This window comes from Pituophis catenifer, unplaced genomic scaffold (genome assembly GCF_029215685.1).
Source record: "Pituophis catenifer annectens isolate HBS135680 unplaced genomic scaffold, rPitCat1.0.hap2 SCAF_1, whole genome shotgun sequence".
NCBI lineage: Eukaryota > Metazoa > Chordata > Lepidosauria > Squamata > Colubridae > Pituophis > Pituophis catenifer.
The window spans coordinates 203593699-203882056 of NW_027256881.1; the positions used below are offsets into that span (position 1 = coordinate 203593699).

General features: G+C 38.9%; 4 protein-coding genes across 9 annotated transcripts; 3 read left to right on the forward strand and 1 right to left on the reverse strand.

The window, feature by feature from the left end:
• Positions 1–18201: 18201 nt before the first annotated feature.
• PLA2R1 (phospholipase A2 receptor 1) lies at positions 18202–88047 on the forward strand. The gene is made up of 30 exons (XM_070956985.1): positions 18202–18340; positions 22751–23131; positions 24496–24669; positions 25709–25882; positions 27044–27157; positions 29198–29341; positions 31794–31982; positions 35373–35530; positions 36566–36673; positions 45149–45258; positions 46803–46972; positions 50771–50985; positions 52839–52984; positions 55199–55283; positions 57237–57369; positions 58667–58702; positions 60741–60898; positions 62681–62745; positions 64050–64153; positions 67198–67337; positions 68547–68664; positions 70358–70479; positions 71626–71764; positions 74542–74780; positions 77152–77320; positions 77648–77788; positions 79969–80085; positions 86148–86324; positions 87705–87737; positions 87830–88047. Exons 1-30 carry the CDS (start codon positions 18232–18234, stop codon positions 88045–88047), a joined length of 4386 nt encoding a protein of 1461 aa, XP_070813086.1. The 5' UTR covers positions 18202–18231.
• Positions 88048–107418: 19371 nt separating this feature from the next.
• LY75 (lymphocyte antigen 75) lies at positions 107419–193825 on the forward strand. The gene is made up of 35 exons (XM_070939542.1): positions 107419–107515; positions 122778–123149; positions 127988–128161; positions 129129–129293; positions 133027–133137; positions 135022–135165; positions 136152–136340; positions 137289–137446; positions 138219–138329; positions 140494–140582; positions 140732–140901; positions 141010–141206; positions 142268–142410; positions 144177–144258; positions 144951–145022; positions 146602–146725; positions 162322–162357; positions 163406–163581; positions 165230–165294; positions 167135–167205; positions 168674–168810; positions 169302–169407; positions 173470–173630; positions 174788–174914; positions 175750–175976; positions 178162–178330; positions 181843–182010; positions 183126–183248; positions 183705–183902; positions 184000–184220; positions 186597–186771; positions 188677–188841; positions 188968–189084; positions 192326–192493; positions 193176–193825. The coding sequence occupies exons 1-35, from the start codon at positions 107419–107421 to the stop codon at positions 193358–193360; spliced, it is 5193 nt and encodes a 1730-aa protein (XP_070795643.1). The 3' UTR covers positions 193361–193825.
• Positions 193826–206580: 12755 nt separating this feature from the next.
• Positions 206581–224300, forward strand: CD302 (CD302 molecule). Of its 3 annotated transcripts, XM_070939738.1 has the most exons (7): positions 206634–206722; positions 207957–208017; positions 211162–211272; positions 214313–214435; positions 219741–219914; positions 221816–221842; positions 223477–224300. In XM_070939738.1, the coding sequence occupies exons 2-7, from the start codon at positions 207975–207977 to the stop codon at positions 223662–223664; spliced, it is 666 nt and encodes a 221-aa protein (XP_070795839.1). In that variant the 5' UTR covers positions 206634–206722; positions 207957–207974; the 3' UTR covers positions 223665–224300. The 3 variants fall into 3 exon arrangements, with proteins under 3 accessions (XP_070795758.1, XP_070795839.1, XP_070795918.1); XM_070939657.1 differs by lacking the exon at positions 207957–208017 and having other exon boundaries at positions 206581–206722; XM_070939817.1 differs by lacking the exon at positions 207957–208017 and having other exon boundaries at positions 206636–206722; positions 211037–211272.
• A 2502-nt stretch (positions 224301–226802) lies between these two features.
• MARCHF7 (membrane associated ring-CH-type finger 7) lies at positions 226803–261977 on the reverse strand. Of its 4 annotated transcripts, none has more exons than XM_070940012.1 (11): positions 261879–261977; positions 257824–257986; positions 252822–252980; positions 242843–243023; positions 242241–242402; positions 238726–239833; positions 238387–238556; positions 235038–235147; positions 231580–231693; positions 229390–229438; positions 226803–227689 (listed from the first exon to the last, which is right to left on the reverse strand). In XM_070940012.1, the coding sequence occupies exons 2-11, from the start codon at positions 257974–257976 to the stop codon at positions 227628–227630; spliced, it is 2268 nt and encodes a 755-aa protein (XP_070796113.1). In that variant the 5' UTR covers positions 257977–257986; positions 261879–261977; the 3' UTR covers positions 226803–227627. The 4 variants fall into 4 exon arrangements, with proteins under 4 accessions (XP_070796113.1, XP_070796034.1, XP_070796273.1 ...); XM_070939933.1 differs by having other exon boundaries at positions 226803–227692; XM_070940172.1 differs by lacking the exon at positions 242241–242402.
• Positions 261978–288358: the final 26381 nt, after the last annotated feature.

Genomic DNA, 288358 nt, shown 5'->3' on the forward strand with positions numbered 1-288358 from the left:
AATGATTTATTAATAAAGTACCCAGCACTTACAGCTGTATTCTTAACCATGGTGCAATCTTAGGTATTCTGTTTAGAAGTCCCATGAAGTTAAATGAGACTGTTTCCTATGAAATGTTTAGCCTCTAGAGTAGAGGTTGATGGATTGAGGAGAGCCATGTTGACTACAGATAAATGAAGGTGGTGGTGAGGGATATGTTGCTGGCTAAGAACACAATATGTATCGCCATTTCTTTGGTACCTTTCAGAGTCTTCACCCATTTGATTTTTGTATTGTATCCAATGGCATCTCTGGTAAACAGCCATTTTGCCCTCTAGGGCAGGGGTCAGCAACCCGCGACTCTGGAGCCACATGTGGCTCTTTCATCTGTTGTGGCTCCCTGTCACTGGTCAAAGGGGGAAGCATGGCGCACCAGGAGGAGACTCTATGGCAAGGGGCGGGTTTTCCAGTCGGCTCCACAATTGATAGGGCTTTCAGTTAAGACAGGTAGAGGAAAAAGGATGCCACACTATGAGGAGAATCTATGGTGGGGAAACCAAACTTCCGGTCAGCTCCAGAATTGAACGGGGAGCTTCCAGTTAGGACCTTTGTGGTTAGGACCTGGTGTTTTCTTTTCTGTGGAAAACGGGTCCAAATGGCTCTTTGAGTGCTTAAAGTTGCCGACCCCTGCTTTAGGGCAACCAGAATACATACCATGTGCTTTCCAAATTACAATATATCTAATGACCCCAAACATTGAGGACCTATGATTTAAGGGAGTTGTTTTTTTTCCAAATATGTAAATAAGATTTAATACAGTGGGTCTCAAAGATTTGCTATGCTGCAAATATGGTTTTTGATAATGCAAATTTTAAAAGATTGTTTTTTTAAAAAACAGAGAGTATGTGTGTTTTATCCTGAAGCATATGTTTGATAATGGTGATGGGAGTTTTTACTATGAATGTACTGTGCATTTAAGACACTGGAAACGTCTGTTGTTTTTACTGAAATGGTTTTGACCTAAGGCTGGACCTAAAATAAGGCAAAAACATTATCAGTACTGTAATATTATTATTACTCTTTGGAGTCCTTTGGCATTATTTTCTAATATGCAAATGGAACAGTTTTTTTTTAAAGGAATGTTATGTTACATTTTTAATATGTTGATATGTAAACTGATTTTTTAAATTGTTTTCACATAGATTCTGTGATATAAAATGGATTAGTAAAAGAAAGTCAAATATTTTGACTGAGATTGATTTTTACAAACCCTGATATCTATAAACTGGTCTACATTTTACCTGTGCATGTTATATGAACCAGCTGGTGTGATTAACTTACAGGTAGTCCTTGACTTGTGATCATTCATTTAGTGACCATTTGAAGCTACAATGGCACTGAAAAAAGTGACTTTTGAGTGGCCCTTGCACTTATGTCCAGTGCAGTGGCCTTACGGTACTTGAGTGCTATTCAGGCACTTGGCAACTGGCATGTATTTATGAGTGTTACAGTGTCCCGGGATCATGTGATCACTATTTGTGACCTTCCTAGCTGGTTTCCGACAAGCAGTCAATAGGGAAGCCAGCAAAGAATGTCACAAATCATGATCATGTGAGGTCTTGCTTAAAAATTGCAGCGTGTTGCTTAACCACTGTGGCTAAAAAGGTAGAATCAGGTGCAATCATGTGATCCTTCACATAATGACGATAGCACTTAATGAAAATTTTCTGGTCACAATTGTGGTTATAAGTCAAGAACCACCTGCAAACTATGGTTTAATTCACTAAGGTTAAACATCAGGTTTAATTCACTAAGGTTAAACATCAGGTACAACCATTCAACCTCCTTGAAATTTATTTTTAAACCCTCCTCCTCTGGTCAATTTACTATTCCTGCATAGATGACCTCATTGGTAGGGGACTGGAGGCTAAAACATATGAAGAATGGTTGCAGGAATTGGGTATGTCTGGTTTAATGAAAAAAAGGACTAGGGGTGACATGGTAGCAGTGTTCCAATATCTAAGGGGCTGCCACAAAGAAGAAAGGATCAACCTATTCTCCAAAGCACCTGAAGGCAGAATAAGAAGCAATGGATGGAAACTAATCAAAAAGGGAACCAACGTAGAACTAAGGAGACATTTCCTGACAGTTAGAAGAATTAATCAGTGGAACAACTTGCCTCTAGAATCTGTGGGTGCTCCATCACTGGAGCTTTTCAAGAAGAGACTGGACAATCATTTGTCTGAAATGGTACGGGGTCTCCTGGTTGAGCAGAGGTTTGGACTAGAAGACTTCCAAGGTTCCTTCCAACTCTGTTGTTTTGTTCTTCTATTCTGGTAACCTGTGATCTAAATTGTCTATTTATTGCTTCTGATTTAGTGGGTCACTGTAAATTTCCCAGAGTTGGCTCCTTTCTTTCTTTTCTCAGCAGCCCAGACCTATCTTTCAGATGACTGAGAGACATTTTGTGAAATAAAGCTGATGAGTCAGAAAGCTGAGGAGGAAGAAAGCAGGGCTGTACATCAAACAGACTGCCTTTCCTCATGCTATGAAAGAGATACATTACCCAAGTGGTTTTCTGTAACATGACTATTAAGTTTGTATATGATAAAAATAAATGCATATGTTTAAAAACATGTGACTAAATGAGCTAATTATTATCCACTTTTGCGAAACATGTAATAGACAGCAGTTGTATATACATATTTCTGTGTATGTGTATAGTAAAGAAACCCACACAATTTTACTGAAAAAATTATACCAAGGCCCTGTCTTATATTTTTCTGAATCCTGAAATAAGCGCTTGGCCTTATTGCCATGCGCTCAAAAGCCCGATTAGGCTTATTATCAGGGGATGTCTTATTTTGGGGAAAACAGGGTAGTAATAAACTAATAATAAACTAATACAAGATAATCTCAGACACAGAAAGGGAGAGACTAAAAAGTGCAAAGAAAAAGTAAGAAAGGAAAAGGAAAGAGTGAAATAAGGAAAAAGAAAACAAATATATAAAGAAGTGACTTTCAATCTCCACCATGTATAATAAACTTTCATTGCTCTTTACCCCCTATAAGTTTTCCAACAGATATTTCTTCTTCCCTTAACTCATCCCTTATCTGTAAGCAAATCCATAAGGTATCAACTTTTTAATCCGGATATCAGCATAAAGCCTGTAAAGAGTTGCTAGAATTTGATAAAAACATCTTATTTTAAGCTTGATCAACTAAACCAACTTTATACTTCTTCCTTTTACTTCTCAAAAACTTAATCTTAATTCATTCAAATTATTATTATTATTTTGTCCAATAAGACAAACCAGGATCCATTGAGTCAGTGTTTCAGAGATACTCCTTCCTTCCTTCCTTCCTTCCTTCCTTCCTTCCTTCCTTCCATCCCGTCCCTTCCCTTCCCTTCCCTTCCTAGCAGGCAGGTACTGTATGTGATTGCTTCTGGATAGGGGTTGTGGAATTGTGTAAATGGCTAGTTAGTTGTCTGGAAACATTGCAAATGAGAATCACATGACCATATGGTGTGGGTCCTGAACTAGCAGCAGCCTGGCAGTGCTGAAGCAGCCACAACTTCCCCAAATTTGATTTCCTTCATAGAAATGGGTCCCAGAATTCCATAAGTTAGTCCATTTGAGATGCCTTGATTGAAAATATTTTGCCCTATTAATATGCACCATTTAATTTAATTTGATTAATTAAATGTATATGCCGCCCCTCTCCGAAGACTCAGGGTGGCTCACAATACATTTAAAAAATCATTATTAAAAGACATTGAAAAATAAAAAAAACATTAAAAACATTAAAAACTCATTCACACCATTCATTTCACCCACTTAAAGGTTACAGACATGAGAATTTTAGCAGTATACAGATTCTTCTTTGTCCCATTGCATAGCTGCCTTTGAGGCTTTAACAAAGCAAATCTAATTTAAAAAAACATTATCCAAGTCATTCTTTTCATTTATCATTTGTATTTCCCTTTTAATTTTTAAAATTTAAGCCAGGTTCCTATGTACATCCAGTATAGAGTCCTTATCGGGGTCATTCTCTTGGCCTGTCATTTTTACTTCCATTTTAAAAGTCTTCTCTGTAATCTACATTTTTTAAATCCAATATTTCTGATTCTACTATTTCTGCATCAAGCAACATTTGTTTTACATCTGTCATTCCTTCATTAACTTCCTTTAAAAATGGTATATCCATAGAAGCAGATATTGTTACTGATATTGTTGATATCATGGCTACTAATTTCTGAACTCATTCTTCAAAGATCTCCTTTTCTATTTCCAATGTTATAGTGTTTAATATCATTTTGTAAATCTTAATCCTAATCGAAACCAAAAGCAGAGTTTTTTTTTCTTTTTGCCTGGAATCTTTAGTCCCCGTTAGTGTCTAATTTATATCAAAAAGTTTCTAATCTCTGTTATGACTTACAATAACAAAATAATTTTGGTTCTCACAAAAAGCTGTTTATATAATTATTTCCAAAACCTTTAACTAAAAGTTTCAATATTACAAATTTGTCTGAATCCTTAATTCATTTATATCTTTCTTGGTTCAAAATCTTATTTAGCTATTTGCCATTTATTTGAAATTCTTTGGATTCTTAAATCTATAGTAATTTTTCTTTGTTCAGAATTAGAAAATAGACTCATGAGGTGGCTTTTCAAATTTACCATTCCAAAGATCTCTAATAACTTTTAAATGGTTAGATGACCAATTTCTGAAAGTGATTAGATGTGAGGTTAGTGAATGTCACATCCTTTTTAAGGTTCTGCCACATTCCAGCTTGTGAACAAGATAATCCCTTCCTCTCCCGGCATTCAGACAGTTATCCTGTGGTCTCCTCAGGAGGAACAGGGATCTGGAGTACATGTTGATGATCTCCTGTCCTTTCCTTGCCCAAAGAGGTTCCAAAGAACTGCTTTACTCACCTGTTCTTCAGTCTTTTCTGTGGTCTTCATTTCCACTCTCTAGGAAACATGTTTAATTCACCATGCCCCCACTGGAACTGCATATTTCGATAGTTCTAACATGACTCTGAACAGGTGTATGAGAAGAGTTGGTGCCACCAACATCCAAACATAGAATTAAAGAAATGGCAAGTGTGAAAAGTCATCATATCTCTCAAAAATGTATTCTCAGGTTAGAAGTTCACATCTCAGCATTCAAGTATCTGTTTGGATGATTCAACAGGATGATTAGACAACTCAGAGTGAATTATCTATGGATGTTATTCATAATTTTATACACAATATCAAATTATAAAAACAGTATGTCAGTAGATCCAATAACACCATTGTGACATACAGTAAATGTTATATTACTCTTTAAAGGCAATTGATGTTCTACTTGGCCATTTCGCATGTGTTTACTAAGCCACAACGTGGCTTAATTTTGGCTTTGCAAACCCATTGTGGTTTACCAGTTGATATGGTGGGTGAGCCAGCTAATGTGAAACAGAAAGCTATGTTATATTCATAGATCCAGCAGAGATATTTTTATGTTTTATAAGTATGAAACCATTTTTTAAGAAATAGCTCCTCTTTCAAATACCAAGTTACATGCCAAAGGTCATATTCTAAACAGATTATAGGTGTTTCATTATAACCATTCAATTAAATACAATGAAATATTATCCCTTTATAATTTCTCTTTCTGTGGTATTAAAAATCACAATTTAACTGCAATTTTTTGAACCACCCTTTGAACCATATGCAACACTGGTAAACTGTATATGGCCCAGTGACTCCAGATTATGGACCTGTTTTATACTTCTGGAAAGTTGGAAAAGGGTCTTCAACACTTTTAAAAATCTAATATTTGTTTTTTGTCATTCACTAGTGGATGAAAGAGATTCTTTTTTTTATTACATTTATATGCCCCCCAATTCCAATGGATTTTGAGAGGCTGTAGACCTTTAAATATTCTCACATCATAGCTGCTTTCTCTTCTGTTTGTGTATTCTGTGTGATTACAAGGAAGGATTAGCGTTTGAGGAAATTAAAATTAGAAGTTTCTTTGCTGTCAGAAATTTGATTTGAAGTCCATCTGGAAGCTGAAATATGGCTCCATGCCACAAGGGCTTTAAAGAACAACTCCAGGACCTTGAATTGGACCCGGAAGCAGACTGGTAACTAATGCAACTTGTGCAGAGATGTAACATGCATTCTACCAGAAACATACATAACTGCTCACACCATTGCATTTTGCACATGCTGAAGTTTCCAGATATTCTTCAAAAACTGCCTCACACAGAACATATTGCAATAGTCCACCTGGGAAATGACCAGGGCAGGAGTGACTATGAATAGGGCACCGTGATAAGTCAAGTTTGGATTTAGTTGAATGCCAGCAGATATTCTAGATCTCTCTTCTGTTTCATCTCCCACAATTTCTCTGTAAGCAATCGGGATTGACAGGATCCATGATGGGGGAGAGGCCACATAGGTGTGATCCAATCCAATGCTCCTTTATTTCAAGTGGCAACTAAGGCCTTTGAAGAACCATGCAGCAGACCAACAATAATAACCCCCAGCTTCCTCTGATACCTTTCTGCGTCCATCAGACACCAGTGGTGGATCAGTCTAAAGCAGGGGTGTCAAACTCAAGGCCCGTGGGCCAGTTCCAGTCCCCGATGTGGTCAGATCCGGCCTGTGGGGATGGCCCCTACATTTTCTAGGACGGCCCACATTGAGGAAACATCAGGCCCGCATGGCTTTTTACCCAGTCTACCCAGTGCAAAGAGGAAACATTGGGCCAGTGTGACTTTGGCCCGGTCTACCCTGTGCAAAGAGGAAACATGCCAGCAGTTTGGGAAGTGGCGTCAAGCTGGCCACACCCAACCAGTTGGCCACACCAACTCAGTTGGCCATGCCCACCTCCCCCTCTGAAGTTAACCACAGCCCTGATGCGGCCCTCAATGAAGTTGAGTTTGACACCCCTGGTCTAAAGAGTTCAGCTGCTCTGCAATGGTTTGCAGTACCAGAGAATCTCATAGTAATCAGGGTGTGATACGACCATGACAAGGGGGCTCTCCCAAATGCAAATCACATATCCACTGCTCTGACATGACCACCAGATCTAATGTGTGACACTGTTCTATTGTCAGGTTCTGGATGACCTGGGCTAGGCACATGGTCTTAGACCGCATTCCCAGGGAAGACAGATTGAAGTCCCCCAAGACCGTACATCTGTGGAACTCCACTGCCAATCCAGAGATAGAGTCAAAGAGCTGAGACAAGGAGATTGTTATGAAGCGGGGAGACTAGTACAACAGTGACAATCCCAACTGATCCCTAGAGTACAACTTAATGAACAGGGTCTCATATCCAGTGACTTGTGGGGCAACACCTCTGAAAGTTGTAAGTAACCACTAACCCTGCCTCAGGTTCTCAACCAGGGTCACACTTGAAACCTAGCTGGGCATAACTCCAAAAGCTCTTTCGGGCTCAACAGGTCCTGGTAATATATGTGACTTTACACAGTCATTTCATGTGACTGGACCCAATGGTACAGGTCTAGAAAGCTCTGTAGAAATAAAAATGTATAAGTAAAGTTAGAAAGAAATGTTTCTTTCAACTGCATAAGGACTTAAGAAACACCTTCATGGTCGAATTTGGGTGATCTATTTATGTACCTATTCAGTTCCTTTCTGTTTGATCAGGCGCAGGAACAGAAGACGTGACCAGCTCGATACATGTAACAACTTTATTTACAATGTAACAAGTAAAAGAAGACTGCTGGCGCGCTGCCGGAGCTCTCCTTATATTCGCTCCCGGCAGACGCACCGCCCCTAGACAGGGATTCAAATCTCCCGCCCGATGGCTGGCAGCCAATCAGGGCGGATGCCCTTATATGGACATAACACTCCTCCCCCCTTAGTCTGAACTGTCAATCTCGTTTACAAAAGTCACGTAGTCGCGCAGGTACGTAGGACGCCTCGGCACCCTAGCTGACCTGCGCAGTCTCACTTGTTCTCCGTCTCCGACCTGGATGGACGGGGCTCTGTCGTCTCCGGGCTCCCTCTCCGGAACCGGGCTTGGTTCGGCTGTCGAGTGAGCGGGGTCACCCCCAGCGCCTCCGGCCGGACCGCAGACCTTGGATGGCTGGTTCTGATGGTCTTCTTCCTGGCCTGTGGATCTGTTGCCTCGTCTCGGTGGCTCGGTTCCGACCCGGGAAGAGCGTCTGAGTCTCGGTAAGTCCACCGTTTGCTCCTCCCTGGTCTCCCGGGTGCTGCGGTTCGGTTGCGGTTCGGCCTGGTGCCGGGTGGGTGGTGGTTCTGTTTGGTGCCCTCTGGACCGGCCCGCCGGCTGCGGGTGGTGCTGGCCCGTGTTGCGTTGTCCGACCTCGCCGGGGTGGCGTTGGTCTGCTAGGTCGGGCTGGCGTTGGTCTACCCCGTCTGGTCGGTGGTGGTCGACCTGGTCGGGCTGTTGTTGCGGTACTACCTCTGCGGGGCGGCGGAGGTCTCCCCTGCCGGGGTGGTGCAGGTCTACCTGGCCGGGTTGTTGTCGGCTCTCCCTTCCCCCTAGTCCCTGGTCTACCGTCGGGTGGTGCCTGGGGTCATCCGGGTCGGGGTGTCGTTTGTTGGCTGTCTTCTGTGATGGGCGGGGGTCCCCCACGTCGGTGATTCGTGTGCCACCCTCGCCCGTGGGTCGTGGGGTGCCCCTCTTGGCTGAGTCCCGGTCTACTCGCCTGGAACTGCAGTCTCCCTGGCTGGGCTGGCATAGGCTGCTGTAACTGGTGGGGTGCGCTGCTCCTCCTCTGGGCAGGTCCCGGTCTACCTGCGGGCTGGGTTGGTGGTCCCTGGCCTTGCCGTGCCCGGTGCCCACCTGGCTGGGTTGGTGTTGCCATCCCCCGTGCGGTTGGCCCCGGTCTACCTCGCTGGGCTGCCGGTGTGACAGCATTTGGTAGTGGGCAGGGCCAACCTTGTCGGGGTGGTGCTGCTCTGCCTCGCAGGGGTGTGGTAGGCCTACCTCGTCAGGGTGTTGTAGGCCTACCTCGTCGGGGTGTTGTAGGCCTACCTGGTCTGGGTGTGGTAGGCCAGCCTCGCCGGGGTGTTGGAGGCCTACCTCGTCGGGGTGTTGTAGGCCTCCCTCGTCAGGCTGGTTTTCATGTGCCCCCCCCACCTTTTTCGGAGTTGGTCGATGTGGCGTCTCGTGAACTGTCCATCTTCCAACTCAACGATGTAGGATTTGGGCCCGGTTGTGCTGGCAATTTTCCCCTTCAGCCACTTAGGGGAGCCGCTGAAATTCAGCACGAAGATTGAATCTCCTTTGCTGAAGGCGCGGAGCGGGCGGCTGGCGGTTGCGGTCACTTCCGGGCTGTATTGGGGGTGCAGCCGGTCCAAGGGTGACCTCAACCTTCTGCCCATCAACAGTTCGGCCGGGCTCTTGTGGGTGGTGGCGTGTGGCGTGATGTGCTGGGTGAGGAGGAAGTTGTCTATGCGCTCTTGCCAGTCCCCCGGGCCCATCTTGGTGAGGGCCTCTTTGGTCAGTCGGACCATGCGTTCGGCTTGTCCGTTTCCGGCCGGCCTGTAAGGGGCGGACAGGGCGTGGCGGATGCCCAGTCCTGCCAGGAAGGACTCCATGGCCAGGGATGTGAGCTGGGGGCCGTTGTCTGAGACCAGCACATCCGGTAGGCCATGTGTGGCAAAAAGGCGGCGCAGGGCTCGGATGGTTGCTTCAGTTGTGGTAGATGCCATGGGCACCACCTCGAGCCATTTGGAGAAGGCATCTACCACGATGAGGAGGTGTCGCCCTTGCATCGGACCCGCGAAGTCAATGTGGATCCTCGACCAGGGGTTGCTGGGGGTCTCCCACTTCGCGACTTCGGATTGCGGCGGCGCTGGGCGAACTTCTTGGCACGGGTCACATCTGGAGACCCATTGTTCAATGTCTCTGTCCATGGAGGGCCACCAGACGTAACTCCGTGCCAGGGCCTTCATGCGGACGATGCCCGGATGCCCCTTGTGCAGGGTTTCCAACGTCCGCCGTTGCAGAGTGCTTGGAATCAGCACCCTGTCTCCCCATAGCAGGCAGCCCTTTATGGTGGACAGCTCCTCCTGCTTCCTGGCGAACGGGCTGAATCTTTCCTCTGGCTTTTCTGCTGGCCACCCTCTGAGGATCCAGGACTTCACTTGGCGGAGTGTGGGGTCCTTTTGGGTGTGGACGGCCACATCTGCGGACGACACCGGGCAGCTGGCGTCGTCATCAATGTGGAGTAGGTGGAGCGTGGGGGCTGGGTCTTCGACTGGCTTCTTCGATGGGCATCTGCTGAGAGCATCAGCGTTCCCTATGGCTGTGCCTGGCTGGTGCACGAGCCGATAGGAGTAGCCAGCTAGGAAAATGGCCCATCTCGTCATTCTTGGGGACATGAAGGTCGGGGTTGGTTGGTCGCCTGCGAGGAGTCCCAGAAGAGGCTTGTGGTCTGTGACTATGGTGAAACGTCTTCCGTAAAGGTATTCGTGGAAGCGCTTCACTCCAGCCACGATTGCCAAGGCTTCTTTGTCCAGCTGGCTATAGTTCCGTTCTGCGCCGGACATTGTCTTTGAGAAGTACGCGATTGGGGCTTCCGAGCCGTTGGGCAGTTCGTGGCTGAGGACTGCCCCCACCCCGTAGGGCGACGCGTCGCAGGTCAGTCTGATGGGGAGCGTCTCGCTGTATTGGATGAGGACGCTTTTGGACGTCAATAGTCCCTTGATGGCCCGGAATGCTGCTTCCTCTTCCTGGCCCCACTTCCAGGAAGCCGATTTCCCCAGCAGGCGGTGGAGTGGCTCAGCAACTGTGGCTTTCTGTTTTAAGAAAATGGCGTAGAAGTTGAGCAACCCAAGGAAAGCCTGAAGCTCCGTTTTGTTTTTTGGGCTTGGAGCTTCATGGATTGCTTCCACTTTTGATTTGGTGGGGTGTATGCCTGTGCTATCAATGAGGAAGCCCAGGAACTCGACTTCCTGTACTCCTATGATGCACTTGTCCCGCCTGACCCTCAAACCCTTGTCCTTGAACCGCTGCAGGACAAGCCTGAGCCTTTCAAGGAGTTGGGGTCTCGAGTCACCGGAGATGAGCACATCATCGAAGTAAGGCACCACCCCTGGAACGCCTTGGAGAAGGCGTTCCATCATGGATTGGAAAATGCCAGGGGCAGCGCTGACTCCAAATTGGAGGCGGTTACATTTAAATGCCCCTCTGTGCGTGACAATCGTTTGTGCCTCCGCCGTTTTGTCATCCACTGGCAGTTGCTGGTAAGCCTGGGCCAGGTCCAGTTTCACGAAAATTGATCCAGATCCCAGGGAATGCAGCAGGTGTTGCACCACTGGGACTGGGTATGCGCTCTGTGCCAACGCCTTGTTGATGGTACAACGGTAGTCAGCACAGATGCGCACAGACCCATCATGCTTCAGTGGGGTCACAATGGGGGTCTCCCATGAGGCATGATCGATCGGTTCCAGTACGCCCTGGGCGATCAGCTTATCCAGCTGTTCATCTACTTTAGGCCGCAGGGCAAATGGAACTCGGCGGGGCTTGAGCCTGATTGGGGTGATTCCCTTGTCCAGATTAAAGGAGATTGGCCTCCCCACAAATTTCCCCAGCTTACCATCGAAGACTTCTTTGAACTCTTCGATGATGGAGTCGAGTTCGTCCCTGCGGATCTCGTGGATGCCCTGAAGTGAAAGTCCTAGAGGCTTGAACCACTCCACGCCCAACAGGTTCGGTTGGCTGTGCTGCACAATGGTGATGGGTAGCTTTCCATCGAAGTCGTTGTATTTCACATGGATGGTTGCTCTGCCTAGGATTTCAATGGGGTTTCCGTTAAAGTCCACAAGTTTGTCTTTCGGGGCTTTCAGCTGGGTTCTTTTGTATGCCGGTTTCAGCTGTTGTAGGTGCTGCCAGTCCATGATGGAGAACGCGGATCCGGAGTCTACCTCCATCTTGCACGGAGACCCCTCTGCTAGCAGCGTCACGTGGAACTTGGTGGTTCCCTCGTCGCTTGTGTGAGCGATGGTGGTGGTCTGGTGCACCGTTCTGTTTCGGGGATATTCCTCCTCCCCGCGCTGGGACTGGTTTGAGGACCGTTTGGATGTCCTCTGGTTATCTTTGCGATTTTCCCGGAATCGCGGTCTGGGCGGCTCCGGGGCTGGGTCTGTGGCTCTGCAGGCCTCGGCGATGTGGCCCCTCTTCAGGCATCGGCGGCAGGTCGCGTCCCTCCATCTGCAGGTTGCTCTGGGGTGGTCGCCTCTGCAGCTGCCGCATCGCTCTCCCCGGTCGCCATGCTGTGGTGTTTCCCGCCTGGGAGGGCGGGACACCTTGTGGACGGCCATTTCCTCATCAGACTCGGATTGAGTGGTTGCCTCGTCTGATGAGGTTGGGCCCGACTTGTGGATCTTATGGATCCCTCTTGCTTTTACCATTGCAGCGGCTGCTTGTTCGGACGTCTCCGCCGCTGTTGCCTCGTCGAGGACGTCTTTAAGCGGGATCCTCTTCCTGCTGAGGAATTTCTTTTGCAGCCCCACATCTCGCATTCCAAAAACAATGCGGTCCCGGATGGCGTTGTCCACATTGTCGAACTCACAGTTGGCAGCGAGTTGGCGGAGCGCTGCCACGAATTCTTTGATGGATTCACCTTCCCGCTGGTTTCTTTGCTGGAAGGTGAACCTGTTTGCGATGGGGGTGCCTGTAGGTGCATAGTGCTCCTGTAAGACGTCCTGCAGGTCGTTCCAGGACATCTCCTCGATGTCCCTAGGTGCCACGAGGTCCATCGCCATCTCTAGGACGTCCGATCCGCAATGAGCCAGGAAGAGGGCTCTTTTCCTCTCATCATCGAGGTTCTGGTATCCATTTCCTCGCAGGAACTGCCGGAATCGGACCATGTATGACCTCCACTTCTCCCGGGATGGGTCGAACGGGTTCAGCGCGGTCATCGGGGCTTGCGGGGTAGCCATTCTGGAAGTCGCTGTGGTGAAGTGACTTCAGCTCTTTGGGCGATCGTGCCGTGAGTCTTTCTCAGGTTCTCTTCTCTAGTCCTTCGTCGCCAGTGTTTGATCAGGCGCAGGAACAGAAGACGTGACCAGCTCGATACATGTAACAACTTTATTTACAATGTAACAAGTAAAAGAAGACTGCTGGCGCGCTGCCGGAGCTCTCCTTATATTCGCTCCCGGCAGACGCACCGCCCCTAGACAGGGATTCAAATCTCCCGCCCGATGGCTGGCAGCCAATCAGGGCGGATGCCCTTATATGGACATAACACTTTCTTTCCTACCTTGATTGTTCAGGTTGTTTACAGATCATCAAATAGCCGCAGTTTTGCAAACTGGTCATAAGTACACCTAGTTCAACACCATAATAATTTTGAATGGTTGCTGAATGATTGCTCCTAATTAGAGGACTATCCTCTATATACTAATATATATTATACCAATGCTTCTAATGTAAGACTTCTAGTAAAAGATTTAACCTGATTTTATTTTATAGGTCAATATAATTAAATACAAACTTTCTACAAATCATATTTACAAATACATTCTCTAGATTCTCTATTATATAGTTATACGATTTCCTGAAATGTTTTGATTTGGGGTGGGGGGCTGCCTGTCAAAAGAGATAATATATTTTTGTTTTTCTTTCCCCTATCTACATTTCTCCATAAAACCCATTACGTTATATCTACTTAGAGCATTAGAGAGTAACTAGTTGAATTAATTATTTAGACAGAAACATATTTCTTCATATTTTCAACTGATATCTAATCAATATCTAGTATTTTCTTTCCTTATTTGCCATGAAGCATTGAAGACAAGACACTGCCGTTTTATTTCATTGTAATAGTGAAGCCCAAGCAACTGCTAGACAAATCTTCATAATTTCCCTTACTAATAACTATACATTTTAATAGTATGGATCACATATTCTTTTTCATGTTTATAAAATTTAAATCTTCATCTTAAAGAGTATTTCTGTCATTTGGATTAAGTTTCAGCTTTTTCTCCCTCATTTCTCATAAACTATATATAGAAACAAGTTCTGCAGTCGTTATTGAGTAGATAGAAATGAGAAATGGTGGAGCAGAATATTGTCTGAATATTGATGACACTTCATCAATATTCAGCCTGGTATTTAAACAAGCAGCCTGGTAATTTTTCTCTATTATTTTACTAGGATCTTAGAAAAACAAACTGATATGATATGGAATCAAAATCTGGTCAGCACTACTATCTTCTCAGACCATTCCTGAGGACTGTAAAAATGGGAGGACCTAAACCTACTCCATATATAACCCAGGAGAATTGTATTCCTGTTGATACTAAAAGATGCTGAAAGCCAAAGAACTGAATTGCTGTTCCTACTTCATCCATTTCCGAGTGAAAGTCTTCTATCAGAGTACCAAAGGCTGCTTCAGTCCTATAATAATCAGTTCTGCAGCCTACTGAATCTAACTGGGCATGGCTAGTCTAGTGAAGAGAAGGACCAGGGGAGACATGATAGCAGTTTTCCAATATTTGAGGGGCTGCCACAAAAAGGAGTGGGTCAAGTTGCTTTCCAAAGCACCTGAAGGCCAGACAAGGAATAATGGATGGAACCTGACCAAGGAGAGATTCAACCTAGAAATGAGGAGGAACTTTCTGACTGTGAGAACAATCAACCAATGGAACAGCTTGCCTTCAGAAGTTGTGGGAGCTTCATCACTTGAGACTTTCAAGAAAAGATTGGACTGCCATTTGTCAGAAATGGTATAGGGTCTCCTTCTTGAGCAGGGGATTGGACTAGATGACCTATAAGGTCTCTTCCAGCACTGTTAATCTGTTAACTAAATTATATCATCAAGAAACGCCTTCTGCTGAGAGATTTTACATACTCCAGCAACTTGCCTCCAAATGGCAATATTAAATAGTTACCTGAAACCACAGCATCTCAACATTTTCTTCAGCCGAGGTTTCACTTTTCCCCCCTAAACTGCAGGAGCCTCATCGTCTCTCCAGAAGTACAGGTAGTCCTCCAGTCATAATCATTTGTTTAGTGACTGATCAAAGTTACAAATGGCACTGAAAAAAGTGACTTACAACCGATCTTCTACAACTATTACAGTATCTCCATGTGATGGTCATGTGATAAAAATTTGGACACTCGGCAACTGCCATACATGACGGTTGCAATGTTCCAGGGTCATGTGATCACCTTCCCAGCCAGCTTCTAGCAAAGTCAATTCACTTAATAACCGTGTGATTCACTTAACAGTGGAAACATGTTCATAAAATTGGGCAGGACTCATTTAACCTCCTTGCTAAACAATAGAAATTCTGGCCCCAATTACAGCTGTAAATAGAAAATTATCTGCATTTATGTTCCTCCACAGCTGAGATACTTTCCATTTTAAAAGAATTTGTATGCATTTATTTCTCAAGCGCACTTTGATCCCTAAGGTCTTCTACTATAAATATTTAGTCTTGTTGAAATTGCGATTAGTATAAAAGCAAGAGAATATACAGTACAAAGTTTATTATATGAGGAGTAAATATGAGTTATATTTTATATAATCAGATGAAGATTTGTATATTAAGGAATACTTCAGAATGTAGACATTCAAATTTTTGTGAAACATTTTGGCAATGTACTTCATAGTTCACATAAATAGTCATCGTTATTCTGTAGCTATCTACCCGTCTTTGCCAAATGTTAACAAAATATAGAAAGCAAATTTTCTGAAATGTGGACTTTCTTCTGGAAAAGGAGCAAATGAAGATTTACAGACAGGTGGATTTTAGGCAAGATCAGCTAACAATTACACACCATAGATACCTTCTATGGAACCTAATCAATTTCAGCTTGCAGTCACATCTCACTGTGAAATATAAGCATACATCCTCATAGTATGTTTTAGAAGTATGATGGAGTGGGAATATAGTCCCTGTCAAAGACAGAGAAGGAACAAGCTCTCCATCACAAGAAGACATTAGCAAGAAAGGAGATATACTGCACACACATACACACACATTTGCAAAAGAAAAATGAAAACATAGCAAAATTATAATTTCAACATTTTATACTAGTATAGAAAAGATAATCATAGTCCATTCTCTCCAAGAATTAAATATAATTGTTTAATAACCTAGAGAAGCAAGTTGAATAAAACCCTACATTTTAAATTATTTCATGAAGTAGAATTTTAAAAATGCAACATTAGAGTAGCTCAGCAGAAAAAGAGGCTGTCCATAATAATCCTTCTGCTTCATGGCCAGTTTAAATAATGAATAAGGAATGACCCCAATCTCATAATTTTATCCTACTTAATGCTGTTCATCATTTTCTCCTGGATTAGAAATTGGTCTTCCAGCACTTTGAAGGTTTGGGGAAATCACGTCAGATCCAAGATTACTTTTCCCAAGGGCTATTTTATATATAAGTTGGGATCAACTCTCATATTCAAAACCTCTTACTCTTCTCATATCTTTTGCTAACTGTCTCAACCTTTCATCACTATCAAATTCAAAATCCTTTTTTGATTTATTCCTCTTAAAGGTATGTATGAATATATAGGAATCCCTGCGGATTTTACTCCGCTAGTTGTTGCAGACTATAGGAGGCGGTGCTCATCTCCGTTTCAAGGCCATTGAGCTAGTACTGTCCAAAGACATTTCCATGGACATGTGGCCAGCATGATGTCAAGGAGTGCCACCAAAGTGGCAGCTATTTATTTACTCACATTTGCATGCTTTCGAACTGCTAGGTTAGCAGGAGCTAACCCTGTCGCATGGTGCTCAGGTCTAGAAAGCTGACAAGCCCAGGATCTAAACCACTGAGCCATAATTTGTATTGATCCAAATCTTGCACCATTTCCCCCAAAAGTAACCTCTGGTACAGTGGTGGGTTTTAATTTTTTTTACTACCGGTTCTGTGGGCGTGGCATGGGGGCATGGCATGGCTTGGTGGGTGTGGCAGGGGAAGGATACTGTAAAATCTCCATTCCCATCCCACTCCAGGGGAAGGTTACCGCAAAATCTCCACTTCCTCCCGATTAGCTGGGACTTGGGAGGCAGAGAATAGATGGGGGCAGGGCCAGTCAGAATTTTTACTACTGGTTCTCCGAACTACTCAAAATTTCCACTACCGGTTCTCCAGAACTGGTCAGAACCTGCTGAAACCCCTCTACTCTGGTACTTCCATTAATACTTTCTCTTAGCCTCACAAGCACACATTTTTTTCCCAACCTATTTCTTAATTTATGCTCTTTACCATTTATTCCTCAAATATTGCATATGTGATCTTCCATAGCCCGAGACTGAACCCAGATGGGCTTGTATATACTGATTTCTCTGCCACTGATTGTGGATTGAGCCAATCAAGATTTTCATGTATCGCTTCTTAGTAGAAACCAGGTATTTAGGCCTAAATCACACTTGCAGCATTCCATTCTATTGGTAAAGATCTGTAATGCTGCAGGCATGTACTGTATTTACAGGACCTTTTCAAACATGAACGTGGCCAGGGTTTACTTCTCGAATGGCAATCTTAAGTGTGGGAGGGCAATATTAAGTGGGGGGGGCTTGGAGCAACACAAGAACACCCCTCCTAAAGTGAAATGAAAAACAACATGCCATATTCAACCCCGAGATCACAGAGCTAGAACTGCCTACCTCTGTGATAGTGACAACCACGGTGGCTGCTGTGTGTCTTATATGACTACAGCCCCGCGAGGGCTTCTTGGGTTGCAGGGCTCTAAGCTAAAATGCTCCATCTCTTGCGGCTCCTCCGAGGAGCTTCACGTCTTGCGCTCTACCGCCCCGATCCTGAAAACTAAGAGTAATCCATGAAAGCAAAACGGAGCATGAGTCCGGTGGGTTTTTTTTTTTTTTCCTCCTTTGTTCAGAGTTAACCTAGCTAGATTGGAGCGTCGGCGGGAAGCCTCCTTGCGAACTGGGTACAAGCTCGACGGCCCTCTTCTTCCTCCCCCTTAGGAGAGAGCAAAGATGTCCTGTGTTTTCTCCTCTACCCTTCACCGGGACGGGGGAGGGGGATTGGGAAACGCCTCTCTCCTTCCTCAGGCAGCGATGGGGGAAGGGTCTGTCAGCCTATCTCCTTCCCGGCTCGGCCCCAGAGCAAAGAGGAGCTACCGCGGCGGTTCCCTCCGCCGCCGCCCCCTTTGTTTTTTTTTTTTCTCTGGGTCTCTCCTTGCCCCAAGGTTGCCGCTGTTAATTTTCCCGCCAACTCGCCGCGAAGGCTGGCCGGTCGAGAGCCTTTTAAGTCCCGGTGGAAAATGCTCGGGGTGATGTTCCTCCTCGCTTGCTCCCTGCTGGTAGTTTGCTCCTGCTTGGCCGAAAGGGAACTTGGAGTATTGACGCAGGAACAACTGCCCTACTTCTTGAGTAAGTTGGACGGGCGGCTGAGCCATTGGTCGGACGGCTGCCTTAAGGGAGACTTCGCTGCTCTCGCTCTCTCTATCTCTCTCTCACTCACTCGTTCTCTCATTCAGTCCCTTCCTGCTATAAACTGATTATATACAGCGCGTTAGAATTTCCCTGCAGGGAGTAATGCTTTATCTTGGTACAACTCTCACTCCAGGGAAGGTGGTGGTGGGGGGGGGGGGGAAAGTTGGAGCCAAATCCTAAAGATCATTGGTTAGGAAATAAAATCCATTTAAATCCAGAGGAATTTATTTCCTGCTGCTGCGGGTTGAAACGTCGGTCAGAGACCTTATTAGTCAGTTCTAGCTCTATGTTTAGGCTTGACCATGTAAAATCCATTTAACCATCAGAGTGCCCGACCGAGGGGCCAAATTTGGCTAATTTGGCTTTAGTTTACAGTAACAGTTCGCTTAGTGACCATTCAAAGTTACATCGGCACTGAAAAAAGTGACTTAATGACCATTTTTCACACTTATGACCATTGCAGCATTCCACATGGTCATGTGATTTGCATTCGGATGCTTGACAACTGACTCATATTTATGACAGTTGCAGTGTCCTGGTGTCATGTGACTCCCCTTTTACGACCTTCTGACAAGCAAGTCAACGGGGAAACCAGATTCACTTAACAACCGTGTTACTAATTTGACAGCTGTAGTGATTCACTTAAGAAATGTGGCAAGTCTTAAAATGGGGGGAAACTCATTTAAGACATTTCTCACTTAGCAACATAAATTTTGGTCTCAATTGTGGTCGTAAGTTGAGAGTTGCCTCTACTTTTTTCAGCACTTGGTGTGCTGCGCATGATCAGCTCTTCACGTTTGTGCTTCAGACCCATAAAATGAGTTTCCAATTCCCAATTTTAACTCTGCTTTATGCATGTAGCCGGCATGTGCAGTTATCTGCTTATATGTAGCTGTGCCTCCTAACATTTTCCAGGCAATTTCTCGTGTGAGGGAATATTGTTTTGTTTGCATTAAACTACAGTGTATCTAAAACTCTCTTTTGTGTTTACTGTGCACTTAACTGTATTACTACTGATAACGTATCATTGTTCCAGAAGACATTACTAGTATAAACACTTAAAATATTTTGCATCTGTCTCTGGATCTGTTCTAAGCATGAGGCATACTACTTCCAGTGTTGAGGTAGAAACCCCCAACTGCCTTAATTTCAAATTTCTGGCTGCCTACATAAGATTTGCTTCCCTCCTCCAGGGAATGACCCTTGCACCCGTTCATTTATGTCTGCTAAAATAGAAAAAGCAAACCATGTAATGCTGCAGGCATGTATAGAATTGTTCAATTTCTATAGTATCAAAAGATGAAGTTGGGGAGTTTTTCCTCAGAGAAAGTTTTTTTTTTTTTAGTTGAAACAATATCTGGGGATTATTAAACTAGATGAAGTCCAGCCAGCTGATTCCGAATTCTTTTCTAGGTAATACAAAATTCCAATATGGAGGGGAGACAAGCATACTTTTTCTTCTTCTAGAGAAGGGGAACTGCAAGCTGCCAGTCTTCAGACAGGGAGAAAGATTATCTATGTTGGGTTTCTGATTAGGTGTAATTCCAGGGGTGAAATGCTCCCGTTTCGGACCGGATCGCCCGATCTGGTAGGGATGGAGGCGGGTGGTTCAGAGAACCGGTAGCAAAAATCCCTGCCCCCCCCCCATGCCCAGCTGAGCCTCACGATCATCAGAGGCTTTTTTTCTTTTAAATGCCTCTGACGATCCAAGCTGAGTTGGCTGATCGTCAAGCTGAGTTTGACGATCCAAGCTGACGATCCAAGACGATGCCTGATGATCCAAGCTGAGTTGCCTGATCGGCAGAGGCATTTAAAAGAAAAAAAGCCTCTGACAATCAGCTGGGATCGTCAGAGCCTTTTGAAAGCATTTTTTTACAACCTCTTTGCCCAAGAGGTTGTAGAAAAAATGGTTTTAAAAGTTTTTTAAAAAATTGGCCACGCCGACCCAATCACATTACACCCCCCCACCAAGCCACGCCCACAGAACCGGTAGTAACAAATTTTAGATTTCACCACTGTGTAATGCATACATTTTGTTGAGATGATTTTGAGAATATTTTCAGTATTTCCCTGAATAATGTGAGTACTTTGGAGAAAGACAGGTTGAAGGTGGAGCATGTATCCCTGTCTCCCTTCATACCTGAAATATTTTGATACCTGAAGAAACTTAATCTAAAGCAAGACTGAGTATAACTTGTTCATTTGTCTGGCTGAAAGCTAATGGATAGCTGTGAAAAAACCATGGTGCGCAAAACACATTTTGATTGTGGTTTTGAATGAGAGCGGGGGTTTTAGAACATATATGTGATAAATGTTGCTTATTTAGGGATAAACAGTATGCCTGTGGACATGTTCCTTGTCACCAACCTGATCTTAATTGTCTTTAAGATAATGTTGTTATTTTTAATTGGAAACTGCAGACTCCAAAGCAAGGTATTAGATTCTCTATTTACAAGAGTGCCTGTAAGATTTGCATAGACTTAGAAAATAAAATAGTGAGAGACTAAAACCCAGTACAGGTACTCCTCGATTTACGAGCACAATTGAGCCCAAAATTTCCATTGACAAGCGAGATAGTTGTTAAGTGAATTTTGCCCCATTTTATGACCTTTCTTGCCACAGTTGTTAAGTGAATCACTGTAGTTGTTAAGTCAGTAACTCAGTTGTTCAGTGAATCTGGTTTCCCCATTGACTTTGCTTGTAAGAAGGTTGCAAAAGGTGATCACATGACCCTAGGATACCAAGCTTCCAAATTTTGATAATCTGACTGTAGAGTGAAAATAGTCATGAGTCACTTTTTTCAGTGCCGTTATAACTTCAAAGAGTCACTAAATGAACTGTTGTAAGTCGAAGACTACCTGTATCTTGTTAAAATTTCCAGGAAAAAATATGGTTTAATTGGGTGGTAGCACGTTCTAACTGGGTTAGAAGAAGAATAAGTAACAATCTCATCAATTTTTCTACAAATAAATTAGTGCTTCATGAATAGCTATAGCAGTCTTTTTGTAATATTCTCAAAATTCAAAAGCTGTCCCTAGCCTATCAATTTGACTATCCTTGTTTCAGGGATGTGAAAAACAGTCATAAGTCAATTTTTTCAGTGCTGTTGTAACTTTGAATGGTCGCTAAAAGAATGGCTATAATTTGAGGACTATCTGTACATCTAGTTTTATTAATAAAGCTATAATTGCACTCAACAATGAATTAAAGGGCCACCATCAGTGAGCTGTTGGACAGCATTACTTGGTCTGTTGTGTGGATATTTGGGTGGTTTAGGGGTGGGGAATTTGTGGTGGGTGGGTGGGTGTTTGGGGATTGTTATGTGTGTTGGACCTGGTCTGGGTGTTAAGTGAATTTCGTTGTATGAGTATACTGTGTGTACACGTACAATGACAATAAAGTAGTAGTAGTAGTAATTATTATTATTATTATTATTATTATTATTATTATTATTATTATTAGTTAATCTTTAGTGAGATTCACAGCCTTTGAGGCTGGTTAATAGCTCAGCAGCTCGAGTCCTAACCAAGGACCTAGGAACTTTTAAGGTATCGTCGGAGGATGTAAGCTGTTCCGAGTAAGGTGGTTTTTTGTAGATGATGATGATGATGATGATGATGATTAAAGATAGAACTAATAGAAGTCCATTGTATGCTTGAGTTCCAAAGTTTTCAATAAAATGAGAACTAAGATCAGGCTTAATATTTTTCCAGTTATCCCTGTAGCAGCTGGTTCTTTGGAGAGCCCAGAGTGCAGTCCTGTCAAGATTCTAGCTTTGCTTTGCCATGCACCCCAATCCCTTATCAGATGCCCTCTGGGCTTTCCTTCCTGTTGTGGTTAGATCAGGGGTCCCAACCCCTGGGCCGTGGACCACTATCAGGCTGTGGCCTGTTCAGAACTGGGCCGTATTATTATTATTATTATTATTATTATTATTATTATTATTATTATTATTATTATTATTATTATTATTATTATTATTATTATTTATTGTATTTGTATGCCGCCCTTCTCCCGAAGGATTCAGGGTGGCATACAAATGTATGACTGGTTGGCCAGTGTACGCACACATCTCAACTTGCGCAAGCAGCTGGCTGGTACACACATGGACTTGCGCGATCCCGTTCTCCTCTCTCCCCCACTGGGCCACCAAGCCTCAAAGGTTGGGGACCACTGGGTTCGATAACTCACCTTACTGAGACAGCAGGAAAAAAAAAGTAAGATTTTGGTCAGCTACAATGCTAGCAAAAATTTAAGAGCTATTCCTCACAAAACGGTCCATATCAGCTAGATAACACCTCTGCCCTACTGTATGCACAACATGACACAAACCTTTCTTTCTTCTAGGAAAAGGAATATTTATTATTCAAAGTGAGAATTTCAACACATGTATTACAGCTGAAACTTCCGAGCTCATCCTTGAAAACTGCAATCAAGTTTCTAAGTACATGTTGTGGAAATGGGGTTCTAAACAGCAGCTTTTCAACATACACACAAGCACATGCCTTGGACTCAACTTCAGTAACCCAGAGCCATCATTAGTAATGACACAATGTGACTCCCCTCAGTATTTGCTGTGGTGGCAATGTCATGGAAAGGCACTTATTGGGGCATCACAGTACAAATTAGCAGTTGAAAATAGCAAATTTATTGTAATTAAAAAAAATGCCAACTATGGATGGAAACAGTTCATGTCACACGATGACCTTTGTGAACATGCATTTGAAGGTACTTTTTTTTTCTAGTCATGCTTCACTTAATAATACAGGTTCTTAAATATGAGGGTTATAAAAATAGCATCTTGCAACATGATTAAGATAATTACTTCTGTTTGCTATCAGCTGGGTGTATCAGCAATTATACTGCATAGAATTTGAATGTGTAAAAATCTCAAATGTTATGCACTGTGCTGGCATAATTCTTCCCTTTTACATAATGATTGTCCATATTTCCAGGGCCTGGCAGACTTTTCAATATTTTGTGAAATTTCTTCCATGTGAATCAACATTCAGTGGTATAAAGTAAAGCCTATTTAGTTGCTCAACAGGTCAGAAACAAGCCACGGGATAAAGCAGACATGAATTCTGGCTTACTCTTCTTGGTTGCATGAGAGAAGCAAAGCAGAAGGCAAGCTGTGAAGCTTGAGTAGGCTCAATTCACATGGGGGGTTGTAGAATTAATATGTGAATTGGTTACATTTAGAACTTCCATGATTAATAATATGGAAGGGCCAGTAGTTAGTCCACAGCAACATTACCTAGCTGCTTGGATTTTCTGCAATTATACAGTGTTGATGTATATGGCAGAAAGAAAGAGTCATATCAGTGCAATGTGGAGCTTTTTAGGTCAATCCTACAGATCTTTATGGATCAGCTTTATCTTTCACCTTAGTTAAGTTATCAAGAAACCCGATGAATTACAAAGTACATAGCCATCCTAGGGTTCAGCGTAATGATACAAGAAGACAGATTTACAGATGTCTTGCAGGTCCTTCTCAAGACTTACGTGTAAGAAAATTCCATAGTATGAAAATGATAACATGGGAAGGACTTTTAAACTTTATATCTGGCTTGAAAATATAGTAATGAACCACTCTTGCTCAGTTTTTTACTTGAGAAATATTCTAATTGAAGTGCTTGACTCTGAGAATTTAGTAAAGGCAATTTGTATTGTACTGACAAATCCATGAATATCACATGTCCTGAACTTGCAAAAATATAAATAGTAAATATTTTAATTACGTAGCAATAGGCTTATATTGTAACGAATGTGTTAGACTTTAAGATGTTGCTACTGCAGCAGGCTTTTATGGCTGCTCCTTTGGACAGTTTTATTAACTAACTGGTGGCAAATGCTATTATAAAAATTATCAAGTGCAAATCAAGTTGTTGCTATCATGATGTAAGCCTTATTAAAAATTGATAGCGCAGAGTCCTTCCTTTCAGTGAAAGTACTTTTACGGTAGCAAATCGCAAAACTATTATGATACCAGATTTTTGGGGGAGGGGACGGGGGAGAATATCCATTAAAGTTTTTATACCCTTTCAATTTTCTTTCCAAATGATGTATCAGCAGTATTTTATTCCATTCAGAAATGTATACCCTGTTGGGAAATTCTCTTGGTTTGCCTTGTGTTTTTCCATTTAAATACAACAATAAATGGCACTATGAATGTATCAGAGATTTCAGAGAAGATGGATATCCTTGGTGTGCCACAACAAGCCACTATGAACAAGATGAAAAATGGGGATTGTGCCCAAATTCTGGTATGTAGTAATTAATACACTCCTTTATTTGTTTATAGCAATGATACATGCATTGGCCTGAAGACATTAGGCTAATAACTGGAATGGTAGTTGTGGGGTGGAGATGTGTATTTCCTAATTACCAGTTCAAAATACTGTTTGCTGAATTGTTAAATTGTATTATTCACTCATATTATTAAAAGTTATTTGAGGAATGAGGATAATTTTGAATTTCAGAGTACATCCTATTTCCCAACTTAGTTTTGACATCAGAATATGGAAAATATGCTCAGATGCTAACTTCCGATGAAAAAATGGCCCACTGACTACACTCCCAGGGAAGGATGTATGCTAAGAGCAAGTTATAAAAAGATATATTAGAATGTTTTAATTCTAGAAAAGCTTAGTGCCTTAAAATGGATGAAAAAATATTTTCCCTTTAAGGTTAAAAAATCTAAAAAAAATACAGTGAATTTTGTTAATATCAATGGTGATAGTTTGTAAACATTAAGTGCAAATAGAAATACATATTATTTCAACAGCAAAAGGAAGATAAAGTAGTAATGGTTAAATTGATTGTTCTATTCAAAAATGAAAATATGTTTTTCATTTGGATATCACTTTTGGATTTTGTGATTGTGATGAAAAAAAATGAAACTGACTTTGGTTTTGCCGATTACATAAATTTGTTGTTATAGAAATGGCTACTTATATACTAATGTATAAAAGAAAAAAGTTGAGGTTGTAATGTTGTTATCTTGTACTGTGCTAAAAAGAGTCGGAAGTCAATGCCATTTTCTTTCTTCCCTTGTTCCTCATATTTTCTTTCTCCCATTCTTTTTCCTTCACTTGATTTCCTATTTATACATTTCTTTGTATTTTATACATTGGTAAAACAAGAAAAGTTATATTTTAAAAAAAGAGTATGGAAAGTATGTTCATAGTAACATCATCTTAGCATTTCCACTTTTTCACTAGGTGTTAATTAATCTAGATTGTTACATTAGGAGTGTTATGTTTCTTAATGACTTTGTAATATCATGCTGTTTTTTCTACACAGGGTCTGGCTGTGATATTTTTTGGAAGATAAATGCAGATACTCAAATTTGTTACCAGATCAATCTTCTTTCTGTTCTCTCCTGGAATGAGGCACGTGTCGCATGTCAGGGACAAGGAGCAGATCTGTTAAGTATCATAGATATGAGAGAACAGAAGTATATTGGTGGTCTAATTGGTAAGTTTAAATTCTAATTCCTGTTTAGGTAATCTCATTGGTTGAGTTCACGAATAACACTAAATTGGTGTTTACCAACCAGTCAGCTTGGAAAGTAGTTAGGAACTTAGAAATGCATCATTTCAAGAAAGTTGATTGGCATCAAATTGAAAACAACCCAAAATTTAACACTACATGATTGAACAACAGAGACTTTTAGATTTGCAAATTATTTTTTCCTGCAATCCATTGGTGTGGTTATGGAAATTTTTTGATTGAAGGGGACACATGTTTTTTTCTAGCTAGCTTCTGTGGTCCACTGGGGCTGCAGTCTTAATTGCTAGTTGATCCAAAAGGACACATTGCATTTTCTTAATTTTCTCAACTGATTTCCCATCCTTTTTCCATTTTCCAGACGTTTTCCTCAACAGCAGCTTAATTTGGAGCCGAAGACAGTGGATTTTTAATAGGAAGTTGCCCATTTTGTTTTACTTTGTCACCTCTAATTTTTTGGCCTTCTATGATTCTTTTTTCCAGATTACATTCTGGATTATGGATACATGGATTACATTCTGGGAACAGTTTAGAAGAGTGTTTTTCATCCTTGTATACCTGAACATGTGTGGACTTCAGTTCTCCAAATTCCCCAAACAGCATGGTGTCTGGAGAATTCTGAGAATTTAATTTTGGAATTGTGTGGAATTGAAGTCCGCACATCTTAAAGTTGCCAAGTTTGAAAAAGTGATAAACACTGATTTAGAAGGAAAGATTGGGTACAGCTGTCTGGGATAGGTTAGTTGTGCAGGCTAAGCTGGAGAAAAGGGCTTATCCTTTTTTGGCTGGAGCAGCTCTGTTTAAATGACTGCTTGTCAACTCTTGAAGTCCATGAAATAAACAATTCTTTTGAAATCATCTGCAGTTCCCTGCTTTGCCTCATTTCTTTTTCTTTATTGCACAGTTGACACGGTAAAGAGAGTAAGAGAAAGGAAGAAGCAATCCAGATGTTTTCTGAAAACAGTAATTATAGATTACTGACGTCTACATCTGCTGCAGAAATCTTACTTGGCGAGGGAGATCCTTGCATTCCATTGGTTTAAACATTCACAACTTGCATTATTGAGAGTAAACTGTTGGCAGTATCTGAATGGCAACCTGCTTATGAGTGTTTAATATATTTTACAGAGCAGCTGAACACAAAAGAAGCTATGGTATGGACAGGCTTAAATCAACTGGATGAAACTGCTGGCTGGCAGTGGTCAGATGGTGCACCTCTGGCTTTGGTGAACTGGCAAATGGGTACCAATTAGATTTATTACAGTACTGTTATGTATGCCTATTGCAACTGAGATCAGTAATCAGCTGGCAATGTACTAGCCAGAAGGATTAGGAAAATACATAAGCTCAGTCCTATAGATCAGCGGACCCCAACATTGTAGATGCCAGGGACCACTTCCGTATAGGGCAGTTTTTCTGTGGACTGGAGGGGAATATGGCTTTGCAAGTGCCTGGATCCTATGCATGCATAGATGGGACTTCACTTACTTGTGCTGCCTGCTTCCTGGCAGGCCACAGATTGGGGGTTGCATATCCCTGTTATAGTTTGAGTGAATCGGCCAATTAGTTCTGCCTGTTATAGGGGGAAATGGCTGCTTTCTGAAGAGAGGCAAATGTCTCACAAATTCCACCTGACAGGTTGATGTTGTTTAGTTTAGACAAGGTGTCTAATAATTTTTTTTCTTTCTCTTTTAAAAGACATATCTCAGAATATCTTGCCACTTGCCTCCCTGCCACAGTTTTGAGTGCAAAATGTCAATGAAAGGATTGCTACTGACATGATTAGAGCACTGCATAGTCTTAAATATGAAAACCTCTTTCTTAGAACATATAAAATAGCATGTTAGAATATTTGCATATCTTAACATGCTAAAGAGTGACTTTTTTGCTGTTCTTGAAAAAATGGATATGCTATATGTGTTCAACAAAATGGTGTATTATGAATTATTCAGTATTATTGAATAATTAAGGCCACATACAGTCTTTGAATTACAGTCCACAAAATAAACAGGAGCTATGAGAGGGCAGGATGGTAGATTTTATTACATTCATACTATGACTTCTAATTTGAAACTTTTGTCATTTTCTCTCTATGTGTGGCAAACTTGTAAGATTATTCCTTGTATGTGATTTTAAAATGAATGCTAATATGCAAGAGAGATAGGCAGTTTCCTATAGTGGTTAAGGCATCAGGCTAGAAACCAGGAGACTCAGTTCTAGTCCCTCCATAGGCTCAAAACCAGCTGGGTAACTTTGGGCCAATCACTCTCTCTCAGCCCTAGAAATGAGGCAACGGCAAATCACTTCTGAAAAACTTTATCAAGAAAAATGCAAAGACTAGTCCAGGCAGTCTCCAAGAATCAGACATGACTGAATGGGAAAAAAATGCAGAAGTTGGGTTCACAGATTTTCTAGACAAACATGCCCAAACTATAGGCATTGTGTATTTAAAATTAAGGTTTACAAAAACTCGCCACGGCCAACTTGTCGCAGCCAATTCACCAGAGCCAACTCACCAGAGCCAACTTGCTGTGGCCAACTCACCACACCAACTCACTGAGGGACAGCTTGCCGCAGAACAAGAGTTACACTTATATCGAAGAAATAGTGGAATAGAATCATTAAAGAAAAGATGCCAAAGGAGAGACAAAATTAAATGTAAATGACAAAAATTAAAATATTTTTTAAAATTATTTTAAATAATTAAATTGAATTGTTGAATTGTCCTGTGGCAAGTTGGCCATGGTGAATTGACCCATAGTGAGTTGGCCATGGCGAGTTAGCCACAGCAAATTGACTGTGGCAAGTTGACCATGGTGAATTGGCCATGGCAAGTTGGCTGTGGCAAGTTGTTCCATTCCGTTCAACATTTCATAGAATAAGCTAAGAATTGACTACTTTAGTAGTAGTCAATAATTATGTTTCAATATCAATCTATTATCAAAAGTTGAACCCATAATTGATTTGGAAGTTGCTTCAGCTACTTCAGGCATATATTTTTTTTGTTATAGGCAACATGGTTTGGCAATGATAGTAATGCCAGAACTCTTGAATCACCCTTCCATGTGTCATCACATAAGAAATCTGAGTGTACATTGTAAGAACACCTGAGGGATGGTATGATGACTGTGTGTTTTATGCACAGAAAAACATGTTACTACTTGAGAGTCCCCTGTCAATGAGGGCTAAAAGTTATAGACTTTTTCCTGTCACTACAGTATTTTCTCTCAGTATTTACTTCTTTTTGTAAAGATATAAATTATTATAAAACTCTGTTTGCAGATCCCATTGACAGTTCTCTAGGATCACCTCGTTGTAAAGCTTTTAACTTAAAAATACAAAATGATTGGCCAAGTTACCCATGTGAATCTGGACTACCATACGTATGCAAAAAATACTTAAATGCTACTGACCATGAAGCAATTGGTAGGTTACCACTCTCCATGTACTGTAATTTTACTCTCTAATTCTATTTGCAATAAATAAAATTTCTATTATACATTAGTGCATGATGGGATTTAGACAGTTTGATATCTGGTATTTATGCTCTGGGTGCAAAGAAATAATAGAAGTACAGAGTGTAGCCCCCTTATTTTTAAATTAATGAAATAAACATTGATGCTGGTGGAATATCTAAGGATTCTCTTATGCCATTTTTGGAGGCATAAAACATACTTTTTACAATCAGAAATTACTGTTGCCAAAGTAGTTTCTTCCCATCTAGTCTGGTAGATTTCAGAAGTAAATAACTCATGTTTATATTACTTAAACTCCAGTGAAATATACAGAGGTACTTATGGATTCCACGTAAAGGAAATATACCAGCAGTCTGAGCTTCTTAATGGAAATCCATAAAGCGTAGTCAGCTTTGCTAAGCATTTTTGTATGTTTGGCTCAACAAAGAGGTACTTATTCTGCCTGCCAAGGTTTCAGAGTGAATGTTGCAGTTGATTTATATATATATATGTTTGTATATCTGAGAAATAAAATAATACTCTCATGGAAACATATTGAAATTTCCAAGTAAATGAATGCCCTCATTTTTAAAATTATGTGATTGTAATTTAGGAATTAAGTATAACCAGTGGTGGGATTCAGCCAGTTCGCACCAGTTCGGGAGAACCGGTTGTTAACTTTCTGAACAGTTTGGCAAACTGGTTGTTGGAAGAAATCATTAGGGCAGAGGACCGGTTGTTAAATTACTTGAATACCACCACTAAGTATAACCCATGGGAAAAAATACAATGTTCGCTTGTCCATCTTTTATTTTAAAAAAAATTTGGGTACCAGTGTACAATTTCCTAAACTAGTATCCAGAGGGGGGGAGGGAGCCAAATAAGAGATTATATTTAATTTTGTCTCTAGTTTGAAATTGCTTCTGGATTTTGTGTTTGCAAGGAGAAAAAAAATGAAACTGTGATTCTGTTTTTGTAAACTATATAGGCCTATTGTTATAGAAATGGCTTGTACATATTGTTATGTAAAAGCAAAAAACTGTAGTTGTAATGTTGTTACCTTTGACTGTGCCAAAGAGAGTCAGAAGTTGGTGCCTTTTTCTTTTTTTTCTTCCATTACACAATATCCCCTCTTTTTCCCTTCCTCTCTTCTTACTTTTACATGTTTTTTTCTTTGTATTTTATACTTCGATAAACTAATAAAAAATTGAAGGTAACAAAAAAAAAATTGGGAGTACCAATGTACAATTTCCTAAACTAGTATCGGGGGGGGGGGGGGGGGGACTGAAAACTGTGATAAGATCTTATGTAAAATTATCAAACCTTGTTAAGTTTAATCTCAGCAAATTTATTATCTTATTTTTGGGAAACTACTGATATTACATCACCAAACAGCTGCAAAAATAATAATTAGATAAATGTTATTGTTGTTGTTATTTACCTCAAAAAATCCTTCTTGACTGGCTAGTCTGTAGTCTGTATTCCTGGGTCTACAGACGTTAATGGCAACCATTAACCAAAAATAAAATTTAAACCAAGAAATATCATCACTTCATGATCATACACAATTTTATTGTTTTCTCAGAGGGAGTCTTGGCTTTTACATATATACATAAATATGTAGATAATTTCCCTAATATAAATTTAGAACAATATTTGGTCCTGTTTTGGAGCATACTGTATATTTACTCACAATCCACCCTCATTTCATATGAAGTGAATTAAAAATGTCCATTTAAATATATGATTACTATAATGACCACTTAACTTTAACAAAAGTATTGCTCAAACATGCGATTTGGACTTATTTTTCAGTCACAGAATCTAGTATGACTTATAGTTAAGCCTATGGGTCTTTAAAAAAAGAAGTCACAACAAAAATAGGCTAAATGAATTTACTGTCATGTAAATGTTTGTGAACTATATACTGTATTTTCAGGCAGGTTAATAGTATAATAAATTATTGTTCGAATATTACAACCTTGTTGCTTATTCTGGCTTTTAATTTGAAGTTAAATGTGCATTTTTTTCATTGTTACTCATAATGCACACATCTAAACAAATTTTCACTAAAAATATGTTTTTTAAATGTATTTGTGGTTGAATGATAATGACACAAGATTTGAAAGGTCTGAGAGTCAGTCAAGTTTCAATTTGTTCATTACCTACAGAGCGTGGATCAAGTCAGTGTAATGAAACTTCATAAAGATCAAATTGCCGAAGGATTATTTTGCAGTTTTTATTTGTGTAATTGCACATTCTTATTCTGATTTTATAACACTTTTTATTATTGTAAAGAAACATAGAAAATAATGTGAAAAAGCTAATGTTCTCACATACTATATGTGAAATAAAATTATATAAAAGTAGGAGATTATTCAGTTTGTTAATATAGCTGCTTTTTTATATATTTTAATTAAAAGATTCCTGGAAATTTTATCCTACTGACTGTGACAGTAATTGGTATCCATATAATAATTACTGCTATAAACTTCATAAAGAAGAAAGGAACTGGAATGAAGCATTTTTCTCCTGCCAGGATGATAATAGCACACTCATTAGCATAACCTCTTTGGCTGATACAGAGATGCTTATTAACCTCCTTGAATACGGTAAATTTTTATAATTAGTTGATATTGAACATTGTCTTACAATATAGGCAGCTTGCATTTTTAAAGCGGCTATTAAGAGGGGGTTTTGTTTTAACTTGAACTACAGTACTAGAATCTTGCTGAAGTTCTTTTGGAACTTTTCCTCAAGGTTCAAAAGTTAGTACTGTGTTTCCCTGAAAATCAGACCTGTCTTATATTTTTTTGAACCCCGAAATAAGTGCTTGTCCTTATTTTCAGGGAGGTCTTATTATTTTGGGGCATGTGAAGCAAGATGGGGCTCCTCTTGCCGTCTTACCTGATTTCCAGCTCTGCATTTAAATATTTTCAGGGACGGCTTATTTTCGGGGGAAGGCTTATTTTAGCGCATGTGCTCAAAAGGCTTATTATCAAGGGATGTCTTATTTTAGGGGAAACGGTATCATTAGACAGCTTTGTAAAGTTCAGGAATAGCAGTCTTGTAAGTTGATAGGATCATACTGGAAAATTCCCAATTGCTCTGCATCATCACTGGCTCTCCAACTCTTAAAGGTAACAGTAGGAAAAGACTTAATGTTGAGGAAGATGGCTTGAATTGCGGATGATAATCCCTTGAGAACATGATGCTAGATCATGATCCGTTAAATTTGGACTAACAGGGTTGTGTAAAGTATTATCCATTATAAGATTAGTACCAAAATATAGAGCTGTCATTGAAAAGCTCCAGGACAACTGATGTACAATCATTTTGAACATTCCATTTATTTCTAATGGACATATTAATATAACCAGCACCCTGAATATTTGTTTTTTATGTATCACATTTTTTTTTGTCAAGCATGTATAAAATAACAGATATAAGTATAAACATGATTATGAATACAGAAAATGGGTACAAATAAATGGGGACAGTAGGACAGGGACAGTAGGCACGTAGGTGCGCTTATGCACACCCCTTACAGACCTCTTAGGAATGGGGTGAGGTCAACAATAGACAGTCTAAGGTTAAAGTTATGGTGGTTTGGGGATGAAACCACAGAGTCAGGTAGTGCATTCCAGGCATTGACCACTCTGTTGCTGAAGTCATATTTTCTGCAATCGAGTTTGGAGCGGTTTATCTTAAGTTTGTATCTATTGTGTGCTTGTGTATTATTGTGGTTGAAACTGAAGCAGTCATTGATAGGTAGGATGTTGTAGCAGATAATTTTGTGTACTACGCTTAGGTCAGACCGAAGGCGACATAGTTCTAAATTGTCTAAGCCCAAAATTTCAAGCCTGGTGGTATAAGGTGGTATAAGGTATTCACAACAGAATACCTTATACCTGGTGGTATAAGGTATTCTGTTGTGAGCAGAGGAGTGGAGGCAAAGGTGAAATGCTACCAGTTCGGCCGAACTGGTAGCGGCGGTAGGTGGTTCGGAAAACCGGTAGCGGCGGCAGCGCAAGGCTCCGCCTACCCACCCAGTTGTTACTTCCTGGTTTTAACCAGGAAGTAATCTTTTTTTTACCCTCTGCACAAGGCTTTGCGCATGCACAGAGGATCCAAAATTGCACGTGACGCACGGAGCGCGCGCTTCTGAACCAGTAGGGAAGGTAAGTAGATTTTACCCCTGAGTGGAGGACTCTTCTCGTGAAATATCTCTGGACTCGCTCAATTTTGCTAATGTCCGATATGCAATGCTAGTTCCAGACAGATGAGCTGTATTCGAGAATTGGTCTAGCAAAGGTTTTGTATGCCCTAGTTTGCAATACAATATTACCGGTTATATTACTCAGCTTGAGTCACTTGCAAGGGTAAGGAGATTGTGGACCTCCAGATGTTGCAGAATCACAGCTTTCATAAGGACAAGTTAACATGACCAATAATGAGGGATACTGGGAACTGTCGATCAACTGTATTCACATCTGGTGAATCACAGTTTCTCAATCCTTAAGTTTTATTGCACAGTCACTTTTTGAAACAAGTTAAGAGCAAGAGAAAATAATTTGATTGAAATTACCTCTAGTGGGTATAATAATGTCTCAATGGTTTTGATAGACTCAAAGCAAGTTCATAAAAAATTACAAGCCACGGGGTCTTTATGTTATTCAGAATAATGATATAGAGTTTCCTGCCTGAGCAGGGTGTTGGGCTAGAAGACCTCCAAGGTCCCTTCCAACTGTTATTCTGGTTTTTTTTTTTTTTAATAAGGTAAAGGTTCCCCTCGCACATATGTGCTAATCATTCCTGGCTCTAGCGGTCGGTACTCATCTCCATTTCAAAACTGAAGAGCCAGCGCTGTCCGAAGACGTCTCCGTGGTCATGTGGCCAGCATGACTAAATGCCAAAGGCGCACGGAACACTTTTAACTTCCCACCAAAGGTGGTCCCTATTTTTCTACTTGCATTTTTTACGTGCTTTCGAACTGCTAGGTTGGTGGAAGCTGGGACAAGTAACGGAGCTCACCCCATTATGTGGCACTAGGGATTTGAACCGCTAAACTGCCGACCTTTCGATCAACAAGTTCAGCATCTTAGCCACTGAGCCACTGTGTCCCTGTCTTTTTTTAAATAGCTGCTATTAAAAAACAACACTGAGAATATGCTATTTCATTTCATTTCATTTTCATTTTATTAAATTTGTATACCGCCCTACTCCTGAAGGACTCAGGGCGGTGAACAGCCATAAAATAAAACATATAGATACAAAATTTAAAATAGAGATAAAACTAATTAAATAAATTTGGCTGAACCATTTTAAAACCCCAATAAATTAAAACCAAATTTAAAATTCCATTTAAAAAGAGGAAAAGTTTAGGTTAGGCCAGCTTGATGGAATAAGAACGTCTTAAGCGCGCGACGGAAGGTACGCAGATCCGGAATCCTCCGTATCTCCGGGGGGAGCTCGTTCCAGATCGTAGGTGCCCCCACAGAGAAGGCTCTCCCCCTGGGGGCCGCCAGTCGACATTGTTTGGCCGACGGCACCCGGAGGAGCCCCTCTCTATGGTAGCGTACTGGTCGGTGGGAGGCTATTGGTGGCAGCAGGCAGTCCCGTAAATAGCCAGGTCCTAAGCTATAAAGCACATGTTTTCAATGGGCATTTTTGGGGCATATGTTTGATGACTTTGGCCAATAGAATACTATTGAACTTTGACAAGATACAGGAGAACCCGTGTAAGCAGGGTTGAGCATTCAAGAAAAATATTTACAATATCATGAATCTATAGGACCGGAGGGATGAGCAACAAGTGGTCTCATAGTCATTTTCAAATTCTTTTTGCAGTCTCATTTTTTTTCAAATTCAGCCACAGTGCTATCACCTACCATTCTTAAGCCTAGTTAAAAGTGTGCACAGCTTTTTTAAAATATGCTATTAGTCATCTACTTTTTCAAAAAGTAGATTTGTATTAAGATGCACTTGTTTATCTTCTGTAGAAAATGTGACAGACACTTGGATTGGACTAAACTGTAATAAGACTCCTGTTGAGTTTGAATGGTCTGATGGATCTGCCATGATCTTCACCTACTGGAATAAACAAGAACCAAATATTCTTCAGAAGAAAGGACAAATTTGTGTTTCGGCTCAGCAACATGTATGATTTTTTTTCTTTTTAAAATAATTCAGTGAATGAGTTTGGATGTTATGCATCTATGTGTTACATGTGTGTCTGTGTGCTACCTATATTACAGCATATCATGAGCCTTCTGTATTTGATGATATTCAATATAGCAATAGCAATAGCAGACTTATATACCACTTCACAGTGCTTTACAGCCCTCTCTAAATGGTTTATAGAGTCAGTATATTGCCCTCAATAATTTGGGTCTTCATTTTACTCACCTTGGAAGGATGGAAGGCTGAGTCAGTCTTGGACTGGTGAGAATCATACCCCTGGCAGTGAGTTGAATTAGCCTGCAATACTGTATTCTAACCACTGCTCTACTGCACCAGCACAACTCATATAAAACAATTACTCTTGTGCATACAACAATTAGTAACAAAACAGAATCTCTGCACAGCTACTGTATCTTACCTGTCTGATCTAAAACTATTAATATAGTCATCTTTTTCCATGCAGGGCAATCAATATCTCATTTCACTGCTTTGGGCAAGTTTGTTTCACAGCCTTTCATTTGCTCACATACTTGAATTTTTCCAAAGTAATTTGCAAAAAAATGCCAATGTTCATGGTTTTTTTTTCTGATTTGGAAGATATCTTGATAAATATTCTATGATATCACACAATAGCTCTATGAATTATTGAGAGCAATATATAGCAGAGGTGCAAAGCAGTCAACAATTTTTTTTATTAGATAAGCTACAGAAAGATAATACATTTATATTTTAGTTTTTGGAGTTTTTATTATACAAACTTTTATTTTAATACAATTACAATATACTCTGTGAAACAGAGCCCACTTATACACTAAATAATAGGAGACTGTAGAAGATCTAAAGGTATTAGTAATACCCTCAACCTAATGCGTACAAGTAAAGCATCTGAAATTTATTTGTTTTAAATGTATTGGCCATACAAATAAGTAAGCCTTTCTGAAAAAAAAAAGATATTTAAGCTATTTCAGTTGTTTTTCTGTTGTAATTCTATGCTCTTATTGTTTTTAACCAGGAAGGACGCTGGAAAGTGAAAAATTGTAAAAGCAGAAATTTTTATATTTGTAAAAGAAAAGGAAATATAGGCAATCATGTTTCTGAAGTGGAATCAGGCTGTCCAGAGGTAATATTTAAATATGGGAAGTGTTCGACTATAGTTTGATAAGAGTTAAAGCACCTTTTGAAAATATCACACTTCTTTTGCGTTTATAATATATGCATATTAAATACAAAAGTAAATTGTACTGGGATCAGTAGAATGTATTCCCAAGATAAAAATTGTTTCTTCGTTGACATTAACCAATCTGCTTAATATAATCAGCAATCTTTGTGCAAGGCATATTTCTTGGAGGTTTTGGGCTCCGCTATAGAATAAAAACATCTTACTGGAGGCACAGGCTGGACTAAAAGTTAACCAATATCTAATGGCACGACATCCACTGAGAAAAGAATTAACTGATTTTATATTAGTCTTTGTCTCAATTCCAAGGAATATATTATGGAGGAAGTTTGAAAATTCCACAATAGATTGCAGGCTTCTTATGCTCATTATGAATCTGTATGAAGGATCATATGAAGGATCCCTATACCCTCAGGGACTTCTAAAATGTGGGTTTTTTCCCCAAATCCAGGATGAAGCAGGGTTATATATTAAGCCTCTCTCTCTTTAATTCCCATATTATTTTTTTGATTGAAGCAGTTTCTGACCCCAGTTTCTGTCCTCCAGTTATGTCCTATATAGAAAGGTTATCTCTTTATTGTATGCTGATGGTAGGGTCTCTATGTTTAGTTACTGTAGAGCTGAAGATTAGATAAAAGTCCTTCAGGCCTCTTACTACTTTGAAGAAAAATGTATCAACAACATTTATTCTAAGATCAAAAGCTGTATTCCCCCCCCCCCCCAAATGCTTAACAAAACATAGCTGGCAGATTGATAGATGTAAAACAGAGCAAGTTAAATATTCAGCTGTGTTGGTGTTGCTTTCCGGTAGCCTTGATTAAGTATATTAGAGACTGCTCAGAAATAAATGTATGGCTGCAATTTTCAGGTGTCCCCCCCCCCCCGCCCCCCATGGGGATTTACATATTGCCTCTACAATTTGAGCCTTCCAGGGCAAGGCAGTCATAAAGCTGCTTTATGAAAGACAGACTTGCGTGGATAAGGCTTTTTCCATGCTGGAAGCAAAATTATATTTGTGGTCCCTTATTGTGTACGTAGCGCTGTCTGACATGTGGAGGCAGAATCTATTGCAATAGAAGCACAAATAGGGATCAACAAAATCAGTTGCTGGCTTCAAATATCTGCCCCCAGGGCCTGACCTCCTTGATTCTATTGGATGATTTTTACTCAAGTTGGAAAAAGACTTTCGAGACAAAACTACACAGCAGTTGTCTGTCTGCCTTAGTCTTGCAAGCCTTGGCTTTCCCCCAAAATAAAGAGGCCATAAGAGAGCAACTGGCAAATACTGATGTATAAGCAATCTCTCCATTTGCTTTGAGAAAGAAAATTTAACCAAAGCTTTTTTCCCAGCTAAGTATCTTTCTTTTCACCTTAGCTCATTTCAGTGCTCTATCTTTAGCTTCATTGGAAATAAGATTTTGCCAAATTTCCTTTGAGGAAAGGTTTTGCCCTTGTAATTTTTGGTAACAAATGGAACTGTGGTTCATATCCAATTATAGTGTCATTTTAAAATAATATTCATCACTTTTAAATAGCCCCAATTTTAAGTATGTTTCCTTGTATATTAAGGGTACACTATTTATATCTCAATTCTCACTAATTATAATAATGATGTTCCTTTTATAATTGAGAAATTTTCTTATGCTACTAGAAAGCAAATGATAAAACTGGCAAGTATTTTTATTTTATTCTGCTATTTACCCACAAGAGCTGTTCATAATTATCATAAGATTATGCAAGTATTTTAGTTTATTCTGTTATTTATTGGTTACTTTTAATTTTCTGGTCATGGATAGTAGTAAGATTGGTCTTTTTCCCACTCTCCTCCCATTGATTGAATGCTCTTTGGTTTCACAAAGGATTCCACCAAGGAATTTTCTTTGATGCATACATACTCCCAGTTCTTCCCATATCCTCTAATCAGAATAGAGACAAGAAGGATGCAAAGTGAAGACAGAATCACTGAAAAAAATATCTGTTTTATCATTCAGTGAAAAAAGAAATTTAAATGTGCACATGAGTGTTTAATATGTTTACAATTCTAATTTCTTAAGTAAATTGCTTAGCATAATATATAGCCACCAGAACCAGTATTTGTTCCACAATTAACCTTCCAGTTCCAAAATTTGTTGAACTATTAGGACTGTCAACTTGAGGAACCGTCTCACTCCATTGGGATTGGCCCATACCACTCGTGCTGGCAGAGGAGGCATGCTAGGGTCCCTTCAGTCCAATTATTCAAGCTGGCAGGGTCTAGGAGGAAGGTCTAGGAGGATGGCCTTTGCTCCTGCACTCTGGAACTTCTTGCCCCCCAATGTGAGGTTGGCCCAACCTTCCTATCTTTTTGTAAGTGCCTAAAGACCTAGCTCTGCCGGTTGGCCTGGAGACCCAGTGGGGGAACAGCACAGTGGAGGTGATTGGTCGAGTAATAATCCCACCTCCCACCCCCCATTCCACCCCCACTTTCGCCACATATCCTTGATTTTAATCTTTGTTTTAATTTATTTAGGTTTTAATGTGCATATATTTTTTATGTCTGTAAGCCTCCCAAAGTTACCTCATGGTAAGATGGATGGCCAATAAATTTTATAAACAAACAAACAAACAAACAAATGTATTCCTACATATACAGAAATGCCCATTTGCTTTAATGGGGGGAAAACTCAATTCTTTATTGAAGTAGACAAGTAAAGGCCTTTAATTGAAACTGCTCAACATATTGGATCATTTAAGAAGCTATGAATTGAGGTCTTAAAGTTTCTTCCTAAAATTCATTTTGTGGATCGCTTGCATTGTCAGCGGTTGTGACTGAAGTTGCTATATCTTTATGCTTCAAAAGAAGGACTTCTGTTGACCATCTGCAGAAATAATAACTTTTAGATAATGCTTCATAGTTGTCTTATTCTAGAGAATGTCAGTATACAAAGTGTTTATTTCTTTGGTATGGTAAATTAATTTTTTCACTGTTGCATTGACATTCTATTCATGATTGAGGATGCTGCTGATTTTTCTATTTGAAAGAAAAATTATATGATTGCTATCATCTAAACCACTGAGCTTGACATATTAAGCTAAGTAGTAGTAATATACAGTCTGCTAAAATTATGTCTTTCAGTGGGCCCGGTGCAATACTTAACAGCCCAAGTAGTCTCTATAGAATAAAATTAAATAATATCTGTGACAATTGACAATAATTATATCACCACAGATGTTTCTCACCACATTTTCATTCAATATCACTTGACTAACATTGAGCGGTGTGGTGGCCTAGATGTGGATCTCTCGCCTCACAATCAGAAGGCTATGAGTTTGATCCTAGGTAGTGGCAGTTATTTCTCTCTCTGGATACAATGAGTATTTGTCTGCTGCGAACTCTGCATAGGCATCAGGAAGAGCATCCAGCCAGTAAATGCTCAAGCTCCATTCAGTCACCCCAACTCCACTCTGATGCAAGAAATTATAGGATCGTTTTTTTAAAAAATCATTTCTCTAATATTGATTTATTAGGTCAAACCTCTTATTAAATTTTGAATTACTGCTACAGAAAAGTCTCTAACCAATGTAAAAAAGTGGGTTCAATTGAACACTCCAAAACCCAGAATTCCTTGGGAAGTGTGGTGGGAAGCATATAAATTTAACAAACAAACAAGTAAAACCAATTCTATTCTATTCCCAGCTGAACATTTTGTGCTGTTTTGTGACACAACCATGTGTTTTGAGATCCATGCCCATGAATGGAGGAATTCTTTTCAAATCAATTGCTTCTTATTCTTTTTATGTCTATGGAGATTCTCAGTCATCCAGGTCATGGTTGTCCCAAAGGTGTTTTTCCAAGAGGCAACTGGACTTTCTGGGTTTTTTTTTTTCTTCGAAGACGTTTTGCTTCTCATCCAAGAAGCTTCTTCAGCTCTGACTGGATGGTGGGGAATAGAAATATTTATACTCCTTGCAGACAGCTGGTCATTTGCATTCTTTTAGTGAGTCATTAAAATCACCTGGAAGTTTATCTGTGTCATCAGGGTCACCTGAGTGGTGCAAAGGGGTATGTTTTGGGACTGTTAAAAGGACTGTATTGTAGATTGGAGATAGATGATGTTGTATCCTTCCCCCTCTGTTGAGAGAGGGCTGTTCATTTTTGACATAGATGGTCTCTTTGACCCCTCTTTCAAACCAATGGTCCTCTCTGTCCAAAATGTGGACTTTTCTGTCTTCAAAAGAGTGACCTGTGTCTTTTAAATGCAGATGGACTCCTGAATCTATCCTGATGGGTTTGTTCTCCTATGTTGTGCCATGAGTTTATGAAGTGGTTGTTTTATTTCCCCAGTGAACAGATCTTCACATGGCTTATTCTTTATAGTTTTTCCTTAGAGTCATTTTGGGAAAGGTCTGGATGGTAGAAAAAGGGTGAACTGCATTTCACTAATAAAAGAGGCAGAATGGGTCTTCCCAAGGAGTCTGTAGGCTATGTCATTTCTATTTCATAAAATGAGATGGATATTGTTGCATATCAAACTTCAAGAGTTCCTTCTACTTTAATGTTAACAATCAATTGGGTGACAGTTAATTTAATTTTGATTGCAAACACCAGTCATCGGGTTTAGATACCCCTTAAATTAATTGCCAATGATGAAAGTCAATCCTTCATAATATGTGGTTGTTTTCATTTGCTCTTGACTTCAGAGAATTGCCAGGCTTTATTTGTCTTTACAACAACTTCTGATGAATTGATGATCCTGTATCTTTCTTAGATATTGCAAGCAAAGGGCTTATTGCTCAGCTGGCCATATGCCATGTGATTTTATTACTAATTCAACAACTCCTCTTTTTTTGATCCTTCTAATCTATAAACTGCTAACAGAGAGCAAATGTTTTGTTACTGAGGTCAAATTCCTTAAGCTAGCTGTCTAAACACTACAGCAGTGATGATCAACCCATTCCCTCAAGCCTTATTTTGGAATTCTATCATGAAGCTGTCATTTTCCTGACGAAGAAGAAAAGAAGAAATGTTGCTTACAAACCTAACAAAATTAGGTTAAATGGAAGGTCACAGTATTTATATAGCATCATTTGAAATGCCAGTATTTCATACAAGTAGCGCAGCCTCTAGGCAGCTAAATCCATCAACATCCACATATCTTAGTTAATTAAACAGAGCCAATAATGAAATAACTTGGTTATGATTTACATACTTTGTAAATCCTGAAGGATATACAGGCTGTTGCTCTGGATCTGAAACACAAAGAATCTTAAACTGGAAGAAAAATCTCTACACAAGCATTATGACCAAATGCTAGATTACATTTATAACAATGAGGAAATGTTCATGTGAATTGTTCATTGGTTTTACCCTGATTTACTTTTGTTTTATATTAAATAGAACTGTAGCTTTTAACTCAACCTCTAAAAATCATCCTTCAGTATGCCATGCTTCATTTAAATCATTACAAATCTTATTTTATTGTGTTGCTGACCCCCAAAATTGCATAATCGTTGCATCTGAAATTAAATGCTCATTTAAACTTTGTTAGTCCAGTTGTCCAGTTAGCCTTCTGTCCTAGGGGTGTCTTTCTGTTTTTTTATTGATGCTGTTTTATCTCTTCACTATAGCTTTTCTTCCGCTGACCATATTTGGGCAAGAGAAGATTCATTCTTAATCATCAATATCAAATAAGAAATTGGTCAATTGGTTTATAGAAATAGCCTAATAAAAACAGCACTTAAAACACAGAAAAGTCAACAGTGAACATATGTAAACACACAAAACCAACACTACAGATTCTAGTATAGTATAACCCAGAAATACTGTATCCTCAAAGCTACAAAATAAAAAAAAAGTATTTCTTCTCTGTTTTAATTTTCTTTTTCCTTTTTATTATATTATTATAAATCTTGATATATACTATTGTTTCAATACAGAAATGTCTATATGATATGATTAGAGATAACATCCTAATTATTTAGATAGCTTAAAGTATTGAAAATGGAGAAAAGAAAGAAAAAATTCTAATATTAATTACAATTTAATATTTTAGGCATATTACAGGCATAAGATTATTTTGCTTTTTCTTCCATAGTTAAATATAACATTAAATAATGTTCTAATCAAAATACAAAATCCAGTCTTCAAATGGGATATTGGATCAATATAAAATTCAGGTTTAGATAATAGATTCTACATGGGTAATAAATGGATAATAAAAAACCATATTCAATTTCCAGACAAGGGAATGATTCTTCTTCATTTTCTTTAAAAATTTGTATAAAGTAAAACTTTTAAGTAAGTAAATATCTTTCTATTTAATTGATTATTTTTGCACACATATTTTGATTCAAAACACTAAAACATCAGTTGAATAAAAGTATCCAAGAAAGGCTTGATTACCTATATAGTTCATCTTGTACCTATAGTATAAGGAACATAAATGTTAACTCATGATGAATGAGCATATGTGAATTCAGGTTTCCATGTTTATAAAATGCTTCTCGACAGAACTTTACAATAGAATGTTGCATCATGTATGTTTAACATTTATATTTAGAATTAACTTTTATGCAACTGTCAGTGCAAACAAACATACACATGTTTTCTCATCTCAAAGTGTGTGGAGAATCTTTCTACTAGCTCAATTGAATGATTCTTTCTAAATCTTAATCTGTAAGTAAGTGTCCCCAATTCTCATTCTCCAGATACCTAGAAACTTTTATGCCATATAGAGTATAGTAGTACATAAGGCATTAAAGATCCTGAAAAAATTTGAAGTACAGATAGACTAAGGCAGGGCTGTCAAACTCCTGGCCCGTGGGCCAGATGTATCATGTGCTGGCCACGCCCACTCCCAGTTTAGTGAATGGGGAAAAAGTCCCGATATGTCATGTGACGCTGCTGTGACAACATGAGTTTGACACCCCTGGACTGAGGCATCAATTTACCAGAATGGGTAGATTCACTTCAGAAGCAGGTTACTATTGCCTGATTTACAACATCCAGATATTATAACTTTTAACATAACAAAAATATGCTTATTTTTTCTTGTCCAAATATGTGTTGAAAATACAAAACCCATGGGTATTAATTATATATTGCCTAATGAAGAATTCTGGAGAACTTAATAATTTTCATTCTTTGTTAGCCCCAAATATTATGCAACTATGCATTTTCCCCCCAAAGATCAATGTGGTTATAATTACTTTTTAGTAACACATTCTCATTTGTGCTATATAATTATGTAATAATATTTTGACTGGCATATGTAAAGCTTGATAACCTTCCCAGAGTGTTAAACTATCATATATCTCCATAATTAATTAAATTAAATAAAATTTTAAAAAACCATTGTGGTGGGTTGATTCAGAAAAATTACAGATTAAGTTTTAAGGTTCATTCAAACATTTAAACTAGCTGAGAAATATTTTACCACTTACCAAAGCATAAAATAAGAAGATACCAACTTTCCTTGGTTAATGAATTAGCATGAATTTTATTTTTCACGTGATCCTCCAACTATGATCAGATCAGCTACTTCTATGTTTGTAGCAGTTCTGAATTAATAAATTGACTGCATTAATCAATTTATTATTATTTTGTATTTTTTTTCTGCATTATTCTAGGGGGGGTGATTGTTTCCTTTTAAAATTATAATTTATCATTCAATTTTTCAAAGGATTTGGTAGCATACAAATTAAATCAGTCAGATTGTCAATGGAATAAAATATGCATGGTTCAGTGGTTCTCAACACTCTGATCCTGTGTATTGATTTATTACTTTCTTGACTGAACAGAGCATCAAAAATGTGCCTCAATGATGAATGTGCATGGAAGCCATCTCTTTAAAATTGCCTATTTTATCTTCTGAACATATAGAGGTAGAAATTATAGAGACCTCGCATTCCTATCTACTAAGCTGTCCATAAAATAGGCCTAAACAAGAAAGTGTAAGAAATAAGCTTAACATTGCCTGCCTTGAGCCTCTAGTACAGAGGTGTCAAACTTGCGGCGTCACGACAGCATCATGGGACGTATCACGACTTTTTTCCCCTTCACTAAACTGGGCATGGGCGTGGCCAGTGTGCGGCGCATCTGGCCCGCGGGCTGCGAATTTGACACCCCTACTCTAGTATAAGAGGCCAGATGGGTAAATGATGTCAAGCTTTCAATATATAAATGTAGTATAGTTCTAGCATTTCTTATGGTGTCTGTTTCCTTATAAGTCTTACCTCAAAGGTTTGAAAACTAGGCATACAGCGCATAGGAACTAGAACTGAGCTATGTTCCTTCCCTGAACATTTTGTCTGACAGAAGCTTCCTGACTTAATCTCTGTATGACATTTAAATTTTATTTACAGATAGAGAGATGGAGAAATAATACACTACAGTATACATAACAGTAATTAATATTTACTTCAAATTTATTTTTGAAGGGATGGGAAAGACATGGTGGATATTGCTACAAGATTGATACAATCCCTCGAAGCTTTGAACATGCATCCAGTGGCTATTACTGTCCTTCTCTTGCAAAAATAACAAGCAGGTAGCTCAATTTATTCAACAATAGAAGCTCTCCTGTGGCGTTGAAACAGAGGTGGAATAATTATCTTACAGGCTAAGAGTAACTGAAGACAAATACTCAATTTGCCATTATTTGATTCAAGATGGAATTGGATAGAATTGGATGGAATTGGATAGAAATCACCAGGTCTGGATTGTTCAGTGGCAAACAATTATTCATCCATGAAAGAATTCTGTCATTTTACTTCTTAGAGTGCTGATTTTCAAAATCTTCATTATGTGAAATAGCTCAATGTTTGCTGACAATCCTAACAAATACATCCTTATTCTCTCCAATTGCAGCTATTTTATGCAAATAGTTTACATTGTTAAATTATGTATGAACAACTAGTTTTAAGCAATAAGAAAGAATATTAATTTTTCTTTTAACAGGAGAAAATTTCTTACGTTAGATGTAATTCAGTTATATGACTTCTCTTGAGGCAGGGGAAACAATTGTTTATTCACTTATATATCAAAGAAAGAATCCATTTGATTAGTCATCTAAACTAAAAAGGGGTCTTTTGAATGAATTAATTTTGTATTGTATTGAAAATTGAGCTTGCTTTTATATGTGGTTAGCAATTTTGGGATTATATAGAGTTAACAATAGCACATCTACCAATAGATGTTTAAGTTAATTTTTTTGTAACTTCAGTCATTCGTTTTTTTGCTGTTGTGATCGACAGGCATAAAAGACTCAATCTGGATCAGAATTGTAGGGCTGGACAAAGCGCTAAACACCCCTGTGCACCCAGGGCTACACTCCAGTCAGACCCTTTGCATTTATCTAGAGTAGAACTGGGTGCAAACAATAATAATGGCTAGCTATATATTTTAAAGTGGAAGAATAACATACTAACCATGTTATTTAGAACTTTGGGGGATTACTATTAGATATATAGAAATAAATAGTCTCTTAATGAGTAATAAGTCATTTAGGCTTTATAATTCAAAGCATCATATTACAAGTAAAGTATCATAATAATCAAGGGAAGCCATACTGTAGTAGGCTACTTGCCATTTGAGGTTATATTCCAAAATACATTTAGAAAGCCTGTGCCATGTAGTAGTTAGTTGACTTTCCTTACAGCAGCAGACTGAATAAGTCTTTTCCAGTCTAGTATCTTGCTTGGAGTAACTAGAAACATGTTTTATTTCAGTAGCATGGCTCTTGAGTACTTAAGATTTAACAGATTAACAGAGCTGGAAGGGACCTTTCAGGTCATCTAGTCCAACCCCCTGCCCAAGCAGGAGACCCTACATCTGCCTCTACCTAGGATCGAACTCACAACCTCCCGATTGTGAGGCAAGAGCTCTACCTCTAGGTTAATGGTTTAAAATCATATTTTTGCATCTGGAATATCTTGTGCCTATGGAATTTAGTTTCTTTCAATACATTGCTGTTAGGAAAGATTGCTCCATTAAGCGTTATTCTTTTCTATTGCTGAAAAAGATGACAAAAGCTACTTCTTAAATTATAATACAGGGTATTTAATTACTTTTAATAATATTGAATCCTATAAGGTTTGAACAAGGTTTCCTGAACAGTATGATTCATCATCAAGGGAACACTGACAGTCCTTATTTTTGGATAGCACTTCAAGATCTAAACAATACAGGAGAATATACTTGGCTCACTGAAGATGGAAAACATCATCTTGAGATCTACCCAAACTGGAGAAAGTATCAACCCAGTGAGTTGAACCTTTGGTCCATTGGTAATTACTGTTAGTAATTTTTTGTAAGGATATACTTACCAATTTTCTGCACTTTCTAGCTTTCCAATCTTTAATTGGTTTGTCTTCATTTAAACAAGAGTTGAACCGTTTTTTTTTAAGTAACAATCAAATGTGCATTCAAATACTAAAAAAATACTTTGTTTCAACAGTTTTTAAAAATGGCATTCTTTTTATACAACAGATTTAAAACAAACTTAGGTTTGGTTTTTTTACTTCAAAGGTGAGAAGTAAAGTGCCTGTCACTCCTGATTATTACCCTTATTTGTGAAGGGAGTTTTACTCTAGCAGTAGCTGGACACTGAGATGTTTCCAACCCAGCTGTGACTTAAGAAAAACATTAGCTAAGAGAGGAGCAACTGTTTTTTAAGCAAGTTAATCAGAAGGGTGGTAGTTACCTCTACTTAATTGTATATATGAAGAACTCTTAAAAAACATGGACCTGGAACCTGAGCACTCTTTTCTGTCTATTGAAAAAAATAGTGTAAAAATCAGGAAGTAGCAGTTAGAGAAGAATATATAACAACTAAATTGCTCAAAATTGAAAAAAAGAGTGTAGGAATGTTATATCCTGTCCCTTCTTTTATTAGACTAACTTACATGCAGAATCTGTCATGAGAAATGTTGAACTAGAAGAAACTGAAATTAAACTCAAGAACTTCAGTAATTTACTGACATCATTTTGATAGCTGGAGGCAAGGAACACTTAGGTAAATTGTTGCTGAAAGTAGAAGAAAGAAGTCTAAAAACCTATCTGCTGCTTAGTGTTAAAAATAATTCTTAAGGTTATATCAAGACATAGTATCAACAAATCCAAATAGGTAGAAAAGAAATTGAAAATACCGTAGTAGCAGACTGTCTTCCTACTAGGCTCAAAAATTCAGAGACATGATGACTGTAGTCATTAGAGAAAGAGATATTTGCTGCCTGGAAGAAAGGCCAACATATCTAGACAAAATATGAAAGTGCAGAAACATCACACTGATGAAAATATATGTATTATGAAGGCCAATTTTGCCAGTTGTAACATATGACTGAAAACCGGATCATCAAAAATACTGAAGAAAAAAATATCTCTGAATTATGATGCTGGAGAAAATGCTGGGAATAACAAATTACTAAATAGATGAAGTAAACGAGACTGCTTAGTGGAACTATACACAATAAAGTCTAAAATATTAAAAACTCATAATGTGAAAGTAGGAAACATTGGAGAGGACCATGATGCTTGAAAAAAATGAAGTCATTTGAAAAGAAGGTTGAGACAAGATACAGTCAGTGGTGACATAAGATACAATCAGTGGTGATACAAGTATGAACATTTAAGAACTCAGAGATACACAAACCTAGTTTCAAGATGTCCATTGGATTCCAAAGCATTGGAATCAACTGAACATTTGAGTAACAACATGAGCTAATTTTGAGTAGAAATGTTTGTAAGTAATCAATGCAGTTACACAGCACTGTATTTTTCACAGTTCAGTTGTCTGAATGTTTACTCAGAGTATTCAGTGATGTTTTATTCGATGATTAGAGCTTACCTCTATAACATGAAACCTGTTCGTTTTATTTTTACTAAAGGAAGTGTCATGCACATGTATGAGGGTTTAACACTTCTCTGTGTGCTTCAGCTTTCACTGTTCCCTTTCCCCCATATTCATTAAAAAAACTTCTATTAGTGACAGTGGAGATTATTTAAAAAAAAAACAAATTCAGTTGGATCTTGAAATAAGACAAATGGGAGAAAGATAAGAACAGCAATGAAGATTAGCTGTATATTGCATGGTTAACATAACATAATGCAACCCAACATAACACATAACATATTTTGACTTGAATGCTAACACATTAGAATAGTGTGTGTGTGTGTGTGTGTGTGTGTCTCCATGTATATATAATTTTAAAGTTACATTGGTAACATAAGTCACTTATTAATTCCATGTATATTTGAAACAGAGCATTTTTAGTTTTTGAAGAGAATTATTCTTATTTTTCAAGAGTGACCTCTACTGGTTAAATAAAGTGAAAATATAAATTGCTTTCAGAGCATTATTTGGCAATGTGGCATTACATTTTTATCCTAGATAATTAAGGATTTAGAGGGAGCTATCCAACCTTGATTGATTTAGAAACCTATCAGAATAAAACCTGATTAGTACTATGATTAAGAGACTACCAGAAAATAATATAAACTAGGGAGTTAAAAAAGCAAAAAACAAAACAAAGTGAGTAGCAAACCATTTACATATTGTTGCCAAGAAAACCATCTATATTTCACCAGGTAGTCTCTTGGAGTTAAGATCAATTTAGAGATGACTTTATTTTTTCTTAATCTGTATTTTTTTTCAAAAAATATTTCCGTAAATTTTATGACAAAAATTCTATATGAAAATTCCATGTTTCTTGGCAGTTCCTATACTTCTATAGTATAGATTCTGACACCCAACTGAGGTAATAACAACTATGATCAAGTTGTAGCAAAGGAAATGACAGCGAAAATGGCAACATAGTTTCAAGTGTATGTCAGCTTCATAATGGCCAAGTAATGTAGACTTAGATTTAGATTTAGACTAACTTTATTGTCACTTTGAATGTACACTAATCGGCATACATTAAAATGAAATTTCATCGCATACAGCTCTCAAAGGGTCTCCACCTCCAATATACATTACATAAACATGACTAAATAAATACATAAATAATACAAAATTATGCATATACCCACATATATTATATGACACGGAGAAACAACACAGTCTAGTTCGGATTCATACATGTACATGGTGAGAGAAACAAATCTTGCGAGTTTATCAGACCGATGGCATAAGGAAAAAGCTGTTACAGAACCTGGTTGTCCTGCTAGAAATACTTCGAAGGGAGTGACAGAAACAGACCGTGAAGTGGGTGTGTGGGGTCTCTAACAATGCTTTGCACATAGCACTTATAAGCAATATCCTGAATGACAGGAAGTGGGCTTCCTATAATCTTCTCGGTTGTCCTTACCACTCTCTGAATGGACTTTCTCTTTGAAGTACCACAGCCACCAAACCAAAGAGTGATGCAATTTGTTAGTATAGTTAGTTTGATTTCCAAGTCTTTATATTTTTGTAGCACAGTAAATATTTAAAAGGTTCATTTCTGGTCTTGATTAGAACAGTTCCTAGATAATTTTCAGCATAGGTACTTTTGGTGGATCTAGGACAACTTGCCATGGCCAACTCACCATAGCCAATATTTGGATAATATCCAAATTATCCTGTCAACAATTTTAATTTATATTGCAAAAATACTACTGAACCAGCTAATGTCTGTATTCCATCATATATTATTTACAACTTAAACAATGAACTGCAAAAAGAAATGAGGCAACTTTACTTGCTGAGTATTTGACAGAATGGATTATACTTGAAAACATAACAATACTATCATAAATTAGCTTCATCCACACAGCCTTGAAACTCTTTGGCTAAAATTATTTTCTAAGCCAAATAAGGAAAAAAATCCCCAATGCCAAAAAAGAACTACATCTCATCGGTAACATATCATGATGTTTAAAATAGCTAAAATAGCTAAAATCTTTTTCCTTTCCAGGATAAATTTTAGTAACTAGACCACAAGACATAATTCTAGTCTATAATATTCTTAACAATTATTCTTAACACTAAAGATTTGGGACATTTTATATACATTTTGTATTAGGAAAAGTAATAATTGTACTTATTGATAAATATTTTTGCTCCTTCTACCTCATTTTAGGATATCCTGGAGGATGTGTTGTTATGCGACAGGAAGAACCCATTGGCATATGGGAGGTGAAAAATTGTACAACCTTCCTGGCTAAATCACTGTGTAAACAAGATGCTAATTTCCGTGAAAAAAGTGATACCAACAAGCAACCAAATTATGATGAAGGTTTTAATTCTTGCATGCATGGATGGGAATCAGACCTGAATCTGCTGAACTGCTATAAGGTGAAAAATATTGAACAATTTCATGGAAAACCCAAATTAAATGACTTTAGAGATCCATTGCCATTTTAATAAAACATGGGATAATAATAAAAATATGTGCCACTGATTTTATTAATTAAAAATCAATTAATATTAATATTCATATTAATATACTGTATATATGAATAAATAAGACACCATGTAGTGCAGGGGTCCCCAACCTGTGGATCGTGAGGGGTTTGCAACCAGGCCACGAAAATGACCATGGAAATGACCACAGAAATTACCGGCAAGCACACATGCGCTCACATGCGCATCCGCACTTGTGTGAGCTATGGGTGAGTGCTTGTGCAGGCTCCATTTGCTTGAGCGGCAGGCACACGTGCATTCCGCTTGCACAAATGGAGCTGCGCATCCATGTGCGCAAGCTTGCCAGCAGCTTGTGTGAAACCATCCCCTCTCCCCCTCACCAGTCCGCAAACCCTGAAATATTGGGAAACTGATGTAGTGCATCATCTGCCATTTTATCTGCTTTTGGTAACCTAATTGACTGCCAAAGGATGTATCTTTGCTATCGTGTTTTATATTTTCAATATTAAGTCTTAGATTGCAATAGATACAGAAAACAACAATAGAAAATAACATTTCAAAACAACAGCAAAAAATTCTTACATTATAGTGTGTTTTTCAATTCTGGCCTTGACTGCATTCGTTTGAATAGGAGCCAAAATGAAGCCTTCAGTTTCTTCTTGTTAAAGTTCTGGCAACCCATTGCTGGTTTTTTTTCTCTATCCTCTTTCCTCTCTATCTTTTGTAGAAATTGACCATCTAATGCATGTCCTTGCCAGCATTCTATTCTTTTTATGACATTATTTTGATATTCATGTTTTGTTTCTTGCATGTTCAGTAAGTCTCAGTTTTAATATTTTATATTAATTATATCAGTGCTTGTTCTTAAATTATGCCGATTACATAAAAATGAAAATGCATGTTTTTCTTCTTCAATAATTCGTTTGACTTGAAGTAAATCTCTGCCTCCATTTCTGCAGAGCAAGTATCTATCTGTTATCCGTAACATTTTGGGAATATAATGCATAGAGAATATTTGTTAGCTTTCTTGTTTTTCGGTCCAACTGTCCAGTTCAGCTTTATCCAGTTAATAATTCCATCAATATATTATATCATAGGTACGACCCAGGTATTGATGGCTTTGATGGTGTTTCCACACTTTAGTTTTGTCTTTAGCACTTTTCTCACTCTTTGGATGCATTCTTACTAATCACATTTTTAACTTGTCCATGCTTGATGTTATCTATCTATAAAATGCCCAGACACTAATGGGCTACATCCTGGTGGCTTCTGATACTTTGGCCATTAGGCATTTCAATTCCGTTCCTATTTGTGATTTTATCCTGCTTTATTGCTACTGTAGGACATTTCTCTAGATCAAATTCCATTGCTGTATCTGTGCTAAAAATTGTTACAAGGTTTGTCAATGACTGGATTTCAATTTCTGATTCTTCATAAAACTTCAGATCATCCATATTAAAAACAGGTGAGATTTTCTTAGCATTTTTCCTGTTGGATAGCCAAGATTTGTTTTCTTCAAAATCACTGGAAGTTGCACCATAGCAATGACAAATAATAAGGGTGATAATAAGTCACCCTGGAAGATGTCTTTACTAATGTTGACAAGCCCATGTTTTCATTTCCTATTATTATTATTATTATTATTATTATTATTATTATTATTATTATTATCATCATCATCATCATCATCATCATCATCATCAACAACAACAACAATAACAACATCATCATCACTATTTTGCCTTGACAATGTGTTTTCAGGCAGTGTTCAACTTATTTTACAGGTATTCCATAGTGAAAAAGTGTTAATGAAAAGAACTTGGGAGGAAGCAGAAACTCTGTGTCAAGATTTTGGAGCACATCTTGCCAGTTTTAAACAAGTCCTTGAAGAGAATTTTTTAAACAAACTTTTAAACACAATGTTTCATACGTAAGTGTTTGTGTTTAAAATTACTGGATCTGGGATTTTTTTCCCCAACGGGAAAAAAGGATTATGTGATCTAGTTGTTTTATATACGTTAACATTTAATATAACACAAATAGGATTTTTTCACTGTAATGATAATAGGTAATTAGGGAAGACAGCAGTGTTCGCTTCAAATTGTCAATGCTTTCTATATGTCTTAACTTTATACCCTGTTTTTAGGATTTTTTTTCTTTACTGTGGAGTCCTTGGTGCTCTAGTCTAGCATGGCTATTTGCTTGCAGACGTTTCATTATCTGACTAAATAACTTCACCATTGCTAATGAGTGTAGGATTTGCTTCGTGTTTATATACAGTAGCTTGCCTTGCCATGTTGACATGGGTGTGCTGCTTGGTGGAACCTTAATTAGGATATTGTTTTTTGCCCGATTATTTCTCTGGTGTTCAACCATGCATTTCAAGATGTTGTTTGCTGGAGAGGATCTACTCTGGATTTTTTTGTTTTCGTTTTAGGAATGTAGTACAACAGAGTACAAACACACTATAGCAATCCAGAACACTAGAAGAAGGAAACAGATTGCCTATACAACATCTTCCAACAAAAAGGATGCCCATACAATTTTATCTAAAAGTACTCAATCCACTACACCACAACCAACACAAGCTATGAAAAAGTATCTTTTCCACACTACCATACATCAAAAACATCTCAGAAACAATCAACAGGCTATTATAGTCATACAGCATCACTACAGCATACAGACCAACCAAACCCCTCTAAAATGTGTTAATTAAACCAGGGGTGAAATGCTCCTGGATCAGACCGGATTGCCCAGTCCGGTAGCAATCTTAGCCGTTGGTTCGGTGATCCGGTAGCGATGGCGGAGCGAAACTCCACCCGCCCATCCGGATGTCATTACTTCCTGGTTTTAACCAGGAAGTAATGTGTTTTTTACCTTCTGCACATGCGCAGAAGGCCTGCGCATGCATGTAACGCACGTGCATGCACGAGCGAAGCAAGTCCTTGCCCAGTGCGTGCGCTTCCGAACTGGTAAGGATGGTAAATAGATTTCACCCCTGAATTAAACCAAAAGACGCAGTAGAAACAATAAAAAAGCTAAGGAGGAAATGAAAAGACCAGAAACCATCCTCTACAGCAAACAACAGCAGATAAGCAGTGATTGACACCAGATAAACAAACAAAAAACAATACTCTAATCAAGGAACTGCTAAGGAGAAAATCACACTCCCATCATCACTGGTCACATAGGGAAAGCTACTGAATAAATGGAATAAACCCATACTCTCTAGCACTGATGATGTTACCTAGTCTAGTAATGAAATGTCTGCAAGCAAACAACGAAGCTTAAGGACTCCACTATTCAACCTTCAGCTACAAATATTCTCTTCTCCTTTTCTTTTATTTATGTGGGAAAATTGACAAAATGATCCCACAATTTATCCCTTAGACCTTTGTAATCCTTAGTACTTTTGCTGTGCTAGTAATCTTTTGGAATTCATTTTATTCACATATGAAACTTTTAGAAGCTGCATACATTCTTTTTTTTTTCTAAAGACAAGTCTGGAAAAGTAGCTTGAATATGCAAGAGGTATTTGGAGTATAAAAATATCTGAAGGGTAAAAATATTAAAAATGTCTGTGTTAACTGCAGTCTTCTGTAGCTGCTTTTCCTAACACTACTAGAATGTTTTTTCCCCCATGCATTTATGCATATTCTGGTTTGCTGCTTACAGCAGGTGTCCCCAACCCCTGGGCCTTATCCCAGTACCAGGCTGTGGCCCATTTGTAATTGGGTTGAACAAGTGGTGGGCAAGTGTATGCGTACGCCCAGCTCCCATTTCCACAAGCAGCAGGTGAGCACATGCAAGCATGAAGCTCCATTTGTGCGCCCATCACTTGCGTAAATAGAGCTGCGCACACATGCACTCGCACCACCACTAGTGCAGAATCATTGCCTCTCCCCCTGCCACTGCCGGTCCACAAACCCACAAAGGTTGGAGCCCATTGGCTTACAGTATTTGCCATATTTTTTCAAAAACCTCAGAAAGAAGTGACTCAAAGATTTCATCACAGCACCTAGCATACAACCTGTTCTGGTTTAAGAAAATATTAAAATGTATGCATAAGTACTGGAAAAATTGAAGATAAAGATACATAGTTTGCATTTGTGTCATGGGGTTTATTTCTTTTTAACCACAGAGATGATGAAAGACAATTCTGGATTGGATTTAACAAAAGGAATCCGTTATCTGGAAGAGCCTGGGAATGGTCTGATGGAACTCCTGTAAATATTATTTTATTTACTCATTGTCTTACAAAGTTAGACGAGAAACAGGGTTGTGTCCAAGTTCTTTAGCAGCTTCCTGTCTAGTGTTAATGATTGCTCTTTGTGTGTTTTATTTCAGTTAACTTGTTAGTTTAAGAAGTACAGAAGAATGTAGTGGTTTTGAAGTACAAATAGTCCTTGACTTCCGACCTCAATTGAGCCCAAAATTTCTCTTGCTAAGTGAGACATTTGTTAAGTGAGTTTTGCCCCATTTTACGACCTTTTTGGCCACTGTTGTTAAATGAATCTCTGCAGTTGTTAAGTTAGTAACATATTTGTTAAGTGAATCCAACTTCCCCATTGACTTTGCTTGTCAGAAGGTCACGACAGGTGATCATATGACCCCAGAACATTGCTACCGTCATAAGAAGTCAGTTGTCAAGCATCTGAATTCTAATCACATAACCATGGGAATGCTGCAATGGTTGTAAATGTGAAAAATGGTCATAAGTCATTCTTTTCAATGACATTGTAACTTTGAAAGGTCGCTAAATGAACTGTAAGTCAAGGACTACCTGTATATCGTCAAACGTCCTTATAGACATAATGTGTTCTTGAGAATCTTAAATGCACAGTATTTGATCTTATAATACTTCTCTAAGGCAAAATAGAATAGAATAACAGAGTTGGAAGGGACCTTGGAGATCTTCTATCCAACCCCCTGCTTAGACAGGAAACCCTATACCACTTCAGACAAGTGGTTATCCAACATCTTCTTAAAAACTTTCAGTGTTGGAGCATTCACAACTTCTGCAGGCAAGTTGTTCCCCTGATTAATTGTTCTGTCAGTAAATTTCTCCTTAGTTCTGTCCCTTTGAAAAAACATACATAATCTATTACAATTTTAACAGGAAATAATAGTACAAAAGATATCAAAGTTTTAGCATGGCACAGCATTCACACAGTCAGATCCCTAATGTATTAACACATTTTTGCTTCAAGGCTTATGATGTGATTGCTTAATGGGTTTACCTGAATGGCAAACAAATAAAAAGGAACTGAATTTTAGATAGATTAAATGACTTCAATATCTGCCCCATTTTATTCCTTACTTAATCTAATATTTGTTTAATAGCTCTTTTTCAGGTTTGACAGATATTTATTATCAAATAATCTCTCTCAACTTGTAAAATATAATGGGGTCAGACAGGTTATTTTACCTATGTAAATTCACCTCAGGATGATACGTTCCTGAAGCAAATTTATATAGGGAGACACTCCCAGTATCTGTAACTCTTTAACAGTTTTTCAGTCATTTTCCAGAAGACTTTCTGTCTAAGAATCAAATAAAAAAATTGGGACTGTAAGAATTCTCATTTTATAATCATTTTTTCTGAGTTCCAATAAGGATATATAAATTAGGTTAGTAAGTAAGTAAGTAAGTAAGTAAGCAAGTAAGTAAGTAAATGAATAAGATAGCATCAGATAATAGTGTCAGAATTGGATTAAGGAATATAAATTGCAATTAAATTAGCACATGTCCTGCTCAGAGTCACCTCTAAGCGAGATGGGCAGCAAGCAAATCAAACAAACAAATAAATAAATAACGATCTTGTCATTCATCAAAGTTCTATAATCTTCTGCAAGAAGATGTGATGTCATACAGAAAGTTGTGATAGAAAGGAGTTATTCAAATTAGGAGCATTAGCTGCAAGTTTTTTTGACAGAAAAAAACCACTATTACAGTCTTCTCATGGTTCATACATACATACTTCTTTTTACTAATAAAAATCTTCAATTCCATGTTCATTCTATGACTAGGTGTGTACATTTCAATAAGTTTTGTTTAACCATGTAGAGTTATTGAATAAGACATAATTGATTATGTTCTCACAATATGTTATTCTATTTTAATATATTAAAGTTAGTCTCTATATCATGCTTCAGATTTAATGCATACTTTTGTGGCAGGTTTCGTCTGCCTTTTTAGAGAAAGCTTCTATTGAAGATAATGTGAAAAACTGTGCAGCATATAAAGCTAATGGGACTATTTTGCCACTGCGCTGCAATTCAGAACATGAATGGATATGTAAAATACCAAAAGGTAAGGAAGCATTTGAACAACGTCTTGCAATATGTGCTTCCTAAAATGATACATAGTCACTGTTTCATTAAGATGAGAAGCAGTTACTCAATAGCAGATATCAGTTCTTGCATGAAGAAAGCCTCAGATTCAGTTATCAATTCAAATAGTCCCAATTTACCAATCACACTTGGGACCAAAAAATCCATCACTAAGCAGTGCAGTCGTTAAGCACGATTTCATATGATTGTACCCAGTGGTGGGATGCTGCCAGTTTAACAACCGATTCGGTGATCATGCACAGTTTTACAAATACTAACCTTTTGTGTTACCACTTGGGAGTAACACAGCTGAGGTGCGGTAATCCGCTCTGCCGCGCCAATCAGCTGAGAAGATAAAGGTAAGTAAAGTGTAGGGGCAGATGGGCAGGCCGACCTGATCGTCGGAGCGAACTGGTTTGCTCCCAGATGATCGTCGGAGCTACTGGTTCGGGCGAAGCAGTCTGAACTGGTAGAATCCCACCCCTGATTGTACCAACTTATGTTATGGTTCCATCTGCAGTTGTTAAGTGAATCACATGGTTGATAAGCATGACATCACATGACCCTAACTTGTGACTTCCTACCAGCTTCCCCATCGACCTTGCTTGTCAGAAGCCAGCTGTGAAGGTCACAAATAACAAACATGTGACCATGCTGCAATAGTGGTAAATACAGCACCAGTTGTAAAGTGTCCAAATCACAGTAATGCGACTATGGGGACACTGTGATTGCCACAGCTTCCAGGACTTGTTTTAAGCCTCTCTTTTCAGTGCCTTCAAAACTTTGAATGGTTGCTGAACAACTAGTGAAAAAGCAAGGACTACCTGTATCTCAAGTTTTAAATAAAGGGTTTAGAAATTTGAGAAAGAGAAGCTGCTCTTGAATTCCTTTGAATGTTGTGGTCAGAATAGACCAGTCTTACCAGTGCTTTGGGTTGGGCAAAATGTGTATTTTAGTTCAACATATCTAAAAGGAATCTGCTGCATGGTCTATAGCTTGATCCAGCATAGGACAGCTCCATCCAGTCTGCAGGAAAGTATCAACTGGATATTTCTTAATAACAATAGACTATTAGCTTTTATGAAATTGGTGCTTTTATATATTTTAAGTATTACTTTAAAATAAGTCCTAATGAAAATTTAGCAATGAATATCTAAGGAAAAAATGACACTAAGCCAGAATATAGTTAAATTATATTTTAATAATGGCAAAAAAGAGGAAAGAAGAAGAAAATTCTGCATTATATTCTTCAAACCAAAACATTATTTCTGTTTCAGGTGTGAAACCCAAGACTCCACAATGGTATATTAATGGTATGGGTAAAAACATGTTTTTTACCTATTGAAACAGTGTGTTTGTGTGTGTGTGTGTGTGTGTGTTTGTGTGTGTGTGCATACAGTAAGCATTTTGGGGGGCTTTTTTCAGCAAACAGGCAGATTTTCTATAGATTTCATTTCAAAACAACAGCAAGCAATACTTATGTTATAGAAATAATTTAGTAATCTTAGTAGTCACAAAAAGCAGAACAGCATTTTACTAGAAGTGTACCCTTATCTGCACGTGGTACTTAATTCAATTCAAAATACCAGTTTGGTGGCACTTATAGATAGATCTGGGCAAGTATGAATGCTATGAAAGATGCATTGAGCAGAGAAAAAATATTAAGGGCTTCTTTTAACAACTGCTTTTTCTTTTGTGGTGATTTATTTTTGTTCTTAGCTTTTCTACCTGTATCTTGCTTTCAAATGATGGGATTGATTCAGATTTCCAATGAGAATAGTTTTACTTATAGAGGAACGGAAGAAGTAACTTTTGCTTCCAAAGAGTTGCTCAAGAAGATTGGTAGATCTAGTAAAAGTTTGTTGAAAAAACACTGCCTGAATAGATCTGTATCATGTTTGCAATAAATTGCAACTTTTTCAATCAAATGATATAAAAATGAAAAGGGAGGGTTATGTAAGTTTATGTACGTTAAACTATAAATTATTATTTCAAATTTTTAACAGCCATTTCATCCTAAGCAGTGGGCAATGGGCAGCTATAGCATGATTGGAAGCTTCCTAATAAATCAGTTCTGTAGGAGCATGGTAGCTCATGTGATTAGGATGCTGGGTTGGAGTTTAGCAAGCTCACGTTCAAGATCCGAGTGCTGCTGCATAGTGGAGTGAGTTCCCATCACTCACTCCAGCTCCTTGACAAGGACATAAAAGGAGCCTCCATGGACAATGGTGAGGTCACCAGCAAATCCTTTCAACCTGGGAGCACCTTAAATGATGCCTCTGACATGGGATTTCCCCTACTTTTCTGTTGTTTTAGGTGCTTTTGCTCAATTCTAAGAATGAGAATTCTTACATGCCAGAACTTTCTACTCTTATGAAAATCCAAATTAACTTCACACCAAAACCCCCCAAAATGACATTGTTAAATATTGGCCATTTCACTGATAAATTTCTACAATGTGATCTTGTTGTGCTTAAGTCACAGGTTTTGCTTCTCTGCATCAAGCACAAAAGTGCATTGTTGGTCTGTGTGCTGTTTGATTGGCAATGTCAAAGGAGGAATAATAAATGATTGAACATTATAAGCCTTGATGTATTTCAGCAGCACAGTGGGCATGTGGAACTTGTTTATGTTCTTGGTGGTTTACAGAGCAACATATACAAGTGAAATTTGCAGTCAGTCATGGAAGAAGGAAATGGGGGCAAAGAATTGGAGACAGGTCTTCACAAGATTAATACAATAAATTGTAGCTCAAAATATTTCATTATTAAGAGCAAGAAGAATCACAATGACATGTGAGATGTGCTTCTATTCCATTGATATTAATGGAGTAGTTGTTCAGATGCTTAATTTTTTATCATTGAAATCTTTCCCTAAGATAAAGATAATATTTAATTGCATATATTTTTAGAATGCATTCATCTAAAAGTAAATAGCTAAGTAGTCTGTTACTGTCTGGACAAATACCAGAGAATCTGCTATTGTTTCTACATGTTAGGCTCCATTCAAAGAAATAATTGCTCTGCTTTCAATGTAAAATATAGTTCGGGCTATAACAACCATATTTAAATCCATTGATTTCACTGGGAGAAAATTAAGCATATGAATAACTTCTGCATTTTAATGGAATGATAATGATCTATTGAACATGCCTAGTTCATTAAAATTTAAATCTTTAAATCTCAAGGATAAGTCAAATGTAGTTTAGCATCCACTCATCTTCTGCAGGTTTGATAGTGTTGACTCTTGTAGAGCACAGGGTGTGTGATGTTTGGTTCATTAACAATAAAAATACGTAATTCAAAGACATTTTCTCATATTCAAATAGATTGTGTCTAACTTGATTTTTAGAGTTACCATGGTTTTATTATCAAGGAGCAGAATACCTTTTCTATGACAGCCCCTCAAACTGGGACAGTTTTCAGTTTGTGTGTGGTTGGCTCCGTGGGGATATAGCAACCATACAGTCCTCTCAAGAACAAGAATTTATCCAAAACAGAATAAAAAAGGTAATGTATATATATATATATATATAATTATTTCTTAGGTTTTCATAGCACATCAGTTTTTTCCAGATAGATAGATAGATAGATAGATAGATAGATAGATAGATAGACAGACAGACAGACAGACAGACAGACAGACAGACAGACAGACAGACACAATTATGCAAGAAATTAAAAGACACAATTTGAAATAGATTTTCTACTTAATACAGCAGCAACTAGTGAAATACAGTTTTGTGGCTTCTTCAGACTGAGCCAAGTTAAAGGCCTAAGTACAGTCTAGATCAGGCATGTCCAGCCCGCAGTAATACAGTAATACAAGTAATACAGCCCTACAAGATCACAAACTTTTAACATTATTATGTAATTTATGTAAATTAACTGTATTATCCTTTTCACTCAGTGAGGCTCAGGCAAGACAAAAGGTTAGACACCCTTGATCTAGATAAAACAAAAAAGCACAGCTGATGAGCATGGAGAAATTAAGTCAGTTTTTGCACGTACAAAATGCCAATACATTCTTCTTTTTCTACAAATACATATATCATCTCTGGTATTTCTGGATTGCAACCTTTTTTCTTTAAATTGCTCCTGTGACTAAAAATACTTTAATCGCACCCATGAATGTTGCAACATTTTCACTCTTATCTAGATATTTAGCTTTTGAACCATCAACTTAGGAGACTTTGGTACTTCTTTCTGGCTTTATTGTTTTCAGTAACCTTATAAAACATTGATTTCTGTCCTTATCAGAGATGAGATAGCGATCAGTAAGAATCAACCTTTTCTGCTACTGCAATGTTGTGACCATAAAAGTGGCCCTAATTTTAGCTGGGGTTGCTGATGTAAAAGAAGGCAGAACCGCCTACATCTTGAATGAATTTGCAGAAAATGGAATTCCAGCTGTTGTAGCTTTTTTGTTTGTGGTTAATTAAATATACCTGCTCCAATTTTCTCTCTGCAAAAGTGTTAAATGTGTAGGTGACCTCATCCCTTCTATACTTAATATTTCACGTTCATTTATTTTTATAGTCTAACCTCCTTGAAAGTTAGTGGAATTTTTTTGTTTCAGCAGAGCTTTAGAAAAGGGGATGATCCCCTAATTGTTAAGTCAGATTGTTACGAAATTTCATTTTAACGTATGCCAATTAGTGTACATTCAAAGTGACAATGAAGTTATTCTAAGTTACTCTGTGTGATTTTATTATTGTATTATATTTTTTGCTTTTTGTTGGTTTAATTCAGATCAGCAAATCATTATGGCAATAATGCTTTTCAAATATATTTGGCAGGATATACATTTCAAAATGAGTAAAGCATTAAATAGTGTTTCTTGCAATAAACCATGTTTATCTGAAGGTAACTGCCCCATTGTTTTTAGGTAATTTAACTGAGTTTCAATTCTCTGTGTTTTTGCTCAACATGTAGTAATTTTTGCAATTCTGGTACTATTGTGTACTTATAAATTGCTTCCATGTAATCATTATGCAGTAAGAACTATTGATTATGTTATTTCTTCTATTTAGTTACTTAATGTTATTTATAATCTGTCCCATTTCTCAAGGACTTTTGGCAGCTAGCAAACACTGAACTCAGTGGAACTCCACATTTCTGAGTGGATATACATATTTTGATGTCAGTCATTTATAATTTTTTGTTGTTTTTCAATTATTTTTATCATTCTTGTCTAAACATTAATCAGCATACATTGCACACGAACCAGTTAAAGGATACATGCCAAATAATAAATTTACACAATATTTCTTCAATGTAAATATTCTACAGATTTCAAAAAAAAGTAGCAATTGGTGGATTGCATTGCGTTCAGAATTACCCAGTGAAGAATTTCGGTAAGATTGCCATAAACGTTTTATTTTCTCTATCTAATCTTAGAAATTATTTCTTATTTTAATATAAAAGCAGCAAACCTGGGCCCAATTGCAACTATATCCTATACAGCTGTATTCATAATATAGAAAATGGCGTGTTTTTCTTACTCTTTCTTTCTGGCAAAAGTAAGATTTCTTTTCGGTGAGTTGGGTGGATTCCTCAGCGTTCCTCCATTTATATATCTTAAAATGTATAGAAATAGATGAAGAAAAGTGAACAATACTATAGATAGAATATACTGCAATGGAATTTGTAAATAGTAATCATGATTGCTCTGATTTCCCTTATTCATTCATTTACTTATCCTTTTCGAGTGTACAAAGATTTAAATTCCATAATACGTAGTGGTGCTTACTCCCAAGAACTGCGTATATTATTACAATCCTGATAAAATAGCCAGTCATTAATGGTAAATGTACTATTAATGAAAAACCCCAAATAAAGAAATACTTGCTGTTGCTAAATATTTATTGTATTTATGCATTTCCTGTGCTAAATGCAATGTAAGTGGTATAAGATTCTTTCAGAAAATCTCCTAATCCAGTTATTACAAATAAGTGGATCTCAGTTTCTAAAATGTTTTAAATTTGTTTTAACTTGCTTTATATAATTACAGTAGTTTTTTTAAAAAAAAAACATGAAAATTTTCAATGCATTTGTACTAATTTTTCTCTAGTTTTACAATCACTTTTTTCACTGCAGTGCATTTTTAAAGTACTTTTCCCAACTGATTAATTTTTTCACTACTTCACCTAAAGTGTACATGTTTATGTATAGTTTTAAATTGCAAACTACTTAGCAACAGTCAGGAAAATTAGCTTTTAATTCTGTTTCAGGTATATTTAGGAATGAAAAACACAAATTAGGCCTATTATCTTAGAGAATTTCAACCTGCTTTCCTTTGGGAGCAATGTATGATGTAGTTTAGGATAGAATAGAATAGAATAGAATAGAATAGAATAGAATAGAATAGAATAGAATAGAATAGAATAGAATAGAATAGAATAGAATAGAATAGAATATTGGAAGGGACCTTGGAGGTCTTCTAGTCCAACCCCCGGCTTAGGCAGTTTATCACCTGCATGACAGCCATGTGCCAGGTCATCCAGAGCCCAACATGGGACAGTGGTCACATATCTGATCTGGTTTTCCTGTCAGAAAAGCAGCAAAGGGATCTAAAATTTAGCTCTAATAGAGTGCTTGCATCATGTGATCTTCAAAAGCCATTTCTAATAACTAAATACAATCTAAATTTTGTTTACAGATGGACAGATGGATCCCCATTATTGTATCAGAACTGGGCAGGAGATAAAGAGAGACCAAAGTCAGCTCAAGGGCAAAAATGTGCTTTTATTTCTTCCCAGACAGGTACCTGTAGTATGTGGTTCTTATTATTTCAAATTATTATATGAAACATTTGGTGAGGTTCCATAATTATGTTATTTTATTCTGAATCATCTTTGCCTATTGCCATAGATAAGAATTTTTCTAACTACTGCAATGTTTGAAAGACACTGAAAACCTGGTTCTTGGAACAGACATTATTGGGTTGTATTGTCACTCCAAATTTGGTAAACTATTTGTAAAATTTTAGATTGTGTTTATAATTGCAGAATTTCATGTTAAGAGGGTGGCCATATAAATTTAAATAAATATTTAATTGAAGTTGTCATGAAAGGTATTCCCAGATTATGCAATTTTTTGAATTGAGAATATTGATTTGTGGATTTTTTCCTAATAAACAGAGATAGCTTTATAATGTATGCATTTCAATCTGTGACCTGTTTTTCTTCAATGGAGAAGTGTCTTCTTTCTTTGTTTGTAACACAAGAATGTCATATATCATCCAGATCTCTACCTGTTAACAAAAGTTATTAGCTTGTGGCAGGGGTTAAATGTAAAAATGTTTGCTACCGGTTCTGTGGGTGTGGCTTGATGGGCATGGCTTGGTGGACATGGGACCGGGTGGGTGTGGCCAACTTGACATCACTCACTGTTAGAGCCAGGAGCTGCACATTTTGAAGAACATTCTGCCCTTCTGAAGCCCCCAATACTTTGAGTTTCCCTCCGCCACCCAAGCGAACATCAGAGCCTTCTCTTGCAGAAGCAGAATCCAGGCACAGAAATGGAAAAATGGGGGGGGGGGATGGGGAGGAGAAGGTGTAAGAAGACGTTTCCTTAGATTGCTGACACTCCCAACAATGAGTTTGGCAGCGATCTAAGGAAACGTCTTCCAGCTCTTCAAGATCGACTTTAAGCCGACAGCAAAAGTAGTGGTGGGGGGGAGGGGCAACAGGGGCGTATGTGTGTGTGTGTATCCCTCCCTCCGCAAGGACTTGGAGGCAGACACTGCCCCTCTGAGGAAAAGAGGAGGCAGCGAAGCCCTGGCTGTCACCTGGGAGAGGAGGACTATGAAGGGACACACACACACACACACACACACACACACACACACACACAGACACACCGTTGCCCCCACTGCCACTACTTTTGCTGTCAGCTTCTCGGCACCCTTCAAGTCGATCTTGAAGAGTTGGAAGACGTTTCCTTAGATTGCTGACACTCCGAACAATGAGTTTGACAGCATAGAAGGAAGGCAAGCATGGCAGGGCTGCTGGGAAGGGAGTAAGCTGCTAGCTCCCTTCCCTGCAGCCCTGCCATGCTTGCCTGCCTTCCACGTGGCCTTCCGCTTGCGTGCCTTTGCAAGCTGGCCACGGGAAGGCCCCATGGAAGGCAAGGAAGCATGGCTGGGCTGAGGGCCGTGGTCCCGTTCCGGGGCGTGGCCAGCCAGCAGTTGCTACCGGTACAGCGAACTAGTCCCAGTCTCCGCTACCAGTCCTCCCGAACTGGTCCAAACTGGTAGCATTTCACCCCTGGCTTGTGGTTTATCATGTGTGTATGTGTGTTTGTACCTAAAAACATATTTACATAGTGGCTGCTTGGAGTCTTTGAATATTATGCAGATTTTGTGCTCTTAATTCCAACAAGAATATCTTATTGCCTTTTATAGTACTGAGCATGGCATGAGAAATGATTTCCTAAGAATAATATTGCCTGCACTCGGAATGGTACATCCGTTTTCTTTCTTGTGTTTTTCTTGGGCATCATCCAAACCTGCCTTGGAGGATCTCTGCAAAGTAAATTTAAGGCCGTTCCAATCAAATTAGCCTGGGGTTAGAGTTGCTCATCATTCATTTCCCACAAATCATATTGGAAATGATTTGATTTTAAAAATTGATTGTTTTTATTTTGTACAGCAGGAGGAACCCAAGAAGTCATACAAGTAGCACTCTCTATATGAAACAGACCGTTGGTTTTTCCTGGAAGCATATTTCCAATGCCAGTCAAAGCCAACTAGTCCTTCAGATGTGCTTCTCTCTCCCTCCCTCCTTCTCTCTCTCTCTCTCTCTCTCTCTCTCTCTCTCTCTCTCTCTCTCCCTCCCTCCCTCCCTCCCTCCCTCCCTCCCTCTCTCTCTCTCTCTCTCTCTCTCTCTCTCTCACACACACACACACACACACACACACACACACACACACACACACACAAGCTTTGGGTGGCCCAAAAATCTTACCTGAAATAGATGTGATGCTGAGGGTCTCTGCTTTGGTTTGCAGTGCTCTGGCTTCCTGTTCAGCTCTTTTTGTTCTATATAATCTTTTGTGAAAGTTAGGACTTCTTATCTAGTAAGTCCTTTCCCAGCCTCCCTGCACTTACACTGACACATGGCCTCCTTTTCCTGGCCTCCCTGCTCTCACACTGCCACTGCAGCACCATCCCCTCTCCCAACTTTGCATAGTGCAAACTGTGCCAAGACCACCCAGGATTTCTGTTGCTAAGTGACATGGTCATGTGATGTCCTGCTTTGCGATTGCATTGCTTAGCGACAACAATCTCGGTCCTAATTGCCCTCTTAACTCAAAGACATCCTGTATATTAATATAAATAAATAATGAAAGAGTTGTCTTACATTTTCACTGTTATGGGAGTATGGATGATTACACTTGAGGCAGTCCTGCTAGGAATATACTTCTCAAAAAGTGTTGCACATAAATTATAACATATTTAATTATATTGGAAATATACTTAATTGGTCAGTATCTGTTAGCCCTCCCAGGTAAAACAGATAGCAAACCCAACTAGATGAGCTACATCTACTTTATTGTAAAACTGTATTAACATAACCTTGCTAATCTGAAAGTGCAAAGCCTCTTTTAACTTCTTGCTCCATTAGAGCGGTTCCTTCCTTAGTTTCCTTCTCTGATTTTACTTTAAGCTACTTGGGCTCCTTCCTCTCTTGTCTGAGTGTTTCCTAGGCAGCATCTCTTTCCCTTTTTCCCCCACACATTCCATTACAGTATCATGCCATATTGACAGGGTAATTTTAATTTTATTATGTTATTGTATCGTTTAGGACAGTGGGACTTTGCAAATTGTACCATTTCTCTTCCTTGTGTCTGCAAGCGTAAAAATGTACAAATTACTGAGAGAGAAATTTTGAAAGAAGAATATCAAGGAACATGTCCTAAAGGATGGCTGTATTTTGGATTCAAGGTATTTGCTGGTTTAAAGAAAAACCTTCTAGAGTTTCGAACCTTAACCCTAACCTTAACCCTAAGTGCAGTATGTTGGCCAAAAATGGATTGCTAATTTAAAAAAAAACCATTTAAAAGCACATGTCTTTATGCGTTTGAATTATGAAATACATATAATAATTTAATAAATTATTTGCTTCATTCAAAAGTGATAATTTAATATTACAGGTAGTCCTTGACCTACGACCATAATTGAGCCCAATTTTTTGTTACTAAGTGAGACACTTGTTAGGTGAGTTTTGCCCCATTTTGCAACCTTTCTTGCCACAATTGTTAAGTGAAACACTGCAGTTGTTAAATTAGTGACACAGTTGTTAAATGAATCTGGTTTCCCCATTGACCTTGCTTGTCAGAAGGCCACAAAAGGGGATCACATGACCCAGGACACTGCAATGGTCATAAATGTGAGTCAGTTGCCAAGCATCTGAATTTTGATCATGTGATCACGGGAATGCAACGGTTGTAAGTGCGTAAAATGGTCATAAGTCACTTTTTTCAGTGCTGTTGTAACTGTTGTAACAAGAGCCTTGGTAGTACAGTGGTCTAAAGCACCCTGTTATTAACACAGCTGCCTGCAATTACTGTAGGTTCGAATCTTACCAGGCTCAAGGTTGACTCAGCCTTCCATCCTTTCTAAGGTAGGTTAAATGAGGACCCAGTTTGTGGGGGCAATAAGATGACTTTGTATAAATATACAAAAGTATGAAGGCTATTGCTTAACACATTGTAAGCCGCTCTGAGTCTCCGGAGAAGGGCAGCATATAAATCAAATAAAAAAAAAAAAACCTTTGAATGGTCACTAAATGAACTGTTGTAAGTCGAGGACTACCTGTACTACAGTCTCCCAGGAGCCCAGCTTGATTCCCTGATCCCTATCAATCAGTGTCCATCTGAAGTTTCAGTAGAAAACTGCCTTTTTTTTAAAAAAAAAAATCTGATTCTCTTCCTGAGTGTTCTCAATTGCCATTCTATTTATACATTGTGGTTTATGTTTCCTTTTCTCTTTTCCAATTAATGGGCTAAAGAAGAAGCTTGATCTATCACTTCTTTTAACTCAGCTTCTTCATTCTTTCCAAACCTACTCCTATCCAACCTTGCAAATAAAATTTTGTGTGAGTGACTCATGGCTATCCTAAATACCCAATTCAATCTTTCTTTCTATAAACAGTGTTTCCTGCTGCAGATTCCAAAGGATCCAGCCCATTTAAAAAGTTGGTATTCTGCTCAAAAAACTTGCAGCTATTATGATGCATCACTGGTATCAGTTGAAAATGAAGTTGAACAAGGTACCACACGGTGTGTTACACCTTAATCAAAACGTTATAAATATATGTTTCTTTCAGATATTGCATATTTTATTAGTAGGACCATCTCTGTTATCTACCGTATTTATATTTAAGGCTCTGGGTCTTAAACATAATAAGATTTTGTAAGACTTAATAGCTGTACTGGATATTATATGAGTAAACGTAAGAGGATTCAAAACAAGACTACTTAAATACTTGACTAAGTTTTCTATTGTGAATTTATGTCTTGCAACTGAATATTTATTATCCTTGATAGAAGACCAGATATAAATTTCTATCAGAAAAAATAACTTTACTACTTTCAATTGGCTGTAAAATACCATTGTTTAATATTTAGTTTTGAACTATGGCAGAAGTAAGTAATGCTATAAAACACATGTATATTTGCATTTTATAGGGTTATTTAACTTTGGATAAATTCCTATCTCTTGTATTTAAACTCATTTCCTGGGATTTAAGACCTCCCCTTGATAACCATCACAGCTAATTTCCTGGGACCTCAAACTTGATACCTATTTTTTTCTTAATTCGGAAAGCATAGTGGCATTTCCATAGAATCCTTTAAAAACTTTGCAGTCAGTGACAAAATAAAACACTAAGAAAGAAGCAGTGTGAAAGTGATATGGAAATAGTACATGAAATAAAGTGGAAATCCTCATTTGAGATGGTTTGGTCATGTAAAGAGAATGAATTAGGATCAAATTACATAAGCTATATAGTGTATTCTGCTTTGTACAATACTGCTTTCCATGAAAGAGAATATGTACCGTATTTTTCGGAGTATAAGACGCTCCGGAGTATAAGCACATTCGTTTTTGGGGAGGAAAACAAGAAAAAAAAATTCTGCCTCTGCCTACCAGCATCCATCAGTATTCATCTGGCTAGCAGCAAACAGCCTGGTTAGCTTCAGCACATTATCACAGCCTGATTTAGCATGAACAGCTGATTGGCAGTTAGATCGGCCTCCCGGAATACCGCCAATCAGCTGTTCCAGGCTGCAGGGATCGCCAGAACCCATTGCCATTTCCGCGCATCGCATTTTCAGCCTCCATACGCTCCATTTTTGCTCTGCTCTGCATGTCGCATTTTCGGCCGGTTCCAGGCGACGGAGATTGCTGCTGGCGTCGATCCCCACCGATTCCCGCCGCCTGGAACTGGCCGAAAATGCGACGTACAAATGCCAAAAATGGGGTATGCGGAGGCCGAAAACACAATGTGCAAAGGCTGAAAATGCGACGCATGGAGGCAGCGATCGGCAGCAATGTGCTGTGGCAATCCTCACAACCTGGAACGGGTCTAAAACAGGGTGTGCAGAGGCCGAAAATAGCCAGCGGGTGGGGGCCAATGGATAGGCGGGGCTTCAGCAGCATTCGGTGCATAATACGTACCGCAATTTTCACCCACTTTTGAGGGGGGAAGTGCGTTTTATATTCCGAAAAGTATGGTATATATACAGGCATGTATGTTTAAGGTTCTTTCTTAGCAATTAGGAATGGCAGTTCTAACTGAAGGAGGCTTTGATAATTGACTTTTCAGATTGATAAAAAGTCATTATACTTTTGTATCAGCCTGCATTTCTTACTTTTCATCTCCATGTAATTTCAGTCACTATTAATTTGAAAATAATAATTTAGCAGAGCTTAAGTTTCTGAATTCTAGTTTTCTTTTCTAGCTTTCATTGCAATGAACCTATTTGGACATAAATCTAATGTCTGGATTGGTCTGCAGAGTGATAATTATGAAAAATGGCTTAATGGACAAGAAGTAGAATATGCCAACTGGTCTCCAGCACAAGTAAGGCAATGTAGTCTTACTTTTTTTGTACCTTTTTTGTACCCTACATTGTATTTATAATGAATGTATTTCCTACTTAGATAGAAGGAGGAAGGGGAGGAAGGCTAGAGAAAACATGAAAACAGAAAGCTCTTTCCTGAAGATGATATTAATCAGGAATAACCAAGAGTCCATTAAAATGGTAAAGACAAAAATACTCTTGAATCAAGCTCATTTGCTGTAAGTGTTATGGAAGTAGTCTGCCATCTTCTGGGATTTTTTTCCTAATTCCCAGTCTAACCAATGGTCTAAAAGGTGTTTGATTTATCCAGTATGAATCATAACCAGTATCCACCTGTGGTGCTTTGCAAATAAGTGCAAATAAAGCATCTCCAAAGTATTAAAGCAGTTACGTCATTTGCAAAGTTCACAGGGCTATTTCAAAGGATGTCCCAAATTGTCTGTGCATGCGCAGCACATCAAACAGATGAAATTACTGGGCTTGCAAAGAAAGATGGGAGCATCTTTCAAAGCAGCTGTATGAGTCTCAGAGATGATGTAGCTCCTTTAAAGCTTCTATGAGACATACTTTGTCCAGTGTAAGGAGTTTTGTGAAGTACATATTTTAAATGCTTTGCACAACCATAGAATTCTGAACTATCAATAAGATATGAAAATAAGAAAATATGAAGATTTTTGTCCCTTTCATAGTGCTACCCAAATTCAAATGAAGATTTCCTATCTTCTAACAAATCTATCAGTTCTAATAACAAAGAATACATTAATTGTTTGCACAAAGTCAACAATAAGAATATGTCATGAGATTTATTATCTGTGTTGTTTATTTCTGTATCACTTTCCTATGCTAAAACATTGCACTGTGTTTTACTGAGATTTTAAAAAAAATTCCTAAAAATACTGCAGAACAAAGAAAATTCTAATGAGACAGGGCAGTGCAGCTAATAATACTGCATGTTGATCATTTTAAAAGCAGTGAATTGTGAGGACCAAAAAGCTAGGAGGAGGGGGAACGAAAAAAACTGTAGTACAGTGTTTTGTGGCATTTCCCACTTTTATTTTATGTATACTCTGATTATCAGTTTAATTTTTTTTAAAGTCTGTCTATGGCTTTTCCCACTGATTTCTATCATAATATATTAATTTCAGAATCATTACATTGCTGATACTGAAAAAAAAGTTGTCCTATGTACTTCAATACTAAATAATCCAAGTTTCAGTTTAATGGGAAAGTGGTACCTTGAAAACTGTGAAAACAAAAATGGGTTTGTCTGCCAGAAAGCTCAAGGTAAATTGTTATAACATTTATATAAAAATATGCTAATCTTTATAATCTAATTTACTAATCTCTTTCTACTAGGTATACTACCTAAATGATCCATCCAGCAGTTATCCTTGAGCTAAAATAATGTTTCTCAGGCTTGACAACTTTATGACGGGTGGACTTCAACTCCCAGAATAACACAACCATCCAGGCTGACTGAGGAATTCTGGGAGTTGAAGTCCACCCATCTTAAAGTTCCCAAGGTTGACCAGATAATATTCAGAAGTGAAAAAAAAAGAGAAGAATAAAGAAAGGAAAATTAAATAAAAGAAAAGATATCAATAGAGTAAAATAAATTTTTACATCAAATGAAATTTAAGAAAGATATCAATAAAATAATATCATTATATAAGGTGAGAGAAATAATGTATACTGAAGAATATAGGATATTGATATTGTAACAATTCAGATATTATAGGTAGATGTCATTAAGATGATGCTTGTTGTAAATTGTTTTACTTGCATTTATAAATGTATTATGTGGTTTCTTAAATTAATAAAAGTTTAAAAATTTTTTTTAAAAAAGTTCCCAAAGTTGAGAGACACTATTCTAAAGCTGCACAGAGTTCCAATTCACAAACGACCTACTTTAAGAAAGTGAATGCTTCTATTTCAGTTTTGGATGCTTTGTATAGGTGTATGTGCAGAGAGATTCCCCTTATAGATAGGATGAAAGATATCTACTTCTGGGATGGGGCTTTTACGTGTGGTTGTTGCTGCTACTTCAATATCTATTCATGATGAGAAATTGGCAACTGTTCAATGTTAGTCTTTGGTGAATGGTGATAATTAATCAAGCAATTTTAGGAAAAATTATACAAAATTCTGAATGACTGTGGTGTTGGGGAAGAAATTATTCTGCCTGATGACAAAAATGAATAGATGAAAATGAGACAAGAGGGTACAGAAAAACGAAAAGAGTCATGATATCTTTCTGCAAATTAGAATGCTTACCAAAACTGTTTATACTGTAGGCAGTTGTTTACAAATTAAAGATAAGGAAATAGTGAATATGGCAGTTGCATAAATTTGAGTACTCTTCTAGGTGATTTGGTGCTATTCCTGCTGTATTTAGGCAGAGACAACTTTCAAAGTTCAGGTAGTCATTAGGTTATAATAGCAATTAAGATTAGGATTTCCATTGCTAAACGATATGGTCATATAGCATGATGCCACATTGATGGCAATCTCAACTGTCTCAGTTGACATTGTAACCCAGAAACTTCACAGGTCATTAAGAGAGGATCTCATGTGACCAAACTCCTAGGCAAGCAGGCCAACAGGTGAGAACTGCAGGTGGGTGGGTGACAGCTGCACACAGGCACTACTGAGCCAGGTAGGCCGACAGGAGTCACAGCCAGGTGCAATTGACCATGGACAGATTTGCAGGGGCCAGGAGGTGGGCAGTACAGAGCACAGGTAAGCAAGGGCATTCTTCCACAAGCTCCTTTAGTTGCAAGGGTTATTCAGCACGTCTGGAGAATATTACTCTGGGGAAGGTTGACAAGCAATAGTATTAATCTGCCTTTTGGCTTATTTTTTTTTATACTCTCTTGTCACAGGGTTCTTTTTTCAATAGCCAGTTCAATGGGCTCCACAAACTCTAGATGTCCCACTCGTTAGCCTTGTTTTAGCAGTAGCAATAGCACTTAGACTTATATACCACTTCACAGTACTTTTCAGCCCTCTCTAAGCCGTTTACAGAGCATATTGTAAAGAGCCTTGGTGGCGCAGCAGACTAAAGTGCTGTTAACTAGCACCAGCTGCCTGCAATTACTGCAAGTTCAAATCTCACCAGGCTCAAGGTTGACTCAGCCTTCCATTCTTTCGAGGTAGGTAAAATGAGGACCCAGATTGTGAGGGCAATAAGCTGACTTTGTATAAAAAAAAAAAGAACACCGCTTAGAGGGGGCCAAAAGCCCTACTAAGCAGGTATATACAAAAGTATGAAGGCTATTGCTTAACCCATTGTAAGCCGCCCTGAGTCTCCGGAGAAGGGCGGCATATAAATCAAACCAATAAATAAATAAACAATAAATAAATAAATAAATATTGCCTCCAATATTGCCTTCATTTTACCAACCTCGGAAGGATGGAAGGCTGAGTCAACCTGGAGCTGATGAGACTTGAACTGCCAAACTGCTGGCAGTCGGCAGAATTAGCCTGCAATACTGCATTCTAACCACTGTGCCACCATTGCTCTTAGACACCCAGGTACCAGAAACTGGCAGATACTTGGGTAGTAGTCCCAGTTTGATTCCATACCCTTCCTAGATCTACTGGGAAGATCTACTTCTCATCCAAGAAGCGGTTTTACTATCAGGAGTGAGCTTCTCCAATTCTCGTTTTCTCCTAGGTTGCTTCCAGTTTCCTATTTGGATTAGAAAATCCACAACCCTTCTTACTTCTGGAGCCCTTCTGCACCGACTGCTTCTCCAAAACTAGCACACCAATGACCACAACCAACACACACACCCAGCTGCTTTGCTGCAGGGCTTTTATAGTTGCTCTTTGCCAAGCAGCTTGTCTGGCCTGGGAGAGGTCTTAAAGGGGCAGGCACCATCAGCCCAGGTGCTAGCTAATCTCAGGTCACCTGTCCTCTCATAACTCTAATAGCTTGCAGTATTTGTCACTTATATTTCTTTCAGAGATGGCTATAGCTTGTTTGAAAATGTTCAATGTCTTAATGTTGAGCTTTTTAATTTTTTTTTTCAAATGACTCTTGATCTTCTCTATCACAGATACTTCAAGACATAACATTGATCCTTCAGTGATGTACCCAATCCCTGATACTTTAGAATATGCAAATAGGACATATACATTGATCAATGGCAGTATGACTTGGCACATGGCTTCACAAATGTGCAAAAAGATTGGGGCTGAATTGGTCAGCATTACAGACTACTACCACCAAGCTTTCCTTACTGTAATGATAAATCGAGTGGGTTACGCTCACTGGATTGGATTGTTTACTTCAGATGTAGGTATTTCAAATTTTTTTCCAATTGAAGTAATTTATTAAGTGCATTCAAATTTCATTTATCAGGAAATTAACTAAAGATATCCGATGAGTATATGCAAAAATACTTTGGAGTTTACCTCTTTGTGAATTTAACTCAATGAAGATAATATTTAAGGCAAAGATTAGTGTAAGGTAAAGGTACTTCCTAACAACAACAGTGATACAGTTTAAAGGAATATAAAATTGTAAACCTAGAATTTTCATGTTTTACTCCAGGATAGAATTCTGCTATGAAAGCAGTAATGATGAAGTCAGGATGGATGTTTTATCTGCCTTCCCTTGTGGAGGACAAGGGTGGGTTAAGACTAGGGGTTCTTTTCCCCTGTTCCAATTACATTGATTACCAGGAGGTACCACTTGACTGGTTTTACCTTCTTTGGAATTTTATCAGACATAGATAGTGGTGTATATCATGGGTCCCCAACCCCTGGTCCATGGACCAGCACCAGGCATGCCAGAAACCGGGCCGCACAAGCAAGCAAAGCTCCATCTGCGGGATGCAGGCAGCACATAAAACAATGCCCCCTCCAGTCCACGGAAAAATCTCTTTCCATGGAACCTGTCCCTAGTGCTCAAAAGGTTGGGGGCCAGTGATGTACATGACATGCAATTCTGAGAGCTTCTATATATCCCTTCTCTTGAACCCCATACAATTAACAGCTGACTACACACATTGGGTGCATCCTAAAGAGGATGAAACTTCCAGGTGATTAATGAAAATGAAAACCCCTTGTGGCTATGTAAAAATGTGGTGTTCCACCCCAGGGGGGAATATAAGACATATGAAACCTCCTACAGAGGGACATGGCATAGGTAACATCTCTGCTGGTGGATTGTATATACCATGTTGAGACTGCTGGTGGATTGTATATAGCATTTTGAGACACTCTGAATGTCATCATTTTAGGATGACAAAAGGGTCCGCATGCAGAAGAGAGAATTTCCATTTAGCCAGTGGAAATATTGTACTGGGTTAAAAGAGTTGTAGAGAGATTACTTTTGCCCCAGAGGGAGCTAATTTCTCGATTCATTAATATGCTTTAACATCCATGTGTTCTGTCTCCGTCTCACACACGCACACAAACAGATAGCCAGGGGTTAAATAAAACTGGCAGACAACAAATTTTTTGATAAGAGGATTGGCAGCAACCCAGTAGCTGCTTGCTAAGAACTTTACTCATAGAGGGAGGGGGTGTTCCTCCGTCAGATAAACCCAAACAAGATACACACAGTTCAAGAATTGTCAAGCCCAGTCCATATTAAATCCAAGGCAGAAAACGTTGTTTCAAAGATACAATGTGACTCGCTAGTGGTTAGTTTTGTCCGTCACAGAGTCTGAATGGCCACCTCACCCCCTTTTATCCCCTGTGGGGTGTGGTCCAGTGACTCAGCTTAATCTCTGGCATGCCTCCTTTTCTGCTGCGTGCGCTTGTCTCTCCGACGCTGGTGTGGATCCAGCCAAGACTTATCACCGTCACTGTCCGACTGCGAGGAGATACCTGGCTCCTGGCCAATCTCTTCTCCTTCGGGAGACACCTGAGGCATTGCCAGAGAGGAGGGTCCTGGAGGGGGAGGCCTGGCCAACTCCTCTCCTTCATGTTCGGAGCCTTCTCCCTCCGATAAGTCGGCCTCGGGGGTCGGAGTCACAACACCATGAAAACTGAACCTTAAAAATAACTTGATGACAGCTTTTTGTTTGTCAATGTATATACATTTCATTTTTAAACTGTATAAAATAATACTGTATTTTGTAGGCAAGAAATGGAACATTCCTGTTTGAAATCTCAGTATTGGCAAGAGAAAGAAGGTTCAATGAACTGACATAGGAGAAAGCAGCTTCCTTTTTTAAAAAAGAATGTTCAATGGTTTTCTGTGAATATTAAACAGGGAAAATAACTTTTCTAATCATTTACATCCCTTTCTTGGAAAAGAGAATGAATAAAGTATATTAATCCCAAGTAAATAGTAAAAAGACAAGGTTAGTAGAGATGGCTTGGCTTCAAAAAAAAGGTACATGTGAAACCTCCCTTAGAAGCTGCTTCAAAAAAGTAAAGTAGGTATGGTGCTTCATCTCATGTTGCTCTTAAGCTTCTTATCTGGCACCTCTATTAACTGGGAGAGGCTTTAGAAATATGTTCTGAAGCCTCCTCCGGATAACTGGAACTACTGGACAAGACCAGATCGCTTCACTCAAGAATCTTAAATTGCTCCTCACTTTTTGAATTGCTTCATTTCTGTAGCATGAAGTGCCTCCTCAAATTGTAGTTGCTGCATAAAAGCCTCTTGAGTTAATGACATGCAGAGACCAATCAAATACTTCTTTTGGCAGAATGGCCTTCACTTTGAGTGGTCAGATGGCACCAGGCTTTTTTTTACATTTTGGGGAGAAGAGGAAACACGAAGTCCAGGGCACTGTGTTTACATTGATATTAATGGACATTGGAAAAATACTGACTGTGAAGAGCTTTTGAATGGCGCAGTTTGCCATATTCCATCAAGTAAGTCAGCTCTTATATTAAACATTGAAAAGCTTTTGGTAAATATAACCCATTTTGACTTATTTGAAAGTAGCAACTGAATCAGGGATATTAAAACTTACGTAATGCTTGAAGGTTTGGAGGGAGTGGGATTCATTAGAACACAAGATAATAGCAGAGTTGCCCAATTTTCTGCCAATGCCAAGCCACAAAATATACAAAATCACAACTGACATTAAAACCATGTGGTTGGACAAATTAATTTTAAAAAAATGCAAACTTAATGAACAAACGCAATGTTTGTGATAATGCTGAAAAAAATACTTCCACTTGTCCTTCTTGTCACAGAGAAGAAATCAATGGAAAATAAGGAATTGTGTGCTGAAAAGACTGTGCCTTGGATAAGGTTTAACAGCAGTTGCTACAGCTTTTCCACTGTTTTTGAGAATCTGAACTTTTATGAAGCATTGGAGTTTTGCAAAAGGCAAGGTAAGAAGCTTTTAAATTTGGGGCCTAATGCTGTCGGACTGCCTATTCAGCAGTTTGTTTCTTCTGTTATTTTTAAATCTACTACTTTTGTATGTCATTAAGCCATTTAGAATGGAGTAGCATAGAAATATCAGTAAAAAATAAATATATATTGATAATTAAATTCCCCAAAGCTACTAAGTTATAGCATAAGAAAGTCAGCTGGAACAAAGTGCTTTTAAAAAGCTCAAGAAAAATTTGGGTAGATGTCCAAAGGGCAGTAAGAGATAAAAGCACATCTTTCTGGTTACAACACTCCATCTGTGTGTACAGCATATAGGATGGCGTATCTACAGAATGCTGTTTGTACATACTTTCTATACCAGTGGTGCGATTAATGAGAAGACCATTTTCCTTTTAATCATTTACCCCATGTCACTGTTGGAAGTTCCCCACTGAAAATCTTAATATACAGATAGAGGTAGTTGGTTTTTCATGTAAAATGTGCTCCTAAACCATGAGCAAATTTAATGTGTTAAATTGCCCCTGGAAAAAATTGGGGGGACATTGAATTTGGAGTGACATAGTTATGATTATTATTTTCCTATCTAGCAAAAACCTGTTAATAACGAACTACTTAAAAAGAGCATATAATAATGCAACAGAAGTTTCAATCTGATACTAAAACTAAAATTTTAAATCCTTCTCTGGGCTGGAATTCTTGCTTTCAGCTGTGCTGGATGATGAAATCTGGAAAATTCCCTATGTAGAAAGGCTTTCTTTCTCTGAAAAGAGAAGTGTTGTTTCATGAGCTCATCTTTTATTTTTATTTAATTTTTACTGAGCAATTGCAATGAACTCTTTTTAGTCCAGACAGAGGAATTTTATGTAGTTTCTTTTGGCATATCAAGATCCTAAAATAACTCTTACCATTGCTAAGTTTGTAATGGTAGGCAGTGGGAGTCATGCATTACTAATAGCCATGTTGACTAAGCATAATTAGGAGCCTTTTTATTACATATGTAACATGTTCTGTTGTTGTTGTTGTTGTTGTTGTTGTTGTTGCCTAGTCTGTGACCCATAATAAAGACTTGGGCTCTAAGGATATCAAAGTAGGCTCCAGACACTTCTCTGCAATGAGAAATTTTTCCCATGAATCTCCACTACTGTTGGGAAACATGCAGGAAGGCCTCAGTGAAAAGCTTGTGAAAGCAAGTACTTATTAGATCCAGGCTGGGAAGATAGTTTAAAATCAGTAAGGGTTTTGAACTCAGGCCTGAACCTGGGGTATAGCTACAATCATTGAAGCAGAAAAAAGGCAGGGATTGGGCTTTCTGTTCATTCCAGTTTCTGTACTTTGAGGACTTCCTGGGGAATGCCTGGCAGAGAAAGCATGGTGGGGATACCACCTAGTAGGGCTTTACAATTAATGGGTCCCAGGAAATGGGCCTCTTCTGCTGTGGTGTCTTCCTTATGGAGTATCCCCTACACACACAGAGAGAGAGAGACATGAAGTCAGGTTAGGTCCATTCCCTGCTATCATTTCAGAAGTTCTTTAAAATCTGATTATGACACCAGGCCTGGGGGAATCCCAGGGAATCCGGATGCATTCTTAGATGGCTTCACTGTGGTTGATTTTTTGCTCTCTCTGCGTGTTTTGTATATTTTAAATGTTTTATAGTATCTTCTTTTTAATTCTTGTTTATTAAAGTTTTATTCCACCTTTATTATTTTATAAGAAACTAAAAGCAGCAAACATACTTAATATTCCTGCTTCCTCGTTTCCCCACAACAACAACCTTGTGAAGTTGTTTGGGCTGAAAAAGAGGAGGACTGGCCCAAAGTTACCCAAAGTACTATTAATCTTCTCATCGTTCCCACCACCCATCTCCTTTCACTTATGACTGTATGACTGTAATTTTGTTGCTTGTACTACTGTTCTTCTGTGCCTCTGGATTTGCTTTGGTTTTCTTCTGTGGCTGTTTTAATTTGTTATAGACTTTACATTGTGCTTGTTTCATTTGGCCATTTTATAATCTTAATCCAGAAATCTTACAACAAATTGATTAAATACATAATGTGGGAATTTGGCTGTTTAAAGCAAATTCTAAGTAAACCTAAAGGTAAAATCTTGCTTGAGCATATTTTTATATTCTAAGTATATTTGCTTAATGATAAATCTGGCATTTGTTCATTTTCAGATTCTAATCTTCTAACAATCCAAGGCAGAGATGAAAATATTTTTCTTTTAGAAGAACTGCATTATTTTGGCTCTTTGGTTGAAATGATTTGGTTGAATATTCACTTCCTTATGGATAGTAAGTGAACAGAAGCCAGTGAAGAATTATTTATTTTACTTTATTTATTTTATTATTCATATTTCTATGCCGCCCACTCTCCGAGGACTCTGGGCGGTTTACACCAAAAACAGTATACTAAATCGCATATTGCCCCCAACAATCTGGGTCCTCATTTTACCCACCTCGGAAGGATGGAAGGCTGAGTCAACCTTGAGCCGGTGAGATTTGATCCGCTGATCTGCTGAACTAGCAGTCAGCTGAAGTAGCTGCAGTACTGCACCCTAACCACTGCACCACCTTAAGTCACATCCAACTATGTGAGATTTTGGCACAGAGCATATACATGTAATTTCTTTAGTAGTTAAAATTAGCTGAGCCACCAATTAACACAACGTGCAAATGATAACTGTTTTACTTTATATTCTGATTATAGGACCCCTTAGTTCCTACTCAGGGGTGGGTTCTAAATTTTTTTACTACCAGTTCTGTGGGCATGGCTTATTTTGTGGGCATGGCTTGGGGGTTAATGTGATGGTGGGCGTGACCATTTTTTTTTTTTTTTTACTTTTAAAAGCATTATTTCTACAACCTTAAGAGGCTGCAGAAAAAAATGCTTTTAGAAGCCTCTGACGATCAGGCAAGTCATCTGGGATCGCCAGAGGCTTTTAAAGGGATTTTTTTTTCCTACAACCTCCTCGGCTGGAGAAGTTGCAGGAAAACATGCTTTTAGAAGCTTCTGATGATCAGGCAAATCTGCTGGGATCGCCAGAAGCTTTTAAAAGGATTTTTTTTCCTACAACCTCCTCGGCTGAAGAGGTTGCAGAAAAAATGTTTTCAGAAGCCTCTGAAGATCCCAGTTGAGCAGCACGAACAGCAGAGGCATTTTTTTTAACTTTTAAAAGCATTTTTTCAGCCTAAGAGGTTGTAGAAAAAATGCTTTTAAAAGTTAAAAAAAAGAAGCCTTTGATGAGGTGGGCGGGGTAAGCAAGCAGCGACCAGGCTGGGGACCAGTTCAGGGGCGTGGCCAGCCAATGTTATTACCGGTTCTCCGAACTACTAAAATTTTTTACTACTGGTTCTTGAGAACCGGGAGGAACCCACCACTGTTCCTACTGCATTTTCATTTTTGTAATGAGCTAAGTATTTTGTTTGCTCATTAACCTTCCATGCTTCCGAGATCGGTAAAATAAGGAGCTAGATTGTTGGGGGTAATATGCTGACTCGGTAAACCATTTATTTATTTATTTATTTTATTTTACTTTATTTTATTTCTATACCGCCCTTCTCCTGCGGGATTCAGGGCGGTGTACAGCCAAGATAAAACATAGCATATAAAATTTAAAAAACAATTAAATAATTTTGGCCCAAGTTTAAAACAACCCAATTAAAACCGAATTCAATTAAAAACTGAGATGATGGGATCAAACCAGCCCGGCTAGATGGAATAAGTGTGTTTTCAGGACCTGACGAAAAGTCTGGAGGTCTGATATTGTGTGTATATCAGGGGGCAGGTCATTCCAGAGGGCAAGTGCTGCCACAGAGAAGGCTCTCCCCCTGAGGGTCGCCAGCCGGCACTGTCTGGCCAACGGCACCCTGAGGAGGCCCTCTCTGTGCAAGCGAACCGGTCGGTGGGAGGCTATTGGTGGCAGAAGGCGGTCTCACAAATACCCCGACCCTAAGCCATGGAGCGCTTTAAAGGTGGTCACCAACACCTTGAAGCGCACCTGGAAGACCACAGGAAGCCAGTGCAGCTCGCGCAGGAGAGGTGTTATATGTGAGCACCCTGTCGCTCCCATAATCCCCCGCGCGGCCGCATTCTGGACCAACTGCAGCCTCTGGGTGCCCCCCAAGGGGAGCCCCATGTAGACAGCATTGCAGTAGTCCAGGCGGGAAGTGACGAGTGCTTGAGTGACCGTGCGTAGAGAGTCCCGATCCAGAAAGGGACGCAACTGGCGTATCAGGCGAACCTGATAAAAAGCCCCCGTGGCCACGGCCGTCATATGCTCTTCTAAAGACAGCCGTGCATCCAGGAGGACGCCTAAGTTGCGAGCCCTCTCCGTGGGGGCCAGTGATTCGCCCCCAATAGCCAGCGATGGCGCCAGCTGGCTATATCGGGACACCGGAAGCCACAGCCACTCGGTCTTGGAAGGGTTGAGTCGGAGCCTGTTTCTCCCCATTCAGGCCCGCACGGCCTCCAGGCACTGGGACATCGCTTCAAGGGCATCATTGGGGTGGCCTGGGATGGAGATGTACAGCTGAGTGTCGTCAGCGTACTGATGGAACTCCACCCCAAACCCACAGATGATCTCACCCAGCGGCTTTACATAAATGTTGAACAGAATGGGCGAGAGGACCGACTCTTGTGGCACCCCACAAACAAGGCGCCTTGGGGTCGACCGCTGCCCCCCTGTCAACACAGATTGCGACCGGTCAGAGAGGTAGGACGAGAACCACCGCAGAACGGTGCCCCCCACCCCTAGCCCCTTCAACTGGTGCAACATGATACCATGGTCGATGGTATCAAAAGCCGCTGAGAGATCTAACAGGACCAGGATAGAGGAACAACCCCTATCCCGAGCCCTCCAGAGATCATCCACCAACACGATCAATGCCGTTTCCGTGCTGTGCCCAGGCCGGAAGCCGGACTGGAGCAGGTCTAGATAGACAGCTTCATCCAGGTACTGGGGAAGCCGCCATGCCACCACACTCTCAACAACCTTCGCAACGAAGCGAAGGTTGGAGACTGGACGATAGTTAGCCAAAATAGCCGGATCCAGAGAGGGCTTCTTGAGGAGGGGCCTCACCACCGCTTCTTTCAAAGGGGCCAGCAGGACCCTCTCACTCAGAGAAGCATTAACAATCCTCTGGAGCCAGCCTCGTGTAACTTCCTGGGAAGCCAGTACCAACCAGGAGGGGCACGGGTCCAATAAACATGTGGTCGCGTTCAGCCATCCCAGGATCCTGTCCACATCCTTGGGAGCCACAGGATCAAACTCCTCCCAGATAACACTCTCAAGACCTGCCTCAGTCATCCCGTCCGGACTTACCCAGTCAGAGGCCAGGCCTTCCCGAATCTGAGCGATCTTGTCATACAGATACTGCACAAAATCCTCAGCTCGACCCTGCAAGGGATCATCCCGCACTTCCAGATGGAGGAGGGAGCGGGTCACCCTAAACAGGGCGGCTGGGCGATTATCTGATGATGCGATAAGAGCGGCAAAATAGCTAGATTTCGCTGCTTTTATCGCCACTAGGTAAGTCTTAATATGAGACCTAACCAGTGTTTGGTCGGATTTGGAGCGGCTGGTCCTCCAACTACTCTCCAGGCGTCTTTTCTGGCGCTTCATCTCCCTCAGCTCCTCGGAGAACCAAGGAGCTAGGTGAGTTCGGTGCCGGGTCAGAGGCCGCAAAGGCACAACGCAGTCCAAAGCCCCGGCGGCCACACTATCCCAGGCGGCCACCAGGTCTTCAGCCGAGTCATGAGCCAGAGTCTCAGGAAATGGCCCAAGCTCCATCTGGAACCTATCAGGATCCATCAGGCGCCTGGGGCGGAACCACCTGGTCGGTCCCGCCTCCCTGCAGCGAGGTGCAGCGGTTAGAAAGTCCAGTCAAAGGAGCGAGTGGTCAGACCATGACAAGGGTTCGATGACTATATCCCCTGTATCAAGGCCACTCGACCACTGACCAGAGACAAAAACTAAGTCCAGAGTGTGTCCACCCATGTGAGTAGGGTCATAAATTAACTGAGTAAGGTCCATGGCCGTCATGGAAGCCATGAACTCTCGAGCCACCTCAGACATTTCACCGATAGATGGCAGGTTGAAATCCCCCATGACTAAAAGTCTGAGGGTATCAACCGCTACCTCGGCTATGACGTTGAGCAGCTCGGGCAGGGCTGTTGCCAGGTACGTGATCAACAAGCCCATCTGTACTCCACGGCCCCACTTCACAAAAAGGGACTCACATCCGGCTATCTGTGGAACAGTGGTCTCCCTTGGATCAAGACCTTCCTTTATAATAACTGCCACGCCCCCGCCCCTGCCCTGAGCTCTCGGCTGATGGAATGCATGGAAGCCTGATGGGCACATATCTACAAGGGGAACTCCCCCCTCCTGGCCCAACCAGATCTCCGTGATACCTGCCAGGTCCGCTTCCCCCTCCTGAATAAGATCACAAATGAGGTGGGCTTTATTTACCACGGACCTGGCATTGCACAACAGCAGCCGAAGGCTCGGGCCCTGAGAGTCTGAACAGTCTGGGGTGCGAGAAGGGCTATGGGGACCGGGGCGCGCCACCGCTCGAAGATAGCGAGTGCGTGCCCCCACCACATGATCTGCCCCTCCCACTCAATGCATTGATGGAAAAGCCCTCAACAGAATGGACTCTAATGTCCCCCTTACCCCTGGAATCCGCACCCTCTGTGGCCCCACTGACAGCTGGGCCGGACCCCTCCCCCCACGGGTTAACCCCCAAACCCACACAACCCTCCCGCCCCTTAAAATCCCTTAAAAATCTATCAAAAAGTTTCCTTTAAAAACCCCTCAATCCCCTTTTTGCGACATGCCACCTCTCAGGGTGCCAACGTCTGTCATAAAGGTAGGCCCTTGATAAAGTAGAAGGCCACACCTGCGAGAGGGGGGAGTCTCGCAGAACAAGAAGTTCTGTTAGCGAATACATCTAATCAATCAATCAATTAATTAATTAATCAGGGGGAAATCCACGGCCTGGGGGTAATCAAGATAGTCCAAAATCTGGAAAGAGATATTCAATCAATTCCAAGTCAATAAACTCCACTGCTCTCTCACAGCAGTGGATGGAGTCTTAAGCCGCTTCGAGGCCAGATGTTGACACCAGCTGCCCTCTCACGAAAGCTGGGAAGGGCCAGAAACCGCAGTCATCGACCGCGATGACTTAGAGAGGGCATCTTAGAGAGATGACTTTAGAGAGGGCTATGAAGCGGTATATAAGTCTTAAGTGCTATTGCTATCACCACTTTCATATTATTCTGTGGAAAAGAAGCTAGTTTTATTTAGCCATCTCTACTTGTTTTATTCTCTCCTCTTGAACTTTGACATGCCTTCACTTCTAATGAAGTTTGGAAGCATGTGTGCAATAAACTAGTCTCCATACTTTATTAAATTTATATTGCATCTTTTATACAGGAACTCAAGGGGATGTGCAGAATGTTCCATCCTCTTAATTCCCCCACATTACATCTTTACAACTCTGCTAAGTATCTTGGGCTGAGAGAGAGAGAGTGAACTATCATTCTCTTAGCTTACTAGCACTTGGTTCTTTCTACTTTTAGCCCTGTGCTTTAACCATTATCCCACACTGGCTCTCTTAGCACCTTTGTTAGGACCAACATTCTTTGTCTGTATATCCCATGTTTAAACATGCAGTGAAAATATTTGTCAAACTCATCTGGTTCACAAAGGAGCTCTGAGTTTTTTTTTTAAGTTATTTAATAAAAAGACAGGAAGATGCATACTTAGAAATCCATTTAGATATTTACAGGCTGTTTCATTCTGCATAAAGGTTTAAGAGATGACACACAGAAGTATTTTGAAGGAATAGCATATACCTCTGAAGTAAAAATTAATTTGAACCTAAAATGAGTGCATTCGTTTTTCATTGTTTACTTTGCAATCTACTTCCTCCAAAACACTCTTGAGTAGCTTGCAAAATATCTATAATTTCATGTCGTAAAAAGAGAACATAGATGGGCAGCCCAAGTATGGTAAATTGCATTTTCATAAACATTTAATGGCTACTTCTAGATAATACTATGACGAGAAGTAGCTTGCAATTATGATGCACGATCTTCCTTGAAGATAACTAAAACTAGAAGGACACTCCTCTAATTTCCAAAGCCGCAGGACTGTTTAATTCTTGAATAAATTATGATGCAAATGTAGTAGTTTGTTCAGAGATATCTCCCCTCAAATCCATACAGGGGTGTAAATTTGATATAAGAAAATACCAGGGGTGGGAAGATATAATAAATGGAATTGTGAGGTCTTGTGCATGGATTCTGGAGTCTCCCAACTTTTTAATGATGTCACTAATGTTGCCCTTAGATGCTACGCTAATATGGTTTGATGGCTCTCCAGTTCAGTATTCAAACTGGGGCACTGAGGAGACTGAGGTGGGTCAATGGACAGGAAACAACTGCATTGTCTTGACAACTGCAGATGGCATCTGGAAGTTAGTACCCTGTCATGAGAAAAAAGGATTTGTATGTAAAACCAACACAGGTATGAACTTATGTTTAAAGGATATGTAACTACAATTTTTCTTTTTACATTCTAGTTAAAGGGTAGAAAACCCATAAGCCCCACTTTGTGCAAACATGAATCTAGCTGGGCCAAAAGCAAACTATTTGCAGCCACCAATCCCAGAGTGGTTAAAACTTTTGGGACCTCTTAAGGAATTTGTATTTCTAAAAAAAGATATGAGTGGCGTAAGCTTTGCAAAGATCTGAACTACAACTAATGAAAATTCAGTGAGGCTGATGTTTATCATTTGGACATATACAGTATACCTTACGGGGGGAAATGCTGTAGATGGGATATGCCTCATTCTACAATTGAGAGCATGAATTGGACAGGGATTTTCCTGTGCCATTTCACTAAATTAAAAAAATAAACTGCATGAGTCAGCTAATAATTGAACAAAAAACTGCTATCTTACTCCTAGGAGATTCCCTCTCAAACCCATTACTTTTGCAAATTTGGCCAAAATTAGTGTTAACTATTTTTATTCTAAATAATACACTCACAAGAGGAAAAGCTATAATTAATGTTTACACTCATATAACTCTATATACTGAATAAAATCAGCAGAAAAAAATCCTTAAACTTGATGATTTGTTCAAGTAAACTGTTGTGGGTATTACCTAACCAAAGCTGTTTAACGTTCATATTTTCTGAGGAGATAAATTTAGCGCAAGGGGAACATTTTAATATAATTATTAAATCTAAGGCAGTCAATCTTTTGAGGCTGATAGGCACATTTTGAAGTTTTGGAGAAATATACAATAACTGCTAATGGGAGTTGGGGATGGGATTTGCTCGTTGTGGTGGTGTGCAGAAAAGAAATGGTTATTTATCAGTGGATAAACTCTGGATGCTTCTTGACTTGTCTCATATAATTCAACATGATGTTTTGTATGATTCCCTCTTTTGACATTTTTTTCTGGGCTGGAAGATGCAGTTCTAAGCAAAACTACCATTTGTGATGTCTCAAAATTTATTTTTATTTATTTGTTTTAATTTGTATACCGCCCTTCTCCAGCAGGACTCAGGGCGGTGAACAGCCAAAATAAAACAGAACATACAAAATTTAAAAACAGTTTAAAAATAATTAAATATTTTGGCCGCAATTTAAAACAACCCAATTAAAATCAATTAAATTTAACCAATAGTTAAATGCCTGTCAAGGATCTAGATACAATCTAGAAATGCACTTACACTTTTATTTCATGTACCAGCTTTTTTTAAATAAAATACCTTTTAAAAATAATTAAATCAGCTGCCCGACAGGTTCTATGGACCTGTGCAACCACAGTGCTTACTCCTAGCTACATTGCCCTTATCTCTAACCTATGAAGTAGTTAATTACGCATTGTTTTTCAGATTATCATGAGACTGCAGTACCACCAGTGAAAGGTATGTGATATCACTTTCCCATATTTTAATTTCTAAACATGAAACTAAAATTGTTACTATCAAGTTTTTTCTTTCTCGCTCTCTTTTTCAAGTATCATATCATAGGATATTCATCCTGGTGATATTATCTGCATTGCTGATAGCTGTTAGTGCTATAGTGACGTGTTTGTGGTGTTCACCAAGGCTCAGTCGGGTACCTGGAGCCATCATGTGCTTCAGAAATGCCTGCCTTACAGAAGCTCACTCTGAAGTTCCTGTTGCCGAAGAAAGCATTCTCATTTCCTGCCTGGAGAGGAATGATGTTCTTTAATGCAACCTCATTCATTTAATATAACTAATGCTGCTGCAAATGGGTGCCCATCTTTGTAAACAAAAATAATTTCATGAACTGATTACATCATATGGTTACACTTAAGCATTTCACTCCCTCCAAATTTAAGATAGTCCCCCCCCTTTTTTTTAATGGAACAAGATCTGCAATAATACTCAGTAAAACCCACCTGAAGATAGGACAAGAAGCAATGGATAGAAACTAATCAAAGAGAGATTCAACCTAGAACTAAGGAAGAATTTCCTGATGGAACAAATCAGGGGTGAAATGCTCCCGGTTCGGACTGGATCGCCCGATCCGGTAGCGATGGTGGCGGGTGGTTCGGAGAACCGGTAGCAAAAATCCCTGCGCCCCCCCCCCTCCCCATGCCCAGCTGAGCCACACGATCATCAGAGGCTTCTTTTTTTACTTTTAAAAGCATTTTTTCTACAACCTCTTCGATGAAAAAATGCTTTTAAAAGTTAAAAAAAAAAGCCTCTGATGATCGCACGGCTCAGCTGGGATCTTCAGAGGCTTTTAAAAACATTTTTTCTGCAACCTCTTAAGGTTGTAGAAAAACTGGTTTTAAAAGTAAAAAAAAAAAAGTTGGCCACGCCCACCCAGTCACATTAAACCCCACCACCACCACCAAGCTACGCCCACAGAACCAGTAGTAACAAATTTTACATTTCACCACTGGAACAAATAATCACTGGAATAGCTTGCTTCCAGACATTGTGGGTGCTCCAACACCGGAGGTTTTTAAGAAGAAATTTGTGTGGAATGGTTTAGGGATTACTGCCTGAACAGGGGGCTGGATTAAAAGCCCTCCAAAGTCCTCCAATTCTGTTATTCATTTGTGTTTGTTCTTATTTACCATTGAAGCTGGTACCCAGGAACATGTCCATTTATTATGCCTATTTCAGTTTTATAAATCAAATCCTATTATTGTCCATTAAAAGTGTTTTCCAGATTCTGGACCAAGGAGAAGCCAACCTGTCCTCCTTTTTCCTTTTTCTCCTTCCACAACTTTTTGAAGAGATAAAATAAAACATTCACTAGGCCAGTTCAGCTCTTAGTTTGTAGCTTTGCAATGATGCATTAGAAATTAAAAAAAAAAAAACCTAACTAACTCTGAAATTTATAAAGCTATTGTTATAAACAAACAAAAACAGTACTAAAGATTCCTATCTCCCTCACCCTGTTTTTTCAAAATATTTGTTTAATTTTTTCCCCCGATTCTCATTTGCTTCCCCCAAAGCCCTTTAGTTGTATGGAGAAAAATACTGTATGTGGCAGACATACATTTGCAACTCACAGAGCATAATTGAACTTGCCAGATGGCAAAAGAAAACACTGGAGTAGATTGTCACATGAAATTAAATTTCCGTGCTTTTAGTGTGCTAAGAGTTAGGTCTGCAGGTCTGCATCAGGGGAGAAGGGGAAGAAAGCTTTCGCAGAGCACATTTTTAAGGGAACTTTCATGGTAGTAACTGACATTGTTTTTTAAAAAAATAGAATAAGTTCTTTAGGATGCAGTGACTGGAAGGAAATCCTAGTGAACTCGGACATATTTTCTTTTGAATGGATATTTATAGGCTTACACTATGATAGGGGCTACATTATGTCTTCCATTCTTGTGACTTTGAAATGTGTTTGGTTGGGAAAATATAACATTAGAATTACAAGGATGAACTATGAAATCAACTCAGACAATGCTAAAATGCCAAAGAGTAATGATAATACAGTAATGATGGGCATCAAATATAATCTACTGAAATACATAATTTAATATTTTCATGGAGAAGCAATTTTACTGTATATATGTATGTGTAATGAAGGCTGAATTTATGTTCTTAGCTGAGCTAGTCTAGCTTTTAAGGAAATGGTTAAAACAGAAGAGCATTTTGTGCACATATAGATCTTTAATCTCCTTAGCATGTACTATAGTGTTTATTTTCTTTATGCACAATTTTGGGGTTTTTAGAATTCAGTGAAAACTGGTACTTTTATATTTTATAATTAACTTTGTTTTTACCTTGTCCTTATTTGCATTACAAAATGACATCTTTTCCTCTATTTTTTTCTTATGTTACCAACTGAAAATACTTTTAAATCAGATCTGTACCATTAATGATACTGTATGCAAGCTGATTTACCCCTACATACCTAAAGTACTCTTTTAAAAAAAGGACTGTTGCTGTGTTCAATAAAAATGCTTTGCAACATTTCATTGTCTTATATTGTTTGTTTTACATTTGAATGTTTCAATTTTATTTTCACCCTATCTTTCTATGCAAGCAAATAGTCACGGCAACTTTTTTTTTTTTTAATTTTCATCTTTATAAATTTTCATATTGCTTAGGAAGGGGTACATACAACTCCTGGGTATTTTAATTCCATAGCAATACAGATGGCATACTCCAGTATTCTAGAAATATGCGTCTCTGACAGTAGGGATTATCTTCAAAAAGACCTTTTTTGGAAATCTTAACAGCTGGACAGGCTAATCTCTTAGGCTATAAGCCATGTAGTCTTTAAAAGTTAATATTTACGTCTTACATTATGTTCAGTATGCCACTGACAGCCAGTTCAGATACTTTAATACAGGCATCTTGTAATTCCATGATATGTTAACAGATTTTATTTTCATTTTGTATTTACTACACATTCTGGATAGTTTTAATATGCGCTTAGAAAATATTGCAACATTCAAGATGCTCTGTAGATAAGGATAACTACTATGGCCCAGTTTGACCAATTGATGGTCACACTTCACTAACTTTAATTGTACAACTAATTCATCAATCGAATATGTATGATTTGCTATCCCGGAATCACTAGGAGTTGGGTAGCATATAAATTTTAAAATTATGGTTGGTTGCACATTCAGCTAGACTGATTTGGCATTTTTATCCACCTATCAAGGTGGCCCTTTATCCTAAGGACCTGGGATATGCAGATGTAGTGTGATAGTGTTAGAAGTATTGTCACGATGTCAACAGTTCCAAGTAAAGCTGCCTTTTGCAATTGACTGGTGTTGTCAATGCCAATGGCATTTAAATGGTGCATCAGATTTTTGGGATTGCACCCAAGGCTTCTGTTACTATTGATATTATCCTTGCTTTCTTTTGCCAAGATTGTTGTACTTTTATATGCAGGTCTTTGTGATTTTCTCCAGTTCTTTCTGTCTAATTTGCCAGTTAATTCTGGGGTATTAGGTGACAGGTACTTATCTGTTTGAATTATAAAATCCCAGAGTACTTTAGCTTATTCATTTTCTATTATTTTGTCTACTCTGTAGTCCCATAAGTTCTTGTTTGCAGGCAAATAGTATCTCTTGGAAGTATTCCAGTGAAAGAATAGAATAGAATAGAATAGAATAGAATAGAATAGAATAGAATAGAATAGAATAGAATAGAATAGAATAGAATAGAATAGAATAGAATAGAACAGAACAGAACAGAACAGAACAGAACAGAACAGAACTCTTTATTGGTCAAGTGTGATTGAACACAGAAGGAATTTATCTCCAGTTCATAAACTCACAATGTACATATAAAGAGCAAATAATAGGCCATAGGTCATTATCAATGATACTTGAGTTTTGCTGATAGATAATCTCACCCAATAGTTTCACGTAGATGTTAAATAGGATTGGGGAGAATCAAGCCCTTGGCATCCCACAAAGCAGGGGTACTTTGTACATATATTTGATTCCACAATATATCCTTGCCAGAACACCCAGTTCTTATAGTGATTATCAAGGTACATTTTTCAGAAACCAGATATCTTTCAAGAAGAGTACACTCTCATCAAATCAGGCTAAATTCTTTTCCACTTACCACAGAACCTGGATTTAATTTCACCTCATCCTGTACACTATCAAATTTCAGCAGCATTCAGGCATGGACAGGAAAGACTAATAGGCTGGGTGCCATCAGCATACTGATCGCACTTCATACCAAAGTTTCAAAACTGCTCCCTCCCCCCAGCAGTTTCATAGGTATTGAGTAATGTGAATGACCGCACAGAATAATTTGGTGCACAATAAATTAATAGCAAACAAGCATTCTCCTACCAGCATCTTCTGGACAAAAACAAGCAGGAAAGACAGGAACTTCCATGAAACTATGGTCCACAAAGCTCAATCCTATCAGGTGGTCTAATTGATGCAATTGGGTAGATCCAGAAGAGCTAGCTGGCCTGCACTTTTCTATCTGGTTTCTGGTAAGACGGCACTTAAAATATATTGGGTGATGCCAGCAGACTATCTACATAAGATATTCCAGGTTCATTTAACCCAAAATCTATAAATAATATGCTATAGTATTTGCAGTTCTAAGACCTTCAAATGCTGACATAGATTTATAAACAGAAGTGAAAGAGAATCAATTATCTAATCTACTTAGGAAGGTAGTAATTATTTGATTGCAGGAAGTATTTAATATTGAAGGCCAGAAAAAAAAATACTTTGCATTTGGTTTTCAAAAATAACCACTTGGCTAACCTGTAACAAATGTGTGTGTGTAACAAATGCTAGAATTTGATATGAAAATATTTTGTGAAAATGTTATAAACATGCACCTAAAATGCCTGATTTTTCTTTTGAATATGCTTCCAGAAACTTCCACATTATAGGTCCTATTCACTTACCATGAAATGAAAAAAAAAAATCAATTATCCAGTATATGAAACTGATGCCTATTGGTTTTCAAGAAAATCTTTGGTATAGCCATTTGATAACGCAATTTGGAATGTCCAGTACAAAATCTCAAACAGATGCTGGGTTGTTTCCAGAACTAAACCATCTGTGTGATATTTCTTGAAATTCAATAAATATGTCACGCCTTTCAATTAAATGTCTGAAATATCAGTAGTTCTTGAAATCCCTTGGCATGTAACTCTGCAGCCAAGATCTTGTTATACTAAGACTGAGTTCATCAGAAACAATAAAAATTAATAATAATGGTGATGGGTTTTCTGTTGCATATTACTCTGTGTTGCAAGAGCTGTGAAGAATAAAAAAAAGTGGATCATTTTGTGATTTATTATTTTGAAGCGGTATCAGAACTGCTTTTTTCTTCCTTTCTCCCTCATTTCTTAAAGTGTTTCACCATCATCATATGAACAAATCTGTTGCCAAAATTTTAAAAAGATGTTGAGACTCTAGAAAAAGTACAGAGAAGAGCAACAAAGATGATTAGGGGACAGGAGGCTAAAACACATGAAGAATGGTTGCAGGAATTAGGTATGTCTAGTTTAATGAAAAGAAGGACTAGGGGTGACATGATAGCAGTGTTGCAATATCCAAGGGGCTGCCATAAAAAAAGGGGGTCAGCCTATTCTCCAAAGCACCTGAAGGCAGGATAAGAAACAATGGATGGAAACTAAACAAGGAGAGAACCAAGCTAGTTGTGGGTGCTCCAAACTGGAAGTTTTTAAGAAGAGACTGGACATCCATTTATTTGAAATGGTATAGTTTCCTGCTTGAGCAGGGGGTTGGACTAGAGGACCTCCAAGATCCCTTCCAATTCTGTTATTCTATTATGTATTTTATTTACAGAACAAACAATACCAATATTCAACAATAGGAGAAAAAGACATTATTCTATATGATTGTATCATGAGAGAAAAGAAAGGAACAATAACAAATAATGTTAAGAGAATCTTCCAGAACCTCACAACTAATAAGGGACCACTTAATTTATATTAGTACTAACTGCTGCAATTAACCCCCTCCCTAGACATTTAGGATTGTTTAATCCAGGAGTTTCTTGCTTTTAACATGGGTTAGAGTATACTGCCCTTTAATCAGGAAAACACTGGAATAACAAAGCTACAGGGTTTTGGGTTTTTTATCACTATTGCTAATTGAAAAATGGCTGGGCGAATGAATGACATTTGAAGCAAATTGTTCTTTTCAGTTCACAGAAAGAACACACAGAATAAAAGATCATCTCTATAAAATACAGTGGTTATTTATTCTTTCCTCCATGACTATTTGTCATATAATATTAAAAAAAAGTAGTCCTAGATCAGATTAAAGGCCTATCCAATTCAGCATTCTGGTTCTTACTAACCTAATGCCCAAGAAATGAAAAGGCCCAAAAGAGTCATTTTATCTTCTGCTTACATTTCCAGAATTGAAAAATGAATTATGATTAATAGCCTGTAGAAAGCGCTTAGAAATTTTTTTTTTAAAAAAAACAAAACCACCATCATCACCAAAGAGGCCAACGTTTTAACGTGATAAAGCACAGTACTAACTATGATCCTACTACTGCAGAGATAAATTAGGGCATATCTGTTTTTTTTTTTTTTTAAAGCTACAATAGTATATGTTAAACTCCTAAAATACTTTGGGACAATATACAGAAAATATATACAATTTCCCCCCAAACAAATCATCCCCTGATAATAAGCCTAAATGGGCTTTTGAGCGCATAGCAATAAGGCCAAGCGCTTATTTCAGGGTTCAAAAAAAATATAAGACAGGGTCTTATTTTCGGGAAAACATGGTAGTACTTTTTTCACAGCAGCAGCATTTTCTCCCTTATTTCTTCTAGGTTTCTCTGCAGTTTTACAAGATACTAGTATACTAATATACAATTAGTCCCATATCACAGGCCCTTATAGACAAGCCATTGTACTTTTATCAGATTCTGTACATTTGCCTGGCAGATAGTTTTTAGCTGCTAGGATTTGTAAAGTTTAGGAAACATGAGTACTTTAAAAGATGGAACAAGCTTAATAATAATAATAATAAAAAGGCAAGAGGAATCTCACTCATTTTGCTAGTGCAGTATCTGGAAGTTCTCTGTCAAGCTTCAAAGACACTTTGCTGTTGCCATTATTATCGTTCCTCAGCTTACCAACGAACTATGGGGGGAGGGAGCTGGAGATAGGATATGGCCCAGGCATCAAGATGTCTGCATGAGAACCAAGGACACTTCAGCAGGTGTTTACAAAAGCCAGAGGGACTTTCCCACAACAATATCTGGAGAATGTATTAAACAATGTGATCTGAGTTAATTGGTGTGTGTGTGTGTGTGTAAGAAGGTAAACTTTAACTATGGGGCTTGGTGCAGGAAAGATCTAGATCTTGTTTTGCCTTCAATCGTGCTGAAGTGAAGTACTCAATAAAGTTTTGCATGAAGAGATTGGATCGTCTCGATGGTGCTTGCTTTGGTTGGGTTCGTCAGTCAGAACCTTGACATTCCCATCTGGAACGAAGTTGACCAATTCCGATAAAACATTGAACAGGTAATGGAGCTTTGTTGAATTTCTACTCAAATGAGAATCAATTACAAAGATATTAAAGAATGGTATCTGGTTTTGTGAAGCATAAAGAAAAAGAAAAGGGAAGTGGTGTCTGTAGGCAGCGTCCCTTATATTCAGGTTTCTCTGATGTTTGCTTCATTGTTAGTTTCAAACAGCGTGATGCTGATATGCTTCATTGAGCATTCCGTATCACCATGCTGAAAATTTCACAATGCTGACATGTGGACAGAACAGGAATGAGAAAACATTACACAATGTTAAGAATGGCAACGCTTCCTTGTTTCAAGAGGCCGAGGTTTTACTCAATTTTATAATAAATAACACAAATACATTCCATCACTTATAAACCTTCATGAACATGTTGAGGCTCTTGAAGTAATGAGTTTAAAATTTAAGTAATGAAGAAAAAAGACAATCATAATAAGAAAAACTGATGCATAAAAAGAGAAACTGTGAGAAAAGGATATGTCTCTTAAGTGTCTTAAATATAATGTGGGAGACCTTAAGTACTTGGTTATTAAATAAGAGCGATAAACAATAAATTTATTAGGACCTGGTGGAACCATAAGAATCTCTTGCATTACTATTCCTGGATGTAAAATCTAGAGAAGCATGATGGCAAAGTTGAGTGAAAGGTGTATATTAGGTTCTCACCCAAATATTTATCTTGCATTCAGTTCAGTTCACCTGCTACCAACATGTATTTTTACCTGTCCCTATCCTTTCTATTTCCTACCTATTATGTCAATGATGCATCTCCCATCTCTCTTGGTGTTAATCTTAATTTGGTTATGGTAATACATTAATTTGTTTCCTGCCTATGGAAAAAAATGCAACTAATTTCTTTTGTTAATTATTTTCCACCTTCTTGAAAGTGTATGGAATGTACTAACCCTTTTGTACAACTCCAGACTCTGATTACTTCAAAAATATGAATACAGATGCTTTGTGCAGTAGCAGCAGGTGTCTATCAACATCATGAGAGCTGTCTTCTTTTGTATAATACTGATTTTTAATTGGCATCTTGTTGGATGGGAGGGAGGGAGGGAGGGAGGAAAAGGAAGGAAGGAGAAAGCTAGTGTAACTATTTTTTTCTGGCAAATCATTGGTAAATCATAATTCTGTAAGCAAAACATTGATTTGTAAAACAATAATTTTGATTGCTCGTCTTTGGGCAGGGTTCAGTCTCTTCTGATCTCTTTTGGAGTAGAGGCAGCTCTTGCCTTGTCTTCCTTTCTCCCCCAGGGGTCCTTAACATAGGAACTAAAAGAAGAGAACAGAGAAGAAGTACTGTACAATGCAAGAAAACTGTTTTGCAGCCTGTTTTTTTTAAAAAAAACAGGCCAATCTGTGGAACATTAGAGATCTATTAGAATGTATACACAGCTCCTTGGAATTAAATTCTATACTGAGTTCAATTGAAATTTTTCTTAGAATTTATTGTTGTTGGCTTGCATGTTTAATTCATCTATATTTATGATATGACTCTGAAAGTGGGAAGAAATAAATGTTTAATACTCAGTTTAATTTCAATGATGTCTTATATCTAACTTTTTCTTAGCAAACAGGTTAAACTTTCTGTGTTTGCATTTTCAGCAAGCTCTTATTGTTACTTCAGTGTACCTGGAAACAAGCGAGAGGATACCTAGATAATTATTGTACTGGGCAGCATCTGTTAATTCTGATTTTTAAATTAGAGTGAATTCATTTGATATTCATTTTTGTATGTCAGTGCAAAGATGCTAATGATTTCCAATCAAAATTCTTCATGGCATCAACGTGATAATACATTTTCATGTAAAATAAGAAAGCTTGGCTTTGTGTTAAATTCACAAGGGTGTCTCAGAAAACTTCTGCCAAATTAAATGATTTGTTTAAAGCTTTTGTTCCTAATGAGTCTTAATGAAATTACAAAGGATGATGGCACTTCATCTCTTTAAATCAAAAGACTGGATTGTTTAACTCTGGATGACACATTGATTCCATATTATAAGCAGCAACTAAAACACCATTAAGTTGTGGTTCAGAAATTTTTTAGAAACGCCTATGATGGTTACAATAAATGGAGGAAGAATACAGTCACAGACAGCTGAAGAATTTATTTCTGGAAGTGTTTCTACAAAAAAAAAATACAATTTTAATTACCTACTGTCATGTATTGCTCAACTTTAAAATTATGAGCAAATATCCTTTAATTTGTCCAATATTTATTTATTTATTTATGTAATTTATATGCCGCCCTTCTCCGGTAGGACTCAGGGCGGCTTACAAAACAAAACAAAAAATTACATAAACAGATTAAAATCAATTTAAAATTAAATTAAAATCAATTAAAAATTATTTAAAATTGTTTGAAGTCACCCCTACAGATTCAGCCCATTTGATGGAAAAGCCACGTCTTCAATTTGTGGCAGAAGGAGAGGAGGTCCGGGACTATCCTGAGGCCGGTGGGCCGCCCATTCCAGAGGGTTGGCGCTCCCACAGAGAACGCTCTCCCTAATAGATATTAGGTGTCTGGTTGTATTGGCTTAAATTGTAAAAAATACAGTTCTATCAGATTCATTTGCTGCTCTTGTTAGAAAAAAACATTATCAATTATAATTTAAATAAACTCAGTGTTTCAAACAAATGGGTTCATTCAGAATTGATTCGGTGCTTTATAATTTTTAATAGAGTAAAGGAAATTACTGTGTATCCTTTATTTTTTGCACAATATCTCACTTTGCTTGGAATAAATAATTATTTATCCAGTTTGTTTTTATGAGTTTAGGAGACACAAGCCTAAATGCCATTTTTGAAGTTTATGACCAATGGCTGAAACATACATACTGAATTAAACTAAATGCAATAATAAATGTCATAATACAGAAGAAACCCATAAAGCAGTTTATCTATTACCTCTTTCCATTTTCTCAATCCACCCTGCACATAGCCAGATGAGGCAAGAATTTTGATAAATATCAAACAGGAGAGAAGACCTGCCCAGGCCTGGTAGTTTGGAAATAGCATCATTTTCATATCTCTTTCAGATCCAGATTGCCCTTGTTAGCTCTGTCTGTTTTATTCCTCAGTAATGTCTAGCGTCAGCTAGTAGGAATGACAGAATGGAGCAATTGCACGTCAGTCATTCCAGGAATAATAAGGAAATGCTTTTTGCCTCCCACTCTGTACTAATGAGGCCTATCATAATCGTATCAATCCAGTAAATCTAACAACATGGTTTGTGCTGCAGATGGAGGTTAAATGAAGTTCTGCAGAACAAAAATTAAACAAAGCTTAATGCAAAATAGAACTGGGTTCTCATTTTAGTGTCATACACAGGAGTTGAACAAGATCCAATCTGGGTCAGTCACCAGGACCAGAGGTTTACTCTTCCAAACTTTTGAATTTGTCCTGAAGCCTATCCTCAGAAAACTTCTCTCTACTGGAATACATGATTTGGGCTGTTCTATATAAATAAGGACCTGAACAATTTAAATAAGTGCTGCTACTCATGTAAAAGATACTCACTTTCTTCATCCATGAAATAATCACAAAAAGGGACTATTAAGCATACTGTAGTGAGAGTGTTCAGTTTTCTTCCTCAGAAGAATAACCATAATTTCAATTTCAATTTCAAATCTTTGTCAGCGCACAACATATGTACAATGAGATTGGTTGAACTCCCTCAGTGCAAACACCCCCAACACAACACAGGGTTGTTGTTTTTTTAAATTTGATTTATATGCCGCCCTTCTCCGGAGACTCAGGGCGGCTTACAATGCGTTAAGCAATAGCCTTCATACTTTTGTATATTTATACAAAGTCAGCTTATTGCCCCCACAGTCTGGGTCCTCAATTTACCTACCTTAGAAAGGATGGAAGGCTGAGTCAACCTTGAGCCTGGTGAGATTCAAACTTACAGTAATTGCAGACAGCTGGTGTTAATCACAATGCTATCAGTCTGCTGAGCCACCAGGCCCACAGTTCACAGTGAAGACAATCCCTAACCCAATAAATCATATTAACAAAACACACAGTCCTATTGCACCAGTGTGACATGTAACACATTGTGCCGGCCCTGCAAGTCCACCGTACTATGTAATTATGATGTTATTTCGCATTCAGGAGTCTGACAGCCCATGGATAAAAACTGTTCTTCAGCCTGTTTGTGCTTTGCTTCTATATCTCCTTCCCGATGGTAGGAAGGTAAAGGAGTGGTGACCAGGGTGAGAGTCGTCCCTGATAATTTTCCTCACTCTTCTAGGGCAGTGAGCCCTAGTGATCTCATCTAGTGGTATCAGGGGGCAGCATACAATATTTTGTGCTGTGCTCACCACCCTCTGTAATGTTTTTCTATACGCGGCTGTCAAACCGGCATGCCATACCGTGATGCAATAAGTGAAGATGTTTTCTATTGTGAACTGGTAAAAGGAGGTCATCAGCTGTTGTTCCACCCTGTTTTTATACAAGACCCTAAGGATATTGAGTCTCTGTTGGGCCTTCCGGGCCACCTGGATTGTGTGGTTTTTCCAGGTGAATTCCATAATAAGCCTTTCCATTTCTTGGCTGTGTAAGCAAAAATTCCATATAAAAGAAAGCTTTCCAACTGAGGTCTAATAATGGGCTTTAGCAGTGGTTCATATTTCTGAAGGAAGTAACAAATATATGAAGTAGAATAAGTTCCTGATAGAAGACCAGCTCTTGTGTCTTTAAGAGGTCCCCCTGACACAGAGGCTAGGCTTTGTTGAAATTATTTATTTGCTCCAGAGCTTGCAGGGAAGGAAAGAAAACTCACTGGATGATTACATGGCTGTCTTGATGTACTAGAGTCCTCATAGCAAAGAGTTTGCCATTACAAGTAGTCCTTGATTTACAATAATTCATTTAGAGAACGACACTGAAAAAAGTAACTTACAGCCAGTCCTTGTGTTTACAACTGTTATAGCATCTCCATAGTCACATGACCAAAATTCAGGTGCTTGATGTGTACTTTCTTCTGGAATACATACCTACACACATACTAACAGTACATTTATTTTTATATTTCTATTTTGTATTGCTTTAATTAATTTTATATTATATATAAATTATATGTGGGTAGTCCTTGATCAGAATTTCTGTCGCTAAGCAGGGTGGTTAAGTGAGCCAGGCCCAAATTTTGCAATCTTTTTTTGCCATGGTTGCTAAGTGAATCACTACAGTTATTAAGTGAATCATGTGGTCGTTCAGCAGGTCCAGCTTCCTTCCCTGACTTTGCTTGTCAGAAGCCAGCTGGGAAAGTCGCAGATGGTTATCCCATGATCCTGAGATGCTGCCACACTCATAAACGCATTTCGGGTTGCCAAGTGCCTGAATTTTGATCATGTGCAGACTGTGCAGATATTGCAATGGTCATAAATGGGAGGACTGGTCATAGGCAGTGGTGGGTTCCTCCCGGTTCGGCCAAGCTGGTAGCGGTGACGCTATTACATCACCAAACTGGTTCTCTTTCTTCGGGAGCTGGGCCCTCCCACCCGCCCCCGCGCTATTCCTACCTTTTATTTTGTCTTTTTTTTGCCCAGCTGAGAAGTGCGGCAGAGTGGATTGCCGCACCTCAGCTGGGCAGATTTGTAATGCGATCGCGCGCAAAGCGCATGCACAAAGAGAACCGGTAGTAAAGCCAGTTAGAACCCACCACTGGTCATAGGTCAGTTCTTTCAGTGCCATTGTAACTTTGAATGATTGCTAAACAAACTGTTATATAAGTTTAGGATTACCTACATTTCTCAGTCTGTCATACAGGTGTGGTATAATAGACTGATAGACTCTATGGACCTTGCTTATTTCTTTCAGATCAACCACTTTAGCTGACAGTTTTTGAATATGGTGCCTTAACTGCTTCTGCGGACAAATAAACCTGACTTCTGAAAAAAAGTGTCTCACATTCAGAACACAAAATGGGGACTACTCTATTTAGCATACTATTCTGTCAACTCAAGGATAACAGGTTCGATAGCATGTTAGCATGGCTGTGATAAAGAGAGCTTCATGAAAAAACTAAGAACTGAATAAAATCTTGTCTGGAAGTGATGACACCACCAGGGGATGCTAGAAGTTCTTAGAAGGAAAAAAAAAGTTACATAAGTTGCCCCCATGAGGGATTTAGGAAAGAAATAATAATAAAAAAAGAGCCCACCAAAAGATAAGGTGTGTAGTAAGATAAATTTATTGAGCCAAAGAGAATTGTTAGTGTGATGTATGATCTGTCTAGTTACCTGTTGTGAGATATGGCGTGCTTGCTTTGAGACATTAATCCTGCACGTAAATATAGGTAGTCCTCAACTTACAACCTTTCATTTAGTGACTGTTCAAAGTTACAACTGAAAAAAAGTGATCATGTGATCAGAATTTTGGAAGCTTAGCAACTGGCTCATATTTATGAAAAATTGCAGTGCTGCGTGATCATGTGATCACCTTTTGGGAAAGCCAGATTCTCTTAACAACCATGTTACTGACTTAGCAACTGTAGTGATTCACTTAAGAATTGCGCCAAAAGAAGTTGTAAAAAGGGGCAAACCTCACTTCACTGTCTTGCTTAATAACCAAAATGTTGGGCTCAATTGTGGTCTTAAGTCGAGGACTACCTGTAATTTTGCAAAAATAAAAGTTTTTAAGATGTTCCCATACATCTTTGTGTGTTTATTTGAGCTACCTCGCACCAAGTGAAATGAACACACAGCTTTGGGCTGATCTGGCAGAAGCACTCTGAATCTATGGAATGACAAAAAAATGCAAAATAAATAAATTTGACAAATTACATGTGGAATGAAATTTTACCACTATTAAAGGAGGTAAAAATGAATATGAAGAGCCATGGTGGCTCAGTGGTTAGAATGCAGTACTGCAGGCTACTTCTGCTGACTGCCAGCTGCCTGCAATTTGGCAGTTCGATTCTCACCGGTTCAGGGTTGACTCAGCCTTCCATCCTTCCGAGGTTGGTAAAAATGAGGACCCAGATTGTTAAGGACAATATGCTGACTCTGTAAACTGCTTAGACAGTGAAGCGTATATAAGTCCAAGTGGTATTTCTGTAGTGCTGTTGCTACTATACAAGCCTTGTTTAATGTTCAGCTCAGCTCTTGATGACTTGTACTTCACAATAGGAAAACAGTTTGTACAGACTTCTCCAGGAATTTTTGTTAGACTACCTAGTATAATTTACTGCCATGGATCTCCTAGTGGTCTCTCATTCAAGTACTAATGCCAGGTCCAACTTTGCTAGGCTTCTTTTTTTCCTGAAGTCAGCTAAGATCCATTGGGCGTTGCCAGCTGATGCAACTAACAAAAGTGCCTTTATCCTGTCCTTCCTACAAAAGCCTCAAGGAACATCCACCTTTCTCCATTTTCATCTCCATAACAATCTTGAAACGTGGCTTAGATGAAGAGATAATGCCTAACATCAGGGCTATAGAAGTATAGAGAATTCAAATTTATTGCATTAAATCCCCTCCAGGTTTCTCAGCAAGGGTTTCTGGAATACAGATAATCCAAGGACATCCTTACTTTCAATTTTTTCTCTTGCAATAACCTACTGATTTATAGAGGAATTGCAATGGAAAATGGTTGTTGCATTGAAAAATGTCATATTGGCTTTTCTTGCATTCTGTAAACAAGCCTTTTGATTCACAGCATCTCCTAATGTAATTGTGTATCACAGCAAATAACTGTTTTTGAGTTTCTCTCATATTAAGAGCTCCATAAAGAGTAAAATGTTTGTCCTCTTGTGCATATAGAGCTTATGATTAGATTTTTATTTTCCGTTATATTCCAAATATTATATTACAAGACTGCTTAAGGGGCATTAAATGTTCGAACGTTTGGACATGCTAGGTTAGAGCCATCCTGTTAAATTTTAATCCAACATATTGTATATTAAGGTAATTATTGTAATTTGTTCATCAAATGTGATAATTTATTTTAATCCATTTATACAGCTGCCCATCTCGCAGTACAGAAGCAACTCTGGTTTTTCATTTGCTAGTGAATGACTGAATAAAAATTTATTGATAGCAATAGCAAAACTTTATAGTTTTATTTTTTTAATCAAGTTTTTATTTTTTTAAAAAAATTATACATATCATTGTGTGAATGGTGCGATATTTGAGTATCATACATTTCAATACATATAAACATATTCCTAATTATTACATTCCATTTTCCTTATTTCATATTATTTACTCCTATCTTTTACACAAAATTTTATTTTTTCATATAAATATTAACTATGCAATAACATCTAACCCGTTGTGCTTTAGCATCCGGATTATCTTCCGTTATAGTTTCAATAGTATAACCCTCAAAAAAGAAAGAACTACAAAATTGTCTGTTTTCTTTTCTCCTGTACACCATATTTCACCCATTTTTAAACATCTCTCTCCTTTCCTCTTCTTTCTCCTCCCTCTCTTCTCTACTCCTCACCTTCTCTCTACTTCCCTCCTTCCTTCTCCTCTCCTTCCCTTTCTCCTTCTCTCCTTCTCCTGTTCCCTATTTCCCCTCTCTTCTTCTCTGCTTCTATCTCCTTCCTTTTCTACTCTTCTCTTTCCCCCCCCCGTCTTCTTTCCCCTCTCTACCCTTACTCTTTCTACCCTCCTACTCCCTTCCACTCCACTCCATTTTCCTCTCTCTTTTCGTTGTTGCATATAATATTCCCAATACCTATAGGATATGGTGTATTTTCCAAGTAATATCTCTTTCAACTGTAACCATACAGCTTATTTAAATTACATTCCAAAAATCAAGGAAAACAGACTTAATCACTTACACATATATTGTTAATCATCATCATCACACTTATACTATCATATCAATCTTCATGTTAATAATTTTATACACATCATCATTCTAATTACATATATATATGCAGCTGCAATATTATTCTTTTAATACTAACATCACTTCATTAATCAGACAGCATACAGTCTAAAGATCAGTTTCTTACATCCTCACATTTAAAGCTTACCACTATTTTCATTCTTTGTGTCTATTTTTCATATTTCTTTTCCTAACTTATTTGACTTTATGATACATTGAGATACTTTGAACTTCTGGCGATTTCGGTGTGAGATCCGCGACCTCTGCGGGTCCGTTCTGAGCTCTCCCTGTCGAGGGCTTCAATAGCCACCTTGGAGGGGTGGTGAAGCAAAGGGGGACTGCCCTGCAGGTTGAGGAGAGCCACATCTCCCCTCCCTGACTCGGAAAACCCCCTCATCCGAAGACTAGGAGCAGCGGCACTCAAGATGGTTGCCATGAAGCAGAGGAACAGCCAGAAACAATAAGTTTGAGCAGGAGGAGAGAAATGCTGAATGGTATGCCGTCTGGGTAAGAAAAGATTTACAGTTGAAGTTGGACCCCACAAAAAATTCAAGGGGAATACCTTTTAGAGCAATTTGCTACAGCGGCATGTAATTATTGTGGGAAAAAAGCATATTGGAAAATATTTATAGTTTTAATTAATTACTATAGCATCAATAAAGGAGAATATTTGTAGCTCAGAGTGTCAGGGTTCCAAGTAACACCCACAACAAAAGAAGACTCTGAGGCTAGAAATTCTTCAAAGTTCCATTTTATTAGAGATCATATTGGCACATCTGGAAAAACCTGAATCTGAAAGCTTCCAGGTTTTCCCCACCCAAAAGAAAGTCCAAGTCCCTTCCCCTGCACCCACATGTCCATCACATGGTCCAATCAAAGCACTGTCCCAACTGGAGATGCCTCCCAGTCGTGCCACTCCAGGTGCAGGCCCAAATGTCCTTGACTCTCAGAGAAAGGAATGTTATTATGGCTAAATAGCTCCACCACTCTATCCTATACCCCCTCCCAGTTTCCCACAGCACTAAGTGTGGCAGACCTGCAGATTCAAAGAAAAAGATGGCCTCCAGGGCTGACACAGGGTTGAAATGAAGGGTTTTTGGTGCTTTTTGAGCTTGGTTTTTTTCTTGCAGACATTTCGTTACCCAAATTAGGTAACATCATCAGTGCTAGTAGGGAGTGGGGATTACTCTGTTTATATTCTAGTGGCTTGTTCTGTCAGTGTTGAGGGGGTGGTCTTAAGAGGTGCTTTGGCTTATTTGACTTGCTTGGAAGTTTCTTGATTGGGGTATTGTAATATTGTGATATTATAGTTTTGATTTCATTACAGGTAGTCCTCAGCTTACGACCACAACTGAGCCCAAAAATTCTGTTGCTAAATGAAATATTTATGAGTTTTGTCCCATTTTATTATCTTTATTGCCACAGTTAAGTGAATCACTGCAGCTGTTAATAACATGGTTAAGTGAATCTGTTGTAAAAGATGATCACATGACCACAGGACACTGAACCCATCATAAATATGAGTTAGTTGCTAAGCATCTGAATTTTGATCACCTGACCATGGGGATGCTGCAACTTTCGTAAGTGTGAAAAATAGGTATGTCACTTTAATGCCATTTTAATTTTGGTCACTAAATGAACTGTTGTAAATTGAGGACTACCAGTATATTTCACCTGTAATTTGTATCACTCAAGGCAGAATACATAAGTTTACTAAACATGATAAACTATCCTACACACAATATTTTTTATTGTGGCCTTTCATCAGTATAATGTTTCAATCACATTAAACTTCGCTGATGACAATAATCTTTGAAGGCTTGTCTCCTGTGAATGCCTCCTCCCTTTCCTCTGAGAAGTTGGTTGCTACTAAACAGATTATTTTCCATCACAGATTATTTTCAATCCTGGTATCCCAGTGAGATTCAAGTTATCTTTACTGGGAAATAGATTATTCGAAAAATTGTTTTTATGAGCTTTTTAGATATAATGTCAATGCTTGATTCTTCATGTTGTCTCTATTGATGGATCGCTTTTCAATTGATATTTCAATGGTTTCATTATTTTAACAAACCATCCCGGGTTTTGCACTGATTTAAAGGCAAATTTATTTAAATAATAAATCTGGGGGAAAAAGCATCCTTTCACTTTTCATAAGAGCTGCTTCTAAATGGCGCTTGCCAATCGGAACTTATCCAACCAAAGTGGTTTCTGGAGCCCGCACTATCAAAATCGGACTGTAGGGCTTTGCGGTTGTTGTTAGTTGCAAAGTCAACCCATCCCGACCCCATGGACAAAGTTCATCCAGGTTTTCCTGTCCTCTACCATCCTCTAGAGTCCATTTAAGCTCACACCTACTGCTTCAGTGACTCCATCCAGTCACCTCATTCTCTGATGGGGCTATTATTACTGTATTATTTTTCCTCAGGTTTTTTTCTCCCTCTCGCTCAAAACTGAAGTGGTGCAAGTCCAGTTTACGGATCCCAATCACTTAATACCATTTTCTTTCTTTGCTTTCATTATCACTATATTAAAATCCCTGCAAAGCTCCTCCTGGGTGTTTAAAGGTTTGATTCCCACCCGCCCCCATCCCCCATGGTTAATGCATAACTCTCCTGACTCAATGTTGAGCAACTTTTATGATGTGTGTGGACTACACCTGATCGAGGAATTGTGGGAGTGGAAAGTCCACACACACACCTCAAAAGTGGCTGAGGTCGAGAAACGCCGTGCTAACTAATTCGACGTTTCCTTCCTGTGTTCGGTTGCACTGTTTTAGGCTGTTTTACCACACCTTAAAAAGGAACACAAAGTGTAACCTAAACTTCCATGGAGTGCAATTCCCTCTTTCTTTAAATCAGAAATACAACATGTGATTTATTTGGAAAATACGGGGAGGAAGGAATCCTACTTCGGAAAAAGTCCCCCCCTCCCTTCCCCCCGCTGCAAAAGGTCGGCGAGCATCTTTCTCTTTCGATTTCTCTCGTCCTTCGCACCGCTTTCCCCGGGATTTCCCAGCCCGCGCCTGCTTTCTCCCAACCAGAACGGACCGTTCCAGAGACGAGAGAGGCGGAAAAAGACGGGATTGGCCTTTCGCCTCCGCCAATCATCGCCCTACGACCTAGAAGCTCACCCAGCGGGGAATGTTAACTCAGAGCTCGGGAAGCGCCCGCGGGGGACACTTTCCCGGGTGAAGCGAAAGTAGCTGCTGCCTTTCGTCGCCTCTGCGATTTGCCCACCTGCTCTTCTTTTAGGATGAGGGGGCTGCTCCAGGGCTCCGTTTCCACCTGCAGGGTGATTCTGACGGTCGCCATCCTGTGCTCCTGCTGCGCTAACAGAGCAGCTTCTTCAGGTAATCAACCTGGCAGGTCGCTGCCTGCACCCCGACTAGGCTCTCAGTCTAGGGAGCGGATTCCCCGCGCGAGAAAGCGGCTGGCTGGAGGCCGAAGAAGAAACAAACCGCGCTGCGCAAGCCGGAGCGCGGGGGGGGGGGGGAGGGGTCCCTCTGGCGTGGATGCACCCAGACCCAGAGGGAGAGAAGGTTAGGGAAATGGGAAATCCCCGTTTAAACGCATTGGGGCTGGTTGGGCAGAAGGTTGAGTGGGTGCCTTTGGAAACGAGTGGAGGATGCTCCCACACCCCCTCGCTTGCTTCTCCGGGTGGGTGGGTGGGATACTCTCCCTGTGGCAGGTGGTCTCTAGCGAGCGCCGGGAACTGCGCTGCCAGCTCCTCTCCGCGCAGTCGAGCTTGCCCCTTTCCTTCCAGCATTGCGCGCGCGCAAAAGAAGTCTCCGGTTTGCGCCAAGGCCGCGAGTTTACAGCCGTCACTTGACAGTTTGTTGTTGTTGTTGTTGTTGTTTTGAGCCTCCGGCACTGTGGAGGTTTTAAACCTGAAAACAATACTAGGATATAGTTTCCCACCCCGACGATCAGGTCGACGGGGGCCGTCCCTTAGAAATCCGAGCCCGATTTTCCACCTTCGACGACGACGACGACTACTTACCTACGCCGTTTGCAGCCGCGGTCTGGGAATGGGCGTCGGAGGCAGAACGGCGGCGTTGGCCCTTCGCCACGCTACATCCAGGCTCCTTTCGCTTTCTTTCCCAGAGTTATTTATAGGCATTGTCATAGATTCCTTGCGTGGTTTGATTTTTTTTTTTTTTTTTTTTTGGAGTTGAAAACTTGGCTTACTCTTCGGTGGCCACTCAGTGTAAAGCAGAAAAAAAACCGCGGGGCTTTTGGAGTTAGGTGGGGGAACCGAATTGGAGGAAGGAGACTTTTGGTTTTCGCTTCAAGACTCTTTCCCCTGCTCCAACTGTGGTGGCAAATCTTCATATTTCTTTCCAATGCTACATTTGACTGGTGGACTTTCTAAATTGTGTTTAGAAAGAAATTGTGTTTGGGGGGTGCGCAGTAATGAAAAGTGTTGAAGTTCTGGCAGGAAAAAAAGGATAGCAACCAAATCATCCTGATGAATTGAAGTTTCAGTTTGATTTCACAGATTTTTTTTCATCAGAAATCTTTAAGACCATTAAGGTGTTTTGCAGGTCTGTGCAAGATTATACTGGGTTCCGCTGATAAGGATTTGCTGGTGTTTTTTTTTAACTTTTTTTTTTTTAATTTTAAAGAGATTGAAATTTGAACCTACATTAATTCTACGTTACTGTATAAATATCACAAAGTCTTTGAGCTTAAACATTTGAAGGGAAAATTAAATCGTAATTTCATATGGATTAAATTGTTATATGCAAATGTTTTAAAACTTTCCTGTATTATCATTTTCACTGGAACTACATGTAAATGCTTTCAAGCATGACAGTTCAATAGTACACAAGTCCTTTTATGTGTCTTTCACATACATTATGCTATAATTGTTTGAGAGATTGTCTGTGTATATAGTGCAGTTTTACATTATTTAGAAAGGGCTTCTCTCTAAACAGATTATTATTTCCGTTGCTAATGCAATTATTCTAAAACTTTCCTGTATACCATTTTACTGGAATATATGTAAATACTTTCAAGCATGACAGTTCAACAGTACACACCCTCTTATGTGTAAACAGTGTAACTAGGATTCATCTAACATTCATTCACATACATTATAATTGCTACTTGTGTGTGAGAGATTGTGTGTGTGTGTGTATAATATGTAGGTTTATATTATGTAGAAAGGACTTATTTCTAACTACAGATAATCCTCGAGTTATGACAGTTTGCTTAGCGACCATTCAAAGTTGCAACATAGCCCCCCTTTTTCTTGCCGGTAAGGGCTTTTTGCAAAAACCTACAGGGACGCAATCTTTCTGTAGGCTTTGGCAAGTCTTTGCAAAAAGCCTTTGCCTGTAAGAATGGAGCCTGAGAGGGACTGGTGCATATCTCCCCCCCCCTCCCCCGGGCTCTGTTCTTGCCGGCAAAGGCTTGCCAAAGTGTTTGCAAGCTGTTGGGACGCTTTGAAGCAGCACAATTCCACTGCCCCAGATCCACCCATCAGCTTGCAAACAGTTTGGGTGCCGAGACTGGAAGATTCTGGGGGCTGTGATCTTGTGCAACTTCAGGCACTTGCCCGCTTTTGCAGAGAAGGAGTGCCTGAAGTCACATGAGATCATGAACCCCAGAAGCTTCTAGTCTCGGTGCCCAAACTGTTTGCAAGCCGATAGGATGCTTCGCGCAGACATTTGTGCACTGATACTGGAACTTCTGTGATCTTGCGCAGTAGAGAGGCTGGAGAGGAGACAGTTCACTAGAGCTTCTCAAGGTAAGTGACACAACGCAGCATGAAGGGTGTGTGTGAAGCAATTGTGGGGAGCATGAGGCTTCTTAGTAAATCGGGGGAGGCCTTGGGTGGTCTTAAGCAGGTGGCCAGTTCCATCACTAGGCCCCTCCATGACCTTCCCCATCCTGAGATACCTCATGTGCACTTAAATGACCCGTGCATTCGATTATCGAATGCATGGGCGAAAGCAGGGAGTTCTCACACTCGTTTTATGTGATTCACTACAATGAATCCTCGAATTACAAATGTAATTGGCAGGCTCCATTACATTCGTAACTTGAGGACCCCCTGTAGTTTATTATTTCTCTTGCTAATTGTTGATGGAGATTTTCTATTAAGTTCTATTTCTATTCAGTTCAATTCTAAACTGAACTGAAGAAGTTTCTTGGATGAGATGTGAAACGTTCAACTATAAAAAAAGTGTCATGACTATTTTTCATACATAGGACAGTTGAAAAATCCCTATAGTCACATGATGAAAATGTGGGTGCTTGGCAACTGGCATGGATTTATGATATTGCACTGTCCCAAGGTCATGTGTGATCACCATATGTAACCCTCCCAACCGCCTTCCCATAAGCAAAATCAATGGTGGAAACCAGATTCTTTAACGACCACACGACTCACATAACAACTGCAGGGATTTACTTACCAACTGTATCCAAAAGGTCGTAAAATGGGGCAAAACTCATTGCTTAGCAATGGAAATTTTGGACTCAGTTATGGTCTTAAGTCAAGGACTACATAGGCTCCAACAGTTTATTTTGAAGCAGAATGCCGAGTGTCTTTATGGTTAAGGGATGCAGGCCAGTGGTGGGTTGCCCCCGGTTTGGACCAGTTCACAAGAACCGGTAGTAAAACTGGTGAGAGGCTTCGCCCACCGACCTGGACATCGTCAGGAAGCTTCTGCACAGTCCTGTTGCAAACCGGTAGTAAAGGTAAGTAGAACCCACCCCTGATGCAGACTCATGAGAAGTAATCTGAAAGCAGGAAAAATTACCCAAATGGTTGTAACTCATTTGCATGGGGGTCATTTTTTTGGCTTTCCTGAATTATTCTGTACAATCACCCTGTGATCTGGTCCTGAAAGGTAAGGTGCTGGTAGATAATTACAGACCACTTGAACTAAAGCGCTTCCTCCAATTTTTTAATTGTACCCCACCCAGAGTTGCTCTGCAAGTGAGATGGGCAGTCTCTAAATTAGATATACATACACAAACAGACACCCACATCCACACACCTAAAATGTAACTTTATCTTGTCCATAAATTGGTACCTGCAGTGGCTTTCTCTTGGTAGAGATACAGAGACATGCTGTTTAACTGGATACTATGAAAGTGTCACACTTTTTGGCCGACATTGGACCCATCATGATGAGAGTTATAGGATGAGTTCATTGGGTTTTTAATGAAAGAGAAGTCATGGACTAGCAAAGTCAGTGCTCAGAAATTGAAGGAACAAAGAGTGCAACCAGGCACATTAAGTATAAACTAGAGTAAGATGCTCCGGAAGAAAAATCAGTAATGTCTCCCTTTTTTTTCCTGGTAGAAAAACGATTCTGTTTTAGGGGATTGCTTTGATATGGCTGGAGACCAAATGGCAATGTTACGAAGCTGATATCTTGGCTCTCAGAGCCATGCCTAATGACAGTCAAATGGATGAAGCCGAAGAGTGTGGTCATAGCACTCCAGAATGGTAGGAACATTTGCCAAATTGCAAGATGAGTGGGCTGGTTCTGTCTCACCTCAGTTGAAGATACAATCCAGAAAATCAGACATGCAGCTACAGGTACTCCTTGACTTATAACCACAATTGATCCCAGAATTTCTGTTGTTAAGTGAGGCATTTGTTAAGTATGTTTTGCCCCATTCTATGACTTCCCATGCCACAGTTGTTAAGTGAATCACTGCAGTGGATAGGTTAGTAATCTGATTATTAAATAAATATGGTTTTCCCCATTGACTTTGCTTGTCGGAAGGTTACACAAGCAGATCACATGACCCTAAGGCACTGCAAACATCATAAATATGACTAGGTTGCCAAGTGTCTGAATTTTGATCATGTGACCATAGGGATGCTGCAATGGTTGTATGTGAATAAATGGTCATAAATCATTTTTTCAGTGCGGTTGTAACTCTGAACAGTCACTAAATGAGCTGTTGTAAGTCATGGACTATCTGTAGTAGGGAACTGAAAAGGAAACCTGACCTGATGTTGGATGGATAGAATCCTGCCAGAATGTTATAATAATTAACATTACAGGAACAACAGAAAAAATGGCACTGACTACAAAAGGGAAGAAATTTTTGAATAGGCTGAAATTCCAGCTATAACTTTCTTGCAGAGTGATATCTCTGCTTTAAGACCCATTGAAATGATGGGATAAAATTAATATATATGTATCACACATCATTGTAATTCTGACAACAGCTAAATGTGTCTTATGAAGTTTGCAAGAGCACTGTAAGCCAAACTTGTATTCATATCCTTATTAGTAAATTATTTTGGAGTTGAGAATTTAAAGCTTTGATCTTTATTATACTTACTTGGAAATAATTTGAATTGGTTGGCAGAGGCCTAATTTACAGACAGGCAGACAGAGGGAATATGCACAGGATTTTATTACCTGAAGAGCAGGCCTCTTAATGCTAGAAAATTTGGTTTTCACTTTGTCATTATGGGGTACTGAGTGTAGATTAATGAGAAAAAAAGATGAATTTCAACAACTGTAGAATCACGTTGCAGCATTAAAAAACTGACAAAGGTAAAGGGGGTCTGAATACTTTCTGAATGCACGGTACATCCATTGCATCTATCACCCATCTAGAACATGCAGATTGGACATTATTTATTATATTTTTTAAAAAAATCAGGCATTTTTCTTTCACATACTATAATTGAAGGAAATCTGAATACTTGCTGAATGCACTGCAGGCTAGAATACTAAAAAAAAATTATATTAAAGAATAATAACAATGAGCCAATGTGCTACAATGGTTAAGTAGTTCCATCTTCCATTTGTACTTTTAGTCTCCAGATCTTCTACAGGTTAGAACCAGAGTCCTCAACCACAGATTTGTAAGAAACAAGCTGAGTGACTTTGCATTTCTTTTACCAGGATATGATGGGTACAGTGTGGTTAAACAGGTGCAACTTGTAAGGAACGGATAATCCGCTGTATCGCAGTAAATATTTTTTTTCCTGAGATGAGAAGAATAATAGTAATACAGCCTTACTAAATAGTTTAACTGTTGTGGGAATTAGTTGTTTAGCAGAGTGATGGCATGGGGGAAAAACTGTCCTTGTGTCTAGTTGTTCTGGTGTGCAATGTCCTATACCATCATGTTGAGGGTAGAAGTTGAAACAATTTATGTCCAGGATGTGAGGGGTCTAGATATTTTCATAGCCCTCTTTTTGACTCGTGCAGTATACTGGTCCTCAATAGAAGGCAGGTTGGTAGCAATTATTTTTTCTGCAGTTCTAATTATCCGTTGAAGTCTGTGACTGTCTTGTTGGGTTGCAGAGCCAAACCAGATAAAACTTATCTTAAGACACATCTCACATCCGTGTTGAAAGATTGAGGCATGTGATGAATGTTGCTGTTGAACTGAAGTTAATGCAATATATAAAAAGAGGTCTCCCTAATTAGACTTCAGTTTTCTTCTGCTCTTTGCAATAGTGTCTACTGTCTGTGGAATGCCTTCATTCATTCTGTTGCCCCCGGTGTCTTTCCTGAAGCTACTGCCAACTTTATTTGGTAGTTTTCTAAATGACTTTTGCATTCAATATATCTTCTAAGCTGAAAAGTAACTGTCTCATAAAAGAACAGAAATACTGTATGGTACAGGCATATAATAATATTTATTGCATTTCCTCAAAGGGCAGAAAATGGCAATGAACATTAACTAAGATTAAGACAGCTCTACCACAATGTTTAGGACTTTTTAGGTCCCTTTCTGTTCCTTTTTAAACAAAATACTTTTACAGTGCTAGAAGAAAATACAAACTGAAATCAGGGGAAAAAAAATAGAAAAAATAAATGCTAAGTGCAAAAAAGGTGAAATGTAATAGAAAGAACATTTAAAGAAGTAAATCCCAATATTGTTACAAATACAGATAGTCCTCAACTTACAACAGTTACTTTAGTGACCGTTCGAAGTTACAACATCATTGAAAAAAATGATATATGACTGTTTTTCACATTTACAACCAACACAGCATCCCCACGGTCATATGATTAAAATTCAGCCTGTTGGCAATTGACTCATATTTATGACGTTTGCAGTATCCTAGGGTCATGTGATCACCTTTTGCAACCTTCTGACAAGCAAAGTCAGTGGGGAAGCCAGATTCACTTAACAACCATGTTACTAATTTAACAAGTGCAGTAATTCACTTAACAACCGTGGCAAGAAAGGTCGTAAAATGGGGCAAAACCTAACAAATGTCTCACTTAGCAACATAAATTTTGAGCTCAATTGTGATCATAAATCAAGGATTACTGGTATAAGCAATAGTTTTCCACCCCTTATCTGATTACATACAAAGTTTACTTCTTATCATAAGCCCTTCCCCTTATCCATTCACAAATCCAAAACTTCTTGTCATTTGTATCTACATATTGGCAAAAAGTCCATAAATGGTTTCCAGAAGTTTTTAAAAATATTCCGTATTTAACCCTAATTAATCAAGCCAACTTTACATTCCTTTCTTTTGCTTCTATCAATTTTAATCTTTAGTTCATGAAGTTGCTGTTGTAGGAACACTTTGATCAGTCGGGTTTCAGGTCTGGGCACAGCACGGAAACGGCATTGGTCGCGTTGGTTGATGATTTCTGGAGGGCGCGGGACAGGGGTTGCTCCTCTGTTCTGGTCCTGTTAGACCTCTCAGCGGCTCTTGATACCATCGACCATGGTATCATGCTGCACCGGCTGGAAGAGCTGGGGGTGGGAGGCACCGTATTGCAGTGGTTCTCCTCCTTTCTCTCCAACCGGTCGCAGTTTGTGTTGGCAGGGGGGCAGAGGTCGACCTCGAGGCCTCTCATCTGTGGAGTGCCGCAGGGATCGGTCCTCTCGCCCCTTCTGTTCAACATTTATGTGAAGCCGCTGGGCAAGATCATCCGTGGCTTCGGAGTGAGATACCATCAGTACGCTGATGACACCCAGCTGTACATCTCCACCCCAGGCCACCCCAACGATGCCCTTGAAGTGATGTCTCAGTGCCTGGAGGCTGTGCGGATCTGGATGGGGAGGAACAGGCTCAAGCTCAACCCTTCCAAGACTGAGTGGCTGTGGATCCCGGCATCCCGATATAGTCAGTTGACTCCATCACTGACTATTGGGGGCGAGTCTTTGGCCCCCACAGAAAGGGCTCGCAATCTGGGAGTCCTCCTGGATATGCAGCTGTCCTTGGAGGAACATCTGACGGCTGTAACCAGGGGGACCTTTTAACAGGTTCGCCTGATTCGCCAGTTGCGTCCCTTTCTTGATCGGGATTCCCTGTGCACAGTCACTCACGCCCTCGTCACCTCTCGCCTTGACTACTGCAATGCTCTCTACATGGGGCTCCCCTTGAGGGGCACCTGGAGGCTCAACTGGTCCAGAACGCAGCAGCGCGGGTAGTGATGGGAGCAGCATGGCGCTCCCATGTAACACCGCTCCTGCGCGAGCTGCACTGGCTCCCGGTGGTCTTCCGGGTGCGCTTCAAGGTGTTGGTTATCACCTTTAAAGCGCTCCATGGCATAGGGCCTAACTATCTTCGAGACCGCCTGCTGCTACCGACGACCTCCCAGCGACCCGTGTGCTCCCACAGAGAGGGCCTCCTCAGGGTGCCATCAGCCAAACAATGTAGGCTGGTGACCCCCAGGGGGAGAGCCTTCTCTGTGGGGGCACCTACCCTCTGGAATCAGCTGCCCCCAGAGATAAGGAGAATCCAAGACCTCAGTGCCTTCCGCCGTGCCCTTAAAACTCACTTTTTCCAGCAAGCCGGGTTGGCTTAGGAAGAAATTTTTTAAAATTTTTAAATGTTTAATTGGTTTGTGGTTTTTTAAATTTTGGGCCAAATTTATATAGATTTTAATTGTTTTTAATATTTGTGTTTCATGTTTTTAACTCTGGCTGTGCACCGCCCTGAGTCCTCAGGGAGAAAGGCGGTATATAAATTGAAAATAAATAAATAAATAAAAAATAAAAGTGGGCATTGTTATCATGGCTTAGGCTGCAGGAGAGATTGTACATTGGGCTTTGGTAAAGGCAGAATTCGTTCAGCACCATCGTATCTTAAAATGGCCACTGACTGAATGGTCATAGGTTGAGAACTACCTATTTAGTAAACACTTTTTTGAGATGGCAAAACTTTAACATAAATGAGCAAAAGTACATAGTGCTTATTTTCACTCAATGTTTTCCAGTAAGAGGGTATCTGTACTTCCAGACAATTATGAAATGTAAGACGAAAACACAAAATTAAAGTTAAGATTGATAGGTATTTCCTGTTCATGTTTCTATTTTCTCTGAAAAAGTTTTCATCTCCAGGGCCAGATTAATGGCCTCCTAGGATAGTGATGGATTGGGCATGAAGGATTCTGATGAATGAATGAAATGCTAAACTGGAGGCTCACTATTATTGTTTCTTTTTGCAAAAAGGGGAGAAAGGATGATCTAGGAACCAGATACTGAAACTTAAGATTTTACAGCAGATATTCAAGTTACTGATCTATAAATAGTTTGAAAACAATATGTCAATTACCAGAAGTCAGTATGGATTTCTCAAGAACAAATCACTCCAGATTAATTTAATTTCATTTCTTTTATTCATAATTTTCTTAATAAGTTTGCAGGAAAGCTACAAACATATGCAGTAATTTTAGAAAGCATTTGACATGTGATATTCTGATTAGAAAGCTGGATCACAAAAGTACTAAATGGGTAGAAAGCTATCCTGAAAGCCATCTGTGGAAAGGAATGAGATTTTTGGTGATTTTTTTTTACAAGGTTTATTTCTGGACCCTTTACTTTCCATAATTTTATTTATGATTTGTAAAAAGTCATGGAATGAATCATATCAAAGTGTGCATAATGGGTGTATGGAATTTGGTGGGATTCCCTTGTAGAGAGAAAGAAAATTCAACCCTATCTTAAGAAATTAAAGCAATTTAACTGTTATTAAAACAAAATATAATTTAACAGAGATGCAAATTTCTTCACTTAGCAAATAAAAATCAAATGTACAGACACAGCACGGGGCATACTTAGATTAACCATTGTGCTTGTGAAAAAGATTTTAGAATTATTGATTACAAACTGAGTCAGAAATATGAGTCATTGCTGACTCATAGTCAGGCAAACACTATTTTAAGCTGTATCAATAGTGTGGTTTTCAATTTATGAGAAGTAATGGTTTCTCTTCGATTTGGATCAGTCAAACCCTACTTTAAGTATTGTGATCAATTTGAAAACATTTAAGAAAAAAATAGTTTTGTTTCCTGATCTGATCTTCCACAAAAGTGTGATACAGTGTGTGCATCTCTAGAATCTTTAAAAGTGTACTTGTTAGTGAAATTCACTAACGGTATTTCTGTCTCTTTTATCAAGATCAGTTATGAATAACTTGCACCACAAAATTTATAATTCATATTTGTGTGATGTTCTATTCATTTATTGGGAAAATTATTGGTTTAGTTCATATTTTACTTCTAGCAACCAGTTATCAAATACATAAAAGGAGCTGTCTATCTGTTGCCTCATCATGCTACAACTTTTCAGTGGTGAGGTGCTTCTCAGAACCTTTTTCTAAATACATGGAGATTTAGAATTTATTGTGATTATTATATTTTTAACATTTTCAACATTTGACTTGGAATAGGGCATCTATATGGGGGTTGGTGGTAAGGGGAGCAAATGACAAATGTTGGATTGTCACAACATGGGTCCCACTCATTCTTTACATGTGTTATCTTTCATGAATGTACTCCTCCCACACATACACACATGGTACCAAGACTGGCTGTGTTAGCAGAGTAGCCATTGTTAGTTGGTGGTTTTTAGAATGTTGCAGATGGTTGAAGGAGAGGAACATCTTGCTCAGATGGTGGAGGAGCCCTTTAGAGTCCTCCATCTTCTAGTACTGGACTGGACTTGCCATTGGGCTCGTGTGCTTTATATCCCAGGCCTGGCTTCACTGTGGCTTGCATGATGCCCAGTGCTTACCTCTTGTTCTATGCCACCAGCTAGAAGACTGCCATTAGTAGCAGTAGGACTTCCGGAAGTGCTAATCAGCTTTGGAACAATAAGCAATGCATACCACATCAACAGAATTATCCCAGAGAGTTTTGGATTTTACTGACTGTTGCTCTAGAATGGGTGTCAAACTGGCGGCCTGTGAGCCAGATGGGTCATGAGCAGGCCACGCCCACCCCAGCTCAGCGAAGGGGGAGAAACGTTGTGAAACGTCATGTGAATTCACTTAACAAATTTCTCACTTAGCAACATAAATTTTGGGCTCAATTGTGGTTGTAAGTTGAGAACTACCTGTAAATCTTGCTGTGTCATTGTTTTTCTTTTTTTTAAAATAATTTTTATTAAACAGTTTGTCTTTAAAAAACAACACAAAAAAAACAACCACACATACATAAAACACACATCAAAACATATTAAACATTGCATCTGTCAGTGGTAATTTTACAACATTCCGTATCATTTTATTGCTTTTTTTTTAATTTGATTTATATGCCGCCCTTCTCTGGAGACTCAGGGTGGCTTACAATGCTTTAAGCAATAGCCTTCATACTTTTGTATATTTATACAAAGTCAGTTTATTGCCCCCACAAACGGGGTCCTCAATTTACCCACCTTAGAAAGGATGGAAGGCTGAGTCGACCTTGAGCCTGGTGAGAATTGAACTCGCAGTAATTGCAGGCAGCTGGATGTTAAATGCTGCCTTAGTAGGAGGCATTAGCCTCCTACACCACTCAGGCTCCTTTTTTTCAATAACACTTTTTCAAGATGTGTTTCAGTGGTGAAATCCAAATTTTTTTACTACTGGTTCTGTGGGTGTGGCTTGGTGGGTGTGGTGTGGCTTGGTGGGCATGGCTTGGTAGGCATGGCAGGGAAAGGATACTGCAAAATCTCCATTCCCAGCCCACTCCAGGGGAAGGCTATTGCAAAATCTCCATTCCCACCCCACTCTGGGGCCAGCCAGACGTGGTATTTGCCGGTTCTCCGAACTACTCAAAATTTCTGCTACCGGTTCTCCAGAACCTGCTGGATTTCACCCCTCGTGTTTGCTAAACTCAAAAATTGTAATTACTATGAGGGCTATTTTATCTTGTTTGTTTAGCATTTTTCTTTACTGTTAATAAAGCAAGCAATTATGTTGTATGTAATGTCATGGATAAGATTTAATCAGCTTTTGCCTATTTTAGAAATGCATATATTAAGAGGAATTTATCCCAGAAGGTTTTTGTTGCATTAAAGCATTGTGGCTCGGTTCAGCTATAATAAAAAATTGATAAAGCATGAAATAATAAATCAAACATATTACCAAGATACTGGATTGCTGATTAAAAACCTGAACATAAATATGTCCATTAGATGAATCACTATTAACCCCCCTCCCCAGGATTATTGTTGAGGGAATACCTTTATTTATTCATCGGAGTGTTCAACAATTTTCCCCATGCATGGGCCACATTTTCAAAATCAAGCAGAATTTGCAAAGTGCATTTCAGTTAAATACATAGCACAATTGTTTTTTTCCCACAGATCATTCGAGGCATGCCTCCTGGGAAATGCCCCATGCAGGCTGAGAGTGCATAAACATACTTTAGATAGAAGCTTTGCATACCAGTATTCAGGCTAGTAAATTGCAAATAAATATTTCAAATCCCAGATTAGCATAATATTTTAGGTGGTTTCAAATAAAGGTCAGCGGGGTATTCTGTTTGCGGGGTGCTTAATTCACTGCTGTGACTTTTAGAAATCTATTATTAATTTAATCATTAGAGAATATAAAGCAGAAACATTTTGTACTCTGCAAAATAAATTTTAACTGAGTAATAACTATTACAGTGGAAAACCTACAGTACAACTGTACAATTTCTGCACAATTCAGTGGTCTTAGTGTGCCATGTCAGGTTATTTTCTCCAACAAAAAACATAATTTTAGCCTAAGCTAAATGCATATAGCAACTAAAATTGTTCTCATCAGAGCTTTATGGTGTGAGGTTTAGTAATCAGACTAGACTGCAGTGGTCTTTCTATACCAGCAAATAGGTTTTAATTGGTTTAAGCTCTAGAAAACCGATTTAGAGAATTCGACAACTTACTGGTTTTCATTAACTAAGAAGTATTTAATTTAGTTTTAAATGTTTTCTAATTTTAAAATGAATAAAACATTAGCACATAAATATATAAACATAGATCATAATTTCAAACCAGAAATTTAATTCATTTTACGGATAATTTTATTCCAGTATTTCTTTAGTAAATTTGATTAATTAATCTTGCATCAGATGTATAGTAAATCTTATATTTCTATTGAGGATATATTTACATAGCAATAATACCTGTTGGTTCAATGGAACATGCTTCTAATTAATGGGTTAGACTGCAAATATTTAGGATTACATCCACAAAGATTAGCTAAAGACTAATAAATTGTTGTTTAATCTAAACAGTACTGGGAATGCAATAAAAAGTTAATAATAAAATAAAAACAATAAAACTAGAAAATTGGGCATTAAACTAGAAAAGTTCACCAGTTCTTTATTGCACTACTATGAAGAAAATCGAATGGACACGTCCATTGTTATGGAGGTTAATAAATCAATAAACTGTGAACCTCTATCTCTATGAAACTCTACTTAAACAAATGAGCCTCTGAAGCAGCCTACAGCAAATGTTTTTATTTACATAATAAAAACATAATATATATACAATTAATAAACATCACTAAATTACTATTATAAATTATACTGTCAGCTATCTATCTATATACATATCTATTCCCTCTAAGCTATGCTATCTATGAATATTCTTCCTCAGAAGAAATACCACAATATACTACAGAAATGCTCTTCTAATGGACTTCCAGATTGCTCACAGTTATCTAAAGGAAGATCCTAAAATACAATGCCATACTAGACAGAAGATCAAACTGAACAGCAAGGTGAAGAGCAAACTGAATACCAAACTGAAGAGCAAAGGTTTCTGTTAAGAATCACCTTTTTTACTGTTAACTGTGACAGTTAGGGGAGGGCCCGAGAGATTCAAACATATTAGCTGCCCTCTGATTGGCCCACGCATCTGTACATTCCAAAAGCATTAATAGGCACAGCTATATAGAAATAAATTTTCTCTAACATCCATGAATTCACCTAAACTTTAAAGGACTAGATTTATCCACTAGGGAATCTTATTAATCTAGCAGCTTTATTGGAGCATAAGGCCTCTGATTCTGAATCCTTTTATTTTACTTGATACACATAGTTATCTGAGCTCTCTTTGGATTAGACAATATATTATACATGGAGTTTCTTCTGAGAATGTCTTCCAAAGAACTCCAGAACATAGCTGAACATATTACAGATAGTCTTCATTTAATGACAGCAGTTTGGACCAGCATTTCCAGTTGCTATTGTTAAGGGAATCACTGAGGGTATCACATGGTTGTCATTTTTGATCTCCTGCTGGCTTCTCCTTCACTTGTTGGAAGCCAGCAAAGAAAGTCACAAATGAAGATCACACGACTACAGGATACTGCAAAGCAGGGGTGAAATCCAAGTTTTTTTCTTACCAGTTCTGTGGGCGTGACTTGGTGGGGGTGGGGATATTGCAAAATCTCCATTTCCATCCCACTCCAGGGGAAGGATACTGCAAAATCTACACTCCCTCCCCTCCTGGGGGAAGGATATTGCAAAATCTCCATTCCCACCCCACTCTGGGGCCAGCCAGAGGTGGTATTTGCCGGTTCTCTGAACTACTTAAAATTCCCGCTACCGGTTCTCCAGAACCTGTTAGAACCTGCTGGATTTCACCCCTGCTGCAAAGTCACAATTGCAAGCTGATTGTCCGTATTGTGATCATGTGACTACTCGTTCAGCAAAATTACAAATTTGAAAAGTCAATTGAATGAGGGGTTGTTAAATGAGGACTACTTGTTTGCTTTTATTTTATCATCTTTATTATCTTCCATTCCATTTTTTGGTTTTCATAACAATTTTCCACTAAGCTATGAGAAGAATGTTGTCATATTTACAGGCCTTCTCTGAATGCTCCTTTCAACTGATGTTTGAGTAGATAGTACTCAAGATTATACCAGTTTTAGCCTTCAAATATCCAGGTTACCTCTAGTGAGCAAAAAGTTAAAATGTTTGATACCTCTTTACTGCCATCTATTGATCACCTGAATTTTTGCAAGGGAAAAGAGCAAAGGTGTTATCCCATTTATGAAACTTCTTTCACAGAGATGCTAACACTTTCCTTATAATCTCTTTGTTGTTGTTGTTGATGATGATGATGATGATGATGATGATGATGATGATGATGATGCTGTTGTTATTCCAGGCCTCCTAAACATTGAGCACATAGTGATATTAAAATTGATGCTGCCTATCTTTAAATATTGCTTTATTTGCTTCTGAGATCATGTTGCTTTTTTAATCTTTCAAAAACTATACATAATGTTGTTGTTGCTTAGAGAATGTTGTTTGTAAGTATATAAATAGACACAGGTATTTTCAGTCATTATTTCCAGTGTTACTACATAATATTTCAGTATTATCTTTGTTCCTACTAAAAGTTAGAACAGAAAAATCACTAAAATATGTTCTTTTCTTCATGCAGATAACAATCTTTTCACCATCCGGCATGAAAAGTCTAATAAGTGCATCCAAGTTAAAAGCCAGCGCTTAATATTAGGAGATTGTAAGGAGACAGACGAGAGCTTATGGACCTGGGTCTCTCAACATCGCCTTTTTAATTTGGGATCCCAAAAGTGCCTTGGACTAGAGACTGTGAAGTCTACAAATACCTTAAAAATGTTTGCTTGTGACTCGGATCTCAATCTGTGGTGGCGCTGTGTTGGTGATTCCATCCTTTCCACATCTCAGAACAAACTAGCATTCAAGAATGAACTCCTCACTGTAAGCCTAAACTCTTCTGATGTTTGGAGAAGAAGCAATTCCAGGGATACGATTTGTAAATTTCCATATAGTGGTATGTATTTTCTTTTATTTATAGAAAGGGAAAGAAGGGTTTCAACCAGAATATGATTAAATAAGGCGTTCAAAAGAAAGGGGGCATTCCCAGTTGAATGTGGCATCAAATGATGATTAACCAACAGTAATCTTAATTAACACTCACGTGATGAACTGGAATTCAGACATTCCTGTCCATGTTCTAACTTACATTGTTTCCAGATATAGGGACTGCAAGTACTAGCATTCTCAGCTATGCTGGGACTATGCGGTTTAGATTTTGGGAAGTTGAAATCCATACTTGGGGATATCTAATAGAATGTTAATTTGGAAGATGCCGGAATGTGTTTTCGAATGCATCTGAAGGAGCACTAAGACCATTAATGTAGTGATTAAGGTGCTGATCTAGAAACCAGGAGGCTGTGAGTTTTAGTCCCACTTTAGGCATGAAGGCTAATTGGGTGACTTTGAGACAGTCACCCTCTCTCAGCCCAACCCACTTCAAGGTTGTTGTGGGAAGAATAGGAGGAGGAAGGAATATTTGGCATGTTCACTGCCTTTGAGTTATTAATAAAGGCAGGATAAAAAAAAATCTGATAAATAAATTAAGGAAAAAAGCATTGCAAATGTTCCTTTGGAAAACATGCAGAATTCACATGATTTTTAAAAGGGCTCAGATTATCATTATGATGATTTTGCAGGATGAAACAGATTATTTCCAGATGAAAATATCATGTAGAAAAATCAGTGAAATATTAGACATTATGCTGGATTTGGGGGGGGGGGGACAATTGTTACTGCTTTTGATAATGATCTTTGCACTTACATCTGTGTACATTTGGCATTTATAAAGAATACATAATTTATTTCCTCTGTAGTGGAATGTTGATGTTACATTAAATCATGTTTTAGCATAAGGGTAGATAAATCCATAGGTTCAAGTGCTTCCCTGCCCAATTTTTCTACTTCTCAAAATCCTTCAAGTTCATGTAGTTAACTTCTGAAAGTAAAGTGCTGGTTTTCAATGGTGGGTTGGTTTATTTTTGCCCTTTTATTGTATAGAATAAGCCCTAAAAATAAATTAAAACCCTGACAACATCTATTTTGACTAACTGTTTCCCAAAGCCTCGCCCAAATCAGACCCCCAGGTTTGCTGCTTCAGTGTCCCTTCAGAGGGGGAAAAAAGTCATGTACTGGTTTGGAGAACAGGATTGTAGGGGATCTTTTTTTACCGACCAGGTGAAATGGTGATGTAAGAGACCAGGGTTAATCCAAAATGGAAGTGAAACTTTCTGAACTTCCCTTTTGATTAAATCTTCTCCCCCCCCACCCCCCACTTTTGCAGAGGAGAAAGCTTTGAACTTAATCATTTTTAAGAAATGGGGAATTAACCATTAGCTCTCTTGCTTTCTCTAATTTGAATGCCAACAAAATTATTTTCAAGTTGAAGGAACTCTGGGGAAGTCCTACAAACTCCTTTTTAGCTACCATGTTTTCCCAAAAATAAGAACCTGTCTTATATTTTTTTGAACCCTGAAATGAGCGCTTGGCCTTATTTTCGGGGAGGTCTTATTATTTTGGGATGCATGGAACAAGACGGGGCTCCTCTTGCCGTCTTACCTGACTTCCAGCTCTGTCTCCCTAACCTTAACCAGAGGAAATGGTGGGGACCGGCAGTGCTTGTCTCTAAATATTTTCGGGGAGGGCTTATTTTCAGGGGAGGGCTTATTTTCAGGGAAACACGGTACCCTTTTTCTATGGTTAGAGCACAGAAAACATGGAGCTCCACTAGTCTTTAGAGTACAAAACCACTCTGTCTTCTGTTTGCTGTACTAAACACTGGGCATGTCTAAACAAACAAATGAAAATTACCTCAAGGCATCTTTTGTATTTCTGTCTTGTTCTGTGGAGCTACTTGGTTGACGAGGTCTGTATCACTGTATCACAGTGTTGTTTCTAGCCATATTTGTGTTTACATAACTATGAATGGACATATTTGTTTTTCTCTTTTTCCTTTCTTCCACCCCACCCTGTAGACCTTTATTATAAAGTTTATGAAATTATAAGCTCATGGGCAGGAATTGTCTTGTTTTTTTTTAATTTCTGTTTAACAGATCTAAATAGATTTAAACAGCTGTATAAATTAATTATAATTATTACAACAAAGTCACCAGAGATTCGCAGGCCTTTTCTCCTGATCTATAATCTAACCTTCAGCCAGTTCAGGCTATTTTTATCTACAGGGGCTGAAGTCCTGTTAGTACAATTATTTAATACAACATTCTTCCTGGTTCCTTTCTGAGCTTTCAAAACCAGCCCCAATTTCTTCTTCAGCAGGGCAGTGGAGTATTGTATTTATTTTATTTTTATTTATTAAATGTGCTGCGGTACAACTAGCTGCGGTATTGTGGCTTTGTGGATTAGGCTTTGCTGTTAACAAAACCAAGTTAATAATCTCTGGTGGGATTATTAGAGGACAGTCTTTAAATTCTCAGAGATTTAGTTTGTTCGTTCACTTCACATGAGAAGATTGTGCAGTCTTTCACTGCTGGTATGAAGAGACGCCTGTTCTCCAACCCAACAAAGGCAGCTTTCATCAGTATCATGTGCAGCCCTTGGAGTCTGAAAATTTGTCCTGTATCTGCTCGATATTCACATCAGTAATAGCAAAAGAATCAGGACAATTAAAATACTAATAACCCCACACATAATTTTGAATTGTCATGTATTTCCTGTATTTTGTATTTAATAATTTTGAAGAATGCCCTTCTGTTAGAAAGCCAGCAAGGATAGCCAAACAAATCTTGAAACAATCAGTTTTATTTTGACTGTGTTCGTTGAAAGTTATTTTGCTGAAAATTATGATATCATCTCATTAGCCAACTTGGGTGTTTCATGTCAACCCTAAAAGCTGAAACTTAAAGGGAACTTAAGATCCTCCAGATTTTACCTGACTATCTAGTGACAGTGTTACCTAGCTATCCAGTACTCTGGAAGTTTTCTACTATCTAGTGATCAGATTTATATAGTTGTCCAGCTGTCAGTGGAACTCTAGGCAGTGAGCACAAGAAAAAACATAATACACAAATCAATTAAGATGTAGCTGAATTAGCTTCAGCTGCTGGGAATTGTAGTTTAGTATAGTGGTGGGTTTCAAAATGTTTACTACCGGTTCTGTGGGTGTGGCTTGGTGGGCGTGGCATGGCTTGGTGGGCATGGCAAGGGAACGATACTGTAAAAACTCCATTCCCTCCCCATTCCAGGGGAAGGTTACTGCAAAATCCCCATTTCCTCCCGATCAGCTGGGACTCAGGAGACAGAGAATAGATGGGGGTGGGGTCAGTCAGAGTTGGTATTTACCAGTTCGCCGAACTACTCAAAATTTCTGTTACCGGTTCTCCAAACTACTCAAAATTTCCACGGCCGGTTCTCCAGAACTGGTCAGAACCTGCTGAAACCCACCTCTGGTTTAGCAGCATCTGAAGAGACACTGGTTGCTCTCCCTGGTGCTATGATTTTGAAATCATTTTTTTTCTTGGCAAGATTTTTTTTCACTTTCTGCATGGGTAAGAAACATGGCTACATGTTTTTACTTATTACTTATATTACTTTGAATATTACTTTGAGCAAAAAAGATACAGAAAAGATAAACGAATATATATCTGAAAGTATTGACCATATTGAAAACAAGCAAGCAGTAGACTGGGACTTCATTTCCTTTTTTCTTTTAGAATTTCCAGCACAAAATTTTTATTACAATAACATGTAGCACTTTAAAATATAACAGAGTATGCTAATTAGCATGAGAATAGTGTGGAAAACTTGGTATGCAAGTAAGTTATGAAAGCTGTGCAGGCAAGAACTTTGTATCAACATATTGCATTGGCATTAAAAATGTGGAGATGACTTGCTAGTAATTTCAAAGCCAATTTTTTTTTTTTTTTACTTTCCCTTATGGATAAGGCATATTCTCCTTGTAAAGTTAATTTACTAGGTTCTGCATTGACTGTTATAAAAGTCCTCTTCCAAACTTGAAACAAGATCCTTTTAAAACCAGCAATTCAAACATCTTTAGAAATTGACATATAGATGTTGAAGCACTTTATCGAAGACAAGAAATCATGCACCCAAGCTTCATACCCTAGATCAACGGTCCCCAACCTTTTGGGAACCAGGAACCGGTTTCATGGGAAAAGGATTTTCCACGGACCAGAGGGGGCGTGATTTCGCGTGCTGCCTGCATCCCGCGGATGAAGTTCACCTGTTTGCATGGACTAGTTGCTGCCATGCCACGGGCCGGTGCCAGTCCACAGACCAGGGGTTGGGGACCTCTGCCCTGGATCAAAGATGGTCCACTTATGGTTCATTGAAGTCCTGTTTTTACAATACAGTTACTACAATATAATGCTACCTTGCTATTGAGCCAATTGAAGCTGAATCAAGGCAATTTAGGAAGATGATAATGTTTCCTTTGGAGAAACATGAGAAAGCCTCCTCTGTGAACACTGGTACTCAATTGGAAGCCTGCTGGTCTCCAGAAGGCCTGCTGTAGCATGTCCCACTACTTTTTGCTGAACACTCATTCCTTCTTTGGCCATTTGTATTGTTCCTTAAGTTGTATAAGTCAGATCATCACCTTGTGATTTTGATACTAGTTTTTTTTTTTTTTTTACTATTGATGACCTCTGGCTCCATGTATTGTTGCCTCTACCTAATGTAACTGAAGATCTGTGCATACATGATTCTTCCTGCAGACATACAGGTCTTAAAGTAATATTTTAAAAATATGTTTATTTTACATCAAATATACTCATTTCCAGATTTTAAAAAAATCTGTTTTTTGTTTCTTTTATGCAGAAAGTTATACCAGGGATGGGAATGCCTATGGAAAACCTTGTGCGTTTCCTTTCTTACTTAATAATACATGGTATCATGATTGCATTCACAATGAGAAGTATGCAGGAGGTAAATGGTGTTCCACAACCACTTACTTCAATCAAGATGGACAATGGGGCTTCTGCTTAAAAAGAGGCAAGTGGCTTTCTTAAAATAGTATCCTGAAAAACTAATGTTGTATTAATGCTTGTTATATATTTTGGTATTTCTTGAGAAAAAGAATGAACAGAGCTTCACATCTAATAATAGCTCTCTATTGATTAAACAGTATTGTTGTATCATATGCAGTTACAATTATATAAATTAAGATATTAAAATTATTTGATGAGGTTCCAGTTTGTGTTATAAAAACATGTTCAAAAAATGTAGTTTCATCTTAAACCTAGAACCTAATAGATATACGCTTCTTCCTTGTGAATTTTTGTCCTCACAATTTTAGTGGATCTTGCTTTTTCTCATGTGTTCTATAAACATGTTGCAGACAGCACAAGGAGAAATGTGGGGTGGGTGGGGGATTGGAAGACTAGATCTAGATCCCAGTCTATTTCCTTTGTAGTCTCAATGGCACAGAGAATGAAAATTGAATGCCAATATTGGAGATGAAGATAATACATGTATATGTATATTTGCTCTCATGTTAAGTAGATTAAAGGGATGCAGTGGCTCAGCAGCTAAGATGCTGAGCTTGTCGATCAAAAGGCCGGCAGCTCAGCGGTTCAAATCCCTAGTGCTGTGTAATGGGGTGAGCTCCCGTTACTTGTCCCAGCTTTTGCCAACCTAGCAGTTCGAAAGCACGTAAAAAATGCAAGTAGAAAAATAGGGACCACCTTTGGTGGGAAGGTAATAGCGCTCTGTGCACCTTTGGTGTTTAGTCATGCCGGCCACATGACCACGGAGACGTCTTCAGACAGCGCTGGCTTTTCGGCTTTGAAACGGAGATGAGCACCACCCCCTAGAGTCGGGAACGACTAGTATATATGTGCGAGGGGAACCTTTACCTTTACCTTTAAGTAGATTAAGTTGATAAGGCAACATGTTCACGAGTTCTAGATTATGATTATAGTACCTGTAGATCTCAGTTATGAACACTTGTCTTCAACAGAGGATGGTTGTCAAAATACATGGGAACAGTTTAAAGATTCTGGAAATTGTTACCAGTTAAACACACAGGCTGCCCTTTCTTGGAAAGCAGCATACCTCTCATGTAAGAAACAAGGGAGTGATTTGGTCAGCATCACAAGTGCATCCGAGTTAAATTATATCCGAGGTAAGTACAACTTTATACTGCAATCTAGAGGAAAGCTGTCAGTGAAAGCTAATGAGAAGTAAGTGGATTGATTTCAAGATAGATGCTGCTGACTCAGTTAAGAAAAGCTCATGCAGAGACAATTGCCACTTAAAAGCAGATAATAGTGCCAGAAAGGTGGATCCTAATTTGGAACATAAAAAGAGAGAGAGGAATAAGCTAAGAGATCTAAGTCTATATCCAGAGGACCCTGCAAGTCAGCTTCTATTGTAAAAGGCAGTTGGTTGATTTGCAAAAGTTGAATGGCTGCTATCCACGAGAGAGTCTTTAAATTGAATGCTTTCATTCAAACACCCCACTAATGCCAGCATGTGGTTCAAAATAAACAGTTTTTTTGAGCAGGTTTGAGATTTTCCCATTATATGTGCTTCGCGCAGAGGGAGTTTGCCCATTAAATAACTCATCTTGGCAATAAGAGAGCTTCTACTTTAAAGTTTAATTATAGCATAAAAGTTAGTAACTCCAAGGACGTTTTATCACAGTCCTTGAGAAGAGAGAACCTGAATAAATAATCTCTACCTCCCATATCAAGTCAGTTTTCTGAAGAAGCCTTAGAGATAAATTTGATTAACTATTTCAGTACTCTGTCAGATACTGAACAAGTGGGTATTATAAAAAGGCTTTGGTGATCTGAGGGAATTAGCAACAACACTGCAAAGCTGTTAAACCTCCAAAAGAACTGGTCACCCCAAGTGCCCATGAAAATAATACCAATTTTGAGAAACTGTCTGCTGCTTCATGCCCTATTTCAACATGGGATATGGATGTGGAAGAGAACAACTAAGAGTCCCTTGTGGGTGTTTCTACCTTACTCCCTCTTCTCCTTGATAAAACATCATACCATACAGAAAATGTAAGTGACAGAAATAAAATAGAGGCTGACAGACAAGAGGAAGTAAGATGCCATCCTAATCTTGGTGAGCTACTAACCAAGGATGGCCTTGGACTGAGTTATAGGGATTTCTTACTTAACAACTGATCACTTAGCAGACATTTGAAGTTACAACAGACCTTCCCCCCCAAAAAAGTTACTTGTGATCCATTTCAAAGTTGTGCCTGCTGCAGCGCCCCCCCACAATCCTTCGCCCTTACTTATTCAGGACAAAAATGGTCCCAATGCTGACGTACGGGTCTTACAAAAGCTACTTCATTTGAACAAGTTCAGACACATTTTTAAAGAAGTATACTGGGAACTGATACGGTGTCAGCTCCTGCAGTCAGAACAGAAATGGGTGTCTACCCCGTATGTAGCATATTAATAATTAAAATTATCACATATTGACTGAGGATCCATTCAGTGGACCCTGATAGGTTATCCAAAATACGTTTGGCAGAACAGATGTATGGTTCAGCCCAATTCCTGCGCAAGCCGATTTACCAAAATTATTTCACAGCTGGGTTTTCTACCCAATATTTACTCTCAACTGTCTCCTAGGTAAGGGACATTTTTTAACAGGGAGTCCTAGATATCAGCGCTCAAACTAATACGGAGTTCTTGGCAGCAAATAGATGTTTAAATTGATTAGCTAAAAACAAAACTATTTTTCAGTTTGAAAAATATTTGTCAGGGAAGTTTGGTCCAATTCTCAAGAAGCCTGTTCTAGAGTAAAATTTGAGTTGCTGTACTCCATGGCCAAGTATGGGTGCTTCCATCACTTGCCATATCATGAGAGGACATGTATATATATTGCCCCAGCTATCAAAGATATTGATCATGTTGTGTTTGATTGTCAACTCTATGCCCCTCTTAGGCTTAGATTTTAATATCCCTACTTGAAAGAAAAACCCGTTGGGATCTGAATCACTGGTTTTCCTACTTCCCTCCTGGGCTCTAATGTATATATTGTGAGCAGAATGTTTTATAGACTATCTCAAGGCAATTAGAACCTGTTACATTGAACAGATGGAGTATCATGTAAAGATGATGCATTTATCTGAATGCTGTTTCTTTCTACTTACCACATATGTATTTCATTACTATATTTTCCCTTTATCTATTTTACCCTGGAATTGTATCCTGTATTTTTTATATATATATATATATTTGATATGGTCAATATATTATTTATCTACAACTTCGTACTGAATTCTAGAGGGAAAGCAAATGAAAAATAAGTGGATTGATTTCAAGATGGAATCAGGCTACCAGATTCCATGGCTTGCAGGACAGAATATTTTTCTTAGTTTCCAAATTTGATATGTTGAGTGATGATTTTAAAAATGTTTGGCTGAATTCATAATATTAACAATCAGACCACTCATTGGGAGCCAGGCAGTATGCAATCAAAATAATACTAATACAGGTAGGCTTGCTTTATGGATTGCCTAATTCAGCAACTGTTCAGAATTACAACAATACTGAAAAAACTTTATGACCACTGTCTGCATTTATGACTTTGCAGTGTCCCTAAGCCACTAATCACTATTAGTCATTATGCATTGTCCTGTGCCTGACCTGTTCTTTCCCCCCCCCCCCACCCCCTTGTAGAGCAGACAGATGGAAGAGATTGCAAGAGAGTAAGCAGACACACAAAAGAGAAATACACATTAAAAGCAGCGTGTTGAATCATTTCCTGCTCTACCCCACATATTTCATTATCTAGAAAGGAGATTTAGGCAAACCACAATTTGAGAAGAATATCAGCAGTGCAAAGGTTGAGTAGATAATACAACTACAAAATGCAGAGTTGGAAGAGGCCATTTAAGGTTTGAGTCCAGCTGTGGTCAGTCCATGAATCCTAATTAAAGCATTCTAGACAAATGGCTGTCCAACCCCTGCTTGAACCTATTTGCTGAAGCAAAGCCCATCATATCTCTGCCAAACTGCTTCCACAATTAGAAAGATTTTTTTTCATAACATTCCTTAAAATGTGTCTTCCTGTAACTTAAATCCATTATACTATGTTCTGCCCTCTGGAATGGTAAACAAGATGATCATAACCTTGTACTGTATAATAGCCTTGGAGGTATTTGAAAAATATTATTCTATCTCCCTTCCCCCCTGGTCTCTGCAAGATTAAACTTTCCCAGTCCCTCTTCACAAGCTATAGCTTCTAGTTCCTTGATTGTTCCTTTTTCTTTCTCTGAAAAAATAATACATTCTAAGAAGAAAATGTCATTTAAAATAAGCCTTCAAGATGTAGCATCTGAACCATTACAGTTCTATTATTGCCACTGGGTGTTAATCCCCACTCAGACCACACTGGAGAAGTACATGGTACTGATTATATTTAAATAAAATTAACATTGGTTGCATACCAGATAACATTAAACCAGGATTATGTTAGCATTAGTTTGTTAAGCAAGTTATTTGCAAATTTAGACAATCCATTCTAAGCAAAACATAAATGAGCTGCATTTGATCATAGCTTTACATTCAAAACAGTTTGGCTATGTCAAAAAAAAAAAGAGCATTTTTTATTATTCATTTTTTTTTCATAGAAACATACATTCATGTATTTGTGCAAACACATTCCATATACCATACACAAGACAATGAAAATATAGGTTGTCTTGGAGTATAATATTGCAGTTGAGTGCCAGAATACTGCAGATGAGCTCAGAAACAAAAGATAAAGATTTGTTTTGTTTTGCTTTTGTTTAGTTTTACTGTAGTAGGTAAATTCCAACTATGAATTGATTGGCTTGAAAATGTTCTGTTCTATTGTTGTCATCTTTGTTTAAAACTTTCTAGCTAAAGATGGTATTGCAGAAATATTTTGGATTGGATTAAATCAGTTGGATGTTTCTGGAGGCTGGCAGTGGTCAGATCATACTCCATTGAACTTCGTGAACTGGAATTCAGGTAATTGCATTTTTCCTCTTGTGCTGTCTTCTTATTAATTCATACGATGAACTTCAAAGCAGGGAAGGGAACTGTAACAAGAAGTGACAGAAAAAGATGGAGCTGATACAGAAGAAGAAATAAGTGATGGCAAAACCCCTCACTCATATCTTTAGTTCACACTGTCCTTGGGTGGAAAACTTGGATATCTTGGCATAGACATTGGACATCTGTCTATCTAGATGTTTATCTTTCATATCTGTCCATCTAGTGATTTTTACCCCTTCCCATCACCATGTTTATATACAGTCTTCAGCCATTTAACATTCTGTACTCCAGTAACCTCATTATTTGATTCCTCCCACATGGAATAAGAGCCATGGTGGCACACTGGTTAGAATGCAGAATTGCAGGCTAACTCACTGCTCACTGCCAGCAGTTCAATTCCCACCAGCTCAAGGTTAACTCAGCCTTCCATCCTTCTAAGGTCGGTAAAATGAGGACCCACGTGGTTGGGGGCAATATGTTACTCTGTAACTGCCTAGAGAGGGCTGTAAAAGCACTATGAAACGGTTTATAAGTCCAAGTGCTATTGCTATTGCTATTATGTAACTCACAGGAAACAAATAAGCAATTTGTTTAATAAGTTATTTGTGGATGTAACCAGTAGCTATATTTGCTAGGGGTAGGGTTGCTCTTAATTCATTTTTGTTTTGCTTTGTTTGCATTGGCAAATCAAACCATGATTTGGAATATTGAAACCAGTTCAGGCAGGCAATGGATATAGGCACTGGAGGAGAACCTACCTCCCATATAGTATGTCATATCAGCTCTACACACAGCCAGCTCAGTTCCTCTCTGCAGGGAATCATCCACCACCATGACATACTTCTTCTTTCTCAAAATAGTCCTTAGTTTTTTTCAATCCAGGAGTCCAGGTTTCCCCCTTGGTGTTCTGTGGCTTGGTTGCTCAGGTGTTATGAATTATCCCTTAAAGAAAGAACGATTCTTCTGGCACGGAGTAACTTCCAGTCTTCAAGTTTGTTGAGATGGCAGGCTTCCATGTATCTACTTCTACCAACAGAATGTCTGCTCTCTGGTGTTCATTTGCCCACTCTTCCTGAAGAGCTTTAATTGTCCTGTCCAGGAAATCTTGTTTCGTTCTTCCCAAGGCCTTTTATTTTTTAAAATTTTGTTCATAATGCAGTCTAGAACAGGGGTGTCAAAATGGATTTCTTCCAGGGCCGGATCAGCATTGTAGTTCTCCTCCTCCTGCAGCACCCTGCACACGGCCCTCTGTGGCCCGTTTTTGACCTGGACAGCCTCCTGCAGCACCCTGCCAGCCAAAACGGCGTGGGGGACTACAGCACTTTGTTAGGCAAGATGGCATGCCCTGTTTTGGAATGCTGCAGGACACCGTCCAGGCCGAAAACGGAATGTAGGGGGTCCTTTGTTATTTCCAAGCCAGCACTGCAGGCCAGATTTAAGCACCCTGCAGGCCGCATCCAGCCCCCAGCCCTTGAGTTTTACACCCCTGGTCTAGAACAACGGTCTCTAACCTCTCCGGCTTTGTGGACCAGTGGGGGGAAGAGGAGATGCTTCCACGCGAGCGGCTGGAGGGCACACACACAACTCCATTTGCACAAGCAGCTGTCGCATGCCCCCTCCTCTTGTACAAATTGAGCTGCATGTGCATACTCGCCTGTCATTTCTGTGGCCCAGTTCTGAACAGGCCCCTGGTCTAGAATGCAGTGTAAAATCAATAATGGAACTGACTGCTGAAATTTTTTAATAAAAAGAATATCAATTCTATTATTTTAATCTCATCCTTTGCATTCCAATACCTATTATAATCCATGATATGATGTATCGTGAGCCTAATAATGAATCATTACTCTTCTGCAGAGATGCAGGATATAACTCCACTAGAGGGAAATGATTGTGCAGCTATGAATGCTGACACAGGTGATTGGAAGAGTTATCCCTGTGACACTCCACTTCCTTATGTCTGCAAGAAACAAGTTAATGACAGTCAACCAGATTTCCCAGGTGAGTCCAAAATGCATTGTGAATTTAATTGTGGTCTGATTTTTGCAGCTAAAATGCCAAATCTTTACATAATGGCAAATATAGCAACTTCAGAAATCATTCCAGACTTTCCAAATACTTACAGCTATGTTCACACAATATACTTAAAGTGATTACTAAATTAAACCTTTACCAGGACTTACACTATACTCTGAAGCATAAGAGCTAGTTCAGAATGTTTGTAAACTTTATATATATTTTTCCTCAGATTAAAACTACAAGTTCAGCATAGGTTCAGCCATTAATTTTTATTTAAATACTTAAGGCCGCCCAAAGTTACCTTGAGGTAAAATGGGTAGCTTATAAATTTTATAAATAAATAAATATGCTGTATGAACACAAGTGTATATGCTTATAGAGAGTAATGTGTACTAGAATTTGGACTGAATTATTTTTCAGATAGAAAAATAAAGTTTTGCAGAAAAATAATAATTTTCTTTAATTACACATAGAAGGTTTCAGAGAATTTTTATAATTTCCATTCAAAAGGATCTCAGAAAAATTTATTTTAAGGGTTCAATAAAACTTGTTCCCTCTGTAAATATGGTGCTTGCAGTTTCTTTTCTGACTTAAATGTGAGCAGGGGCAGTTGCAGAAGTAACCAAGAATATAAAACCTATTCTGGCATTAATAGAATTTATTCTGCATCATTTAAAAAAAAATATCTTGAAAGCATATGCTCTAAGAGGGACAATTCATGCAGGCTAATTTTGTCTTCTACCAGCTGAGCCTTTTGGTCCATCTGATTCAGTATTGTGTACTGTGATAACTCCGATTATTTTTTATTTTTTTTAACCAGAGGTGCCAAAATTTGAACTTTAAATCTATTGTATTCAAAGTTTGTTCCCTTTGAGCTATGATCCTTTCTCTATGGTATCAGTTCTGTATCATTGCTTTTAGAAATTATCGTGGTTTCTAGCAAATTCTTTTCAATATTTTTTTTTTAGATATTCAGAACAATGTTGAGACTCAGTGTGAATCTGGCTGGTATGCGAACAATGGATTTTGCTATATGCTAAAGAACAACATGGCTTCGTGGAATGATTCATATCAGTTATGCAATGAACTCAATAGTAGCCTGATCAGTTTACATTCCTTAGCAGATGTTGAATTAGTTATTACAAAACTCCATAATGGTAAGTTGGAATAAACATGGATAGGAGTTGCTCCTGTTTTTCTGTTTAAACATTACTCTCAATTTGAGGTTGGAATATACATTAAAAAAAATTGATTAAAGATTAATCTAAATTTCTGTATTACTAAATCTATAACCACAAGTTCATTAACTTACAGATAGTTGTTGCTTAATGACCACAATTGGAACCATCAGCTTAGTCACTAAGCAACATGGTTGTTAAACGAGACATTCCATGACTATGATAGACTTAGAGTCTCACTTCTACCACAGTCATTAAGCAAATCAACCACAGTCATTAAGCAAGACTTCACATGACTTTGACTTGCAGTTTTTTGGCTAGCTTCTCCATTTACTCTGCTTGTCAGAAGTCAAATGTGAATCAAATGGCTATTATGTGATTGCAGTGATACTGCAACAGTTGCAAGTTTGAAGAACCAAAATTTTCAGTGCAATCATAACTTTGAACAATTGTTAAATAGGCAGTTGTTAAGTGAGGATTATCTGTATTTATTTGCCATTCAGTGTGGCAAATACAGGACCAAAAAAACAATATATGCTATTATTCTGGGTAAAAGTCTGTCTGCTAGCCAAAGCTCTTTAATTCCATTATTATTATGACACGAATGAAAAGTGGCTATAGAAAAAGTTCTAATTTTTGTTAGATGGTTTCTATTTTATCAGAGAGAGGCTGATTCAAGGGGAGGAGTCAAGCGGGGAATTAGTTTGGAATCCTTAGGTAGGCATAAGAGGGCAAAGTCTGCCCCCTTCTTGAATGCATTGAATCTTATCTAATCTGGTCCAGGTGCAGACTGTCAGTCTGGGAAGATTCCTACGAAATAGGCATGAACAACAAAGCAGCTAATTGAACTCCATACATCTGGTTGTCCGTGCCTAATACTTTTGCCTCATGATTTTTGAACTGCTTGAGTTTCTGCTTTAATTGTAGATACGAAAGACAAAATATGGATAGGATTAATAAATAAAGACATTCCAGCCCTGTTTAAGTGGTCAGATGATTCCAAAGTAGTATTTACATATTGGGATCAGAATGAGCCAAAGGTTTCCTTCAAAGGCCTTCCAAACTGTGTCTCCTATTCTGGAAAGGTAAGGATCTTTTGGGATGTTTTATAATTACTTGACTCTAAAGTGTTTTGTAAACTTCATAAAAGGCAAAAAGTATATGACTCGTTTCATCAAAGAGAGCTAGTATTTCTTTTGCACTGAAAAATTAAATAATTAAATTAAATAAAATTAAATTAATTAAACAGGGAGGCGGCAGAGGTCTGAAGGATGATGTGATGGTGACCATGAGGTCATTCACATACATCCTTTGGTTATTTAATCGAGTGCAACGATGCAACTCTCCACTTGCTGGAATTTCACCGAAATGGTTTACTTCTTTGAAAGAAATTTCAAATGCAAATAATCTTTTATGAGATTGAATGAAAAGTGTTTAAAAGCTGCAGGGTGTTTTTTTTTTCAGTTTAGCAATCCTAGCCATGTTTACTTAGAATTAAACCCTTCTCGTTTCAATGGAACTTAACATTCAGTATTACAAATTTAAATTTGGTGCTGTTTCCCAGTCTAGAAAAAGAGGTGAGTTTTTCTATAACTCTTGTTCACAGGAGTAAGCAGAAGAAATAATTAATAATTAAGTTGAATTATATATTAACCTCGTTTATGCTATCTTATTCTAATTCTAAGTTCTATGAGAAATATATATTTCAAGAATTGTTGTAGGAAAATAGTTTTTTTCTATGCATTTTTATAACTTATAAAAAATAGGTGCAAAAGTACATGAACAATTGAAAAACAATTCATTTGGATGATTATGTCTTTGGGAGTTCTAAAATTATTGGTTTCTTTTTCTTTGTAGTTTGGCCGATGGAATATCCTACCTTGTAACAATAAATTTAAGTCTGTGTGTATGAAAAAAGGAAAAGTTTTAGAGGAACAAAAATACGATAAAGGTTGTTCCCCAAGTCAGGTAAAGACAGAACAAAAATTTCTGTTCTAAATGAAAGATAAACTTTAATGAAATATATTTGATATATTCAACATTCTTGCTGCTTCAAGTTCAATAATAAATTATAATTCAGAGTAAATTTTGTAGATTTGTTCCATAATTCTCATTTCTGTGTTGTAACTATTTCTTTAGTTTTGCATCCATTTTATCATGCAGTTCTTTTATTTGTTCAGTCTCTAGGTAACTTTTTATATATAAGCCAAAGTAATTGATATTGGTTCTGTCATTTTTCTTAGAAGTCCTCCTCATTTTTGTTGTCAATTTTTACCCTTCTAGCATTTTATAAGTAAATCAACTGGCAGCCTGAAAGCGTCTGGTGCTTGATATGTTCCAGCTTTGCCAAGTAGTTATTGGTATCTATAGTCTATTCATGGAATCTAAATGGACCATGTAGTAAATGCACTTTTCTTATTATAGTTAGCTCCAAAATGGAAAGTATTCAAAGGAGAGGCCAACACTGAGATTGTTGGACTTGCTATTTTTCTCATAATATTTTATTTATTAGATTTGTTATCCATCTCGCTTTGAGGTGACTCTATATTTTTATCAAGCTTTGTCTTACATTATGTCCTTTTAAATTTTCATATCCTTGTACCATAACTTTTTATGAAGCCTGCTACTTAGACAGGCTCTTACTAATGTTAATGTTCATTGTTTGCAGATTTTATCCATTTTGTTAGCCATGACAAATATTTTGCAATGTAATACAATTTAAAGTTTGGAAGTGAGACCACTTCTATTTTTGAATCTTGTAAACAAATTAAACTCCATAAAACTCCGCTCCATAAAAATTTACTTACATTTTTTTGCCATTCTTGTACAACCAAAAAAGCTTTATATTTTTCCACCTTTCAAGATTTCTTTTAATTTCTGTCCATAATTTGACATACATATTTTGATATATTTCTTAATTATTTCCTGTCAAATAGCAATAGCAATACTACTTAGACTTATATACCACTTCATGGTGCTTTACAGCAGGGGTCCCCAACCTCTGGTTCGTGGCCCCATACTGGGCTGCGGGCTAATCGTCACTGGGCTGCGTGAGCAGCCTGCGCATACCAGCAGCCCCTCATGCAGCCCAGTGGCGATTAACCTGTGGCCCGGTTGTGGGCTGCGGACCACAGGTTGGGGACCTCTGCTCTAAAGCGATTTACAGAGTCAGCATATTGCCCCCAACGATCTGTGTCCTCAGAAGGATGGAAGGTTGAGTCAGTCTTGAGTGGCTGAGAATCAAACTGCCAAACTGCTGGCAGCTGGCAGTCAGCAGAAGTAGCCTGCAGTACTGCATTCTAATCACTGTGCCACCATGGCTCTTATACATACAACTCAGATATTTCACAGAAACTATTTGGCAGGCAAATTCCTCCCATAGGAAATTATTTTCTCTCGGCATTAAATCTCATGTATTTTTTAAACTTGATTTTATATGCAGAGAATTCCCCAAAGCCTTGGGATATTTTCAACAACTATTTTATTGTATTTCATGGTTCTGTGATTTTTTTTACTCTCATTAGCTTTTATAGGTGTTCATGATTTGACTTGTATATCGCTAGTTTAGAAACACACATGAGGATTCAAGAAATGGGTATTACATACAGGTATGGCCATACCACCATTGGAAGATTTAAAGGATCAAATTAGGGACAGATCATCAGGGAGGAAATCTATCTCTCTGGTCACTTAGAGTCGATACCAACTTTACCATTCACAACCAATCAATGTTGATAGCCTCTCCCCCCAATCTATAAAGCTAGGATAACCATCCTCTAACAATTTTTCCAATTATCTTTCTATATTTGAACAAGCATTGTATCCCTGGAAATTCCAGTTGAAAGTCTGTCTTGAAATTTGGGTTGTATAGTAAAGTGTTTTAATGTGTTTTAATTTTACATTTAGTTTCTGTTTTAAGTAAACTGTTAAGTAAAACTTACATTTTAATAATATGATTGTAGGACAGGATCTTAAAATGAGATAAATAGCAAGCTGTTTGTGAAAAATAAGAGGGCAGAAGCAGATGGACTGCTTACACTGGCTCGCGATTTCTGTCTTGCGATTAATGTGATCACTTTATGTCACATGTTGCCTTTACCTTTGAATAAATGATTATCATCCTTTAAATTAGGAATGGAAGAAACATGGAGATTATTGCTATAGGATTGACAAGAATGAAGTTGTCTTTGGAAGTGTGTGCAATCTTACTATAGCAAACAGGTATTGTACAGTGTTACTCTTTGAATGTAAAATTTCTTAAATTTTAAAATATTGTGCTATCTTGTAGAAATGTTCTTTTTAATCCTAGCTAAATACATTTTGTACATCTAATGATAATTATTCTTTGTATTGAATCTCGGACTTTACAGATTTGAACAAGAATTTATAAATAATTTAATCAGAATGCATAATAAAGTTGAAGAAAAGTACTTCTGGACTGGCTTGCAAGGTATCAGCTCATCAGGAGAGTACAGATGGGGAAGTGTGGATGGAAATAATGAACTACTAACATACACAAATTGGGGTTTCTTTCAACCAGGTAAAATATTGAACAGTGAAGTGCTAATACTTGTTTCATAATACAGCCTTGGTTTGGCGACCATTTTCTTAAAATATCACATAAATAATTGAAACATCAACTTTTTAGAATTCCGTGGAGGATGTGTGGCAATGTCAAGTGGAAGATATATTGGAAAGTGGGAAGTCAAGGATTGCCAAACATTTAAAGCTTACTCTATTTGCAAGAAGTACATTGGACCAAAGAGAGAAACAGAGATAATGCCGAAAATCACTGACCCTTGCCCAGAAGGGTGGTCTAATGGTTCAGGTCTTGCTTGTTATAAGGTACTATATCAAGTCTATTAAATTATTATATCCTTTCTGTTGAATTACATTCTCTCGGCTCTTAAGAAAACATATTCTTGTACTCTCCTCGACTATCATAGGTTCCATTATATATTAACCAAAATTATATATATTTCCCGCCTTTTTTTCTCCCGACCCTCCCACCCTCCCCCTTCCCCCTCTCTCTCTTTCTCTTTCAGATGGAATAATTTTTACTGTTTGGGCAGAAATGCTGGATATGGGATCAATTTTATGATTCTCCTAAACTATCTAAGCTTTAATGTTAACTTGCTGAGGAATGTTTTTCTTAAAACACACACACACACACACACACACACACACACACACACACACACACTTGACTATTATTTGTTACATACTTTCCCAAAGTAAGATATTAAAAGTATTTTTAAATGTTTAAAGTCACAAAAATATATTTTTTTTAAATAATGTTTCCCCGAATGCAAGTTTTGGACACATATTTTGTTTTTTAGAAATATTTCTGTAAGCAATTCAATTTTGTGTTTATGGATCTTTGAGCGAAGGAAAATAGGTGCTGGTGGGCTTCATTCATTGCTACCCTTTCTACTGCAACAAAATCTATTACGTCAGATGTTGTGAATTTGCTCTAATACAGATCCATGTATTAGGCAATTTGGCAACTTTAATCTTGAATTATTTTGAGATGCTGTGAGCGGTTCGGTTGGCATAACTTTAAAGAAATCTATGGAATTCTCATTTTTCCTGAAGCTGCCTCTCCCATCCCTTCTGTTGGATTCTTCAGGGATCAGAGAGGCTGCATGGGGGAAAAAATAAATGAAAAACCATTTCCTTCAGTTAGAATTTCAAATGAATGGAATAGCAGTCTTGGGTCTTGATAACCAACCAAAGAAATGAAATGAAATGAAGTTTTGATAAATTTGAAATGAAGCAAAATAGAACTGTAATAATGAGATTGGAAAGTTCATTAATCTGTAAAAGTAATAGGCATATATGTCTAGAAAAAAATGAAATTGTACTATTGAGATAAAATGGATTTTTTTTTCTATTTTCTTTCAAAGTTTTTTCATAAGGAAAGAATGCTGAGAACCAGAACTTGGGAAGAAGCTGAGAGATTTTGTGAAGCTCTTGGAGGACATCTTCCTAGTTTTAGCAACTCAGAAGAAATTAAGGAACTCCATACAATACTGAGGAAGATCATCAGGTGACGTTCTCAAGAGTCTAGCATTTTAGTGAATTCAACTGATGTCTAAATATATCTTCATGTATTTTACCACAGCATATGTGATAGATAAAATACCATTATAGCTTTTACAATACTTGAAGCAATCTTAACCAGTCTCTTAGGGGCATTTGAGACTCAGGTAAGAGAAGCAAATGGTTTCTGTGCAATCCCTCTTAGTGAGAAGGAAAAGATCCTCTGCTTGGTTTCCTTCTAAAAAATTAATGTACTACAGTGTGGTTTCACATCACTTCTGTTATAAACTAGAGAAAACTGTTTCAAGGATCAATTAAAGGAACTCTCAAGAGTTGAATCTTTCCAGCATTTATATATAATTTGTTTTATATGCTGATTACCATTAGGAGTATGTGTGTCACCATCACCATCAAGAAATCTTTCATGTAGTCAAAGACCAGCATAAAGAGACTGTGTATATTTGAGATTATGTCTAGAAGAAATAAAGAATGTTAGAAACAATGATGATCAGGCAGAAACTGATATACTTTGGGGCATAGAGGGAAGACAGCAAACAATGTTGATGGCTAAAACTAAAGATATTTCTGGAATGTCCCTGAAAGAGTTGCAGGTTGTTCAACAAGGCCAGACAAATTAAAGGACATTTATCTCTATTGAGCCCAAGTCAAGGGCAGCTGATTAACCAATCTGCTAAACAAAAGATTCGTGACTGCCAAAGGACCTGCTGAGTTAACTGTATTTTTTATTTACTGTATATAGTTTGGGTAAGCCAAAAATTGTAGATGTCAAAATACATGCCAAAAATCAGGCCTGGCTTTTCTGTAGATGGGCTTATCCACGAGTATATATAATAATACCTTTTTTTAAAGTACTTCTAATTTCCATATATTCTCCTGAATAAGTCCATCTGTGAATTATTTATTTATTTATTTATTTATTTATTAAATTTGTATATCGCCCTACTCCCAAAGGACTCAGGGCGGTGAACAGCCATAGAATAAAACATATAAATACAAAATTTAAAATAGAGATAAAACGAATTAAATAATTTGGCTGAACCATTTTAAAACCCCAATAATTTAAAACCAAATTTAAAATTCCCATTTAAAAGAGGAAAATTTAGGTCAGGCCAGCTTGATGAAATAGGAACGTCTTAAGTGCGCGACGGAAGGTACGCAGATCCGGGATCCTCCGTATCTTTGGGGGGAGCTCGTTCCAGATAGTAGGTGAATAAATAGACCCACAAAATGTTTTTAAAAATATGGGGGGAAAAATGCAGGTTGTCTATCAGCAGGTAGCACATTTTTCATGGTATTCTGCTTAAAAATTCCAGGGTTGGTTTATTACAGATGGATTTATTTGCAAGTATATATTGTACAGTATTTATTTATTTATTTACTGGCATTTATATCTCCCTAAGTGCTTTGCCTTCCAATACATAATACCACTCGGCTTCTATTTTTTTCTTAGTGACTTCGGTGTCCAGATTCCAGACTATAGAAGCCAAGCCCATTTCTTCTTTCTTTGTTTTCTAATTTATCATTACTTATGTGTTACAGGCTTTATAAGTGCAGATTCTCAGGGGAATATTTATAAAGAAAAGTATATGCAATGCAGAACAGCAGATTGGTAAAATGATCATCCACATGCTTTCAGATTTGAGCATCTCACAGAGCAGTTGTCTAAAATGATGAAAATGATCACCAAATACTCAAAAGTAATAAAACAATTAAGTTGAACATTCCGTTACATTTTTACTTTTTTATTTATAGTGATGACAGATGGGTCTGGATTGGGCTAAATAAGAGGAATCCTGAACTCCTCGGTTCATGGCAATGGAGTGACGATAAGCCGGTAAGTTAAGCTGACCATACATAGAATACTAAATGATCCAATCCTAGCTGGAAGAATATCGGTGAAATTCTGAAGCTGAAAAGCTTTTAAAGAATATTTTGCACAGGAAAAGTAAAACAGGTTTTAAACAATAATTTTAAATAAAGTACAGTAGCTTAAATTGGTTATGAAAGTATTCAGAAAACCAAAGCCTATGCCATTAAACTGTTATTCTATATGAAAATTACTGGAGGATTTGCTTTATTTAAACACAATTACACACATGGAAGTCCTCAATTAGGGACATTGCTGTGGTCATTTCCTACGGAGGGAGGGAGGAGAGAGAGAGAGAAAGAAATAAAGAAAAAGAAAGAAAAGAAAGAAGGAAGGAAAGAAAGAAAGAAAGAAAGAAAGAAAGAAAGAAAGCTAAATAGGATTCAGGCTTTCATAGAATGAATATAAAGTTCTGGATTATGATCAGTAACCAAGTCATAATGTGACCTTTAATAAATTAGCAAAGGTTTTGTCATGAAAGTTCAGAAGATAATCTGGTTCAGTTTCCTAAAAGCACATATCTATTAATAAATATTGAAAGTACTCTTTATTTTTTTCAAGATTCATATTCCTACAGTACTGGGATATTGCGGCTATTGTTACTAAAGCATACTGATTAAAATTAATAACATACAGCTTTAAAACCATTCTTCCTCTAGGTCTCTACTGTTGTTATGCCCCTGGAATTTAGAGAAGATGACTATGATATTCGAGATTGTGCAGCTATCAAGGTGCATTGTGACATTTTTTGATTACTAACTCCTAAAGAGAAGGAAATACTGGAAGAATCTGTGCTATTTTTTTTGTAAAATAACTCAGTTGACCTAATGCTTGCCAATAAGTCCTGCAATTTAGCCAGTTAGACTGCCCTAAGGGATTTTTAACCTGTGCTCTGTTAAATTTTCTTTTTACTGTGGAATTGCTTCATCACATTTTTCAGGAAATCAGGTCTTAGTATACAGTCCTAAAAAAAAAAAGTGTGTTGGTGGGGGGAGGTGAATACTGCACTGCTTTCACAACCTGTCTGTTTTGAACAGGCTAAGAGAGAGAAGTAGGAGGCAAGCTTGCATTACTCTGGTGATTTTGGCCTTCTTGTTTTCTCACACACGGTCACCTTGATTTTGAATGGAGGAAATTAATATATCAGTTCCAGATGGAGCCAAAAACAGTCCTGGAATTTTTAAACAGAATGAATCCAAGGTTGCCTTTGTGGCTTTACTGTCTCATCCCCAGAACACCCTAATCTTATTTCTGGCATGAACATAGACATAACTAAAATCTCCTGAATGCTTGCAGCCCTCTGGCAAATACCCTGGCATGCCCATCTTATTCATCTCCCTATCAATCTAATTGGTTAGAGTTACTGTCCTAACTTCAGAATAAAACAGCCTTTTTCAATGCTGTTACATTTGTAAATATTACATTGGAATGCAATAATGTGCATAATTTGTCTTGGAATGTATAGTAGCAGTGATCCTTTCAATAGGTTTTGATCAGTTGGAAAAAGAAAAACTATTTTAAAGTAGGTATGTGTAGTTTTTGACAAATATTTCAAATATATGAAATATATTTCAAAGATATGTTTATAAATATATCAAGCGCAGCACAGCAATTCCATATTTCAGTTCTGAGTAAGTATTGTATTGGTGGTAGTTTAATTCTGTAAAAAGTAAGCCCCACTGGCTTTAATGGGACTATTCTCAGCTAAGGAAAAAAACACTTAGCCCTTATCTTACTTGATCCTTTTCTACTTCTGCATTTACCATTCATCTGTATCCTGCTTTTACCTATTCGAAATCCAAATATATGCCTGGAATATTTTCCTTTTGTTGATCACCAACTGAAAATATCTTTCAAAATCTGATTTTCCTCATCAAGCAACTACCCAGTATTAAATAGAAGTATACTTCTGTATTTGTTGTTGTGGTAGTGGTTAGAATGCAGTATTGCAGGATAACTGCCCACTACCAGTTCAAGGTTGGCTCAACCTTCCATCCTTCCAAGATCAGTAAAATAAGGACCCAGATTGTTGGGGGCAACATGCTGAGACTGTAAACTGCTATAAAGCACTGTAAAGTGGCATATGAGTTTAATTGGTATTTCTATTATTTTAGCCTCTAGCTAGAATCCCTTGTATATTTAAAAGAAAATTCCACTGAACACAGAGATTTATTTCTAATAATTAAATGAGCTAATAAGAAGAAAGGAAATCTTTTTAACAGAATTTAGTTATGGACACTTACTTACTTGAGAGTTACTACAAAAAGAAATAATGCATATTATCACTGCTTTTCTTTTGTAATTATACAGACCCTTGGACTAAAACGCCGGCCTCGGTGGCATTTTTACCTATATGAAGCTAGAGAAGAGGAGTTCTATTTAAAACCTTTCCATTGTGATGCAAAACTTGAATGGGTATGCCAGATCACTAAAGGTAAATTTGCTTTCAACCATATATTGTTTAATTGTGTTGTTGTTTTTTAGAAAGGAGATCTACTGTATTCAGCATGGCTCATTCCAGATAAAAGTATGCAGGATAAAAACATTAACATTTAGGATTGTCTTTTCCTTCATTTTATTCAATATGCTAGCATTATGGTTGGCCAATTTCCTGTAACTCTAAAAAAACATGAGTTCTGAAAGTGTTATCAGTCGTTCCCTCCCCCCCCTCCAAATATTGAGTTAGTTTCCATCTGACTAAGGGTTGAATCACCCTGGCATACATTATTTCCAGAATATGTGGGTTACATAGAAGTGTTTTCTTCAGTGGTGAAATCTGAACCGGTTTACAACCAGTTCGATGGCTGCGCATGCGTGCTGTGCGCACCACGCACCAAATGCGAGGTGCGTGCACAGTGCACACCAAAAGGAGGCATGGGGTAAGTAGAACAGCACGCCAGGGGTGGTGATCAGCTGTGGAGTGTGATTTCTTTTTTTACTTTTAAAAGAAGCGGCAAGTGGGCAATTGGGTGGGCATGGGGGGCAGGGATTTTTGCTGCTAGTTCTCCAAATCACCTGCTGCCATCGCTATCGGATCGGCCGATCCAGTCCGAACTGGGAGCATTTCACCCCTGGTTTTCTTTCTTTTTCTGTCCTACTGTTAACCAGTGTCCATATCCCGCAACTAGGATTTGGCAATGTATTCCAGACTTCATGATTTTCCATGAGTAACCTTATTTCCTAGGCAAGGCTTGGCATAAGTCAGTTTGGGAAACCCGATTTGGCTGAATAAGAATCTTCAGTGCCAACAACAACAAAACCAAACAAACATGGATAGAATAGAATAGAACAGAATTTTTTATTGGCCAAGTGTGATTGGACACACAAGGAATTTGTCTTGGTGCATATGTTTTCAGTGTACATAAAAGAAAAGATACGTTCATCAAGAATCATAAGGTACAACACTTAATGATAGTCATAAGGTACAAATAAGCAATCAGGAAACAATATCAATATAAATCGTAAGGATACAAGCAATAAAATTACAGTCATACAGTCATAAGTGGAAGGAGATGGGTGGTGGGAATGATGAGAAGATTAATAGTAGTGCAGACTTAGTAAATAGTTTGACAGTGTTGAGGGAATTATTTGTTTAGCGGAGTGATGGCATTCGGGGAAAAACTGTTCTTGTGTCTAGTTGTTCTGGTGTGCAGTGCTCTATAGCATTAATTTGAGGGTAGGAGTTGAAACAGTTTATGTCCAGGATGTGAGGGGTCTGTAAATATTTTCACAGCCCTCTTAGAAAAGTACAGATGCCTCTCATTCTAGTAGTAGTTCAGATCCATGGCTTTTTCTTCCTACAAATTAACAGACTCTCACGGTATCTTTGAAGCAGGGCAATTATTGAATATATGCTTAATTGCCAGCTCTTGATCTGAGAACCACGGGCCCTCCATATACTTTCCAAATGTAAAACTACTTTTTGACTTTCTATCCAATTTAACTAAAGGGTCAACAATGCTGTTAAACGAAACAAAAGCATAGCAAAATATGGATTTCTGTCAAGCTCAGTATTCAAAGATTATGTTTTTGTCACACATAAATGCCTTACCCATGTCAGGGCTCACTAGGGACACAGTAATGCAGGGGTTAACACTAATGCACGCTTGGCCAACCCCCTCCACAGACCACTCCTTACCTGAGTCTCCGCCCCCAGGTATATAAGGCAGTCACACACTCCATCACCTTCAGACTTCCAGATGATGCTTGTGATGCATTGATGAACCTGCAAATAAAAGAAACTTACTTAAATGATTGACTCATGTCTGTTATTGGGCCTGATCCATGGATCCTGTAACAAAATGGTAGCAGAGGATAGTTTAATGGCCCAATAACATCTGGACACACAACGAGAACACACCACTGCCTACGAGATGGCGACGCCACCGAAGCAACGAGATGGCAACCCAGCGGGATCGCCAGGGAAGGCAGAAGACACGATCAACCCCAAAGCCACCGCAACGGAAGAAAGAGGGGAGATCAAGAAAGGAGAAATAGCAGACTCTGATGGCCGGGAGGAAGAAAGCCTACGACTCGACGTCCTACGACTGCTAAAAGAGCGGGCCAACGACAAGAACCTCCTCGCGGACCTACGAAGCTTCATAATGGACCGCGAGGTGGCGAAGAGCGAGGATGAATCGGATCTGGAGCTCGAAGAGCTGGACTCGGTGAGTGGATCGCCCCAAAACGACCCCACAGCAGTCATCGAGCCCCACAGCCCCGCTCAAAATTTAAAACTGCGGCCATATTTGACCACGTGGTCGGACAAGATGGCCGACTTCCGACCAATCGGAAGCCAGAATTTAAAATGGCCGGCGCGCAAAAAATGCCTGACCCCGAGCGATGGGGAAAGCGACCGGGGTGAGGGGGCAGAGTCCGATTCGGACCTCGGATACACCCCGACTGAGCGGCAAGTCGACAAGGCCATGAAGACCCTTGCCGCCGCCTTCGGCCCAGGCCTAAAAATCACTAAAGAGGAACCGGAGGGGCCCAAGCAAAAAGGAAGACGGGGAGAGGGGCACCGGAATGCCCACCCGAGGGCCACGGATGCCCACGTCAGCGCGACAACCCTCCTACGCACCCCAGGAACGCCGCGCCCCCGATCACCCAGACCGCGAACCCCAGAACGCAGGGATTGGAGCAGCTACCTGCCTTCGTCGCCGGGACTCCAAAGCCATCAGAATCTTCTCTTCGACAAGGCCACTGCAAGACAGCACCGTCCGGAGCGCCCCTGGACCCCCAAGACCGAAGCCGAGGCCTACCCGGCTGTTAGAGACCTCTACGCTGGAGCTGCGATGAACAGGTCCTTCCACCACGACGACAGAGCTGAAATGGACTTCGCGCATGCGCAGTTTCGCCTAGAGGAAGAAAAAAGAAAAAAATCGCAGAGAGGGATTTTTAAACTGCCGGCAAGCGTTCCCATGCCGTATTGCTGTTATATGCACATACAGAACCATGGACAGCCGCCTGCTGTAAGTAATTTTACAAATATTTATTTATTTATTTATTTTATTTGTTTAAATTTCTATACCGCCCTTCTCCAATATAGGACTCAGGGCGGTGAACAGCCAAAGTAAAACAAGACATACATACAAAACGTACAAAATCTAAAAACTGATTAAAATAATTAAATATCTTGGCCGTAATTAAAACTTTTCCAATTTAAAATCAATTTAAAATTTGACTCAAGACAGCCCAGCTAGTTGAAATAAATGGGTTTTCAGGGCCCGACGAAAAATCCGGAGGTCTGTTATTGTACGTAACTCTGGGGGGAGGTTGTTCCAGAGGGTGGGCGCCACCACAGAGAAGGCTCTCCCCCTGGGGGTCGCCAGCCGACATTGTCTGGCGGACGGCACCCTGAGGAGGCCCACTCTGTGTGAGCGTACTGGCCGGTGGGAGGCTATTGGTGGCAGAAGGCGGTCTCGTAAGTACCCCGGCCCTAAGCCATGGAGCGCTTTAAAGGTGGTCACCAACACCTTGAAGCGCACCCGGAAGACCACCGGGAGCCAGTGCAGCTCGCGCAGGAGAGGTGTCACATGGGAGCGCCTCGTCGCCCCCATAATCCCCCGCGCGGCCGCGTTCTGGACCAGCTGGAGCCTCCGGGTGCACCCCAGGGGGAGCCCCATGTAGAGAGCGTTGCAGTAGTCCAGGCGGGAAGTGACGAGTGCCTGAGTGACTGTGCGTAGGGAGTCCCGATCTAGAAAGGGGCGCAACTGGCGTATCAGGCGAACCTGATAGAAAGCCCCCTTGCCACGGCCGCCAAATGATCTTCTATAATAATGCTGGGAACTTACCAAGTGACTTCCCCAAGTTGAGGATGGATGGGGGCAACATCCTAGAGCGGTCACAGCAGCTGCAGGTGGTGTTCCTAAAAGAAAATATGTCACATTTTATTAATGACCCACCAGAGAGACCATGGACTTTAGAGTTGGACTGTATGCATCATAGGGCATTTTACCTTTTAATTTCTAGCATATCTCCCACCATTTACCATAGCATTGGCCATCATCTCACTGTGTCGGAAATCATACAAAAAATGTTTGGGTTATTTTACAGTGAAAGTGTGGCAACCACCACTCAGATTTCCAAAGATTTCTTCTCTGCCAGAGTTAAACCAGGGACTCCCATAAGCGAGCACCTAGTGTCCCTGAATGCCACCAGGGCAGAACTACACCTTAGGGGGGGAGGTCATATCAGATCAGATCATGAAGAGTGTAATAATTAACTCTTTAGATCACTCATGAGACAGTTTCTTAGCACACTTAGATATCGTTAGCCTAGGTCTCCTGTCCATTGAGAAGCTGTCTAACAAATTGATAGCTGAAGACAATTTGAAAAGGAGTCGCCATGACTCCTCCAGGGAACAGAAACACGTAAAGAAAGTAGCCTTCCAAGACAAACAACATGGCACAACAGAGTGCTATAGCTGTGGGTCAAGGGGACACCTCAAGAGAGACTGTCCTAAGAGCTACAGAGAGAGAAGCAGACCAGAACACAGACTCAGACAGACAGAGAGACACACTTCTGAAGAGAGGTACAGGCGCAGAGATTCACCTAATCCCAGAGACAGGAGGGGGAACAGAGATAGTTCACGTGACAGCAGAACAGGGTCCCTATATGGGATAGGGGAGCGTACCCACATAACATGTCAGGATAGAGAGGCCAACTCGTGGCTTCTGGACTCTGGGGCCTCCAACCACACAACCTGTAACAAACAGTTGCTCTCTTCATTCACAGAGGAGAATTTTTCAATCAAGGTTGCAAACCAAAGTGAGGTTAAGGTAACAGGGAAGGGGGTGGTTATACTGCCAGGTATAGGGAAAATAGAGGGGGTACTCCTGGTCCCGGAGATACCCCACAACATATTGGCCGCATTGAAACTCAGTGAAGACTCAGGGATTAAGGTAACCTTCGCAGAAGGGAAAGCCCACGTGAGTAAGGGTAGAGAGAGTGTAGGGAGAGTGACGGTCAGACAAGGGCTACCCTACTTAACATTCTATGAGAGTAACACCCCCAGCATATACACCAGCTCAGAACCCACTAGAAACACTAACCAAGACAGAACTGAGGAAGAACATACGAGTGAGAGAGGGACAGGGAGCAAGGAGAACACAACCCTGGAAACACATGCAACCAAACACACTCAGGGAAAGCCACCGATAGGCAAACCCATGCACGATGATTGTGCACACCTACTACACCGGAGATTAGGACACGCCAGCTTCCCCGTGGTCCAAAAAATGACCAACTGTACCGAGGGCATCAAAATAAAGAATTGTGAAAATTACCTTGAGTGCTCGGTGTGCAAATGTTCTAAGTTAAAAGTCAAACCCAGACCTAAGAAATCCTCACGCGCCACCAACCAAGTTTTCAATTTAGTTCACATGGATCTGGTGGGGCCTCTAAGGCCATCCATCAAGTACAAAAAAAGATGTTTCCTCACCATAGTAGACGATTATAGTCGGTATGGCTTCGTCTATACATTAAGACAAAAGGATGAGGCTTTCCAAAAATTCAAGGAGTTCTACAAAAGGGTAGAGACTCAAAACAACACTCAAATCAAACAAATCATGACAGATAGAGGATCCAAATTTTTGTCAAAGGATTTCTCTCATTGGCTCAGATCCAAAGGCGTGCTTCACTTTACATCGTCTCCGTTCTCGGCCTTCCAGAACGGTGTCGCAGAACGACGGAATTCCACGCTGCAGACCATGATCAGATGCGCATTAGAGGACACAGGAATTGGTCAACATTTTTGGTCTGAGGCCTTAGTTTACTCAAACTACACACTGAACAGAACCTGGTCCAGTGTAATAGATAAGACACCATACGAACTCATGTACAATAAAAAACCACAGATAGCACATCTGCACGTATTCGGCGTAACTGCAGATGTTCATATACCCAAACAGCTGCGCAGAAAGGGGGACAAAGTATCCAGGAGATTAAGATTTATAGGGTACGAGCCAGGTACCAAGGGGTTCAGATTTGTGGACAGTAACGACAGATTTGTGATCTCTAGGACAGCAGTATTCCATGAGCAAGCTAACTGGTCCAGAATACACCTCAATGAGGTATCCACCAGGCAGGAGACTAGAATAGACGAGCAGGTGCAAGACAAACACGAACCAACAGGTAGGCAGGAAAGGAAAGAGCCCAAACCCAAGCGCCAAGGCATCAAGGTCGAGGAATGGAAAGGGAATCATCCCAAGATAAGTGTAGACTCATTAATACAAAAGGAGGCCAGGTACTTACATGACACCGAACAAACGACAGATAGGCCAGTCAGATCGACCAGGAACCAATTACCCAAAAGGTTAAATGATTATGTAATGGATATACACACAAACCACATCACACCCAACTCCTATGAAGAGGTATTGAGACTACCACACGAGGAGAGGCCGAAGTGGGAATCGGCCATGGCCAAAGAAATGAATAGCCTGAGAGAGCTAGAGGTTTACACCCCAGCCGAGGTTCCAAAGGGCAAAAATACGATAGGAACCAGGTGGATTTTCAAAATCAAGAACCTAGAAGGTGGCCAAAACCTGTACAAGGCCAGACTAGTTGCGCAGGGGTTCGCCCAAAGGTTTCCAAAAGATTACACTGACACTTACTCCCCAATCATAAGAACTGAGAGTGTTAAGAGTGCCCTGGTTATCGCTTCCGTGCTAGGGCTAGAGGTACATCAATTCGACGTGCAGACAGCCTACTTGCACGCCAAACTGGACAAAGAAATATACGTTAGAGCATCACACAGCAAAGAGACCAACAGGGGGGACACCTGGCTACTTAACAAGAGCCTATATGGACTGAAACAATCTGGCAAATGCTGGTATGAATGCCTGGTTGAGGTCCTGAAGTCAATGGGATTTACAGCAACCATAGCCGACAACTGCTTCTTCACCAGGAGAAGGGGGATTCACCAGAATACATTCTAGTCTACGTGGATGATATACTTTACATCAATAAACACGAAGGGAATCGCAACACTTTCGCCAGCAAGCTGAGTGAGCACTTCACCTTAAAATACCTAGGAAAAATAAACAGATACCTAGGTGTACAAATCAGCAAAACCCCCAAAGGTTTTCAACTGTCCCAGAAGGAGAAGATAGATGAAATACTGCACAAATGCAACATGGCAGATGCCAAGGGGTGTGAGTCACCCATGCAGCCGGACTTCCTAAGAAATATGCATGGCGAGTCACCCGAATTCAAAGACAACACCCTATATAGGTCAGTCATAGGCTCTCTCTTGTACATCGCCAACTGGACTAGGCCAGATATCGCACTATCAGTTAATCTACTGTCCAGGCACGTGGGCAAACCCACCATGTACCATTGGGATGCTGTAAAAAGGGTACTGAGGTACCTAAAGCACAGTGCCAACGCATGTCTATTTCTGGAACCAGAACCGTCCAACGAATCCGTCCTCTCCTGCTATGCTGATGCTGACTGGGCCGGAGACACCAAGAGCCGGAAAAGCACATCAGGGTACATATTCTACCTGAACAATAGCCCGGTGCATTGGTACATGGGTAAACAAAACTTGGTAGCCACTTCAACCACTGAGGCAGAGTACATATGCCTATCCAAGGCTGCCAACAATCTCACCTGGTTCGACGACCTGCTCGCCAGCGTCTGGTGCGAACCAGCGTACCCAATAACCATCTACGAAGACAACAAGGCCGCCATAGAAATTTCCATGGCCGACGCGGTGGGGCAGAGATCCAGGCACATTGACATAAAATACAAACATGTATTCCGGTTTCCTCGTCTTCGGCGGCGGCGGTGCCTTTTGAAGCTCCGCCAGCCCCGCCGCTTGTAGAGCCGCTTCGCGACTAAGAAGCGGCTCGAAAACTTCAAAAATCTTTAGGATTTCTGAAGAGAGATCGCAGGGCACAGGTTGAGCCCCTGCAACCCCCCCAGGGGATAGTTTCTGGGGAGGGAACAGGAGCGGCTCCCATTCAACCTGCTGGAATTCCGGGCGGCGTGGGACAAGTCTGCATTTGCAGAACAAGCCGGCTACAGGAAACTTTAAATTGAAAGAAAAGGAATCAGCCTTAATAAGCAGCATACCGTTACTTGAACCCTGAAACTCGGAATCGCAAGTATTAGAGTTTTCTTGGCTTTCTAACCTGAGTGAAAAAATGCGGATGAGTGAAAGTGAACTGTAAAAATATGGCGCCTAGCCTCAGAGTTAACGAGCGGGCGAGTGTGGATTGCTGAACTCATCTTGCTTTGTTACAAAGTTTCTAAACTGCTACGAAGTTGCTTCGCTTGTAACAAGAGAAATAAGAGAGAAATTTCTCCTTTTTCAATACTGGACTTTGCTTTGCTTTGGTTCTTATTTGATTAAATCTGGGGGACTTTTTTAGAAGTCTTTGTGGAGGTGGGAGAGGAAGAAAAATTTCCCTTTTTAGTAAAACTAGCCTACGTGGCAGGATGGCCTCAAAGAAGCAGGAAGCGAAGGCAACAGGAGGTGGATCTCCCACACATAAAGCACAGCCTCCCCCTGCACAACAGATACAGACTCAGAAAAAAGATTTTGATGTGGGAGATTTAAAAGAATTTATTTCTAACACTTTGGATGATAAATTTCAAAAATCTCAACAGGAGATAGATGATAAACTCCAAAAATCACATCAGGAATTTATGCAGGAAATTAATGAAGTTAAAGATATGGTGAAACAAAATCAAAACAAGGTGACTAAAAAAATATCAGAAGTGGCGTCTGGCCTGGCAGAATTTATTATGAAAGTTGATTCTAAAGTTGAAGAACTTAAATCAGAAGTTAATGTTAAGATGAAAGATAATGATTATAAAATTGCTGATGTTGACAATAAAATGCAAAGAGTTGAAAATGAGATTGTGATGATACAATTCAGGGCAATGGAGTTTGCCATACGGCTTCGAGGAATTCAAGAAGAGGAAAGACAGGATTTGAGACAGGTTTGTTCTGAGGCCCTGGCTAAGATCCTACAAGTTAATCCTGATGTGGTTTTTCACAAAATAGATAAAATTTACAGAGTCAATTCTTGGGTGGCCAGACAAAGACAATTGCCTAGAGATGTGGTCATATATTTTATAGATAGAGAAATAAGAAATGACATCCTGCAAAAATCCTTCTACACCTCTGTCCAAGTGGGGGGCTCACGAATTGGAATTTATAAAGAATTACCTCCTAAAATGCTGAAAACCAGAAAAGAATTTGGCTTTCTTGTTAAGGAGTTGCAAAATTTACAGATACCATTTCGGTGGGACGCCCCAGCTGGTATAATTTTCAGATACAAGGGAGAAAGATATCGTTTGAATACCGTGGAGAAGGCACAGCACTTTTACATTACTATTCTTAAGGAAAGAACACCATCCCCACGTACATCTACAGTTTTGGAGATTAAGGAGAGTGATGAGAAGCAACCTCAACGAGAACTGCAAGAACAGTCTAAGCAGGAACCAGAGGAAATGCAAGGCGCAGAAGGAGGTTTTCTGGATGAGCCTTTGCTGGAATCTTCTCCAATCTTGGATTCGCTTCAGATGATTGAAGTTAAGGATCAACGTATAACTCGAGCTCAATCTAAGTTACTTAAACAAAAGCAACAACAACAACAGGAAAGACAAGACAAGAAGGCAGTTAAGAGTACTGCACAAGAGACTGGAGCCATGGGGGGAGCAAGATCGAAGCTTTCGGATGACATTCGATTATTCTGCTCTTTGCTCCAGAAAGAGGAAGATGATGCTTAAGTGTTTATCTTGGAATGTGAATGGGTTGAATTCAGCACAGAAAAGGAAGAAATTATTTACATATTTGAAACAATTTAATAATGATATAATTTGTTTACAAGAAACGCATATCACAACTCAAGATCAAAAATACTTGATAAACTCCAAACTAGGAACACATTTTATATCTTCAACTTCGCAAAAAAAGAATGGTGTGGTTATTTATGTAAATAAAAAGTTAACAGCAAAAGTTATAGAAGCAGACGAAGATGGTAGGTTTGTAGCAATTGAATTGCTTACAGCAAATGGCCAAATTCTTCTGATTGGAATTTATGCTCCCAATCAACAACAGGACTATTTTTATAAGATGTTACATACCAAAATACTGCAATGGGACTATAGATCTATTTTAATTATGGGAGACTGGAATGGAGTAATTGATCCTAAATTAGATAAAAAGAGTCTGGCAAAGTCTAGGATCAGATTACCACAGACTTTTTTTGACATGAAAGAAGATATGGAACTAAAAGATGTTTGGAGAATACATAATCCAAAAGATTTGGATTACACTTTTTTTTCTGACAGACACAGATCCTTCTCTAGGATTGACTTTATTTTGTTGTCAGATGATTTACTTGTTAAGACAAAAAGAACAAAGATTTTTCCAAGAACTTTGACTGACCATAGCCCAGTATGGATAGAAATTGAGATGGATAAGGTTGAGAGACGTTCTTGGAGACTAAACGAGAACTTGTTTAGATATGAAAAAAATATAACAGAACTTAAAAAGCATTTGAAAGAATTTTTTGAAATAAATTTGAATAAAGGTACCCCAATTGAAATTGTATGGGACGCAAGTAAAGCTTATATGAGAGGGGTACTTATTTACATGAACTCTAAACATAGACTGTTTCGACAAAAGAAAAGATCTGAATTGGAAATAGAAATAAAGAATAAAGAACAGTTACTTATTAAAAATCCAACAGATGAAAGAATATGCGGTGCTATAAAACTTTTGAAAGACCAATTTCAAATGCTTATGGCGGAACAAGTTGCAACAAACTTACAATATGCGAAGCACAATACATTTTGTAACGCTAATAAACCGGGCAGATGGTTGGCTTACACATTGAGAAAAAAACAAAGTATACGGACTATTGATAGTATTGATATTGGAGGGAAAGAAATTTCTCAACAAAAATTAATTAAAGAAGCCTTTGTGGACTATTATACTAAACTATATGCCAAAGAGGAGGTGCAGAATGGACTCATAGAAAAATATTTAAATGATAAAAGAGTTACAAAAATTACTGATCAACAAAAGGAAAGAATGAATTATCCTATAACAGAGGAGGAGATAATAGTAGCAATTAAACAGCTAAAAACAGCCAAAGCTCCTGGCACGGATGGTTTGACCGCAGTGTATTACAAAACTTTGCAAGCTGAAATGGTGGAACAACTCAGAGATTTATTTTGCAATATTCAACAAGGGGGTAAAATACCCCCATCATGGACAACAGCTTATATATCTTTGATACCAAAAGAACAAGTCGGTCCTAAAAAACCAGAGAACTATAGACCAATATCTCTTTTGAATACAGATTATAAAATTTATGCGAAAGTATTAGCCAACAGGTTGATGCCAGTAATTCAAAAGGTGATTCATGATGATCAAGCGGGATTTATCGAGGGCAGACACATGAAGGATAATGTAAGGCAAGTAATAGATTTATTGGAATATCTTGAGAAGAATAAACAGATTCCTGCAGTGCTGGTCTTTCTGGCCTGGCCTTTCTGCAGAGAAGGCCTTTGATAGAGTGGATTGGAATTTTCTACTAAAGACTTTAAAAAAGATGGATTTTGGGGATCAATTTATACAGGCGATTTCAGCAATTTACCAAGAGCAAAAGGCACAGATTATTATTAATGGAAGCTTGACAACAGAGTTTAAAATTGAAAAAGGAACAAGACAGGGATGTCCGTTGTCCCCACTTTTATTTATCCTAACTCTAGAAGTCTTGCTAAATACAATACGGGACTCTAATATCTTGAAAGGTATAATGATTAGGCAAGAGGATTACAGAATAAAGGCATTTGCAGATGATCTGGTTGTTACCCTATCACAACCAATGGAATCAATAATCCTGATGAAGGACATTATACAAGACTATGGTAAAGTTTCAGGTTTTAGACTGAATCCAAAAAAGACTAAAATGATAGTTAAAAATATGACACAAGATCGTAAACATGAGCTTGAAAGGAGGGCAGGTTTTGAGACTGTACCTAAGGTAAAATATCTAGGAGTTCAGGTTGCAGAATCAAACATGAAATTGTTTCAAAATAACTATGAGGTGTTGTGGCGAGAGGTGCAGAAAGACATGGAGACTTGGAAAAAACTGCAGCTGTCTCTACTTGGAAGAATAGCAGCAGTTAAGATGAACATTTTGCCAAGATTTCTTTTTTTGTTTCAAATGATTCCGGTGCTTAAAAGTGATAAACAATTGAAAGTCTGGCAAACTGGACTTAATAAGTTTGTCTGGAACGAGAAAAAGCCGAGAGTGAAACTGAAAATTATGCAAGATGTTCCAGAAAGAGGAGGTCTTAAACTTCCAAACCTACAGTTATATTACGATGCAGCAGCTTTAACCTTAACAAGTGATTGGTTTGGAAGTAAAAAGGCTGCAATATTGAATGCAGAAAGTTTTGATCTTGAATTTGGATGGCATGCTTACTTATTTTATGATGACAAAGTTGATAAAGTATTTAAAAGTCATATACTTAGAGACTCTTTGATGAGAGTTTGGAAGAAGCACCGACTCAAATGGGATTATAAAATACCGCTATGGCTGGATCTTGGTCATACTTTATGGAATACAAATATAATGTCACTCGGGGGGGTTTCTTACAAAGAGGTTCTTTTTACAGATGCGGGCAGATGGCAGCTGAAGACATTGAAGACACTGTTGGACGAAGGGATTAATTTAACTTGGTTACAATATAATCAATTACAATTGAGATGGAAAGAGGACCAAAAAACTGGTATTATGTTGCACGAGGAAGAATTGGTTAGACATATAAAAGAGAAAGGTCCAATGCATATCAAAAGGCTTTATAATGTTTTGCTAGAAAGGGACTCAGAAACTGAATTAGTTAAAGATTGTATGATTAAGTGGGCACAAAATTTTGAAGAACCAGTGATGTTGGAAACATGGGAAAAAATTTGGGTTCAGAATGTTAAATTTACACAGTCGCAGAACCTGAGGGAAAATTTCTATAAAATGTTTTATAGATGGCATTTAGATCCCAAAAAGTTGTCATGTATGTACCCTAATGTTCAGCCAAAATGTTGGAGATGTGAATGTTTGGATGCTACGTATTATCATGTTTGGTGGACCTGTAGGAAAGTTAAGGCTTTTTGGATAAAAATTTGGTGGGTCATGCAGAATGTTTTGAAGAAAAAAATTCAATTCTCTCCACAATTGTTTTTATTGGGTATAGTTAAGGGTTTTACATCGGGTGAAACAAAACTGATATTGTATATGATAACAGCAGCAAGATTGTTGATAGGTAAATACTGGAAAAATGAAGCCTTGCCCACTATTGAGGAATGGACTTTGAAGATGGCCAGTTTTGCAGAGATGGCGAAGATTTCAGCATACTTAAAAGATTGTTCACAAGAGACTTATGAATGGGAATGGAAAAGGTGGATAGAATATGTTCAGAACAAATATCAAACTAGAAAGTATCAAATAGCTTTTATTTGAAAATAATGTATTAGAAATATTTTAAGGTAATGAGGGTAAAAAGAAAAATTATACAGGGGAGGGAGGGGTTCAAGTTTTTACATAAGTGTTATATTAAGGGGTTTTTTTTGTGTGTTTTTTTTTATCTTTCTTTACCAGTTATGAGTATATTATAGGGAAGTCTGGGGGGAGGGGAGGGTTAGGGAGGGTTAGGGAGGTTGGGAAGTTTGGGGGGGGGGTGGGGGGAAAAAGGGCTGAAAATGTAATTGTAAAACTTTTGCAATAAAAATAAAATAAAATAAAATAAAATACAAACATGTGAGACAGCTCTCCAAAATCGGATTCATAAAGGCCATACATTGCGACACAGAAGAACAGACTGCAGACATATTAACAAAACCACTACAAGGCAGACAACACTCATACCTGGTATCCAAACTTAATATTCGCCCTTGGGCATCAATTAAACAATCGGATTCACAACCGCAGGTCAGGCATTTAGAGGGGGATTTGTCACACATAAATGCCTTACCCATGTCAGGGCTCACTAGGGACACAGTAATGCAGGGGTTAACACTAATGCATGCTTGGCCAACCCCCTCCACAGACCACTCCTTACCTGAGTCTCCGCCCCCAGGTATATAAGGTAGTCACACACTCCATCACTTCCAGATTTCCAGATGATGCTTGTGATGCATTGATGAACCTGCAAATAAAAGAAACTTACTTAAATGATTGACTCATGTCTGTTATTGGGCCTGATCCATGGATCCTGTAACAGTTTTAGTTTCGTGTGCACCCCAGGGTTTTTCAGTTGGAGTTCTGCAGAAACCTAACATTCTGCAAGAGTTCACTAAGGGTCCCCTGGGTGGATCGTGATTTGTTTTTTTAAAAAGAAGAGATTGAACAAAACCCCTCTAACCTCTGATTGGCCCTCTGGAGCCCACATGAACTCCTGGCTGGGGCAGGAATTACACACACACACACACACACACACACACACACACACACACACACTGGAAGCTGGTAGGTGAGCAAAGCCCAGCTGAAGAGCCAGCAAGGAGGGAGGTGCAGCAGTTGGTGAATGAGCCTACAAGTGAGGCTTCCTTGTAGGGGGTCTACTTGCCAGCTCACTAGCCTGCCTTTCTCCAGGTGTAGCAGCCTGGGGAGTGGGGAGCTATCTCCAGGCGGATGCAAGAGATCTGGGTCAGGTCTGGTTCAGGTATTAGCAGCAGCCACCCACAAAGACAGATTGAGGGGAAGGAAGCAGGGGAAAGGAAAAAAATTCATTCTTTATTTTTAGTTTATGAACACTGTTACAAACACATAGTATCTACACATGAAATGAATATAATAATTTTGCAAGTTCTGGCCTATATTTGAGGCTGAATGTGCAGGGGGTTCCCTGAGGATTGAAAAATATTTCAAGGGTTCCTCCAGGTTCAAAAGATTGGGGGGGGGGGAAATAGTACAGCCTAACTCAAGTGCTTAAATGCTGGGAGACAGTGTTTTCAAATCATAAATTCTTTTTATATTTTGGAACAAGATTTTACCAGAGAAATATGGCAATTGATAGTGCAATGGGGTAATTTCTTTGCTTTCTCTCTGGCTCTTATTCGATATAAAATTAATTCCATTGTATGAAGTAATTGTTCTCTGAATAATTGTATCTATTTCATTCCATTTGCTGCTATTTGCAGTACTCTCTTGGAGTATGATAATAATCATGTCTTTATACAACTCTTTCCAAGAACTCTTTATGGATTTTTGATCAGTTAAATGTTGGAATTTTTTTTAACCACTTGAGTTTGAAAGTGTAATATTAATAGCAAAGAAAACTTAGAACATGGATTCATGTCTCAATTAGATTCAGTTTTTTAAAGTGACTCAAGAGACTTTATATGTATGGAAAGTGTTAAATTATTGTTGAATTCAAGTTTGAACATTCCTATTTTACTAGACAGTTATATATTTCCAATTGCCAATAAAAACCGTGACACGTAGCCTTTTTTCTAACCAAGGTTATATTAGTACATCCAATGATAGACTTTTCATTTATCTACAGGTAGTACTCCAAAGACACCTGAATGGTACAAACCAGGTAGGATTTTTTTCTTACTTTTCATACACTTCATTGCAGTCCATGGACCTTTCTTTCCACAGCCTCATGGCAGTTTTAAAACAGATGGAATTGTTAGCTTAATCCCAGTTCAAGTATTTCAGATAGCTGGAATGTGTGCGTTGCATAAATAATATATTTTGTAAAACTCTAAGCATACAGTAGCATTCCATAGTGTATGTGTGATTGAAACTTGAAATAAGATTTATATAATTGAAAGTGTTACCTTTATCCAGAAGGAACTTGGCCAAGCTTCAGGAATAACTAAGAAGGATCCTTCCAACTCTTATTCTGTGATATTTTGACACGTCATGATATCATTGCATAAATGGTGTACTCATGTCATGATGCCTGATGCAAGTACATCATATTATTTGTACTTGGATGGCATGAGACATATGTCACTTGCTCCTATTCCACACAAATGCCCATAATCACTAGAATGATGTGTTTGTTTGTTTATTTATTCATTCGATTTTGGGTTTATTATAAATAATTAAATCATAAGGAAATGAAATGCAGAAGTTACAGACAGTGATCATTACCTTCCCAACATGACCATTAATGAAATAGTTTTTAGGTGTAACCCAGTCTTTCTTGCACTAGAGAGTTGATCAAAATATGTAATTACTAAGAAAATCCGTCTATTTTAACTCTCAAAGAAAGTTAATAAACTTGTTAACTTTAGCAAAATGATTGTGCGACAAAGTGAGTTGTAAGGTCTTTGCTTGAAATCAGACTTGGAGGAATTGAAGTCAAAATCAGTCATTTGACTCTAAGTCAGGGGTCCCCAACCTATGGTCCGTGGCCCACTACCGGGCTGTAGGCTAAGAGGGGCCAGCTGGAGCACATGCCTCTGTGTGAGCCACGTTGCAGGCACACAACTCTGTTCTAAATCAAAAAAGCCCAGGATTTTTATTTTGATTCATATGGCCTCCCTGTTACATGATGATTCAGATTGCATGGAGTTGCTGGTTCATGTTAGGTTGTCCTGAATGTAAGCTTCATATGTGATTTTCTTTCTTTGTAGATGAAGAAGGAATTCATGGGCCAACAGTAAATATTGATGGGTCAGAATTCTGGTTCGTGCCAGATAAGCATCTCACCTATCAAGAAGCTTCCTTGTATTGTGCTGAGAATGAAAGTGACTTGGCTTATGTGACCTCCTTCACTGCGCTGAATGGAATTCTAAACACAATTTTAAAAGTAATGCATTGATTTATATTTTGGGTGATGTCTGTTGAATGAAATGACTGCCAACATCCCTTTTTTTTGTGGATTTTGATATCATTACATCATTAGGAAATGAAATGCAGAAGTTGCAGGCAGTGAGGTACATTAAACCTATCAGAGACAAATTACCTTAGTTTTCCATAAAAATGAGCAGGAAATCATACTGCTATTTGTTGTTCAGTAATTTGTTGCTAAAATTCATCAGTGAGATCTGGGTGACCCTGGAGATCATGTGAAATCTTGGGTTGCTGATACTTTGTGTTATGGCACTCCATGTGCACCTCTACTGCTCTATCCATGAATAGATACAAAAAATAAAAAGTTAATTTTGGGTTGATTTATTAAGATATTTTAATGGGGTATTTGGCTTAGTTCAATTGAAAGAAGTCAGAGAATGAAGCCAGTGACCATAATTGGAGCAAACTATGGCTACTTCTTTCTCTGGAGTTTTTTTTCTGGATACAGGTAGTCCTCGGCTTACAATAATTCTTTAAGTGACCATTCAAAGTTACAACAGCACTGAAAAAAGTGACTTAAGATTGTTTTTCACACTTACTACTGTTACTGCATCCACGTGGTCACATGATCAAAATTCAGATGCTTGGCAACTGCCTCATATTTATGATGGTTGCTGCAAACTTTTTGGGACCTTCTGACAAGCAAAGTCCATTGGGGATCCAGAATCACTAACAATCGTGAAACTAACTAAACAATTGAGGCAAGAAAGATCGTAAAATGGAGCAAAAATTCACTTAACAGCTGTCTCACTTAGCAACAGAATTTTTGTGCTCGATTGTGGTCATAAATCGAGGACTACCTGTTGTGAATAGAATATAATAGAATTTTTTATTGGCCAAGTGTGATTGGACACACAAGGAATTTGTCTTGGTGCATACACTCTCAGTGTACATAAAAGAAAAGATGCGTTCATCAAGAATCAGAATAAGAAAATGTCCTTCATTCACACTAAGCCAGCGGTTAACTGGGAGATCCAGATTCTAGTGCCACGTTAGCCACAGAGGGCTGACTTTGGGCTAATACATTCTCTCAGCCCAATCTATCTCACAGATGGTTATTATGGATGGCAAAATAGGTTTTGCACTGCAAATGACTTAAATCATGCAGGTAAGATTACAGAGCTTGGAAAATCATAGATGGCTTCTTAGTTGGATCAAATTATAGGTGAAGTCAGCATGAATCGCATTTACCATAAAGCAAGTCTTAATAATACACCTGAATTTAATTTTTCCCTTATTTATGATGTGCCTGCATTAAATCTTGCTGGGTTTTTTTATTGTCTTCCTTTTGATTTCTTATATATTGTAATACATTGTATTACGGCACTAGCAGTATTAAAAATGTTGATTGCAGATACCATGCTGCAATAAACTTAGCATTTCTTTATTATTATGGTTGTAGAAATGTTTTTACGTTGGACATTAGAGTTCCCTAAAAATAAAAAGGAGTTGAGAAAAACATCTAACAAATCAATAGTTATGCGGTTTTTCAAGCTCTTCTCAAAGCTGCACTCTCCTGCAACTGAGAAACATTTTTCAGTATTGCATGGAAGAGATTAACATTGGATATTGCATTTCATGCTAACACAATCTGCTTTTGGCAGTTATCAGACGAGAATCAGAACTGGTGGTTCAAATACAAAATTCCAATAACTCACTACCGTTTGCGGTAAGTAGAAACATCTATTTGTGTTGTTCTAAAAATTATTTATGTGTTGAAAACTATTTGTCAAATACAATGCTGAATCTGCCACTTATGATTGAATGTCAGATACTGAAATGGGAAGCCCGGGAATTTTAACACTACATCTTGTCCTATTTTTTACATATTTTTACAGTGGTTCAAGTGGAAATTTAATAACAGAATGGATTGGTTAAAGGTTTGCTACCTCTGTTCAATAAATAGTTGCATATGAGCTAGCAGGAGGCAATATTTTCCAAGATTTAGTACAAATGATTGTACTAGTACCCTTGTTTTACACTTTTTTGAAAAATTGGGCATTTGAAGGCTTGCCTTTGAATTTTTATTTTTAATTTTTTAGCTACATTAAGAAAAACCCTTCAATATATGTGGGAGTATATCTCTGCACCAAGTCCAATTTTTATTTTAAAATGCAAATGAAAAAGAAAAACAGTAAAGCAAGTTTTGTGTGTATACTTATATGGGGCAGTCCATCACATTAGTCTTAGTATCTAAAACTAAATGAGTATAATTATATTTGTAACTGTGCCCATTCTCCCAAGTTCTCTGGTATCTTAAAAATAAAAGGTAAAATATTGTTGGAGTTGAACTCAACCTCTGTGACCTCAAGAACAGTTTTCATGACAATTAGAAGGAAGCTATAGAAATTGTATAAATAAAATAAGTAATTGTCTTTTTCCAAGATCTAGGCTACAGTGCTGGCACTCCCTAAGTTTCCCATTCAAATACTAACCAAGCCCAATTATGTAGGCTTCCAAGCCCAGAAGTAATACCATGTTTTGCAAAAACAAACCTTCCAAAATAGATTGAACTAAGAGTGTCTTGTCTAGAGGAATGTTATTTCATGAAAATGGAATGTGAACAGTTTTTTTATCTGGATTAAAATTGGAGCATCGGTTCAGCCACCTTTACTCCTCCCATCAGTCTCGGCCTGGATTGGGCCTTTTTGTTAGTAGCATCCACCTGGGTGGGTTTGAGAGGAAAGATGGTAGAAACATAGGTAATTCTCAACTTATGTTCACAATTGGGACCAGAAGTTTGGTTGCTAAGCAACATTGCTGAGCAAGCTATTATCTGACTGGACTCTATTTTATGATCATTTTTTACCCTGGTATTTATTGAATCGCCATGGTTGTTAAGCATATCATGTGGTTGTTAAGGGTTAATCATAGCCATTAAGCGAATTGTTTGACTGATTGTCAGAAGCCAGTTGGAAAGATTGCAAATAGTGACCATATGATGGCAACTTGCCACAACTGTTGTAAATTAGAACTGGTTGCCAAGTACCCGAATTGTGATTGTGTGTCCGTGGCGTGACGGTTGTAATTTCAAGGACAGGTCATAAGTCATTTTTAAGGCTATCTTAACTTTGAACCATCATTAAAGAAACACTTGTAAAGTAAGACTACTTGTAGGATCATAATCCAACCCTTCCTGTTTTTCATATTTTGTACGTATGGACAAAAAGAGCAGTTCTCTGCATAGGAGATGGCAAGAAAAATGACCTATACTGCTTCTTCCTCTTAATTTTAACATATTAGCTTATCATATTACCTTACCGTAAATACTGCAATTATGTACTTGCATTTCATATTTTCATTATTTAAATATATTTGTTTTTATAAATATAATATCTATCAAATATTATATTTGATGTAAATTGTAACATTTGCATTAAAATGTGATTGGTCATGGCCCATCATTCTATCCCTGACTATACTGTTTGGATACCACTCTGTGGCTATATGTATCTTGTTTCCTTTTTTAAAAAAATAAATAATATTCTCTTCGTTTGTTTTTTCTTAAGCTTTTTTTCACGCTATTTTGAATACCACCCCAGAAAATGTTGGCATATCTCTTATCAATCCTGGTTAAGAGGTAATAACTTTGTTTGTTTTTTAATCAGCTATATTTTTAGAAATGTTCTCAGACTCTCTCCTAAATAAGAAGAGTATATTAGTTTTCCTTTAGGCTTCTTTTTGTGAGATTCTTGTTTCCTACTATATGATTTTTAATCTTAAATTCTGCCAACTCGAAGCAGCAGAGTCAGAAAATGTGCATGGTTGCTTTTCACCCTTATGGATCTTTTTGCTTCTATTCTTGTCTTGATTAAAATTGACAGGAGGTAAACAGTTTAAAGTTTGCGTTCTCAAACTAACTGTTCTGAGACTGTAAGTTTGTTTCCAACTATAACATGGGTGTCAAACTCACCGCATCACATTGCTGTCATGTGACATATCGTGTCTTTTTTCCCCCTTCACAGAGCTGGGGTGGGCGTGGCCTGCGCATGACGCATCTGGCTCGCGGGCCGCAAGTTTGACACCCCCAGTCTATAGGAATTCTGTCAGCTTCCATTGTTCATCCCCTCTCCATGACATCTTGTTTCCATCCTGTTGGATCTGCAGTTTTGCATTGTTCTGATACTTAATTCCTTCTCTTGACATAGTTCATTTTATTGCTGATCTTGCAATTTCAGAACTAAATAAAACTTCAAACTTTGAGTCCAACTCTATTATCTAATGAACTTTTAACTAAAAATCCTCTGGCTGAACTTGGGACCATCTATAGCCGTGATGGCAAACCTATGGCAGGTGTGCCACAGGTGGCACGTGGAGCCATATTGGTGGGCACGTGAGCGTTGCTCTAGCTCAGCTCCAGCACGCATGTGCGTGCTGGCCAGCTGATTTTTGGGCCTTCTGGGCCCACCGGAAGTCGGCAAATGAGCTGTTTCCGGCCTCCAAAGGGCCTCCGGGTTGGGGATGGGGAAGGTTGTTTTCGCCTTCCCCAGGCTCCTAGAAAGCCTCTGGAACCTGGGGAGGGCAAAAAAACAGGCCTACCGGGCCATCACATGCCAAAAGCAAGGGGAGCATGGGGGGGTTGCACGTGCATATGTGGGGGGGGCAGGGTGCATAGAATTATGGATGAGGGCACGAATGCACACGACTACCCCGCACTCCCCCAGCTTTTGGCACGCGAGGACAAAAAGGTTAGCCATCACTGATCTATAGGCTTTGCTTTTGAACCAAGAAGGCATTCTTATCATTCATTCAAACTAAATTCAGTGCTAAACTAATGTTGTTACCTAGTTTGGATAATGAAATATCAGCAAGAAACCAACCACCCTCAGAGAGCACCTACCCTGAGCTACAAATATTCTCCTTTATTGATTAATTAGTATAAGTCTGCTGAGGGTTCTATTTGGTTTAAAGTATAAAATTAAATTTGAAACAAAAGGTATTAAAAACAATCTTCAACTAAAACTATTGTATTGCTTACATTAAACTTAGTGAGAGGTCTGCATAACGGCATCAGCATAAAAATTCTTTATTTATTCTCTATTCTGCAGGCAGTTCATTAGATTGCAGTACAAAACTGCCTTTCATTTGTGAGAAATACAATGCATCATTATTGGAGACAACAGAACCAGGCTATAAACCACCTCAGAAAAGCTGCCCTGAAAATTGGATTTTTGCCCTAAATAAGGTAAAGCATAAATAATTTGGGATTCTGAATATTATATTTCAGTCGTCAGAAGCTGACTTGAAATGGTTATCAAACTAGTTTGATGAACATTTAAAGATCTGCAATAACTTGCAACTAACAAACTTGAAGGATCTAATCTGGGTTGGTCACTGTGACCAGAGGTTTAGTCTTCCAAGATTTCAGACGTGCTGGAGCCAGTCCTCAGGGACCTTCTTTCTACCAGAATATTGGTTTTCTCTCTACACATTCTGGTACAGAGAAGTTCCCTGAGAATGAGGCTCCAGCACAAGTCCTAAAGCTCGGAAGACTAAATTTCTGGTCCTGGTGACCGAACTAGATTGGATCCTGCAACATTATCCTGAAACATGTATGTTTACCTTCATTTGTAACAAACCTGACATTGAGCTACTGTATGAACATAGTTTAATTCAAAAGATTTGTGAAATATCTACGTCAGAGGTTATATTTTTTTTAAAAAAAATCTTTTACAGTGTTATCGAAAGGTGACCCCTCAGAACATGACATTTAACAAAGCAGATGAATATTGTCAATCTTTAGGAGGATTCCTTCCTTCAATCAAAAGCCAGATTGAACAAGGTAAGAAAATACATGAGCCGTGATGGGGCAGTGGTTAGAATGCAGTAGTGTAGGCTAACTCTGCCCACAGCTAGGAGTTTGATTCTCATCGGCTCAAGGTTGACTCAGCCTTCCATCCTTCCGAGGTCAGTAAAATGAGGACCCAGATTTTGGGTTAGCCAATATGCTAACTCTGTAAACCTCTCAGAGTGCTGTAAAGCGCTGTGTAAAACTAAGTGCTATTGCTATTCCATACATAGATCTTTATCACAGGATTCTTTCATATATACGTACATGTTGTAATTGGATTCTTTCAAATTGAATAATATGGACCTGCTCCTGAGAAAGGCTTTGTGTATGAGATAATAATGAAAGTTCTGCTTGTGGACATGCACTGTGAGGAAGACAAATGACAAAACCAACATCTGCCCTTTTTGCACATGTATTTTAACATCACATGTACAGACATAAGGGACAGAGCATTCTGGTTGTTCTGCTGAAACTCTTCTTCTTGCATATCTTCTTATGTACCCTTCCTCTTGGTGTAGTAGTAAAGACAACTTTCAAATAAAAATTAGGGATGGTGAGTATTACCATTAATTATGTAAAAATGCACTGTAATTTTACAATTATCATTTCTATTCTTTCCAAATCTTATGAAGTTTTCATTTTTAAACTTAAAACTGAGTATTATTATAAACTGGATGTGGATATAAACATTGTATTTCCTTACTGTTACTTATTTATGAATTAATCATGATTAATTCATATTATTATGATAATACTATGAATTATGAATTAATTATAATATTTGTACAGCAGACTCCAAGTGGTTTAGAATAAATAAAACAAGAGCAATATAAATTCCTATAAAACAGAAATTCCTATTTCCTCATTTTCATAGCTAATAAGAACAGCAGTGATAAATAACACTCCCCTCCCAAACTGACTAGAAGGGCACTAATCTCTGAATGCCCAACCAAAGGAAGCAATCTTTTGCCACCCTTTGAGTTGAAGGGAATAAAAAACACAGCATGATAGTGGTATCCTTATGGGAGAGAATATAAATGACTGTTCTCTGAAGGGAGAAGCAATTGCAGATGTCACTGACAGTGTTTAAAGTAAGAGAATTCAGCCTGTGGATCTTGGCTGATCCTTTTCCATGGTTGTTGTTTTAATATTCCATCTGTGAGCCTTAGGATATAATCTATAAGAAGATTGATAAAAATCAGGAAATCAACAACAACAAAGGTTCATTGTGTTATATATGCTACAAGGCTATGGAGGGAGGCCCAAAAAAATCAAGATGATGACCCCTACCATGCAATCAAAAGTCTGCCCCCTTTTTTTCCTTGTGATGCATATTAAAGGGGTTATGGCTTCAATTATATATTGATTGCCACCAAAAAAGGCACCAGGTCCTATTTTCAGGGGGGTTGGATGTCGTCCACTGACTTGCCTCACTTGCACACGTCACTTCCCGCCTCTTTTTCGCTATCAGAGGCCTTCAGGAACTTCTTCATCCAGTAAGACCAGCAAGGCTTTCCTGAAGGCCTCTGCAGCCGATAAGAGAGCTCCAGATCGATCCGAAGCTCTCTTACCGGCTACAGAGGCCTTCAGGAAAGCCTTGCTGGCAGTAGAAATGGGCTGAGGTGTGCAAGGCCTGGTTGCAACTATCCGAAGGCAATTAGTAAGGTAGCTCCACCCCCCTCATTCCCACCCTAGTTTAATTTTTACTTGTGCACTCTGGAGTGAGAGGGGTTTTAATTAGGGCTTATTTTGGGGTTAGGCTTATATTGGGTGCACATATAAAAATCAAGCTAGGACTTACTTTCTGAGTAGGTCATATTTTCAGGGAAATACTGTATTCTTTTTCCACTGCTGTAATTTGTATAAATGAGTTCCATATTTCATTATACAAAGTCCATATAAAGTCTATGTCTATAGGCAATTGCCCCATTGGTGGCAAATGCTATCAGGTTTTCAATCCATTGAATGAATGAGGCCATTCATTTATCTTCCAGTACTACAATATCAGTATTTTGGCCATAGTAAGGGCACAGAGAATCAATTTACATTCTCCAGTTTTCAGATTCCATGTACATAGTACTTCAAGAGAAAAATTACATACTCTGAAAAATTTAACTTTTGTCAACCTATCATATTTATATAGCCCAACACTTCCTCCCCAAATTTAGTTAGTATAGGACATTGTAAAAATAGGTGTTTTAAAGAAGCATTACCCTTATTACAACTCCAATAAAATCCTGTCTTATACAGACCTTTTCTGTACAAATGTAATAGAGTCCAATATATTCTAAATATTATTTTTTGTTGTTTAAGTTGTAGTTTAAGGTACATTGACATTTTTGCTATAGAAATTAAAATACTATTGTCTAAGCAATATAGAAACCTCTAATTCTTTATTCAACTAATTTCTTAGCATCTGCATATCAAATTGATTTATCTATAAATAATAGAAATCATACAGTTGAATTTCAAATACAAATGAAAATATTTATAAAAACTAATAATAGGTTCTTTAATTTTAAAGAATTTAACAAGTTCTAGTATGTCAGGTGACTCAGAAGTTAAAAATGTGCTGGTTCAAACAAAATTGTTAACAAATGCTGTAGCTATTAATATTACTATTGAGTTATATCTGAAAGATGATATTTTTATTTATAAAATGATAATAAGGGTGGGAAATATATAAAATAAATAATTTATCTCTTAACACAGCATTGGTTAAAAAAATCATCTTCATCATTTATCAGTTGTTCCAAAATCAATATCCTTGCTTCCATTTTTTCTGTATCACTATCTTTTTCTCAATTTTTAAAATTCAATTTCCACATAATGTCAAATTAACATGGAAAAAGAAATCAAATCTTTTTTTTAAGTCAACATTTCTTTCCATAACTTTCTAACTTGACCTAATTGTTTTCAGAGACACTAGGGTTCTAGTATATTTGATCCTAAAATTGTACATTGAACCAAGATGTTATGTATATATATTCAAAAGTTGCCCAAATCAGAAAATTAACACTAATTGTTGGCTTTCAGTATTTAATACTTGACAATAATTAAGCGTGATGATATAGCTCCAGATTTGGTAAACCAAACCTAAAAAATTGATAATTGCATTTTCTGTGAATGTAATTCTTGTAATCAAAACCCCCCATAAAAGTGCCTAAACAAGGAATTGATTTTCTGAAAATAGTTTCCAGATATTTGAAACTCCTCTCAAAATATGGGAATAATACTCATTGTGAGAGCATTCACCTTTGTCCAAAGATTGAGATTTAATGACTCCCATCTATTGATATCTTAAGAAACCTCTATATGTTTTATTTGTATTACATGTTACTAACTGGGTTATATTTTTTGATGTGTACCTACCTAGATATTGAAAGGATTTGGTACAAATGCTGAACTGATATATGACTGATATATGACCACAGCTGCAATATAAGGATATCTGCAAGAGGGATCTAAAGGCCTTGGGAATAGACATTAATGACTGGGAAACCTTGGCCTCTGATCATTCAGCTTGGAGGCTAAAGACACAGCATTGCCTTCTCCAATTCGAAGAGACAATTGTTCGGCAGGCTGAGGCAAAGACGCAGTCCCGGAACCAGCAAAATCTGGGGGCTGGGCAGGGGACAGAATGTATCTGCCCTCAGTGTGGAAGGAATTGCCACTTTCAAATTGGCCTTTTTAGTCAAACCAGATGTTGTTTTAGGACCTCTTTCCAGAGCACGATATCATAGCCTTTCAAGACTGAAGGTTGCCAATGACATGATTGGGTACCCCCAGTTTCACCAATTGGCAACAATTTCAATTTGGACCAATTAATAGAGCATCCTGCTATTTTATTGAATGCATCTATCAATTGCATTAATCCTGAAATAGTAGTGGGAGGCTTAGAAATAAACAAAATAATGCAATTTACAAATAAAACCAATTAATATTCTATTGAGTTATTGTTGCCATCTTGACTTTATGGACTGCCCTTACCTGCAAGTGAATTCTTTCACCAGTTTAATCCTAATATGCAAATATTTATTTTCTTCCCAACAGACTTTATAACAACTTTACTCCCCAGTCTGCCCCCAAAGATTTGGATTGGTTTACGTTCCCAAGTGCATATGCATGTAAGCAAGTGGACTGATGGCAGTGATTTAGATTACATCAATTTCCATCCTTTGCTTCAAGGAAGGCTAAGAAAAATTCAGTTTGATGTGAGTTGTTGATACTGTTTTTATACTGTAGGTTTTCCTTGTAATTTATTTAAAGCAGAATTTTTTTTTGCTTTTACTAATTTAAGATAGAGGAGAAATGGGAAGTTGAAAATAGAAAAGTATATCCTATCCATTTTGAATATATTGTTTGTAGTTGGATGGCTTCTTCAGAAATTTAGTTATAAGATTGGATCATTTATATTATGTTAAATATTGCTCATGAATTAACTAGAGCATCTTTTGGAAACTTCACACTAGCTTCCAATGGCTGGGTTGGAAAAGTCCAGCAGTGGGAGAGAAATCTTGAAATCAGCTGTTCTACCAAGCTAGTGTCCAGTGTGAACACCTGGATGCTCTCATATCACCTATTGTAGACAAAATCTCATGCGGGATCCTGGTTATCAGTCACATATATTGTTGGGCAACATTACGTAGCCAAAGGGGGTACTTTTTGCGTACTCACTTTTCCTTGGCTTGTAAGAACATACAATGGATGCCCCTCTTCTCGCTGAGAAGGAGCCAAGGGGAGGTGCAGGGGCTCTATGTTGTTGCTTGATAAAGAAAAGTTGGAACCAGGCCCCTGGCTGCTGTTTCCTGCTTGGGATGCAGTTATACAATCAGTGTTTCATATCCCGTCAGGTTTTCAGTTGGTAAACGGTGCCAATTCTCATTCCATCAAAGCTTTTCCTTCCTGATTGTTGCCCATAGCAGGCAGGCAGGTCATTACATTACTTCATTAATTAGTTAAAATTGTCCAGTAACAATGGAATGGGAGATGGAACATTTCTAGAATATGGAATGTATTATTTTGAATTTAGAATATTCAAAATTGCTGTTCATTTTGATTTCAACGTATTTTCCACAGCACTACTAGGTAGAACATTAAACTGCAATAATCTTAAAAACAAAAAAACAAAAAAACAAAAAATAAAAACCAAGACCCTGATCTCATTCCAGTAGCTATGTTAGAATGCAGGAGGTATGAGTATGCTGGCAAGCCCATTTTTCACATGCGAGAGCTAGATGTATAATTTAGCAATACCTCCAAACATCACTGTTTAATATGATTGTATCAAGGATTTCAATCATATTTGTTTATGGGACATGCCAGCACTGATAATATGTCATATTTCTTCCCCTTCCCCCCCCCCCCACAGGTATTTAATGAGGAAGAGAGTAACCAGTGTGGTATTTTGCTCAATAATCCCAAAGCTCACGTAGGAACTTGGAATTTTACTTCTTGTGCTAATACTTTGCCTTTGGCCATATGTCAGAAGCATCCAGGTACGTGAAGTGGAAAAATACAGGTTTGAAATACCAGCTTTTCATTAAGTGGCATTTTAGATGACCAGATAGCACAGTCAGCACATGAAGTATTTAATATTAAAAGATCCACTTGTAAATCTCTTGACCTTGTTGGATCAGCATTAGGGAGCTGGATGGTGAAGATCTAAAAAAAATTTAAAAAATAGCTCACTTTCTGTGGTAAGATTTAATTACTTTAAAAGTAATTCCCAAATTAAATTTTATCTTGGCTAAAAGCTATTATGTAATACTGTACTACTGGCTTTCCATGCAATGTTTTACTTTTGAAAGCTTCCTGGTACAATCTTGAATGTCACCTTCTTGAAGGAAGGAGAAATATTCTTCCTCTTATGCCCAAAAGAAATGCTTTTTAGGATATGCTTGTCACTAGATATCCTTTATACGTATTTAAATTTGTTTCTAGGAAAATCAGACTGATTAATCTAGTTCATTGGCTTTGGATATCAGTTGGATTGATTTAAGTGATTCATTGAGATTCAGCATTGCAGTCCTAATCTTAATAAAATTCAATCAGTCTTCAGTCAGAACTGAAGAAGCTTCTTGGATGAGAAGCAAAACATCTTCAAAGAAAAACAAAGACAGTTGCCTTTGCATCTTTGGGACAACCATGACCTAGATGACTGAAAATCTCCATAGACACTATTTTTATTAAGTTGCCCAAAATACAATGTGCTCCAAAATGTATTTGGAAGTTAAAGATCTATTCCCTGAAGGGAAAATGCTGCTCTTGAAAATAAAATTCTTTATTGTATATTACTTCGTTCCTTCTCAACTGCTTATTCTTCTTCTGTAGATCCTGTAGAAAACCAGACAATACAAGTGCCTGAACTTACCATGAAATACCTAAATGTCACCTATAACCTAATTTTGAAGAAACTGACCTGGTTTGATGCCCAGGAAGAATGCCTGCAGAGCAATATGAGGCTGGTTAGCATTACAGAACCATATCAACAGGCTTTTCTTGGTTCTCAGGTGGCTCTCCATAACAACCAGCTCTGGATTGGGCTCTCTAGCTATGATGTAAGGTTCTGCTTTCCCTCTCAAATTTATTCTTGAAATAAAAAACATTGGACGAGTGATAAAATGATCAAATATATTTTAAATAATACCTGCAAAATGTGAGCATTGTGGCTACTGAGAGTACTGAAATATGTTGCAGATACATGTCTCATGTATTTCTTTTTAGAATGTCTCAACGATGGCGGTAAATTCTTTTTGCTCCTTTAAATAGTGTCTACAGTGCATTTTTTTTAAAAAGTGGGGGAAAAGACCACACTTTCAAATCCAGCATCATGGGAATGTCCACATTGCTCAAGAACAATTTTACCCAGTCAGTTAAATATTTCATATCTCAAATTTCTGTAAAGTCTTAATATTTTGAGCTTTCCAACCAGCATAACTATTGGCCATGCTTCCTGGGTGGAGATTGAAATCCAGCGCTACTATAAATCATCAGGTAGAGAGGAGCGTACCTTTCTATGTGAAGCTGCTGGATAAGGTTATCTGCCACTTTGGGGTTCAATATCATTAATATGCTTATGATACCCAGTTATCTCCCTCAACCCCAGATCAGCTAAGTGAGACTGTTGGAGTCCTATGTCAAATGCTTGGAGGCTGTTCAGGCCTGGATGGGAAGAAGAAAACTCCCAACTCAATCCTATAAGGCTGAATGGCTTGGATATTAGAGCCTCTTTCCCATTTATACTCAGTGTTTCCTGGTGCTCAAACTGCTATTCCACTTGTGCTCATTCTGGATCAGGAAGCCCTTTAGACCAGTGGTTCTCAACCTTCCTAATGCCGCTACCCTTTAATACAGTTCCTCATGTTGTGGTGACCCCAACCATAAAATTATTCCTAAAACCATTGAAAATATGAGTTTTACGATGGTCTTAGGTGACCCCTGTGAAAGGGTCGTTTGACCCCCAAAGGGGTTACGACCCACAGGTTGAGAACCACTGCTTTAGACAGTCACTTCATGGCTTGATTACTGCAATGCACTGTACAGGGGGCTGCCATTGAAAACTATTCAGAAACTTCACTTGTTCCAGAATGCAAAAGCATGGACAGTGATGGGCATGTCTTGCAATGTCCATTTAATACTTTTGCTTCATGCGTTGTGATGGTTGCCAGGATGTCCGGCAATATTGTATCCTTATGTTGGCTTCAGGATGTCAAAACAGTATTGGCCAACTCCAGGTTCCTATGATTAAATAGTGGCATCTATGGAGACCCAGGAAGTACGCCTTCTCTGTTGTGATACCTGCCCTCTGGAATGAGATTCCACAAAAAATATGTGGGTTCCACCCTGTTGGCAATCTGTGAGCTCTTGGAGACTTGGTGGTTCTTCGAGGCTTGAGTTAAGATGGATGGAACCCTCGTCAGAAGTGCTTTTCACTCTACTTTTTGTATTAAGCAACAGGATTACAAACTTGTTTTGTCTCGTATTGCATTTTTAGTGCATATTTTACTGTGAGTTGGTTTGGTGTCAGCCATTGTCTAAACTGAAATAAATACCAATAATTGCAATTTGGTGTATATAGTAAGGAGGTGCAAATCAGCTAAAAATCTGGTTTTGTTCCAAGATTTGATGGTGGTAGGATTTAAATCAAATTTGAGATTTAAGATTCAAAAGCAACACTATTTGATTTGAATTGTTTTGAGATTCTGTTCAGAATCTGCTCGGAGACTAAAATGGAGAAACACCAGAGGACTGCATGTGCTTCCTTTTTGGGCAGAACATAGCAAATAAAAGGGATGTTTAACTCCTTAGACATTTGTATTAAAAATGGCAAAGTTTATGTTGCATCACTTTAAGGTTTTAATTTCATACTGGAAATATTTCCCCCTTTTTTTAAGGGCAGAGATCATAGGGAAGACGAAAAAATAACCAGCTTTCATATTATTCAGTCTATGTGAGAATGTGTTGAACAATGCAGGAAGTATCATATTCCATCTTAAATATAAAAACTTCCAAAAACAATTAATCTCTTACTAAATTCACAAAGTCCACTGACCCCTGAGTTCTTGTTTTTCTAAGCTACCAATTTAGCAAAGTTGACCTTCCTATTTTTATTGTATTTTCCCTGGTGTCCATTCTGAAAACCACTTGCTTGAATTTTAAGTTCATTATTTCTTGTCCTAGCTTCTAGAACAGATTAATTGTTTGTTTTATGCAGCTAATCTTTCTACTTTCTGACGTTTCTAGGATGGAGAACATTATCACTGGACAGACAAAAAATACATTAGTTTCAGTCGTTGGTCTGAAGAAGACAAAGATTTGGTTGATGACTGTGTATATTTGGACACGGATGGATTTTGGAAAACATCTGAATGTAATACAGAAAAAACAGGAGCAATATGCTACTTACCCAGAAGTAAGGCTTCTTTTAATTACTATATGTCATGAGTCTATGCTACTTACCCAGAAGTAAGGCTTCTTTTAATTACTATATGTCATGAGACTACAGTTTTGGTTTTGAAAATATTTTAGGCCCGTAAAGTAGAAATGAAAATATAGGTATAGTTATACAAAAATATAGAAAATAAACTACTATGTATTATATATGTATAGGTAGTCCTCGACTTACAAACACAACTGAGCCCAAAATTTCTGTTTCTAAGCAAGACATTTTTAGTTTTACTCCATTTTTTTTAGTTTTACTCCATTTTACAATCTTTCTTGCCTCACTTGTTAAGTGAATCACTGCAGGTGTTAAGTTGGTAATACCATCGTTAAGTGAATCTGGCTTTCCCATTGACTTTGCTTATCAGAAGGTTGCGAAAGGGAATCAATCATATGACCCTAGGAGAATGCAACTGTCATAGATATGAACCAGTTGCCAAGCTTCTGAAAACTACTCACTTTTTTCACTGCCATTGTAACTTTGAATGGTTGTATGTTGAGGACTATCTGTACTTAAAATTCCACAGTTACTCACCAGTGCTTTCATAATTCTTACTGACTGCAGACCATTCAGTTTTTGGCTTTTGAATGTAGCATAAATTTTAAGTGGTCTACCTTCTCTTTCTTCCCCTCTCTAAAATAAACCTCTGCCAATTTTTTATCATCAGTTTCCTCATAAATCAGAAGTTGTAGTATCTTGAATGTGTGTATGTGTGAATTAATGTTAGATAGGGTTGCAATGGTGAATCATTTTTCAATACTTTGACACAGTGGATTCTCATGCAGCCAGGTCATCTCTGCTCAGGCCTCCTTGTTCCCAAGATAAAGGTGTTGAGACTAGCTCAGCTTGCTATCAGGTTTAGGCTCCATATTGTAAATATATTCACACTCAGAGGGAGAATTTACTTTCGGGGGAGAAGGGGAGCCAGTACAACTGATTATAATTTATCTGCTGTATGTTCCAGCCAAGGCCAATCTGATTCTAAGCTTCTCAGAAGGCCCTGAAGGCCTTAAAAAGGAATCTAAAGGACTCCTCTGAAGGAGGAAACCAAGATGGTGGCAGCTGTTCCAGGGAAAACAATTCTTATCGCCCACACAACTCCAAAGCAAAGGCTCCAGAGACAATACGTTAATCATATTGGAGACCTTGGTCACACATATTTGTGAGCCACTGCATATAATGACCAATGAATCAGACATAAGCTTAGCACTTCCTGGTGCTGTACTTTTTATTTTATTTTATTTTATTTTATTTTGGCCTCTGGCCTCAATTGTGGATGTACTTAAACTCATTGCCTACTTGAGAAATAGCAAAATGCCGGGGATGGGGGGGAATTTGATTTCTTCAAAAGCTCCTAAAACTAAATTCTTAGTAGGGGGACACTGAGCTGGGGCACCCTTGTCCACTCACATCAGTTAACTCTTTATAGATGCCTAAAAAAACCAAACTCCTCCTCCAATATATGCAAAAAGTCCAACCTAGCCAACTGTTAGATTCTAGTACGTTTACATCAAAACACTAACCTTATTAGCGGACTTTTGGGCTTAATGGTTTTTATAAAGGGGATCAGTCTTGCAAAGTTGTAACGTTTTACCCCCTTGCCCTTGCTATTAGAAAGTGTTTGCTCTGATTTAGGCTTAGAAAAATTTAAGTGTTGACAGTTATGCTGGTTTATGAAGGCAGGTTGTTTCTTAAAATTCTTGCCTTCATTAAAGTGCTTGTTTTGCTTTCTGGGTTAACTTTTGGTCTGTGAGCATACAGCAGAAAACAAATAAATAACAAATCTAGCTAGCCTGAGAAATATTAAAACAGTGGCTTTTGGTGGGTTGGGCATAGGTCATAAATGTCAAGATGTCAGTTGAGGCAGCCCAATCAAAGCTCACCCTTTTATACATGCACATACAAAGGGGCTGGGCTTGAATGGAATGGAATAGAATAGAATTCTTTATTGGCCAAGTGTGATTGTACACAAAAGGAATTGATCTTTGGTGCATATGCTCTTAGTATATATAAAAATAAAAGATACATTCATCAAGAATTATAAGGAACAACGCTTAATGATAGTCATAGGTTACAAATCATACTAGGAAACAATATAAATCGTAAGGATACAAGCAACAAGTTACAGTCATACTGTCATAAGTGGGAAGAAATAGGTGATAGGAACGATGAGAAGTTTAATAGTAATGCAGACTTAGTGAATAGTTTGACAGAATTGGAGGAATTATTTGTTTAGCAGAGTGATGGCGTTCAGGAAAAAACTGTTCTTGTGTCTAGTTGTTTTGGTGTGCAGTGCTCTATAGCTTCGTTTTGAGAGTAGGAGTTGAGATACTTTATGTCCAGGATGCGTGGGGTCTGTAAATATTTTCACAGCCCTCTTTGACTCGTGCAGTATACAGGTCCTCAGTGGAAGGCAGATTGGTAATAATTGTTTTTTCTGCAGTTCTAATTATCCTCTGAAGTCTGTATCTGTCTTGTTGGGTTGTAGAACCAAACCAGACAGTTATAGAGGTGCAGATGACAGACTCAATAATTCCTCAATAATTATCACAATAATGTCCCCATCCTATTGATTGTGGACTTCCTTCGACCGGAAGTCCATGCATAAGGAACGCAAAGCCATAGATATAGAAAAGATGATTTATTTTATCAGATTAGCTTTTAAAACCCCACCTTTATTACTTTATAAGTAACTCACCGTAGCAAATATACATAACATTTCCTGCCTTCTATTTTCCAACAATCTTGTGAGGTGGGTTGGCCTGAGATTAGATAGAATGTGTGTGTGGGGGGGGGGGGGGGAGTATATCTAAAGAAAAGGAAACACAAGTGATTCTCATCCCTTTCAAACCATATTTAGTAATTCTGTGAGTCTCAACTCAAAATGCCCTTGGGTTTTTTATATCATTGCCTAAATGCCATTCCATCTATTGGAGAAGGATAAAGTGCCCTTAAGGCTTTATTGTTTCAACAAGCTGGGCTGGCTTAAATAACGAATTTTAATGGGTGTTTTAGTTTTTTAATATAAGGGCCAAATTATTTAATATGTTTTAAACTGTTTTTAAACTTTATGGATATATGTATTTTACTGTGGCTGTGCACCACCCTGAGTCCCTCAGGAGAAGGGCAGTATAAAAATTTAAATAAATAAATAAATAAATAAATAAATAAATAAATAAATAAATAAATAAATAAATAAATAAATAAATAAATAAATAAATAAATAAATAAATAAATAAATAAATAAATAAATAAATAATACTGATTACCTTTATTTTTTTTATAAGACGAATTTTAACATTCTGATCCTTCTTATTTCGTATTCTCATTCCTCATAGCCAAATTTATTGTTTGACCACAAAATGGTATCATTAATGACCAGCATCCAGTAATTCTCAGCTGATGAAAGTTGTATTGTAATATTAAATACTGAATGTATTTTAGATATGAAGCACTGCCTTTAAAAAGGGTTTATTTTTCAGATGACACTGAAACCCAAGAAGCATATCATGAATCAATTAAATGTCCACACAAGATTAAGAATACACCATGGATAGCATATCGAAACAGTTGTTACACATTTCTAATACCACAAGATAGATGGGAAGGATTGAAAGCAGTTCAAGCTAACCATTTATGCATGAAAATGAGTAAGCTATTCCTCTTTAAAGTTCTGCTTTTTTTTGTGTTCAAAGATTTTTATGAAGAACATTTTTGGACTTGAGGCACCTTCATTTTACTGTATTTGTAACTTGCTCCATGCAAAACTGTCCATTTTCAACTGTGCGATACATGGGAAAAGGTCCCCATATTATTTTTTTAATATAACTGTTTAGAGAATGTACATTTGTATAATATTAGAATACCCTGTGACCCATTGGATCATCCTTTGACATAATAAAAGTAATTGTTGATCAATCTATATATTTGGTTAATGTTAACCTCAATCAAGACCTTTTCTTGCTGGCTATAATTGAAAGAAATGACCTCTTAAACACCCACTTTTCCTCTCACTAAAAAAAGAAGCTTCTTAAAAAAGAGTTTCCAAGTTGCAATATTTAATGAAATGTAATATTTGTATAATAAAAATGAAGCCAAAACTGCTGAACTGTAAGAATAATCATTTAGTTCAACATCCTGTTTCCAAGACTGGCAGAACAATCCCTGCAGCCAAATTATTCCCAGTTCAACAGCACCTCTGCTGTTGAATCACTTCTTTCAACTGGAGGCTATATCTACCTCTAATGAATAAAGTTGACAGCTTTTTTCTGTGAATTTCCCCTTAATGGCTTTTTAAAATTCTATGAACTATTGCTCCACCTTCTGGCATGGAATTCCACGTATTAATTACCTACAAAATTTGCTCCCATTCTTTTCCTACTGAATGTTATTAAATTGTGGAGGTTGGGAACAGAACATATTCTTTCTTATGTTTTGGAAATATAATCCTCTTTAATCATTGCTTGAAGCTCTATTATTTTTCTTAGGAAAGCTCCTAGTCAAATGTTCCTTGTAAAACACTTCAGGTGTCTCCATCTTTTCCAGCTGTACATATCTATGTTACACATATTGAGGGTTCTGGTTATTGTTTCTTAACTTCGTCTCACATGGAATTTGCTATTCCCATTATACAATAAAGTGACTTTAAGATCTCTTTCATGGACAGTGCTCCTCAGGGCTGATCCTTTGCTAAATCTTCAAAAAGTTGGTGTTATAAAGTTTTCTAAATTCATTCCATGGTTTATTTTTTTAATTGCTTCAACAGATTCAAATGCATCACTTTTGAATATCAGGGATGAAGATGAAAATGATTTTATTCTTGAACAGTTTCAGTCTTTCAGTGGTCTTGTTCAGTGGATGTGGTTGGGTTTGGTTTATGACACTGACGGTATGTTGGAAATTCTTTATTGGCTCTTTGCTTTCTGAATTTACAGAGAGACTACAATAATTTTATATTATTTGCAGGACATTGATGTGTAAAAAGAGTTCAGTGTTTCTTTTATTATATTGTAATCAGAAAATGTTAATTTTGTTTTAGATAAAACTGTCATCTAGGAGTGAATGGAAAGATTCACCAAAGTCAACTTATTTTAAAATGTTTTACCCTTATTTAAGACTATTTTAATGATTGCATACTATAATAGTGGCCTAAAAGGGGGCTAGATAGATAAATACGGGGTGGACTTAAAAAAATTTAGCAAGGGGATCTCTGCCCGGTTGCTGGATGGGCGTGACCATGGTTGGTGTGGCCTAGTCAGCCTCCTACCCCTTTCAAATTTTCAAATGCAGTTAATGTCCTTAGAATTGCTTATTTCCCCTCCAAATCCTATATTTTCCGCTGCAGTTAACCGTCTGAAGTGGTATGATGACACATACGTGTCATATAACAACTGGAGAAATGGACGACCTAACATCAGGAGTAACTTCTTTCTTGCTGGCGTTAACTTGGATGGCTTCTGGGACATTTATGATCATTCACGTAATAACTGGTTATATTGGCAATTTGGTTTTCATACCATCCTGGTCTGCAAGCTAGACCTGGGTAAGAAATATCTCTTGGACTGAATTTCCGATTCCACTGATTTTTCTTTATGCAGCAGGTACAGCAAAGCAACATGTAATTTATTCCTTGTCTTTAGAGCCCAAAATCAGCCAACCTCCACTTCCTAAACAGCTGCCCTACAAAAATAATGTTTACTGGATTCTTCGGAAACAGCTCAATTGGTATGATGCATGGAAAGAATGCAAACAGAAAGGAAGCGATTTAGCCAGCATTCACAGTACTTCCGAACATGTCTTTCTGGAAGATATTGTAAAGCGTGATGGATTTCCATTGTGGATTGGTTTATCTAATCATAAAGTAAGTTGAACCAGAGATTTCTAGCTTATTTTTCACATATGGCAGAGTCTTAGATCTGTTTACCATGTATGCATAAGTATAGCATTCTACATTTTTGTACTTCCATCTTTTATACTTTGTTCTTCTATATTTGGTTTCTTATCACAGAATCAAACCTCCAAATAATTTTGATTTTCTGACTTCAGGCTTCAAACTGTATCCAATTTTACCCAATCTTTTTCATGTTATTACCCAAACATGTATCATAAACTGTAGCTTTTCTCACAACTAATGTTCTATGCTCACACAGCTCGAGTTTCAATCTGTATTCCAGAGCCTAGAGTGTTTTTCCATATGCTAATTAAAGTTACTAAACCTGCCCCCTTCCATTGAGATCAATGGGGAGCTTTCACAAATTTGCCACACTCTATGGTGAACCATATCTGATGGGGGGGGGGCATAGCTGGGGAAGGATGAGTTAACTTTGTCAACACCAGTCTTGACAACACACATATATAAACATCCAAACCCACCGACACACACCCATGTGAGAGAGAGTGCTTTATTCAGGAAGACAGAAATGAGCAGAAGACAACTCGTTACTGCTTTTCAAAAAACTAAAAATCATGGCATGGGCTTTGTATATTTGGTCAGAAGAGAATAATATATAACTGCTTAGTTCTGTATCTGAAGTATCAATCTGACTGACATATGACGACTATGCTGAGAAACTCTTCCATACAGGGTTACCTAGTTAGTAAGTTCCCCTAGGCCTTACTCACTGATCCACATTTGGAAAGGAGTATATTCGCTATGGCTTGCACTATTTGAAAATATTTTTTTCTTAATTATTTTACAATATTTGTATGCTCCTCACTTCACAGGTTTCTTGACAAGCTGCAATAGTAATCCATCCTCAAAGGACTTCATAGCATTAACATCATTTAAAGTGCCTTTAACTTAAAATCTCAAAACCAGAATAATCCGCAATTGATATTATTAGAAAATAGTGTGAGGTATAAGACCCAAATATTTTAATCCTCACAATTCATAAACAAGTCTGATTCACAAAATCAAAGGTTTATTGGAGATAAAATGGAAGAAAAATAAAAAGCAGTTGCAAGTGCAGCCTTCCCAAATGGATTGAGTTCAAAGAGCGCAAGAAGCAGTTTTCAAGCTACGCATTTTATACTCCTACACAATGCACGGCACACTTAAGAAGCCCTCCCAACTCCCCTTTATTCTCCTAAGTCATTCTCCAAATTATTTTACACTTTAAAAGGGTCATCTTGACAATTCCTGTCTAATAAGGACTATCTTATCATGTTTACTTTTAACTTCACCTTGGGCGGATGTTCCTTGTTACTGATAATGGTCTTGCCCAAGGCGTAGGTTCTTGTCTCCAAGGGAGCTTTTAGCAAGTCATAACACATTGTCTCTACTAATTACAATTTGTGGTCAGTTTGCAACACTAAGATCATAGCTTTTTAATACATTAAACAATGTATTAATACATTAACACTTAAAAGAGTAACTTATTATTCATTTCTTTCAATAGGGAATAGCAATGCACTTAGATTATATACTGCTTCACAGTGCTTTACAGCCATCTCTAAGCGATTTACAGAGTCAGCATTTTGCTCCCAACAATCTGGGTCCTCATTTTACCCATCTCAGAAGGATGGAAGGCTGAGTCAACCTGGGGCTGGTAAAGATAGACACCTTCCTTCCATTAATATTACATGGGCTCATTATGAACTTTTTCTACCCATAAAAAGCTGGCATTCTGCTTGAGCACTTTTAGAATTTATTGACAGCCGTCCTAAAGTTATTGTAATCTTTTATGATTAAAATGAATGCATCTTGCTACTGTGTGTGTGTTTAGGACCACAATATCTCTGCTAGAGAAGCTAAGGTTTGTATGCCTCTGCTCAAGCTATTATGTCATTTTGCAGAGATTAAAAAATTGGACAAAAAAAAACATTTTCTGACCCAGGGCTTAATCGGTAAGATAAGGAAATTTTAATTCTTTGCCCTACTCCATAAGACATATCTCAGCTAAGCATCTTCTATTTGCTGTTTGCTTTGGAAGGAGAGCAATGAGTTGGCTTTTCAGCCCATGCAGGGCTGCTCTCGGTTGGGACCTTGAATCTCCGTGCTACTCATTAACATAATTGCTAATTGCACTAGTATTGCCAAGTAAACTGAGTCCCTGAGGTCTTGGTTCTCAGAATAGAGCCAAGCACAACTGAGTTCATGTGTTACGGTTTATACTAGAAAAGAATGTTAAGGAAGAGTCTGAATTTTTCATCTGTTCAAGTCATAGCCATTTTCTCTAGCGTTTGCTAAAAACAAGAGTACTATCAGTATTGATCAACAAAGTTGCACCTTCCCTAGGGAAATGATTCTGATTTTGAGTGGTCTGATGGAAGCCGGTTTGCCTACCAGCCTTGGGAATATCAGCATTCTCATTCTTTTGGAAATTGTTTTGCTATGGATACTAAAGGAATTTGGAATCGCAGGAAATGCACCTCTCAAGGCGATGGTGCTATCTGCTACTCTTCTTCAAAAAGTAAGCGTATCTTCCTGTATCATTTGATTCTTTTTCATCTAAGAAACTAGAAAACAAAAAAAATGGGTGTCTTTTCCTATCTCATGCTGAAGATGATTCCTTAGCAGCAAGCAGATCTTAACCAGATAACATGGCAAGATAATAGTATTCAGCTTCCAAAATGACCTAAAGTATAATAAAAAATAAGGTGGGTCTTGTTTTCAGGCTGCCTAAAAAGGACATGGCACAGAATTTTTAAAAATGGGGAAGAAAACAAAACAAAAAGTTGGCTTTAATACTTTTTATTGAGATTTGCCAACGGTGATGAATTGTTCAAGTGGACAATTGTTTTCTTTTGCTCCTTAATAGTGGTGTTCCTTGCTATTCTTCCTCAGAGGTGGTCTTGCAGTGCTCTGTACAGAGTTGGGGTTGCAAAGTCACCTCTGAGGCTTTCATGTAACACTTTTTCATGGTATTATGGTTCATTGCAGTCAGCCAGATGTTCAGACTGGATTTGACATTTTTATCCATCTATTGACTCCTTCCCAAGGGCTTCGGATAGGCAGATGTTGTTGTTTGATGGTGTTAGAACACGGGTGTCAAACCCGTGACATCATGTTGCCGTCATGTGACATATCGCAACATTTTTGCCCTTCGCAGAGCTGGGGTGGGTGTGGCCTGCATGTGACACATGGCCCGTGGGCTGCCAGTTTGACACTCCTGTGTTAGAGGGATCGTCATAGAATGTAAGCTGACCTGAGTAAAACTGCCTTTTGCAATTGGCTGGTGGTGAATTTGTCAGTGATAATGGTGTTAAAGTAGTGCTCCTGTTGTTTGGGATTGCACCCAAGGTGCCTACTACTATTGGTACTATTAAATTTGTTTGCAGGATTATTTGCTAATAGTATGGACAACTCTAGCCCTTTTTGGCAAGTAGGCCACCACCACAACCAGTACCCAGTTTTACCTCATGCAATTCCATATTAGCTATGTTTGCCTAACCTAGAGTCGGTTTTACTAACCAACTTATTCTTCCTAAAGATGGCTAAGTATGAAGTATGTGACAGTTTATTTGATTTCATGGAAATGTTTGTAGTGCTGTTGTAGTGCTTACCATTTCAAATCTTCCCATGATTTTCACAGGTTGGCCTTTTGTAGCTATGCAAAAGATTCAAGCCATGAGGGATTCAGGCTAGATTTAGTTGTAATCTCCATTCCCTTTTTGTGCAGAGATTTTTGTGTAAATCCACTTCGTGGGCTCAGGACAAACATTTATTATGTCAAAGTGGTTGCACAGCCTTAACTGCCAGTTAGACTGTTCCCTAAATTGCTATTTTCAAGTCACTTAAGAAAAAATACTCTATATTACTTAAGAAAAGATTTTCTGGGTTATTGGTATGATTTTCCCCCTGTCCCCCTTGGGAGGGTAGATATAACAATATATTCAGGGGTGGGTTCTACTTACCTTTACTACCGGTTCACAATGGGATCGTGCGTGCATGCTAATTTCGCGTGTGCGCGCCCCTTGCTTCTGCACTGATCGCTGATGATGACATCCAGGGCGGTGGCAGGGCCTCCTGCCAGTTTTACTACCGGTTCTTGTGAATCGGTGGCAACCCACCCCTGAATATATTCATTTGGGTGAAAGCCCAAAGAGTTAAGAACTAATTCTGGGTAGTACCATCTGCCTTGTAAAAAGGGGGAAGAAAGTCAGGACTAATGCAGGCATTCTTTGCTATAGCTACTGTTTCCTAAGAATTAAAACACTTTTTCCATGAAGATGTGCTATTACTTGTTAGCAAACATATTTAGAACCTTGCTTTATTTATATTTTGAATAGTTACAACAATACTAAAACAGTCAATTGACTGAGCGGAAAATGTTCATATTTGAATAAAGTTGATTATGCTATTTGTGTTCTCACAGAAGTGCAATTAAAGCAAACCGAAACATCATCACAGTGTCCAGACTCTCCTAATGGAGCATCACAATGGCTATTCTACAAAGATTATTGCTACGCATTTGATATGGCATTTTATAATTATTCCACATATACTGCAGACACAGCTAGGAAAGTTTGCAAGAAACTTGGTATGCTCAAATTCTATGTTTCTTTTCTTGGTTAAAGAGTTATTTTAGATAATGTCTTAAATAATTTCTTTTGGACATTTAAATAAATTAAATTTTCCTCATTTAAGATAAACGTTTTTTCATTAGATCCTTCTGCAGATCTTCTGACTATCAAGGATGGAGAGGAAAATAAGTTTGTGAGCGCACACTTGAAAGAATATAATTTTATTACTGGAAAAGTATGGCTTGGAATGCAATTTACTGGTAAGGAAAAGCTGGATGTAATATTAAATAACGTTTGGAAATGACAAAAATTATAAAAATGTCTAGAGTATATTTGTGTTCATGGAAAACAAGGACACTGGCTTACAGTAAATCCGATTTTTTTTCCTCAGTGTGTACATGGAATGGACTGTGCATAGCAAATAAAAAAAATGAATAGACTTCAGAGAAGTAATATTTTTTTATTTCTTGATAAACTTCCAATAATTTAAATTTAAGCACACATAGTAAGAAATGCAGTTAAAAGAAATGAAAGGCCAAAATATTTGGCCAGTTAGTTCAGTATTTTAATTTTAACCTTTTCACTTCCTGAATGTCTTTGCCTCATTTTCCCCCCTCCATTGTCCTCTTCCTCTTCCCTATCTTCCATAGTTTCAAATTCAGTTCTGGTGCCTTCCTGCCCTCCTGCTTAGACCTCTCTGCCTCAGGGTACCTTTTCTGCCCAGCACTGCTGGCTGCTAGGCAACAAGATAGCAAGCTGGATGCCTGCCTCAGTCCAATGATGTAGAAATTCAGAACTTTTAGAAGCAAATAATTCTTTTTACCTATATCTAAAGAAGGCGTAGTAATAGCTCAGTATGGGTTGAGATATCAGGTGTCTGATAAACAAACAACATATCCAGGGAAAAAGGCGCAAGACAGGATGGAGGGGAATTCAGGGGAACTTGGAATTCAGAATCCAAGGCATGGCCCAATAAGATAAACATGGCAGACCTGAGGCTTGAAAAGTTGTCCTCAGCTTTTGTCCTTGGGAAGGAGGGAAGCCAATGAAGAAGCCAGGCAAACCACTATCCAAGCCACTATCCAGATACCCACCTGAGGCACTAGCCTTATTAGAGTCTGCTCTTCTTATGGCCTGCTTCTTTAACCAGTCGTTTTGACCTGTGGAGCTCACTCCAGGGAATCTGGAGAGTTTGCTAGATAAACTTCAGATAAACTAGAATGGATTCATAGCAGGATGGGCAATATGTGGTCGCTCCATTGATTCCAACTCATGCTCACCACAACAAACATAGGCAGTGGCGAGGGGTTGAGGAGAATTGCAGTTCCAATAGCATTTGGAGGATCAGACATTGCACACCAGTTGTATGTGATAAAACCAGCTCAACCAGTGACTCCCCAAAGATCTTCTGGCCTTCCTGCCAGAAGTGGTTTCAGCACTGCATGGAACTTTTCTATCCTCTTCCATTGCAGCATTCAGTCCCTACCAGAGAGGTTCTAGAACAACGATGGCAAACCTTTTGGGATCAGCATGTCAAAAATTTGAAAATGCCTAATTTGACTCTCCTGGGATGTCGTACACACCAAAAATTCTCTATCCCTCTCATTCCAATTAGGCCACCCTGAACAGCACATGGCCAAAAGTAAAGGTCCTCAAGGCACAATTGCTCCCATGGCCCAGTTCTTCCTAGGAAAATGGACACATGTCATTTTCAGGCAGTGTTCTCTTTCTGTCCCTGTGGCCTTCCTGAGATTGGCTTCCAGGTCACACGAAGCCTTCAAAGTGACTTTGGAAAATGTCCTTCCACAGCGAAACAGCACAAACGCATGTCCTGTTCTTGCGTGACTTCTGGGGGGCACATAAGAGTATATTCCATTCCAGAACGAAATGATTTTAACCGATCGAGATGCTGTCTGTAATTGTTTGTAAGGATAATATTTTTATGCTGTTTTTTTATTTTTACTTAAAATAAAACTTTTTTTTTTTTAAAGTATATTCCATTATCACATGGCCTCCAAAAATTGTGTGAGAACAGGCCTTGTTTTCAAGAATAGTTGTTGTTGGGTTTTGGGGAACGTTGGTGTGTCATCCCAAACATCATAGTTGTTACCTTTGACCCTCATTTCATAGGTTCACCATCGCTGCTCTAGAGATACCAAGACAATCAGTATGGGTACAATGTGAATGATGAAGAATAGGTTTCTGCCAGCCCTCTAGACCAGGGGTGGGTTCTACTTACCTTTACTACCGGTTTGCAATGGGGCCGCGCGCAAGAGAGCTTTGCTCAAGCGCAGAAGCGTTTTCATGACAGGGTCAGTGGGCGGGGCCTCCCGCCGGTTTTACTACCAGTTCTATAGAACAGTGCGAAGCGGGGGCAACCCACCACTGGACTAGGCCAAGGTCAGGGAGCAGACCCCCATAAGTAAGCCTGGTACTCTATTGATTTAGGCTATAGTAACAAAATCCTGAAAGCCTGACAGCATTTTCTCTCCTTCCCTCCCTCTTGAAAGATGGAGGTAGTTTGAGGGTTTTTTCCTAATGTTTCTTCCTGTTTTGGACTTAAATAGTGTTCTCTTGTGCTTGCATAGTTTCTCTAAGGTAATCTCTTTAGTTCTTTTTTGTTTCGTAATAGCCCTATGAAATCTTGTGGAGGACAATTTTCAAATGAACTACCAGACCAGTTACAGTCAAGCAGGCAGACTAATATTAAGTAACTACACAATAGAGCTGAGCACACTTGAAATACCGGTATTTTTTGAAAGAAGTGCATTGGGCCTTATGTAAGAATAAGCACAGCATCACACTGCAGTTCATTGAAATACACATTCTCTCTCTCCCCCCCCCCAACGTTTACAAACAAGCGTGAAAAAAGAACCATGTTAAATAATAATTCAGTCTAATTATTGCAATTAAATAAGGTAATAATTAAAGACATGCTGCTTTAATTATTCAGTTCATTAAAGCAGTTGTATCTAGTTTCAGACTTGTGGAGAAGCCTGAAAAAAATAGACACACTTTAACAAATGGCAGAGAAGCACTGTACTTGTATGAGGTCTAAAACTTTGTCTGAAACTTTTTAAGAGCATACACCACTTTAATACATAAAGAGATCTTACATCTACTGGGAAGTGACAGCCGCCTTTATTCTGTGGCAGTGCACCCTAAAAATTGTTGGGGACCTGGGGTAATGACTACCATTGGCAAGCCTGCTTTACCATAATGGTTACCATAATAATTCCTCAGTCCTCGCATTGCAGCCACGTCAGAAGTTGCAGAAAGAGGTCTCTAAGGCATATTTTGTTGTTTCTGTTGTTTGGCCTCAGCTGCTAATCAGGAGATCTTCCCCTTCCTCCTTGCCTCCTTTAGCTTAATAAAGGCCTGCAATTTAGGGGAACAATTCAACTGTACCTTTGATTGTGAATATGGCAAATTGCTAATAATAAGTGAAAGACATTTTTGTTCATAAATTAAAGAAGAAATGTTTTGGGCTTTTATTTACAGCTAAGTCCTTGAACTGGCTTGATGGCTCTGAGGCTAAATATACAAATTGGGCTAATGAAACTGAAAAGGCTAATGGTCAGTGCAGTGTAATCTTTTCAGCCAATGGGACATGGTCCAAAGCAGATTGCAACAATGAACCAAGCAGAGTTGTTTGCAAAACTCCTCAAGGTATGTAAATGATGATTTAGTTTAGTCAGATGATGATAAGTTATCTGGTCCTTTTCAGATATTTTAGACTATGACTTGCAGATAAGGTGGAATAAAAATCTAATCTTCATCATTATCATCATCTTTTATTGTAAACAGTCAGGGATAATGGGAATTGCTTATTCAACAATAGAGTAACCTTTTTGTAGTACAGTATAACGGGTACCTGGCACCCAAAAGGTTGGGGGCCATTGCAGTATAATACAGTAGAAGAGTTGCTTGTTTCGCTTGACAGTAGAAGTAGACAGTAGGTTTCGCTTCTCTTCTCTATGATTGAGACAGAGCCCTAGAGAAACAAAAATCTTCATGTCTAGCCTCAGTATGTTAGTGGCTAAGAAAGCAGCCAGCTGCTGCGAGTAAGCCATGTAGATCAGGACACTTTCTTCAGCCATGCATTTAAATGATAGGATAATCTTCATATTTAGTTTGATTTAAAAGGGTAGGTAAATATTTTAATATTTATTTACTTGGTTCATTCAATACTTTTATGTTGTGACTGACTTGATCACCCTCTGGATAGAAAGATAGAATATGAATAAATAATAATAATAACAACAACCACCATAAACAACAACCATAACCAAATGTGGCTTGTAGTTCCACTACTCTAGTTCAATAATTTTTTTTCTTTTTTTTCTTACAGTCTCTCGTCATTCAAGAGGGGCAATAGCAGTTTGTGTTACAATCGTTATAGCCCTCCTTATTGGATTAGCATACTTTCTGTATAGAAAGATGCAACTACACTCGTCTGGATTGACCTCTGTTCGCTATGAGAGGGGAATGCATGACGATGAAACTGACACCATGTTTTCTAGAAATGATGATTGATAACCACTTTTTGCATGGCATACAGAAACCAATTTTCAGATGCTATTGACTTTCATTCTTGGGGTTTATTGACACCTTCCCTTTTTTTCAAGTTTAGGGGGAAAAGGGGGATCTTTAACAACAATCAGACTTTGCACTTTTCGTGACCTGAGATTTGCACGTGGCTTGAAGTATGGTGCACTGAACGATTCTGACATTAGTATATCCTGTACCATTTACCCAAATGAAGTAAGATAGCAGAGGGCCAGAGAATTACTTGAAATATAACTTATTGGAAATAAACTATGTGATAGTTTTTGGTGTTAAAAATATTATATTTTCAAAGTTAAAGATTATTTTGAGTCAAGCTCAGCTTTTGATTGCTATGTGTATGATTTACTTGGCAACAGAATGAGGAGATCTGGGATTTCTCATCCAAGCATAAGCAGGTCCAAACTTGCTTACCATTTCTGAGGTCAACCAAGGTCAGTGAGATAATAATAATAATAATAATAATAATAATAATAATAATAATAATAATAATAATAATAATTTATTTCTATAGCGCCCTTCTCCCGAAGGACTCAGGGCGGTGTACAGCCTATTTAAAAACACAGAAACAAAACAACAATTAAAATTTAAAATCATTAAATAATTAGGCTCCAATTAAAATCCCAGAAATTTAAAATACCCCAATTTAAAACATTATGTTAATAGCCCGGCCTGGCGGAACAACAGGGTCTTCAGAGCGCAATCTGAATATTATCTCAATATTGCAATCTGCTTTGATCTTTTTATTATCCTTCAGACCTTTTGGGGCTATTCTGATTTTCAACAAAAAGCTCTCAAAGATTCCTTCCATCTTTAAAACAAATGTATTAAGAATTACAGTTTTTTTATACAACCAAGCAGTGTAGGAAAAAATCCTCCAAAAAAAATAGTAAAAAAAAAGGAAAGTTCTCCTTTCATACCCAATAAACTTATTCAAATTGACAATTTATTGCTGTCTTTTAAATTACAATCAGGTACATCTTCATTCCATACTTTACCCCATTTTCTATAAACTCATTTTTAAATTTTCAGCTTCCCTTATTAATCAACAAAAGTCCAGTAAAAATTAACAAAAATACCTAAGGACATGAGTATATAATCCCCCTTTCTATTTAGCCTAAATCTTCCTCAGCCCTCTCTTACCCATTACAAAGATAAGAATAATAAAATTGGAAGCTGTTAAACTTTATCAGAAATACTAAATCCTTATTTAGATTTCCAAAAACGGTAATGTAAATATTTCAAACTAATATTTAGTTTGTTTACAAAGCATTATATCACCAAAAATAGCAACTTGTCATTTAATCAGCCAAATAAACCAATTTTGTATTTTTTTCTTTTTTCCTCCCAGTCATCTCTGAATCCCATAAATAAAGTTCTAACTCCTGTTTTCCTGTAGTCTCTTCTTCCTCCTGCCTCTTCTTTTGAAGTTCTTATTATAGTCCATTTGTATTTTCCATGAAGTGATTTGAGTAAGTCTTCCGTATTTCAATTTAAAAAGGCAGTCCACACCATTTTGAACATATTTTTGTAAGAGGGTGTTTTTTTTATATTTTATTTTTAAATGATCATCAAAATCCATTTGTAAATTCAGTATTTCCATCTCTCTCTCTCTCTCTCTTTTAGTTGTAATTTTTAGGTCCAGCTTAAACTCCTTTTCAGTTGTCTTCAAAAGAGTTCATCTTCAATAACATTCTTTCCAGGAAAGAATTAAAGCAGCTCAAGCACTTCAGAACCTATAGATCAAAAACTCCTTTTAAAGTAGCCATCATGTACTTGTTTTAAAATGTAAACAACTCAGATTTTTCCCCACATGAGGTCTTTCTAATTAGAGTTGCAAAACAACTCTAAAATCATTGTTTCAGTGTATATTGCAAAAAGTTACCAAAAAAAAATAATAGAAGACTTAAAAAGCTGAAAAAAAAACATTGTTTGTTTTAAACAGACTGAAAGGACATTTACCCAGCAACTACTGTAGTAGTCTTTGTAGTTCAGAAGTATTTTCAACCTTAAAAGAGGCAGTAAAAATTCCAGTGTGATTGAAAACATGAGGTTTGATCAAGCCTTGAGTCCTTAAAGGTTTCATTTGAAGCTCAAAGGAGGGTAGAAACCAGAACTCCCAGCTGTTTGCAAGCAGCTGTGAAAACAAGAGTTTCTAAAGATTTCAGCTGACTGAAATACATATGGGCAATCTCCAGATCTCTTTCTTCCTGAGAGAATTTTGGCAGTCTGGGTCTTGCATCTAAGTGCCTTTTCGACCAAAATGCCCCTGCATCCACCCAGAATAGAGAATATTGCAAGTATTGCCTTGCCTTGCTGCATCGGAAACCCAGAGTTCTTCATCTTGATCAAAGTTACAAATTCAATTTGTATTGATTTACTGTATTAATTTTTAAAGCTTGACTCTTATATTTTCTGTAGCTACAACAAAAGAATAGCAACAAGTTATTGTCAGATTTTATTTTTCTTAGATTTTTCTCCTGAGTTTGCTGTATACACTGGAACAGGTTAACCTCAGTTCAAGAGCTAAATGAAAGTTTCAGAACCCTACTGTCCGTTCACTATTACACGAATGGAAGTGTTTTTTTATTATTATTATTTATGTTAGACTTAATATTTTTCAAAAGAGGTACTAAGTATTTTCTTTATTTGTATTCAAAATACATTGATTGCAATCTAAAGTCTTATTCATGGTCAGAGAATGCTTTACTGATGCTTAAACTGGAGCACCCATAATGTTTTCTCGCCTGATTCCACAGCACTGTATTGGTGTTTTCTCCTAGCCATTCATGCCATCAACTTCTTCTTCCTCATTCTTTGCTGTGGATGGATTTTTCTGATGGTACTTGTAACATGGAACAATTCAACACGGAGTAAACACGATATTTTGTCAGAACTTAGTAAACTTTAGAAAAGTTATGTTATAAAAATCTTCTGATTCCAATAGAGTTTCCAAAGAGGTGGTTCAGCTGATTTTAAAGCCAAAGCATTTCTTGGCATTAGGAAGACTAGTGAAATTTGTTAGCCTTTAAGGTGCCAAAACCACATTCAATTTTATGATTTGATTTGTAGCATTTCTTAAAATGTTTCCTTTAATGAAACTCACCAGAGAGATAATTAACATCCACTTCTGAAAACACCATCAGAGGTTACAGGGAAAAATACTGGTTTATTGCTAAGTTAGCACTTTTATTGCTAAGTTAGCTCTTTTAAAAGAGAGTGAATATGCATCTCTGGAATTAGTGATATATACAGCTCTGATTTTTAAAAAAAGATCAAGCATATTTCCTATTTCATATACAAGAGGAAATCCGCTCCACAGCATTAATTAAACAAATGCTACGTGTGCCCTTTATGAAAATAAGGATGTTTTGTGTGCCTTGAATTCTATATTCTATAGTTTCAATGCAATGGATGTACAGTTTTATGCACAAAGATAGGCCCTTGTAGCAAAACATAAACCCAAGCCTTCAGTTTATTTCTTTCCAATTCCTTTTTTCAAGACATTTGTGTGGTTTTATAAACATGAGGGTAAATACATCCTTTTCTCTAGAGGTGAACATTTGCTTTTAATTTTTGTAATGTTTATAGTTTTAATATGTTTTTATGTTGTTTTATTATTACTGATACTGTTTTAATTCTTGACTGAGAGCAGCCCAGATTTTGTTGTAAGATGGGTGGTTATATAAATGTTTTAAAATTGGACAGAAAGCCAACTTTTCTGCAGTTAATTGCACTGCTTTCTGTATGTTCATTTCTGCACTTGACTGTTAAGATTGAAGGATATTTTACTATGACCTTTCCAGGGATGTCACCACAATGTGTGTGAGGACCTAATAAAGAAAAGAGGTAGTTTGCACTAAAGAAGTGATGACTGTTCTTTTTTTAATTATTATTTATATCATTTGTAAAAGAAATGCCTGGATGCTTGTATATGCTCTGTGTCAGGAGTCAAAGGGACAAGAACCCTAATTAAAACTAGAGATAGGAGAAGTGCATTAAGGAGAAATAGGCCTGTGACCTTGCTCTTGTTGCAGTGTCTGATAGATAACGCATTATCCTGGTGCAAGGGCACTCCAGAAAGCTTTTCTACTTTCTGCTAGCTGAAATCGGAACGAGTAGTCTGCCAAATATTGCACCTTGGGGATATGGGGATTGATGTAACTTTGCAACAAGAGCCATTTTAAGGAACTACATTGAACAAAATCCTAACCAAAAGTGCTGAAATGCCTGTGTTGTAGTTCTTAAATTAACAGCCTAGTTCAGCCTGCTAAACAGTGATATATGGATAAAGTCAGAGGGGGGGAAGACACCCTTAGACTGTGTAAGGAAGCCTTGTTCAGAAAACCAAAATGCCTTTATTGAAGTTTATACCTGATAACTACTTTTGTAGTTACTGTTTAATCAACTTGCCAAGGAGGTAGTTGTTAATGTTATCTCGGTCAGACCATGTCAATAGCAGGACTAAAAGAGAGTCCCCATAACACACCCCTGCGAATCACAGAAAAGCAGGCCTCTTACTGTATATTAAGATCCTACTTTCACAAGGCTTGATTTTCATGGTCAAGAGATAGAGTACGAAATAAAGAGTTTAAAAGCAAGTAATATTTTGTTTATATATGTGATATACTGTTTAATAAGTTTGTGCAACCCTACTGACACAAGGTTATTTTGCACTCACAGGTTATTTTAATGTGAATCTCTACATAGAATTAGGGCTATTCAATCATTCAGCATAAAAATAAAACATGAACAAAATATTCCACTCTTTCTATGAAGGATTTGCAATCTAAAACGTATTTTGTAAATGGTTTTAATTCTGCTTGATTTTTTTTTTCCATACAATAATATACTTGGACAAATGGGAAAAAATGTGTGAACTAATACAGATGCCTTAATGTATCTAATTAGCTCTCTTGGAGGGAGTTTGCAATGAAGCTTACCTGTGGTGGTGATAAAAGAAACAAGATTTATAAAAAGCTTCAATAATTGCTAGATTTGGAAGTGAAGAAAATTACAATGATTCAGTTGTTCTCTCCTTATTAAAATACTTCTTATGCTTCATTATTTTTTTAAAAATATCAATGTTAATAAAACTGTTTAAAAAGTCATATTATTAATGAGTTTTTATTTATAGAGGGAAGAGGACATTAACGCTGGGGTTACCATCTGAACTGTAAAAATCTAAATCCTCCTTAGATGGCAGCAAAGTGTGAGTCCCCTTTTTGTTGGCTGTCATCTAGAGGTGAACGGATTTGTGCAATATTAAACAGATCACAAAGACAAAATTTTTACAATTTTTATTCAGAAGGTAGGAGACCACTTGCCTACTCAAATGCTGCCTTTCCCCCTAGATATATTTATATTTTCAGATCAAAAGATAAAGGATATTTGATGGACCTAGGTTCCTTTTTCTTCTAATGTTCTAACGAAAGCAAGCATGAATGATGCTTGGAGACCATCAAGAGGAAGACACAAAAGTGACAATCAAATGTTGGGCTCTTGTGAGTATATTCAGGCTCTCTGCAGATAATAAAGTAACTCAAATCCACTAGCCTTGGACTGTAATTGGCCAGGCGAAGCTAGGGTGAGATACCCTAGCTTCGCCTGGCCAATACCTGGTGGTGTGATCTGGGCCTCTCCTGTGTCATGAATGCAGTTATAGGGAGATGACCCACAGATGGGCCTGTGCTGTAAGGTCAGCCTTTTTGATGAAGTTTTGCCTCCTGCCTTGAAAGAAGTTGTGGTGTGCCCCTTTCTCAAGATGGTGTCCTCGGACCCAATTGTGTTTGATAACTATTGACAAATCTCAATTTTACTCTTTCTGGGGAAGGTTGTTGAGAAGGTAGTCACCTTGCAGCTGATGAGAACCCTGGAGGAATCTAGATTCCTTTCAGTAAGCTTTCAGACTGGGATTTAGTACTGAGGCAATGTTGTTCATGATAGTAAATAATCTGTGATGAAACCAGGATAGTAGCAGTGTATCCATTCTGCTGCTGCTTGATCTGTTGATGGTTCTCAGTATTGTTGAAAAACTTAACTCTCATCTTTTGCTCCACTGTCCTATTCAAAACTGCAGTCCTCAGTGAAGTTGCTGGGGATTCTTCTAGTAAAATATGCAGTAAAGCAAATATTCAGCTATTTAAATTCATTAATGAACAGTGTGAGGAAGAAAGTTGGAAAAAGGGCTTGCTTTTGAACAATATGTAAGTAACACCATCAGTTCAGTGAATATCAGGCCGTTTTAGAAAGCAAATCCATTTAATTGTATAATTCTGTGCATTAGACAGCTACAAACTGTAGCTCCTAAACTTAATTCAGTTTAAGCAGATTTTATAATTATACTTCCCAGAGTTGATAGCATAAGCTGTCTCTTCCAATCCCATTGTACATTCATGCGGTATCTCACTGAAAGCAGCTTGGGGGAAAGTATTGCTTTCAGTCTAAAGCAAAAAGCCCTCCATCTAATGCACATTAAAAATTCATGAGCAAGGCATTAGCCACTTCACTAATGGCAGAGCAAATAGAGAATTCCTAAGGAACGGGGGAGTGTGGATGAAGAGAAGCAAGTAATTAGAAGGACTTGGATCCATGAAGCAAAGGCATCTGTACCTATTTCATTATTCTCCTTTCACAAGAATGTTCAGTCGACTCACCCAAGCAGAAGACCTGCAGCTGATTGCTGGATGTCCCTAAGCTTGTGTGAGCATGGCAGTTTGACAAAGCTATAACCACACAGCTTTCAGCATACCAGGGGCAGGTTTCAAAATCCGTCACTACTGGTTTGCTCGTGGGCGCACATGTGCAACACATCTGCACATGCGCAGAAGTGTCTGGGCAGGTGGGTGGAACATCTTGCCGCTGCTGGTTCGCCTGATCCAGGGCGAACCGGTAGCAACCCATCACTGCTGCATACCACCCTATCCCAGGTTGAGCTAAGGTAGAATAACAACTGACCATCTTCTAGTCATCTCTTGGAAGGAGGCAATATAGTGTGCACTACAGTGCATCAAAGAAAGCTCTATTTGAGATTCATATTTAATGCCTTTACACAACAGTTCAGAAACTTGTTAATTCTATTATAAATGGTCGTCCATTTAAGTATGACCAGGAGCAGACAAAACACAGTATGATGCTGTTATAGCTAAGCATTGTACTTTAACCTTTCTGTTCCCGTCTATTTACATGTAAATAAAATGTACCCAATGCCATAACATCCAAAATCAAGGAGCCACAATATGTGAAAGTGGCAGAATGATGTCTTCATCAAATCCTCTACAATTGTGGAAGGAACTAGTGATTTCAAGTGTGAGGAAAAAATGGGCAATTTTTTTCTCACAAATGAAGGCAAATATACAGTCAGGTCCAGAAATATTGGGACATCGACACAATTCTAACATCTTTGGCTCTATACACCACCACAATGGAGTTGAAATGAAACAAACACAATGTGCGTTAGCTGCAGACTGTCAGCTTTAATTTGAGGGTATGTACATCCAACTTAGGTGAACAGTGTAGGACTTACAGCAGTTTGCATATGTGCCTCCCACTTTTTAAGGGACCAAAAGTAATGGGACAAAATAATAATCATAAATCAAACTTTCCCTTCTTAATACTTGGTTGCAAATCCTTTGCAGTCAATCACAGCCTGAAGTCTGGAACGCATAGACATCACCAGACGCTGGGTTTCATCCCTGGTGATGCTCTGCCAGGCCTCTACTGCAACTATCTTCAGTTCCTGCTTGTTCTTGGGGCATTTTCCCTTCAGTTTTGTCTTCAGCAAGTGAAATGCATGCTCAATGGGATTCAGGTCAGGTGATTGACTTGGCCATTGCATAACATTCCACTTTTGTCCATTCAAAAACTCTTTGGTTGCTTTTGCAGTATGCTTTGGGTCATTGTCCATCTGCACTGTGAAGCGCTGTCCAATGAGTTCTGCAGCATTTGGCTGAATGTGAGCAGATAATATTGCCCGAAACACTTCAGAATTCATCCTGCTGCTTTTGTCAGCAGTCACATCATCAATAAATACAAGAGAACTAGTTCCATTGGCAGCCATACATGCCCACACCATGACACTACCACCACCATGCTTCACTGATGAGGTGGTATGCTTAGGATCATGAGCAGTTCCTTTTCTTCTCCATACTCTTCTCTTCCCATCACTCTGGTATAAGTTGATCTTGGTCTTATCTGTCCATAGGATCTTGTTCCAGAACTGTGAAGGCTTTGTTAGATGTTGTTTGGCAAACTCTAATCTGGCCTTCCTGTTTTTGAGGCTCACCAATGGTTTACATCTTGTGGTGAACCCTCTGTATTCACTCTGGTGAAGTCTTCTCTTCATTGTTGACTTTGACACACATACACCTACCTCCTGGAGAGTGTTCTTGATCTGGCCAACTGTTGTAAAGGGTGTTTTCTTCACCAGGGAAAGAATTCTTCCGTCATCCACCACACTTGTTTTCCGTGGTCTCCTGTGTCTTTTGGTGTTGCTGAGCTCACCGGTGCATTCCTTCTTTTTGAGAATGTTTCAAACACTTGTTTTGACCACACCTAATGTTCTTGCTATCTCTCTGATGAGTTTGTTTTGTTTCTTCAGCCTAATGATGGCTTGCTTCACTGATAGTGACAGCTCTTTGGATCTCATCTTGAGAGTTGACAGCAACAGATTCCAAATGCAAATAGCACACTTGAAATGAACTCTGGGCCTTTTACCTGCACATTGTAATTGGGGTAATGAGGGAATATCACACACCTGGCCATGGAACAGCTGAGAAGCCAATTGTCCCATTACTTTTGGTCCCTTAACAAGTGGGAGGCACATATACAAACTGCTGTAAATCCTACACCGTTCACCTGAGTTGGATGTACATACCCTCAAATTAAAGCTGACAGTCTGAAGTTAACGCACATTGTGTTTGTTTCATTCCAACTCCATTGTGGTGGTGTATAGAGCCAAAGATATTAGAATTGTGTCGATGTCCCAATATTTCTGGACCTGACTGTACATGTATCTTACTACACATTCTCTACATATTCCAGTAGAGAAGTTCCCTGAGATGGGATCCAGCACAAATCCGAAAGTGCAGAAGACTAAACCCAGTGGTCCCAATGACCAACCTAGATTGCACCCTGCAATATTTTTTTTCTATGTAATAGTCATGTTTGAGCTTAATTAGGAAACCAGTGATGGAGGAATCATCAAGAGATGAAAGTGTTGTTTATCTGCATGCTTTATAAATAGAAAATAAGGCTCTCCCCCACCATCCTCTACAATTATATTCTAGACTACACAGAAATATACCGATAGGCGTTGTACATCATATCCACGGCAGATGGTGCTGGGGTTGTCATACCTTTACAAATCTTTTTGCTAGTCTCAGAAAAACTACATTTAATATGTACTTCTTTGTAAATGTTTTCTCTTATTTACACTATAATTCCTAACAATCATAATATTAATTTTGTACATTTTATACATTGTCCTATAAACATTTTACATTTATAACTTCTCCCCTGTCATTCATATTCACTATTTCTAATCTCCAGCCAGTTGTACCATTTGTTCCATGTTCCATAGTATTCTGTATCTTCCTTTTCTTTTTGTTAATCTGTCCATCTCAGCACACTCTAAGATTTTTTTTAATCAATGCTTCCTCTGTTGGTGTTTTTTATTTTCCAACTTTGTGCATGTGAATATCAATTTTCTGATATTCGTGTGGCCGTTATAATATGTAAAATCAAGTATTTTATTTCTTCAGTATATTTTCTAGTAAATATTCCTAATAAAAATGTCTCTGGTTTCCCAAAAATAGGTTGATCTGTTATTTTTTCCAGCCATTTCTTGATTTTAGCCTAAAACTTTTTTACGGTCGGACAAATCCACAAAGATGATATTATGTTCCATAGATCTTGTTGCATTTCTAGATGCAAAACTAGTGAGGAATAATTTCATTTTTAATATTACATCTGGATCAGGCAGGTATGAAATATTCAAGCACTTTCCAGTCCTGTTGATTTCAGAACAATTTTTGTTCATGTAAAAAATGGCAATAAAAAGTAGCTAAATTATTATAATAACTATATCCAGTTATATTCAGGAAAATGCCTGATGCCCTCTGCTGGTCAAACTGTAGATACGTGTTAATTGAAGAAGCACTGTTAAAACAACCTCTCCAAATCAAGTAACATCTAAGAGAAAAATAATAATTGTATTTTCAGATTTTAAAAAAAATGTCAACAGTGTAATACCGTGTTTCCCCCAAAATAAGCCATGTCTGGATAATAAGCCCAATTGGGCTTTCAAGCGCATGTGGTAAAATAAGCCCCCCCTGAAAATAAGCCCCCCCTATACTTAGATGCATGCGCGCGGGGGAGAAGGGAGGGGGAACATCAGAGCTGCTGCTGCCCAACATCAGCAGGCCAGATTCGGTGAGCCCAACACACCACTACCACTCGGGAGAAGAAGAGAGAGAGGAGGCACTGCAAGAGCACCTGGGCAGCGGCAGTGTGTTCAGCTCCCCAAATCTGACTTGCCGATCTTGGCTGGCAAGGGGGAGTAGCGGGTGGGGAGGGGTATGGCGGTAGAGAAGCAAGAATTCTGCTGCTCGCCCAAACTCCAGATCTCCTGTTTGCCCTGCAGGCTCTTCAAGAGGAAGGCGATCGAGCCAATCCGTGGCTTTTGCAATCCAAGCCAGTGCTTCTTCTCCTGCTCCCCTTTCCTCCCCCACCCCCAGCGGTGTGTAACTTGAGAACCAGCACCTTGGATTTTCTCTTTTAAACTCTTCCTGGCTGTCCTTTTGTTCTCTGCTTCGGCTCCAGGAGCTGCAACCAACCCCCATCCCACCCCATCCCTGGCTGCGGGGTGTGCTCAGGAGAACTTCGGCAAGGCTGGTCGGGCGACCCTCGGGGCAGAGACCCTCACCCCGGTCCCCTTGGCCGCTTTGAGAGCGGCCGTGCAAACCCAACCCAACCCAACCCAGCCCAGTCCAGCCACCCTCCTTGGTTGGCAGCTGGGGAAGTGGGGTGGGGGGAGAGAAGATCCAAGAAGACCCCCGGGCTGCCCTGCCATGTTACTCCTGCCCATTCGCCCTCCTTTCACACGTTGCCTCGATCCACAGACAAGATCCCTCCCCAACCGCTGTCCCCCCCCAATTTCCCACAATCCTTTCTCCGAAAGCTTACCAGAGCTTGGTCTTGCCAGAAATGCCGCCTCTTTCCCGCTTTGTGCTCCGGAGCCTTTCTCATCCAGAATGCCATGGACCCCGGTGGAGCTGGCTGGAGAGGCACCGACTGATGTCAGCCACGGGCGAGCTTGAGAAGACATGTGTTGTTGGCCTTCACGCCCCACACCATGTGAGCCCCGCTCACTTCCCTTTTGACCTGATCCACACCGAGCATCACCTCGGCTCGAGAGTTGGACTCGGGACTCTCCTCCAGGACGTCCCTCCACCCAACCGAGCCCTGCCAACTTTATGGGAGTGGGGTGGTGGTGATAGAAAAAAGTTTCTGGCAATTGGGGAGCTGCCACAATTGCTAGAGGCAGTAGCCTTAGCAGCACTGGCAGAGCAGGTGGTCGCGCTCTGGCACCAGTCCCCCTGCCGGGGGCTGAGGTTTTGAGGTCCTGCACCTCAAAAATAATAAGACCCCCCTGATAATAAGGCTAAGGCCATATTTCAGGGGTCAAAAGAAAACAAGACCCTGTCTTATTTTTGGGGAAACATGGTATGATGATAGATGATGAGGGAAGGAGGGGGGAGAGAGAGAGAGAGAGAGAGAGAGATAGAAAGATAGATGGATGGATGGATAGATAGATAGATGTGATAGCAGATCAAAGTGCTCCAGACCTAACAGGCATTAGGAGTATAGTTTGACTTCAATAAGTAATTTGAAATAAAGTGATCTGACAAGAGAACACCCTCAACCTAGTTTAGACTTTTAAAAAAGATGAGTAAAAGAATGACTTTCCAGGAAAGCCAGTGTAATCTAGTGGTTAAGGCACCAGGCTAGAAAACTGGAGATCCTGCATTAAAGTCCCATCTTAGCTATGAAAGTGGCTAAGTGACTCACTTTCTCTCAGCCAAAACCACCTGAGGCAGGGGGGATTGTGGGGAAAATTGGGGAGGGAGGAATATTAAGTAATAAATAATATTTTTATTACAATCACAGACTATCATTACAAATATGAAGCATTAAAAAATAAAAAGGCAAGATAGGTATATGACAGTGGTGACTGGTTAGTGGGCAAAGTCTGCCTAATTTTGCTGACGATATTTCAAAATTTAGCAACATGCAAAAAAATCCAATAACAGCAATTGTACATGCGAGATTGGCTTTCCCAGGTATTGTACCAGGTAAGGTGTTATGAGATGAATCTCTCAGTCCTTATATAGAAGGTACAGTATAGCAGGGCGTAACCTGTTGCTTCGACAGCTCCTCATCCACAGGGACAATCTCGACTCCTATGGAATATATATATTGAGCCTGGTGAGATTCGAACTTGCAGTAATTGCAGGCAGCTGATGTTAATAAGGCTCCAAGGCTCAAGGTTGACTCAGCCTTCCATCCTTTCTAAGGTAGGTGAAATGAGGACCCAGTTTGTGGGGGCAATAAGCTGACTTTGTATAAATATACAAAAGTATGAAGGCTATTGCTTAACGCATTGTAAGCCGCCCTGAGTATCCGGAGAAGGGCGGCATATAAATCAAATTAAAAATAAAAATAAAAATAACAGTGTCTTTAGTCTGCTGCTCCACCAGGGCTCATTATCCTCCCTAAATATCCTCCCTCCAAGGCTGCTGTGAGAAATGCATTGCAGCGGCCTAAAAAGTCAGTGCCCTACAGAGTTCGGGGGGAATATTAGGTATCTTCCCCACCTTCTGTGTTATGTATAAAAAAAATAATAAAGGCGGGATTTCTTTTTTTAAAAAAAATCTTTTCAAAAATCTATTAACTGTTGTTTTAACTTCACCCAGAGGTGAGGTTTCTTGGGAGGAAGCGCTTATGCCGCTGAAAATGCAGAATGACGCGCAAAAAAAAAAAAAAAAAATCAAGGGAGACTTTGGGAAGCACCACACTGGTTGAACGTCTTCCCTGCTTCGGGTGAAGGGAAAGCGCAAGGAACACGGCTTCCTCCTTTCCTCGCCCTGGCCGGGGCCCAAAGGGTGGGCGGCGCTTGTGCGGCCCCAAACACACACACACCCCGAGCGACACAAGTGGGTCGGCCGGAGGTCCCTTGCCCGGCCATGGGCGCCCCCTCGCCCGCTTCCTACTCCGCCTGCTTTCTCAGCGGCTTTCTCCTGGCGGCCGCGTTACCTTCCTTAGGAACAGACGGTAAGAGAATGTGGGGCGGTGCTGAAGCGCTGCTTTGGGAATCCCCCTGAGGCTCTTTATAGCGGCCGCCTTTTGGAAATGCGCGCCTTGACCTCCGGCAGGCGCTGCGCTGCCTTTGCCACCCAGAGTGAACTGCGCGCACGAGGCAGAAACTCTGCAGGAGAGGGAGCTTCAAGGTGCTTCAAGCTTCGGGCGCTGCCTTTCCACAGTGTTTTCTCGCTTTCTTTCTCTCAGGACGGGGCTAGGGAAGGGGAGGGGGCGTTCCTCTATGCCGTGCGGAACCCTTGTTTTTTGCTTACACCTCCCTTTATAGGGCAGAAAACACCCAGGCGGTCAAATGTTTCCCCACTTCTTTGGCGCAGGATCAAATATCAGTTCTCCAAATCAGGGGGCTGCTGCAAGGCCTTTTTTTATGGTTATTTAAATGCCCCACAACTCTGTGGGGTAGGAGCGGAGAGGGAGAGGGAGGGGGGAGAAAGAGGAAGACGTGTCTGATTGATCTGTTCAGACTGGAGTGAAACTTTAGGATTTGTAGAGGAGAAAGAATACTGCTTCCTCCTGTTTTTCATTCGCCACAAGAATCTAATTCAGTAAAATGACAGGCAGATCAGTGTCCTGTTTCGTCCATAAGAAGATGAGAAAATTGCATTTGGTTGGGAGGCAGTTTTGTACTGTTTGGCACTGTTTGGCTTATGTACATTTGTTGGGCAACATAAGAACACAAGCAAGGCTTTCGGGCAGAGGGCCTAAAATAAATATTTATGTAGTTAAATCTGCAGTAAATCCAATCAAAGCCTCTGTTAAATTGAGCTTGACTCCTGTGCGTTCATGGGTCCCAGATCTGGCTAATAATACAGAAGTGGATCACCATTTTCTTCTTCTGGAAAGGTTTTTTTTTTTCTCAATTTCATGGACTAGCCTGCAGCCTAATGGTCTCCCATCTAAGCACTACTTATGCTCAACCATACTACTAGCCTTTCTTTCAGGTCAACCAAGGTTGGTAAAGTCCTGTTGTGACTAGAATAAAATCTGCTGTTTGATTAACCAGTTTCAAAATTAGAGGATGACTTGGATTATGTGGAAGTGGATGATTTAGGAAAATTAGTCAATGTTTGAAAGAAAGAAAAACAAGGGGGAGGGGAGATTTACTACGGAAGGAGGTGTTTTTGTTTTTTTTTAAAAAATTGCCTAGATGATTAACTAGGCACTATCTTCTTTATTTATTCTCCACTAGAGCTATGTTACATCCAAGATGACTTTAGCAATAAGGAGACATTGGTTTTTATCCAGAAACAGTGAGTGTACTGTACTGAAATTTGTATGCTAGGTTTGTGAAATAGAGGGGTGTGAAGTTAACTTTCCAGAGTCTTCTCTTCTACCAAGGAAAAACAAAACACTTTTTTCAAATCAGGTATATTTGTCCTCTCAGTGCTAGAAAACATCGTTTTCAGGCCTAGGACTGTCATTTTTCTGTTCATTATCAATCCACCTCATTCTTTTTTATTACTGACCTTATTACTCTTTGTGGCTAGTACTGCCCACTCACAAGACTTAGGGTGGTGTATAGCACAAAAAGATCATAATAAAAATTCATCAATCCACATCCTGGAAGAGAGAGGGATTGTGCTGAATAAAGTGGTCTCTGGTATTCTGGAGCTGTACCACTACAAGGGGCTGTATAGGTATTGAATAGGACTTTGGATTTGGCCCAGAAGCCCATTGGCAACCAGTCCAACAATGGCAAAATAGATGTTTCTCTGGAACAGGTCTCCTCTCTTAATCTCCTGGCCCTGGCATTTCCAGCAAAACTTCTTGATCTCAGAGGCATCTCCATGTAAACCATCTTGCAATAATCAGTTGCATAGTGATAAGGATAATAAAGTCATAAAGTCATCACTACCAAGTCTTTTCTAAGACGTTTTCTAAGCAAGAGATCCGTATCTGTGTTTAAAGAGAATTTTGGCTTGTACTGACTCCCTCCTGTTTTGCAGAAGCAGATTCATATGTGCTAGCACCCAGATTGTGTTGCTTCTGTGTGAAACTGGTTGCTAAACTGGGGTGTACCCTCTTGAAATGCTAACAATAACATGGTTATTATTGAATTACTAGCCCATCCTTGAAGGCATAGTGCTAAACTCCAAGGACAACAAGTCATAAAATATGACTGCATGTTTTCTGAAGAGTTTGGTGAAGCATTTTATTTTGAATGAATCAAACACAGACACAGACACATATCTTCAGCTACCACAGGATTGTAGGATTAATCTGATATTTAGCTAGGGACAGTATTGCTCTTTTTATTATATGTGTTTATTTTCCTTATCCTGGTCATGACATGACATAAGATTTCTCGGCCACTTTTTTCCCTCAGATAGAATCTACATTCACAAATTGCTCTTGTTTAGGGCTTACCATTTTGTATTTTATTTTTAGGCAGATCTCTGTGAAGTCCCTTTAATTCTGTTAAAATTAGCCTTCTAATTTTTGACCTACCCTTCTCCTGCCTGGTATTTTTTGTTACAGTCTCCATAATCCAGATTCTGTTGTTGCTGGCTAGACAATGTGAGACTTATAGTCTAAACCACATAGAGAAAAATTAGGTGGGAAAACTCATATAGATGCAATGTTTTTAATTTGAAAGGAAGATTAATATTAATTAATTGGGAAGGCAATATTATAAAAATGGAAACGTATATACATTTTAAGCACTGAAAAGAAAGAAAGGTACATCAGAAAGGGCTAAAATTATAGCCATAATCTTAACATAGGATATGGCATTCTCCTCCTACTCCAAAAGGAGCGGGGAGTCACATCCACCATTTTGTGCATGCCTGTTCTGCAAAATCTTCCTGCCTGAGACCTCCTTTCCTTATCAGTCACTGATCAAGGTCAAGTGGAAGGTTTTGGGTGAACAAGGCAGGAGGAGTTTCCTGATGAGCAATGATTCCTAAATGGCCCCTTTAGGATGGATAGGCAGCAATCAGTTTACTTAGGTTTCTTTTTACTACTAATTTTCTAAACTTTATCTCTTGAACTGAAATTCCAGAATTTATTTTTTTAACTTAATTTATTTGGATTATTATATGCATTCTTAAGCATATAATAATCCAAATAAGGCCATGTAGATAAATTTTGTTTGTTATTGGGACGCTAACTCCATGCTCACATACCAGCGGGCAAATATTTTTATCAAGTTGTACAACTGCACAAACATTTTTAATTAGACATGCTGTTTTATTCTTCCATTATTTTTTCCCTTCCCTTCTAACTAATTGCTGTATTAAACTCTTCCTCCTTTTACTGTAGTCTTTTATTGTTAAGGCTGGTCCAAGAACATAAGCTATTTGATTTGAAATTTGATCCGGTCCACCTCTTACATAACATGTAATCCTGACCTTAGTGCCTTATGCCTAAGCAGGACATGCAGCAAAATTTCTGCCCATTTGTTATACCCTGGATTGTTAGGGTTCCTATTCCCATGGAACATACCTGTAAGAAAGTTATATGTGCAATTATGCAAATTTTACACAAAAGATCATTGGGTGAATCTTATACATGCAATTTAATGAAGTGGGTGGGAGGATCTTTATAGAGTTTAATTAGCTTCCACCATCACATTAAACTAAGATTAGACATAGTGATATTACCAAGAACTTCTGAAAATAAAAATGACTTGAGCTTGGTTCTTGGGGATTACATATAGTTTCTGGCAATAATAAGAAAATGGTGTACCTTCTTTTGGAGTGCTTTTACAACTTTCCCAGACAACTGGGACCTAATTTCTTAATGGTTTCCCATCCAGTTTGACCTTGCTTTATTCTTCAAGATCAGCCAAAATCTGTTAAGTAATTCTGGAGATAGATGCATTTAAATGCTTGATATAATAGATCTAGCTATAGATAAAGATAGCTAGATCTTTATCAATTGAATACCAAGATTAATATGATTACAAAATAGTACAGTTGATTTGAAAACTAAAATCAAAATGAATGTGAAAAGTATGATGCAATTAAACATGGGACGAAACAACAAGCAAGCACACATACATCAAAATAGCTGCAATGAATGTTAAAAGCTGTAACGTGTATTTTATCCAAAGGGAAGAGTCTCAAGAATAAAGTTATAGTTAAATTGTTCTTTAAAGCTAAAAAGCAAAGGTTGTTTTCGGTTGCTAGGTCTGGGAAAGGAAGATTCACTTTTTTTGCAACCAAACCCTTTTTCTAGAAGCTATTTGTTTCACTAAAGAAATAAGAAATGGACAGCAGTTTAATGTTTAATATTGCAGTTAATCTCATTTATTTCAAATCTGATTAGGTTGTGCCCAATTTGTCTTGAATGCTGTATGAACATTTGGAGAAACTCATTTCACTTCATTTGTATGTTGTGAAGCTGGGACTGACAACAGAAACAGATGGTCTCATGTTCTCTTCCTTGTGTAGCCTGCCCTTCCATTGCTTGGATTCCATTCCAAAAGAGCTGCTATGTTCTACTTCAGGGATCCTCAGGGGTCTACGGTATGGATGATGCCAGAGAGCTGTGCCAAGGCAATGGTAAGACAGCTCTTCTCCATCCAGTCTCAACCCAACCTTATGTGATGCAATGAGACCAATCAGCTGAGCCTACATGAGCAGGAACTGAGGGTCCTTTCAACATCTGAATGTCTGTTTGCCATTTTGAAAAATGTTAGTATTCACAGTAGTTAACAGATCATGTTACATTACTTGTTCAGGAACTGAGGGTACAGCAGGGAAAGCTCTTGGGTTTCTATGGTTGATCCCATTCGATTTCATTCTGTTGCTGGGGAATGCAGACTTTCCCAAGTGCATTGACCTAGCATGCTTGTATACTGTCAATCATTTCTAATGCTGGAGACAGAGAGAGCTGCTATTTCATTGATTTCTACCCCAGAATTTTCCAGACTGTTTATTTTAGGAAAATCTCTTGGCATTGTCTGTCATGCAGCACAAGCGTGTACATGCATGCACATGCATCCTTAAGTACTGCAGAGAGTGTTGATGTTTTTGGAAGCCAAAAATAGGCCAGTAAATGTATAATAAAATAACTGAACTTGTCTATTCAGTTTATATTCATCTTTTCATATGGCCAGGATGATCAAGGCTAACAATATTATTATTATTATTATTGTTGTTGTTATTGTTATTGTTATGTTATTTATATACCTCCCTTCTGAAGGACTCGGGGCGGTGTACAGCCAGAATTAAAACATAAATATACAATATCATAGTTAAAATTAATTAATTAATTAAAAATTAATTAAAATCATTAAATAGTTTTGGCCGAATTTTAAAACCCAAAATTAAAACCCAATTTAAAATCATTCAGTTAGACAGCCCCGCCTGTTGGAACAGTAGGGTCTTGAGGGCACAGCGAAAGACCCGGAGGTCAGTGATGTTACGAATATCCGGGGGCAATTCATTCCAAAGGGCAGGAGCTCCGACAGAGAAGGCTCTCCTCCTGGGTGTCGCCAACCTACATAACTTGGCCGACGGTACCGAGGAGTCCCTCTCTGTGGGAGCGAACTGGTCAGTGAAAGGCTGTTGGTGGCAGAAGGCGGTCCTGTAGATATCCTGGTCCCATGCCATGGAGCGCTTTAAAGGTGGTGACCAACATCTTGAATTGCACTCGGAAGACCATTGGGAGCCAGTGCAGCTCAAGCAGGAGAGGTGTTACAGGTGCATAATGAGGTGCGCCCATAACCACCCGCGTGGCCGCATTCTGGACGAGTTGGAGCCTCCTAGTGCTCTTCAAGGGGAGCCCCATGTAGAGAGCATTACAATAGTCCAGATGGGAGGTGACGAGGGCGTGAGTGACCGTGCGCAAGGCGTCCCGGTCCAGAAAGAGACGCAACTGGCGGATCAGGCGAACCTGATAAAAAGCCCCCCTGGCTACGGCCATCATATGCTCTTCTAAAGACAGCTGTGAGTCCAGGAGGACACCCTGATTGCGGGGCCTCTCTGGGGGGTGCAAAGATTCACCCCCAATAGTCAGCGATGGCACCAGCTGACTATACCGGGACGCCGGGAGCCACAGCCACTCAGTCTTGGAAGGGTTGAGCTTGAGCCTATTTCTCCCCATCCAGACCCACACGGCCTCCAGGCAGCGGGACATCACATCAAGGGCATCATTGGGGTGATTGGGGTGGAGATGTACAGCTGGGTGTCATCAGCGTACTGGTGGACTCTCACCCCAAAACCACGGATGATCTCACCCAGCGGCTTCACATAAATGTTGAACAGAAGAGGCGAGAGGACCAACCCCTGTGGCACCCCCCCAAGCGAGGCGGCTTGAGGTCGACCTCTGCCCCCCTGCCGGGGAAGCTGTCGTGCCACCACGCTCTCAACAACCTTTGCCACAAAACGAAGGTTGGAGACCGGACGGTAGTTGGCTAATTCAGCCGGGTCCAGGGAGGGCTTCTTGAGGAGGGGCCTCACTACCGCCTCTTTCAAGGCGGCAGGAAAGGCACCCTCACTCAGAGACGCACTTATAATTCCCTGGAGCCAGCCTCGTGTAACCTCCCGGGAGGCCAGTACCAACCAGGAGGGACACGGGTCCAATAAACATGTGGCAGCACTAAGCCTACCCAGAATCCTGTCCACGTCCTCGGGAGCCACGGGGTCAAACTCTTCCCAGATAATATTCTCAAGACTCACCCCCATCTCCCTCCCCGGATTCACCCAGTCGGAGTCCAAGCCTTCCCGAATCTGAGCGACTTTATCATGCAAGAATTGCACAAAATCTTCAGCTCGACCCTGCAAGGGATCTTCCTGCAGTCCCACCCGAAGGAGAGAGTGGGTCACCCTAAACAGAGCTGCTGGGCGGTTCTCTGCAGATGCGATAAGAGCGGAAAAATAGTTAGATTTTGCCGCTTTTATCACCACTAGGTAGGTCTTGATATAAGACCTCACCTGTGTCCGGTCAGATTCGGATTGACTAGTCCTCCAAACACTCTCTAGGCGTCTTTTCCAATGCTTCATCTCTCTCAGCTCCTCGGAGAACCAAGGAGCCAATTGAGGTCGGCATCGGGTCAGAGGCAGCAAAGGCACGACGCGGTCCCGGCCGCACTATCCCAGGCGGCCACCAGGTCTTCAGTCAAGTCGTGTGCCAGAGTCTCAGGAAACGGCCCAAGCTCCATCTGGAACCTTTCGGGATCCATCAGGCGCCTGGGACGGAGCCATCTAGTCAGTTCCGTCTCCCTGCTGCGGGGGGAAGTGGCTTGAAAGTCTAAGTGAAGGAGCGAATGATCTGTCCATGACAAGGGTTTAATGTCTAGGTCCCCTCTACCAAGATCATTCAGCCACTGACCAGAGATGAAAATCAAGTCCAGAGTGTGTCCCCCTGTGTGAGTGGGGCCTTGCACTAACTGAGTCAGGTCCATGGCCTCCATGGAAGCCATGAACTCCCGAGCTACCTCTGACGTCTCACCGACGGATGGCAGGTTGAAGTCCCCCATAACAATAAGTCTGGGGGTATCAACCGCCACCCCAATATACCAAATGAACTGCAGCATTTATTCCCATTCACATGAACTGACACTCAGCCCTAATTTTTGTCTTTATTTCCTAAATGCAGCTTCCGGAGCGGATATTATTACTATAAATAGCAAAGATGAAAATACCTTTATTCTAAGTAATTTTCGCTCAAATTGGCATGGTCCAGAATACATATCTCTTGGCATGTTTTTTGACACAGATGGTAAGTGAACAAATCCTGTTAGACATAGGCTTCACCTTTTCTCGATTTTTGAACTACATTTGCATTAAGAACTATCCTTCCTTTCTTAAGATAAAAAAGCTTTCTAGATGTAATTTCTATAAGAACTCTCTTGTTCTGGGTTTGGAAAATGGGCCTGATGAAATTCAGAGAGAATTGTGAATGCAAAGCCTAGAGGAACAACACTAGGGGTGCAGAATGAATACAGGGGCTGAGGCCTCTGTATTCAATGGGACAGATGCAAGAAAAGTGAAATAGGCTGACAGACTTTTACCAGGAGGAAATCTAAGTGTTATCTGCTATTGATAAAGGGTACAATCGCTATTTATTTATTTATTTATTTATTTATTTATTTATTTATTTATTTATTTATTTATTTATTTATTATATTTCTATACCGCCTTTCTCCCGTAGGACTCAAGGCGGTGTACAGTCAAGAAAAATATAGACACACAAACATCATAAAATTGCTAATTAAAATTCTTAGTTTGGTCAATTAAATAAAACCCAGAATTAGATAACATTTAAAAAATCATTCACATGTTCGTATGTTTAGCCCCGCCTGTTGGAACATCAGGGTCTTGAGGGCACGGCGGAAAGCACGGAGATCAGGGATATTCCGTATCTCCGGGGGCAGTTCATTCCAAAGGGTTGGAGCCCCCACAGAGAAGGCCCTCCCCCTGGGAGTCGCCAGTGGACATAATTTGACTGACGGTACCCTGAGTAGTCCCTCCCTGTGAGAACGAACTGGTCGGTGGGAGGCTATTGGTGGCAAAAGACGGTCTCGTAGGTACCCAGGTCCTAAGCCATGGAGTGCTTTAAAGGTGATAACTAACACCTTGAATCGCACCCGGAAGACCACCGGGAGCCAGTGCAGCTCGCGTAGGAGAGGTGTTACATGGGCGTAACGAGCTGCGCCCATAATCACCCGCGCGTCTACGTTCTGGACCAGTTGGAGCCTCCGGGTGCTTTTCAAGGGGAGCCCCATGTAGAGAGCATTACAATAGTCCATACGGGAGGTAACTAGGGCATGAGTGACCGTGCGCAAGGTGTCCCGATCCAGAAAGGGATGCAACTGGCGGATCAGGCGAACCTGATAAAAGGCACCCCTGGCCACGGCCGTCAAATGATCTAAAGATAACCGTGAATCCAGGAGGACACCCAAGTTGCAGGCCCTCTCTGTGGGGAGCAAGATCTCATCCCCTATTGTCAGTGATGGTACTAGCTGACTATACCGGGACACCGGAAGCCACAGCCACTCGGTCTTGGAGGGGTTGAGTCTGAGCTTGTTTCTCCCCATCCAGATCCGCACGGCCTCCAGGCAACGGGACATCACAGCAAGGGCATCATTGGGGTAGTCTGGGGTGGAGATGTATAGCTGTGTGTCATCAGCATACTGATGAACACTCACCCCAAAACCACGGATGATCTCGCCTAGCGGTTTTACATAAATGTTGAACAGAAGGGGTGAGAGGACTGACCCTTGCGGCACCCCACAAATAAGGTGCCTCGAGGTCGACCTCTGCCCCCCTGCCAACACAAACTGCGAACGGTCAGAGAGGAAGGAGGAGAACCACCGAAGCACGGTGCCCCCTATTCCTAACCCCTCCAGCCGGTGCAGTAAGATACCATGGTCGATGGTATCAAAAGCCGCTGAGAGATCTAATAGGGCCAGGATAGAGGAGCAACCTCTCTCCCGAACCCTCCAGAGATCATCCACCAATGCGACCAATGCCGTTTCCGTGCTATATCGTGACCTGAAGCCCGACTGGAACGGATCCAGATAGACAACTTCATCCAGGTATCGGGGTAGTTGTCGCGCCACCACACTCTCAACAACCTTCGCAACAAAGCGAAGATTGGAGACTGGATGATAATTTGATAATATAGCCGGGTCCAGGGAAGGCTTCTTGAGGAGGGGCTTCACAACTGCCTCTTTCAAGGCGGCGGGAAAGACACCCTCACTCAGAGAAGCATTTATAATCCCCTGGAGCCAGCCTCCCGGGAGGCCAGTACCAACCAGGAGGGACACGGGTCCAATAAACATGTGGCAGTGTTAAGCTTGCCCAGAATCCTGTCCACGTCCTCAGGAGCCACAGAGTCAAACTTCCCAGATAACGCTCTCAAGACCTGCCCCCGTCTCCTCCCCTGGATCTACCCAATCGGAGTCCAGGCCTTCCCGAATCTGAGCGACTTTATCATGCAGGAATTGTACAAAATCCTCAGCTCGACCCTTTAAGGGATCTTCCCGTACCCCCACCTGAAGTAGGGAGCAGGTCACCCTAAACAGCGCAGCTGGGCGGTTCTCTGCAGATGCAATAAGAGCAGAGAAGTAGCTAGACTTCGCCGCTCTTATCGCCATTAGGTAGGTCTTAATATAAGATCTCACCTGTGTTCGGTCAGATTCAGATCGGCTTGTCCTCCAATTGCTCTCCAGGCGTCTTTTCCGACGCTTCATCTCTCTCAGCTCCTCGGAAAACCAAGGAGCCAATTGAGGTCGGCATCGGGTCAGAGGCCGCAAAGGCACAACGCGGTCCAAGGCCCCAGTAGCCGCCCTGTCCCAGGAGACCACCAGGTCCTCAGTCGAGTTGTGAGCCAGAGTCTCAGGAAATGGCCCAAGCTCCATCAGGAACCTTTCGGGGTCCATCAGGCGCCTGGGACGGAACCATTTGGTTGGTTCCGTCTCCCTGCGGTGGGTGGAAGTGACTTGAAAGTCCATGTGAAGGAGAGAATGATCAGACCATGACAAGGGCTTGATGTCTATATCCCCTATTCTTAGATCATTCAGCCACTGCTCAGAGACAAAAATCAAGTCCAGAGTGTGATTCCCCAAGTGGGTGGGGCCTTGAACTACCTGGGTCAGGTCCATGGCCGTCATGGAAGCCATGAACTCCCAAGCCGTCTCCAACATCTCACCAGCGGATGGCAGGTTAAAATCCCCCATAACAATAAGTCTGGGGGTTTCCACCGCCACCCCGGCTATAATGTCGAGCAGCTCAGGCAGGACCGCTGTTACGTGGCAGGGAGCCAGGTACGCAATCAGTAGGCCCATCTGAATCCCCCGACCCCACTTCACAAGGAGGGACTCACATCCGGCTATCTGAGGAACAGTGGCCTCCCTCGGGCAAAGACTTTCTCTAATGATTGCTGCCACTCCCCCACCCCTTCCCTGAGTCCTTGGCTGATGGAATGCACGGAAACCTGGCGGGCACATTTCCACAAGGGGAACTCCTCCCTCCTGGCCTAACCAGGTCTCCGTAATCCCTGCCAGGTCAGCACCCCCCTCTGAAATAAGATCATGAATGAAGGGGGCTTTATTTACCACTGACCTGGCATTACATAACATCAGCCGTAGACCCAGGGTCTGAGACTCTGAACAACCTGGGAAACGAGCAGTGCTTTGGGGTTTGGAGTGGGCAATCGCTCGTAAACAACGAGTGCGCACTCCCAAAACATAATATGGCCCCCTGCAGCCGTCATATCTGCCCCTCCCACTTACTATACTAATGCCCATCGCTTCATCCCCCTGCATCCTTGTCAGATTTCTGTCCCCATCCTCCCCACCATGATTATCAGACCCATTACCCCTTTCAGTGGATTTATGGATCCCCCCAGATCCATTCCCACAATCCCTCCCAGAACCCCTTAAAATAGAACTTAAAGATTTATCTAAAAAACCCCAAAGCTGTCGGTTTTTTGCAAACCACCTCTCAGGGTTCCAAAACCCGTCCTCAAGGGCGGCCCTTGATAACTGAGAGGGCCAGACATGCGAGAGGGGGGAATCTCGCAGTGCAAGGAGCTCCGCAGTTGAATACATCAAAGATAGGAGCGAGTTGAAGGAGATGAAGGATCATTTTCTTCTAAGAGTGTTAGAGATGGTTAAGACAGGTAATTTAAAATAAGGGAGGAAATAGATGTAAAAGGGAGACCAGTATGTTACAAATGTCAATACATCGGAACATCATCGCCCTCTCACGACGATGGGAAGTCTTGTGGTTGTAGTAAGTCCACCCAAAGGAGGTGGGGATAGAGGTCTCAAAGGGACGTCCTCTCACAGTGACCAAACCATTTGAAACAAACAAAGAGAAGGTGGTCTATCTCCCCATAATCCAAGACTCTCGATGTCTGTATCTCCTCCAGTCCTGATAGCAGCGATGGCCGAGGATTAGATCAAAAAAGTAAGGCAGAGCCACTGGACAAAGTATTTAGGGTTAAATAATCAGGGTAATCTTGGGGAATAGGTGGTAAATAAAGCTGCAGATCGATCTAAGATTGCAAGTTAACGCTGAGTGGTCGTAATAGATCTAGATCTGATAAAGGAGAGAGGGACAGTTGAGGGGGAGAGTAAGTCATCATCTCCTGTTTGTAATCCTCAGTCCCTATCCATCACCTTGCTCAGGCTACTTAGTTCAATTAGTTTAATAAGTCCTCAGAGTTTCAAGAAAGAGGAGTGCAACAGATCCCTAGAGGTTGAAGGGATCCTAACATTTATAGCCTTTGCAGCATTGCCCTCTCCTCTATTAACAACGAGGGCTTCCTTGCAGCCTCCTGGTGTTGCCGTCGCCGTCGCTGCCATTAGCGCCATTCCCCTCACCATTATGGTAACCCCCCTTGCCATAGACATCATTGCCGCCGTGTTGCTACATGCAGCGCCTATTAGCCCAGGCATCATTATCAACACCCTATCCGGAGTCGCTGTTGCCACCGTCTCGCCAACCATTTCATCAGCTGTATTAGACTCAGTGGTTGACCCGGTCATGACAGCCAGGCTTTGATGCTGACATTCTCCCAACCGCCCTCAGTCTTTTTACTGACAAACAGCTGATCTTCGGGCTCAGCTCGGGTTTTATCCTTGGGCTCCATCCACAGCTCTATTGAGCCGAAAATACCTCAGCTTGCTGGGAGGGGGGTCTGTGGATGGTTAATTGACCCCCACACTCTTGAAAATGTCGAAACATCTCCCTCCTAGCCTCGGAGTTTCAGCTCTGAGCTGCCATTTTGTTTTGCAACTGTCAACGGAATTATAAAATTTATAAATTATAAAATTTATAAAGGGCTGTTCCTGGCTATCATTGTACCAGGGCTGATGTATTTAAGGCAATGGGCAAAAAATTCCTCCCTAAAGCTTTCTGCTGATTCTCTTTAAAGCAGGAACCTAAACTGAGTTTTTTTTTAAAAAAAACTAAAATTAAAACCACATTAGTAAATGATTGAGTCAATGTAAATTTTTACTTTGGCTCATGTTTATGAAGCAAACAAAAATAAATGTACATTTATTGTATTGCAGATAATATTTTCAAATGGTATGATGATTCCAAAGTAAATTTTACAAACTGGATAGAGGAAGAAAGTAACAATGAACTTCTAAACACTTGTGCTACTATGCATACAGCTTCAGGTGGATGGAAAAAAGTCTCCTGTGAACATCTTCCACTGACTAAGATCCTGTGTGAAACTACTGGTATGTAAGAGCCATGCTACAACATTGCCTTAAAAATGCTACAGTATTGAAGATTTTTATTATAGATCAGGAATTTCAGAGGCTGTGGAAGGGCTTTCAAGTAGATAAACTCCTGCTGTTATGTTGTTCCTCTACCGAACACTCTGGAGCCCTTCATCAATTACCAGTCATCATGGTCATTAAACTTAATCCCAGGGTCATTTTATTCTTATACTGTCATATATGCATAATTATGATAACATTAATTAAAAATGAATGCAAATGAATTCAAGAGAAACTGGAAACAGTACTCTATCTTGCTATTGGGCTTTTCACATAGCAGAACAAGCAAGGTAGATGCAAGAAAAATTACCCACTACTTTCTTATTAAGGAGCTTAGTCACAACTCTGGTAGGGTTATTGCTAAATGTCTTCCCCATTACCACATTTAGGAAACAAATTCTTTTGATTATTCCTACAACAAGCCTAATTAGGAAAAATGCTTTTAAGAAGGCGTTTTTAAGAAAGCAGTTGCAAAAGATTAATTCAATAAGACATTGGTTTGGGTGTCTCCTGATTCTAGCACTGAAACTGAATAGACTTCAAGGATTAATTATTCACATTCTAGGTTTTCTAAAGTTTTAACTGGGTCAATAATTGCCCCATAATGAAAACGAACTGTACCTTTCCTATCAGTATCAAAATTCTTATCGGTGGTGATATATCCCCAGGTCATATTTCATCAGCGCAATGCTGTTTTCAAATGACTGGCGAAGGATTCTTGCTTGGGGAATTTTTTAATGGATACTCTTCATTATTAATGGTGTTCTATCTAATAACAATATATTAGATATGGTTATGGGGGAGACTCTGTGCTGCCATGTAACACCTCTCCTGCACGAGCTGCACTGGCTCCCGGTGGTCTTCTGGGTGCGCTTCAAGGTATTGGTTACCATTGGTTACCATCTTTAGAGCGCTCCATGGCTTAGGATCCGGGTATTTACGAGACCGCCTTCTGCCACCAATAGCCTCCCACCAACCAGTACGCTCCCACAGAGAAGGGCTCCTCAGGGAGCCGTCGGTCAAACAATGTTGACTGGCGGCCCCCAGGGGGAGAGCCTTCTCTGTGGGGGCACCTACCCTCTGGAATGAGCTGCCCCCAGAGATACGGCAGATCCTGGATCTTGGCACCTTTCGCCGTTCACTAAAGACATTTTTATTCCAGCAAGCTGGGCTGGCCTAACTCTTTTAAATTGTTTTAATTCTTAAACTGTTAATTATCAGTCTTAATTGTGGTGTTTTAATTGTGGGACAAATTAATTTAATTTGATTTTAATACTGTTTTTAAATTTTGTATTTTTTGTGTTTTATCTTGGCTGTTCACCGCCCCGAGTCCTTTGGGAGAAGGGCGGTATATAAATATAAACAAACAAACAAACAAACAAACAATTCATTACAATGAAAACAAGAGGTTATATGTCCTTTTAGAAATTATGCAAATCACATTTCATTCATTTCCTATTCACAAACATACTCGAGTCATATGGTATTTGGTTTACTATGCTAGCACATGAATAAACACTAGAATCAAACTGTAGTCAGTAGACCCATGTGGATGAACAGTACTGTACCTGCATTTGAATAACCAATTTACATCCACAATTTCCATTTCCAAGGAGATCCACGCACAGAAATTATTTCAAATGAATTTCACCCCCCACCCCTCTGCACACACACTTTTCAATGAGCAGGTTTTTCAGTTTTTATATTGATCACTGTTATTTGGTCACTGTGGCTTATTACCAACTATTGGATAGTAATTATTTTCACTACTTCTCTACAATAGTAAAATGTAGATTTTTTTTAAAAAAAATAAGTACATCCAAATTAATGTTCTCATTTTTTTCTTCTGTATATTGAAGTTCTTTATGAAAAGACACGCTTATTTGGTGAGTAATCCACTTTTTTTTCTTTATATTGTCTAGCAATGAAACAGTGCTAAGATAGTGTCTTTTTATTTCAGAGTTTTCTTTTTCAGGAAATAACATCATGGATTGGTTCCGTGTGGCTATAATTAACAGCAGGTCCATCAATGTAATTAAGCCGTGACTAATTAATTCATCCCACTGATTTTAATAGACCTTTTCTAAGCAAGGAATTATCATTGTGTATTCTATCTGGATATGCAAGAAGCTGTATTAAAGATATCCATTCACTATTAAATGTCACTGATTCCCCACATTTTTGTTGCCATTTGCCTGGTACATATTGGAGAATTTGTTTATATCATGGGGACAGGCCCACTGGAAGCTGCATCAGTCAGAACGACATGGAAAATCAGAGTTCCGTAAAGGTAGTAACTCAACCATTTTTCAAGCTTATTAAAATTCTTATTAGACTAATTAAATGATAGGGTGAAAAGGATAAAATTATATTTGGTGCATTCTAAAATGGCAAATGTGAGCATAAGGAAGCTAGTTTGTGTGCATCAGCATAATGAAACATGCCTCAGCAGTATAAGTTACTTACCACATATGTAGGACCAAGTAATACAGATAGTTCTTAACTTACAATTGAATGCAAAATTTTCTTTGCTAAGCAACAGAATTGAGTTTTGCTCCATTTTATGGCCTTTTTTTTGCCACAGTTGTTAAGTGAATCATGTAGTCATTAAGCAAATCTGGCTTCCCCATTGACTTTGCTTGTCAGAAGCTGCCTAGAAAGAGTATAAATGGTGCTCACATGACCCTGGGATAGTGCAACTGTCCTAAATATATGCCAGTTGCCAAGCAACCAAACTTTGATCACATAACTATGGGGATGCTGCATCAGTTCTGTGTGAAAACCGATCATGTCACTTTTTTCAATGCCATTGTAACTTCAAATGGTCACTAAATGAATGGTTGTAATCTTTGGATAATGCAGGCTCCTTTGCTAAGAAACAGAGGTGAGTGCTGCCCCCTAGAGGCAGACACGATTGGACAGGGAAACCTTTACCTTTTTTTTTAAGTCGAGGACTACCTATATAGAAATTAATAAGTGACATGGTAACATTAAAGTATTAAGGAAACATTTCTAGATCTGTTTATGATCTCAGGTAATTCCCCACATCCTAGAGAACTAGGATTATGGTCCATTGATCTGTAGCTGCTCTATCCAAGAGCCATGGTGGCGCAGTGGTTAGAATGCAGTATTGCAGGCTAATTCTGCAGACTGGCAGCAATTAGATCCTGACGGGCTTGAGGTTGACTCAGCCTTCCATCCTTCCGAGGTCGGTAAAGTGGGGACCCAGATTGTTGGGGGCAATTTACTGACTCTGTAAACAGCTTAGAGAGGGCTGTAAAGCACTGTGAAGCGACATATAAGTGTAAGTGCTAGTAATATCTTAAGTCTATGGAGATTTTCAGTAATCCAGATATAATTAAAATATCTTAAAAGATTTACTAGATAAATAAAAAGCTGTGTATAAGCCAATCAGGGAAATGGTCTAGTCATATCAGAATGTTATAACAGCTGAGAAATATTTGTAATTGCAGAAAACAACATATCTGATTTATTATGTACTTTTCTTGTGTCGTTTCAGAAACGGCTTGGACAAGCATCATAGTCATAATATCAACAATAACTCTGGCAATCTCTGCAGCATTTCTCTGGTTTCTTTATCAAAGGAGGATATCTTCTAGACCAAGTTGTAGCATACATAATTTCATCACTCAAATTCCATGTGACAATGAAACATTTTTTATAGATGAAGATGAATATTCTGCTTAAACTGTTTTCATTTAGATACTATTATAGAAAGGGGCTCTGGCACAAAAGCAATCTTCAAAACCACTATCCTATATTCTAATGAAATATAAACCAAATGATGTTTATTTGTTAAATTGTTTTACGTATATGAAGTGATTATCTAAATGTGCATTTTTCAACATGCTTAATATCCTTTTAATAATATCTATAGTTTAGAAATCATTCTTATCCAAAATGCCCGAAGATCCTTTGGAAGGAAGAAGCTCCTGTATTCAACACTGCTAAATTTATTCTGGTGAAACATTTGCCAACAACTCACAGCACTCATTTATTTATGAAGTTCAGATTTCCAATCGTGGACTAAAAGTCTCTACAAAAACTCTTTTATCGTTTCCGAAATTTTAAAATGCAAGACTATAAAATATTATCTTTAAGAAATGTGGAGCAACTGCAACGAACAATGGACAAGACAATTTATTAAAACCTGTAGATTGTATTTTTATCATGAAGTCTGCTTATTTTCCTAGTGAATGTCTACAATTTTTTTTAATATTAACAAAATATGGAACTATGGCAAGGACCTTCAACACAATCCCTGTCTTTTTATATATGTCTATTTTAATATTCTGTTCTTTGAAATAAAATTTTGATTATCAATATTTGTACTTTTTGGAACTCGAATAAAAGCGATAACTAAAATGGCCCTTCCTAGAATTTCATACATACAGCAATTCAGTATTTACAATTAGACTATCAATTACTGATAGGCACGTGGTGTTTGAGAATTACTGCTTATCATACAAGAGGCTGAATAAGATATTACTTAAACAACATTATTCAATGGTTGCCTCATGTTATATTGCAGACGGAAATCTATCTAGCATTGATCACAATTAGGCTAAAATATAAATACATATATTTCTATATGAATGAGCATTATATCAAGATAATCATTTGGATGGTTGAATATGTGTATCACATCTTTACTACGCTAGCTGACCTTTATAATTTAGATAATTACATGCCTCTCTGTGTCAGAGAAAAGGCCATATTTGTTAAATAGGTCTAATGTCCCTCCCATCTCTCCTAAATTAATTTTAGTCAATTTTTTCATAAACAAAAGGGAAGAGGATGTAGAAGAATGTCGCTCAGAACATTGTAATTTTTTTTGCTCTTAATCATCTATTTTTTTTTTCAAAATGAAGTACTAGCCTTCATAGGCAACACTTTTCAGATTACAGCTCCCTGCAGCAAATACAGAGATTTTCTGTAGAACAAAATATGAAGACTCAAAATAAGTAAAAAAAAAATATTGACATTACTTGCTCTCCTTTTTAACTTTTCCTTAAGATTGGCCTTCGTATCTCTATTCCACTATTTCAAAAAATAGCAGGTAACTAGAAAATACACAAACTCTGATCTGCAATTTTAAAGCATTGAATATGGTATTGTTCACCAAGTTATTAATCTTTCTTGAAATAAAACAACCTGTTTTCCTATGAAAACTGTAATGTAGTGATCCATTGGCTAAGGGCATCTTAGAACTTCTATATATACAGAACTTCTATATATAGACAGTCCTTGTTTAGTGATTGAACAGGTCATATTCAGTTATAATTGGGTTGAAGAAACGACTTTTCAACCAATCCTTGTATTTACAATTTTTGCAGCTTCAGCAAAGGAAAGCTGAAATAAGATAAGCAGAGTTGCAGTTTCACTCAGCAACCACTTTATTTAACAAGTTGCCAGTTCTAAATGTAGTCACTAAAAAAGGACCACCTGTACTCTATTTACAGTTGGGCAAAGTTGCCAACCAATGAATATCCAGCTGTATTCTATCAACTAAGATTCATAGAGGTAGTCCTTGGTTTGCAATCATAATTGGGACTAGAATTTCTGTTAAGCAAGGCAGTTGTTAAATGAGTCGCGCTTGATTTTACAACCTTTTTTGTCACAATTGTTAAGCAAATCCCTGTAGTCATTAAGCGAATCAGGCTTCCCCCACTGACTTTGCTTGTCGGAAGCTGGCTAGGAAGGCCACAAATGATCACATGGTCAAATGTCATATCTATTGGTTGCCAAATGCCTACATTTGATTATACGACTTTAAAGACGCTGTGATGGTTACAAATGCAAGGACCGATTGTCACTTTTTTCAGTGTCATTATAACCTTAAAAGGTCACTAGATGAATGGTTGTAAGTCAAGCACTATTTGTGTACAAAGAAATATTCAACTCTACACAGGAGTAATATGGAACAACTGCTTGAGTGCAACAAGGATTTTTTAGATGCAAAGAATTCTGTGTGAACTGAAACTCTAGTGGGAATTCTTAACTCTAAGTGGGATTATTATGTGGAAGGAATAAGGTAGCACAATGTACTTTGGATGACAGTTTTACGACTTTAGTTGGATCAGGACTGCATTGCATTGCCCCTTCTCCCACTCCCTCTTTGAATCTCAAGCAACTCATCTTGAAGTAGTCAAAAGGATAAGTGAAGCAATATGAATGTATTTTATATGAATGCATCTGCAAAGAATATTCTGAAGTTTAAAATGGATGTTGATTTGGAGTAACTAGACTACGTTCTACAGGTCGTAGGTCCTCCTTGATTTACGACTTCCTTGAGCCCAAAATTTATGTTGCTAAGTGAAACATTTGTTAAGTGAGTTTGCCCATTTTATGACCTTTCTGGCCACAGTTGTTAAGTGAATCACTGTAATTGTTAAATTAGTCAAACTGTTGTTAAATAAATCTGGTTTCCCCATTGATTTTGCTTGTCAGAAGATCGCAAAAGGTGATCGTGGCATTTTTTCAGTGCCATTGTAACTTTGAATGGTCAGAAAACAAACTGTTGTAAGTCGAGGACTACCTGTATTCATATAACAGGAAAAGGATGCTCTCTGTAAAGGGATCATTCCCAGAGAGTGCTTTCCTGGAAAAATGACAGGTCATTTCAACCTGTATGGATGCAGCCCTGAAATTCTAGAGCTCACCTAGGAGACATTAGCCTCATGAGCAACATAGAAAACCTATCCCCATTATGGTTTTGCCCGAACAGATTCAATCAGCACTGACGTTCTTAAACCAAACAAAATTCCTATGTGGGTATTGTTTAGACTCTAAATGTTACCTTATTTTAAAGAGGTAGACAAACCATAGGATTGCAATTTTTATTTAACAAACAAGTGACAACACTAGAAAACACATTGATAACCAGTGCCTTAGCAGTGAATGTGGGTTCTAAAAAATGTTCATTCAGATAAATAGCTTGGTTAAGATTCTAAACCATAAGTTTTATTCCTTCCAGGAATGCTGAAATGCTTGTGTTTACTGCTGTAATTCCTAATTGGAACTTGTACATAATATTATCAAATATAGTCTGCAGTTTTGAAATCAATACTTATAAAAGCCTTAATTAATACTTACTAGTAGCCCCTTGCAAGTTTATTGCTTTGAGTTAAACACTCCTCCAGAAAAACTTAGAGAAACTTAACACTAATTACAGAACCCATTCACTCCCTCATTCAATCTAGGTGTTAACACTGGAACCAAAATGATGAGACTTTTCGATAGATATTTTTAAGTGGTAAGTTAACAAAGAATTATCCCCTCCCCGTGACTTGAACTTGCAAACTCATTTAACAGTTCCACTTAGTGCCAGTAGAAGAGCAAAACATGAGAAACATTTCCCAGAATTTATAACCGATTTCTGTAAGAAGTTTATAAAAAAAGAACTCTTCCTTACAGATAAAAATCACACCCTTGAGAAGAAGGCATACATTGTCATACTCTGAAAGAAGAAAGATACTCTTGCAGACTGAATGAGCAATATCCAGTATCTATGGATACCAGTGTGCAACAGCAGATTTTCTGTTTGATTCAGCAGTTCTTCAGAAATCTAATAGAATTCAGCATGGTTTACTAAATAAATGTGCATTGGTGATATTTGTGTCAGCTGAGCATTTAGCCCTTCCACTCCATCTATGCAGCATCAAGGGTCCTATCGAGATCACCATCTTCAGAATCATCCTCATCATCTGAAGCTGCTGGAAGTACAGAATATAATCAGAAACTTTTCTTTTCAAGGACATTATTTTTAATGTGACACAGCATCTCATTTTATAACGCATTTATGTATCTTTGAACTCGGTGCTTCATAATGGAGTGCTTCCCTAAACTAATACCTATGTACAACTTTAATTTAACATCTCTGAAACTAAAAATCAAAATATACCTATGTATACTTATGCTAAAGTATACTGCTTTTAGTAAGCACATGAATTAAAAGTATGTTTCTTTAACAAGCAATTTGAGGAAGGAAAAGGATAAAATTTAGAAAATTAAGTAAAAAATATGTAAAGGAATTATCTTTAGGTACCATTTTAATAATTCTCAATGGGAGCCCACTAACGAAATTCTTGTACACCTTCTAACAAATATAACTCTATAAAAATATAGACACTTACTTGCCAACTGTCACAATAATGTTCTGCCCATCATTTCAATTTAACATGTTAGGAACCTATAAGAATGGTTTGTTTTTTCTTTTGTTTTTTTTTTACAGCTGCACAGGTTAAGAATGATAAAGGGCCAGATTTCTATCAATGCAATAAAGCGTTTCACATAATATATGATTATGCTTTGGTTTTAATATGCAAGTACAGATATATGAATGGCAATATATAAATAACTTCAGCAGGCATCTTCAATACCAAAAAAGGCTAACAAAGGGTTTCTTTTCCCAAAAAGAGTATGATTAAATTACATGGTTAAGATCATTATGGAATAAATGTGTTAAGGAGTAAAAGCCCTTTTAAAGCAAAGATCCAGATGTAGCTAGTGTAAATGAATGGCCAAAATCCAAAATGTCCTTAACAGGAAGCCTAAATTTGTAAATGAAGTAAATAATACCAAAGAAATAAAAGGTGTTTGTATTAAATACCTATATATGTATGAACAGGGAACAAGAAAACAATATCTCACTAAGGAAAACTTTTATGGACACAAATAATGTTCATTCACAGAATATAATTTTAGTTTATTTTATCATCACCCTAACCTATGTAATGGACAGGAGAATATGTATGCGGGGCCTTTAGGCATAGAGATGTATAGAAAAGAAACATCAGATGTACGCACAATCTAGAGGCAGGAGAAAAATGGGTTGGCAATAACAAGGGTTCATTACAACTGCTATATCAGCAACCATGTCTTAAATGGAACTACCTCAAGCAGACATTACCCCATAAGATGTTTTATTAAAAATATACATTCCCAAAAGATAATTAGATTCCTATTAGAGAGAGACTATTCTTCAGAGATCTTTAGCTGAACAAAATCTCAATGCCTACCTGAAAGCAAGTCTATGTCACATGTTTGAGTCAGCAAGATCAACCTTTCTTAAGTATATAAAAACTGATCAAGACTTAACCAGGTTCTAGTAATTTCAGTGGATAAACTTTGTTTCTTTCAATGATAAATATTAAGTATATGCATATTATGATGAGTTTTGTTTAATTTTGCTCTTCAAACTGTCTCAGAGAACAAAATGCAGGGGACTTTGAAACAAGTAATTGGATTGCATTTCCTCAGGAACCAGATTTGAGTTCTTCAGGCGCCCTTACAATTTATTCTAATTCTATCTGAAAACTGCAGATCAACTCAGGTATTTTGATACTTAATATTATATATAAGAACAGACTGTACTTTATCCCTTTTTAAACTTAGTAGTAAAATCACCTACTTTCAATATCATCCATGTGTGCCTGAAGAGTTCTTGCAAGATTAATAAACTAGAAGCAATGCAAAAAGACAGTTTTAAAAGATGCAAATCACCACAGGACCTTACACCATTAAAAATCCAATACCACAATTAAATTTTTCAAGAGTTCCTCATTTCTCACTTGTATGTGAAACATCCATACTGTCTCCAGGAACTCAATCTTATGTAAAACATGTGAATTGATGGATTATAAATGCATTTAGTCCCTCTAAAGTAGAAAAGATTGCATGCAGCAATGGGAATGACTGTGACCCAGCAGTTCACTTATTACATTTTTCTGTTAAGAAATGTAAGACTGCATGCAACTGAGTCAATGCTGCTGGAATGTAAAAGAATATAAACTCTCCTGGAGGTTTTAACCTGAGCTGATGAATGGGCAAAATCAGCAACACTGCCATTCAGTTAAACATAGGGTATTTAAATCTCCACCTAATAAAAAAGAACTATTTAAGAACCGAGTCTAAGTATTAAGGGCACTTTCTAAATTATCAAGAATTCAAGAAAACTATTAAACTGCTGCTGTTCTAATAGACTGAAACATTACAAACAAGATTCTGTTAAATTTACGTACATAGGAAACGTATCCACTTGCATATTTCATCATTTTTGATACAACTAAGTCAGTGGTGGGTTTCAAAAATTTTAACTATCAGTTCTATGGGTGTAAACAGTAAGAGTTGGAAGGGATCTTGGAGGTCATCTAGTGCAACCCCCTGCTCACACAGGACACCTGTACTAGGGATTTGAACTGCTGAGCATAAGTCACTTTTTTCAGTACTGTTGTAACTTTGAATGGTCACTAAATGAACTCTTAAGTCAAAGACTACCTGTACAACTGGAGTATTTTCCCCATTTCCTCCCCACTCCTCGGGGAAGGATATTGCAAAATCTCCATTCCCACCCTACTCCAGGGGAAGGATACTGCAAAATCCCCATTTCCTCCCAATCAGCTGTGACTTGGGAGGCAGAGAATAGATGGGGACGGGGCCAGTCAGAATTTTTACTACCAATTCTCCGAACTACTCAGCATTTCCGCTACCGGTTCTCCAGAACTGGTCAGAACCTGCTGAAACCCATCTTTGAACTAAGTGCTCAACAATTTAGTTGCAGATTGGGATATACATTATTAAAAAAAAGAACAGAATATAAATAAAAGAATATCCCCACATACATTTTCCTAAAATATATTTAAGATTTGTTTAAAATAGATTACGGTATTTAGGAGCTAGAAAATGAGAACGACAACAAAAATAATTAGTTAGTCCTCGATTTACGACCACAATTGATCCCAAAATTTCTGTTGCTAAGTGAAACATTTGTTGAGTGAGCTTTATCTCATTTTATGATCTTTTTTGCCACGGTTGTTAAATTAATCACTATACTGGTTACGATAATAACAGTTAAGTGAATCTGGCTTCCCCACTGTCTTTGCTTATCAGAAGGTTGCAAAAAGTGATCACATGTCCCTGGGACATTGCAACCCTCATAAATATGAATCAGTTACCAATCGTCTGAATTTTGATCATGTGACCATGGGAATGCTGCAATGTTTATAAGTGTGAAAAATGGTCATAAGTCACTTTTTTCAGTACTGTTGTAACTTTGAACGGTCATTAAATGAACTGTTAAGTCAAAGACTACCTGTACAACTGGAGTATTTTCCCCACAAACGAAAACTAGGATGTTCTCATTTTGGAAAATGGACTTAGAAAATTAAGACTAAAACAAATTAATGGATGGCAGCCTTTCCTTTATTTTCAGGTCAGTAAATCAGCCAATAAAATAGTTACCAGATTACAATAAAATACCCAAAATATATTTGTTGTCTATCCCAGCATACTTTTTAAAGGTGCTACCTTAGCTATGTAAAGAGTCAAAGAACCCTAAAGCAGAAAGACTGAGGTGTCAACACAGCGCACATCTAGCTACTCTCTGGCCACATTCCTTTCACTGCTTTGGTTTTAAATGGAACCCCTGACCTTCTTGAATGTCTTTTGGGGAGCTGTGCAGAACATCAGGAAGAAGAGCAGAAAGTGCCCATTTGAAATTAGGCTCTTTTGGTTCTGGAGATATAATATTTGAAAGAGATGGAATGTGCTTTAATTGTAGTAACAAACTGGTTCTATTACAGAAACAAGTCATATCCCTTACCCGGATACGTGTGTTGGCCTCACTTGTAGTTCCCAGCATATCTGAAAAGCGCTGTTCACACAAATGTAACAATACTACAAGGTAAAGCCCAGAACTGATAAATTCATAGTCTGCCTGGAAAGAGAAGGCATTAGAAGTCAAATACTCAAGCTTTCCAAAATATATACTGTATTTTCATGATTATTTTCCCCTTGACTGCAGGGGTACAATTACTTCAGACTTGGATCTGAACGTTCTTGAACATTTAAAGAAATAACTCCTGAAATCATACTATCTGATGATTCTTCATTTCAATTTACTGGCTAGCTCTCCATTCCAGTAATTATTGTGAGAAATCATTTTAAGTAAGGGGAAGGTTGAGATCCATAGAATTTATATCAATTGTTTTGAAGTTTCTAAACAAACAATGCCTTTAACACCCAAAGTTCACAATCTGACATTCAAGTTTAAATGGTTATAGAAAGTGAGAACCAAGTATTAAGACAATATATTTCAACTATTCAAACTGGAAAATTAATACTGTTTAGCATTTATGTAGCACTAGGCACATGAGAAATAAAACCCTATCCTTTGGTATATAAGAAAGTAATTAAGAAACAAAATATCTGGAGAACCAGCCAGAAAAAGACCCTTGGATTCCAGCTCCCCTACAGACTTTTTCCCAGTGGTCAACTGGGCAAAATAGTATATGCTCAAATTTAGTAAATTTGTGTATTACACTGCAGTACTTTTTGGAAGGGAAAACCAATTGTCACTGTCAAAGAAATCCAGTATCTTGAAAGATTTATACATGTTCCTTAATCCCAAGGATCCTTATTTCAGCAGTATTAGCAAATGAGATAGGTTTATTAAAGTTCATTCTCCCTTCCCATTTGTATCATTTTCAAATTCAAGTCTTCCAAAACCCCAGGCAAATGAATTTGAGAACACATAACACAGCACAAGCAAGTTAAAAGATTCTAAGACGTCTTTCATTCTCCATCACTCTCTCACACATGCCCAAGAAAAAAAGTCTCCTCAATAAATGGTATACAAATCAAATACAAATACCCCTTTCCAGTTCCAAGGGCTCATAGCAGGAGCCAGGTTTCAGATCTTTGGAGCCCAGACACTCTAAAACCTATTAATAGCATAATTGTCTGTAGTAAGATTTTTCTCATCAATGATTTGATTATGAACAGAAGGACAGATCTGGCCTGTATTGCACCTGGATAGGAGAGGAATGGAGAATTCCCCCCCTTAGAAATCTGCCCATCCAAGTTTCAGGTTTGGTATAAAGCCCTGCCTTTGAGTAGCAGCAAGACTCTATTCTATTGCATCCAGAGGTGCTTCTCCACAGAAAATCAAAAGTGATGCGTTCTTTGTAAGCCAGAGGGGTCAGTTGAGTAGGCTGCTTCCCATACTATTAAGTAACAACTCCACTTTGCAAGACAGATCCAAATGCTCAGATCCAAGATGAACTGTTCACTGTCAGTGAAGATAACTGGACGTCTTGTGATCTGGAATCATTATACATTTTTGAGTCTCGAGTAAGTAGATAGGACCCTATGAATTTAGTTCCATTATTTCTCCATTTGTTGGTTCCCTACTTCACAGTTTAATAAGGCTTCCTGTAAGATGACAGAAGGTTGAATCTGAGAAGTACTCAGTAATTCTTTGAATGAGGGGGGCTGTTACTGACATCTCTGAAGATGCCCCTACTTATAAAAATCTTCATTTGATTCAACTGACTTAGACAATTATAGGCCTGTTCCCAACCTTCCTCTTCTTAAAATAAGTGGTGACCTACAAATGCAAAACATCTTAGACTGAGGAAGCAGATTGTTTGGACTCTTGGCAGTCAGAATTCAAGCTGGGCTACAGCATGGAAATAGCACTGGTTGTCCTTGTAGATGATCTTTGAAGAGACTACGATTCAGGACTGCAACCCTCCTCCCTTCCTTGATCAGTCAGCAGCTTTTGATACTACTGACCATGGTATTCAGTTGGACTATCTCCAAGAGACTGGAATAGAAGGCCCTGTTTTGGAATGGTTTGCTCCTTCCTGGGCTAGTAGGAGAGATCTGCCCACAGACCTGTTTTGTGGAGCACCTCTCCCCGCTCTCCATTCCTTTTTAACATTTTCCTTTTAAGGTGGTCATCTGCGGATTTGGTATCCATATTCTGATCATACTGAAATATATGCCTCATTTCTGATACAGTAGAAGTGCTGACCTGGTGACTAGAGATTATCAGGGTCTGGCTGGGGATGAACAGATTTCAACTGAATCCCTCCAAGATGGAATGGCTTTGAGTTTGTGGCCTGAATGATATCAAGGAGATACCATATTTGATTCTGAACAGGTTGCACTCCTTTGCAATTTGAGAGTCTTCCTAGACACAGAGTTCCTGTTTGAGAAACAAGCAGCAGCTTTATCTAGGAATATAGCTAATATAGCCATTCATGCTCTAGTCACTTCACATTTAAACTACTGAAATGCTACATGGGGCTGACTTTGAAGTATCCTAGAAGCTACAGCAGATGCAGAACACAGTGGCCCAAGCAGAGATAGATATTGATATTCTTATGTGACTACACAACTTTAGAAGTTTTGCTAATTACCAAACGCAATCCAGGTGCTGAATTGAGGTCCTAGTTGGCTCTAGATCTTATTATCTGAAGGATCACCTTTTTCCATATTTACTTGCCTACTCCAACCAGATCATATATACTTCTTACAAGGTGAGTCCCTATGGAATTGTTACCCGAAAGGGCAAAGGATGCAGGCATTTTCAATGGATGCTTCTACGCTTTGAAACTCTCTCCCAAAAGGAATTCTATCAGCCTCATCCCTCCTATGTGTCAAAAACACTTTGAACTTCAGAATCAATTCTGTTCTATTTTGCACAGGAGAGCGTCCTTTGACCAGGAAGTACGTTCGCTGGCATATGGTATTGGTATTGGTGTTTGTTGGTGCTTATTTTTTATTTTTATGCTTATATGTAAATGGAGTTTAAAAAAAATAAAAAATGTTATGCTTATATGTATATGGAGTTTCAGCAATGTGATGCCCTAGTGATAAAGATGCTCGCCTCCCACTCAGAATGTTGAGAGTTCAATCCTAGATAGCGATAGATGTTTCTCTCCTAGGGTTCAAAGAAAAAATATCTGCTGTGAACGCCAAGTGGCATCAGGAAGGCATCCGGCCGGCAAACGCTCAGCTCCATCTAGTCGCCCCGACTCTACCCAGAATTAAGGGATTACATGGTTGTTAAAAAGGAGGTGTTTTATGTATATGAGGTTTCTTGAGGTATTTTACATTTTATATTTTTAGCCATCTAAAACTGAAGAGTACAACATACAAACAACATCAACTTTCTGTCATAAATAGATTATTTCTTCCACAGTTGGGAAAAAAACCTATCCTGAGTCACAAGCATTGAACTGACACTTACCAAATTAGCCAAAATATACTAACTTGTTCATTTGCATGTGCTCTATGTAGTTCATGGATATCAAAATTGTCAAGATTGAGCTGAAGCTTCTCTTTACACAATTCACAGGTAGTTACATCTTCCAATGAAGAACCTGGGGGGGGGTGAGTTATACCTTTTATTTTATTTAGCCTTGACATTGAAAACATTCCGAAACAGTCAGCAATTATTTTGAGAAAAGTACATTAAACAGAAAACTAAATTCACTACTATATATACAACTGTGATTCTAAGAGAAATATGCAAGAGTAGAGAAATCAGGATAACTATCTAAAATTCAAGTGTCCCTGTTGATTGTTTTCAGATTATGTATTAAGTTAAGATCAACAAAATAAAATAAACATTTTATAGCTGTCCGTTCTATTGTGTTTCTATACCATGCTATGTATTTTTCAAAAAAAGTTTTGCATTAAAATATGAATTTAACAGGTATTTCTAAACACATATAATCTCAGTATGTATATATTTGTGTATTTCTTCTAATGAGTAAAATTCTAAATGAACTTTGAAATATTCCTGAATAAAACTTGTGTTGAAACATCAGGGTGGATAAAAATCAATGATTTTTTAAAAAAAAAAAAAGATTTTTTTTTATTTAAATCGGATTTTTTTGATTTAAATCGGATTTTTTTGATTTTTATCGAATTTATTTTAATAAAAAACTTTTGGGGTAAAAATATCGTAAGATAGTTTTCTATTTAAGATACATAAATAATTTAGTTTATTCAGCGTGAAATGGAGCTTAGTTATGTAGCATGAGGCTGTATATTCTGCAACACTGGGACGATCGGTGAGTCAGCAGTGGGTCAAAGGAGTAGCAGAGATGACAGTTGCTCTTTAAAAATTATGATTTAAATCGAGTTGATTTAAATCAAGCCTTTTTACTAGTGATTTAAATCATGATTTAAATTGTGATTTAAATCAACTCGATTTAAATCAAATCCACCCTGTGAAACATGGCTGCTATTTTTGACTTCCTGCTGGCTTTCCCATTCATTTCACTTGTCAGAAGTCAGCAAAGAAGGTTGCAAATGGTAACCACATGATGCTTTGATGTCATAATCACAGCCAGGCGCTGAGCACCTGGATCACAATCAAGTGATCATGGGAACCCCTTGATGCTCAGAATTTAGAACGTAGAATAATAGAGTTGGAAGGGATCTTAGAGGTCTTTATCTAACCCCCTGCTCAAGCAGGAGTCCCTATACCATTTCAAACAAATGGTTGTCCAGTCTCTTTTTGAAAACCTCCAGTGATGGAGCACTCACAACTTCTGAAGGCAAGCTATTTGATTGTTCTATTAGAAATTTTCTCCTTAGTTCTAGGTTGCTTCTCTCCTTGGTTAGTTTCCATCCATTGTTTTTATCTTGTCTTTTGGTCCTTTGAAAAATAGTTTGAACTCCTTGTCTTTGTAGCAGTCCCTCAACTAGTGGAACACTACTTAGAAAAACTTATAAAACTGTTCGTAACATCACATGCTCAAATGATTGCTGAATGAGTGTCATTAAGCAAGGATCGCTTATATTGCATCAAAACAATATTTGATTGTATGAGAAAGCTTCTTAATCACAACTGCTACTTGTTCTTCAAAAAGAAGCTGAATTCAAACATATATCTACAAATTGCACATCAGTCCCAAAAAGAAAATGTAATTCCATTTAAGATTAAAGATGAAACATTCCCAGTCTAGGGGAGGAGGAAGCGGGGGTTCCAAAAACATACTACACCATTTAATTTTGTCCAAGTTACTTTAAGGTTGTTTTTCCCACAAAGCACTCAAGACATTGAGATACGACTTTGAAAGCATTGCTTAATCAATTTGGGGTGCAGATGTATAACTAGGAATTATACACAGATTGATGATATTAACTACAAACCAATGGATAACTTCATTCAGCGGCCTTACATAGATGTTTAATAGAAGGGATAAGAGTGTAGAGGCCAAGATAGCTCATGAATGAGTGGTCTTGGGCTCAAGCACTTCCTTTTGTCAGAGGAAAAAAGGAAGAGACACACGCAAGGCTGTGCATCCCACTGCATACAGGGCAGAAGATTATTATCATTGATGAAATAAATAATCACTGAGATTTCAGAAACAAAATGCTTGCACTACTTGTGTTCTGGCCTACCAGAAATCATTAATAAGTACAATCAATGCTATCTCTACATTACAATTGAACTTGAAACCTGACTCTTTGAAGTCATAGCTCTACCACTTTCTCAACAAGTGAGAAAGAGAGACTGGACAAAAATTGTTCAGTATAGTTGGGTCCAGTAAAACTCTGAAGAAGGGGCATACTACTGTCTTCTTCAAGGCCGTGGGGATCACTCACTCCTCAGTGAAGATTATGGCATGAATCCAACGACTGGGTAGCTTTCACCAAGAGGAGGGACAGAGGTTTACTAAAGAGGCATTCAGGTTAACAGATAGAAGGATCCTGATCACCTCCTCAGGTTCATACTTGACCTACACAAAACTTTGCTTCTCTTACTGTCTTAACCAGTAAGAGTCCATCTCTGAGCAAATCTAAGTTACTTTTATCTGCTAGATCAGGGCTGTCAAACTGGATTTCTTCGAGGGCAGGATCAGCATTGTGGTTCTCCTTCGTGGGCTTGCGGGGTGGGGGTGGGGAGATGGGATGGAAGCCCCTTGCAACACTTTGTCAGCCAAAACAGGCAATGCAGGGGCCTCGTGAGGCCTCCACGCGGTCCATTTGTGGCCGGCAGAGTACTGCAGAAGGCTGTGGAGGCCGAAAACGGGCCCCGTTTTGGCCAGCAGAAACACTGTGGGCCAGTCCTTTGATACTTCTAGGCCGGCTCCACAGGCCAGATTTAAGCACCCTGCGGGCCTTGAGTTTGACACCCCTGTGCTAGATGCTTTCAGTGTTCTCCAGAATAGCCCTGGAGAGGCAGCAAGTTGTCCCTCCCTGGCAGGGAACAGGTCACTTTAAATAGGCCTACCGAGCAGTCATCTGGGGATTGTTAAGAGCAAAAAAATAACATTGCCATGATTCAATTCCTAATATGGACTCTTACTTATACCAATAAAGGAGAATTTTTGCCGCTCAGGGTTGAAATGAGGGGTCCTTGATGCTCCCTGAGCTTGAATGTTTTCTTGCAGACAATGATGTTGCATGCACTGATGATGTTGCCTAGTTTGGGTAATGAAACATCTCCAAGAAAACAGTCAAGCTCAGAGAGCACCAAGGACCTTCACTCTTATATGCATTCAGTCAGTTTCATTCATTTTACAACTACATTTTGACAATCCCCTTTTGTGATTCCAAATTAGTCTATTTTTCCTGAATTGTGATCTTACAAATGAATTCTTACCTGAGTTAATCTTCGATTGTAGCCACTTTTTCATACATTCCTGGTGAACATACTGCAGACTTCCAGCGCATTTACATGGCTCAATTAAGAGATTAGTGGCAGATGTAGAGGACATTTGACAAATCCTACATATGTCTTCTTCCTCTTCTTCTGAATCTTCTGAAAGAAGACTGAACAGAGGTGGAAAAATTTACTATGTTGAATTAAATTGTTTGCATATTATGACATTAATCAGATGCATCAGCATTCCCAAAATACTATTTGTTGCAATAAGTGTAGGATTTGCCCAACAAAATTTATAATTAAAACATCATTCAAATGATAAAAATAGCTGTTTACCTTTCTTTAATTTTCTGAAGCTTTTCTGGGTCTCTTGAAGATGGTATTTTAGATTTGTCGCTATCTTGTCCATTAGACTGACTCCAATTTGATGGAATAATATCTACAGTTATCATAACATTGTCGGACATGTTATTTCCCACATTTGGTGGCACTGCAAACCGAAAAAGAGACCCAGGAAACATTCCTGATATTCCTGAATTTCTTCTAGGAGGCACTGACTCTGACCCCGAAGCAACAGATATAGTACCACTGGGTACTGCAGGTATTGATGGCCTCGGCCTGAGGGATTCCCTTTGTGCTTCAAGAGGTACATCCCCAGCAGATTCTCTTCTCCTAAAAAGATGCAGTGACCTAGGAGATGTTTCAGAGGTAGAGGTTCTTGCCGTTTCATCTCTTCCTTCTCTTCTCCTTCTTGAAAACAAAGGTGTACATCTGTTCCTCAAAGATGATGACAGCCAAGAACCTGCATTTCTATTTTCAGAATTATGTCTGTAATTTCCAGGTTCTGACTCAGCACTATGATTTGGTGAAATACCTGCCAAACCCCAGCGTCTTCTAAGGAAGCTAAATCCCTGAGAACCAGGATCAGGTGTTTGAGCTTCTGTACTTTCAGAAGTTGTAAGTGTGTTAGAAGTAGTAGCCTGGGCAGAAGCTTGAGCTCTTAGAACACTTATATCTCTAGAACCTAATGATCTTGAAGATGTCAAAGAGTCTTGGCCAGACCTTCTTGGGAAAAAGGTGGAGGACATACTAGATGCTAAGCGAGATAATAACTGCCTTGTTGAACGCCTTCCTTCAGTATCAGCAGAAGGTTCACTTAATGACCTTTGGGTTGGCAAAACTCCTTCAGAAAGGTTTGAGGTTCTGGTCCCATTTCTCATGGTATCATGGGTAAACTCTGGCTGTATATTCCTTTCAGAAGTCTCTACTTCTCTTGGGACATAGTTAGATCTTGAATTCCAGCTATGCTCTCTAGAGAGTAATGAAGATTCATGTTCAGAAGGCAACTGGCGGTTCATGGATGTGTTCAGCCTTAAAGAACTCAATGAGTTTTCCTTTGGTCTAGCTCCCTGTGCATATGAAGAAGCAGGTCTTTCCTGCAAATCTAAGAAGTATAAAAGAAAATTAAAATTAGACATTGGCTACAAATTTAATCAAATTAAGGAAATATACTTCTTAAAACATAGCTCTATCTGTGGAGCCCTTGGTGATCTCTGAGCTTGGTTGTTAGGCTACAGTGAGTTTAGTTTTCTTTTAGTTTTTATTCCAGTATTTATTTCTGGCTTTTTATTTTTTTAAAAAAAAAAAATTCTCCATGTACTTTTATTATTTGTTCTGGGGTGCTCTTTTTGTTGTGCTTTGCTTTGTTTTTTTCATTTTTAAAAATGCGTATCAGTCTGTCCCTGATTTATATCAATTATTTTAAAGAGTTGCTCCATTTTTTCCAGATTTAAATATTTTAAGTTGAAAGGATATCTAAGCTATTTTACGTACCATGAAATTAAGAGATACACTGAACCATTTAAAAAAATCAAATTTACAGGTACATACAATCATTGTTATCTGTGTAGCTCAAGATCAAGAACTAACTTTTACAATTTGATGTCTTTAAAAGTAAAATCATGAGATTTTTATTGCTTACTTTCTTGTTAGCATACAGCTTGCTTCAAACAGCTGTGATTGAAGTTCATATACAATTTAAAGACTCTTCAATGGATTTTAATTAAATTATTTGCAAAATTTGGGAACAGCTATTCCAAGGAAACTTTCTTCACTTATGTATATAAATATTTCAAGCATTTTAACACATTAGATAAAGTTGACTTTAAAATCTCATCAAGCATATAAGGAAAGATAAATATAAAGATGCATATCACTTTAACATTGATATACTTAAGATATATTCCTTGCTAATATAATGAATGTCCTTCCCATTAAATGCTGTAATATTCCTAAACTGCTGGATTTTCTTTATCTAAATTATAGTTATCATATAATAATGGAAGTTTATCTTTCCTGATTCTCTGCTTTATCACTGAACACATATTTTGAGTTCCATGTCTATGGATTGTAAGTGATAAAGTCAAACATATTGTTGGCAGAGTTAGAAAGAATGTGACCTTGCTGACATAATAGCAAGACAATTCCATCTTTGGCCAAAATTTATTGCAGTTTCTGCATTAAAGGCACAATTGGAAAAAGCTAAGATGGAGTAATTTTTATTCTTATTCATATGACAAATTTACACTCTGGAATAATTTAAATTTGAAAATTGCAAGTAAATCTCTTGGATGGGGACAAATCATGAGAAAGTGCAGTATTAATACCTTAAACCTATTTACTGCCAAACAATTTTTAAACAATCTGAGTTACTATAAGAGGAGTTTGAATTGCCTAAGATTTGAAAATGGCAGAATATTCAAAACGCATCCTAATTTCACTATGTGGTCCAGATTCATTAACAGAATCTAGAATTCCCATAGTATTATCAGTACTGAAATGAGTTTTAGATGTTCTAAATCTACAGCATTTTATAAACTGTTAAAGAATATTGCTAATGTAAATACTAGTTATTTACAATTAATAAATCAGTGGCTAAGAATCTTACAGAATATTATGTTCTTTATCTTACCATGAAACAATTTAATATAAATATAAATCATACAAATATAAGATACTTTTTCATATTTATTGGATATTTCAAAATATGTTTAAAATGTTTGGCTGTCAACCTCACTATGCTGAAAATGGCTAAAATACATTTATTCAAAAGATTTGAGCCCACTATTGTTTTATTTTAGTTTAAAATTCCTAAGACTACAGTAATATCAATATATATTATACATATTATATACAGTGTAAAGACATAAATGTACATCTGAATTATGTATTAAAACTTGGACGTTCTAGCTCTAAAAATGTCAATTCATTGAACAAAGAGAACAGCAAACATATTACTCTTCTGGCATTGGAAATATACCAAAGATCTTGAATTGCCAATGTATTTGTTATCAGCTTCTGAGCTAACTCTTTACTGATATACTATAAATGGAAAGACTGATCAATAGTACTTTATGTAGTTACAATTTAATTATGCATTAAATTGGCCAAATATTTCGAGGTCTAGTATTTTAAATTGTAGTATCATATTTCAAAATCGCCCAAATGGGGGCTTTCATGTCCCTGGCAGGAGCTGGAGAAAAGGATGGGAGCTCACCTGCCCACAGCAGCACTTGAGTTTTGAACATGGGCTTGTTTGTCAAGCCAGCGTCCCAATTATGCGAGCCACCATGTTCCTTATATTTCAAAATAATTTTCATTTAAAAGGCACAGCAGAGTCTTATAGTTTTTTAAACAATGAAAAAAAGTAGTTAGATACTTGCTAGTAAGACAGCAAGTTGTATTTATGAAGCAACTAATCAATAGTCAGACATTACAAGAGCAATATAAACATTCCAGGCAAGTTTATGGAACAACATGTAACTAAACATTCTCAGCTTTCCAATACATACATGCTGATGGAGGGAAATCACCATTCCTTTGACTACAATCCACAAAACTAACAGATGGCTCTGTCCTTTCTAGCTCTCTTCTCTCTCTCACAAGTTCAGTTGTTAATGATCCAAGTACCATAGATGAAGATCTGGGCACATCACTGTACCTCCATGGGGAATCTAAAGACAAGTTAAAACTATTTTTATTTTCCAGCTTCCTTGTTATTTGCTTTAGAAATTCTACATTTAATTTAAGGCAAGTCCACTTCTGGGCCCTCCTATTAGGTACTCCTATCTGCAGAAACTTCAAAACCATACCCTTTCAATTGCTGTCCCCCTTCTCTGAAATAGCTTGATGTGGACATCAGAAAGGGTCTATCCCTCATGGTTTTTAGAAAATCAATTAAAATATAGCTTGCCCTCAGGCCACAGGTAACAAAAATGCCATTATTACTCTGATGAGGAATGGTGTTTTAATTCTGACCAAGTAGGGCATTCTTGTTTTTTACACCTTCTACTTATTTTCCCTTTGGAGAATGGAGTGGCAGTTTGGAGTGCTAATAAACCTTGATATACATTTTTTTTTTTTTACTATTTTTACTATTTAATATACAACTTACCTGAAACTGTGCTTAAACCACTACTTCTAATACTAGAGGTAGATGTGTAAGAAAGTTTAGGTCTTTTTGAATCAATATCTTGTTGTTGGTTATGTAGTCTTGAAGAATATGCTCCCTGAGTTCTTTCAGATTCACCCAACCAAGATGATGCAGGAAGTGGTGAAGATGATGATGATGTAACCTACCAATTGGATTTGAGAAGCTTATTAATTTACTGATAAATGACTTGTTCTGTAATAGTAAACAAGAAGATTGCACGAAAACTATTATGCTGAAAAGGCTTGGATAAAACAACCAAGACAACCAGTAAGTAAATGAGAATAATTTTAAAAGAATAGTCTAATAGGCTATTATTCAAACATTACAATAAAATATTAAAAAGAACAAATTACATTAGAGATAATACACAAATGCATCTGAGTCCTGGAAACAAGGTAAAAATTGTTCTTTCTGGAACAATTCTGTCAAAACAATTCAGCATTATAAACTCTAATTATGGTATTTTCTTAGTATTTAGAAAACCTGTCTGAAATGTAAATCAATGTTTGTTTCATATGAATATTTGCAAGCTCTTTTTTTTACTCTAACAGATTTAAAGCAAAACTCATTTAAACATGTACAATCCTCTAAAGTTTTTATCAATCTTCCACTATCTATTTTCATGTTAACACAAGAATTTATCTTCCATATTCAGGCAGCTTCTCAGTTGCACGTTAGGGCAGTCTTGAAAACAATTGAAAAACTTAGTATAAATTGTATAGCACATTTCTGTTTTTTTTTAAATCTGAACTGGCTGCCAATTGTATTTCAGACCAAATCTATCCTGACCTTCAAAATTCTAACAGTGCAATCCTAGTCATATTTTATCTAATTCAGAAATAATTCCCAATATCTTACAGAAGATGTAATCTACATAAGTTTATCCCAAAATCTTTGTGCATATATAGCCCTACCCCAACTCCATTAAAATAATGTATGGGATTAAATCAAGGTACCAATACTGGTGACAATATTTAATCCAATAAAGCAGAGGGGTTTTAATGGTGCATTTACTTTTCTGGGCTTTAAAATTATTGATTTAGGATATTTTGCCATGAGTGTTTTCAGTCTATGATTTTATGTTTACAATTATCTTTTTCTTTTTACAAGCAGTAGTAAAGCAAATTACAGTTTAGCACTGATTATTTTTCATAATAATGTTACTATCTCAGGGGTGTTAAACTCAAGGCCCGGAGCCCGGATCCGGCCCATGGGGCCGATCTGGAAACAGTGAGGGACTGGCCCGCAGTGCCTCTGCCAGCAAAAACAGAGGTCCTCCAGACCTGTTTTCTCTGGCAGAGAGTGGGCGTTGTACTTACCTGATACGCCTCTTCTGTCTGGCGCCCACAGCAGTCATGCCTGGGGTAGTGACACGGCTGTTAACCAATGACCGAGTCTCCTGGAAGCTTTAAGCACCGCCCCTTCCTGGTGCATTCCAGTTTTGAGGCGAGGCTGTCCAGAAGACTGGAGTGTCTGTAGAAAAAAAGCAGATAGTAAAAAACTCCCCACCCCCGAAAGCCCAGGGATGGCCGGAACGGGTGGGGCTGACTGCCGTGGGCGCCAGACAGAGAAGAGGCGTATCAGGTAAGTACAACGCCCATTCTCCTGCAGGGCGCCCACGGCAGTCATGCCTGGGACATACCAAAGCATGATGTCTCCTAGGGCGGGAGAGGCCGGACCTGCTGCAGAACTCTCCTGTCGAAGGCAGCGTCCGCCGATGCGTAGACATCCAGACGGTAGTGCCGTATGAAAGGTGAGACAGACGACCTTGTGGTGGCATGGCAAATCTCATCCAAAGGAGCCTGCGTGGACCAGGCAGCGGAGGTGGCGGCGCTCCTTGTGGAATGCGCCGTAATATTCGCAGGAACCCGCAGAGATTGAGCCTCGTAGGCCAATGCAATCGTAGCTCTGATCCACCGTCCAATGGCAACAGAGGAGACCTTGGAACCCAGAGTCGAAGGTTGGAAGGAGAGGAAGAGAGCTTCTGACTTCCGGAAGGTAGCAGTATGAGCCACATAAATCTTAAGCGCCCTACGGACGTCCAGCTTATGCCATAGAAATTCCTGGCGACGGCGAGGAGACGGGCAAAAGTTCGGAAGCGTGAGCTCCTGTGACCTATGAAAGACGGTGTTGATCTTCGGCACGAATGCCGGGTCGAGGCGAAGAACCACTCTGTCCATGTGAAAGATGCATAGGTCCGACCGCACGGACAGAGCAGCAAGCTCAGAAATCCGTCTAGCGGAGGTAACTGCAACAAGAAACGAAACCTTGAACGATAAAAACTTGAGGCCAATCTCTCGTAAGGGCTCAAATGGAGGACCCGTCAAGGCGGAAAGAACTTTGTTCAAATCCCAAGATGGGAACCGGTGCACCGTGGGCGGACGGAGATTGGCCGCACCTCTCAAAAAGGATCGGATGAGGGGATCTGTGGTAATAGGCGTGGCGGATGAACATGAGAGGATTGACGATAAGGCAGCTACCTGTCGTCGGAGGGTATTAGGGGCGAGGCCTGCCACGAAATCATGATGCAGGAAGTCCAGCAGATGAGGGATAGACCGCTCCGTAGAAGTAATTCCTTTCTTACGACACCAAGAGCAGAACACACGCCAGGTGGAGCCGTAGATCCGGAGTGTAGACGGACGGCGTGTGGCTTGGATGATGGGGATTGCCCCCGGAGGAACCCGAGCCCTCGCTAAGAGGAGCCGCTCAGTCACCATGCGGTCAGCTGGTAGGACCGAGGATCCGGATGGAGAAGAGGACCTTGGTGAAGAGAGATCCGATCATCGGGGATCCTCCAGTGGGGGGCGACGGACAGATCCAGAAGGTTGGCGAACCACGATTGGCGAGGCCAGTGTGGCGCCAAGAGAAGAACCTCCGCCCTCTCCACTACCATCTTCCGAACGACCTTGGAAAGTAGAGGCAGAGGAGGGAAGACGTAGAGCAGTTGATTCCGTGGCCAAGAACTCCGGAGTGCATCCACCGCCTCCGTCCCCGGACAGGGAAACCGAGAAAAGAAGCGGGGAAGCTGCTGGTTGCCGGGAGCCGCAAACAGGTCCACCGATGGAAGGCCGAACCGGGTGCACAGATCCTTGAACAGGAGGGGATGTAGGCTCCATTCGGCTGGATCGATGAGGGAGCGGCTGAGAGAGTCCGCTTGAGTGTTTGCAGATCCCGAAATGTGCTCGGCACGAAGCGACGACAGGTGAGCTTCCGCCCAGAGACCCAACTGGAGAGACTCTTTCATTAGGGACCGGGACCGAGTCCCCCCTTGCCGGTTGACATGAGCCTTGGCCGAGACATTGTCCGTGAGGACGAGGACATCCCGACCAAGTACATGGGGCTCGAATTCGAGGAGGGCTAGGCGGATAGCCCTCAATTCCAGGACGTTGATATTCATGGCTCGTTCTGCCTGGGACCAGAGACCCTGAGCCAGGTGACAGTCCAGATGTGCTCCCCAGCCCGAGAGGCTGGCATCCGTGGTGACCACAATCCTGTGCAGGTCTCCGAACGAAGAGCCCCGGGATATGGCTGATGATGTCCACCAATTCAGAGAGTCTCGAACCAGAAGCGGAAGGGCGATTTTGGAGGGTGAGGTGATGGTGAGGCGCCGTTGGTAAGGAAGTAGCAGCCACTGCAGCTCCCGGCTGTGGAGGCGAGACCACGGCACGATGCCGTAAGTAGAAACCATTTTACCTAGGAGGCTAGAGGGACCCAGGAGAGAGGCGGAACCCCGACTCCGAAACTTGGAGGCCATGTCAGCGAGACTTGTCTGGCGCTCCTGAGACAGGGTAACTTGAAGGGAGATTGAATTAATGACGGCCCCCAGGTGCTGAAGGGAAGTAGCAGGAGATAAGTGGCTTTTGGACCAATTAATGGAGAAGCCATGCCGTTGTAAAGTGGACACGACGGCAACTATGTCCTCACGGGCCGAAGGTAGAGACTTAGAGAGGATGAGGATATCATCCAAATAACAAAGTGTTCGAATAGGTATAGAGGTAATGTGGGCCATAAGGACCGCCATCACTTTAGTAAATACCCTGGGGGCGGAGGAAAGTCCAAAGGGTAAGGCAGCATACTGAAAATGCTGTCCATTATACGAAAACCTGAGGAACTTGCGATGGGGAGGGAAAATAGGGATGTGAAGGTAAGCCTCCGTTAGGTCAATGGAAGACATAAAGTCTCCCTCCCTAATGCAGAGCAGAATGGTTTGGAGTGACTGCATTTTAAAACGGCGGTATTTAATATGCCGATTTAGAGACTTCAAATCAAGTATAGCCCTCCAATCACCCGAAGATTTGGGAACCAGGAATAGGCGGGAATAAAATCCCTGGCCGCGTTCGGGGAGAGGGACAGGCTGGATGGCCTTGTTGGCCCGGAGATGTTGGATAGCCTGATCAACCCTAGCCCTCTTAACAGGATCTAGAGATACGGGACAACGGAGGTAATGGGTAGGAGGGGAAGACTGAAATTCAAGCCTAAGGCCAAATCTAACTGTGTCTTTGACCCAAGAGTCAGAGACAGATAAATCTCACTGGTCGGCAAAATGGGATAATCTGCCACCCAGCGAGGAATCAGGGAGATCCCTAGCGGGACCTTCTAAAAGGGCGACCCCTCCCCCCACGAAATGAGGACTTTGAACTAAACCGGGACCCTGTCTGACCTGGTTTCCGAAATGCTGTGGTGTCCTGGAAGGAAAGGAGCGGTGAGAGCAGTGCTGGAAATAGTTGGAGTCGGATCCTCGAAAGGAAGAAGGACGAAAGAAACCTTGGGATCGGGTTTCAGAACGACGAGATATGGAGGGAAGGATCTTTCGGTGGTCCTTAGTCTCGATTAACAGCGGATCTAGCGGAGCGCCGAATAACTTGTCAGCAGAATAAGGTGACGAGGCCAGGCGCCATTTATTCCGGGCATCCGCCTGCCAATTCCGGAGCCAGAGGAGACGTCGCGAAGTTATAGAAGTACCAATGGCCTTGGCTGAGAATCGGGCTGCATTAAGCGTAGCATCAGCTGAGAACTCGGCCGCCGCGATGATCTTATTTATGTCTTGATGGGAGCGGTGGTCCAAAGCCGGAAGACGGTCCTGCAGCTGGCGTAACCACAAGATGGATGCGCGGTTAAAGAAAGATGCAGCGGAGGAGGCTTGGATAGACCAAGCCGAGGCTTTGTGGCCTTTGATGAGAGTCCTTTCAGCCTTCTTTTCCTCAGGCCGCAAGTAATCCTCCGAGGGGCCCGTGGGAGGAGATGCCGTAGATAAAGAGATAATGGGAGGATCTACAACTGGAACCTGTAAAAGGTCGGAAAATTCCGGAGCCATATTGTAGAACTTTTTATCTAAGTTGTTCGGGATTGGTCCAGAGCTGGGGGAAGACCATTGGCGTTTCAGGACCTCCGAAAATAATTTAGGAGCCGGAATAATATCTGACTGCACCTTAGGTTCCTGAAAAAGGACAGATGTGGGATCAGTCAGCACAGGCAGGTTGGAAGAGGAGGAGCCCTCAATTCCAAGGCGGGTGGTTGTCTTGGCCTTGTAAAGTAAGGATCGAAACATGTGTGGCTTGAAGAGCCCAACGAATGCCGGTTGATCAGGCTCAAGACCTTCGTCTTCCGACAGGTCTTGGTCGAGCAGCTCCCCTTCCTCAGACACGGAATCCTGACTCGCAGAGTCATGGTCAGAAAGATTAGCTGCCGATTGCTCGCGGTTAGAACGAACAGGAGAGCGAGAGACCACTCTATCCGGTCTTCTGTTATCAGAAGAAACTGGCACCTCAGGTCGATGTTGTTGGAGACCTTGGGCGATACCCTGGTGAATGGCTTCTGAGATAAGGTCAGCCAAGGAGGCCTGCATGTTCATGGGCAAATTGGTGGCCTGCTGGGAAAGTTGAGCCTCAGAAAGAGAATGGAAGGCACCCTGAGGATCCTGGGTGGGAATAGGAGACCGCTGATACTGCGCTTGGTTATCCACCGGATCAGAAGGAAACACGGATGCCACTGCAGCTGTATTGATAGTGTCCCCATGAATAGACCTATCAGGAGATAGGGCACGGGAAGGTTCAGGTGGAGTGGTGTAGACTGAAGGAGAAGAAGGAGGAGCAGACTGAACTGGGACAGCTCTAGAGTGAGCTTTCTCAAAGGCCTTCTCGATGGCCCTGTGGCGCCTGTCTTCGTCCCTGGCCAGGGCTGAGGATTTTGGTGGAGCAGTAGCCCTGACCTTGCTCCTGGGGCCTGCAGAAGTGCCCTCCCCGGGATCCTCCTGATGGTGACGTTTCCCTCTAGATTTAGAGCGGGAGGGAACGTCAGCCATTTTGTAGCGCTGCCGAGCCTGAAATGGCACCCAAAACTGCCTAGCAATTGAATATATAATCAGGCCTTGTTCTCGCTAGCCGTACAGGCTGAAGCGCGAGATTCAATAGTTGGCGCGGAATTCAGCGTCGCGCCAATTAGCTGGGCAGCGGGGACAGTAACCGTTCCCTCCGACAGAGAAAGGGAGCCGCCGATACCTGTATAGAGGCTCGCGTCGGGATTAGAAGGTCTCCGGCTTGAAGAGGGGCGAGAGAGCGCGGAAGCAGCACTGGCGCTGATCAGAGGCGTAGGAGATTGCCTCGCAGATAAGGAGCCGGCCGGCTTTGAAGGCGGCGAAAAAACGGCGCGGAATTTCCCTTCGCGCCTCTCAGCTGTCCAGTGGAGCGCCGAAGCGCTTTGCTCCGCCGCTGACTCACCAATTAGGGCAGCAAACGCGGCGGAGCAAGCCAAGCGAGCTCGTGCGCGTGCTAGGCAAGCAGAAGCTGTCAGAATTCAGTTCTAGTCGTTGCGATGTTCCAAACTGACTAAATTAGAGGAAAAACGCTGAAGGTTTTGAGAAGAACTACAGACACGACTGTTAAGGCACAGACCGAGTCGAAAAACTGGAATGCACCAGGAAGGGGCGGTGCTTAAAGTTTCCAGGAGACTCGGTCATTGGTTAACAGCCGTGTCACTACCCCAGGCATGACTGTCGTGGGCGCCCTGCAGGAGAATTGCAGGAAGCCATAGCAGCCGAAAACGGAGCTCAGGAGCCCGTTTTCCCTGGCAGAGCGCTCAGGCTACCATTGGTGCCCCCGACATGAGTGACAGTGAGCTGGGCACACCCACCCCAGCCCTCCAAGGTCAAACACAACCCTGATGTGGCCCTCAATGGAATTGAGTTTGGCACCCCTGTACTATCTGATTAAAAAATAAATCAACTGGAAGAACAAATTTATGCAGTATATTTTTTTAAACTGAAACAGTATTCAATTGCATATAAATAATTATGATTTGGAAATATCTAATAATTATTTTACAAGAAAATTTTAATTTTAAAATAGTAATGTTATTTATGACTTGCATTCCTGCTGAATATCTAAAAAACTAAAACTAAAACTAATTTATTTACATTTTCTTTAATTTACAAAATTTGGAGACTATCCGACTCCAATGCAACTCTGCATAGTCTATATGGAGAATAAATAACAGTAAGAGAGAACCAATACACAGAAAATATAACCAACAAGTTTCCATAAATATCTTACAGTACTTAAGGGCCTGATAGTTAGCTTTTCAAAGATTTCTGCAAGATCATTAAGATGAAAGTCCCAGAGCACTCTGGGGAATAATGTTCCAAAGAGTAAGCACGATGCAGAGAATGCATGCTTCCTAGGTCTTGATAGATCAATTGAAAGGCCCCAAAACACTGAGTCTGCCCTTTTCCCAGCAAGGGGAATCTATTAAAAAACCTCTTTAAATTGCTACTAGATAGCAATTTAAACTATTAGAAATACTATTAAGAAATAGAAGTTACATGGAACTATTTAAAGTCAAGGCAAAATTTGAAAGATATATGCTGGAATTGCCTCCAAACTTGATAGATTTGCAAAACAGAACACATAGGCCACTGCAAATGACCTGTTCAAGATTAGATCATTATAGCATGACTTATACATCAATAATCCTGGAAAATTATCAGAAGAAAACCCTTTCTTCATCACACATTATTGCCTGACAGTTGTAAAGAAAACCTTGATCAGATTGTAACATTGTGAAATAAAATATTGAGACTGATATAACAAAAACTGAACTATTCAGCACCAATTACACAAAATACATTTATTGGAAAAACTATGAAGCATGAAAAATACTATTCCAACTATTAAGTGGTGTATGTTTGTGCATGCAACAATACATAGCCAATATTGAGACAGATTCAATGAAATATCGATATATCCTAGAAGCTAATTTCCCACAATCAGTGAAAAACTGATGCTGAAAAGATGTAGGATCAAGTTTTATCTCTAATCAACCATAAAATACTTACAGAAAAAGTTAGAATGACCTTCACAATCCTAAAATGTTAGCATTATTGAAATCTGTGGAAGAAACTTCAAAAATGCAGTACATAGAATGACACTGAAGAATATTTCTGAGCTAAACAAGTTCCATAAGGAGCATTGTGGAAAAAATTCCAAAAGCAAAAACAAAAAAAACTCCTAGTTGGCTACAGAAAATATTTGGAAACTGATATTTCCAAATAAGGTGTTACAAAGTACAGGTAGTCATTGATTTATGACCATTCTTTTAACAACAGTTTGAAGTTACAATAGCATTGAAAAAAGTGACTAATGGTCATTCCTTGCACTTACAATTTTTGCAACGTCCCTGCAGTCACATTATCAAAATTGGGTGCTTGCCAACCAGCATACATTTACAATGGATGCAGTGTCCCAAGATTACTATTTGTGACCTTCCGGAGAGGGGGGGGGCGGGCGCTCCAACAAGCAAAGTCAGTGGGGGAAGCCAGTTCCACAATTTGGAGCAAATGCCCAGAAAGTATCTTCCCTGTCTCTTTCACTGCCTCCCGGCTCCCTCCCTGCTTTGAGCCAACAACAGATGAGATTACAGACAGAAACAGGAGGCTGACACCCGAGGGGAAAAATAGATTCTGGCTAACAAGATGCAATCCTTAGTTTAAATTTGTTTTTAAAGCAACAGACTCATTGGGAAGAAATATGGAATATGATATGAAAATAACACAGATGGTAGAGAACATCAAGAAGAAATGTGATTTTTCAGCCATACACTGTTCAGGAATATAGACTTAGAAATTATAGAGCCTGGGCATCAAGCAGAAATTATAGAACCAACTCCACACACTTTTCGGAAGCTTAACAGTGTACTTTTATATAATAGCAGAGAACTCTCTCCAGATTGACAAGTGGCAAAAGGTTTTTCTTTAAGGGATTTGATGGAAAGGGGGGAACAGATTTAATACATCTAATTGAGGAACAATTTTATCTGGAATTTTGGGGGAAGATAGATTGCCTTTGGAGACTGGACCTATTGTATTCAATCAATCAGCAATTGATAAGACATAGTATAACGAAACAGACTTGGATATTTGATTCAGGACCAATTAAGGTTAATATTTGGGATGATTAGGGATTGATGTTGTGGTAAATTTTCTACAAGTTGAATAACAGCTTGTTAACAGAGGGTTTTGGAATTTCAACTTTGTTTTTCTCCTATTACTGTTCACAGTTTTTATTACTTTTATATTCTTACATAGTTATGTATATTATTATTGTTTTTTCTAACTACTGTTATTAATATAGTTTACTAATGACAACCTAACAATTTGTAAGTATATTTAGAAGTTTAACAGTTTAAGATTCTTTTGGCCTGTTTGGCCAAAGGTGGGAAATAAAAATTGTTGTATTATACCAATCAGCGTATTCAATTGGGGAGGAAGTTATCTGTATGTATGCTGTTTCTTTTTAAGACACTTTTTTTGTTAATGTCTTTTTTGTTGTTTGTTTTTGTTTTAAATATTTTGTTTTGTATTTTAATCTTTTTTTCAATAAACTAAATGTTTTTACACATACACAGAGACACAATTTTATCTTCAACAGATTAACTATGCAACTCTTACCAATCTATTTCTGCTTCCCAAAAATCTTCCAGACCACGGACGATCAAGTGTTCCTGAGTAGTGAGTTGGAGAAGAAGCTGGAAGCTTCCATGAACTTTCATATGCTTCTCGTTCTTCAACTGACCAGTCTCTACTGGAACTATGTAACCTGCCAGATTCCTACAAAAAATATGCTTTATTACTTAATACCTTCCTTGGGCCATCATTCCACACAAGAAAATAAAATCTATAACATCTGCACTTTTTAATTAATCACATTTAAACATTTTCTAGAAATCAACTGTTCCTATCCCATCTACAAAAATAAGGTTACCTCATCCTAAGTGGTGATAACTGTAAGGTTTACGTTGTTAAAAATTCAGCTTCCATTAAGTTATTTTCTAAACAGGATCAAACATTACTATTTTCCTCTCACTGAAGAGAACTACTGAGATTCTCCTATACTGGCCACATTTGAAACAAATGCAAGTCACTTTAAAACAATAGTTGTAAATTACTGTTTTATACAATTATTTACACTGGGGGGGAAAGCTGAAAAAGGCTACAAGTACTTGGTAAAACTCATTGTTTTAAATTTCTTACAGAGAAATATTAAATTTGAAGAGAGTCATGTGAAGATTTTCTATTTTCAGGCACTGAATTTTTCTAACCCTCTAAAATGCAAATTAACTCATATCATACAAATAATTATTCATATACTTCTTTTAGCCAAAACCAAATCATGCCTACTTATTTAAGGGAACATTTAGCTAGTTTTAAGAAAATAAAATACTAAACAGACAAAAGTAGAATTGAAAAGAAAAAAACAGAATTGTATATATTCCTAAAATAGAAATAATTTCTGATTAGTTTATAATCAATTAATTATGTACCAGCAAATTCTTTTTCCAGGAATAAAGCAGCATATACAGTATGCCAGTGATGGCTAACTTTTTTGACATTGTGTGCCAGGAGTGTGGGGGGGCCCCCTGCGGGGGGGGGCGGTGTGTGTCGCACACATCTGCCCACACCCATAATTCTATGCGCCCTGCCCCCACGCATGTGTGCGCGATGCCCCCACGCTCCCGGCACTCAATAGCACGGTGGCCCGTTTTTTGCTCTCCCCAGCCTCCAGAGCCTTTCTAGGAGTCTGGGGAGGATGAAAATGGCCTCCCCCCCAAGGCTGAAAACAGCCCATTTGCCAACTTCCGGTGGGATTGGCAGGCCCATTTTTTGCTCTCCCCAGCCTCCAGAGCCTTCCTAGGAGTCTGGGAAGGGCGAAAACGGCCTTCCCCACTCCCCTGGAGGACCAGATATTGGCAAACGGGCCGTTTCTGGCCTCCGGAGGGCCTCCAGGGGGGTGGGGAAGGCTGTTTCGCCCTCCCCAGACTCCTAGAAAGGCTCTGGAGGCTGGGGAGAGAGAAAAACGGGCCTTCCCCACCACCCCAAGGCCCTCCGGAGGCAGGAAACAGCCCGTTTCCCTACTACTGGTGGGCCCAGAAGGCCCAAAAATCAGCTGGCCAGCACACGCATGCACGCCAGAACTGAGCTCGTGTGCCCACCAATATGGCTACGCATGCCACCTGTGGCACATGTGCCATAGGGTCGCCATCATGGCAGTATGCTGTAGGATGAACTGTGGTAACAGCCAAAGATAAGTGGCAGAATACATGCAGAATTCCCAGGCTCAACACTTATAATTTTCTGTCTTAGAAAACTTTTGCTTGAAAAGCCACTCTTGGTGTCAACAATACTTGTCTAAGTGATCATACTTAGGACTATCTATCAATAACTATCTATAACAATCTATAAACAACTATCTAGCAATAACTATCTATAACAAGATCCTTGGAACTAAATCCCAAATAGATGCTACAGTTATACTTTCTCTGTAAGTATTTTTCAACAGCTATGCAGTTATCATTACAATGAAGAGAGCAACAGAAAGAGAAGAAAAGGGGTGGGGGAATGTATCTTCATGTTTTATTATGGGAAATAAAGTTATGCACTTCCATGAACTCAAACTGAAAGTAATGCACTGTATCTTTCTGAGTGGAGACTGAATTATTCAATACCAGAGTTCAAGAACGTAATATTTCAAATAAGATTTATAAGTAATCATGTTCATATTATGATCATGAACATACAGAAAAGAAAAAAGTGTATTTGGGGACAATTCTGAAGAGGGCTAATGTAACTCTGCTCCAAGGCAAAAGCCTCACTAGATTTTTAGCTGGGGTAAAAGTTCTGCTCCTCTCCCTAAAACACATTTGATTGAAACTCAGTATATTTTACTTCACATTGTTCAATGAAAATTGAGGATATTCCTAACTGCAAAGGCAATTCTTTCCAGAGCAAGAAGACTAAAACATTTATGTCCAATTTAAGATTGATTTAACTAGTTAGTAAAATCACCTAAATTGTTTCATATACATTTCTAAACATGTCTAAACAGTATCTACTTTTTATATCTGTATTATTTTCATTATATATATCCCTCCTTTCCCCTAGGCATTCAAGGTAACATAAGTGTCTAATTTTTTTTCTTGTTACCATTTTCTGAAGTAGGCTGGGCTGAGATAAGAAACTAATCCCAAGTCATCTAAGGAATTCTATAAATGTATGGGAAATTGACATGGTCTCCTCAAACTCATAATCTTATTATATACAATATATTAACTTCTATTCTATTTTTTATTTTCCCATATATTTTATGACTTTAGATTTTTTCAAGCCATTCTGTTATTGTAGCTACTATGCTTTATTATTTTTGTTATTTAATTCATTGTTCTACTGATTTTACACAATAACTTTATATTGCTTTATATTTTAACCTGCCTAGGAACATTGAATAACTTACATATGGATCTACTGTTTTTACACAATGACTTTATACTGTTTTATATTTTAACTTACATATGGATCTACATTTCTTTCTTTTTTTCAGAACACCTAGAGGAAAACTTACAAGAACTCTAGTGAGAAAGTCGGTTCTAGTAAATTTTCACAAACCACTAAAACAAATTCCACTTATGCAACACCTATATACCGGTTGTCCAATACTTATGATCAGGGTTTTTTTAATGCAATTTTATCAGGTACTTTTAGCAGAATCTTTATTCATTAGTTCACTACTGTTCTAGCTGTACTATGCCTTAAAAGCCAAAGTTCTAACATATAAAAAGAATACAATTAATATTTTTTTCTAATTTAAAAAATATGATAAAAGAGTCCAAGTCAGTGACACATTGAAAAAGATAGAAAGTACATCCCAAGAAAATATAGGTCTCAGATTAGAGCAGCAGTTGGGATTGGAATTTCCATTGCTAAGTGATGCCCACATCACTTAGTGACAGCAGAGCAATCTCAGCAGTCTTGGTTGCCATCATAACTTAAGGACTGCAAGCAGATGCTTTGGAGTAAAGGTGGGTAAGTGCTACAGGTAAGCAGAGACCACAGAGTGCACGAGCAGATGAATGGGCAAAAAAGTGGCAGGAGTGACTTGCAGGAGCAACTTTTGATCTCCTGTTGGCTTCCCAACTGATGTAGAGGGAAGTCAGAAAGGAAGGTCGCAAATGGCAATCACTTGATATTGCAACCATCATAAATTGAGAGAGCCAGATGCGAAGCCCCCAAATCATGGTCATGTGACTGTGGGGACACTGTAATGACTGGAACTTCAAGGGCCAGGCATTAACTCTCCCTCTTTTAGCACCACCATAATTTCGAACAATAATCCAAGACTACCTGTAGTTCTAAAGTTCAGAGTGCAACCTAGATGATTTTTAATAAGGCCTTAAACTGCTCTATTCTAGTAAAGAATACTTTTTTTCCTTGTTAAAAGTCATTCAGGTTTTTTAAAACTGCAAGTCTCTATGTAATACACTGTGTGCACAATTATTAGTTAAGTGAGTATTTTGACCATATCATCCTTTGCATGCATATTTTCCACCTCCAAGCTGTATAAATTTGAATGCATAGTGGATATATCAGGTGATGTGTATTTGTGTAATGAGGGAGAGTGTGGCCTAAGGAGATCAACACCCTCCATCAAGGTGTGCATAACTACTAGGCAGCAGCTTTTCCTCATGCAAAATGGGCCAAAAAACAGATTTAACTGATTCTGAAAAGTCAAAAATTGTAAGAAGTCTTTCAGAGGGATGCAGCACTCTTGAAATTGCTAAGATATTGGGGCGTGATCACAGAACCATCAAATGTTTTATTGCAAATAGTCAACAGGGTTGCAAGAAACATGTTGAGAAAGAAGATGCAAATTAACTGCCAAAGATTTGAGAAGAATCAAATGTGAAGCTACCAGGAATCCATTATCCTCCAGTGCTGTCATATTCCGGAACTGCAACCTGCCGGGTAATTTACAGTGAAGGAAAACAGTACACCTCTCTGAACAGTATCTGGGAGGCTGTGGTTGCTGCTCCACAAAAAGTTCATCATCAACAGATCAAGAAACTGACAGACTCCATGAATGGAAGGCTATATTGGTCACTGATTATTTTTGAAATGTTGAAAATGTTTATTTGTAAATTTTGAATTATTATTCTTACTTTAACAGATGAAAATAAAGGAGATGAGAAAATTTTCATCAAAATCAGGCTGTGCTGAAGTTGACCAGGCTGTTTGCTGCAAGGAGACAAATTGCTGAGAAGCAGAGGAAGATTTTTTTTTCTTGTTTTCCTCCCCAAAAGCTAGGTGCATCTTATAGTCCAGAGCATCTTATAGTCCGAAAAATACGGTAATCCTAAAAAATACAACTTGCCTAATAATTGTGCACAGTGTACGTTAAAACAAAAATGCAATGCAATGCAATAAGTTTGCCAAGAGGGAAAGAGAATGGAGTACCATAAAGCAATCTCAACTATTAAGTTTTGAATGATTTTTAAAACAAAAAAAAAATAAACAAGTATTTATTCAGCATCTTTTATATAACCAAGTTGTTAATGAAACTTCAGACAATTTGAGCTTATCAACTAGAGAAAGATGGAGAATATACCATCATAAAAGTTACCTGGCGTCCAGAATCAAATCTTAATGAAGACTCTCTCGTACGGTATGAATCAGTTAAACTTGTTCCACCACTTCCAGCTCCTATCCTAGTACTTCGAGAACCAGATGGCTGAACAGATAACCTCCGTGGAATTCTTGATGGCTTTGATTCCATTTTGTGTGCACTATATAAAAACAAATATTCAACTTTTCTAATTAATGAACTGTGCAAAATATAGGAAGAAAAGCTACAGGTTTGTAATCAGTGGTTAATTTTGCCCCTATGTTTGTACACTAAACCGCTAATCAGTATTTTAAATACTACAAATGAGATATAAGCATCAAAAAGATAAATTTTATAAGTTGCTGATGATACTTAGCAGGGTTAGTGTGCCAGGTCACCCGAGAGATGCCATGGAGGTTCAATCTCTGTGCCTAGAGGATGTGATAGGACCTGGATAGGACAGAACAGACTTCAATTCAACCTAAGAAGACCAAGTGGCTTTGAGTTTTTTGGACTATCTGATTCTGGGGACTTGTCATTTTTGGTTCTGATGGGGTGGCACTGCCTCAGACAGATCTGAGAGCACAATCTGAGTTTTCCTGAATTTACAGCTCTTGCTTGAGAAGGTGGCAACTGTGGCTAGGAAGGCCTTTGCATAGCTTTTAGATGTCATCAATTCCACCTAAAATCTAGTATCACTTTCTAGAGACCACTAATCTGTAAAATCTGCAAACCCAAAATCCATAAAATCTAAAGAAAGGACATCAATTGGCTAAACATTTATGAAATGTGCATTAGGTGTGAGTAATGTATATGTTTATAAAAGCACAGAAACATCATACACGTATGATTTATATTATAATCAAATTGGACAAAAGTCACCATTAAACATCACTTTTCAATAAATTTTTATTGCATCTTTACACAATCATGTAATCTAATAAATTTGTAGTACAGCATTAACACACTTCTGAAAATTTAGTTTAGTAGATATTATTATACCTTATTTACAATTCATATCCTCCACAAAACAGACTGTGGAATATAAAGAATATGCAATTCATTAAACACTGGTTTAGAAACAACTATTTAGACACATGGCCTAGAAGTAAACATAAGTCTTGCAGGCAAATAGAACTTTATCTTATTTTAATGCATATAATTTATCTCTGCATTTAATCAAGTATTCAATATTATTTTGCATGAGAACCTATTCTGTCAATCTCTGGTTTTCTACTATTATTATACATATGGATTGATTTTGGAATATTTAAAAAACTGAAAAATACAACTTAGATTAGGGCACGTTTAGCTAAAAATACATTCTTACCTATACTGGAAGCATACCTATAGCTCTATATATCTTAAACCCTTAGGATCTTAGAAGATTCCATTATCAAAAACATATTGCATTTTTTTAAAAAATCCAACAGTAATTATATTGATAGAGGAGAAATAACATCAAAATACTATATATTGTTTCATTTCTGCACAGCTGTAAACTAGCAAATCCAATATCAAACTAGACCTAAAACAGCAACATAATTACTTTGAAGGTTATTAATGTTCCTACTCTTCTCACAGCTTGAATTCAAATATAATCAAAGTTGTGCCCTATTGTCCTACTTTTGACTATTTTGGCCACAGCAAAATCAAAACTAAAAGAGAAGAGAAATTAAGCTCTTATCAATAAACAAGAGTACATATATATCTGGCTGAACAATCCAATCTTCCTTTCTGCCCACAAAGGACATGGTATGCAACAGAAAGGAGAAGCTTGCTTATAACCCTTTTATTGGTGCAGTTTAAAACAATACTTCTTTCCTTACAATGTCAATTTCAAAAAACGGTGGCAATACTAAATAGTAGAAAGAATTGTAGGCTTATTTGCAAACTGATCCATGAGAGTATCTCAGCAATTTCCTATTTTAGAACCCATTTATTTCTATACTATTAATGTACATCCCAATGCAAAAGAAGCAATCCTAAAAGTATCTGTAAAAGAGTTAGTAGTCATGTATCATGCCTCAAAATTTTTCTAGCAGCTAGTCATTTACCAGCCTTATTTCATAAAATAAAAGTCCAGAAAATTTCAAATGTGATTTAAGATCAGCCACAGAATTTTAAATATTGTATCTCCAGGTCATTTTAAAATGAACCAGACAAGTTTTAGTGGTCTTATTGTTCTAAGTACTAGTTTTAAATGGCAAAACTGCATTAAACAAAAGGAAATGCATTCAACATGTGTATTTCAGTAATAGAAGGGCTCATGACTGGTGCTGTGCTTACAACATCCCAATTAGAGGAAGGAAGAGAGAAGCAATTATGTACTATTTCCTTAACTGTTCCAGGAAATCAGAGTTTGGTAGCATTTTTTAGACTAACAATTTTATTAAAACATATAAACTTTCATGAATTGTAGCTCACTTTAACAGATACATGGAACTGTTAACAGATTTAAATTAAAATGGGACAAGAGGGAGAACGGGTTGGTACATATGAAAATAGTTACAAAAATCTAATGAATTGGCTATTGTAATGTGTTAAAATCATTGTGTTCGTTGAGACTTTCTGGGATAGGCAGAAGAGTGTCTCTCAGATCTTTGAAGCAGATGAAGAGAAAGGATGCAAGCAAATGCAAAGACAGAAGGAACCAGCAAACATAAGCATCTTTGTCCTATTCAATCCACAGAATTTAGCTGTATCAACCTCCTGCTGATATAGAAAGAGCAACCTATCAATCACAGGTTTTAGACAAATCCAATTTAGGGCAAGTTAGCACATTTGTTATTCACTAGATCCAGCCTCCATGTTCTCCATCTACTATATATCCATTTCACTGTAAAAACCATAGCTGGAGAATTGTTATTTATAGAAGCTACATCTATGCCTTTCTATGGCTCAAATTAGTTGTGATATTTATTAGTCTAGGCCTCATGCTAGAGGCCTCAAGATTGCTTCCTTTCACAGAGGGGACTTATATGGCTTACATATATTTTGCTAATAATCAGTAGGAGGCACTACACATCTGGTTCTGCCCTTACTGAGTTTCCAGATGTAGGCATCCTCCATAATGGACGTTAAAGAATGAAATAAAGACTATCTAGTATGGAGGATACTTATCCCTTGAAGAGACCCAATAAGGACAAAAGTGGCCATGTAGTGCTTCCTACTGGTCAGTAACTAATGTAATACTGATATGGTCATAGGGTTCCAACTAAATACAGTATTTTTCACTGGAGGGAAATCATACCCAGTTTTAAGGAGAAAATATTGGATATTAGTTGAAGGCAAATGAACAAGTCAGTCCTCTAACAAGTCGGATACTCTCCAAATTGCAATAAATGCTGGTTTTGTTTTTTTTTAACCGCCTGTTCTAAATACTCAAATACTCTCAAATTAAGGCTAAGCAGCGCAAGGGAGAAGCGGCAACCCGAACTCTTATTGGCGTTCCTTTTTAATCAGATGATTTTTTTTTAAAAAAAAGGCAATCCTAAAAAGCTGAAAGAGAGAGACTTGTAAAGGATTAGTCATAACCTGAATGCCAAGCTGACTTTACTTAAGTCTATATAATAAACACCCCAATGACCTCATACTGGAGACAACCCAGGAAAACCCGAGTTCCGATTTTAATTTAACCACCTGAATGTATGGAGAAGTCCCCTGACCTCTCTGAAACTGGACTTCTCCCTGGATAAGAAACCGCATTTCCTCCCAAAACCCCTTCAAGCCAACAGTCAAAACAGCGGAAGGTTTCTCTTTTCCGGACTCGATTGCACAACGAAGAAGCCCCATGGAGGAGGGCGCCTTCGTCCCTACGCGGACGCGCCCAGGGCAGACGTGCAAGCCTGGGGTCCGTTTGCCGAGTCAGAGCTCTCTTTCCGAACCGTACAAGGCAAACGGGGAAGGGGAGGAAACTGGGCCAAGAACTTCGCCGCCCAAAGCCCACAAAATGGAGACTTCCTCAGCTCCCCAAACCGTGGCACTTCCCTTCCGCAAGTCCCCGCGAAGCCAGGGCCCTCCTCCCGCCTCTTCGGTTTCGCTTTCTCTCTCTCTCCTCCGCAAGACATCACCTGCTTGCGTTGGCCGCCGTCTCCCCCAGCGCCGTTCGCCGCCTTCACGGGCTCTCCCCCCCAGCCGCTCGCCGAGCCGACAATGGCGGCCGCTGACTACCCTACGGTCTGTAGTAAGGAGGAAGCTACCTCAGCGCCGCCTGCCAATCACCGCGGAGTCAACGGACACCCGTCCCTTCAACTCTCGCGAGAACAGCGACCCTCTAACCTAGCCCGAAGCTTAATACGGAAGTCTGGCTCTCGGCCTCTCCCCCCTCCCCCCCAAGACGTCGTGGGTGAGGCGAGTGGCTCACCCGGAGGCTGCTGGGAAAGCGGAAGCGGCGAGGTTGCTTTAGTACTTTGAGCTCGCTTGGCGCTGGTCTTCGGTGGCTTCTGACGTACGTCATACGTCACTGGGCGGCATTACATATTGTGCGGTGGATGGGAGTCTCGGAGCTCTCAGAGAGGGAAAGGCGCAGGCGCGGCCGGGAGAAAAGGGGAAAGAGACCCTTTTGCAAAATTCAGGGGTCTTATCCGTGCACGTTCACAGGACACAAGAGGAACTAATTGCACCAAAGAAGCTGCAATCCGAAAAGAAATTGCAAACGGTGTTCATGAGCCCAACCAGCTTTGTTCACTTTATTTATGCTGTAGTGGTGTAGGGTCTCCTACTTGGGCGGGGGGTTGGACTAGATGACCTACAAGGTCCCCTCCAACTCTCTTAATCTATGATATATAAATGTTGATGTGCAACCCATCAATCCCAAAAGCAGGCTACTAGTGATGACCCAGCCTTCTTTCTCATCAAGAAGCCTATAACCAGTGGTGGTGCTCTTTTGGTTTAAAGGCAAAAAAACCTTTAATGAAAGTGCATTCCCTTGACATTGTTTCTCCTCTCATGAAGTGTCACCTGCCACTGGGAAAAGACAATAATCAGTTACTTAATTTGCGGTAGAGTGAAGCCAGGTGAGCATAGTTGGATATTTTGAATAGCAGGTATAGCTGCCTATCAAATTGTCCACCTAAACAAGTTTCAGGCATGAATGTGCCCTATGCTTGGCTTGTGGCTATTATGTTGAACTATTTTTGAAGTGGGTCAAAAGAATACTAACCAGTATCCAAAACAGCCTGGATGACAGGTGGCAGATATAGGAGCAGAGAATAAAGCAAGAGGAAACTTAGTGTAAGCCTGAACTAGCCATACAGTCCCAGAAAAATATATGTTTGAATAAAGTAGGCAACAACCGGGTGCAATAAGATGCTTCAAAGCAGGAATGGACAAGCTTTTGGTGCCTTAATTCAAATGCATTTTTCCTCAGGATGACATTACGAGCCGAAGAGAGGAGGCAACTCTTTAATGAGATGCTGACAAATGTGTAGCACATGCTACACCTGCTGCAAAACATCTTTTCAGCTTCAAATCTGAAGTGTTAAATATCCCTTGGTAAGGCTATTAAACCTGGCAGATATATATCATCTCCTGTATCTATAGTATTGCATTAGCAGGATTACTTACTCCTTTGTCCTATCCAGCAAGAATCTTCTGAGGTTCTCATCTTCTATGAACAGGAAAGGCTTTTCAACCATGGATGCTTTAACATCTGTTTTTAAAATTCCTCAAATCTTAATATAGGTAGTTCTTACAACCACAATTGAGGCCAAAATTTATATTAAGTGAGAAATTTGTTAAATGAGTTTTGCCCCACTTTATGACCTTTCTTGCCACAATAGTTGATACCGTAGGTTACTAACCCACCTGTTAAGTGAATCTGACTACCCCATTGACTTTGCTTTTCAGAAGTTTGCAAAAGTTGATCACAAGATCTTTTCGATACAATTGAAAATAAGTCATATATTTCTTTTCTTGTGAATTGGACTATTGAAGATATCTTGAAGAAAACCAGTAACAGAGCTTACTGAGCTTATTGTAATACCGTGCTGAAAGTGTATTTGTGGACTATACATGCGCACAGGAGTATGTTACTTAATTCTAAATCTGGGCTTATTTTGTCAGGCTTCTATTTTGTACCTCTAGCTGCTATAGCTTCATGACTTTTAACCTCCGCAAACAGTTTAGAACTTCAGCAGGTTAACTCTAAAAGATCCTAGAACCTCGCTTCCCTTTCTGATAAACTGACATGCTGTATGTTCCAACAATTCCAGAAAATAATAAATGATGCTCCTCTCTTCTTGTCTTCTACTGTAGGTATAGGGAGTACAAAGGATGACCTTTACATAAAGAGTCTAGATCCTTTACCAAATCAGTAAGGCAAAAAACATGGTTTAAGCCTAAGTCATGCAGCAGACATGCAAAAATGTCTCAGGTAAGCACATCCCTAATTCTCCCTAAGCAGTATAAGAGGAAGGAGATAAAGCACAGTCAGACTTGCACGTTTCTTTTACCATAGTGAATCTTAATTTAAAAAAAAATAGTTTTTGTTTTAATGTGGAGTTGATTTGGTCTGATCTACATTCCGGAACTGATCACCAAGATCAAATCAGAAATTTTTGCTTCTGCTTTTAAAGCAATTGCAAGATGCACTGTTGTATAAAGCCAAGAAAACTGTTGTTTTATTGAATAAAATTGTGTGATAATTTATGGTCGTAACTTGTTTACTAATTATATTGATTTGGATCCAAACAGGTATTTTGAAAAATGTTGGTTAAGTTCCATGATCCCTTGACTACTTGTTTCTTTGATCCCACTCCCATGGAAATCCCTTCAGGGCTGAGGAAACATGCCAAGTGAAATGGGTCTTGATGTGGATTAGGATAAAAGGAGAAGGTCACAGGGCCATGTATGGAATCATGTTCAACTTTAATTATGAAAATACTTCCATCTGTTTTTTCATACTCGCTTTCCTAGCCCTCCCCTACTGCAATCCCAAAAAAGTGTATAAAAACTGCCATCTCATCACAGTGCAGATAAATAAAATTGTCTAAACTACTGAAATATAAAACTTGGGGAAAATAACAGAAATATCTCTGCCTATGTATTTACATGAAAGTGCCTGCATTGGTGTTCCATAAAATAGCATTGCTAATAATAAATTCCTCAGGAACCATCTGGTACAGGTTGTCCTTGATTTATGACCACAGTTGAGCCCAAAATTTCCATTGCTAAACAATATAGTTGTTTTGCCCCATTTTACAACCTTTCTTGTCACAGTTGTTAAGTGAATCACTGAGTTAAGTTAGTGACCCAGTTAAGTGAACCTGGCTTCCCCATGGACTGTTTGTCAGAAGATCGCAATGAGCTTGCGATCTGCAACTGTTGTAAATACATGCCATTTGCCATGCAGCTGAATTTTGGTCACGTGACTATGGGGATGCTGCAACAGTCGTGTGAAAAACATAAGTCACTTTTGTCAGTGCCATTATAACTTTGAAGAGTTACTAAATGAATGGTTGTAAGCCAAGAACTATCTGTAATGACTTTAGTTTTAATTTCCAATGGTACCCTCCTGGAGCAAGGTATATGGAATGCATCCTATTATGTAAAACATCTGAATCATATTTATAAAATTGGATATTTTCTCATTCCAGAATTCTCATTACAGAAACCTACTCTGTATACAACAGCAATCAGCCACATTTTTCTCCTTTATTGATATTTTCTCTAGTCCTTCTACCAAACTAGATTTTCTAGAACTGAGTTCCGTGGCAATTGATTCAACAGAAAGTCTTAAGTCATTACAAATTCATTTCAAGGCTCTTAATCAAGTGCTCTATTAAGTGCTCTATTAAGTATATTACAACACTGTTTGAAGTTGAATTCACATCTTTGAGATACTGGTTTAGTAACATTTTCAAGTCATTCATTCATTTACTCAAAATCTATCCCAATATATCCCTGATCACTTGCTGCTTTTCAGCATGCCAACATGTAGTTTAATATTAAATACCAAGATTCTTAAGAATGGCATTTTATCCTGAGGGAATATTATAATAGACAGAATTGGCTGTAATTTAAAATTAAAATAGGTGAGCAATCTCAGAATACATTGTAAATAATATGATTATCCTGACTATCAAAGTGGGAAAATAAAACTACATTTATGAGTTGGTGGGTGCCAGTTCAAGGGAATTTCCATGTTATTCCCTTTCTTGGAGATTTTCATCTTTTATTTTTAGGGTACGAAGTTTTCTCAGTCTGCAAGTAATGGGGCCAAGACAACAAAGTTCAATTTTGTTTACAGTTACATTTATTTAAAATTATACTTAATATATTTTTATGGTCATTTGTTTAATAAAAAACAAAATCTGGCTTCTTTTTCAGGATTCTATAAACTACATCCAAGATTTTCAGAAACCAAATATATCCTTGAAGTTTTTGGTATACCTTCAATAACCTATGGGCTTCAATGATGGATATCAAGGACTCTTCATTTGGTTAAATTAACTTTGTGTACATAAATTTATTTAAATCATGAAAATATTCAGCTGCTAAATGTCACTGGTTAAAGCTAGATTTAATCATATTTAAAGCAATTCAATTTAAAAGAGTGTGACTTAAATTAAGAATTTTTAATTGATCCCTCATTTTAATGGGTCTCCTAATCAAAATATGGTTAATAATGAATACTTTGGCCCCTTAGACATTTATAAAACAGATTGCTCATCTTTTTGCCTCTGAGATTAAAGTGAAAAAAGAAAACTACTGCCAAACTATCTCCTTCATCTTTTTCCATTGCTGTATTCTTCCTGCAAGATCCTCAATATTAGAAAGACTCAAAAGATCTGGCTAAAGTTTAATAAAGAATAGAAGAACTGAAGTTTCAAAGAATCCTTGGCATCCCCAGCTTTTTACCCGCATCATGTTTACTACAGATTTCAACTAGCTATGCCTGTATAGTTGGTGGAATAATTAAAATGTTCTTTACTTCACTTCAGAATTGTTCTGCTACTTCAGATTCTGTCTTCTTATTGGGATGTTGATCAATGGACATGAGGAGGAATTACCATCATGAAAACTATTAAGAGATTTATAGTGCGCATACATTTGCGAACCAGTAGGGAAGGTAAGAGAATTTCACTCCTGGTACTAATACTTCATGTGATTTTTGGCTGCTGCCGCACTGCTGATTCATGTTTAATTATCATCCACTAAGAGTCCAAGGTCCCTCTCATAGTTACTGTTTTTGAGACAGGTTTCACCTAATCTATATTTGTACCTTTGGTTTTTCCTACCCAGGTGTAAAACCTTGCTTTTCTCCACATTAAATTTCATTTTGTTGGATAGGGCCCAATGTTCAAGTCTCAAAATCTTTTTGGATCCTGAGCTTGTCTTCTGGGGTATTGGCTATTCCTGCCAGCTTAGTGTCATCTGCAAATTTGATGAGTTCCCCTTCTACTCCCTCATATATATAATACCTGTATTTCCAAACATACCAAAGTCACAAATGTGAGGCTGTGTCAGCAAAGACACCTAATTGTAGCCTATACTAGAGGTAGCCAATGAAATCCGGTCAGGAATACGCTCACAACACAACTTCCTGTGTTACGCACTCCCTTCTAGTCAAGGAAGGCTCTATGATTAGTCAAATCCACATGACATTCATTTTGAGTCTCCTGGAATTTATTTTTGTGAGAGCATCATGATGTGCTCTAATGTACTTATTTATTCATTTAGTTGCTCCCTGCACCTTTGGTGAGCACACAAAGTGGTTAATTAATTTAAGAACAAGGAATATTACAAGTTAATAGAAAGTAACATTTGTATTAAAATGAACCCTTAGCTAACCATTGAAAACCTGAGAAAAGAAATGTGTTGTAACCTGGTCCCATTCTCAAGGAAATGGGTTCAATAAATTGGGTGCAACAGGAGAAGGCTTTCCTCTATGTCCAAGAAAGATAGGGCTCTAAAAGGAAGTGTCTTCAAAAAAAAACCAATTGAAATTTCTTTCAACAAAGTCTGCAAAATCAATGGTTTTGTTAGATGATTAGTTTTAATTGGGAAAATGTAGTTCTGTGGAAGGATGTGATCCTGGCTTTATTCCCTTGCTCTCCCAGAGCAATCTGGCAAGACAGGAGATCTTATAGCAGAGAGGTGTTATGGTGATGTGGTGGGAGGTGTGGCTACCCTGCAGCCATCCTTGCCCGGTGAATGCATTTCAGATTCCTAACATGCTTTCTTGTTAGCTTAGGGGGGAATCAGTAAGGTGCTGGCCTGCTTCCAGCTATACCTTCCTGTTTGTAACTGAGATGCAGGCTGCACATTAAGGGTGACAAATGACCTCAGGGCACCAGTTTAGGGCCTTACCAGGTCTTAATTCAGCCCTGCAAGTTTCCCAACCATGTTCTAGGCCAGTGTTTCTCAATCTTGGGAACTTTAAGATGTATGGACTTCGAGTCCCAGAAATCCCCAGCCAGTATGGCCAGCTAGGGAATCCTGGGACTTGAAGTCCACACATTTTAAGTTCCCAAGATTAGGAGATACCGGTCTAGAGGACTTAACTGCTGTTTCCCAGACAGAATTTCACCTCAGGTTGCTCATCAACTTGTTTCTTAATGTTTAATCTTTTTATTCTAATTTGAATTTTTAAAGCACATTTTAACTTTTTATTATATTGTAACCTGCCCAGGGTCACTATATTAGTAATAATGGCAGCGTAGAAATTTTAAAATTAAAATTAAATACACATTCTGTTTTCTTGCTGACCAATCCCTATTTCTTCTTTTTTCCTTCAGCTTTCTTATGTAACAAGGAACTGAGTTCTATCACTTAGCAATAGGACCAGTATTTTTTTATACACTCCTGCACAAAGATTTCTTGACTTCTTGCTGTGTCATAAAGGTAGTTCTTGAATTACGACCGCCACTGAACCTAAAATTTCATTTGCTAAGTGAGTTTTGCCCCACTTTACAACCTTTCTTGCCACAATTGTTAAGTGAATCATTGCAGTTGATAAGTTACTAACCCGGTTGTTAAATGAGTCTGGCTACCCCATTGAATTTGCTTGTCAGAAGGTTGCAAAAGGGGATCACATGACCCTGAGACACTGAGACCATCATAAATATGAACCAGTTGGCAAAAACTGAATTTTGATCACATGATCATCGGGGTGCTGCAAAGGTGGTAACTCTGAAAAACGGTCATAAGTCACTTTTTCATTCAGTGCCATTGTAACTTTGAATGGTTACAAAATGAAGTATTGTAAGTCAAGGGCTACCTGTATTTAGTGTAAAGCCGGGGCTTTTAATCAAGAATATTCTATCAACAGAACATGGTATTGCCTTGTGCAGGTTCATGCTACAGCGATTGGGTGAGGGAGAGATAGCAAAGATTTATATTTTTCAGGCAATGAAATAGACCACCGGTGTCAAACTCATCACTTCATGTTGCTGTCGTGACGTTTCACAACGTTTTTTCATTTACGGAGCTGGGGTGGGTGTGGCCTGCGCGTGATGCATCCGGCCCGCTGGGCGCCAGTTTAACACCCCTGAGATAGAGGGTATCTGACATAGATTGAAGAGCCTTGCTGAATTAGAGTAATGTAGCAATTATGTGGAGGAGAAGATCTATAAATATCAGGAGAGATATTTTCAAGACAGGAGGTGGAAATAAGAATAACCTCTGTACTTTCATTAAAGATCAGTTGTCTTTGACATTTACATACGAATGGCATATTTCTCAAGAGTTTTTAAAGTGTTAGGAATAGCCAGTGGATTTCTGAAACTTACTTACCAGCTAAAAAATTAAATTGTCTTTTCTTATTTCTTTAATATCAGATAGCAGTAATTTATAAAGTAAATCATATAGTCCAAGTGCTAGTTTTACTGCCTTTTCCAGAATCTGCTTAAGATATATTACACATATTCAGTTTGGTAAAATCATAATCTATAGCAGTGGGTATAAATACACGTGTGCGCACATATACTCACTTAAAAATCTTCTTGCTACAAATGTAGGTAGTCCTCGACTTATGACCACAATTGACCCCAAAATTTATGTTGCTAAGCAAGACATTTGTTAAGTGAGTTTTGCCCCATTTTACAACCTTTCTTGTCACAGTTGTTAAGTGAATCATAGCAGTTGTTAAACTGGAGATGCTGTAACACTTATTCCTTCAAGAAGCAAATGCAGGAGAAAAAGCTTACAATGGGACCAGTACTCAGGGTTTGAATAGCAGCCTCTCCGGGGGGGTGGGGGGGGTGTCTATTTATAAACTTTTGTGTGATTGCTTTTGCTGAGAAAATGTGGAATTTAAACTGTTGTTAAATGCAGATAAAGGCAGGATCTCCAGAAACTGCAATATATTATTTTTCACTTTCTTTATGCACAGAAGGAATCCACACTGCCAAAGCTAGGCAGGACTCGTACAAAATAAGGTATTCCTGGCAACCGTGAGGTATTTACTGCTGTTAACAAAGACTGGCATATCAATGGAATTGAATATCAAACACAGTCAACTACTGAAAAAAGAAGAACAGAAGCCATTCGTCCATTGGCGGTTGGTTGGAATAATACAATCAAATTTTGTTTGGAAACATGCCGGGCCATTGCTGTTGCAAAACTTGTTTTAAATAAACAAAGAAAATATTGCTAAGGTATTACAATTTAAAAGTTACCACTATTGGTGTAAATGCTATGATGCAGCCATCCGGTAATCAAAAGCTTCTAATATCAATTTGTAATATCCCCCAGTCTCTGTATAAACATGTCAACTTTATGCAATTTCAGTGCTTTTAATATTGCTGTTACCACAACATTCCTGAGTGTCAAAAGTGATCCAATTGAATGAGATTCATTTTAAATATATTTTCTGTGAAATTCATTCAGACTTAGGAAAAGCTTAGAAGGTGCTATGAAAAGACCTTCTTTTGATTTTTTTCCCCTTCATCAGATATGTTGAGTTAGATCCAAGCCATATATTATTCTTCTCCACAAAATCTGCTTTCAGTGTGTCTGACCATTTGCTAAGATAGTAGTGCTGCTCTTGAAACAGTTACTAAAATTATCAAAGTACCTAATAATTAGTATAGTAGGTTTCTGACAACCTATATTTGCATATTTCCACTTAATTTTGAATGTATGTAAATTGGCAACCGCTCCTTCCCACAGTTAACAATCCATCAAAATTAGAAATTATATGGAGGCGCAAAGCTGTAAGCCAAAACTATTTCTTTGAACGATTTGATCCCAATTTCACCTGAGGAATTCTGATACTGCATACTGCAATATGAATATCAATATTGCACTCTTGACCTTTGATATGTACCATAGATTGTACCATTTCAATTTAATGTTCAAAGACACATTACCATTTTTTAAAAATCTATAGGTATCATTCAGATCAATGGAGCATGTGTTCTTCTGTGGCCAGTGTATGGCTGTCTTTGGTCAATATTATTACTTTTGTGAATTTACACAAAATAATTACACAAGTTTAGAATCCTCCACCTTCTTTTATAGAAGCATCATCTAAATTTGCTATACACATACAAAAACAACAATGTGTAAGATGCTGATTAGAAGCAGAATTCTGGTTCAGTTCTCAGCCCTTGAATTCTGAAGCTAGTGTTTCAGTGCTTTTCTTTTGTTATCTGGGACTGGTGGAGATTGGTCCACTGAATTTAAGAAGGGGCAGGAGAATAATCTTATGTCTAAGTATTGCCATAGTGATTCCATATTATACCATGACAAACAGTCACAGAAATACACTTATTTATTTATTATTTATTCATGTTATATCTTGCCTTTATTATTTTTATAAATAACTCAAGGCAATGAACATGCCTAATGTTCCTTCCTCCTCCTATTTTCTCCACAACAATAACACTGTGAGATGTGTTGGGCTGAGAGAAAGTGACTGGTTCAACAACATCCAGCTGGCTTTCCTCATCATCATCAATGCAATCATAACTGCCTAGCCAGTTATGAAAACCAACAATACCTCAAAAGCTACAGATTGCCCATCCCTGTCTTGTTGCCAAAGATAAGTCTGCATTGTTTTAACAGTTTTCAAATAGTGTGTCTCATAAATGTATTGTAGATACTTAAAACAGACTTGAGATTATTGAATGCTAATATGCATTTTATAGTCATTTTATTTCCACATTAATTATAAGGATATTTGGGGAAGCTCAACATTTTTAAATGCTTGAATTAAAACAAAACTGCAGTTGAATTATTACTTTCCACAATTAACTGATGTATCTTTCTGTGTGGAAAAGAATATTATATTCTAAATAGCTTGTGTGTTGTTCTTTTATCGATAGTGAACTGGGAAACAGTCCCTTCAAAGTTCGTAAAACATTCAAAGCTTCTTAAATCACATTGGCATAAATTATAAACCATGTAAAATACAAAAAAAAAAAAACCACAGAGTAAGGAAGATACTTAGGGATGATTCATATCCTGGTCAGTGACTTTTCTCACTTTTACCATTGGGCAGAAATATAGCCAGCCGGACAAATAGATTTAAAAACAGCTTTTATCCATGGGCTGTCAGACTCCTAAATACAACTACAATCACTCCATGCATACATGGAAGCATAGGTTTCTCCTTAATTACTTATATAAAGACCATTTTCTATATTATTCATGTTGTTTTGTATTTTGCGATGGATTGCACCAGTAGAAGCTAAATCAATTTCATTGTATATATGTATAATGACAATAAAGGTTATTATTATCTCTTTTATTCATTAAACATGAAACTCAGTCAACTGGACATTAGTAATAACAACAATAACAACAACAACATGGATGAAATATGTCACAGTGATACCCATTGTCATTGGGGCACTTGGTACCATGTCTAAGAATTTCACAAAACACTTCAAGAAATTGCAGCTTCCTGCAATAACACCAGCAGAACTGCAAAAAACTGCGCTACTCAGAACATCATATATTTTAAGAAGGTACTTGGTTGATACCTAGGACGCTGGCAGCAACCCTTATCAACCATTAGCACCAGTCAATGGTATTTGTGACACATTTTTAAATGTCCAGTTGACTTGAGTTTTATTTTTAATGAATAACAGAGAATAATAATAATAATTCTATGCTTTCTCAGTTTTTTCCTGATGACATTTACACTTAAAAAGGCACATTGCATAGGAGTAAAACATGCAATTGTGATGCTAATTTGAATCAATTATTTAAAACTAAAGATACATGGGAAAAAACTCATGTTCTATGAACAGATGTACACAAACACACACAAATATGCTCCTAGTGCTCTATCACAAATATGTTTTCAATATGCTAAGTTGTCTGTGATGTTTTCTTAGTTCGTGGTGCAACAGAAATGTAAGTGGAAAATTTACCACGTAATATCTTTATTCAGCAGTGCTTTACCTCTTTTCTACTTTGAATTAGAATTCTAATCTGGTGCCTTGCATCCTGCAGCAGCATAGCCCCAAGAAATGATACTTTGTAAAAGTTAATAAAGCGCTCTTCAGAAAAACACAATTCTACATAAATAGAGCTGGATTGAGTTACATATCAGCTATATCTGTGGAACTGAAGTTATAAAATAAGACACATTCCCTGACCAAAAGGAAACTAGGCAATTCATTCACCCGAAGTCAAATAACTGCAGAAGTTAATATGTTTAGAATTTCATGGTAGCTTCCCAAATTTAACCTACAAACACAGTAGAAAATACTCCCTAAACTTTTCAGTTTTCTTAATACAACATAGAAAAGCTAGGCATTTGTATGAGGTTCTTTCATCTCTCTGTGTACATACATCTTTGTATTATATTGGAGCAGGCTGAGAGCTCCACTTACTTAGTCTTTGAGTCACATCCAGAAACCAACATGCACAAAATGGATTAATGGGACAAACACAGGAATTGATTCAAGACAATTTGAGTCATATTGATTTTCATTATACTAATAATGCACCATAGATGTTCCATTATTTCCCCCTCCTGTCACTTGAAAATTATTGGGGGGCAATTTTTGGATAGATATTTTATTTATTTCTACTCCACCTAATTATTTTTACAAATAACTCAAGGTGGCAAACATATCCAACACACCTTCATCCTCTTATTAGTTGGGTTAAGAGAGAGTGATTGAGTTGGCTTTCATGACTAAGGTGGGACTAGAACTCGCAGTCTCTGACTTTCTAGTCTGGTGCCTAGACTGAACTGGCTATGATATGTTAAAGTTAGTGGAAACTACATGTGCTCTGGAGACTCAAATTACGAAGATCTGGTTAAAATAGAATTGGAACAAATGGTGAAACTTCCTGACAAGGTTTTTATGTAGGCAATCATCTTCATTCACAGAAGTACTTATCTCCTAGAAATTTATCTTCAAGGCAAAACAACTTCCTACTCACCCACACAAATGACAAAACATTGAGAGACCATGGAAATGAGCAATCCATTGCAGCAAATCAGGGCTAAATTTATCCTCCAATGTTGTATCATATTACTTTTGGCCTGCTCCCCTGCATGAAAAGTCCAAAGTTTTGATGTCTTAAATTCCACCTGCTCATGATGTGGCTAAGTTAAACATATCTGTCTATAATTATAACTTACAGCATACCTGCCTGTAAGCTAAAAAGTTAGAAGACATGATAGGTGAACAGATGTTACAAATTAGAAATAATTATGCCTGGACCTCCATCAGATGCTCAGTTTATAATGAAGTCCCCATCTGAAAACACACAGAAGAGGCCATTAAGGATCCAGAAAGAGACAGGATAAAATTACCACAAATAGATAACATTACCAACAAATCAAACCAAAAAGGCTCAATTTTTAAAAACAGCAAGCAACATCATTTTTAAGGATGGCATTCCACCCCAAATCTCATCCTATCATCCATATTTGCATTTTATTTCAAAAAAATATTTGTCTTCCTGGGCACCGGTTTTCCTGACCATGGCATCACGCATTTTCTTCCCTGGGCATCACAAAGGCTCAGTTTTTAAAAACAGCAAGCAACACCATTTTTAAGCACAGAATTCTACCCTGAACCTCATCCTGGTGTTTTTGCATTTGGTTTCAAAAAATATTTGGCTTCCTGGGTACCGGTTTTCCTGACCACGGCATCTCCACAGCTGCTGGACCTCACCTGCCTGCGGGCGGGGGGCGACAGAGCACAAGGCTATGCAGCCCGCATCGCCCCTCTGCCAACCACCCCTGCCCCTCCCTCAGCCACCGGCCTGTGTACTTTGGACAAGCACAGGCCACCGCTATAAGAATGGTGCGAGCCCCATGGGCTGGAACATAAGGCTGATGGCGGGGAATGAAGATCCATTCTGGGCTTTCTGCACTCAGCTAAAGGGCTGCCTCAGTGGTGGTGGGGTCTGCCACTGCTCTTTGCCACTGTGAGCAGCCTCCAGCCATTGCTCTTTTTCAGTGCGAAGGTCCTGCAGCATTGAAAAAGAGCGATGGCTGGAGGCTGCTCGCAGTGGCAAAGAGCCCCTTTGCCAGCTGGAACCCAGGCGGCAGCAGCAGCTGGAGGCTTCTTGGTGGGGGAGGACACAGCAAGGCTCGGCCACCTTTCAGGCCCTGCTCTGGGCTGCCACCTACTCGACCTCTGCTCCACCTTGATTTCTGCATCCAGCCCATGACAAGGGAGGGGTGAGATGTGGACTGGTGGGGGCGGAGTAATGATGGCTCAGCCCTGGCTTGCCTTTCCCTCTGCCACCAACCATGGGAAGGTATGGCTAGCATGGTAGGCCTTGGTAAAGGCAGGCATGGTAGGTGAGCGAGCGAAGAGAGTAGCTGGGTGCGGGCTTGAGTCTAGCCACCAGCCAGGGTGGGTGGAGCCAACCAGTGGTGGCATTTGGCAGTTCAGCAAACTGTATAATCCTAACTACCGGCTTGCCTGAACTGGTGCAAACCGGCAGCAGCCCACCTCTGCCTGAGATAGCATCTTAAATATTGTTCTACTATTGTGTTCGCATGTTCCGTGACCCCGTTAGTGCTCAGATGAAATGCCAAACTAAGCCTCTGTGAGAACCCAATGGACTTTATGAATTCCCTCCAGAACCTGGCCATTAACTAAATCCTCCCTGTCAGAGATGATTTTCTGAAGGACACCAGTTTATGGGCGGACAGGAGCCTGGGGCAAGCTATGAATTGGGCTTGTTTCGAGAATAGATCTATCACAGTTGAAATGACTGTATTCCCCCCCTCTGTGAGGGAGCTCTATGATAAAGTTCACGGCAATCTCTTCCCACATCCGGGACAGATGTGCTACTTGTTGGAGTAGTCCTAGGGGCTTCCCTGGTTTCTTTTTCATGGCCGCAGAAGTGGCACAGCTATTAATATCCTCAATGTCTCTTCTCATTTTTCTTTTCCTTAAAGAGGATCAGGGCAGCCACCCTGGATTTTGCTGGTTGTATGAATCCTTGGGCTAGGTTCATGTCGATGTACTCTCTCAGTTCTCTCATCTCTTTGGGGGTCATGGAGTACATATTTGGCTTGGATAGTTTTGCTCGAGGTATGAATTCTGTGGCACAATCCGTGGGGCAATGGGAGGGTATGGTATTACACTCCTCTTCGCTAAATACCCCCATTAGGTCCTGGTATTCTTTGGGGACCTGGGGAGTGCCTGGGAGCCGCTTGGACATGGCTCTCTCACTTTGCTTACTGCCGTTCAGCCACTGGACAGCTCCCTTCATGGCAGCATCAGGAGGAGGAAGAGGGCCTACTCCCAATCTTCGTTTTCTGTCATTCACTTCCCACCAAAGGGTGGGACCCCATTTGTCTAGCCATGCCAGACCTAGAATCACCGCTTCGGTCATTTTTGGCACCATCATGAAGTGGATGAATTCCCTAGTGCCAGCCCATTTCTAACTGTAAAGGTTCGGTGATAAGTGTGGCAGGGGTTCCCCCTATTAATGACCCATCAACTTGCTTAAATCATATGGGTCCGGTCAACATTTTCATCCTGATCCCTAGGACCGTGGGTAGGCTGATCAGGCAGTGAGTGCAACCCATGTCTGTGATGGCTTTCACCTCCCTTTGTGCCCCAATCTTTAGCACTATCAGTCTCAATTGGATGATGAACAGGCGGGATTGGATGACAGGATCAGCTGGGATTCACGGAGCCCCACTATCCTTGGCTGTCTCGCTACGACGCCAAACTGGAAGTCGAATTATCCCCTTTCTATCACCTTCCACAGTGGGTTTTTCGGTTTAGCTGGCTCGGAGGCCTTTGCCTTCCAGCATTCAAAAGGCTCACATTTTAAAAACAGGAAGCAGCAGCATTTTTAAGCATGAAATTCCATTCCAAATATTGTACCAGCATCCATTTGAGTATTTGGGCTGAAAATAATTATGGCCTACTGTGGGCCTACATCACTGAACCCGGCATCAGGAATTTCTTCCCAGGGCAACCAAAAAGAATCCATTTTTAAAAACAGGAAGCAGCACCATTTTAAAGCATGAAATTCCACCCTGAATCTTATCCCGGCATACATTTTGGCATTTGGGTTGAAATTTTTTTTGGCCTCCCAGGCACCCATATCCTTGACCATGAGGAATATTCATCTTAAGGTACCCAAAAGGCTCAATTTTTAAAAGCAGCAAGCAGCACCATGTTTAAGTATGACATTGCACCAGGAATCTAATTCTGGTGTTCCTTTTTGCATTTATGTTGGGAAAAAAAAATTGACTTCCTAGGCACTATCATCATTGACCCCAGCATGAGGAAATTTGTTCTCCTGGTACCCAAAAGGCTTGATTTTTTAAAAATAGGAATCAGCACCATTTTTAAGCATGAAATTCCATTCTGAATCTCATCCCGACATCCCTTTTGGCCTTCTGGTTGGAAAAAATCCTGGGCCCCCACATCCCTCACCCTGGCATAAGGAATATGCTTCAGGCACGCAAAGGACTCGATTTTTAAAACAACAAGCAGCATCATTTTTAAGCATGAAATTCAACCGTGAAACTTGGGCTGGTAAGATTTTGGATTCATGCTGAAAATAATTTTTGCCTCCTGGACCCATGTCCCTGACCCCAGCACCAGGAATTTCCTTCACCCAGCAGCCAAAAATACTCAATTTTTAAAAACAGAAAGCAGCACTACTTTTAAGCATGAAATTCAACCGGGAATCTAATTTCGGCATCCATTTTTGCATTTGGGTTGAAAAATATGTCGGCCGCCTGGTGACCTGCATCCCTAACCTTGGCATCAGGAATTTTCTTTCCCAGGCACAAAAGACACTTGATTTTTAAAAACAGGAAGCAGCAACATTTTTAAGCATGAAATTCCACCCTGAATATCATCCTGGCATCCGTTTTTGAATTCAGGTGGGAAAAAATTTTGGCTTCCTGGCCCCCACATCCCTGACCCCCAGCATCAGTAGTTTTCTTCTCCTGGCACCCAAAAGGCTCGATTTTTAAAAACATTAAGGATTGTCTAAGTATGCTTAAATACATTAGACTTATTGTGAAAATTGGAAATAGGAGACCACTAGGTGGAGTTGTAAACAACATAGTGCTTGTTGCTTTTTCTTTGCTTTGTTAAAGCTGCATCATTTTGCCAAAAATGTGAGGGAAACAATGGAGAATCAGTCATACGTAAATGTGGCTTTTATAGTTAAAAAATATTCTTATTCTTTGTAAAATATAATTATTGTAATAAAATGTTTTTTCCTAGAGTTGAACTGATTACATTATGATCATTGGCTTTTAATTCTTCTCCTTTTTGTGTCTCTCGTAACTCTTTTTCTTCTTGTTATGATGTATTTCTCCTTTTCCTGAATGGTATGTCAGCCTCTACTTGACCGAGAAAACAATGAGGGATATCAGGAATTTCAGGTAACTATTAATGAAAACTATGTAATACTTTAATACTTTGTATGCTAGATTTTATTAGTCTACCTGCCCTAAAGCTTAATTCTGAGGGTTCCTATTCCACATACAACTAGATGCACAACGTTGTATATTTTCTTTTTAATGTCACATTAACCTAAAAAAGAGCTGACCAAGCTACAAAGCATACCAAGCTATTTCTAGTTGTCTGAATCTGACTTTAAATACCTTGCTAAGAAATTGCTTTGTTGTGCAAAAACACCATACTGCTGTGTTGTGTAATTTATGCATTCTTTCCCAGAGTAATGTAAGGAGAACAAGGTCACTTTTTACATCACTTGAATGATTGAGTACATATTCTGGGGTTAAGGGACTCTCTTCCTTTCTTGAATGTCCAGGCTTTTGTCTTTTAACAAATCCAGATGGTCTCTTCTCTCAGTAGGCAACCCACCCTCCCTCCCAAATTGCCTTGCATATATAAAACATGGACACCAGATTCATTATTTTGTATGCCATCACCAATGTTGAAGATTGTCTTTGCAGCGCAGAAAAATACTTGGTATTAAGCAAGAATCATAATAGGTGACATTCTCTCCCCACCCCTGCTTGGTCCTAATCAATTAGGCCCTTGCTAGTTTTGAAATCCGTCAAGGCTTTTCACTTGTCCATGGATTCTTACTCAAGATCATCACTCTTCCTCAGCTAAGGTTGTAATAGAAGACTTAGCATAATGCTGAACAAGGAATATTTGTCCTGAATTTAAATAATGTATTATACAGTAAGGGGAGAAATCTTTATATGTTTAAGTGCAGCTGTATCAAATTATGGATTATTGCTTATCTGTGAAGTTTAAGACCCTGGGTCAAATATATTTTAGCATAAGCAAAATAATAGCTGAAGATGACTGTGAAGCATAGCTAGATATAGTGTATAATGCATGCATTCCTGAGTAACAACCAACAACTGCTTTAAGCATAATTATTTGATTCACTTATATGCAATGCCATAAGATGTGAGAATGGGTGTGTTTTGGTTTTCACTGTGTGAACTCAATCTTTATTTATTGAAAACTGTGGTTTATAGTTTAGGGTCTTGTGCGAGATTTGCAAATTATCATGCATTGAGTTCTCCTAGTTAAGAAGTAAGGGTGAATTATAACTTCGGTCACTATGGGTGTACACTATGGAGTAGCTGTAATTATCAAAGTATAAGCTTAAAAGAAATAGAGAAATGTAAATGGATGAATCGGAGATATAATGACAGTGCATCTAGGGAGGTGAATAGTCTAAGTGCAGGTGCTATAAGAGGTACTTTTGTCCCATAGTATTGTAGCATTCAGCCTTGTGAATAAGTGAATGATGGCCTTTCATCCAGTTAAAGTCAATTGGGATAGTGACCTTAGAGAGCTACTGGTCTTCAAGCTTGTTTTAAAAAGCCCTTAATCTTTTGATCTAGGTTGTGAAATCTATTGATAGTCAAATCTCAACAGATTTATGATATTCACAAAGGATTTAAAAAAAAACCCACCAGATTATAGAAATTGATCTAGTTTGTGAATCATTTTCATTCATTACTTATTTCTTGTTATCCTCAAAAGAAGCTTCAGGTTCCTAGTATATAGTTTACTCAAAAATCTGTTATGCAAAAAAAAAAATATATCTATAATCCATATTAGAGTAATATCATTAGCAGGCTAATTCAAGGCTATAAAATGTTCAAAATGTCAACACTAATAATAAAGACAAGAATAGAACAGATTATTGCTGAGAGTAAATGACATTTCCATTTTTAAATGTTATTTGATTTTGCTCTTTAATGACAAATGCATAAATTTGCTGTATACAATCCAGATGGTTTCCCAATATTTCTACTCTGGCCACATCATGATTTTCCAACACCGAAGCTATGATGGGGGGGGAGATTAATTTTTCAGCAGCATCAATGGCACAATTATTTTTTTGATCTGATTTCTCTCTAGAAAGAAGTTGTGGGAGTGCCCTGATAAACATTTATTTGATTAACAGAGAAATGGAAAGAAAGAGTCAATTGAAAAAAACAACTTGTTGGCATTCAGGTCTAGCCTGCTTTTTCTTCTTATCAGAATAAGATGTGCACCCAATAACCTGAATGAAAGGCAGTTCTGCATCTTTCAAGCCACATATTTTAAGATGTTTCTTAGGTAAATGATTTAATGGAAAAACTCCATTCTTCAGCACAGGAGATGATGCTTGCATGAACTAGAAATCCCACAATTTCCCACCAAGATCCCTGATATTGCAGAGAAGTAGAAAATAAATCAAAGTCCTACTGGTCTCCAGTATGCTGTTTATATACCTAAATGTACATTTGGTTTAATATTTATTTTTTTTCCTCCAGTTTTGTCTCTTTATTTTACACTAACCACAGTGGTATGGCATTTATGATCCCTAGCTAATAATTGAAATAAAAGATAGAGAATGTTTTAATAACCACTGTCAAATGATGTGAACAATGGACATATACTTGGCATTTCCAACCCAAATTCTATACAACTCAAGAACTGATTTTTCTTCAGTTATACCCAAATGGGATCAGATTATCATAGGAATGACTACATTAGCTTTTTTTTTTCTAACAAGGAACACATTCCACAACAACAAACAAACTGTTGGTGGGCCCATTAACACTGTGACATTCCATGTACAATCTCTGTTTTCAGACTGACATGATACCACAGATCTCAAGGTTGATTTAATAAGCCTAATGTTGGGGTCTCTGGGCTTTTTCCCCATCCCCTGCTTTTTGTAATATATTACCAATATATTGTAATATATTGAATTCTGAAAAACTCAAAGGGTATAAAAGTAATACCTGATCATGGATTTCCTCTCCCACCTCTTCCCAAAATGCAAATTACATTAACCAAATTAATCTTACATCTATTTTTGGCCCTACATAGATTACATACCAAAAGTGTTAGCAATGTGAATATTTAACTGACCTACATACTATATATACATACATACTCATTATTTCCCTTTTTGGAAGTAAGAAAGTATTTATTTATAGTTTCTCTAATTCACCTGAATCCCATAATATTCTGATGGTGTACAACACCAACAAAAAGAAAACAACAAATAGCTACTAAAACTAAAAATTAAAAAAAATCACAGATACTAAAGATAAACCCCAAATAAAACCCAGGATAGTCCCAGTCAGCTGGAATTAAAAGCTCATTGAAATAAAACAGTTTCAACCTGTTTATGAAAGTGGAGCAAAGTGGGGCTGCATGTTGAGGGGAGGAGGAGTATTTAATTGGGTAAGGGCTATTACCAAGAAGGTCTGCCAACTAACTCTCATGTCTCACAGCTTATCTTGTTGAGAGGACCAGATGGACAGATTCAATTTTGACAAAGCATTGCTTATTATATCCTAATGCTGCGCCAGTTAAGGATTCAAAAATAATGACCAGCACTTTGAACTGGGCCTAGAAAGTTATTGGTAACCAATGCTGTTACTTTGAATACAGTTTCAATTTTGTATTGATGGGCCTGAATTGCCAATAAGCTTGCTGCTATGTTTTACACATGCAAACATAAACTCAACATTCAGCTATAACTTCTGTGTTGGCTCCAAAGGCAATCTTATATAGAGCTTGTTGCAGTAGTTCAGTTAAGATCATGCATCCATCTATGCATGATTGAAGTCTAGCCATCCTGGTCCAAGTAAGGTCATAACAACTGCACCAGCCACAGCTGGGTAGTGGCTTCTACCTATGACTTGAAAAAAAGTGGTGAGTCCATCAGAAACCCAAGTCATGAGCCACCGCATGGTAGCTATCAGGAACAATATTATTAGAATATCTGTTTTCTGCTGACCACAAACAACTCTATACAGATATTGGTAAGTTTTTATCTGCATTTGTATCAGCCAATTCAGATCCTCACAGGTTCCCAATATCAGTTCAAGCTTCAAGGACATCAAGACACAATATACAGAATACAGAAAAGGAATATGAAATATGAAATAGTAAGTTGAAGAAATCAAAGCCAGGCAATACATGCAAAGAAAAGGAAATTAACTACGGTAAATCAAATTTGCTATATTCATACATGTTAATCTTTGCAAATGATCCTTGCTTCTAGAACACCCATGCACTACTTCAATTCTCTCTCTCTCTCCCTGTCCCTGTCCCCCTCCCCCTGTCCTCCTTCCACTCCCCACTCCCTCTCAAGTGCCATAGTATGGATTTATTTAAGAATACCTATCTACAGGTACCACCCTAGAGAATTCTGATTCAGTGGAATCATCCTTGCTTTGTAAATCAGATGATAACTGAAAGTTAGACATATTCCATTACTTACTGGCAAATTTCCCAGATTGCCTACTGTACTCCATCATGTCGAACAGTTTACAGCCAGGGAAGCTATCATGAATTTCTATGCAATCCTCACCTCCCTCTCCCAAATACTTACCAATATTTATGAAATATTTATGAAAAATGGTCATACACTGCACATAATAGAACTTCTACCAGATCCAAGACTATCAATGGTCAACACTCAAGATTGCTTCCTCCCTCTTTCTCCCCACACCTCAAAGGTTTTACACCCCAACTCCAACAGCTCTGGGATCAGACAATATCCCAAAGTGGTCCATGGGGTTTCCATATTAATTCTCAAGGCAGAAAAGTTGGACTACAGAGAGTTAAGAGAAATATTGTTTTTGAGAAAAGCAAAAATATTTAAAAAAGAAAAGTCTTGTACCCCCCAAAAGAAAAACTCCTCTTTTGGGGTAGCAGGTAAAGACAACAAAGAGCAGATTTAAATACAAACAAAAGGTTAAGAAACATTCTGTAATCTAAGGAGAGACAGAGTTCCCTCTTATGTTTCCAGGTTTTGTTCGGTTTTGTTCTCTTGTTTTGTTCTCCAAGTGGGCAGAGTTTTCTAGCAATCGGATGCAGAAACACAAGAAATGAAATTTACAATTGCTATTGCAGTGTTATTATTTCCACAGCACTAACTATTGCTTAACGCATTGTAAGCCGCCCTGAGTCTCCGGAGAAGGGCGGCATATAAATCAAATTAAAAAAAAAAAAAAACATGCACCAGTTGCAAGGCAACATTTTCAGTTTATAGAGAAACATTTTATATGTTTTTACAATTTCAGCTAAATAAAAGCTCAAGTAAGCTTTTTCACATCTAACTTTAGAAAAATATTACACCTGATGCTAAGCAGAATTCATAGAATTCCCAATAAACTGTTTTCCACCTTGGTCAAGTCAAAAAAAAGTTGTAAAATCATACATGGTCACATGATGACCCACTTAATGACTTGAACATCACAAATTATGACCGTAATTGCATGCTCAATTGCAGTCGTAAATCAAGGATTATCATATAGCAATAGCAATAGCACTTAGACTTATATACCACTTTACAGTGCTTTTCAGCCCTCTCTAAGCAGTTTACAGAGTCAGCATATTGCCCCCAACAATTTGGGTCCTCATTTTACCTACCTCGGAAGGATGGAAGGCTGAGTCAACCTTGAGCCTAGTGAGATTTGAACTGCCAAATTGCAGGCAGCTGGCATCAGCAGAAGTAGCCTAGTACTACACTCTAGCCACTGTACCACTGTGGCTCATATGTGTCACATGGTCAAGTTGCTGGAGTTTTATGCCAAAATTGGAACTGTAATTCTTCCTTATATTTAACAAAAACTGACAATTCTGGCTTCCATTAACAATCATATATATTTAGCTGTTATTTCTATGGCTTTTATCGTTTACGTTTTCACTAAAAAAAACAGAATAAATCTATTTTTCAAAGGAGATTGGATATCTTTTTTTTCCATTCAACATTCAACTCCAGTGAGTTCCCAGAGAAGCAGATTGTATTTATATAGTCTTGTATTTAACGGCTTGTTTAAAACATAAGCAGTGTTTTATATTGGTGCACTGTTCCATTAAATTCAGTAACAAACACCACTTTGCTCTTTTAAAAAGTAAATAAAAGAAAAAAGAGAATAAAGAGCTATTTGAAATCTATTTTATATCAGCATAAATACTAGATAACCTTGAAATATTCCAAAGTGAAAAAAGATAAAAGTTTCTGGGGTGCTCCATCAGCTATTAATGAAAGGAGCTATAAGATCTTTGGAACTGGCCCCTTCAGGCAAGCCATTCAGCACTCAAGAGCCCTTATGAGATTCTCATGATTGAGATTGTGGCTATTTTGCATCTCCATTTTCCACACTGAAATATATATGGGTTCCTATAAAATTTACAAACAGGGTAACATCAGACACAGGTATGCTGTTATCCAACCCATCATTACTTGAGTTTTTTTTCCTGTATCATTTGTCAAGTATCGTGTGAAGAGTGGGCAGCCTGCGTAGCTGATTCCAAACAATTATTCTGGGGTCCATCAAAGCTGATTTGAACTGACTTTTGCTACTTTGTCAAATACATCAAATTATCAATTCCTATTTGCTAATTACTTATCTCGCTAGGCAGGAACAGCTCAATTCTGTGGGCCATAAAATTTTAGCGTGCTCAGTGTTCAACTAGTTGCACAAAATTTGGAGGAGTTCGATAACTTGTCGGTTTCTAATTTTACAATTAATTAGAGCAAATAGATCTTGGATAACTTGGGGTTTAGAACAGGGGTGGGATTCAGCCGGTTCAGTTCAGTTCGGGCGAACCAGTAGTTACTGCCAGCGGCTGGGCCCGCCCATCCGCTCCCGCCCTATCCTGTCCTATAGTTCCTTCTTTCTGGCTCAGCTGATTCACGTGGCACAGCTGATTTCCGTGCCTCTGCTGTTCTACTTACCGGGGCTGCCTTAGAAGATAAGCAGCTGAGTTTCAAATTGCTGTATTTTTAACGCTGCACGCAAGCACATTAGGCACACACGTGTATGAAGCCTGCACACACGCACAAAGCACATGCTCACAGAACTGGTTGTTAAGCCGGTTGCAGCCCACCACTAGTTTAGAATTCCAAAATCCTTTTAGCCTCTCAGATAAAGCCATCAGAAAGGAATGTTTAGTACTGAGAAATTTTCATCATTCATTTTGATTTCCTTTTTTTAAAATACTATAGCTGCTGATTGATTACATTCCCTCTCCACTCACCCTGATTTCAGTAGGTTTCAAAAGATAGGACAGTATGATTCAGGTAACTTTAACAGACTTCTCAACTGTAAAACAAACTCTAGAATTTTGATCAAATTGTAACAACAATTGTTTCCTCTGTATACTTCATCACTGTGGAAGTCAAAAAGCGTTTCAAGCTCTTGATTCTGAAAACTGCCCTGATTCTGAAAAATAATTTGAAGAGAATGGTTCAAAAGTCTTGTTGACTGACAAGATTGTGCAAAGGTAAAACAGAGTAGTAGTTTCTTTTTGTTCTGCTAATTTGAGTCTCCTAACAGTGCCCTACAGGTACTTACAGTAACAACTGCTACCTTATTTTCTGTGTCTGAGGTCTTCCTTATTCTCCCAATTCTTGGCTCCAGATTACTGATGTTTTCCCTGCTGAACAAAAGATGGATCTGCTGAATCTAGTTCTTTGAACATGGTTCTAATGGTGTGAATATGGCAAACTGCTGACAGTTTGCCCTTGTCTACACTGTTATTTCAACAGAATCCAACATTCTTTTAACTGTTGCTGACATCCTTCGCTGACAGCAGATAAATGCCTGGGTTTAGACATTACCTTAATATATGAAGGCTCAGTGATAAAAGTGTAAAATAATTTCTGAGAGGAGAAAGAGATGCAGCGTAATTGAATGAAGTATCTAGGTAAGTCTTTCCTGGAAAAGTACTGGAAAGATTCAAGTGCCTGAACTACACTGACAGATAAAGAGAAAATGCTTTCTGGAACAAAATGATGAACTAAAATTTAAAAAGTTATAGCTATGATTCAAATCCAACAGTTTAAGCTCTTTTCACATCCCAGAATTACGGCAATGCAGAGGTCTGTCACTGTCCTCAGGATAATATTAACCAATACTTCGCCTCCACTATCTTTTCACATATTCATACATTTTTTAAAGTCACTGGCTTCACTGTTGCTTGGTTTAGAAATTTCTATTTTTGTACGACCTATTTCTTTTTTTCTTTTCTTTTTGTGGGTTTAACTTCCATCCTGGTTTCCTTTCTACAGATTGTATATCAACTAATCGGTTTTCATTCTGCTTTATAGGTTGATATTGTTGGTTTTGTTTTTGTATCTCGTGTTTCTTTTTTGCCCCTTGTATATCATCTGGTTGGTATCCATACTTGTCTTTGACTTGATAAGTCATCACGTTAGAGTCAGATGGCACTTCTCTCAAATTTGTAAATAATCCGGCTGGGGTATCCAAAAAATCCAAAGGCAATTTATCTGGTACAGTCTCTGTAATTCGATATTTTCCCTTTATTTCCAACTCCTTCTGCTTATCCTGTATTGTGCCTAAAGATGTTAAATTCATTTTCAAAATGTTTTGATAAAATTCTTCCGCTCTTTCAACAGTATTTAACTGGTATCTTTCTCCTTGATATCTCAATATAATACCAACTGGGACGTCCCACCTAAATGGAATATTTCTTTTTTTTAACTCAGTCACCAAAAAACCAAATTTCTTCCTTTCCGTTAATATCTTAGGTGGGAGTTCTTTGTAAATCCAAATCTTTCTTCCATACAATTGCAAATTAGAATTGAAGGAATTTTGCACAATGTTATTCCTAATTTCTTTATCTGTAAAATAAATCACCACATCTCTAGGCAATTGCCTTTGCTTTGCAATCCAGGAGTTTATTCTGTAAACTCTGTCAATCCTACAAAACACTTCCTCAGGTTGAACCTTTAAAATCCCAGCTAGAATTTCAGAAGATATTTTCCTTAAATCATCTCTGTTATTTTCCTGCAAACCTCTCAGTCTTATCGCATATTCAGTGAAATTATATTGTACCATTAAAACCTCTCTTTCAATCCTCTGTTGCAAATTTTCTACATTGCCAGTCTTTTGATCAGCCTCCATTTTAGGTTTTTCTTCTGAGCTATTATCTTGAGTATTTATCAAATCATTTTCAATTTTTTGAATTCTATTGTCCAAATTATCTTGAGTTTCTTCCATTTTAGACTCTAGTAACTTAGTATTTGCATCCAACTGTATCATAAATTCTGAAAAGCCATTAGCCATTTTTAAAATTTTTCGCTCCAAAAAATCAAACTTAGATTTCACCAATTCTTTAATTTCCTGCTTAAATTTTTCAAGGTGCTGATTCACAATCTCATCCCTTCTTACAATCTCCTCTAAGAGAAATTCTATTATATTAAAATCAGGTTTCTGAGACTGGAGACTTAAAACTTGTTCCTTTAGCTTGTTAGTGGGGGAATCCCCCCCCACTACTTGTTTGTCTGACTTTATAAGTCTCAGTGCCATGTTTCCGCCCAGGCAAGCTTTGTAAAAAAAAAAAAAAGACTTCTTTCCAACCAGAAGCAATATCCGATCCCCAGGAAAAAAAGAGAGAGAAAAAGAACACGGGAGCGAAGTTTTGTCTACAATTGTAGCCAGTGGTATTTATTCCACTACATTGTAATAATAGAGAACGGAAGGACTTTCCCTTTCAGCCTCTTCTCAAGCCTCGGCAGACGCCATTTTAAAAGTCCTTTTTTTTTCCTCTTTCCTTTCCCCTTTTCTCTTGAATAGTTTTTATAAAATAAGTAAAATACTTGCGATTCTGTATCACAGGTCAAGCTCACATTTTCTTTAATCAATCTGTTAAATTCGCAGGCTTGCTCT

Excerpts from the sequence above, each read along its gene's own strand:
- PLA2R1 (XM_070956985.1), top strand. The coding sequence starts at position 18,232 with ATGCTCGGGGTGATGTTCCTCCTCGCTTGCTCCCTGCTGGTAGTTTGC. Across the intron at positions 36,674-45,148 it reads TGGAATCAGGCTGTCCAGAG|GGATGGGAAAGACATGGTGG; the intron begins GTAATATTTAAA and ends TTATTTTTGAAG. Across the intron at positions 74,781-77,151 it reads TTGGATTGTTTACTTCAGAT|AATGGCCTTCACTTTGAGTG; the intron begins GTAGGTATTTCA and ends TTCTTTTGGCAG.
- LY75 (XM_070939542.1), top strand. The coding sequence starts at position 107,419 with ATGAGGGGGCTGCTCCAGGGCTCCGTTTCCACCTGCAGGGTGATTCTG. Across the intron at positions 129,294-133,026 it reads CGAGTTAAATTATATCCGAG|CTAAAGATGGTATTGCAGAA; the intron begins GTAAGTACAACT and ends AAAACTTTCTAG. Across the intron at positions 136,341-137,288 it reads TATTACAAAACTCCATAATG|ATACGAAAGACAAAATATGG; the intron begins GTAAGTTGGAAT and ends CTTTAATTGTAG.
- CD302 (XM_070939657.1), top strand. The coding sequence starts at position 206,635 with ATGGGCGCCCCCTCGCCCGCTTCCTACTCCGCCTGCTTTCTCAGCGGC. Across the intron at positions 206,723-211,161 it reads ACCTTCCTTAGGAACAGACG|CCTGCCCTTCCATTGCTTGG; the intron begins GTAAGAGAATGT and ends TTCCTTGTGTAG. Across the intron at positions 219,915-221,815 it reads GATCCTGTGTGAAACTACTG|TTCTTTATGAAAAGACACGC; the intron begins GTATGTAAGAGC and ends TGTATATTGAAG.
- MARCHF7 (XM_070939933.1), bottom strand. The coding sequence starts at position 257,976 with ATGGAATCAAAGCCATCAAGAATTCCACGGAGGTTATCTGTTCAGCCA. Across the intron at positions 243,024-252,821 it reads TGGGAAGCAGAAATAGATTG|GTTACATCATCATCATCTTC; the intron begins GTAAGAGTTGCA and ends TCCAATTGGTAG. Across the intron at positions 229,439-231,579 it reads AGGCCAACACACGTATCCGG|TTTATTAATCTTGCAAGAAC; the intron begins GTAAGGGATATG and ends CATTGCTTCTAG.